The 288358-nt window shown below is 43.3% G+C and overlaps 5 protein-coding genes and 1 pseudogene across 15 annotated transcripts; 4 read left to right on the forward strand and 2 right to left on the reverse strand.

Moving 5' to 3' along the window:
- Window positions 1-11344: 11344 nt before the first annotated feature.
- On the reverse strand, window positions 11345-33861 carry LOC125458262 (LON peptidase N-terminal domain and RING finger protein 1-like). Of its 2 annotated transcripts, none has more exons than XM_059650585.1 (9): window positions 33363-33861; window positions 26358-26502; window positions 26129-26228; window positions 22534-22648; window positions 22065-22177; window positions 20975-21133; window positions 17128-17290; window positions 15384-15533; window positions 11345-14345 (listed from the first exon to the last, which is right to left on the reverse strand). In XM_059650585.1, the coding sequence occupies exons 1-9, from the start codon at window positions 33633-33635 to the stop codon at window positions 14187-14189; spliced, it is 1377 nt and encodes a 458-aa protein (XP_059506568.1). In that variant the 5' UTR covers window positions 33636-33861; the 3' UTR covers window positions 11345-14186. The 2 variants fall into 2 exon arrangements, with proteins under 2 accessions (XP_059506568.1, XP_048399347.2); XM_048543390.2 differs by having other exon boundaries at window positions 22065-22186; window positions 33363-33859.
- faxdc2 (fatty acid hydroxylase domain containing 2) lies at window positions 32841-81118 on the forward strand. 6 transcript variants are annotated; one of them, XM_059650587.1, is made up of 11 exons: window positions 32841-32912; window positions 47191-47305; window positions 60440-60589; window positions 64634-64683; window positions 66059-66150; window positions 66736-66839; window positions 67886-68007; window positions 72057-72262; window positions 75962-76067; window positions 79665-79831; window positions 80721-81118. In XM_059650587.1, the coding sequence occupies exons 4-11, from the start codon at window positions 64636-64638 to the stop codon at window positions 80872-80874; spliced, it is 999 nt and encodes a 332-aa protein (XP_059506570.1). In that variant the 5' UTR covers window positions 32841-32912; window positions 47191-47305; window positions 60440-60589; window positions 64634-64635; the 3' UTR covers window positions 80875-81118. The 6 variants fall into 6 exon arrangements, with proteins under 6 accessions (XP_059506570.1, XP_048399353.1, XP_059506571.1 ...); XM_059650588.1 differs by lacking the exons at window positions 32841-32912; window positions 47191-47305 and adding an exon at window positions 59407-59498; XM_059650586.1 differs by lacking the exons at window positions 32841-32912; window positions 47191-47305 and adding an exon at window positions 59452-59626.
- A 2163-nt stretch (window positions 81119-83281) lies between these two features.
- On the reverse strand, window positions 83282-188444 carry larp1 (La ribonucleoprotein 1, translational regulator). 2 transcript variants are annotated; one of them, XM_048543161.2, is made up of 20 exons: window positions 187959-188444; window positions 138955-139016; window positions 128475-128534; window positions 122999-123025; window positions 122681-122852; window positions 120253-120390; window positions 119564-119722; window positions 118022-118187; window positions 113848-113992; window positions 113166-113316; window positions 109506-109675; window positions 104224-104580; window positions 101330-101453; window positions 100029-100240; window positions 98930-99036; window positions 98510-98667; window positions 96598-96742; window positions 93608-93717; window positions 92482-92609; window positions 83282-91302 (listed from the first exon to the last, which is right to left on the reverse strand). In XM_048543161.2, exons 1-20 carry the CDS (start codon window positions 188416-188418, stop codon window positions 91090-91092), a joined length of 3264 nt encoding a protein of 1087 aa, XP_048399118.1. In that variant the 5' UTR covers window positions 188419-188444; the 3' UTR covers window positions 83282-91089. The 2 variants fall into 2 exon arrangements, with proteins under 2 accessions (XP_048399118.1, XP_048399119.1); XM_048543162.2 differs by lacking the exon at window positions 187959-188444 and adding an exon at window positions 153350-153391.
- Window positions 188445-208856: 20412 nt separating this feature from the next.
- LOC125458541 (15-hydroxyprostaglandin dehydrogenase [NAD(+)]-like) lies at window positions 208857-236646 on the forward strand. Of its 4 annotated transcripts, none has more exons than XM_048543909.2 (8): window positions 208857-208940; window positions 213297-213448; window positions 218684-218807; window positions 220200-220306; window positions 222737-222833; window positions 224757-224833; window positions 232674-232837; window positions 235504-236646. In XM_048543909.2, the coding sequence occupies exons 2-8, from the start codon at window positions 213356-213358 to the stop codon at window positions 235625-235627; spliced, it is 786 nt and encodes a 261-aa protein (XP_048399866.1). In that variant the 5' UTR covers window positions 208857-208940; window positions 213297-213355; the 3' UTR covers window positions 235628-236646. The 4 variants fall into 4 exon arrangements, with proteins under 4 accessions (XP_048399866.1, XP_048399868.1, XP_048399869.1 ...); XM_048543911.1 differs by lacking the exon at window positions 208857-208940 and adding an exon at window positions 209328-209346; XM_048543912.1 differs by lacking the exon at window positions 208857-208940 and adding an exon at window positions 212749-212767.
- A 2656-nt stretch (window positions 236647-239302) lies between these two features.
- Window positions 239303-239783, forward strand: LOC125458424 (large ribosomal subunit protein eL28-like; annotated as a pseudogene).
- Window positions 239784-245198: 5415 nt separating this feature from the next.
- LOC125458540 (15-hydroxyprostaglandin dehydrogenase [NAD(+)]-like) lies at window positions 245199-258451 on the forward strand. Its single transcript, XM_048543908.2, has 7 exons — window positions 245199-245412; window positions 249420-249543; window positions 251046-251149; window positions 254633-254729; window positions 256844-256920; window positions 257672-257820; window positions 258224-258451. The coding sequence occupies exons 1-7, from the start codon at window positions 245320-245322 to the stop codon at window positions 258366-258368; spliced, it is 789 nt and encodes a 262-aa protein (XP_048399865.1). The 5' UTR covers window positions 245199-245319; the 3' UTR covers window positions 258369-258451.
- Window positions 258452-288358: the final 29907 nt, after the last annotated feature.

Genomic DNA, 288358 nt, shown 5'->3' on the forward strand with positions numbered 1-288358 from the left:
ACTGGTGGAGGGAGTAAATGTTGAGGGTGATGGTTGGGATGTTGTCTGTTCAGTGTTGTATGTAGTGTGATGTGTGTTGCGTGCTATCAGTCCACCGCGGTGTGGAAGAGTACAGCCTAAGCATCGTAACCCATCTGTTCTCTTCTCGTAAATTGAGAGAACGACAGCTTTATTTCAAACTACTAGCCCATCATTGTTACTTTACGTTCAGCTGAGAGACATTGAGGCTCGCTTATGGACAGACTCTGCCGATTGGGCTACATTGGCAAAGAAGCAAAGAAACCCGTTTGCCACAGACAGGTCAGACAGAGGTAGGAGCTGGCTGTCTCAATGAGGAGACTGCTCAGGCCATCAGTACTCCTACTTCCTCTGTGAAAATCAGACCTCAATGAGGGCTGTGCCTGAGTTCACATTGAAGGCAGATAATGGGGTTCAGGAGAAGGAAGATTGATTTACCTAGATCTTTCACATTGCCACATCAACTTTCCTCCATATTCCCCTTGCTAACCTCCTTGCAATGTTTCCCCTCACCTTCTTCATCCATCCATCCATCCTTCTGACCTCCTTCTCTCCCTCCCTTCCTCTCTCCCCCTCCCCCCCCTCTGATTCCCAAGTCGGACATAACTCCAAGCCACATGTTATTAATGCATTTTGCTAGACTCCCATGAGCGATTAGGTACGGAAGGAGGCAATTCAACCTCTCAATCCTGTCACAAAGAGAGAAGGAAGAGGCTGGTCAGCCCCTGTATGTTTGCTGTACCCATGAATTAGATCAGGATGATCTATATCTTAACCCCATCTCTCCACCTTGGTTCTGTAATACTTGCTATCTTCCTGAATTTAAATCCACTCATTACCACCGTAAATAAATGGGTATATGTAAGCACAGTGATGGAGTGAGTGTGGATTAATTTCAAATTAGTGGGATGACATTCCCAGAGTGCAAAACAGAGAGTGTTAACATCTTCTAGCCTTCAGCAAAGTCATTTTCATTTTTATGTGACACATACTCAAATCAATTAAGTTTATTCCGCACGCAGAATTTGTCTGATTGAATTCCAACACTGGGAATTGAGAGCAAGGTGAGCGGAAGTGGATCAGAGACTAAAAGTCTTGCCTGCTGTTTAAGATACTGCAAGCTCTAGCTACCAATGTAGGGTAGGTTGTAGACTGAGAAAGATGAGAAAGGATCCTTTCATTCACTCCAATGCATTTTTTAAAATGACCAAAATTTTGGCCCAAGTCCACACCACCCCTCCAAAAAGCATCCCACCCAGACCCATTCCCCTACCTTTCCCATGTCTAACCCACCTAACCTAAACTTCCCTGGGCACTGTGGGAAATTTAGCATGGCTAATCCATCTACCTTGTGCATCTTTTGGACTGTGGAAGGAAACCAGAGCACCCAGAGAAAACCCACACAGATACAGGAGAATGTGCAAACTCCACACGGATAGTCGCCTGAGACTGGAAGCATATCCCTGGCTGTGAGGCAGCAGAGCTAACCACTGAGACACTGTGCCATCCCGTTACTTAAGTTAATTATTCATTTATTCATGATTAACCAAAATAGCTTAAAAAGCAACTGCTGAGGGTTCTTGTGGTGCAGTGGCAGTGTCCATACCGCTCAGTCAGTGGGTCTGTAATAACAGCCAGTAATAACATTTCTGAACAAGGTGTTTGGAAAATATAAAGCAGACCCAGTGGCTAATAGCTAAAAATGGAAAAGGTCATGTTTATTTGGTGATGGGGAAACTGTTCAGTTGTGTGTAAGTGCACTTCTGAATATAAAAAAAGGCAGCTGTTGATGCCTTTAGAGAGAGGTAGACATCACAGTGCAGTGAGGTGCAATGCCTTATTTCTAACTCCAACTCCATTTTTAATTTATTCCCTTCCCTCTCTCCCGCACGTTTGGCATCATAGCGCTGCACCTGACAGGCTTTGCATGTAAATTGATAATTGATTCAGAAACATGAATGATTTTGTGGCAGAGAATAAATGAAAAAAAAGCACATAATTTGGTGGTGGAAAAAAAAATTCAGTAGTGCCTGAAAGCATGTCTGGATCTAAAAACAAGGACAGCTGCAACACCATATCTGCAGAAATTGAAAGTGTTCTTTCCTTAAAAACCATACTCTGAGCCGTTGAGAGAAATTATTTGTATCAATTGTGACCAGAGCAGATGAGGCTTCCAGCTCCCTTTATTGTCTCAGAACTTATTTTTATTATTTCTGACTGAGGCAGACTTAGAACATTATTTTATCTTTAATGAGTTTATATTCGAAACAAAAAGAAATAAAGTTTGACTTTTTGTTGGTTAGTGTCCCGTCTACAGATCTGTACTGACAGAAACGGATGCAGATATTTGTCTGAATTCTCTGATGTCCAACTTTGTCATTCAGTTGGTCTTCAATTAGTTTTCCAAATGACTGCCGCCAATGGATTTGAATCTTCATTTTTTAATAGATGGTCACTGTTGCCAACCACAATGTGGATTTGCCTGGAGCAGCGTATTTCAACTGATGGAGCAATGCTTCAGTTATCCCTTATAATATAGATGGTGAAGCATGGACATTGTGGTAATGAAACATCCAATTGACACTTATTACAACTAGCTATTGTATAGAGACGTAATATTTCTCAGTCACCTACAGTTTGTGCTAACATTGAGCTACTAAGTTACACAAAGTAATGTGATTCCTGTAGCACGTCAGGGTCCAATTATTCCTGGATAAGATGAAGTGTTCAACCTTTATGACCTTGGGCCACATGCTATTATAATGTGATGTTGTTATGAGCAAATTTCTTTAAAGTATACTGACCTTGAGACGTAACACAAGAGTAGCAGGCAGAGATATCTAATATTCCATGCTGTAAATAAACTCTGAGTAAATAATTTTTTGTCTGGTTTAATAATTCACCATCTGATTTAATAGTTAAAAGATAAAGTTAACATAGTCTTACCAGATCATGGGAATACTCTCAATAGAGAGAGAACTGGCGGTGGTTTAACCAGAGTGTCACCACGCATTAGGTTAGGAGAGAAATTGGAAAGAAGAGTCCTTCATGGTGATGGCAGCCAGTGTGGGAATCGAAGCCATGTTGTCAGCGTCACTTTGTGTGTTACAAAGCAGCTAACGAACCCCCCGATTTAACAGCTATAACTACCACGATTGACCAGACTGGAATTCTTTTCTTTAGTAACCAGAAAGCTGAGGGAGTGGTCTGACAGAAGCTCTTCAAGATTGCATAGGTACTCAACATGGTTGATGTTGAGAAAGTGTTTCCACACGCGCCTGATATCAGATCCAAGGTGCATAGATGTAAAATGATCAGTAATAAATCCATTAGAGAACTTAAGAGAAACCTCTTCACCCAAAAAGTAGTGAGAATGTGAAATTGCTACCACATTGACCAATTACAGCGTATCATCCAGATATGCTTAAGGGAATTCAGTAATTGTTCTTAATGCAGAAGATAGGGCCTTTCCATTGAAAATGGCTACATATTGCATCTGACACCAATTCCATCCATTAGTGAAAATCATCCCCATTGATGTGTGGCTCTACATTGTTTTCTCACTGGTTAGAGAGAAATATTTCAGAATACAAAGGAGTAAATGTTAAATTGTTCTATCTTGAAACAACCGCATCGAGTGAATTTGGACTGAGAACAACCAACAAGTTGCATATCTGACTGGAAAAGTTAAACGATAAATTTTTGGCCATGCTATTCTAGACTCTGCCATGTTGAATGCTTGATCTCGTGTCCAAACCTACAAATATACATGGATTGTGTGCTGATGAATCACTGAGTATTGACCTCTCAGTCAGTAGTAAATGTGCAATGCTTTGTAAAAGCTCTGAGTTCAAAAGAAACACAGCAGTATAGCACCTGCCCACTTACGATGTTCCACCTGGTTCTAGCCTTTTCTCTATAAATGAAGCCTTCAGGGAAATCTATTTTTGTGCATGAGGGAGAAGGAAATGCTAATAAATGAGGTTAAGATACAGATCAGCCATGATTGAACTAAATAATGGAATTGATTGAATTGCTGAAGGAGAGATGAACAAGCAGATAAGGAGTCCCATGTGCTATATAAACATCAGCATGGACCTGAGAGCTAAACAGTCTGTTTCTGTGCTGTAAATAGTAGGTAACTATTACCGATTCAAACCCGTCCATCCCTCATACAGTGTATTGCTTTCAATTTGCTTCTTTTTAAAGGAATGCAACACAAATTCAACAGCAATGTGATAATGTCTCTCCGCAATTGTTTTGCAGCTGTTCCTTGATAATTACCAAACCAGAAAGCTGCAAAAGACAAATGATTGAAGAATAAGTTATATCTGGAGGATGAAAATAGTGCCTTGTCGGCCACTGCTGAGACCTTCCTGCAATAAACCTGGACTGTTTGCAAGAAGGCTCCAACCAATCTGAATGAATGAATGATAATTTATTTAATGTCACATGCATCTATGGAGATACAGGGAAAAGGGTTCCGTCACCACAATCCAGCACCATTTTGATGTACAAGAAGAATAAAAGAAATTACTTAAATCGAGTTTACCTTATTTGGCCGGGGCCCCAGGCATGGCTCCAGGACTTCTGCAAGGCCCTCACTCCTGGCCTGCTACATCCAGGCGAATGTGTTCCAGACACCAACTCTGCCGCAGTCAGTGACCCACTGCCACCGCCTAGAGTCCACGTTCCAGGCCTCCCATAGCCAGGAGTCCCTGCTCGGCCATTTCTGCAGCTGACACCCTGCCGCCATCCCAAGAGTCAACTGCCTTGAGCTCCTTCTATAGTTGGTGCAGCAGAACCACCTGAGTATGCCTTTGTGCTTTCTCCAGTCACCCCATGATGTTTGAAATCTTTTCCCACATTCAGAACAGAGAAAGATTTCTCCTTTCACATTTCCACGTGGATGGCATCCAGATCCTGAATGATTTTACCATGACTACCGGTTATCAACCCAGGAGGCATGCTTTATGAGCAGGACCGAGCTCTTTGAGGTCTGATGTTTCAATGCACTTATTAAATCTCCATTAACCTCTCATTCTCACTCTAACTCCTTCTCAAGTCAATCTTCTGGTGGCAGTATGTCTTAAATTAAATTGGTTCCCTAACCAAAGGAAGTCATTTCTCCCCATCCCCATCCATTCAACCAATATTGTTCATTGGTTCAAAAATGCCAATTAAATCTTCTCTAGGCCTTCTCCATATTCCAGCTTCTTCACATAATTGCTTTCCAATCACAGAAGTCATCTGGTGAATCTGCATTGACCACTGTTCATGTATGTAATGTTCTTCCAATGATTTAGGTGCAAAAAGGTGCAGTTTGGTTGAACATTAAGATGTTGTTTCTACGTTAAGTTCAGTGCACAAGGGGTTAAATCCACAAACCACACACACCATCTGGAAACACGAACTTAGTCCAGCCAGTGAGACCAAATTATTTTTTTTATTCATTAGACGCAGGCAGCTCTGGCTAGGCCAGTATATACTCTCTATCTCTAATTGCCCATGAGATGGTGACATTTAGCTGATTTCTTGAAGTGCTGCGCTCCATGTGGAATAAGTAGACCCACAGCGCAGTTCGTAAGGGAGCTCCAGGATTTTGCTCCAGCAACACTGAAGGAATGGCAATATATTTCTGTGCCATGATAGTGTGTGGCTTGCAAGGGCATTTTCTGATGATGCTGGTGGTGGCGGTGGTGGCCTGTGGCCTTGTCCTTCCAAGTGGTAGAATTATCTGGCATGGAAAGCCTGGTCTACGGAACCACAGTGAGTTGCAGCCATTCAGTCTCTTCTTGATTGTATGTGGATTAAATTGAGTTGACTGAAGGCTAGCATCTAAGATGCTGGTGGGCTCTGGAGAAGGTTGAGAAGAATCATTCACTAAGCACTTCTGGATGAAGATTGTTAGAAATGCTTCAGCCTCGTTCTGTGCGCCAATGGGCTAGGCTCTACCATTAGCAAGGATTGGGATGTTTGTAAAGCCTCATTCCTCAATGGATTCTTCAGTTGTCCACAACCATTCACGACCGGGTGTGGCAGGGCTGCGCAGTTTAGATTTTGTGGTGGAATTGCAGTGTGAATTACATTCTGCTTCCACTTTTAAACATGCAGCATATTCACTGTATGTAGCATTGGTTGTTGCGAGGTTCACCAAGGTGTTTAAAAAGAGAGGAACCAGTTCACCCCTTCTCATCTTGTCACGATCACAAACACATACCATCAGCACCACATCCACCCTGCTGACACAGAAATATTTTTTTAAATGGTTAGGAGGCTTTTTGGCCCATTGTATTTGTGACAAGTAAGAAAGAATAATGCAATTTTCTCCCCATTCCAGCTTTTGACCTGTTATTTAAGAGACTTCAAGCATGTATCCAAGTTTGTTTTGTTAAATGCGGTAGGGTTTCTACTGTTCTGACCCATTCAGGCAGTGAGCTCTGGATTCTGACCAACCTTTGGGGAAGAAGAATTCTCTTCACCGCCCATTCTTGTAAATCGCCTTTGAACCCGCTCATGTGCAAACACAGCTATCCAGTAACATCTTGACAAGAACTGGGCATGATACTCAAGCTGCGACCTAACTCGAGTTCTATCTAACTTTCCGACTCTTAAAACATATCGCTTTGGCCATAAAGAAGCTAGACTGCCTCCAGCACTTTCTCAATGGACCCACAGCAATGTGGACACCTCCGAAATGAGTTTAGCAAATAGCTCTAGTTGTATTAATCGTCCATCTTGCAGCACGACAAGGAAGGGGAGCAAATGCATTCCTTGCAGTGACACTCATAGCCTGTGAATTTGATTGTCCATTGGCCAGTGAAAGACTGAGGTGCTGCTGTTCTGAATACTATAGAAGCTTCTTTCAAACCTTTTTCTTATCTTATGCTGTGATGCTAGATAAGCCCAGCTGATCCCTCTTGTTCCCTTTTGATCTCTCTTGATTAAGATGCCCCTTTGAAACAATGTGTACACAATGTACCTTCCCTGGAAACAGCCAGTCACACTATTTATCACTGATAATGGGAACTGCAGATTCTTGAGAATCCAAGATAACAAAGTGTGGAGCTGGATGAACACAGCAGGCCAAGCAGCATCTCAGGAGCACAAAAGCTGACGTTTCGGGCCTAGACCCCTCATCAGAGAGGATGAAGAGTCTAGGCCCGAAACGTCAGCTTTTGTGTTCCTGAGATGCAGCTTGGCCTGCTGTGTTCATCCAGCTCCACACTTTGTTACACTAGTTATCACTGATTTGAGGACCAAGACTGCCATCCTGCGGGCTAGAGTGGTATTGTGACATGAACCAGTAAATGCTCAAGGAGATAGCAGGCCAATGCATTGCATTTCCCTGACTCATCTGAGTGTCCATTCTCCATCTATCTGTTGCCTATGTTACAGTCCTTTTTGCACCAGGACACCGAAATCCTTCTGCACCTCGGAAATCGGCAGTCATTCTTCATTTGGGTAATGCTCTGCTTTCTCATTCTTCCAGCCAAACAACTTCACGTTTTCCCAGCATCTCTGATGTATATTATATTTAAGTGACTGTTATAAAAACACATTAAACAGCCTCACAGCCTGGTTGCTATAGACATGTGACTGGCCTTAGCCGTAATCTTCCAAACACTTTTCAGAAGCCAAAAATCAGCTGGTCAATGCATCCTGATGCTCCTAGAATGTTGTGTTAGACCTGGCTATGGAAACCCAGTGTCCCAGAGAGGAAAACTCCCTGCACCAGACCTTCCCCAATCTCTACCCCTCCAACTGTGTTTTGAGGCTTAAAAGTAATTTCTCAATACAGACCTTTGGCGAGTGAGGAGAAGAGAGCATTGCTGCCTCAGAGATACCCCAAAATTTGCAAACCCAACTTAGAGTTTTGACCCCAACTTTGGGAAGTCCTGCCGACATTTAATTAAATTGCACATTACACCAGCCCGACAAGAAGATGTGATGCTCACACGTCACTTGATCTGAATGAGATCATAGACTGCTGGTTATATGCAGTGCAAGCCTTTGTCTCCATGGGACTTTGGCCCCATGACCTGACAGAGTTGAACTGGACCAATTCGTACAAAAGTTAAGGGGTCAATGCAGCTCTACATAGCATCAAAATCCCTAACTACAGGCTAACAATAGACAAACCTCTGGCCTGTAAAAAACAGTCAACAACCTGCATTTGGCTCTCTGAAAGTAATGAACATTAGTTCACCAAGAACAGTGAAGCAGACACCTTTAGAAACGTGAGATAACAAAGTGTGGAGCTGGATGAACACAGCAGACAAAGCAGCATTTCAGGAGCACAAAAGCTGACCTTTCGGGCCTAGATGCTGCTTGGCCTGCTGTGTTCATCCAGCTCCACACTTTGTTATCTCGGATTCTCTGGCATCAGCTGTCCCCATCACCTCTGATCACACCTTTAGAAATGTCTTTTTTTTAAGAGAAGAGACTGCCTGCAGCTTCTCACTGCTGGCTATACAATCAACCAACCCCAGACAGAAATGATTACATCAGGCTTGGAGTCTTGGACTCCAATTAAAAAAAAAGCAAGGACACTGTAAAACTGATATTCTTTGGTTGAATTGTACTTAATGGGCGGCATTGTGGCTCAGTGATTAGCACTGCTGCCTTGTAGCGTCGGGGACCCGGGTTCGATTCTACCCTTAGGTGACTGACTGTGTGGAGTTTGCACATTCTCCCTGTGTCTGCATGGGTTTTTGCTTGGTGCTCCAGTTTCCTCCCACAGTCCAAAGATGTGCAGGTTAGGTGGATTGGCCATGCTAAATTGCCCATTGTGCCAGGGATGTTTAGGTTAGGTGGGTTAGGAAAGGGAGTGGGTGGTACGGACTTGTTGGGCCAAGTGGCCTCTTTCCATACTTTAGGGATTCTATGAATAAATGGTTGTGAGTTGAGTGTCTTCATCCCTTTCAAGTCAATCTCACCGTGAATGTTTCCAAGATTGCCTTTGTTGTGAAATATTCAAACCTTCCCTCACACCCCTCATCTCAGAGTGTGAAATAAACCCTATTCTGGTTGAACATTTCAATGGTGTTCTTCCAGTTTTCAGAAAGTCAGGGACCGGAGAGAGCAGAAGTAGGGAAATGTACCTGCATGATTTTATTTTGGAAATGAAAAAGTTAATTTTTTTTATAGGCAGCATAGGCTGGGCCACCATTTTTTTTTAACCTGCTCCCCAGTTCCCCTGAGAAGGTGGTGGCAAGTTGCCTTCTTGAACCACTGTACTTCACATTTTGTAGGTAGACTCTCAATGCTGATAGGGAGGGAACTCCAAGATTTTGACCCAGCAACAGTGAAGGAACAATAATACATTTCCAAGTCAGGATAGTGAATGGCTCAGAGGAAAACTTGTGGATTGTGGTGTTCCCATGTATCTGCTGTTTCTCCTTTTATTCATCACGTTATGTGAGCATCTGTGGATAGGCCAGCATGTATTGCCCATCCCCAATTTCCCAGATGGCAGTTAAGATTCAACCACGTTGCTGTGGGGCTGGAGTCAAATGAGGGCCAGACCAAGGAAGGAATCTTGAGACCCAAATCAATACTCTGGGAATAGGAGTTCAAATCCCACTGCAGCTCCTGGCTAGAATTTAAATTAAAGCTAAGTTAATATAAAGCTAGTCTCTGTGGAGGAAACATCAACACCTTTACTAATTATCAATTTAATGAAAGACATCTTGCTGTCTTTACGTGGTCTGGCCTACATGTGACAACTATCCTATCTTCAATGACAGTTAGCAATGGGTAGCAATTGCTGGCCTTGCTAGTGATGCCCATAACCCGTAAACATTGAGGAAGGTTGAAGTTAGAGTTGGAACGCATTTATTGCTGGACTATGGACTGGCCATTTGGACATCGCTGAGTTTATTGTGTGATTTTATTTTGAAACGTAAAGGCAAAACATTAAAGGAGACTGTGGTCTATTCACTCTGTATATATAAAAATCAAAGACTTTGGAAAGCAGTGTCCAGCAGAGTTTCAGGGAGAGAAAAGGGCTGAATTTTATTGCTTTAATCTTTGAGAAAACAGACCTGAAAAACCCTAATGGATCTAAGCTGCCAGCGGTTAGAAACAGCATCTGAAGTGAGTTAATAGGTGTCTCTTTCAATATGCACCTAAAAGCAGTGGGTAGTTGTTCAAGAGGCTTGTGAGGATACACAACTGTCACTCTCAGTCTATAACAGCTAGAGATTGGAGGAGAAAGCAGCACTCTCTATTTTCCTCTCTGAAGAACTTTGGAAGTGAAGACAAAGTTTCTAATATCAGGAATCTTGACTGTTTCTCATCTGAATCTGAAGTATCTCCCATCATTCAGAGACTGACTGCAATGTCAACTTAGCAACAGGAAACTGAAGGAACTGTGAATAAGTCATCTCTTCTTTCCACTTAAAATAATGAGGGGTCTAGATATGGTTAATGGTAGTTGTCTTCTCCCTAGGATGGGGGATTTCAAGACTAGGTGGCACATTTTTAAGGTGAGGAGAGAGAGAGGTTTAAAAAAGATGAGGGGCAATTTGTTTTTTTACAGAGGATGGTTCCTGTGTGGAATGAACTTTCTGAGGAAGTGGTGGATGTGGGTACAATTACAACATTTAAAAGACATTTGGATATATACATGAATAAAAAGAAATGTTTGGAGGGATATGGGTCAGGAGCAGGCAGGTTTAATTTGGGAACATGGTCGGCATGGACATGTTGGACTGAAGAGTTTGTTTCCATGCTGTATGACTCGATGACAGGTTTTTTCCCTGCTTTCTGACTCATAATTCTTCTAAGGGCTGTATCTGGTCTGGGCCTGTCTATGTATGAATGTTTATGTGTTGACAATTAAGAGGATTATCGTTTAATTTGAATGGATCCTTAAAGTGATAACCAGGAATGTTTTCAGTTATTTAAATAGTTTTGGCTGAAATTAATGTTTTAATTTTTGAGACTATTGAAAAGCCAGATAAAAGTCTTTGTTCATAATAAAGAGAAACACAGGTTGATAATTTTTGGTGACTAATTTAAGCTGCTGGTAGATATCATGGAGTTGTGAGGCTTGATTTCTAGCAGACTCCTCTCACCGTACAAGTTTGCATTTCATAAAGACAAAGTACATTCTAATTACATAAGGGCCTGGAAGTGAATGCAAGAGCTATTCTACAATCGGACAAAACCTTTGAAATGGAGATGAAGAGCAAACAGGTTCAGGGAATTAAACATTTTTCCACTTCTGGTACAAATCCTCTGAAGTACCATTTCAAAACTTCAAATTTAGAAGACACCTAATTAGAAGGTACAGGGAGGACACAATGAAACAAAACTAAAATAACTTGAAGTATGAGCATTTAATTCACAAGTGAATATCGATGTAGATAAATAACAGTATGAAGTGGTACATCTGGAAGGCAGGATATAGGATACATTTTTATTCGAGTGTTGAAAGTCAAAAGGAAAGAGAAAGAATGAACTTGGAGGTATGTATGCAAACCATTAACAGTAACAATGCAAACTAACAAGGCCAAAAACAATAAATCAAACGCTTTCAGTTTTAAAGAAACTGAGCTGAAAAGCAAAAGTTCTAATTAAGTTTGCACTGGACTAAGTTGTAGAGAAAATGTATCCATTTGTGGAGGGAAACCAGATCATGGACATATTAAAGCCAATTATGAAATCCAACAGGAAAATCCAAAACTTTTCCCAGAGTTATTAAAGTTTGGAATTCTACACATATTTGACAGCAGTATGGATACGTACAAAGGGCAAAAGAAATAGAAACCTATCAGAGATAATGGGAACTGCAGATGCTGGAGAATCCAAGATAATAAAGTGTGAGGCTGGATGAACACAGCAGGCCTTCTCTGATGAAGGGTCTAGGCCCGAAATGTCAGCTTTTATGCTCCTGAGATGCTGCTTGGCCTGCTGTGTTCATCCAGCTTCACACTTTATTAAATAGAAACCTGTGCTGAGCAAAGGAGTGGGAACAGGTTCATCTGAAACATAAATATCAGCATGGACCTCAGTAGAATGGTCTTTCTGTGCTGTAGGCACAATACTGTATCGAACTTTCACTCAGCCCCTGACACAGCAAACATGTAGAATCACAATCATTTCCAGCACAGAAAGAGGCCATACATTCTACGCTGGCCCTCTATGGAATGATCTAGTCAATCCCATTCCCTTTCACCACTACCCCCCTCCTCCATAGATTTACTTGCTTCAAATGTCTATCCAATCACCTTTTGAAATGATGGATTATTTCCGCTTCCACTGCCTTCATGGGCAGTGAGTTCCATGGAGCCAAGGGACAGAGCCAGCAAGTTGCCGTCTATATTAAGGTGCATTTCAACTGGGTTTGGCTCAAAATCAAAATGTTCATAAATGATATTTGAACTTCTGTCTTAATTGCAAATATAGAAGCTTTCTTGGTGATGCATGAAGCACACACTTACATCTGTTCCCTTAGCCTGGATTTTGAGATTAGGTTCAACATACAAGTCTTACTTTGGGGCACCTGTGATAGAGTTAGGGTTAGGGTTAACCCTATCGCACCACTTCACATGAAGCATGGCTGGCCACATGGTCTCTCCCATTGTTACCCCATGAAATTGGTGCATCGACATGATTTGCAGGTTGATAATCAATCTGTTTGGCCACATTATGAACCCACTGTGGCAGTCTTGTCCAGTCAAGGCACTCAAAGCAGGAGCTCTATCCACTGCACAACAAAATTTCTCTTCATATCTCAAGAGATGCTCAGGCAACCATTCCTTTGCTTGGCCCATGTGCAAGTGTTCCAGTTTGCTCCTTCTCTTTCTCGCTCTCTCTCTCTCTCTCTCACTCACTTCCTATCCTTCAACCATCTCTTCTGTTTGCCACAACCTCTCAAATGGAGCAGGAACTGGTGCTTTGATTGTGTCTCACTTACTGCAATAGCGGAGTTCCTTGCTCCCACTATCAGCAGCCTATTGAGGAAGTGATACAGCTCAGTTGTGGTTAGCCACAGTGCGATAGCGAATTCATTTAATAACCAAGGTCAGTCATTTTCTATAAAGGTCGCTATTTCTGCATGGGACTCCAACTGTGGTGAAAAGCTAACAAATTCTTAGTGACTTCAGCCTTCAAATTGCACAACAGTGTTAAACGCAGGAGCTGTAGCCATACACAGAATCTCAGCTGGAAAATGTTTGTGAGTCTCAGCAGCCCCATCTGTACTTTCCATAACCTTATAAGAATTTATAAAATTCATGAATCTCAATAATTAAACAGGGAAGCTGCCAAAGAGGGAGAGGTAATTGTCACATAAGAGTACTGAGATGTCAATTGCTGATAAAATAGATCAAGTTATGGAAAATGATAGAACTCCTCACTGTTCAACAGCAGCATCTGGCCATTCACCTGGGAGACACATGCACTTGTGTCACCCTGTCAGAAAATGTTCTTTCTCCTTGCTACTGGCCTTGGCCAGTTGCCAGGATTTCAAAGCAGCACCATCCTGTGGACACTGTCTACTGGAGATTGGGAGTTCTCATTCCCCAGCCTGGTCCACCAGCCAAAGCTGTAAGGTGTTTGGGAGGCCTTCAGCTTACTGATCCGACAGAGAATGTAGTAGCCTCTACATCTTCATCCTGTTGCGATCAAATTGCTCCTTGCCTGAACTCCAAACATCTTTCCAGCCCATCTTAAACCATCCCTTGCTTCAGCACCATTCAGTCAAAGTCCTGGAATTCCCTTCTTCACAGTATTGTAAGTTTACCCACACCAAAGGATTGCAGAAGTTCACGAAGGCAGCTCACCATCACCACCTCAAAGGCAAGTAGGAACAGTCAATAAATAGTGGCAGAGTCAGCAAAGCCCACTGCTCGTGGATGAACAACAAATAAACTCAACTGTTTCAGTGTAGTGACTAAATAACATTTAAATCCAAATGTCCTGCCATCCACAGGCCTCCGCTGTTACCCATTGCTTTTCTTTCCAAATCAAAGGGGTTTTGATAATTCAGAACCCATCCAATTATGGAACAAGCAAAGATTGCAGTCTCAAAATGTTCAAAAGACAAATGCCCGCCTCCTGCCCTGTTGGAATCTCTCCGGGGTTTTGGGTTAGAGTGAGTAGATAGTAAGGAGACGTTACCATCTCCCTGGTACTTCGAAGCAAAAACCTGGAGTCAATTACATGATCTGATTCTGCACTAAATAATGCAGGGCCCGCTGGAGGTGCATCAGGCGGTGTTGCAATGATGTAGATGAGAGCAGCATCATTTGAAGACCAGGCTCCATCGGTAGAACAGCTAGGACCCACCAGCACCATCGAGGACCATCTGGAGAGGCCTGAAACCCAACAAGTACAACAATAGGTTAGTTTTGTTGACACAAACCACCCACAAGAAGGGTTCCATTATCAAGCTCATTCTCATCACATCTCCTCAAGGGAAAGCAATGGCCTAGTGGTTTTATCATAAGACTATTAATCCAGAAACTCAGCTAACATTCTGGGGACCCAAGTTTGAATCTCACCATGGCAGACGGTGGAATTTGAATTCAATTTTGGAAAGAAACAAATCTAGCATTAAGAATCTACTGATGACCATGAATCCATCGTAGATTGTCAAAAAATCCCATTTGGCTCACTAATGTCCTTCAGGAAAGAAATCTGCCATCCTTACCTGGTCTGGCCTACATGTGACTCCAGACTCACAGCAATGTAGTTGACTCTTAACTGCCCTCTGAAATGGCCTAGGAAAGACAGCTGGGAAGAGTAAAAAAAACTGCAGCGCGGAGCTGTTATAACCTTTGATTGCACTGTTTGATTCCACATTACTCACTACTGTGGGCGGTGTATAGAAGCTCTAAGTTGGATGGAAGTGAATCCTAATATGGCTTGGTTGTAAACTGGAGCGGTGAGACCCTATCACAATTTTTGAGAGCCATTTCTGGTCTTTCCATTGCCCCTACTCATCCCCACAAACTTCAATACCTATCCAGACTGATTGCACCCTCCCTTCAACATTCAATATCCAGGAACAAAAGCAGATTTACTCTGCTATAATGATTCAATGGAACGGTACCTAAAGAACATTTCTCAAAAAATGTCACTTCTGTTTGTGATCTGAGAATACTTATTGTCAATATCTGAAACAGGAAGTGCAGTACTCTAGCAGCAACATCTCACTGAGTGAGAAACAAGTGTCCACAGACTAATAGTGAAAATTCTACTGCTATTTGAAAATAGGGAAATAAATTAAAATGGCACCTCGAGCCATACTACACATTGTTAAGTTGACCCATCCCCATCGCCCTCAGTAATAGTTGTACACAAGCTAAAGTGAGTGCCTGATGTAAACTGGGCGCCATAAGTTCTCCCTTCACCTGTACATTTTCTTCCCTGTCTGGAATGGGCCCATGCTCACTGCGTATCTGTCCCTGGAGAATGCTCGGCAGCTGGTCAAACCAGTTCCGAGCCTGTTCATAGACACGACTGTGCAAGATGCAGAGGTCAGTCAGTTGGATCCCGTCAACCTACGGAAAGAAAGAACAGAACTCAGAAAAGGCCATCAACTCAGATTCTCAGCCCGAGCTATCCTTAAAACCCTAATCGCTGACTCAACTCACTAGGACTCCAATAAAATAAAGTGTTATCAATCTTCTTGCCAGGTTAAGTTAAAACAAAAATCAGGATTACCTGTCTTCACGTTTCATGTGACCCAAAGCCTAAGAAACAATTAATGATCTCAACCAGAGTTTATCAAACAGCAGTTAGATTCTGTAGCCCTAAAGTAATAAAGCTGCCTCTTGCTGGCATAACACAACTCATTGTAAATTCTGTTTTTATAAAAGGCCAACTCATTTGTTTTTAAAAGTTTGCCGACTTTGTCTTTTGTTTCCAAATTATCAGCTTCCTTATTTGATCTCATTCTGTAAGAAGCTACATTCAAAATCACTCACTATTCCCACCAATTAGGTTAAACTGTTCTTCTTTGCTCTAACTTATCCTCGGTGAGAAGAATTAATCATTGACAAGTTGAAATGTAGGTCAGATCTAGTTAAAATAATGCAAATTTCTAGCCTGCACCATCCCTTTTACTACACTGTCCGGCCCATCAGCTCCCATTATTGACATGGAGCAGCACAGTCACCCAGTGGTTAGCACTGCTGCTTCACAGTGCCAGGGACCTGGGTTTAGTTCCACCCTTGGACGACTATCTTGCTGTGTCTGCATGGGTTTCCTCTGGGTGCTCTGGTTTCCTCCCACAGTCCAAAGATGTGCAGGTTAGGTGGATTGGCCATGCTAAATTGCCCGTAGTGTTCTGGGATGTGCAGGCGAGGTGGGTTAGTCATGAGAAATGAGACAGTTAAAGAGATAGGGGGTAGGTCTGGGTGGGATGCTCTTTCGAGGGTCAGTGTGACTTGATGGGCTGAACAGCCTGTTTCCCCGTTGTAGGGATTCTATAATGATGATTTCTGCTGGAAAAAACATGATTTGATTATCACGCCAGTCACAATTTCTCATTTCTGTCCTCAGTACCACCAAAATGTTGATATTTCTTCAACAGCTCGAGGTCCACAATGGAGGACAACGACAGCCGTTGCATAAATACATTAGGTAATTTCAGATTGGTTCCATATGTTTGGCCATTCCTCACAGTAAGCGCTTTCCACCAGCTGCATGGTCTGAAATTTTCATTCTGTTCCCCTTTCTGTGACATCCATGCAGCCTCTATATGGTGAGGATTGACCCTGCAGCTTGCTATGACATGGCAGTTCCCTTTATAGGAGGCGATGTCCTAGTGGTATTATCACTGGACTGTCAATCCAGAGCCCCAGGTTCGAATCCTATCGTGGCTAACGACAGAATTTATATTTAATAAAAAGAAATCTGGAATTAATAGTCTAATGATGACCACAAATCCATGTTTGAATGTCAGGAAAAACCCATCTGGTTCATTAACGTGCCACCTTACCTGATCTGACCGACACGTGACTCCAGGCCCACAGCAATGTGGTTGAATCTTAACTGCCCTCCAGGCAATTAGGGATGGGCAATAAATGCTGCCTGGCCAGTGACACCCACATCCCATAAATGAATAAAGAAAACAAAATGATGCACACTTACTCGCTTGTCCTCCAAGTATTCGACATCAGCTGTGTTATACCCATCTCTATCACCTCTTCTCAACACCTTAAAGCGACGTCCTCCAACAGTGTTGACCAGAGAGCGACCATCTGGGAGACTTTCACTTTCTTCAATCTTTAGCATACAGCCATAATCTGCAAAACTGAGAGCCAAACATTGAGTTTAAGATCTAAATGCAAAACCAGAGCAAACAGTCAAATGATAAAATTAAAGTGTAGAAGAGGAAACTCAATAAACAATAAAACAGCCTCTAAATATTAATTCAAATGTCTCTGCATTTTCTCATTCCTCATCATAATTCCTTTTACTGCCTTCAAAGGGAAAGTATTTACTTCAGCTGCTGTCTTCCCTTTTATGTATTTGTAAAGGCTCTTACAACCTGATTTTATATTCATGACTAGTTTACTCTTGTATTCTTTTTTCCATTTTATCAACTTTTTGGTGGCCATTTCTGTTTTCCAATACACTCTCAATCATCAGGGTTTCCACTGCTCTTTACGGTATTATAAGCCTCTTCTGTTAATCCATTACTATCATTAGCTTCCTGAGTGAGCAGGAAAATCCACTTGAATTGTATCTTTAACTGTTTCCTGCTGTTTATGTACCACTATATCTTTCAATCTATTTATCCAAACAATCTTAGCTAATTCTGCCGTCCCCGCACCCCTCCCCCATCCTGCCCGCGCAACCCCCACCACGCTCCCGCACCTCGACACCCCCCCCCCCCCCACCGCCCGTAGATACGTAATTGGCTTCAGGACTTGTTTGTGATTGGCCTATGTCACTTTCAAACTTAAAGTGGAATTCAATAGCATTAGAATCACAAACGCCTAGTGAATCGGATTAATTTACCCTGCGTCATGGCGCAACACCAGATCTAAAATACCAAGCCGGTTCCACATTTCAAGAACCTGTTGCACAAACATTGGACAAATTTAACTTTTATGCCACCCTTGCCAATTTGTTCAGTCTATTCCATACAAAGATTACAATCACCCACAACTATTACATTGCCTTTAATATACTTCTATAAATTCCTGTTTAATGCTTTATACAAAGGTATAACTACAATTGATTGGTCTAGAAACTACTTTTACCAGCACTTTTTGGCTCTTGCTATTTTTAGTCTTGTTACTGACTTTCTCAGCCAAGATCCTTTCTCGTGAATGTCTTCCTTTACTTCAGCCCTGCACCTCCTCCTTTGCCAAAATCTTATTGTTTCCCCTCCCCTCCCCAATATATTGTGTACCTTTTGACTCCTCGACTTTGGTCGCAATGTCTCTATAATGGCGGTTAGATCTAAACTATTTATCTCCACATGTCCTACAGGGCTGTTCTGCTGAGATACAGGAAGAGCTATGGTTGTTTGCAGAGCAAAGGAAGCAAAGGAATGTTTTGACACTGACATTTCAAATCTTGCATGATTAGTATGAAGTAAACAAAGGAAAATAATTTTCCCTGGCTGAGCAGTTCAGAACTAGAGGGCACAGATTTCAGGTGACTGGCAAAATAAACACTGGTAATATTAGATAACTAGGTGTAGAGCTGGATGAATGCAGCAGGCCAAGCAGCATCAGAAGAGCAGAAAGGCTGACATTTTTGGTCTGGACCCTTCTTTAGAAATGGGGGAGGGGAAGGGGATTCTGAAATAAATAGACAGGCAGAGAGAGGGAGGTGGATGGAAGATGGATAAAGGAGCAGATAGGTGGAGAGGAGATGGACAGGTCATGGAGGCAGGGATGGAGCCAGTAAAGGTGAGTGTAGGGTGGGGGTTGGTCAGCCCAGGGAAGACAGACAGGTCAAGGAGGCAGGGATGAGGCTGGTAGGTAGAAGGTGGGGGTTGAGGTGGGAGGAGTGGATAGGTGAGAGACTGTGGGCTTGAGATAGGTTAGGGAGGCGGGGACAAGCTGAGCTGGTTTTGGTTGTCAGGGGTGGGGAGATTTTGAAGCTTGTGAAGTCCACATTGATACCGTTGGGCTGCAGGGTTCCCAAGCGAAACATGAGTTGCTGTTTCTGCAACCTTTGAGTGGCATCGTTGTGGCACTGGAGGAGGCCCAGGATGGACATGTCGTCCATGGGGTTGGAGGAGGAGTTGAAGTGGTTCGCGACTGGGAGGTGTAGTTATTTATCGCGAACAGAGAGTAGGTGTTCCACAAAGCAGTCCCAACGGCTCCAGTTGGTTTCCCCGATGTAGAAGAGGCCACATTGGGAACAGCGGATGCAATATACCACATTAGCAGATGAGCAGGCGAACCTCTGCTTGATGTGGAAAGTCTTCTTGGGGCCTGTGATGGGGGTGAGGGAGGAGGTGTAGGGGCAGGTGTAGCATTTCCTGCAGTTGCAAGGAAAAGTGCCAGCGGTGGTGGGGGTGTGGAGCCGTAAAGGGAGTCATGGAGAGAGTGGTCCCTGTGGGAGGCAGATAAGGGTGAGGATGGAAAAATGTCTTTGGGAGTGGGGTCAGATGGCGGAAGTGCCGGAGGATGATGCGTTGGATCCGGAGGTTGGTGAGATGGTAAGTGAGGATGAGGAGGATTCTGTTTTGTTTGTTATTGCGGGGAGGGGGTGTGAGGAATGAGTTGCGGGAAACGCGAGACATGCTGTTGAGGGTGTTTTCGATTACTGTGGAGGGTAAGTTACTGTTCTTGAAAAACGAGAACATCTGGGATGTCCACAAGTGGAATGCCTCATCTCGAGAGCAGATGCAGCAGAGGCGAAGGAATTGGGAATAGGGGATGGCATTTTTTGCAGGAAGGTGGGTGAGAGGAGGTGTGTTCTAGGTCACTGTGGGCTTGAAATGGATATCGGTTTCCAGGCGGTTGCCAGAGATGGAAAGGCAAAAGTCCAGGAAAGAGAGAGAGGCATCGGAGATGGTCCAGGTAAACTTAAGGTTGGGGTGGAAGGTGTTAGTGAAGTGGACGAACTGCTCGAGCTCCTCATGGGAGCACGAGGTGGCGCCAATACAGTCATCAATGTAACAGAGGAAGAGGTGGGGATAGGGCCAGTGCAGCTTCAGAAGAGGAACTGTTCCACACATCCTGCGAAGAGGCAGGCATAGCTTGGGCCCATGTGGGTACCCAAGGCCGCCCCCTTTGTCTGTAGGAAGTGGGAGGAGTTGAAGGAGAGGTTATTAAGGGTGAGGATGAGTTCAGCTAAGTGGATAAGGGTGTCAGTGGAGGGGGACAGGACAAAGTCCTCACCCTTAACAACAACTTCTTCAATTCCTCCCACTTCTTACAGACAAAGGGGGTGGCCATGGGTACCCGCATGGGCCCAAGCTATGCTGTGTTCATCCAGCTCTACACCTTGTTATCTCAGTTTCTCCAGCATTAGCAGTTCCTACTATCACTGGCAATATTAAGCTTTTTTTTAAAAAATGTAACGAGTGCTTAGGTTTTAGAGTGCACGGCCTTTTAGGGTGATGACAACAGTTCAATGAAAGGGACGTGGATAATACTTGTAGAGAATAAAAGGCAGGGATATGGGGAAAGAGCTGTGAATGTAATAAACAAGACTGCTCTTTCAAAGTACAGATTCGATGGGCCAAATAGTCTTTTTCCCTGCTCTACAGTTCGATGAACAACCTTATACTGAACACGTGTTACATTCGATCAAACCCCTCCCAATAAGTGTTACATTACCACTAAGCTTTCTAAAATTCTGTTTCAGCAATCCAGAGACTGACTAATTCACATCCTGTACAGCACATCACAGAATGAAATATGTTTGACATGGTGTCCTTAGCTGGCATGCAAGTGTCCCATGGGGACAGTTACTACAGCAACAGTAACTGTGATCATCTCAACTAAATCCAGATCAGCGCACGCACATTTTTCCACGATCATATATGCACATCCCAAATGTTTTAGTCCCTGTCTCCAGGCATCGTCGCATCATCAGTCGGTAGCGGGGCTCAAAGATGTGCAATCGGCAGGAGATTCCCGGGAATGCCATCGTGCAGACAAAAATTGGAATATCATTCGTCAAACTAGAAGAAAACAGGTGTAATTCACAGCTTTATATAGTCAATTACTAGCAGCATCAACTAGCTCAAATACTCGCACCATTAAAAAAAAATTGTTTCTTGCCCTATCTGCCCTCTTCCAGCACAATCTCCCTCAATTTCTACTCCCCTGCCAAACATTCTCTGTACTTTCTTACCCAAACACACAACAGGAGCCTCATCTCAAACCGATTGCTCTGTCCCACATCACTTTGGTTTGCCAGTTCCCATCCTCTTTTCAAACAGAGTCCCTTAGCACTGCACAGGCCTCCCCAGTGCCCCCACCCCACCTTCGCCCTTCCCTCAACACCACCCCTTTGACCTCTTTCTCACAATCACTCTGGACAGACTGGACGTGGAGAAGCCTCCAGTAGGAGAGACCATGACCCAAGGGCACAGCCTCAGAGTTATGGGTCAGCCATTTAGAACTGAAATGAGGAATTTCTTTAGCCAGAGGGTGATGAGTCTGTGGAGCTCATTGCTGCAGAGGGCTGCGGATGCTAAGTCATTGATTGTAATTAAGACAGAGATAGGTTCTTGATTAGTAAGGAGATAAGGCAGGAGAATGGGGTTGAGAAACATATCAGACATGATTGGAACAGACTCGATGGGCTGAAAGGACTAATTCTGCTCCTGTACCTTGTGGTCTTATAAACCATACCTTCCCAGCCTCCATTTCTCAGCACACCTCTTCCTTTTCCCACTTGTACCTATCCTGTTCCCAATCCCACCCTCTTTCCCTTCCCTCCCCACCCAGCTTCCTCTCTCCTTTACCCTTCCCCTTCCCACTCCCAAGCCCATCCCCCTCCCGCCTTGCAACACATTCCTCTTCTTACCCCTCCAACCTCCAGTCCCACCCCCTTCCTACTTCCCTCCCACTCCTCTTCCACCCTCACCCCAGGGAGCTCCCACTCACTTGGACAGTTCCGCAATCTCGATTTCACTTAGCCGTTTCCTCTCCGTGAATTCCGCGGGGAAGTACATAGTGATGAGAGAGTCAAGGAGCTGGGTGACCCGATACTGCCTCTGCTGCAGGAACTTGGTGGGGTGAGGGGAGGGGGTGGTGGTGGAGAATAGCAGAGAAGAGAACTTCAGACAGAGCCATTAATTCCCCAATGTACCATGAGATCAGGCAGCCTGTTAGCCCATGTACCATGATAATAAAATGTGAGGCTGGATGAACACAGCAGGCCAAGCAGCATCTCAGGAGCACTGAGATTGGCCTGCTGTGTTCATCCAGCCTCACATTTTATTATCTTGGAATTCTCCAGCATCTGCAGTTCCCATTATCTCTGAGCCCATGTACCATGTTTGTGCATGCCTCCCAACACCCACAGGCACGGTCGTGCATGCCTTTTACATCTGGTTGATGCGAGTTCACTTGCCTTTCTCAGATCCTCCTTGCACAGAGGGCAGCACGGTCTGTAATCCAAACATCGCTCAACACATTTCTTGCAGAAGGTATGACCACAAGGGGTGGTGACTGGCTCAAACAATAACCTGGAAAGCAACACCTTACACATCAGGCATGAAGCATACTGTGTTCAATTCTGGTCTGCCAGCTACAGGAAAGATGTTGTGACGCTTGAAAGGGTTCAGAAAATATTTGCAAGCATGTTGCCAAGGTTAAAGGGCTCGAGCCATGGGCTGAATAGGCTGGGCATTTCTCCCTGGAGCATTGGAGGCTGAGGGGTGGTCTTATAGAGGTTTATAAAATCATGAGAGGCATGGTAGTGTGAATAGCCAAGGTCTTTTTCCCAGGGTAAGAGATTCCTAAACTAGAGGGAATAGGTTTCAGGTGAGAGGGAAAAGATTTAAAAGGGACCTCACGTCAACTTTTTCTTGCAGAAGGAGGTGCAATATCAAATGAGCTGCCAAACGAAATGATGGAGGCTGGTAAAATTACAACATTTAAGGCATCTGGATTGGCACATGTCTACGAAGGGTTTAGCCGAACATGGGCTAAATTCATCTCGATTGGTTGGCAGGAGACAAATTGGACCAAAGTGTTTGTTTCCGTGTTATACAACTCCATAACTCTAAGTGATGCTGAGCTGCTAAAGGGTGAGGCCAGTTACACACCTGACTCTACTATGCACACTGATCTCAGACCCCACCAGTCCTCAGGCAACATTCCCCAATGTCTGCCCCTATGTCTTATCAGTTTTAGCACAGAATTACCATCCATGTCCATCAATTTCCAGCTCCATTGGCTATCCAACCCCATCACACAGAGCAATAACATTCCCTCAGTGATCTCACTGAAATTTTTCTCATGACTAAAATCTCCAAAAATTGATGTGGGCATTTATCTCATTGTTATTGCTGCCCACAATTTGACTTTGCCATTTTCTATCTCAGTGCAATGAATAAAAAAAAGTTATCTGCCTTTTGCTGTTCATAATCCTGCCCCAACACCCGAAACATGTTCTTTGATTGTAATCTCTCACAGCTGAAATTTATATTATTCCTGGGAACTTGGATTCTGAAGTAGAGGTAAATGGGTTTTTGGTTTTCAGTTCTGTGAAGATGACTTTTTTTAAAAAAAGTCAGAACCTACTTTTTAAACAGTGGGTTAAAGCAGCATTTTGAAAAATATTATGCGACTTGAGCTAAATGACTAGATAAGCTGCCTGTTGAAATAATTGTTCAAGTATTTCCTAAGTTGAGCTTTTATAACCCAGAGAGCCCAGAAACAGGTAGAGCTCAGAAGAAAAGATCCTTACAAGCAGACGCTCTGTTAAACAGCCTCATAATAGTTAAAAGAACTGAAAAAAACACCCGGTTAGGTTCCTTAGAATTCAATGAGGTAGTTTAGTCATCAGGAACAGGCTCCCTGTATTTATCCTGTGAGCAATGTTCAAGTTTTCTGTGAAAATTGCCTCCATCATTCTTCTGAACATCAGTGAATATAGTTCAAACTGATCCATCTCGCTTCACATGTGAATCCTGCCACTCCAGGAATAGGTCTGGTAAACCTTTCTTGTACTCCCTCCATAGTCAGAACAACATTCCTCAGATAAGGAGAACAAAACCGTACACAATACTCCAGGTGTGGTCTCACCAAGGCCTTGTACAATTGTACAAAGACATACCTGCTCCTGTATTGGACTATTGTTGCTATAAAGCACAATGTATCATTTCCCTTCTTCACCTCATGTTGTACCTCCAAACTTAATTTGAGTGAGTGATGTTACAGATTAATCAGGTCTCACTGCATCTCCAGTTTCTCAATCTATTACCATTTAGATTAAAAAAAAATCGATCTTCATGGTGTTTGCTACAGCAATTGTCAAGACACTCCCTGGAATATTTAATTAGGTTAAACGCTCTGCAGGAATATACATTGCTGATTCATTACACCATTTCGAAAGCGTCAAAACAATTCAGAAATCTATAACACCAAGTCTACTCCCATTCAAGACAAATGGAAGAAAAAGATTTGCAATTACAAAGAGATTTCCATTAATGCAGTGATTTAAAACCAATTAAGTATTTATGAAGTGTAATTGGTATGGTAATACAGAGAAATGTGGCCTCCAAAAATATTAATAAGATCAGCCAGTGGAACAGGACAGTAAGAATAATAGGTATAATTGGAAATGGCAAGTTGTGCCCCACAATATCTGTGCTGGAACATCAACTGTTCAATATCCATTAATGACTCAGATATTAACAATATCTGAAAAATATACCAGGTTTCTTGACGACCCAAAGATGGGGAAATGATATGACAGTGGTAATGTCACTGTACCAATAACCTGGAACATCAGATCCCACCACAAAATCTGGTGGAGTTTAAATTCAGCTATTAAAATTGGAAATTGTAAAATCTCAGTTATGGTGGTCATGATAACTACCACAGATTATGTAAAAACCCACCTGGTTCACTAATATCCTTTAGGGAAGAAAATCTGTTGTCCTTACCCATTCTGGCCTACGCGTGACTCCAGGTCCACAGCAATCTGGCTGAATTTTACCTGCCTTCTGAAATGGCCCCCAACATGTATTTCAGTTCAAGAGCAGCTAAGGACAGGCAACAAATGCTGAGCTTGCCAGTGATGCATGCATCCCATGAAAGAAAACAGAAATAAGTTGTGTAGATAAGAGCAAAGAAGTACATGAATGAATTTGTGGCAGATGAATGCAGGAAAGTATGAGGTTATCCATTTGGAACAAAAGGAAAGGATACATCCGAATATTTTTGAACATAATAAGTAGCTATGGACAATGGAAATTGAGGGGTCCTGTACAAAAAACACTCAGTAAGCTAATGGAATCTCAGACTTTAATATTAGAGAAATAAAACAGAAAAGGGTGGGGAGAGGGGGAAACTTTTGCTAAAAAGTAAACAAAGCTTTGGTTACAGCACATCTAAAGTTCTCTGTACTGTCCTGAACACCACAATCATAAAAAGGATTATACTGGCTTTGGAAAGAGTGCAGTAAAATCTCCAGAACGTTTCAGAACTCTCAAGGTTACATTAAAAGACCTTAGACAAAACAGACTGGGAATACTCTTGGAGTTTACAAAGGGCGATGAAAGTTTTCAAGATTTAGAAGGAGAAAAATAGAGACAACATTTTCCACTTTTTCCAGGGAACAGGTGGGAGTGGAAGGCTAGGAAAACTGGAAACAGACTCAAAATTAGAATCAGGTTACTTTAAAGCAAAACATTGAAAAATGCTAATTAAACTAATCGTTTTAAATCTGTGTTTCATACATATTTGTTGACCAAATGTAAATGGGTTAAGGAGCCAAGAGACCAGACAAGGCCTCGCTGATCGATCAAACAGGTTCTAACTGCTAAGCAGCCTCCTCCCTTCTCTTTTTTTTTCACTTTTTCTCTCGGGTATACAATTGTAGGGGATCCAACCAATCATGACACAACAAAAAGAAATCCAGCAACATCGAGCCTGTCTCCAACAGAGGAGACAGCTGGGTGTAGATCACTAATTATTCAGTAAATAATTCCACTCACCTTGCACAGACTGAGCACTCAAAGTCTGAGATGTTGAGGAGACCGGGAGGCACAGACTGAAGGCAGTGGAAGGAATATGGGACATTATCCTCATCAGAACCTACAGATACACAGTGCTAGAGTAATTAATAAACAGAGCTGTAAATAGACAACACAATGCATTCCCAACAGTTGGACACATGCCCAAACGTCCTGTGTGACAGCTTGTAGCATTGATTTTTAACTTCACCTGAGATGTGTGTGCTTTCTTCAGAAAGCTCGTTTGTTGCCTGCCTTGCCATTGGTTGAAATATCAGATACTTCTCACTGGAATCATCCTGCGTTAAAGTCGCTTGTTCTTTCTGCAAACAATCTGTAGCCGCCAGTGACAAATTCTGTACAAGAGGAAAAGGAGACGGTACAAGAAGTTATAGCTTTAGCATGGCACCAGGTATATTTTGGACATTTCTCAGAATCTGCAATCTGTCACACTGTCTAGGCAGCACACTGACCTCAACAAACAAGCACAACGGTCGAAACAGCAGCAGAGGGGAACATTTTCATTGTCACTGCTCCAGCTCAAGTTGTGGTCCACCTATATGCAGCAGAATCTTGCACCCGCCTCAAAATCCTCCATATTTCTTTTACACTGGACATCTAAATTGTACAGTCCTCCTCCTGTCACCGGGATTCCTGCCTGTGTCTCAGATTTTGCACTGTCCGTCGTCAGGTGGGCAGCATGGTGGCTCACAGTGCCAGCAATCTGGGTTTGATTCCAGCCTTGGATAATAGTCTGCGTGGCGTTTGCACATCCTCCCAGTGTCTGTGTGGGTTTTTTCCTACAGTCCACAGGATGTGCCGGTCAGGTGGATTGGCCGTGCTAAATTGCCCATCGTGACTACAGGCTAGGTGGGTTAGCAATGAGAAATGGCCCATAGTGTCTAGGGATGTACAGGCTAGATGGATAAGGCAAGGGAATTGGAGGGTTACAGGGATAGGGTTGGGGTGGGTGAGTCTGGCTTGGGATGCTCTTCGGAGGGGCAGTGTGGACTCGATGGGCTGAATGCCTGCATCCACACTGTGTGGGTTCTATGATGTACTGTTGGTACAGATAAACCATCAGTTAGACTGGTTACATCTACAACCTTCTATTATAAATGGCATTGTTGAATTCCTGGATTAATGCAATGTAAAGTTGCCATAGTCCTACCAGGCTCATTGGACAACTCATGGCAATGGTTTAATCTAAGGGTCACCATACCCCAGGAGAGGTTGAGAAAGACAGTCCATTTGGTTACCTCAGCCTTTGTAGGAATTGGTCCACACTGTAACATCTAGCCTACCTTTGCCTGTCTATGTAATTACATGGTACAAGAGTAGATTTGGTGACTAATCACAGTTATCAATTTCTTTCAAATGGTCTACAACAGACCCAGAAATGAGGTGAGGAAAATGCTCCTACAGTGGCAGAGGTGCTTAGGAACCAGATGTGTGAAGTCTGATGATTTCTCTCAAACTCTTTACACTTAAGATTCTGTCTCAAATTTACAGACATGTTGGGTCCCAAAGGTGTTATTTTCTGCAAGAAAAGCTTTATATAGTGTACTGGAATGAATCAATACAAACAGCTGTGTCCATTTTCCAGAGTATAGAGAACACAGATGTTGCAGGAATAGAGGAGTAATTTGGGGTCCAGAAATCCACAAACCTAATTCCCCATCCAGAAATACATCCAACTGCCTCCACAATTTAAAGAGAAAAAGCAAGGACAAACTCAGCAGATAAGGCAATGAAAGAGAAAGTTTTATATTTCTGGTAGATGGTTTTCCCCACTTGCCTCTACCCTAAGTACTGATATATTTGCTCATCGTTGAATAGCCCACTGTTCTTGCCTAGTATGGGTAAATGACACAAATGTTAAGCAGACCCTGATTTGTGAAATTCTGGCAAGTTTGACTTCAGTGAATTTGAAATATATTCTGTCAGTGTGAATTTAAAACACATTATGATATACTGTCCTTTCCCAGACTATTATGAACTGCACTCATCCACATGATCTTCCCTCCTGCCACCCAAACAGCCAATGCACACAGTACCCTAGTTTATCTGAAGCACTTTTGGAGACTCATGACTGATGATGCAGCGTTGTCCTTTTTCTGCAGCTTGTTTATACTTTCCAAATGTTATTTCTGAATGTGTCATGGAGAGCGAATATTTTGAAATGCAAACATGCCCAAAACACTGGGCCCGAGGGAATTAGTGCAAAAAGGAAAATCAGGTAAACTGTAATGATCAACACTGAAAGTGCACTAGGTTTCAGAAGCCATAAAATAACTAAACTTTGCATTCACTGACAAAGAGAGCAAGACACACATACACATAATGAGACAACACACAAAATGATTAAATAGTTACTTCAAATTTACGTTGGGTAGTCGTGCCAGGAAAGTTGAATATTTTGCTGTTAAACAATAAGGAAAGGTTGAAGAAAATGCAGTAAACCTCCCTTACATGGATTGTCACAAACGGAATACAGAAGCACAGATCCATTTTGAAACCTGGACAGTAAAGCAGTAAAGTGCAGTGGATGTGCTTTCTTACTTGAATAAAGAGCTGGACTTAGAAATAAAGGCAAAATATTAAAATTTACAATCACAAGGGAAAGTGTCTTCCTTTTTCTTTATTTATTCATAACATATGGGCTTCACTGGCAGGGCCAGCATTTGTTACCCATTCTTATTACCCCTTAAACTGTGTGGCTTGCTAAACTATTTCACAGCAGTTAAGAGTCAGCCATATGCTGTGGTCTAGAGTCACATGTAAGCCAGATCAGGAAAAAGCCTGATTTCATTCCCTAAAAAGGACGTTGCTGAACGAGATGGGTTGTCACAAAGTCAGCGATAGTTTTCTGGTCACCATCACTGAGACTAGCTTTCAATTCCAGATTTATTAATTGAATTAAAATTTCACCAGGTCCAATGTGAGATCTGAATCCATGTCCCTAAAGCGTTAGCCTGCATCTATGGATTACTAGAATCAGAATTAGGTTTTATTGTCACATGTACACAAGTACAGGGATACAGGAGTACAATGAAAAGTGTGCAAAGTCAACATCTTAGGTACAATATCTTACGTACAAAATAGAAAATAAGGGAATGCAGTTTAAAGCTCAGCATTCAATTCCTTCTCAGTATAAAATAGAAAAATAAAGAAATAAAGCTAAAATTCAACATTGCAGCCCACTTTGCGTGCTTAGCCATGCAGGGCTCACATGCTCCACAAGGGTTCAAACACCTCTAAGTTGGGATCACCGTCCTCTGCATTGGACTTGTCCTCCCCCGTGCTCACTCACCGTCTCCCGCGCTGGCTCAGTCTCCACATTGGGCTTGTTCTCTCACTCTTCCCCAAGCTGTCTTACTGTCTGGCTTGCTGTCCTCCAGACTGGGCTAACAGATACCCCCTGCTGATCAGCTACAGTGGTCACATCAGCCAAACACTAGTGCAGTGACCTCAACTAAATGCAGTAGGTGAGGTGACGAAGACTTTGAGTTACAGATTTTTTTGTGGCTCTGAAGAGTATGGACTGGAAAAATATTATGCAAGAAGTAAATTCAGTCCATGACGGGTCAGAAATAATGGAATTCAGAGCCTTATCCAACAGAATGAGTTCAGATGATGAGGGAGCAATGCTTGAACAGAACTGTGTGTTGTGAGAATTCAGGATTTAATTCCTAAGCCCACGCTCCAGTAGGGAAGAATGGGAAGCTCATAAAACCATGAGAAATAGGAGCAGAGTTGGCCATTCGGCCCACAGAATCTGTTCTGCCATTCGATCATGGCTGATATGTTTCTCAGTCCATTTTCCTGCTTTCTCCCCATAACCCTTGATACCCTTACAGAGACAGCAATTACAATCAAGAAGAGAAACTTATTGGGAACTGGCAGCTGTTCTGGTACAGGAGGGTGGTGTTCTGCAACAAAGTCAGCATGAATTTCCTAACAAAATGGTGTAAGGAAAAGTAATAAAGTGTTTGAACAAGCAAGGCTGCATTAGGAAAATAAAGCAGCAACACCGGCTGAAATTGCAAGGGAGGCATGAATAAGGTCAGTACTCATACAGGAAAACCATGTACATAACCCCAAATCAGGGGTAATGTAATAAAATTAAATCATTCAGTTCTAAATTCAGATGTAACTCAAAAAAAACTGAACGTAGCAGTTGGAACCAGTATTAGTGAGGAGATATTTCAGATTCCGGGTACATATCCATGGAAAATTTAAGCGAATACATTTCTTGTGCTTCTCCAGGTAGCTTCCTCAATTATTCAAGGTCAGTGACCCACGGCTTAAGCATTAATTTGCTCTTTGCCACAGCAAGGAAGCAAGCTCAAAGCTTACGCTGCCCAGGACAGATATTGAAACCTGGGTTATTGGCCCAATTCTAAACCACATGCCTGCAGACTCACCAACTGAGCTAACCTGCCTGTCTTTTCAGTTCTTTCCCAGCCGCTGAGTAGATAAGATCAAGGTTAAACTTGAAATATCCTTGGATTGGACTATATCGCTTTTCCAATGCCCCAGCACCAGATCAGTGTTGCGATCAATCCCGATATATCTGAATTACTTAGTGTTTTAATAACAGTGTTTAATAGTAACTTTTCTAATGCATCCTTCCTTGTTCAAACACCTTGTCACTTCTCCTTACACCATTTTGCTAGGAGATTCACACTGTCCATCTTACTAGCAGGTGGACTGCAACAGTTCAAGAAGGCAGCTCACCACCACCTTCTCAAGGGCAGCTAGGGACAGACAATAAATACTGGCCAGCCAGAGACACCCACTTCCCATTAATTAATAAAAAAAATCCATTCCCCTATTTCTGTGATAAAATTGCCAACTTAAATAGAGAATGTTCTAACTATTAAGGGCTGGCAGGGAAACTTAACATTTCAGGTTGATAAATATTATGTGAGAACTAGACAATTTTGTAACATGTTTTAAGCTAGGGGAAAGGCATCTGAATAAACGACACACTTAAATTTCTTAATTATATCGCTGCTTAAGCTTTTATACTTGGGTGAATATAAACTTCATCTATGCAACTGGATCATATAGATTAACCTATTTAGACATGGCATCACTCCAGTGAATGTATGTTGTACCCCACCTATGCCAATCAATAGATCCTTCCTAGGGTGCACTGCTCTCATTTGAACAGTTACTCCCCAGGGATCTCAACAGAGGCACAGCTCAGGATCTGAAATTGAATGCTGTTATAAGATATTGTCATTATGTAACCACTGACTATGACATACATATTCTGGCACTTATAATCCTTGCAAAGCTATGTATGTTGCATAAGGCTATAATCACAGGTAAGAGGAACATTAACCAGAGTTATCATGTGCATTTGACATTAACCCTTCAGTCCCCTTTTCTAATTTGCATTTCCATTGTTTTTGTGAAAATGGCAGTGTTTAAAGTGTTTAAAGTGTTCAGAGGTTGCACAACATAATCTCACCTATTTCTACTGTTCAGGTATAATCACTGTATATGAATTTTTTTTGTTCATTCATGGAATGAGGATATCGCTGCCTAGACCAGCATTTATTACCCATCCCTAAGTGCCCAGAGGGCAGTTAAGAGTCAACCACATTGCTGTGGGTCTGGAGTCACATGTAGGCCAGACCAGGTAAGGATGGCAGTTTCCTTCCCTCAAGGACATTAGTGAACCAGATGGGTTTTCCAGACAATCAACAATAGATCCATGGTCATCATTAGACTCATATTTCCCCATATTTATTGAATTCAAATTCCACCATCTGCCATGGTTTGATTCCAGTCTTGGGAAACTGTGTGGAATTTGTATGTTCTTTGTATGTTCTTCCCCTTGTCAATGTGGGTTTCCAACAGGTGCTCTGGTTTCCAGTCCAAAGATGTGCTGGTTAAATAGATCGGCCAGGCTAAACTGCCGTCCACAGACATGCAGACCAGGTGAATAGCTACTGGAAATGCCGGTGGAGCTGTGGGATGCCCTTCAGAGAGTTAATATACGCTTAATGGGCCAAGTGGCCTGCTCCTACACTTTAGTGCGTTTTTAGATGATTGTCATAAAGCATTTTGCAACCATCTAAAACAAAGAGAAACTCGGCAGGTCTGGCATCAGCTGCATCTGTGGGCAGAGATACAGAGTTAAAGCTTGAAGTCTGTTTTAGCCCTTCTACTGAGGAACTCTGTCATAGACACACAAAGCAAAGATGAAGCCCTTCAGCCCGTCCCAGTTGCACCGACCTATCTACAGTAATCCCTCTTTCCAGCGCTTGGCCCTTTGAAATTTCCAACATTTCAAGTTCATGTTGTAAAGATTGTGAGGTTGCTTGCGTCTATTACCTTCCCATTCGCAGCATTCAATTTCAGATCCTGAGCTGTGCCTCTGTTGAGACCCCTGGGGAGTAACTGTTCAAATGAGGGCCGAGCACCCTAGGAAGGATATATCAATCGGCGTAGGTTGGGTACAGCATATATTCACTGGAGTGATACCATTGTCTAAATAGGTTAATCTATATGACTCCCACTACCCTCTGAATGAACCCTTTTCCTCAAATCCCCTATAAACATGCTTCCCTTCACCTGTAAAATTATGTCCCATTTGTTATCTTCCCTCCAACCCAGGGACACATAGCTTACTTTCCAGCCTATAGGCGTGCCTCACCGTCTTATATAGCTCAATTGGAGCCCCGCCCCCATCTCGGCTGTCGAGGGTACAGCCTTTGTTTTGGGACGCCGAGTAGTCCTGAAAAAACACGTAAGTTAAAGAAAAAGATCTTGCCTTAACAGAAATGCAAATTTTGTTTCACTTTCAAACGTAGCTCAAGGCAGTTCTTCCTAAGGGCCTGCATGGGCACGATGGGCCGAAAAGCCGTCACTTGCTGGATGAGTCCGATTAGCAGGGTGGAAGGGACTCTCTTCCTCCTGTTATATTGCTGATTTGTTTACAGTGATTCAAGAGAGACGCCTTAAAGTGGCAGAAGGCCCGAAACGTCAGCTTTCCTGCTCCTGAGATGCTGCTTGACCGGCTGTGATCATCCAGCCTCACGTTTTGTTATCTTGCCTTAAAGTAGCTGCTCATTTCCCTAGGAAACTCTGCACTGACGTCCTGCAGAAGCTGGTGCTTGAGGTTCTGTTTATATTCAGACTCAGTGATCATAATCCTGCCCTCCCCCACCTTCGTGTTTTTCCTTTAACCTGTACCTACCTGCTGGGACTGTGAGATCGGTCTTTCACCGGACTCAGTGACCGGACTCGGCTGCCCCTCCTCGGGGAACCACTTGTGCAGCAGCCCGCTGGCCAGCACGTTCACCCGGGTCCCTTGCAGCCCGTCCCCCAGCGGCTCCAGGCAAACCGGGCAGCCCCGGCTCCGTCTCTCACACCGGCGGCACAGCGAGTGCCCGCAGGCGGCAGTGACCGGCTCCCGGAGTTGGCGGCAGCAGAGCGGGCAGCTCAGCATACGCCCCGGGACCGGCTCCATTTACGCCAAGAAAGCGCCCTGCCTTCCACTCCTCTTATTTGTGGATTCCGGCTCTTTATAAACCAGAAGTTACATAAATATTTAGAAGAATCCATGTGTTGGAGCTGAGGCTCCTAATTGGCCCCTACAACCCTGTTACAAAATAGCTCCCAGTTTCACAATCTGTGCAAAGTCAGAAGTCACCTGCCAGAAAGCTTGTGATTTCAGATAAACCTGCTGGACTGTAACCTGAGATAACAAAGACACAGCAGGCCAAGCAGCATCTCAGGAGCACAAAAGCTGACGGCTCGGGCTTCGAACCTTCATCAGAAAAGGGGGATAGGGAGAGGGTTCAGAAATAAATAGGGAGGGGGGGGAGGCGGACTGAAGATGGATCGAGGAGAGTATAGGTGGGGAAGGGATAGGTCAGTCTGGGGAGGACGGACAGGTCAAGGGGGCGGGATGAGGTTAGTAGGTAGGAAATGGAGGTGTGGTTTGAGGTGGGGATAGGTGAGAGGAAGAACAGGTTAGGCAGGCGGGGACGAGCTGGACTAGTTTTGGGATGCATTGGGGGGAGGGGAGATATTGAAGCTGGTGAAATCCACGTTGATACCACTGGGCTACAGGGTTCCCAAGCAGAATATGAGTTGCTGTTCCTGCAACCTACGGGTGGCATCATTATGGCACTGCACGAGGCCCAGGATGGACATGTCGTCTAAGGAATGGGAGTGGGAGTTGAAATGGTTTGCGACTGGAAGGTGCAGTTGTTTACTGCGAACCGAGCGTAGGTGTTCTGCAAAGCGGTCCCCAAGCTTCCGCTTGGTTTCCCCAATGTAGAGGAAGCCACACCGTGTACAGTGGATACAGTATACCACATTGGCGGATGTGCAGGTGAACATCTGCTTGATGTGGAAAGTCACGTAACCTCGTGTTGTGTGATTTCTGACCTTGTGCAGTCCAGTCCCGGACCGGCACCTCCACATCATAATCTGTGCAACAACATATCCAGCCGTACCAAACAATTCCAGGGATTGTATACATTGACACCTATACACTCAGTACATGGGCACAAAATGTGTACCTCTCAACTCAGCAGAACAGATCTCATTCCTCCTTTCAACCAGGCAACAAAAAACAATAATCTTGTGAATTGCTGGGAAAACTCAGCAGGTCTAGCGGCATCTGCAGAGAGAAAGCAGAGTTAATGTTTCGGGCCAGTGACCCTTCCTTCAAACTAAATCGTATCTAGGAAAAGCTTGGTAGATATGCTGAGGGTGGAACTGGGGGAGTGGAGAAGAAGCCAACGATTGTTGGAAGTGGAGCCCAGAGAGAGAGAGAGAGAGAGAGAGAGACAAATGGTTGGCATACAAAGGAATGGATAAAGGTCAGCTTGGGGGAATCAATAGCTGCCAAATTGGGACCATTTGTAACTGACAACGGGATGGTTGTGGTAGCGAGGTCTGGTGTGTGTGGGGGTAAGAACATGAGAGAAGGTGCTCGAGCCCCATACTGTTGAACTTTGTATTGAGGCCAGAAGGCTGCAGAGTTCCCAAGGGGAAAATGAGCTGCTGCTCTTCTACCTTGCACTGAGCTTTGCTAGAGTAGTGCAGCAAGCCCAAGACACTGATGTTGGCCCGGGACAATGGTGATGTGTTGAAGTGGCAGCCAGCTAGAAATTAAAAGTCATTTTCGTGAGCAAAACGTTGGTGTTTTGAAGAAGCTGTCCATCTGTGCTTTGTCTCAAAGGCTATAGAGGAGACCACATTGTGAGCAGTGAATGCAGTAGTCCAGATTGAGTGAAGTGGAGTGAAATCACTGCTTCACCTAGAAGGTGGGTCTGGGCCTTGGAATAGTGAGGAGGGACGAAGTACATGGGCCAGTGTTACACCTGCTGCCATTGCATGGGAAGATGCCATGTCAGTGTGTGGAATGTAGGTAGGAAGGTTTGAACAGACTGCTGTCCGTGCTCTGAGACCCAACCCTGTTAAGCCCTCTTTCCCTTCCGGTGAAGCAACAATTTATCTGCACTTCAATCAATCTGGGCTACTGCATTCTCTGCTCAGGTTGTCTGCTGTACATTGGGGATGCAAAGTGGAGACTGGACAACCTCTTTGCAGAACACCTACGTTGTGCCCACAAAAGAATGACCCTGAGCTTCCTATTGCTGCCCACTTCAACTCACCACTGTGTCCGTTGACCAATATCTTTATCTTAGGCTTGTTGCAGTGATCCAGCGAAGCTCAGTGCAAGCTGAAAAAGGTCTTGCAGTCTATCTCTACTCAATATCGAATTCAATAATTTTAGGTGCACCTTCCCCCATGTCTTTACTCCAATCCCCACACATCAGGCCTTGTAATCACAAGAGCTACTATTACAACCTACCCATTTTTAGGCGTTAATTATCCACATTAGCACCTATTGCTTCCCCCCCACCCCGGCTGACCTTTCCCTATTCCCTTCTCTGCCCAACTGTTGTTCTCTCTGGGCTTCAGCATTTTCTGATGAAGGGTCTAGGCCCAAAACATCAGCTTTCCTGCTCCTAAGTTGCTGCTTGGCCTGCTGTGTTCATTCAGCTCCACACCATATTATCTCCGATTCTCCAGCATCTGCAGTTCCTATTATCTCCTATTATCTCTACTTATCACTTACTTTTCCCCATCCCCCCAAACCCACCCCCAGCATATGTACCAAATTTTCCTAGCTACAGTCAGTTCTAAAGAAAGGTCACTGGACCCAAAACATTAATTCTGCTTTCACTTCACATATCCTGCCAGACCTGATGAGTTTTCCACGCAATTTCTGTTTTTCTTTCTGATTTCCAGTATCCACCGTTCTTTGGTGTTTTTTTTAATTGAATGGCCCATATTTGTGTGATGTGTTTTCATATACCTCAGAACAGTGCTCCATTAGGGCCTGTACACTCATCTCCAACTATTATTATTTGCTTTTACTGTTTCTTTTGTCTTCTCTTGGGACAGCTTCAATAAAAGCAAACTACTGCGGTTGCTAGAAATCTGAAATACAAACTAAACTAACTAGCAAGGATCTTTACATTGATTGCAATCTTTGTAATTTCCTGTTTGAAAAGTTTTTGCTTTCAGGCTACGTATCTGCCATGGAATCATTTTGTAAATATTAAGTCCATTACCATCTATTCAGTGGAGAAAAGTTGAATTTAATTGCTACTGTTATCAAGTTCAGGTGGAAATGTTCTGCAGTGTATTTTTACATATTTTATGAATAAAATATTCTCCTGGAAAGGAAAACAAAACTGCCCTTGAATTGTATGCCTGATGTGAAGGCTATATTGTAAACATAAAAATTGTTATAATTTTATTGAGACAAGTAAAATTTGAACATGTCACATGGACAAGTAAGAAGAGAAGTCTGAATTTTCAAGTCAAATGTTTTGCATTTTTTTTGCAAAGTTTATGAATAAAGTATATTCATAAAGTATATTCAAGTGGTGGGATGGGAGATGATCTGCAATATTGCATTGGAAACCCAGATGTTCAACGGTTCAGAGAAAGTAGGAGCTGCAGATGCTGGAGAATCTGAGACCACATGGTGTAGAGCTGGATGAACACAGCAGGCCAAGCAGCATCAGAGGAGCAGGAAGGCTGACGTTTCGGGCCCGAAACGCCAACCTTCCTGTTCAATGGTTCTGTTAGTGTCTTGTTGATCTCTGCTAGCTTGTTTCTAATTTCACCATTGAGTTTGTCATTCAGTTAGCCAGAGTGTTCTTACAAGGACCTGCACATGACATAATTACAACTCCAGTGCAGAACAGATAAGTTGAACAAATAAAACCATTATCTTTGGTCTTCATAACAAACTCTGTTTTCTCATCATTAGCTCCTTTCCAAGTTCTAGCCTGAGTTTGAACCAAGCTATTTACAATCCTGCAGCCTAAGTTGATCTCAAGATGAATGCCTGACCATTATCTGTACCATCAGTAAGGCTACCTATTTCAATCTCTGCAACATTGCCTGCCTCTGTCCCGGCTTCAACGGGGAGATGATGGTAGTATGGCTGGACTGCTAATCCAGAGATAACAAAGTGTGGAGCTGGATGAACACAGCAGGCCAAGCAACATCTTAGGAGCACAAAAGCTGATGTTTCGGGCTTAGACCCTTTTCTGATGAAGTGTCGAGGCCCGAAATGTCAGCTTTTGTGCTCCTAAGATGCTGCTTGGCCTGCTGTGTTCATCCAGCTCCACATTTTGTTATCTCGGATTCTCCAGCATCTGCAGTTCCCATTATCTCTGCTAATCCAGAGACCCAGATAATGTTCTGGGGACACAGGTTTGAATCCTGCCACGGCAGATGGTAGAAATCAAAGTCAATAAAAATACCTGGAATTGAGAATCTAATGATGACCATGAATCCATTGTCAATTGTCAGGAAAAACCCATCTGGTTTACTAATGTCCTTTAGGGAAAGAAACTGCCATCCTTACTTGGTCTGGCCTACATGTGACTCCAGACCCACAGCAATGTGGTTGAATCTGAACTGCCCTCTGGGCAATTAGGGATGGGCAATAAATGTTGCCTAGGCAGTGAAACCCTCATCCGGTATCTGAATAAAGGAAAAAACTCATCTGTCACTGAAACCTTAATCCATTTCTTTGTATTTGTCCATTTTAATACAACCCTGGCTGGCCCCACTCAGAAAATTTAAATCATCCAAAACTCTGTGTCTGTTATCAAACTCACTCCTTTACTTTTTGCTTATTGTTGTCCTGCATGCTTCAGTAATATACACTTCCCATCATAAAACAAAGAACTGAGGATGTTGGAAATCTGAAGCATGTGAATGTGCTCGTAAAACTCAGCAGTTCAGGCAACATGTAATGTAAGGTAAACATGTTGAGTCATATGACCCTACTTCTAAACATTACAAAATTTTCCACCTTGCTTCTACACACTGCCATGGTCCTGGCAGAGGTTAAAATATCACTGACAGAAGTGTTGAATATTTGGGTTTCCCAATCAATATTATATCCCACCCTGCACCCACTGCTCTCAAGTTGCCTCCCAGGATCTCCATGGTCTTGTCCCTTCTCACTCCTGTCATCTCCTCCAGCTTCATGACCCTCTGAGATGCCAACAACCCTCCATTCAGCCCTCTTGAGGAGCCTTGTGTTCAATTGTACCACCATTCAGCTTCTAAGGCCCTAAGCTCTAGATTATCCTCCTTTAACCTCTTTGAATGTCTATCTTGCCAATCGCTTTAAACAAGCTTTTGGTCATCTTCCCAACCTTTTGTAATGTTTTATAATGCTCCTGTGAAGCACCTTGGGATACTTTATTATATTAATTGTGCCATTTAAATACGAGTTGTTACTGATGGACTTGAGACCACTAAAACTTTGCTCCACTTCACTGACACCTCCTAGGATGTGCTGCTGAAGTCAGTTAGAAGCCAGAGTGAGATACCATTCTCCAGGAAAAAAAAACCTGATTGTTATTTCAGACATACCATCTTGTTTTTACAAAGTGTAGAGCTGGATGAACACAGCTGCTGCTAAGATGCTGCTTGGCCTGCTGTGTTCATCCAGCTCTACACTTAGTTATCTCGGATTCTCCAGCATCTGCAGTTCCTATTATCTATGGTATGTTTGAAGGTGGCCTAGAAGACTTGTGCCAGGTGGATTTTGCCACATGTGTTGACTCAGTGCAGGAAAACATTTAATAACCGAACCAGATCAGGAAAGGGGGGTACAGTTGGAAATTCACCCACATGGCTACCGTGCACATCCTCAATCTGCCACAAAGCAACACTTTCACATTATTTCTCACAAGCACTTACCTTGCAAGAACATCTTTCCTATTCATTTCCTAACAACCCCGTTATCCATTCATTATCATTCACTCAGAGGCATGTACATTGTAATGTTGTACCCTTGTCGTCACCTCCATCCACTGAGGTAGCAGATGCCATTTAACTGTTCTATTTTTAGCCCTTCAGTGAAAACAGCAAAGAACACTTGTGAGTATGTGACAGGACAGGAGGTAGTACTCCACAGGTTCTGCAGCTGTCATCAGCAGAGGAGGAAGTGCTGGAGATCACTGGCATTTTAACAACACTCACCTTTGGAATATGGGAACTCCCTGCTTCCTGGAGACATAATCAAACATCAGAGAGCCTCACATCATTCAAAATGTAGCCAATTACAATACAAAATGCTGCGGATGCTGGATATTTGAAGTAAAGATTTAAAAAAACAGAGAAAGCTGACCAGGTCAGATAGCGTCTGTTAAGAGAGAAACAGAGTCAACATTTCAGTGCAATTGAACCCATTTCCACAGCTGCATTTCCTTCCTCAGCGACTGTCTCTGGTTTCAGTTTATTCCAAAATTGCAATCTTCATGTTGTGATTACAGCCATCACCAAGATAACCTGGCAGCACAGTAGCTCAGTGGTTAGCACTGCTGCCTACAGCACAAAGAACCCAGCTTTGATTCCACCCTCGGGTGACTGTCTGTGTGGAGTTTGCACGTTTTCCTTGTGTCTGTATAGGTTTCTTCCAGGTACTCTGGCTTCCTCCCACAGTACAAAGATGTGCAGGTTAGACAGTTTGGCCGTGCTAAGTTGCCCATGGTATCCATGGGATGTACAGGCTAGGTGTATTAACCATGGGAAATGCAGTGTTGTAGGGATAGAATAGGGCAGTGAGTCTGGGTGGGCTATTTTTTCAGAGGGTTGGTGTGGACCTAGTGGGCTGAATGGCCTGCTTCCACACTGTCAGGAGATTATGATCCAGAACTGATTGTCCTTGCCACCTTTGAAGATGCATTCCAAATGTGCCAATTCTGTTACTTAACTCTAAATATTAACTCTACTTATCTCCATATTACTGCCTGGCCTGTTGAGTTTGCACAGCAGGTTTTAGATTTAGTGCAGTCAATTTGATTTTGTTTCAATCACAAGTGAGATATGATCATTTTTACAGTGTTAATTTGCAACAGGACTAATGCACATCTTCCCTCATTTCTCAGAGATGCCCAAACATTACAGGAGTTCTTTTTACGGGGAGTGTGCTGTCACCTAACTTTAGAAACATAGAAACACAGAAGATAGGAGCAGGAAGAGGCCATTCAGCCCTTTGAGTCTGCTCTGCCATTCATCATGATTATGGCTGATTGTCCAACTCAATAGCCGAATTCTGCTTTCTTCCCATAACTTCTGATCCCGTTTGCCCCAAGTGTTATATCTAGCCACCTTTTGAATACTTTCAATGTTTTGGCATCCTGTGGTAATGACTTCAACAGGCTCACCACTCTTTGGGTCTCCTCATCTCTGTACTAAATGGTCTGCCATGAATCCTCAGACTGTTACCCCTGGTGCTGGGCACACCCACCATCGGGAATGTCCTCCCTGCATCTACCCTGTCCAATCCTGTTCGAATTTTACATGTCTGTCTGACATTCCCCCCTTATTTATCTGAACTTCAGTGAAAATGATCCTAACCTAGTTAATGTCTCCTCACACATTAATCCCACCATCCCCTGAATCAGCCTGGTAAATTTTTGCTGCATGACCTCGAGAGCAAGAGCATCTTTCCTCAGAAAAGGAGGAAAAAACTCAAAAAAACTTTGGCTCACTATCCCAGAACTGAGATACTCTCACATTGGAGAGGAAGGTTAAAATAGGTGGTGTGTGTTTAACATCCAGTGAATCGAACAGCGGTAGCAGGTTCCACAGCCGACAGCCTACATAGGAGGGTACAGCCCTTCTCAATCTCCACTTGGCTGGACGCATGTGTAGCCCCGAGGCTGTCAATGAGAAGGAGAACCAAGGGAAAGCCAACAGTGCGATACTGTGTCCACAATCACAGCAAGAACGCAGGAGCCTGCCTGAAAAATGAGCAGATTGATGTCTCAGGCTGTTCTGATGATGCACTCATCTGTGAATAGAATGGGAAGACCAAAGGAATATTAAATGTGAAGTGAGAAATGAAAAAGCCATTTTTTTTTGCTATTTGTTCATGGGATGCGGGTGTCACTAGTTAAGCCAGCAACTATTATCGATCCCCAAATGCCAATAGGGCAATTAAGAGTCAACCACATTGCTTGGAGAGTCACATATAGACCACACCAGGTGAGGCACTTTCCTAAAGGGCAATAGTGAACTAGATGGGTTTTTACCACAATCGACAATGGTTTTATGGTCACCGTGAGGATAGCTTTTATTTCTAGATTAACCGATTCCAGCTGTTGGTCAGCAGCATGTTTTGGAAAGAACAACACACGTGAACACAACAGCACAAGAATCAGGTATAGAAATTGGCCATTCAGCCCCTTAAGGCTGTTTTACCAATCAGTGAGATCATGGACAATTTGGTTGAGGCCTCAAATCCATTTTCCTGTCTGCCACCAGAACTGTAGACTCCCTTGTCGATTGAAAAATCTGTTCAAATTATCTTTTTAATTTGTATGTATTTGGTCGTTCCATCTCAGCTTATTTCTGGTGAAGAAATGGGTGGGAATGCTTAAGGGAGAGATGGGATTGTGTATGAGGGGGCTTGTCAGGGAAAGACAGAAGAGTTGGTGTGGTGGAGAAGAGCTTGTTAGAGAGGGATATTTGGGGAAGGGATGTGCATTGGAGAGGTATCTGTTTTTGGGGAGAATCTGTGTTGGGATGCATTGGAGAGGGAGTTACATTGGAAAGAGAGAGAGAGATTGTATTGCAGAGGAAGCTGTGTTGGGGAGGGTTTGAGGTGTGAGGTTATGATGTAATGTGTTTGAGGAATATTGGAGCAAGGTTGTGTAACATAGGAGGTGAGCAGTATGGCCTCTCAAAGTTTAGGTGGACAAATTGCAAATCATCAGTGTTTTTAATGTTTGTCAATGGAATAGGTTGCATTAATCATAGAACGTTACAGTACGGAAACATTACGCAACTTGGCCATATTGAGAAGTTTTCACAATTAATCTAGTCCCACTTGCCTGCGTTTGGTCCCAATATCTCCATACCTCTTCCAAACATGTATCTCCAAATGTTTCTTAAAAAACAAAATTGTACTCACCTCCACCACGCCCTCTGGCAGCCTGCTCCAGACAATTACCAACCTCTGTGTGAAAATGTTGTCTCTCTGAACTGTTTTGTATCTCTCCCCTCTCACCTTAAACTAATGCCCTCTAGTTTTAGGTTCCATTACCATGGGGAGACACTGTTGGCTATCTATCTACACAATTTGAGAGAATGGCGTGAGCTGGCTGTGTTCACAAAACGTGTGCAAGCTGATCTCATATTTATTTACTATTGGCAGGAAGGTTCACATCAGTGGAGATCACTAAGATTAAAATGTTGGCTACAACTCACGAAAGGAGGTAAATCCATTGCTGTCTGTAGGAGGGCAGAAGTAATTAGGGTCACGTGACAGTGACACAACCCACACGAAAAGCTGTGAAACTACTGAGTGGTGGATTTTGGTGGCAGTGTTAGGTGACTATGGCTGGGGCCCGATAGAAAGCAGATAGCATGGCACTGCCCATATGTTTGGAACCTCACAAAAGAATGGCAGATGGAATTGTTGTTTGGAAAGGTCTTGTATAACCACTGACTTTTACATTTTCACAATCGAATTACCTGATAAAAGTTGGCATTGAAAGTTCGGTTTTGTATTGTGTTCCAACTAATACTCAGGTTTGCTTATCTTTTGGTTTTCTGTTATTTCTACTGTTTTTTTCTTGTGAATTCTGGTTTTGCCACCGAGATGGCACTGGAGAGTGGAGACCTTATACGTTTTTCATTGTACTCATTTCTTCCTCTACTTGTGTACATGTAAAATCTAAATCTAATTCTAATGAAACAATTTTATTAAATTGAAAAGGTATTAACAATGTGAGCACTAGAGGGCAGCCAACTCAAGTATGAACAGGAACACTGCAAAATAGAACTCTCAGCTCAACAAAATGAAAACATTTGTCCAGTAATTCCACTGTGAAAATGTGGAAATCAATAGAAGTGTGCTACACAGAGTGTTAAGCGTTTTAAGCACAGACTATCAGCACAGGATACTCATGGGATAAGTACAACATAGAGTACATAAATCTCCCTGCAGTGTGGGGCATGGAAACTTAAGAAAGAGGAATAGGCCATTCAGTCCATCAAGCCTGACTGTTCTTCCATAAGATTATGGCTGATCTGCACCCGGCCTCACCACCTCTTTACTGCCAGCAAATCCAAGCTGTCAGCTCCTTGATACATGAAAAATCTATCTACCTCCTCCAAACATTTTCAATGATCCAGCCTGCATAACTCTGAGGTACAGAATTCCAGATTTTCACTACCCTCTGGAGAAACAACAATTCCTTTGCATCTTAAGTTTTAAATATGTGTCCTCTTATTCTGTAAGTATGCCCCCTAGTTTGAGATTTCCCCACTCGTTGAAACATCTCAACATCCAACCTGTCAAGCTGCCTTACAATCTTGCATATTTCAATAAGATCACCACCTCATTCTTCTAAACTCACTTAAATAAAGGCATTACCTGTTTAGACATTCTTGATGTGAGCCTCTTCATTCCAGGCATCAGCCTAGATTGTCTCTTTTGAAATGGTTCCAGTTCCACTCCAAAGATAAAGGCTGAGGGATCTGGGTGTTCTTGCACAAGAAACATAAAACATTTGCGTGTAGGCACAGCAAGTAATTAAGAAGGCAAATGGAATGCTGATTACTAAAAAGGGGATGTCTCGTTACAATTGTACATTGTACTGATGAGGTAGCATCTGGAATATTGTGTTTTTGGTTTCCTAATTAAGAAAGGATACCAAAAACACACAATATTCCAGATGCTACCTCATTAGTACAATTGTAACAAGACATCCCCTTTTCAGTAATCAACATTCCATTTGCCTTCTTAGTTACTTGCTGTGCCTGCACGCAAATGTTTTATCTTTTTTGTGCAAGAACACCCAGATCCCTCTGCGCTGCCATTTTTTTGGAGTCCGGCTGTCCGTTTAAATAATTGTCTGTATTTTGATTCTTCCTTCCAAAGTGTATGGCCTCACACTTTCTTACATTGAACTCCATCTGCCAAACTTTTGCCCACTCACTCAACCAAACTATAATTGTATTGCAAATTACTGATGTGCTCATCGCAACATGCCCTCCCAACTATTTTTGTATCCCCAGCAAATGTAGATACATTACACTCTGCCCAGTCCTCCAAGTCACTAATATAATAGTAGATATTTGAGGCTCTTGGACCGACCATTGTGGCAGTCCATTGGTTGTGTCTTTCTAACCTGAAAAAAGACCCATTAATCCTGACTCTGTCTTCTGTGGGTTAACCAATCCTCAATCCATGCTAATACATAATTTTCAATGACATGAGATCCTATCTTGTGCAAGAAGCTTGAACATGGCCTCTTCTGGGAATCCAATAACACTATCTCCACCAGTTCTCCTTTAGCCTCCTTTACACAGTTCTATCAAACATTCTTAACCTGAGTTAGATAAAACACTCTCTTCTCTTTTAAAGCTTACTTTCCTCTTTTAAAATCAAAGTAAAGTCTTCTCCACATGACAGATAATGGAAACTGCAGATGCTGGAGAATCCGAGATAACATAGGATCTGGATGAACAAAGCAGGCCAAGCAGCATTTTAGGAGCACAAAAGCTGACATTTCGGGCCTAGACCCTTCATGAAGGGTCTCAGCCCGAAACGTCAGCTTTTCTGCTCCTAAGATGCTGCTTGGCCTGCTTTGTTCATCCAGATCCACACTTTGTTATCTCGGATTCTCCAGCATCTGCAGTTTCCATTATTTCTGACAGCAATCAGTGATTGAACATAGAGCTTTAATTGAGATCTGCTGTTGTTAAATGCATGCTAACTGCCTGAGAATTAAATCAAATGAAATTATATCACTTTCTTTGACATGCATATTGGAGTAAATATATTTAAATCCTGATCTATAAAATATTTTAACAAATACACTGTCACAGCAGGGTTTTTCAAAAGTAATTGCATGACATAGATTAACAAAGTCCATGAGTCCCCTGTCTATTTCCCTGCATTTTCAGGAGGCGTCTTTCATTAAAAATTAAACCAACCTGCTACATTTCCCTTCCTGAATGATATTTCTCTTATCAACAGAGATATCCTCAGCAAAGGTATTTTACTGGCTTTGATACTCTAACCTTTGCCCATCCCTTCCAACTCTAACCCCAATTTACTGTTTCTCAGATGTTTATCCATCTACTTCTGCATTTAAAAATTGATGAAGATTCTGCTTGTACCGCTCCAAACCTAGGCTTCAACATTTACCCATATTAAATCATTAGTTCTCTTCAGAAGTGGAATTTTCACAGTTCCCTGTCTTTGTTACTTATTCAGCTGTTGCTAATGATTTCTGTACTTGTAATCTTTGGTTGCGAAGTTTCATTGCTTTATCACCCATGACTTTTGTTCTGTTTTAAGAATCTAAACATTGTCTTTGAATGACTGTTGAAATTTAAAAAAAAACTCAACACAAGGACCAAACTGAATATATATCTGTCTTTGATCTGTCAATTGCTTTTAGTTTTCAATTTCCCAAAGTTTTGCCCCATCATAGATGCATTTCTTTAATCCAAATTTATTCCTCAGATCAAACAACCTCATTTTCTTTTTGTTCATTGGAACTTCACTGCTATCTTAAAAATTAACACAAGGAGGGTTTTATTTTTGACTGAGTTTGTATTTGCATTGAGGTATGTCCATCAAACAGTACAGGCAGGCCTAGGTTCCAACCTTAAGTCCACTCACAAGTCAATTTATACACAAGTCTGAACACAATGCAGAACAATGTAACATAGCTGTTTCTAATTATGAGGAAATATTCATATGTTGGATGTTTAAAATTATTATTACTACACCCTGTATGGGATTGCATTCATGAATACAAGGATTTCATATGTTGGACTTTGGTAAATCAGGGACTCCTGTACACTGCATTGTGATGGAAGGTGTATAGTTTATAATATTCTTTTTGGAATTTGGATTTCAAAATAAATGCAAATAAGTGTTGGTTACTTCCGTTAAGTTTATTTTACCATTACCTGAGATCATAATAGCATACAACATACACATAGGGGAAGTAAAGATGGTCGTAACTACTGTGTAAGGGCTTCGGGTCTGATGAGCAATCAAGACGCACTGGAAGGTTAAACATTAATCAGGATTTGCGCACCTGAATACCATAGTGTCCCCTGTTGGGAAGTGTCTATGTGTGTACTTGGAAAAGGATTATGCTAGCAATGATGGTGAAATACTGCTTCTTTCACACACAAAGTGTTAGTTCCTGTTAGCAAAAGTGTACTCGTTTGAAGTTGGATTTTCAATAGTAACATTAATAAAAAGAGTATCAATCCAGGAGATGAATATTGGCCATAGCATACACCTGTTCTTGTCAAAGCTAATTCCACATCTTGACAAAGTCATTGCTTAGCACCAGCAGCAAGTTTCAAATTACAACAGTAACTCACTGTGTAGGTAGTTCATTAACTATTAAATACTTTGAGATGTTGTGAAAGTGCTATATAATTGCAAATGCTTTAACATAAATGCTTTAACTTATTTTGCACAGAAAACAATGTGTTGGGGAGAGTCAGAGGACATTTCATAACCTGGCAGAGAAGCTTAGAAGCAAAATATTTGAGAAACCCTGCTCTAGGCCATCCCATTAAACACTCCCAGGGCAGGTAAAGTATATGCTCTTTACAGAGTAAATCATTTTCTATTGTTTCCATCAAATACTCCCAAGGCAGGCACAATATGTTATATATAAAGCAGTCTCTACTCTGTCTCATCAAAGGTTTCCAGGGCAGGCACAATATATGGTATATATAAATTTCCTTCCACAATGTTCTATCAAACACTACCAGAACAGGTACAGCATAAGAGATAATGGGAACTGCAGATGCTGGAGAATCCAAGACAACAAAATGTAAGGCTGGATGAACACAGCAGGCCAAGCAGCATCTCAGGAGCACAAAAGCTGACGTTTCGGGCCTAGACCCTTCATCAGAGAGGGGGATGGGGAGAGGGAACTGGAATAAATAGGGAGAGAGGGGGAGGCGGACCGAAGATGGAGAGTAAAGAAGATAGGTGGAGAGAGTATAGAAGATAGGTGGAGAGAGTATAGTTGGGGAGGTAGGGAGGGGGATAGGTCAGTCCAGGGAAGACGGACAGGTCAAGGAGGTGGGATGAGGTTAGTCGGTAGCTGGGGGTGCGGCTTGGGGTGGGAGGAAGGGATGGGTGAGAGGAAGAACAGGTTAGGGATGCAGAGACAGGTTGGACTGGTTTTGGGATGCAGTGGGTGGAGGGGAAGAGCTGGGCTGGTTGTGTGGTGCAGTGGGGGGAGGGGACGAACTGGGCTGGTTTAGGGATGCAGTTGGGGAAGGGGAGATTTTGAAACTGGTGAAGTCCACATTGATACCATTAGGCTGCAGGGTTCCCAGGCGGAATATGAGTTGCTGTTCCTGCAACCTTCGGGTGGCATCATTGTGGCACTGCAGGAGGCCCATGATGGACATGTCATCTAAAGAATGGGAGGGGGAGTGGAAATGGTTTGCGACTGGGAGGTGCAGTTGTTTATTGCGAACTGAGCGGAGGTGTTCTGCAAAGCGGTCTGCAAGCCTCCGCTTGGTTTCCCCAATGTAGAGGGAGCCACACCGGGTACAGTGGATGCAGTATACCACATTGGCAGATGTGCAGGTGAACCTCTGCTTAATGTGGAATGTCATCTTGGGGCCTGGGATGGGGGTGAGGGAGGAGGTGTGGGGGCAAGTGTAGCATTTCCTGCGGTTGCAGGGGAAGGTGCCGGGTGTGGTGGGGTTGGAGGGCAGTGTGGAGCGAACAAGGGAGTCACGGAGAGAGTGGTCTCTCTGGAAAGCAGACAGGGGAGGGGATGGAAAAATGTCTTGGGTGGTGGGGTCGGATTGTAAATGGCGGAAGTGTCGGAGGATGATGCGTTGTATCCAGAACAGCATAAGTTGGATAAGGAGTAAAACTGCACCTATTCTACACCTTTTTAAACAATTTATTAAAACATCTGGCTGTCACTGGCAAGGCCAGCAATAATTGTCTGTTTCTAGTTTCCTTGGAGTACTGGCAGCCTCTAAGTACCACAGCCATTTACACAACCCAGTTGTTTGGAAACAAATATTTATCTGAATCATGACCCGTGCAGAACTCGTGGTTACACGTTGTTTAAAGACCCTGTAGTGGTCTTTCTCCCTACTGTCACTCCTAACAGTCTTCAGAGAGTACACAGTGTGAGCTGGATGATTCCTCTCTATTCTCCCTGCCTCCCTATGTCCCTCAATTCCGTCACTCCATCCTCTCTCTGTTCATTCCCTCCCTCCTCCCTATTCCCTCCCTCTTCTCTCTCCCTCCCTATTACATCCCTCCTCTCTCCCTCCCTATGTCCCTCTTCCGTCACTCCCTCTCTCTGTTCATTCCCTCCCTCTTCCCTATTCCTTCCCTCTTCTCTCTCCCTCCCTCTGTATTACTTCCCTCCTCTCTCCCTCCCTATTCCCCTCTATTCCGTCACTCCATCCTCTCTCTGTTCATTCCCTCCCTCCTCCCCTCTATTCCGTCACTCCATCCTCTCTCTGTTCATTCCCTCCCTCTTCTCTCTCCCTCCCTCCCTATTTCCCTCTCCCTATTTCCCTCTCTCCCTCCCTATTTCCCTCTATTCCATCACTCCATCCTCTCTCTGTTCATTCCCTCCCTCCTCCCTATTCCCGCCCTCCCTATTTCCTACCCTCCCTCCCTCTCTCCCTATTTCCCTCTCTCCCTATTTCCCTCTCTCCCTCCCTCCCTCCCTATTTCCCCCTCTCCCTCCCTCCCTATTTCCCCCTCTCCCTCCCTCCCTATTTCCCTCTCTCCCTATTTCCCTCTATTCCATCACTCCATCCTCTCTCTGTTCATTCCCTCCCTCCCTATTTCCTTCCTTCCCTCCCTCCCTATTTCCTTCCCTCCCTCCCTATCTCCTTCCCTCCCTCCCTATCTCCTTCCCTCCTCCCTATTTCCTTCCCTCTCTCCCTCCCTATTTCCTTCCTTCCCTCCCTCCCTCCCTATTTCCTTCCCTCCCTCCCTATCTCCTTCCCTCCCTCCCTATCTCCTTCCCTCCTCCCTATTTCCTTCCCTCTCTCCCTCCCTATTTCCTTCCCTCCCAATTTCCCTCCCTCTCTCCCTATTTCCTTCCTTCCCTCCCTCCCTATTTCCTTCCCTCCCTCCCTATTTCCTTCCCTCTCTCCCTCCCTATTTCCTTCCCTCTCTCCCTCCCTACTTCCTTCCCTCCCTCTTTCCCTCCCTCCTTCCTTCCCTCCCTCCCTCCTTCCTTCCCTCCCTCCCCCCCTCCTTCCCTCCCTCCCCCCCTCTTTCCCTCCCTCCCTCTGTTCATTCCCTCCCTCCCTCTGTTCATTCCCTCCCTCCCTCTGTTCATTCCCTCCCTCCCTCCGTTCATTCCCTCCCTCCCTCCGTTCATTCCCTCCCTCCCTCCGTTCATTCCCTCCCTCGCTCCGTTCATTCCCTCCCTCCGTTCATTCCCTCCCTCGCTCCGTTCATTCCCTCCCTCCGTTCATTCCCTCCCTCCCTCTCTTCATTCCCTCCCTCCCTCTGTTCATTCCCTCCCTCCCTCTGTTCATTCCCTCCCTCCCTATTTCCTTCCTTCCCTCCCTCCCTATTTCTTTCCCTATCTCCTTCCCTCCTCCCTATTTCCTTCCCTCCCTCCCTATTTCCTTCCCTCTCTCCCTCCCTATTTCCTTCCCTCCCTTCCTATTTCCCTCCCTCTCTCCCTATTTCCTTCCTTCCCTCCCTCCCTATTTCCTTCCCTCTCTCCCTCCCTACTTCCTTCCATCCCTCTTTCCCTCCCTCCTTCCTTCCCTCCCTCCCTCCTTCATTCCCTCCCTCCTTCATTCCCTCCCTCCCTCCCTCTGTTCATTCCCTCCCTCCCTCCGTCTGTTCATTCCCTCCCTCCCTCTGTTCATTCCCTCCCTCCCTCTGTTCATTCCCTCCCTCCCTCCCTCTGTTCATTCCCTCCCTCCCACCCTCTGTTCATTCCCTCCCTCCCACCCTCTGTTCATTCCCTCCCTCTGTTCATTCCCTCCCTCCGTTCATTCCCTCCCTCCCTCCGTTCATTCCCTCCCTCCCTCCGTTCATTCCCTCCCTCCCTCTGTTCATTCCCTCCCTCTGTTCATTCCCTCCCTCCCTCTGTTCATTCCCTCCCTCCCTCTGTTCATTCCCTCCCTCCCTCTGTTCATTCCCTCCCTCTGTTCATTCCCTCCCTCCCTCTGTTCATTCCCTCCCTCCCTCTGTTCATTCCCTCCCTCTGTTCATTCCCTCCCTCCCTCTGTTCATTCCCTCCCTCCCTCTGTTCATTCCCTCCCTCTGTTCATTCCCTCCCTCCCTCCGTTCATTCCCTCCCTCCCTCTGTTCATTCCCTCCCTCCCTCCGTTCATTCCCTCCCTCCCTCCGTTCATTCCCTCCCTCCCTCCGTTCATTCCCTCCCTCCCTCCGTTCATTCCCTCCCTCCCTCCCTCTGTTCATTCCCTCCCTCCCTCCCTCTGTTCATTCCCTCCCTCCCTCCCTCCCTCTGTTCATTCCCTCCCTCCGTTCATTCCCTCCCTCCCTCCCTCCCTCCCTCTGTTCATTCCCTCCCTCCCTCCCTCCCTCCCTCTGTTCATTCCCTCCCTCCCTCCCTCCCTCTGTTCATTCCCTCCCTCCCTCCCTCTGTTCAGTCCCTCCCTCCCTCCCTCCCTCTGTTCAGTCCCTCCCTCCCTCCCTCTGTTCAGTCCCTCCCTCCCTCCCTCTGTTCAGTCCCTCCCTCTGTTCAGTCCCTCCCTCCCTCCCTCCCTCCCTCTGTTCAGTCCCTCCCTCCCTCCCTCTGTTCAGTCCCTCCCTCTGTTCAGTCCCTCCCTCTGTTCAGTCCCTCCCTCTGTTCAGTCCCTCCCTCCCTCCCTCTGTTCAGTCCCTCCCTCCCTCCCTCCCTCTGTTCAGTCCCTCCCTCCCTCCCTCCCTCCCTCCCTCCCTCCCTCCCTCTGTTCAGTCCCTCCCTCCCTCCCTCCCTCTGTTCAGTCCCTCCCTCCCTCCCTCTGTTCAGTCCCTCCCTCCCTCCCTCTGTTCAGTCCCTCCCTCCCTCCCTCTGTTCAGTCCCTCCCTCCCTCCCTCCCTCTGTTCAGTCCATCCCTCCCTCCCTCCCTCTGTTCAGTCCCTCCCTCCCTCCCTCCCTCTGTTCAGTCCCTCCCTCTGTTCAGTCCCTCCCTCCCTCTGTTCAGTCCCTCCCTCCCTCCCTCCCTCCCTCTGTTCAGTCCCTCCCTCCCTCTGTTCAGTCCCTCCCTCCCTCTGTTCAGTCCCTCCCGCCCTCCCTCTGTTCAGTCCCTCCCGCCCTCCCTCTGTTCAGTCCCTCCCTCCCTCCCTCTGTTCAGTCCCTCCCTCCCTCCCTCCCTCCCTCTGTTCAGTCCCTCCCTCCCTCCCTCCCTCTGTTCAGTCCCTCCCTCCCTCCCTCCCTCTGTTCAGTCCCTCCCTCCCTCCCTCTGTTCAGTCCCTCCCTCCCTCCCTCTGTTCAGTCCCTCCCTCTGTTCAGTCCCTCCCTCCCTCCCTCCCTCCCTCTGTTCAGTCCCTCCCTCCCTCCCTCTGTTCAGTCCCTCCCTCCCTCCCTCTGTTCAGTCCCTCCCTCTGTTCAGTCCCTCCCTCCCTCTGTTCAGTCCCTCCCTCCCTCCCTCCCTCCCTCCCTCCCTCCCTCTGTTCAGTCCCTCCCTCCCTCTGTTCAGTCCCTCCCTCCCTCCCTCCCTCCCTCTGTTCAGTCCCTCCCTCCCTCCCTCTGTTCAGTCCCTCCCTCCCTCCCTCTGTTCAGTCCCTCCCTCCCTCCCTCCCTCCCTCTGTTCAGTCCCTCCCTCCCTCCCTCCCTCTGTTCAGTCCCTCCCTCTGTTCAGTCCCTCCCTCCCTCCCTCTGTTCAGTCCCTCCCTCCCTCCCTCTGTTCAGTCCCTCCCTCCCTCCCTCTGTTCAGTCCCTCCCTCCCTCTGTTCAGTCCCTCCCTCTGTTCAGTCCCTCCCTCCCTCCCTCCCTCCCTCTGTTCAGTCCCTCCCTCCCTCCCTCCCTCCCTCCCTCTGTTCAGTCCCTCCCTCCCTCTGTTCAGTCCCTCCCTCCCTCCCTCCCTCTGTTCAGTCCCTCCCTCCCTCCCTCCCTCTGTTCAGTCCCTCCCTCCCTCCCTCCCTCTGTTCAGTCCCTCCCTCCCTCCCTCTGTTCAGTCCCTCCCTCCCTCCCTCCCTCTGTTCAGTCCCTCCCTCCCTCCCTCTGTTCAGTCCCTCCCTCCCTCTGTTCAGTCCCTCCCTCCCTCCCTCCCTCTGTTCAGTCCCTCCCTCCCTCCCTCCCTCTGTTCAGTCCCTCCCTCCCTCCCTCCCTCTGTTCAGTCCCTCCCTCCCTCCCTCTGTTCAGTCCCTCCCTCCCTCCCTCTGTTCAGTCCCTCCCTCTGTTCAGTCCCTCCCTCTGTTCAGTCCCTCCCTCCCTCTGTTCAGTCCCTCCCTCCCTCCCTCCCTCTGTTCAGTCCCTCCCTCCCTCCCTCCCTCTGTTCAGTCCCTCCCTCCCTCCCTCCCTCTGTTCAGTCCCTCCCTCCCTCTGTTCAGTCCCTCCCTCCCTCCCTCCCTCTGTTCAGTCCCTCCCTCCCTCTGTTCAGTCCCTCCCTCCCTCCCTCTGTTCAGTCCCTCCCTCCCTCCCTCTGTTCAGTCCCTCCCTCCCTCCCTCTGTTCAGTCCCTCCCTCCCTCCCTCCCTCTGTTCAGTCCCTCCCTCCCTCCCTCTGTTCAGTCCCTCCCTCCCTCCCTCTGTTCAGTCCCTCCCTCCCTCCCTCTGTTCAGTCCCTCCCTCTGTTCAGTCCCTCCCTCTGTTCAGTCCCTCCCTCCCTCTGTTCAGTCCCTCCCTCCCTCCCTCCCTCCCTCTGTTCAGTCCCTCCCTCCCTCTGTTCAGTCCCTCCCTCCCTCCCTCCCTCTGTTCAGTCCCTCCCTCCCTCCCTCTGTTCAGTCCCTCCCTCCCTCCCTCTGTTCAGTCCCTCCCTCCCTCCCTCTGTTCAGTCCCTCCCTCCCTCCCTCTGTTCAGTCCCTCCCTCCCTCCCTCCCTCTGTTCAGTCCCTCCCTCCCTCTGTTCAGTCCCTCCCTCCCTCTGTTCAGTCCCTCCCTCCCTCTGTTCAGTCCCTCCCTCCCTCCCTCCCTCTGTTCAGTCCCTCCCTCCCTCCCTCTGTTCAGTCCCTCCCTCCCTCCCTCTGTTCAGTCCCTCCCTCCCTCCCTCTGTTCAGTCCCTCCCTCCCTCTGTTCAGTCCCTCCCTCCCTCCCTCCCTCTGTTCAGTCCCTCCCTCCCTCCCTCCCTCCCTCTGTTCAGTCCCTCCCTCCCTCCCTCCCTCCCTCTGTTCAGTCCCTCCCTCCCTCTGTTCAGTCCCTCCCTCCCTCCCTCCCTCTGTTCAGTCCCTCCCTCCCTCTGTTCAGTCCCTCCCTCCCTCCCTCTGTTCAGTCCCTCCCTCCCTCCCTCTGTTCAGTCCCTCCCTCCCTCCCTCTGTTCAGTCCCTCCCTCCCTCCCTCCCTCTGTTCAGTCCCTCCCTCCCTCCCTCCCTCTGTTCAGTCCCTCCCTCCCTCCCTCCCTCTGTTCAGTCCCTCCCTCCCTCCCTCCCTCCCTCTGTTCAGTCCCTCCCTCCCTCCCTCTGTTCAGTCCCTCCCTCCCTCTGTTCAGTCCCTCCCTCCCTCCCTCCCTCCCTCTGTTCAGTCCCTCCCTCCCTCCCTCTGTTCAGTCCCTCCCTCCCTCCCTCTGTTCAGTCCCTCCCTCCCTCTGTTCAGTCCCTCCCTCCCTCCCTCTGTTCAGTCCCTCCCTCCCTCCCTCTGTTCAGTCCCTCCCTCCCTCTGTTCAGTCCCTCCCTCCCTCCCTCCCTCTGTTCAGTCCCTCCCTCCCTCCCTCCCTCTGTTCAGTCCCTCCCTCCCTCTGTTCAGTCCCTCCCTCCCTCCCTCCCTCCCTCCCTCCCTCCCTCTGTTCAGTCCCTCCCTCCCTCCCTCCCTCTGTTCAGTCCCTCCCTCCCTCCCTCCCTCTGTTCAGTCCCTCCCTCCCTCCCTCTGTTCAGTCCCTCCCTCCCTCCCTCTGTTCAGTCCCTTCCTCCCTCCCTCTGTTCAGTCCCTCCCTCCCTCCCTCCCTCTGTTCAGTCCCTCCCTCCCTCCCTCCCTCTGTTCAGTCCCTCCCTCCCTCCCTCCCTCCCTCTGTTCAGTCCCTCCCTCCCTCCCTCTGTTCAGTCCCTCCCTCCCTCCCTCTGTTCAGTCCCTCCCTCCCTCCCTCTGTTCAGTCCCTCCCTCCCTCCCTCTGTTCAGTCCCTCCCTCCCTCCCTCCCTCCCTCCCTCTGTTCAGTCCCTCCCTCCCTCCCTCTGTTCAGTCCCTCCCTCCCTCTGTTCAGTCCCTCCCTCCCTCTGTTCAGTCCCTCCCTCCCTCCCTCCCTCTGTTCAGTCCCTCCCTCCCTCCCTCCCTCTGTTCAGTCCCTCCCTCCCTCCATCCCTCTGTTCAGTCCCTCCCTCCCTCCCTCCCTCTGTTCAGTCCCTCCCTCCCTCCCTCTGTTCAGTCCCTCCCTCCCTCCCTCTGTTCAGTCCCTCCCTCCCTCCCTCCCTCCCTCCCTCCCTCTGTTCAGTCCCTCCCTCCCTCCCTCCCTCCCTCCCTCCCTCCCTCTGTTCAGTCCCTCCCTCCCTCTGTTCAGTCCCTCCCTCCCTCCCTCCCTCTGTTCAGTCCCTCCCTCCCTCCCTCTGTTCAGTCCCTCCCTCCCTCTGTTCAGTCCCTCCCTCCCTCTGTTCAGTCCCTCCCTCCCTCCGTTCAGTCCCTCCCTCCCTCCCTCTGTTCAGTCCCTCCCTCCCTCCCTCTGTTCAGTCCCTCCCTCCCTCCCTCCCTCTGTTCAGTCCCTCCCTCCCTCCCTCCCTCTGTTCAGTCCCTCCCTCCCTCCCTCCCTCTGTTCAGTCCCTCCCTCCCTCTGTTCAGTCCCTCCCTCCCTCTGTTCAGTCCCTCCCTCCCTCCCTCCCTCTGTTCAGTCCCTCCCTCCCTCCCTCCCTCTGTTCAGTCCCTCCCTCCCTCCCTCCCTCCCTCTGTTCAGTCCCTCCCTCCCTCCCTCCCTCTGTTCAGTCCCTCCCTCCCTCCCTCCCTCTGTTCAGTCCCTCCCTCCCTCCCTCCCTCTGTTCAGTCCCTCCCTCCCTCCCTCCCTCTGTTCAGTCCCTCCCTCCCTCCCTCTGTTCAGTCCCTCCCTCCCTCTGTTCAGTCCCTCCCTCCCTCCCTCTGTTCAGTCCCTCCCTCCCTCCCTCTGTTCAGTCCCTCCCTCCCTCCCTCCCTCCCTCTGTTCAGTCCCTCCCTCCCTCCCTCCGTTCAGTCCCTCCCTCCCTCCCTCCCTCCCTCCCTCCCTCTGTTCAGTCCCTCCCTCCCTCCCTCTGTTCAGTCCCTCCCTCCCTCCCTCCCTCTGTTCAGTCCCTCCCTCCCTCCCTCCCTCTGTTCAGTCCCTCCCTCCCTCCCTCCCTCCCTCCCTCCCTCCCTCCCTCCCTCTGTTCAGTCCCTCCCTCCCTCCCTCCCTCTGTTCAGTCCCTCCCTCCCTCCCTCTGTTCAGTCCCTCCCTCCCTCCCTCTGTTCAGTCCCTCCCTCCCTCCCTCTGTTCAGTCCCTCCCTCCCTCCCTCCCTCCCTCTGTTCAGTCCGTCCCTCCCTCCCTCCCTCCGTCCCTCCCTCCCTCCCTCTGTTCAGTCCCTCCCTCCCTCCCTCTGTTCAGTCCCTCCCTCCCTCCCTCCCTCTGTTCAGTCCCTCCCTCCCTCCCTCCCTCTGTTCAGTCCCTCCCTCCCTCTGTTCAGTCCCTCCCTCCCTCCCTCCCTCCCTCTGTTCAGTCCCTCCCTCCCTCCCTCCCTCCCTCCCTCTGTTCAGTCCCTCCCTCTGTTCAGTCCCTCCCTCCCTCCCTCTGTTCAGTCCCTCCCTCCCTCCCTCTGTTCAGTCCCTCCCTCCCTCCCTCCCTCCCTCTGTTCAGTCCCTCCCTCCCTCCCTCCCTCTGTTCAGTCCCTCCCTCCCTCCCTCCCTCTGTTCAGTCCCTCCCTCCCTCCCTCCGTTCAGTCCCTCCCTCCCTCCCTCCCTCCGTTTAGTCCCTCCCTCCCTCCCTCCCTCCGTTTAGTCCCTCCCTCCCTCCCTCCGTTCAGTCCCTCCCTCCCTCCCTCCGTTCAGTCCCTCCCTCCCTCCCTCCGTTCAGTCCCTCCCTCCCTCCCTCCGTTCAGTCCCTCCCTCCCTCCCTCCCTCCCTCCGTTCAGTCCCTCCCTCTCTCTCTCTCTCTCCCTCCCTCCCTCCCTCCCTCCCTCCCTCCCTCCCTCCCTCTCTCCCTCCCTCCCTCCCTCCCTCCCTCCCTCCCTATTTCCCTCCCTCCCTCCCTCCCTCCCTCCCTATTTCCCTCCCTCCCTCCCTCCCTCCCTCCCTCCCTCCCTATTTCCCTCCCTCCCTCCCTATTTCCCTCCCTCCCTCCCTATTTCCCTCCCTCCCTATTTCCCTCCCTCCCTATTTCCCTCTATTCCATCATTCTCTCCCTCCCTATTTCCCTCTATTCCGTCACTCCATTCTCTCTCCCTTTCCTTCCCTCTTCCCCATTCCCTCTCTCTCACTTTTTTCACATTCCCTCTCTCTCACTTTTTTCACATTCCCTTCTTCCCGTCCATTCCCACCATCTGTACAATCAGTACCGCCCATCATGTTAATAAAACGTGAGGCTGGATGAACACAGCAGGCCGAGCAGCATCTCAGGAGCACAAAAGCTGACGTTTCGGGCCTAGACCCTTCATCAGAGAGGGGGATGGGGAGAGGGAACTGGAATAAATAGGGAGAGAGGGGGAAGGCGGACCGAAGATGGAGAGTAAAGAAGATAGGTGGAGAGAGTATAGGTGGGGAGGTGGGGAGGTAGGGAGGGGGATAGGTCAGTCCAGGGAAGACGGACAGGTCAAGGAGGTGGGATGAGGTTAGTAGGTAGCTGGGGGTGCGGCTTGGGGTGGAAGGGATGGGTGAGAGGAAGAACAGGTTAGGGAGGCAGAGACAGGTTGGACTGGTTTTGGGATGCAGTGGGTGGGGGGGAAGAGCTGGGCTGGTTGTGTGGTGCAGTGGGGGGAGGGGACAAACTGGGCTGGTTAAGGGATGCAGTAGGGGAAGGGGAGATTTTGAAACTGGTGAAGTCCACATTGATACCATATGGCTGCAGGGTTCCCAGGCGAAATATGAGTTGCTGTTCCTGCAACCTTCGGGTGGCATCATTGTGGCAGTGCAGGAGGCCCATGTCATCTAGAGAATGGGAGGGGGAGTGGAAATGGTTTGCGACTGGGAGGTGCAGTTGTTTGTTGCCAACTGAGCGGAGGTGTTCTGCAAAGCGGTCCCCAAGTTCCATCTCAGGCAACCAGCTTGTAACTGATGTCCATTTCAAGCCCACCGACTCCCACAGCTACCTAGAATACACCTCCTCCCACCCACCCTCCTGCAAAAATTCCATCCCCTATTCCCAATTCCTCCGCCTCCGCCGCATCTGCTCCCACGATAAGACATTCCACTCCCGCACATCCCAGATGTCCAAGTTCTTTAAGGACCGCAACTTTCCCCCCACAGTGATCGAGAACGCCCTTGACCGCGTCTCCCGTATTTCCCGCAACACATCCCTCACACCCCGCCCCCGCCACAACCGCCCTAAGAGGATCCCCCTCGTTCTCACACACCACCCTACCAACCTCCGGATACAACGCATCATCCTCCGACACTTCCGCCATTTACAATCCGACCCCACCACCCAAGACATTTTTCCATCCCCTCCCCTGTCTGCTTTCCGGAGAGACCACTCTCTCCGTGACTCCCTTGTTCGCTCCACACTGCCCTCCAACCCCACCACACCCGGCACCTTCCCCTGCAACCGCAGGAAATGCTACACTTGCCCCCACACCTCCTCCCTCACCCCTATCCCAGGCCCCAAGATGACTTTCCACATTAAGCAGAGGTTCACCTGCACATCTGCCAATGTGGTATACTGTATCCATTGTACCCGGTGCGGCTTCCTCTACATTGAGGAAACCAAGCGGAGGCTTGTGGACTGCTCTGCAGAACACCTCCGCTCAGTTCGCAACGAACAACTGCACGTCCCAGTTGCAAACCATTTCCACTCCCCCTCCCATTCTGTAGATGACATGTCCATCAAGGGCCTCCTGCAGTGCCACATTGATGCCACCTGAAGGTTGCAGGAACAGCAACTCATATTCCGCCTGGGAACCCTGCAGCCCAATGGTATCAATGTGGACTTCACCAGCTTCAAAATCTCCCCTTCCCCCACTGCATCCCAAAACCAGCCCAGTTCGTCCCCTCCAACCACTGCATCCCAAAACCAGTCCAACCTGTCTCTGCCTCCCTAACCGGTTCTTCCTCTCACCCATCCCTTCCTCCCACCCCAAGCCGCACCCCCAGCTACCTACTAACCTCATCCCACCTCCTTGACCTGTCCGTCTTCCCTGGACTGACCTATCCCCTCCCTACCTCCCCATCTATACTCTCTCCACCTATCTTCTTTTCTCTCCATCTTCGGTCCGCTTCCCCCTCTCTCCCTATTTATTCCAGTTGCCTCACCCCATCCCCCTCTCTGATGAAGGGTCTAGGCCCGAAATGTCAGCTTTTGTGCTCCTGAGATGCTGCTGGGCCTGCTGTGTTCATCCAGCTCCACATTTCATTATCTTGGATTCTCCAGCATCTGCAGTTCCCATTATCTCCCGCCCATCATGTGACCGCGCACCGCCAATCAGCCGCGAAGGCTCAGGGCACGTGGCTCCGCGCGTCCGCGTCAGGGGCGGGGGCGCGCGCGCGGGGCCTGACGCGAGCGGGGATCCGCCTCCGGCTGAGTCGGTGGGTGATTCGATGTCGTGCGGCCGTTGGCTGTGGTCGGGCACTGGTTACACTCGTGGTTTGCCTGATTGAGCACCGGTTAAGGCCAGTGCCTGCTGGTTAAGATAGTTAACTGACTCCTAGCCAAGGTAGTTAATTACTCGATTGAACACTGGTTAAGTTAGTTGATTGCCTGATTGAGAATGAGTTGATTGCTAGTTAAGTGGTAAATTGAAGGGGTAGAGCTCTTGTGGTGTGGTGGTGGTCCTGCCTCTGTACTAGGAGGCCTGGGTGCAAGATGCTCCTTGGCCTGCTGTGTTCATCCAGTTCCACACTTTGTCATCTTGGGTTCCAGCCTCAGAGGTATGTTAGACATTAGAAGCTATTTAATTGAGAAGGATCAGTTGGCTGGACAGCTAGCTTGTGACACAGAGTGATGAGAACGGTGCTGGCTCAAATCTGGCTGAGATTACCACGAAGGATTCATTTCATTAACTTCTTCCCTCACCTTGAGACATGGAGGACTGCCAGGTTAGAGCACTGCCAGTCATCTCTCATGAGAGCAGCATTATGATGCAGTAGGACTTGACCTCGTGTAGTTGAATGGAGCTGAGAAAGTTGGCTCAAAAACGTACAGCGTTAACATTTCTCGTCCCTAATGGGAACCTGGAGAAATCAGGAACCAGGTGGAAAAATTGGTGATTTTGAGAAGTATAGAGAGTGCAGTAGAAGTGTAAGAAATTGAATAAAGAATTGCCCTGAGAATAGAATAACCAGTGTGAAATATGATAGGACTAGAGAGAATACCAGGATAGTTAGAGACCGGTTTGTCCTAGCAGAATTTATGACTGAGATTCTGTTTACTTGCTTCCCTGAATTAGTTAATGTGTTAGACATATCCAGAATTGTTCACGCAATGTGCAAATATCAGCAATAATTTGATGCAAATTAATGTTTTATAGGATAGATTGTGCAAATCCTTTCAGGGCTGTCTGTAAGCCAGCCAGCCAGACGAGAGAGAGAGAGAGAGAACAACACAGGACCCTTATTTCACCAGGATCAAACAGACTGCTTCACCTGTAACAAGGAAGCTTTTTGCTCTGCAAGTCAAAAGATAAGATGCCACTTGGATCTGAGACAAGATAGACTGCTTCAAAAAGACAAAATACCTGTAAACCAGGTACAAAATAATTGACTGGAAATGAGGATCAAGGACTGTTTCCTATTTTAACTCTAAATGTTGTAGTTCAGAGTATGAGGCCATGATTTAGACAGTTTAGTCGAATGAGTTCAGTTGAATTTGATCATCTTTTTAACTGTGTTTCCTGTATTGTACATTGAATGCAGCCTGAGAAATAGCTGAATTTCACTTTCAAATGAGCCACTTTCCTGGTGATCTATTAGGATTCCATGCCCAGTCTGTACTGACCTCCGATTCAGTTCTACAATGGATACCACTGACCTTGGTGTGGAGTATTGCAAAGCAATGCAACCAGGGCTTTTAGCCCTGATCGCTGCCCACTGGAGAGTGTGCAAGTATCGGCATTGGGAAATGACTGAGGTGGCCTCAGTCGTGATGGTTTTCCCTTTCCAAAAGTCTGTGGACACTCTATTGTCGAGTAGATGAAGCACATTAGTGACCTGGGTCTGCAATCCCATTCCTGTCACCTACGGCGGTCTCTCTGTGAACTTTTTCAGGGATTCCGTGCGGTTGTACTTGTGTTGGGTTTCGTCTGTATGTTGTTGTAAAACAATCAGTTTCTGAAGTGAAGTAATGTCTGGTATAGAAAACAAGGATCAAGTGAATCCCTTGAACAATATAAAGGGAGTAGGGGCATTCTTAAGAGGAAAATCAGGAGGTCAGAAAGGGGATGTGAGATAGCCATGGCAAATAAGGTTGAGGATAATTCAAAGAAATTCCATAAGTATATTAAGAGTGGGAGAGAATAGGGCCCCTTAAAGATCAATAAGGTTACCTATGTGTGGACCCACAAGAAATGGGAGAGATACAATCTGAATGTTTTGCTTCAGTATTTATTATGAAGAAAGACATGGAAGCTAAACAACTCGGGGAAATAAATGTCGAATGTCTTGAAAACAGTCCACATTGCGGAACAGGAGATGCTGAAGGCCTTAAAAAGCATAAAGGGAGATAAATCTCCAAGACCTGATCAAGTTATCCTTGGACACCGTGCAAAGCTAGAGAAGACATTCTGGGGATTCTAGCAGAGATACTTATATCATCTATATCCACAGGGGAGGTGCTGGAAGTCTGGAGGTGGCTAATGTTGTACACTTATTTAAGAGGTCGTGTAAGGAGAAGCTTGGGAACTATAGACCTATGAAACTCACATTAGTAGTTTATATGCAGTTGGAGGGGATTCTGAGAAGAAAGGATTTCCATGCATTTGGAGAGGCAAGGACTAATAGGGATAGTCAACATGGTTTTGGGTGTGAGAATTTGTGTCTCACAAGCCTGATGAGTTTTTTTGAGGATGTGAACAAGAAAGTAGATGAGGGCAGAGCAGTAGACATTCTCAACATGGACTTCAGTAAGAGCCACAACAAGATTCTGCGTGTTAGACTGGTTAGTAAAGTTAGATCACATGGATTTCAGGGACACCTTACCAATTGAATACAAAATTGGCTTGATAGTAGGAGACAGAGGGTGTTGGTGGAAACTCATTTCTCGGACTGGAGGCTTATGACCAGCGGTGTTCACAAAGGTTAGTGCTGGGTCCATTGTTGTTTGTCACTTAGATAAATGATAAGGATGAGAATATAGGCAGCGTGATTATGTAAATTTGGAGATTACGCCAAAGCTGAAGGTATAGTAAACAGTAAGGAAGGTTATCTAAGATTACAAAGAGATGTTGATCAGATGGGCCATTGGGCCGAGGAGTGGCAGATGGAGATTAATTTGGATAAATGTGAGGTGTTACGTTTTGGTAAGATGAACAAGGGCAGGACTTAGGCAGTTAATGGTTGAGTCCTGGGGAGTGTTTTAGAACAGAGATCTAGGGATTCAGGTACATAGTTCATTGAACATTGCATCACAGATCGACAGAGTGGTAAGAAAGGTGTTTAGCAAACTTACCTTCATTGCTCAGACCATTGAATTTAGGAGTTGGGACGTCCATGTTGCAGTTGTACAGGACGTTGGTGAGGCCACTTTGAGTATTATATACAGTTTTGGTTGCAATGTTAGAGGAAGGATATTATTAAATTGGAAAGGGTGCAGAAAGGATTTACAAAGATGTTACTGGGACTAGAGGGTTTGACTAATAGTGCGAGGCTGAATAAACTGGGACATTTTTCACTGGAGCTTAGGAAGTTGAGGGTGACCTTATTGAGGTTTATAAAATCATGAGGGCACAGATAAGGTGATTGGCAAAGTTCGTTACCCTAGGGTGGGGGATTTCGAAACTAGAGGGCAACGTTTTAAGATGAGCAGAAAGATTTAAAAGGGACTTGAAGGGCAATTGTTCACACAGAGGGTGGTTTGTGTATGGAATGAACTGCTGGAGAAAGTGCTAGATGCAGGTGTGGATAAAATCTTTAAAATAAATTTGGACAGGTACATGAAAAGGAAAGGTTTAGAGGGATGTGGGCCAAAGGCAAATGGGACTAGTTTAGTTTGGGAAACTTGATTGGCATGGACGAGTTGGACCAAAGGGTCTGTTTCCATGCTGTGTGACTCGATGACTCTATTACATAGAGGAGCATTCATTTAGATAGCACTTTATTACATCCCAGAGTACTTTACAATTCGTTGATTATTTTTGTCAGCAATGTAACAGTCAGTTTGGCAAGCAATCATAAAGAATAAACAATTAGTTTCGGCACTAAATGTACAGCAGGACACTGGGTGGTGTTATCTGTCGTGGGGTGTTTTATATCTTGTGGACTGTGGTGTTGAATCATTAATTTTTTTTTTGTTTTTCTACTTCTTAGTAAGAAGGATTGTAATATTTAACTTTTTAACTTGTTTTCCTTATTTTTTTGCTTTATACCTAAGATGGCATCGTAAGTGGCAACTTGTAAACTTTTCACTATACTCATGCGAGTACATGTGACAATAAACCAAATTCAGCTCAGTCTCCCTGAAAGAGTAAAGTGGTTTTAATTTAATGTTTTATCTGAAAGCCGTTCAACAGTGCTGCACTCACTCAGCGCTCCCCTCCCATGATGTGGCATAACCCCTTGCTGCTGCCCTTTTGGTGTTGTCCTCCTTCGCTGGCCCTTTCGATGATGCAATGTTCCCTCATCGCTGCTGCCCCTCCCTCGGTGCGGCGCTCCCCCTTGCTGCTGCCCTTCTGCCAGTGCGGTACCCCTGTGTTTGCGCTGGAGTGTTCGTTTAGATTTTGTGCTCAATGCTGTTGAGATGGCTTGAATCCAAAATCTCTTGACCATGCTTTAATGTATTTCATTGGTCATGTGCTTGGGAATATCCTGTCTTCAAGCAAGAGTTTGGAAACTATCATTTCCAATCAGCTGATGAGCTGTTGCGGTGACCAACTGCAGTACATGATCAACATTAAGAGGGATCTGGTCCTAGAAGAGAGAATCTCCCAAATTGGTGTCAGAGCCATGCATACTCTCTCTGAGCCAACTTATTAAATACTAAAAATGGGAAAGGAATCAGTCATTGTTGACAAGAAGATTGCTTGAATCTCTGTGTCTCACTGAGGTTTAATCTTAGTGCACACTGTATCGTCAATCTCTGAAGCCCCATTTCCTAACTCCAGCCTAGAACCATTATCCCCGACCTTGCTGACCCATACCAATTTCTGTTCCAGTTAAAGATTAATTTTCAACATTCTCGATCCTTGTGTTCAGATGACGTCACCACTTCCTAATTTTGTGTAGCCTAACGCTCCTCTGGGATCTATCTGTCCCATTGATTCAGCCCTCTTGAGCAGCCCGCACTTCAAGAGCTCTGCTATTGGTGACTGTGTCTTCAGTCCCCTAATGTCTGGAAATTACTCCAAAACATCTCTCTGTCTCCTGTCTTACCTCTAAAATTACCCAGAAACTCCTTTGTACTGTTGAAACTTTACACAGAACAAGAAAGGTTGTACTCTGAAATCACCTACTGTTTGGTTAACAATTTTCTGCTAAATTTCAGTCGTTGGTATTTTTGCTTTGTGTTTGGCAGATGCAAGGTTCAAGTGATCAGCCTAATTCTGCGAAATCACAACTACGGGTAAGGAGCCGCTAACCCTTTCCATTCTCTTTGTTAAACAGGTGAGCTGAGCAGCGTGCAGTGAGGGTGTCTATGTATGTTGTCCAGGGCACAAGAATGAGTCAGAGATGTCTGGGAATACTGCTCAGTATGGGTAGTCTTTCAATTCTGTGTTCCTAAAGATGTGCTGTACTGTTCTAAGGCAGCATGAATTAAAGGTCTTCCTCCTCTCTGGGACCAGTTTCCTCTCAACATTGGTCACTGTGACCACAATATATCTGTTGACGGGAGTCTGTGGTTGGGTAACTCCTATCGAAGCTGTGCAAAATAGCACGGATGCACAGAAGTTGAATATAAATCAGAAGATTTTGGAAATACTCAGCACGTCTTGTTAGCGGTTGTGGGGAATGAGAAACAAGTTAACTTTTCTGGTCTGTGACTTTTCAGGTTTTGATAAAAGGCCAAAGATTTGAAATGTTAACTCTTTCTTTCTCCACTGATGCTGCCCAGCCTGCTGAGTACATTTGAGTACTTTACTTTGTCTTTATTTCAGATTTGCAGCATTCATTGCTGAGGTGGTTTATGACTCCTAAGAGATGGGGTTACTGGAGTACAGTGTGATAATGGCGTGAGTGCAGAATAGATAGGAAATGTGTGTGTGAGACATTAAAATCATGTATTTGTGATCCTAATAAGTCATGTGTGTTTTTTGCCACTTCTGTGTAAAACTAGCTACAACACATGGCATTTGCGAGTCCACAGCTAACCAGGGAAATCTACAAGTTTACTGGCAGTGACATCCTGCTCGTTGCAGAATATGCTGTTGTTACCACAAGATCAGTGGCTTGATTTGAATTTCAACATTTTATACACAATTCTTGTTGTACTAAGCACTTGAACAGTTGGGCTTTCTTTGGTCAGGGCAGGCTAAGATTTTAGAAGTTTAGACTGAACACCATTTCTCCTGATACAAGTTTGGACTCTTGATTGTCCTTCTATGCCATGGTAAAATATTTAAAATAACAATATTTTTAATGTAAGATAACAAACTGTGGAGCTGGATGAACACAGCAGGCCAAGCAGCATGTTAGGAGCACAAAAGCTGATGTTTCGGGCCTAGACCCTGGCATCTGTCTTGTTCCTGTCTGTGTGTTTCGATCTTTGTTTCTTGTAAAATAATTAAAAATGAATAATAAGCAGAATATTTCCTAATTTGATGCCTGAGAACTTATAAGATGGCAATGACACTGTTCTGTATACCAGATATCCCATAAGTCTGATGCTGGAATGCAATTGGCACTGAAAAGGTTGGAACCGACTTGATAAAGGCTGTTAATTCTCTGTGAACACCATTCCTTTGACATTAATTTTGACCCTGTTGTTACATGGTTTGTAGGAGAAACATGTCTGGGATTCTGTGAAAAAAGCTGCCTTCATCCTGGGCTCAGGACTCTTCGTGTTTGCAGCCTTCAGGAACACTGTGACCTGGTAAGTTGACAGAAGGAGGATGGGCCTGGAATTAGCACACAGCTCCAGTCATATGTTGCAGAAAGACAAATTCATGTCCAAACTCATTAATAGCAGCTCTCTAACGTGTGATCTCTATCTCCCTGTCAATTTCTTTGCCTCTCGCTCTCACTTCCTTTTGTGTTTGTGTGCCTCACTTTCCATGTATAGTAGTATTGGAGGAGAGGAGAGTAAGTCTTTGTGCAATGCTGAAAACTGTGACTAGGCCTGCTACACATCTGCCCTTGATCACAATGAAAAGTAAGTGCTGAGGGGTCTAAGTGAAGCAGACTAGCCGTCACTCATTTCATATTGTCATATCAGTCTCTTTTTTTAATCTCTGGACTGCGTATGTGGGACATAGTAACTAGTACATTAGGTGTGTTTGGGCACACGTGTGTGTATGTATACTATTGCGAGGTGTCATTTCTCTTGGACAGAACTGAAAGTTATGATGCAGCGAACTGGCATTTGTTGTCCCACAATGATCCCACTTCTACTGAGACAATTTGGCAGTAGCAGCCAGGATGTGAATGATTTGTGAAATTATTTTCCAACATTTTTCAGGCATTTGCAGCAGTTCTGGGGAGCTTCCGGGGACTTCTGGCAGTCACAGTGGGGAAAAGCGCACAGTTACTTCCAAGGCAATGAATGGGTTCTCTTCTTCCTCGGTGAGTACTGTGAGGTGCAGCAGATTATATTGGGTTAATGCAGCAAGTTGTTGCATGTTATAATGAGCATTCCATTCAATTAATGAACATGGTGGGTTTCCTTCACAAGATGAACAGGACTAGTGTCTATGTGAGCAGAGTTTTCATCAGTTCTGTCCAGTATTCTTATTACTTGTTCCATTTACCTTGATTCAAGAAGACACGCTCCAAACAAATATGAGAGAATTCTCAGAATTTTTAACTTCTTAAGAAGGGCAAAACTGTGATGCAGTAGGAATGAGAGAGAATATTAAGTGTTATCGGTCAGGTTTTAAAAAACCGTCATTTATGAGTAAACTCACCATAGTCATAAGTGGACCGCAAGTCTGCACTCCCATTAGATGGTGACTTAACCAGAGAGTTGTCATGCTGCAGGCAAGAGGAGAGGCTGGGAAGGAGAAGTTGTCATGGTAACCTCAGCCAGTGCAGGAATTGAACCTACACTCAGTATCACAAATTAGCCATCCAGCCAACAGAGCTACAAAAGGGAGCCTGAAGGAATTGGACATCAGACAACAGAAGGTAGGAGGGCGAGTTTTGAGAAGATTTGTAGCTCAGGTTGAGGTTCTGGATGTGAGTTTGCTCTCTGAGCTGGAAGGTTAGTTTTCAGACGTTTTGTCACCTTTCTAGGTAACGTCATCAGTGAACACCAGCGCTTCGTCGGAGGCTCACTGATGATGTTACCTAGAATGGTGACAAAACGTCTGAAAACTAACCTTCCAGCTCAGCGAGCAAACTCACATCCAGAAGGTAGGAGGGCTGAAGGATGCGAAGAAGATTAAGGTACAGTGCTTTCAAACAAAAATTAAACAGTTATATCAGAGCAAGTATGGAGGCTGTCCGATATTTCCCAGTCCCGGAATTTTTGGGTTCCAAGAATGGCTGGCTCCACTGTCTCTGAGGGGTCGGTTTTCCAAGATTTCTAAGTTTCTGGGATTTGCTAGTTCCCAGATTTTGCCAGAATTCATTCCAGTGTCAGTCCTGAGTGAGTTGTCTTTCTGTCCCAGGTACCATGGTGATTCCGACTATGTCCTTCTGGATTTTGAACGGGCTCCTTCTGATTGTGGATGCCACAGGGAAACCTCAGCTGATTACACGCTACCGGATTCAGAGGGGCAGGAATGACCCGGTCAGAGTGGCTCTTTTAGCTAAGAACAATTAAGTAACTTCTGCTGAATTGCTGTTTGGAAAAAAATTACTGTCTTTTCACCTCTGTGCATTTATGGAATTTATCTTCAGTTTGTATACAAAATGGTCAGAAATATAGAGTGGACAACCAGAGACCTTTTCCTCGGGTGGAGGTAGCTATTACGAGGAGACATTGTTTTAAAGTGAGTGCAAGTAGATATAGGGAAGACATCAGAGATAGGCTCTTTACTCAGAGAGCGGTAGGGGCTTGGAAGGAATTGGCAGAGAGGGTAGTAGAGATGGCCTCATTAGGGACATTTAAGCAGCTATTAGATAGGCACATGGATGATAGTCTAAAATAGGATTGGAGGTTAGAAAGACCTTAGGATTAGAGTGAAAGTTCGGTACAACACTGGGCCAAAGAACTGTACAGCACAGTACAGGTCCTGTGTTCTGTGTTCTTGTCTCAGGTGCAATGCAGTTCTCTCTCAAGTCTATGTGAGACTCCCTAATGAGTGGATTCGTGCCTGTTGGGTGTAAACATGGAGCAGCTAACATTTGGGATATTGAACGAATGACGAAAACCTTGTCTTTTAAACCCCTCCCATCATTTAAAGAATCATCAAATCAGTACACAGGGACATCTTTGAGCTGTTTTCCCAGATCTTTCTGCTTTTATGTCAAAACTGCTTATTTTGGGAAGTTGCTGGTCGTAAGATTACAAACCGAATGAGATGACTCAGTTGTCACAGCACAATGTAGATGGCATAGGTTTAAGGTGAGAGAGGAAAGATTTTAAAGGGACCTAAAAGTGACATTTTCATGTAGACGGTGGTGTGTGTGTAGAATGAACTGCTGGAGGAAGTGGTGGAGGCTGGTACAATTACAACATTTAAAAAGGCATCTGGATGGATTTATGAATAGGAAGGGATTAGAGAGATATGGGCCAAATGCTGGCAGATTGGACTAGATTTATTTAGGGTATCTCATCGGCGTGAACAAGTTGGACCAAATGGTCTGTTACAATGCCGTATAGCTGTATGACTCTATTTACCAAGTCCAAAAGCAAAATATTTCGAATGCTGGAAATCCACAATAAAAATGTAAAATACCGAAGGCAAGACAGCGTCTGTGGAGAGAGGAACAGAGTTCAACATTTAAGGTCAGTTACCTTTTTTTTGTTAAAACGACCTGTTGAAATGCTTACTCCACAAATTATCTGCCTTCAGCATTTTCTACCTTTGTAAGAACCCAGGCTTGTGTGTTCAATAACCAATCTCTGTCAATCCATTGTAACTGGGTGTTACAGATTCTGTATAAAAGAATTACTCACTGATTGGAACAAGAGAGTTTGAAACTTTACTACTGCAGATATGGTTCAGCAACCCATACTTTACTGTGATTGTCTCAAATGTAGGAGCAGCAGTTTCTGACATCTGGAGTGTAATGTTGGGAAACAGCAGGACAACAGTAAAGGGTAATATTGGGTAAAACAGGGTAACGTGGGGTAACAGAATGAGGTACTGTTGGGTAATGTAGGTATTGTGGGATAATAGTACATGGAAACACAGCATGCAGAACACATAGTTACTAACAGGCTAACAATAATGGCTGTCAACACAGTGTGGAGCTGGAGGAACACAGCAGATCAGGCAGCATTGGAGGAGTAGGAAAATTGACATTTTGGGTTTTCACTCTTCATCAAGACTGGGGAGGGGTGAAGGGAGCTAGAAAAGAAATGTGGGTGGTAGAACTGGGTAAATTAGATTAGATTCCCTACAGTGTGGAAACAGGCCCTTTTCCCAACAAGTCCACACCGCCCCTTGCAGCATCCCACCCAAACCCTATAACCCACACGCACGCCTGAACACTACGGGCAATTTAGCATGGCCAATCCACCTAGCCTGCACATCTTTGGACTGTGGGAGAAAACTGGAGCTCCTGGAGGAAACCTACGCAGACACGGGGAGAATGTGCAAACTCCGCACAGATAGTTGTCCAAGTCTAGAATTGAACCCAGGTCCCTGGCGCTGTTGAGGCTGCAGTGCTACCCACTGAGCCACCATGCCTCCCACGTAGGTAGGTGGAATGGTGAAAGGTGGATGCAGGTAACCTTTTCAGCGCCGACATCTATTTCAAACCCCCCAACTCCCGTAGCTAGAGATAATGGGAACTGCAGATGCTGGAGAATCCGAGATAACCAGGTGTAGAGCTGGATGAACTCAGCAGGCTAAGCAGCATCTTAGGAGCACAAAAGCTGATGTTTCGGGCCTGGACCCTTCATCAGAGAGGGTCTAGGCCCGAAATGTCAGCTTTAGACTCTCGTAGCTACCTTGACTACACCTCCTCTCGCCCACCCTCTGGCAAGCATGTGATCCCTTACTCCCAATTCCTCCGCCTCCGCCACATCTGCTCCCAAGATGGAACATTTCACTCCCGGATATCCTAGATGTCCTCCTACTTTTAAGGACTGCAACTCCACTCCCCACCCCTTTTACTTGCATCCACCTATCATCATCCCACCTACCTTTTCCAGCCCCACCCTCCCCATTTGTTTCTGAATTCCCTTCCCTACACTGACCCCCCCCCCCCCCCTGCCAAATCCTGATGAAGGGTGTAAACCTGAAACATTGACTTTCCTGCTTCTCTGATGCTGTCTGACCTGCAGTGTTCCTCCAGCTCCATACTGTGTTGACTCTGACTCCAGTGTCTGCAGTTCTTGCTTTCTCTGACAATAATGGCTGCCTAGGGTAATGTTAACGCACAGAACATAAACAATAGCCAAATTGTTAGCAACCATTACCATTTAGACGAACCCAAGATCTTGGTGTTGGCTCAGCAGTCTTTGAAAGCAAGTTTTTAAAAACCAGAACACAGACAGAAAGCTAAAAGCTTACATGATTTCAGGCAGGAGTTTGATATAGCTTTTGAAGCTAAAGGAATCAAAAGAGATAGGGGTAAAAGTGGGAGCAGGCTATTGAGTGGAATGATCAGCCATGATCATAATGAGTGGTGGAACAGGCTTGAAGGGCTGAATGGCCTACTCCTCCTATTTTCTATCTTTCTTTGAAAGACAATCACGCAGCTGATTGGAAAGCAAGGATTGATTCACTGTTACCTGTGAGTACAGACTATGATTATATTTTCAAATCTTCTGTGCTGCTTTCGTTGTGTTAGTATATGTTTAGATCTTGGATCTGATCGAGATCAAGCAGAATTGTGAAGCACACATTTTATTTGTTTTCCTCACTCAAATAAATTCCATATTTGCTGAACCATAAAACGTACAATTTCTTCCTGGAAAGAAATTGTCATTACTGTTCGGGTCTGAAGAATGTCCAAATCTTTTCTACATACTACGTCGTTAAATCTCAGTACATCTTATGTTGTGACAAAAAAGGTTTTAATTAAACTTTGCCTCTCCCAGCATAACTGTGGGCTCTGTTTGGAAACTGAAAATTCAAGAGAAACATTGCAAGTGTTTCTTTTTCTCTTCATTTATTTCATTTTTCATCGGGTTGTATGGCACAGATGCTGACCAGAAATCTTGAATGAATCTAGTCCCATTTTGCCAGCATGTGGCCTATATCCCTCTAAACTCTTCCTATTCATATATCCAGCCAAATGCATTTTAAATGTTGTAATTGTACCAGCCTCCACCGCTTCCTCTGGTAGCTCTTCCATACGTGCACCATCCTCTCTGCGGAAAAGTTGCCCCTTAGGTCCATTTTACATGTTTCTCCCCTCAACTTTCTATACCCTCTAGTTTTGAATTCCTCTACCGTGGGGAAAGGACCTTCAGTATTCACCCTATCCATATCATAAACCTCTATAAGGTCACCCCTCAATGTTTGATGCTCCAGGGAATGTAGCCCCATACTGTTCACCCTCTCCATTTAGCTCAAACATTCCAACCCTTCTGTTTGTAACAATCAAGGAGGAACTTTTTTTTTGAGAACTGGCTGGAACAGAAACAGAAAACAAAATAAAGGAGGCTCCATCACATGTTCTGACTGGTTACTATTGGTGATCTTGCCTTGTGTGTCACAGGTGGAACCTGCTAAGCTTCAGCAAGCCATCAGGACAGTTGTATTTAACCAGATTTTCCTGTCGCTCCCCATGGTAGTGGTAATGTACCCTATCATGAAATGGAGAGGTAATCCTTGTGGCACTGAGCTCCCCACTTTTCACTGGGTCCTGCTGGAGCTCTGCTTCCTTGGGCTGCTGGAAGAGGTGTTTTTCTACTATTCTCACAGGTGAGCTGGACGCTCAATGCAGCACTCTGCTGCATTGTATCTTAACCCACACCAAGTTCCATTCACTCATCACCTCTGTTGCTTGCTGGCCTACAATGACTTCCAGTGTCGTCACACCTTAAGTCCAAAATTCTCATCCATATTCACAATCTCTACATGGACTCACCCTGCCTCTCTCTAACATCCTCTTCAAATTCTGGCCTCTTGTGCATCATTCAGTTTTAATCATTCTGTGATCATGCCTTTATATACCTGAACCTTAAGTTCTGGGATTCCGTTATGAATTCTCTGACACTCTAAACACCTCCCACCCTTGCCTCTTTGTAAAATCTCTTACAACTTCAGCAAATCCTTTGAATCACGTCTCCTATTATTTCCTTTGTGGAGCTCAGTGTCAGATCTTTGTTTGATCTATCCACCTGTGAAAAAGCTTGGGATATTTTGCCATGTTAAATGCCCTAATTAAATGCAAGTTTTGTTTCTGCCATCTGGCCAATGGGGCGGGGACATAACAGCCTCGCCAGACCAATGTCAGAATGAAGAATAAATTGCAACACCTTTATTTGCAGTTTTTTTCTGTGGAGGAGAAAATGGAAAAAGGAATATGAGGAGAGGGTGGGTGAGGTAGGGTTCGAGGAACTTGGGGAGAAAACGTGTGGGTGGACTTGAGGGGTTTGGGGAAAAGCCATGTAGGATTGAGCAAAAATCCCCATAGTCTGAAATACTGGACCAAAATCCTGGTTTTGCAAATAACTGATAAAAGTTTAAATAAAAGAGACAGCTGGGCTTTGCTTTGGGAAGATTACACAGACAGCTTGGAACCATTGTTCAGCCCAAAAATCCAGTTCATAAACCATTGTAAAAGAACAAACAACCAGGGCTAACACTGTAGACTGAAACTAACTTTTACTCTTTGGGCTATGGAGTCTATACACATTATGGAGATACCAAGACATTCAACTTCATTCAGTATTCATTCAGAGAGATATTGGGCATTCAACCTCAAAGTACATTTTCACCCACTCCTAACCATCAGAAAGCCAACTGCCTCAAAAGGGAATACCAGAATCACAGTGGATAACACAGATAAGGGGGTACACAGTCTGTATAACTGCTAGCCCTGATCTGAAAGGGAGAGAGAGAACCTTTTCAACAAAAAGCACCTGCAGGAACAGCTTTCCCACAGTTTCCAGCCCCAGCAAAAGCAGCTTTGGAAACAAGAATGGTGGCTCAGTGGTTAGCACTGCTGCCTCACAGTGCCAGGGTCCTGAGTTCGATTCCACCTGCCGGGTGACTGTCTGTGCAGAGTTTGCACATTCTCCCCGTGTCTGTGTGGGTTTCATGCGGGTGCTCTGGTTTCCTCCCGCAGTCCAGAGAAGTGCAGGCTAGGTGGATAGGCCATGCTAAATTGCCCGTAGTGTTCAAGGATGAATGGGTTATAGGGGAATGAGTCTGGGTGGGATGCAGTGCAGGTTGGTGTGGACATGTTGTGCCGAGGATTCTATAAACTATTAATTATAAGAACTACAGGGGGATCCCAATGAGCTATGGCCCGAGAGCTATCTGCACCGCTATCTCTGGAGGATCCCGAATCAATCCTGAAATGTACCAACACAGCCCTGCTCCACAACAGGGAAACCAACAGCAACGGACCCCGACCAGTAGACCTGATAACTGATGACCTCCAAAACCCACTGACTTGACTGACAAGGCCTCAGACATGTCCTGAGCTGAAAATGGGCTCACAAAACCCCCCACTGCGTAAGAAAAAGCCGAGTACTCGCCCAGTAAATCCAAAGCGTGTCTACCACATCAGCAGACTCAACCCAGACTGAAGGCGTACACCATCCGAAGTCCTCAGTGAAGCACTAGTCACGGCAGATGGGAACGGCCTACTGTATTTCAAAATCGAGTTTGTCTTCAGTGGTGAACTTACATTCTTGATATCCCAAAGTATCTAACCTAGCTAGCAGGGAGGAGAAGGTGGATAGTGACAGTGCAGGGCACCCCAGGGTGAGGGAGTCTGATTTAAAGTGTCCATGATTAAAACTACTCTTTAGTTCTAATAGTAGTTAACCTGCGTTTGATTTAATAGCGTCTTTAAGTACTGTCCTCAGTACAATCGATTATGTCGGTTGCAGTGTCTTGTATTTTTTTAAAATTTTCTTCTAATATACTCACCTTTGCATTTAATAAATGCAGAAATTCTTTTGCCCTTGGAACACCTGCTACTGCCTTCCTCACGTCACATTCGTAAATTAAGTCCAGTGTCAGAACTGAGGATCTGGGTGTGATTCGCACCACCTAAAAATAAGCAAATTACTGATCACAGACCAGAATCCCTACAGATTCTGTAGGGGTTCTACTATATGGTCAGTAAAACTGTGATGATATTTTTAGGTGGTTCACGTCACACCCAGATCTCTGGTTCAGACACTGGACTTAATTTAGGAATGTGATGTGAGGAAGGCAGTAGCAGGTGTTCCTAGGGCAAAAGAATTTCTGTGTTTATTAAATGCAAAGGTGAGTATATTAGAAGAAATTTTAAAGAACACAAAACAGTGACACTGACACAATCGATTATACAGAGGATAAAACTTAACCTGTGTTTGATTTAATAGCATATTTAACTGCTATTAGAACTAAACAGTAGTTTTGATCACAGACACTTTAATCAGACTCCCTAACCCTGGGGTGCCCTGCACTGTCACTATCTACCTGCTAGCTAGGTTAGATACTTTGGGGTCTCAAGATTATAAGCTCACCATTGAAGACAAACTCGATTTTGAAATACAGTAGGCCGTTCCCACTTGCTGTAGCTGGTTTTTCAGCGAGGACCGCGGATGATGTAGGCCTTCAGCCTGGGTTGAGTCCGTTGACGTGATAAGGCACATTTTTGATGTATTGGGTGAGTACTTTTGGTTTTATTACTTTTATGGTGGTTTTTGTGAGCAGGTTTTCACCTCCAGGATGTGTCTGAGGCCTCGTGGTGTTGGTCGGGTCAGAGGTTGCCGGTTGTCAGGTCTGCAGGCCGTGGCTGGTTCCTGGCAGTTGGAGATGGCTGTAGGGATCGTTCTCTTGTGCAGTAAGCTCTCTGGAGTCCTTCTGGTGGGAGCTGTCGAGGTAGCATTGCTCTTCTTTTCAGGTGTTATCTGGGCATGCAACTATACTAAATTGCAGGTCTCTTTGCACCGAATCTGTGCTCCCCAATTGTGTTGCTGTTGCCCCGTTTTGTGGTGAATTCACTTCCTGATAGTTCAGAGTAGGTGTAAATGGATTTCGATGGGAATGGAATCTCATGTATTTCTGCACATGAATATTGGTTGAAGTTTGATGTCTTGGTATCTGTAAATGCGCCATGATGTCGGGGGTAAATTGGTTTCTCAGATCGGGTGAATTTAGAATTGAGTTGTGAATTAGATTTTTTTTTAAACTGAACAATGGGTTCCAGGCAGCTGTCTCTGTGACTATGTATTTCCCCAGAGCATAGCCCAGCTGTGATTTTTATTATTATGTTTTTAAAAGTTTGTTAAAAGTCCAGGATTTTGGTCCAGTATTTCAAATGATGGAGAGTTTTGCTCAATCCTACAGTTGAGGAGAATGGTTGGTTTATAAAAGTTGGGGAGGATTTGTTGTGGGTTTAATAGCATTTTCCTGTTTGTCAGTTCATTTGATTGGCGTTTCAATCATTCTCTCCAGGCTTTTCCACCATCCAATGCTTTACAGACACATCCACAAGAAGCATCATGAATGGACTGCCCCGATTGGCATCGTGTCCCTGTATGCACATCCTGTTGAGCATGTGGTAAGATCTGTTTGCATTTGAACTGCACAAAAAGTCAATATTGCTCGTGGCAAAAGGTGGCAAGCAACTTTCCATAGGCATCACTGTTGGGACAATTTCTTACACTAACAAGTTGGAATTGGAAATAGAATTTCAACATTTGCTTATGATGCCTGTGGACCATAAAGAAAATACAGGAAGACATTGACAAATGTGCAAAGCTTCTGAACTTCAAGAAAATTTGTAAGGTGGTACATTTTGGCAAGAAATATATGGACGTTCATAATCTTTGGAAAATAAGTCTGAATTATAGAATAGTACACCTCAGCAGGAGGACATTCAAATCGTTGAGTCTGTGCTTTCAAATCAATTGAATCTGTCTTTTCTGCCCCTTTTTCACATGTTTTTGCAAATTTTTCTTCAGTTATTTATCTAATTATCTTCCCAAGGCTACTGTTGAATCTGTGTCAGCACATTTTCAGGCAGTGCATTTAAATCTCAACCGTTGTCGCATTAAAAAAAGTTTCTACATATTTTCTGTTTTGGGCTAAATGCCTTAAATCCATGTCCTCTGGTTACTGAATGTTTAACTGCTGGATACAGTTTTTCTTTACTTATTTATTTGACCACACATTCTCAGCTCTGAGAGGGATAACCCCAGTGTCTCGAGATTTCCCCACATATCTAAAGACTTTCAGCATTGGTACCATTCTTTTTATTCATTCGGGGGATGTGGATGTTGCTGCCAAGCTCAACACTTATTGCCCATTCCATGGGGACAGCTAAGAGCAACCGTGTTGCTATGTATCTGGAGTCACATATAAGCCAAACTAGGTAAGGATGGCAGATTTGTTTACATATTTTTGCAATTGATTGAGTTTACATGGATTTCATTAAGGCTTTTGACACGGTCTCACTTGGTAGGCTCGTTAAAACACTAAGAGCTCATGGAATCTAGGGGTACTTTAGCAAATTGGATCCAAATTAATTGGCAGGAAGCAGAGGATGATGGTTGTTTTTGTGACTAGAAGCCTGTACCCAGTGACATCCCACAAGTTTTGAGGTTGGATATCTTGCTCTTTGTAGTGCACGTTAATGATCGAGGTATGAATCCAGAAGGTATAATCAGTAAGTTTACAGATGATATGAAAATTTGTGGTGTGCTAAACAGCAAGGAAGAGTATCTCAGACCACAAGATGATATGGACAGAGTAAATGATGGCAAATGGAATTTAGTCCTGAGAAGTGTGAAATGTTAACTAACAAGGCAAGGGAGTATTTAATAAGTTATAGGACTCAAGGAAATGCAGAAGATCAGAGAGATTTTGGTGTACATTTCCATAGGTCTTTGAAGGCAGCAGGAAAGGCAGATAAGGTTATTAAGATATATGGAATACTTGTGTTTATTAGTCAAGACATCGAGTACAAGAGCAAGGAGGTTATGATGGAACTTTTGTCATGTGAGTTTGGCCACAGGTAGACTATGCTGTCTGCAGTTCTGGTCACCAGCCTACAGAAAGGATGTAAATACAGTGAAGAGGCTGCACAGAAGACTCTGCTTGCTACAGCAATTCAGCTATGGAGACTAGACAGGTTAGGATTGTTTTATTTAGAATAGAGAAGGCTGAAGGGCAGTTTCACTGAAGGGGACAGATAAGGTAGATGAGAAGACAATTCCCCTTAGTTGAGAATCAGTTATAATGTAAGAAGCCATAGATTTAGAGGGGAGTTGAGGAAAAACTATTTTCATCAAGATGGCTGTGGGTATCTGGAATTCACTACCTGAAAGAACGATAAAGGCAGGAACTTTTCAGGACATTTAAACCCTATTTAGTTGAGCAATTGAAACACCTATGGGCCAAGTGCTGGAAAATGAGATTAGATGTATATATGATGAACAGCATGAAGATGGTGGGCTGAAGGGCCTCTTTCCCTGCAGGAAAGAAACTGACTGCATCAGTGTCATTCACAGTCCTTTCGCACTGCAATTTCCTGTGCAATTTCTCTAAGTGCTAACCTAAATTATCCTATCTTGTACTTAATTGGCATGTGATAGTAGAGATAATAGGAACTGCAGATGCTGGAGAATCCAAGATAACAGGGTGTAGTGCTGGATGAACACAGCAGGCCAAGCAGCATCTTAGGAGCAGGAACGCTGGAAGGGTCTAGGCCTGAAACGTCAGCTTTTGTGCTCCTAAGATGCTGCTTGACCGACTGTGTCCATCCAACTCCACACATTGTTATCTGGGTTTCTCACTTTGACATCCTTATCTCTGAATTCTTCTTCAGCACCTCCTGAAAATGTCTCCAGATATTCAGCCCTTTTACTTTTGATGCCATTGTTTACCTCATGGACCACAGCTGTTTCCCTTCCCTGCCCAAAATGTGCTGCGTTGCCTCAGTGATGTCCTTTATCCTGGGAGGCACTGCACCATGTGAGACTCATACCAGAGATTACAGCAATAACTTTCTACTCCTGTATGATTGTTGCATTTCTAAACTGTGATGTCAGCCGCCCCCCCCCCCCCCCCCCCGTTCAGTCATGTACCCCATTGTGCCAGAGATGTGCTATAGAATGCATTCTGTGGAATTGTCTTCATCTTAATTGATATTGTAATCTGAGGATTTCTGCTTCCTACACTGCTGGATGACCACTCATGTAACGTCTTCCCCAATCTCTCAAGTTGCAGGCTCACAGCTTACAGAAATCTGAATGCCCAATGATTCTTGCCAGATCATAAATCTGTTACTTGCATTTGAACGAGTGAAACTGTTTTGTGTGTGCATGGTCATTCAGAACAGTTGAATTGGGCATTCTGATAGAATGGCAGGCAATGGCTATGAGCTACTGCGTGATTTGGCTTGGGTTTGTGAACTTATGTTGCATTTTTGTTTAAGTTTGTTACTATTACTTTAATGTTAGATCTATTACTGTATTTACACCTACCAAGATTTAATTTTATATTATCAGTATTAAAAGGGAGAGAAATGTTTTGAGCAGATGGTGGCCTTGTGGTGATATTGCTAGATTATTAATCCAGAAACTCAGCTACTGTCCCAGTGACCTAGGTTCAAATCCTGTCATGGCAGATGGTGGAATTTGCATTAATAAAAATAAAGTCTGGAATTAAGAATCTGTTGATGGCCATGAAACCATTCTTGGAAAACCCATCTGGTTCCTAACATCCTTCAGGGAAGGAAATCTGCCATCCTTACCTGGTCTGGCGTACATGTGATTCCAGGCACACAGCAATGTGGTTAACTCTCAACTGCCTACTGAAATGGTCTAGCAAGCCAGTCAGTTCAAAGGCAGCTAAGGATGGGCAAGAACTGATGGCCAGCCAGCAATGCCCACAATTGAATAAATTAATTCTGATTACTTTTGGGTTTAACATTATCCCCTCAATTCAAAGCTCTAGTACTTTGTCAAATTCTCTTACCCTGTCTCATCTGAAATGTTTATGACTGGGTGATTTTTCTTTTGTTGTAATTGCTGTGTGAAACCACATTAATTATATTTTGTGGTGCATGTTCACTTCTCTTTTTCTATCATACATGGGTTGTCCAGGTATCAGTAGAAGAGTTTTATAGCTTGAGACTTTCACTTCTTTCCCTCAGATGTCTAACATGCTGCCACCTATGGTTGGACCAATCATCCTGGGATCTCATGTGGCAACTACGATGTTGTGGTTTTCGTTGGCACTGCTGCTCTCCACAATTTCACATTGTGGTTATCACCTCCCACTACTGCCGTCACCAGAGTTTCATGATTTTCATCACCTCAAGTAAGCATTAAAAGATTTGTTCAATTTGGGAGCTGTAGCAAGTAAAATCTCCCAGAATTTAATTATCCCTCACTACAGAGTCCATTGCACTGGACAGGCCAGGCAGAAAGAAATCAAAGTTAAATGTTGTAAAATGTGAATATTTCAGGTGGTATTTAGTAAGTATGTAAGATGGGGTGAGATTGTTTGTTTGTTTCTCTGGTGCCTATTCCTTGGGCTGAAACTCAAGTCAGTTCAAAGTGACCATGCCTGGGGTTCAACGTGTTGACAAGTGGTCAGAGTTGACATGCTCAACCCATGGCTAGATCAGTTAGACCAGAATGTAAGATAACAAAGTGTGGAGCTGGATGAACACAGCAGGCCAAGCAGTATCTCAGGAGCACAAAAGCTGACATTTCGGGTCTAGACCCTTCATCAGAGAGCTGAAGGGTCATACCCAAAACGTCAGCTTTTGTGCTCCTGAGATACTGCTTGGCCTGCTGTGTTCATCCAGCTCCACACTTTGTTATCTTGGATTCTGCAGCATCTACAGTTCCCATTATCTCTGATATGTTCTGGTGTGGTTTGCTTATCTGTTGTTAATTAAATGGAGTGAGACTGGCTTCTGTTACTTGGACTGAAATTAATCTGCCCTCAAATTCTTGGCTGGTTTGCTTTGCCAAGTCAGTTACTGTCGATCCCATAAAGATGGCTATTAATGAGTTTGCTATGTGTGGGGCAGAGTTTTAATTCTTTGACAAGTGCCCTACAAAATTAGGGAGTTACTTCAAATTCTCCACTTCAATTAAACACCCTTTGAAAAGAATATTTTTAAGCCTGATTTCTATTGCTGAGAGTTTAGTCAGTGGTGGCATTTTATCACGTGAGTGAACAGGCTGTGTTTTTGCAGGTTTAATCAATGCTACGGAGTACTGGGAGTCCTGGATCGCCTACACCAGACTGACACCATATTCAGAGAAACCAAAGCATATGAGCGTCACACACTCCTGCTCAGCCTTACTCCTCTGTCTGAAAGCATTCCGGACTCCCCCAAGCACAAGTGAAGGATCCTTAAAACCTCCTGGTAACTGCATAATCTTTTAACCCTTTCCTCATGGATCATTAACACTTACTGGTTGCAGTTTGGCATTTTGAGGATTTTTTAAAATGCTCTTCTGAGAAGTCTATCTTACATGCTGATGTTTATTCAGAAGCACTAACTGCAGGGACTCAATAAATTAGTGGTCTAAATCATAACTTCTGTAAATTTTTTTTATAGTACACAAATAAAGTGTGTTTTAAACTGTTGTTGGTTTCCTCATTGCTCGTTCAGGGTATCAGTAAAATCATTTCCATCCATGCACCGAATAGGAAACTCTCTCCACTTTCACTCCATTGTTGTTTTTGCTCAGACACTGTAAAACAGAATCTGATCATCACTGAATCCCTATAATCACCTTCCTTTTTTTCCGGAGTTGATCTGAATAAACCATACCTACAAGGAAATTCAGTGGCAAGTAACTTGCCTCTCGCCTTCCCCAAAACCATCTACAAGGCAGACGTGATAGGGAATACTCTGCACTTGACTGGCTTTGTGAACCTCCTGTTTGAAGCTATCCTTCGCACTTACACCAATTGTCCTGTTCTTCCCACAAGGCATTAAATCTCACCAATTTCCTTCTAATACATTTCACTCCTTTCAAAGCTCATGCTGTAGACAATGCCAATGGACAGACTATCACAATCAGAAGACCATATCCATAAGAGTAGAATTAGACCAAATGGCTTATAAAGTCCACTACACCTTCAATGAGATCATGGCTGATCTGATAACTACCAGCTCTGCATTCTGACCTTATCACTATAACTTTGCAGTAAAGAATTCCACAGATTATCACTTAAAAGTGACTCCTTACTCAGATTATGCCCGCTGCTACAAGGGTAAATAACTTCTCTGCATTTACACTGGTAGGTTCCCTACAAATCTTAATGTTTTCAGAAAATACTGGAGTGAGACTTGAACCTTTGACTCAGAGCAAAGAATGCTGTCCATAATCATAGCAGAAATCCCTACATTACATTTTAAAATATTCATTCACTTGCCATCAATAAGGTTAATGTGATGGATTAAGTTAACATCATGGCTGTGACAGAAATCTGGCTGGAAGGGTGATAACAACTTGCCCTTAAATGAAGCTTTCTGACTTAGCTGCACTTTCTTATTGCAGTGTTACTGTGGCTGAATCACCAGAACACACCTTGAGCTGCTGTGTTACTCCTCTGGCACTGAGCATCTTGCCTTGGTCCTACCAACTCTGCCAAGTATTGTGCCAAGTTTCTCTTTGCTTCTTCCAGCAGCCTCTGCACTGACTTATCCTTGTTTATTTCAGATACATCTCAAATTTATCATGATTGGTTTCTTTCACTGTCATGCTAAGGCACATGGAGAGCAGACAGGAAAGTGGAGGTATGACCACAACCAGGTCAGCCAAGATCTTGTTGAATGGTGCAGTAGACTTCTCCAATTCCCAAGAACATCAACAACTTGTCGACTAAAATGTTTGTAACCATATGTCTCGACATCCTCCAGTTGCTTGGCACCACTTTCCTCAACGGTTTGGTAGGCGACTCCTCCACAAGTTAACAACCAGACTCCTTGTGTAAAGCCTCTCATTTCGCACTCTTCAAAACTGACATGCAAGATACCAAACTTGTAAAGGGAAATTATATTATTCAACTGGAGGGGAGGGTGCTGATTTGGTTAGACTATGATTGACATGGTGATGCTGCAGAACTGTCCATCATAGTTCACTATAAAACTCAGACCAGGCATGTTGACTCTGGCCAGGCCTTTTCCATGGAGAATATAGCAGAGATTTGAAATCTCCAAGGTAAAGGTAAAATTGCCAAAATACCCAATGATCACAGGTTTCCTTCTCATTAGAGAGAAATTGAGTTGGACCAGATGTAAAAATACAATTACAAAAGGTCAGAGGCTAGGAATTCTATGAGTAACTCATTTCCTGACATCACCAACCCAAGGAAACCTAAACAGATAAATAGAAAGCGGGACATAACACCAGCGCTTCACCGGAGGCTCACTGATGATGTTACCTAGAATGGTGACGAAACATCTGAAAACTAACCTTCCAGCTCAGCAAGCAAACTCACATCCAGAACCTCAACCTGAGCTACAAATCTTCTCAAAACTCGCTAATAACATCCCTTTCTGTGTGCTTGGTATGACTCCAACCTGCTACAATATTTAGTTAGAAATATAGGTCTAATTGAGGAATAAAGTACAACTGATTAGATAGAACACAGATTAAAAACATTTAGAGACTCATGTGGATGTTAACCGTGAAAAATTCCATCACATTTAGTAGGAAAAAGATATACCTTAAAGAGGGCATAGAGATTACACACATGGTCCAAGTGCACAACTCTGACAAGAAGTATAAACAATAGTTTAATCACCATAAGGAGGTCTGGAAAGACACGTAGTAACATCACACCTAGGGTGAAATTAAAATATCCATTACAGAGCGAAAGTAAAGTATTAATTACAGAATAAATACTGGAACCATCCAAGTGATAAGAATGGCAAAGATTCTTACCACATGAATACCATTAGAAACCAGCAAAGCACAACATTCATTAAGACAGATAATTTAAACAGCTTTACTGATAAATATTTAACAAAGGATTCTTTTACGATTTTAAGGATAAGGAAAAGATGAAAGGAATACCCATAAAATCTCTCTACTCGTAACCTTTAACAGAGATTTTTCTAAAATTGAAAGAGTAAGGGAGAGATTAAAGAAGTATGAAACATCACAAAGAAACTGACTAAATAAAAACTCATCATAAAGTCTTACGAATAATTAAGGAATAATGTTAGTTGAATCAGCATTGCATGAAAAGTGCAAGAAATCCTCATTTGCAAAGCAGTTGTGTCAAAGCAATACTAAAAAAATTGCAAGACTCTTGCACTGAAAATTTATAAGTATTAGAAGCCCTCAGAGAATACTTCTCAAAAAATATTCCCCCATCACAAAAGATCTATTTGATTGAGGTTTCAAGATAATACTACTTTAAATGTTGACGGATATTCTGTTAGCTATTCTTAGTTTTCTTAGATAAGAGCAGTTATAAATAAATTGGATTTGATATGAACTCTTGACTATTTTGGCAAAGCAGTAAACCTACCTACTTAAAGCCTATTGCTTGTTAATTTTTGTTATTAAAATTGTAAAGTTAGTAAATTGTCTCATTCAAGTTTTCTGTTACAACTGTAACAAATCTTAATACCCTTTACACTTCCTTAAATGGGCCATGTATTTTCTGGCGAGTAATGGAACACGTGTAGCATAGCTAAGGCTTATTAAAATTAAACTGGCTACTTGGAGGACAGTAACATTCACTGGCAGCAGCTTCTCCTGTGGGATAGAAACAGAAAATAGGCCATTTGGCCCTTCAAGCCTGGTCCACCAGTCAATACAAGCATGGCTGATAATCCATCCTCTAATGGTTGCATGTATCTTACAAACACAATTTTTAAGCGGTTGTGAAATTAACTAGCTTCAAGTCATCAGATAGAGGTTATCAGGGCAGCAGTCCTGATATAAGTTAGCTCTTCAGAAAAAGTTAAAAGCTATAAATCAGTTCAAATTGATGCAGAGTTCTCCCAAATAATTGGACAAAGTACGTGAGCCAGAATGCTGTCAGGGCAAATATTGTTTGCAATATCTAGTGCCTTTTGCCATTTCCTAATAGGACTTGAAATGAAATAATTGGCCTGAAGTTTGCCTTTGTAATGCAGGGACCATTACAAAGGGGTAGAGATAAATCATGCATTCAGCACTTGTGACTAAATATCATGTGGGAGCAGAGCATCATTACTGATCTGAAAGCATGCAATCTAGGTGATGCAAGGGAATCAAATTGCACAAAAAAAATTGTTTCAGCACAGAAAGAGCATCATAACCTCAACTGAGATCAAACAAGATGGAACCTCAAAGACAAACTCCAGGACATTCTTAGATTATGCTTGGACAGTCTGACTGGCATTAGTTACTAACTACAGCCCTGCTAAGCATCGAATCCTAGGCACAGTCAGTGGGTTTTCTACCCATGCAGTGGGAATACACAGATTAGGGGACAAAAAGCATTGAAAGTCAAACTCCAGCTCTTTTTACACTGAAATAACCAGACCCAAACAATAGTCTTTTTAGTGTTTTTTTTAATTTTTTGTACATTTTAATTGTTTTTTTTATATAAAAGGAAAGCAGAATTACCACAAATTACAAAGGGCAAAACACTACCCGGAAGGAACCACATCAGACTAAAAAGCAAATACTCTAAGTGATTAATAGTTTATGTTACAAGCTCTTGTTCAAGTATTTTACAAGTTTGTTTTTTTAAAAGTGGGATAAATCTGCATCTGTTGTAGTTTCTATTATTACAGCAGCCAGGATAAGGAGACTCACCAGCATCCTAAGCAGGCACTCTGGGCATCCACTTCAGGTTAATGTTTCACTCAGCCTAGCTCTGCATGTCTATATTTAAACTGCTAAGGAACTGTAATAAATACTGAGCCACACATCGCTGTAAGAGGTGATTTCTGGCTCATGAAAGCACCAGATCCCTTTTACAAACCATCAATTGGTCAATCTATTTAACAATAGGTTGTGCTCAAAGCTGAACCACCTGACCAATATTCACGGTGGTTGAAAGCTAAGAGCATTAGTAATGAAGCAGCTGAAACAGAACCATCAGCTTTCAGTGGAGAAATAAAGGACAAACACAGATGTTCTGCCAGGAGTGGCACTTCAGATTCAGAGATGAGAATATTTGGGTCTGGATATTGAATTATTTTGGGCTGGGTAGGGTAAGCTGGTGAATAGAAATGTACTAGTGTTCCAGCATTTATGTTTACCATCAGAAGTCATACTGCAGCTGAGGACATGGTTGCCCACTCCTGGGATGACACAGCCAGCGCTTGGCCTGCAAGGGCACAGCTGCGACAGTTTGTGGAGCAGGATTGCAATATGCGAATCTACGTGGGGTTCAATTATGAATTTGCCCTTAAAAGGACACACTCACTTTCTGCTAAATGCAGCTGCATTCACATTTAAAACATAATTGCACTAGTGTTCCAGCATGTATGCTTAATGTAATGACCTGGCTACCCCAGCCCATAAAGACCTGGCTACCCCAGCTCTTGGGGGCAAGAGTGCAATACACGGAGCCTTTAGCCCTGTCCGTGGTTCCTGTACAAGTCTGCCCTTAAAAGGGCAAGCTCTTACTCCTTATGTGCAGTAGCAATCAAATTAAATAAACTAAAAGCCCACTTACTATAGGCTTTGGATGGAATCTAAAATAAAACAGAATGACCTGAAGCAGTCTTGATATATGTGAAATGGTTGGAAGTTGAAGTGAACTGAACTAAACTAAACTAAACTAACAGGAAACTTGCCAGTCAGAATGGGCTTAGACACTGGTTTTAACTTTCCGAATGAATATTTGTGGGAAGAAATGTCTAATAAAGAAAGGAAACTAGTGCAAGCCCGACCCCACAGAACAAGAAACTGCTGCACACTTACAGCTCATTGATAATATTGGAAATAGAATTAAATGTTCTAAAGAAGTGCACCTATTTACCCCTCATACAGTTGCTGTCACAAAACAAAACTGACCTCAAGCAGCCCAGAATTCACAAAGCTGTTTTTAAAAGGTACACTCAAAGCACTTTAGCAGCTTGTGCACTATTTACAGAGTTAAGAGTCATGAGGTTTCCCATAATCAATTCCCAATCTTCACATAAACAGTAACGTTGACAAACTCGTGACGCAGTTCAACAGGGTACTTTGTCCAAATCCCCACCATATTAAGGCAACCACCCCTCCCAAATATATCAATGCTGTTCAATGCAGTGAAATATTCTAGTCTAACTCATGACCTTTCCTTCCTCGTTCTCACTCTGGGTTTGCAATCTCACAGAATATTAGAGACTTTACTCTGAAGAATTCATAAACAACCTCTGAACTGATATATACTACTGCTGGTTCAACAGTGGAGAAATCTGGAGCAGGTCCAGGCTGCAATCAGGAACAAGACCTTCTGTGTCACTGTAGTTGGCATATGCCTCAGTAATTTCACACAATTTCCGTTATTCTGGAGAGAAGACGACTGGATTCTTGAGTAAATGAACTAAACAGAACATTTGAAGAGATACGAGTCATCACGGTTTACCAAATACTTCAAAAATCTTGCTAAGTTGCAAGAAAGTTAGAAGCAATTTGAAATGTGGACCTTTTCCAGAGATTTAACAGACTAGGTACTCCTGATCAACTGGAGGTTCACATCCTCCCCTGCCGAGGGGTTTGCACATACCCTGGATACTTCACTGCACATTCTCTAGATTCTTTATAACTCTGTAACTTCAAAAAAAGAGACTTTTGTATTCTCAGTCAAGCTGTTTGACATGACTAATACTGAGTGGGCTGTCAGTGTCTAGATGGACAGTTAATATCTATAAAATATTTCAGCTCAGTCAATTCCAGTCTTCAGTTCAGGGCCTTCTAAACTCTGAATTCTAGTGCAAAACTGAAATCTTGTGTATGGCTTGCAAGTTTAGAGTAGAAATTATTTAGAAATCATGGAAACATCTGGGGTCACCCAAATACTGACAATGTTCAATGGGCCATCCAGCCAATAGACAGAACCTTAAACATCTAAAGGGCAAACTTGCAACAAAATGGAACAAGTGGATATTGTGGCTCCAGAAAACAATGCATGTTAAACCAGGTTCTGGCATCACGTGATTTTGCTGAATGTTAAGTCGGCTCTTGGAAGTGTGCAGTTATATCAAGCTTAAACTCATTCCAAGAGCAAACAGCTACAAGTGTTAAAATGGGATATTTCACAACAACGAAGTTAAGTTCATCATTTAGAATACAAATTAAAGATCTAACCTTCAGACAGCAACAAGCGACTGGAAGAAAGATTGCAGCAGTCCGAATACAGACATGCTTAAATGTCTTTGTTTAGCCGAACAGGTAACCAGCAGGTTAACCACCTTTTGCTATAAAATCCAAGAACAGCTAAAATAATTGGAAAAACTGCACTCAAGTAAACCAGGGTGGAAGGGAGTTCAGCTGCAACATCAAGCTCTGTTGTAGAGCTGTCAAACTTTTCACTGAGTCTCACTGCTCATGAGGGAGATCAGTTTAATTAGCACGGAGAAATGGTTTAAATTCTATGCCTGTAGCAAGAGAGTTGTAGACTGTGTCCTCAGCAGGTTGAGAGAGAAGCTGGACTACTAATTATATATGTATGCTGACAGTTTAAGTTGCGGTACTTCACCTGTCAACTGGCTGCAAAATTCAACAGTGGCAGTCAGTAGAGAGCAGAATGGGTAGGTGTTCAGCTAACAAGGCTGGGATCCGGAGACAATGGACAGGTGTTCAGGTGAACAATGCTGGGACAGGGGGAATGGGCAGGTAGTCAAGCAAACAAATGCAGTGGAGAGGGGGCATAGAAAGCAAGGGAAAGAGAGAGAGAGAACGGACAGGTGTTCAGGGAAACAACATTGGGACATGAGGTCAATTTAAGGTCCAAGTGTACAACACAGGGCAGCGGGGGCAAAGGGGCAAGTGGTTCAAACATTAAAAAGGGAAGTGGAAAGAATAAAAAAAGTCAAAATGACTTTTAACCAGCTGTTGGTGGAAGATGTACCTTTCACCCAGAGAAATGCAGAATAAATCCACAGCACCTTTGTTTTTTTTAATAATATGTGCAACTAACTTATTCCCAGCATCTGTGAAACCCAGAATTTCTTTGGCAAATATGGCTAGTTTTCTCACTCCAGGAAAAAAAAATGACATTCAGCTATAATTGTTTTCATGGTCTCACATTATATACAAATCGTCCCATGAATCATACACTGGAGTTCTAAATGCAAGTGTGAGTGTAAAATGAGCAAAAAGAAGTTTAGCAAATATTCCACGTTACCTGAAATAAAAACATGTTCAAGACCTAGGTTCCTGTCTAGTGGAGGCATTTGTTTTTTACAAACTATTTCTCATTTAAATAAAAGCAGCTTCACATTCTCCTAACTGAGCTGGCTGAGGATTCAGGATGCCTCAACCTTGAATTACTGCCAACAATGCAGTTTTCTTTAGTTATAAGTACGTCAGTCTGATTTGCATGAAAATTCTGGTAAAATTGGTCAAACCCAACTGATTTACAAGTGATCATAGCCCTGTATTACAGGAACTCCTGGGAGTCTCTGGGACTCCTTCAAACAATATGGTGTAAACAATACATGTTTTCAAAATCACACTGAGAAGCAAAGTCACTCCCCAAGTTCTCGTACATTACTCAAAACTTCTTAAACTGACCTGCTTTAGTCAGGATCTTATTTCCTACAAGTGGCTGCTGTCTTAACTGACTCATCTTCATGAAGAATTAGCATCAATGGCAAATGTTAGCCTAAAGATTAAACATCCATCAACAAGGACCAGGGAGCTTCGCGTTCAGGAAGTTCAGCACAGAAGCAAGGAAGGCATAAACATCAGTCAACACTCAATCCACAATTACATCTACCTGATTTTACAGTGGCAGATGAGACCAGTCAAAAAATTCAACCCAAACCAGTTACACAACAATATGGGAGCCTTTCCGCAAGCGCTGGAAAGTCACAAAACCCCTCCAGTCTCCAAAGCAGCCCAGGACATTCTACCAAACATTAATGCCACTAACTGGCATGGAAGGGAAGATAAAGCCTGCTGACAGAGCAAGAGGGATAGAGGAAGAGACAGAAAAGAAAGAACAAGCATGCGTGAGAAGATGGAAACTAAATGAGAACAAACAATAAAAGCACTCAAAATGCAGGAGTCAGAGAGCAGCAAAAGTGAATTTACTTTCACTAAGAGCACCATCCAAAGAGATGGGTCATCAAACTCTACTCAACAGCTCCCCTAAAGGAAAAGCCAGCCCAGAATCCGAGCTCGGAACTCAGCTGCAGTTAGAAAAGCAAAGCTATCAGGCTTCTCCCAGTACCAGCTCCCCTAGAGCCCAAGAATGCAATTCATCCATGAGAAACATGCATACCAATCACAACATAATAATGATATTACAAATATCACAGTAGCGTGTCCCAATGGGCTCTGACGTAGCTAGTCTGCCATAATCACAGGGCTCAGTTTTTCTGTACACTGCTAACCAGACCACAATAAATGTGACAATGATTAACAAAATGAAAATGCAAAGCCTTGTACTCCTAGTGATGGTTGCATTTCCAGAACAACTGCTAGAATGATGGGAGTTAAGATTACCACTGTACCAAAACATCGAAAATAAAATCACATTGCGACATCCCTACGTAACACACATTCTGAGAATGATGTTGCCGGATATAAATTTCACCAATGTTACTGCTGTTACTCCAAGCAGGCAGCTCATCAACTAAGACGGAACTGGGCTGTAGCAATTTTCAAAGTGATGCCGGTTTGGGTTTGGAAGAAGCAAGACGACAACCGGACAGGAGCAATAAAATGCTTGTGGCCAAAGGCACTGCAGCAGTGACTTTGACAAAGAGTTTGACATGGGGCCAATGAGCCACTGCCAGGGCTACTTGCTAACATCTTTATACCTGGTTATCAAACTGAAGTCCTTTACCACAAACAAGCGGAATAAGGCCTGACAGAAAGGTTATCTGCCACTCAATAGGATTTGCACCTTAAATCACCTTCCCTATTTGATTCCGCCTGCGGTAACTTTTAAATCGGGTACAAACAAAACCTTGACAATTCAAAATCCAGGATAAGGAACTGATAATTTTATCAAGATTAGAGGCCAATAGGAGAGTCATTAGCCGAGCGAGCAGAATTTAATATATGCTGCCCAGAAACAGGAGCAGGCAGTAATAAGGCATCTTTTTAATCCCGTTCTCAAGGGACGGGTTTTGATTTTTTTTGTTTTTTTTTGTGTTTTCTGGATATGAGTGAAGCTGTATTGTCGAACCCCAAATCAAGCAGGTGAATTATATTTTAGCCAATTGTTCTCATGCAACATTCATTCATATGGGTGAAAGACGTGAAACTGGCTTTGAATACAAGTCTTCAGGCAGATGATACATTTGTCCACTGCCCAGCATTGAAGAATGTCTGATATCTGATATCTGGCCCAGTTTTTCAGTCAGTCAGTCAGTCATCGAGGTGACAATACCAAAGGTTCAAATAAAAGATCCAGAGTTGAGGGTCAGAGTCCAAGCTCTATTTGTCTGCAGTTTCCACTTCCTGTGAAGCAGGGTTCTGGCTCAGAGTGGGGTTGATTTCTTCTGTTGTGGTTTTGGAGGGGAGCTGCATCCCAGTTGCAGCTTCACTGGTGGCGCTTGCGATTTTACTGGAAGACGATGATGGCAAACGCCTTTTCTCTTCTGCTCCTGAAGAATGACGCTTGCGGCCAACTTCATCACAAATTGGTGGCTGCAACAAAAACAGTTATTGTACAATTTGGTGAATTGCATTTCTGATTGATTACAACTGCATAGTGTTCTCATTTTATGCTCAAACGTTTTTCATTATAGGTAAGAACACAAGAATTTTTAAAAAATGATCATTTATCAATGTTTCAATGTTATGTTAAACACTATAAAAACAGATTGTGTGCCTTTAAGAGACAGTAATTCTACACTAGAGCCATAAAACACAGCAACAAAATTAGATCATTTGGTCATCGGGTCTGCTCCATATTTCAGTCATGGCTGATATGTTTGTCAATTCCTTTCTCCCCATAACCCCGAGTCCCTTACTAATCAAGAACCTACCAGTCTTAAATACACTTGATAACTCAGCCTCCATTGCGTTCTGGGGCAAACTGTTCTACAGATTAACCACCCTCTCTGAAGAAATTCTTGTATTCTGCAGTAATGAAGCTCACTATATGTTGCCAAGTTTCACATCATCACAGACATCAAAACTGTACAAGTCCAGGTCATTTATATACATTGAAGCCAACATGCTTACTGCAGACTGGAGAACCAGGCTACACTATCATCAGTCAGAGAAGCATCCATTCACCACTGATGACTGCCTCATATCCTTCAGCTAATAACACATACAGATTATCACTGGCCCTTCAATATGAAATTCTATTTTCTAAATATGGTTGTTATGATTTACTTTATCAATACCATTTTGAAATCCATACATCCATCAACTGTACTATCTTCATGAACACTTCACACTACTCGTAAGGCAGCTATCAGGTTAAACAGGCAGTTGCCTTAACAAATCTGTCCAGTCACTTATGATTCTCCAAATGAAAATTAATTTTGTGCTTGACAGTAGTCGGTTGTAATTTTTTTGCCACTGGAGTTAGACTATAGTTAACAGGTTTATACTCTCACCAAACCCCAGCTTCACCCTCACCATTTTTGAGTGTCGGTTCAATTCACCCCTAAAGAAGAATACGTTTAGGATAGAAGAGCGAAAATCATTTTCAGCAGATGCTGCCTTAGTCAGGTGGGGATGCAGCAGAGTTGAGTTTGAGTGACTGAAGATCATGGCTATGAATGTAATCTCATTCATGTAACAATTGCCCTCCCCATCCAGAAGACAAATTATTCATTCAAGGGTTAGTGAGCCACATTGTGTGTTACTTACGTCCACTCGAAAATCTTCCAGACGTTTAAATTTGCTGAGGTATTCTTGAAGTTTTGGATCAATGTCCAGATTCTTAGCTTTTGAATACTTTAGATAAGCCCAGAATTTCTCTAATCCATACAGCTGCCCTAATAAATCAAACAAAACAAAAAATGCAAAAAATTTATAATAATTTAGGGCACTTAAATCTATTTTGTACTGAAACTATACTTAATCTATTCAAAGTATTAAACTTATTGTGTAAAGTCAAGTTCAAGATGCTCCATCTAAGCATTAATGTTCTAAAATTAATCACCATAATAGGTATCTAAAAGGAAGACAACAGCATTCAATCCTCCAGACAAGTATGTAAAACCGAGCCACTAAAATTCTAAAATTAAGCAGTGACAAATCTAATCAGTGATTGACCCAAACATGCTAAAACCAATGAAAAAACCCACACTAACTCACTAAAATTGATCATTAATGATTAACTTTAGGTCTTTGTTAAAGTGCAGAAATCAACCTGTGATAAACTGATAATCAAACAAAACTATCAATTCTTTTGGGGATAAGAGAATTAGGGCATTTGTACTTCAAGTCATTCTCTCTGTATTAAGGGCCTTCTCATGTTGGGACCAACCTTACCACGCACCAAAGTAGTACAACAATCAGCCACAGAACAAGCCCAGAGAATGCTGGATAGTCGCTACCAATTATGGCAATTTTTGATCACTGATGTTCATAGGTGAGCCAAAAACAAATCTAACTTCATCTGATATCCACTGGCATTGCTCAATGGGAAGTATTGGACAAACAGACATTTCCCTTCTTTAACTTGTGCTGCTCAGCAAACATGAGGGTGCCGAATCATGAGGATCTTTTATTCATGATATGAAACTTTAGAATATGTTACGCCATTAAGGTCTAAAATGTTTTGGTTTTAAAAGTCTATTTGTCTCCAACACGGTCTCTCATTTTTAATGATGGAAAGACTCCTCTTCTGGGTCTGAATTCATGGGCTTTCTGAGACAACTAAAAAAAAATCCAAAAATGCAAGATGTCTAAGAATCAATAACCACACAGATATTCAATCCCAATTTCCAGGACAAAGAGAAGTTGTTGATACAAGAAAGAAACATTTTACCTGCTTCATAATCCACAATGGTTTCTTCCTGGAAATCCTTGAAGATCTCCGGTCTAAACTTTCTTTCAAGGCCATAGCTATAATATCTGAAAAGGCACTCCAATCCGTATCTTCGGAAAACAGACAGACAGGCATTGTGACATGATATTTTGGACAGACCACAGATATAAACTCCAATATTATCAGGCCAGAAGACAGTGAACACCACAAACATAATTCAATAAATAGTTATAACCAGCTAGTATAATCTCCATTTTAGATGATCAATAATGTTTAAAAGAAAGACAGCTGTTTGATCTATCACAAAACCAAAACCACAGCTCCATACTCACTAAGCCCCAAGACCTTCCGACATTTCAAATTTTTATCCTTAATGATTCAGTGCTCTATAGGTCAACTATTTCATGGGGAAAAGCCTTTTCCATATGGTGTAGTCACCCAAGACTTTCATAGAATGTCTAGAGTGTGTAAACAGGCCATTTGGCCTGACAAGTCCTCACCAACTTTCCAAAGAGCTTCCCACTCAAGACTCGCGCCTTCAACCACGCCTGTAGTCCTGCATTTCCCACGGCTAATCCACCTCATGTACACATCCCTGTACACTACTGGCAATTTAGCACAGCTAATCCACCTAACCTGCACATCTTCGGACTTTGTATAAAAGGCACGACTTCTACACCAATGTATACTAGTCCTTAAGATATAATGTCAACAATTGATGAATCTGATTATTTTCTGCTCTGTTCACTTTTTAACTATTTATCCACCCGGGCCTCCAGTCTTTCAGCTTTTCACACCATTAAGAAAATATCCCACTGTACCCTTCACAGTTCCAAGGTGAATAAATTCCAATTTCCTATATAGTAATCCACTGGCTTCAGATCTGCCCTTTTATTTATCATGATCAATATCATTTTCTAATTTTATAGGGGAGGTAAGGTGAGAGTGACAGACCTTGACATCAGTGCCACATTACAGCAAGTGTGGCTTCAAGAAGCTCGAGCAAAAGTTGATCAGTATGGGAAGGCAAATTCTCCATGGGTTGAAGTCATGCCTTGTATGTGGAAAAGATGACTGCAGTTGTTGGAGGTCAGTCATCGCAGCTCCAGGACATCTCTGCAGGAGTTCCTCAGGATAGGCCTAAAAATCTTTCAGTTGCTTCAATGACTCTCCATCATAAGGTCAGAAGTGAGGATGTTTGCCGATAATTGTACAATGTTCAACACCATTTGCACAACCTCAGGTACTGAAGCAGTCCATGTTCAAATGCAACAAGATCTGGATGATATCCAGGCTGACAAGTGGCAAGTAAAATTCACACTGCACAAATACCAGGTAATGACTGTCCCCTCTTGGTGATGATCTAACCATCATGACTCGACATTCAATGCTGTCACCATCACTGGACTCGCCAATACCTACATCCTGCGGGATTATCACTGACCAGAAACTCAACTGGAGTTGAGCCACATAAACACAATGGCTGCAAGAGCAGATCAGAGGCTAGGAATACAGTGGCGAGTAACTCACCTTCTGACTCCCCAGAGCCTGCACACCATCTACAAGGAACAAGTCAGGTGTGTGATGGAATGGCTGCAGCCCCAACAATACTCAAGAAGCTTGACACCATTCAGGACAAAGCAGCTTGCTTGACTGGCACATTCACAAGCATCTACTTCCACCACCACTGACAGCGAGGAGCAGCAGTGTGCACTATCGACAAGATGCACTGCAGAAATTCACCACTGGTCCTTAGACAGCGCTTTCCAAACCCCCGAGCCTACAAATTACAGTAGCTGCCAATTATCACTAATATCTTTCCCTTACTGCTCAAGACACCGTCCATCCAGGTCAATTATTTGCACCCAATTCCATGGGTGTCAAATGCAGTTAAGTTTCCATTACCCTCATGCAATCAACACCTCCATAGTAATCTTAAAACTGTAGGCGATCAGATACACATTAACCAACTTTCAGCAAAATTACTTTCTCCAGTACCATTTCTTTATTAATACTAATAACTTTAAGCTCCCTTCAGCCTGTTGGTTCCCTACTATAAGGGAATGTTTGTCTATCTTCTAACATGAAGTTATAAATAATTTCCTCTCCTGGCTACAAAAATCCAATGTTTACTTTCACTATTTTCCCCCCCCATTTTACATATCAAATCTTTTATAGTTTAAACATTCCTCACTCTTCCCTTCTTGTTTCTCAGCTACTTTAAATTTTTTTCATGAGGATGTCACTAACATTTGTTGCCCATCCCTAACTGCCCTTAGGCTATTTCTGAGGGCAATTAAGAACTAATCACATTGCTACTGGTCTGTCTTTACATGTGAAATCAGATATAGGGCAGGCTGGGTAATGATAGCAGATTTCCTTGCCCAAAAGATATTAGGGAACCTGAAGGATCTATTGTGTAATGATGGATGATAGTTGTCATGGTCACAATTACTGAGATTAGCTTTACTTTCCAGGTTTATGAACCATGTTCAAATTCTACTAACTACCATCTTGTCATTTGAAGTACATCTCCAGGGTATCTGCCTGGGTCTCTGGATTACAAATCCAGTCACATTCCCAACACATCACCATCTTCTCATATGGTCATCCTATTTTTGAAATCATCTCATTCGCAAATCAATCTATTTTATGTTTTATGCTACTCACTTCAATCTAGTTCTATCTGACAGCAGCTATGGAGAGAAAATCTTTCCAATGAGGTTGTGGGGGAGGGGCTTCACTGAAGGAATGTATATTTGTTTTAAATTTGAGTTAATTCTTTGAAATATTCCATCTTACAATTGTATTTTAGCCAATGTGCCTCAAAAAACAGTGGGGGAGACTGTAAAAAAAAAACCTCCCTCCAAGTCTTTTGGCATAGTAAGCAACATTTTGTACTGAGATTGAATAAATAAGGCAAGGCTGGATTAAGCCCCAGGAAGCACTCCTGTTGCTGCTGGGCTGAATTGCAAGTGCATAACAGTTACCTATATCCTTCTTTCCCATCTTCAACAGCCAACTGTCTGAACTCTTCATACATCTTCTTGTTGAAGTGGTCTCTTAGGAAGAATGACCAGAATCGGAACAGCGTGTTCATTTCTTGAGACTGTCCTATTCCCAACCTCTTGCGCTCTGTCAGTGAGAGAACAATAAGTCAGTGAGTAATAGATGCAGAATCAGCACAGCAATCACGTAAGATCGGAAATCTGAAAATTAACCACTTCTGGGGTCGGGTTGAGGTGAAGACAATGGAGGTGATATAACGTTCCAAACTGCAGGATGTTCAATGGATTGACATTCAAATCATTAAGCTTGCAAATATCTTGTGTTCAACATCACCTCTGTGTACCAAATGTGGTGTTAATTTAAAATATGCACATTCTGCATGAGTTTTCTTAGATTACTTAATCTTAAGAAGTGACATTACAGATCCAAGGTAATGCAATGAATTGTTGCATTCTGTACAGAAACATCGGCATTACCAAATCTCTGCAATTACACACATTTTGAAAATCTCAAATCATTAAGCTCAGATGGTGGAAAATACAGCAAAAATGTGAGAAATGCAACAATGAGTAACTTTGTCATTCCATCTTGCAGAACATATTTGGGTGGTTTTCCTTTTCCCTCCTCTTAAGGAGCACAATAGCTCTTCCTGAAACCCTGCTGGTTTCACCCGAGCTACCAGATGCATGAGAGACAGACTACCTAACTGTGACAGTTTCACAATCAAGTCCATTCCTTCGGACATCCATCACAACAATCAAGTAGCTAGCAGTTGTTGGTGTGACTAAATTTCTTAACCATGAATGCCCCAACCTCAGAAAGTGTTCTATTGTCCCCCATCAGTCAACAAGAACCAGTGGTCAAAATCAAGGATTTGGGGACTGGGTGGCAAGTACTTTGTCAAGGCCTTGAATATGGATGAGCAGGTTGTCGACAATGTATAACAATAAAGCACTTTCAAAATCATAAAACGTGCCAAGGCACTTCATTGGAGCATTAAAAACAGAGGTAAAAGGAGAAGGCTCACTTTACCATTCAACCAGATCATGGCCACTTCCCCTGACTATCCTCATATCCTCTGATATCTCTAGCATTCAAAAATCTATCAACCAATCTCAATCCTGACTGAGCCAATAACTGAGCCCCTGTGTGGTAGATTATTCCAATGATCCTCCTTATCGCAGTTCTAAGTGGCCCAACTCTTATTCTGAGGCATAATCTTAAAACAAACACTTGCCACAACAGGAAATATTAGGTCTTATAACCAATGAGTTTCTTAAAAAAAGGAAAGGGCGATGGAGAGGTGAAGGAAGTTTAAGAGGGGAATTCTAAAGCTTCAGACCTGAAATCCTGGAAGAATTTAAATTTAGGGGTAATCAAAAGGGATGAACTAAATAAGCATGGAAATCTTATCTAATATGGGGGTGAAATGAGAGTTTTGAAGCCTAAACATTGTTTGATCTATGGGCCAAAGTAGGGTCCACAGAGCTTGAGTTAGGCCACGCAGAATAGTGTTTTCAATGATTTCAAGCTTAGAGAATAGAGCATGTGAGATGAACTTGCAGTGTGTTGGTATTGCCAAATCTACAGGCAACAAGAGCACGAATGAGGGTTTCAGCAGATGAACAGAGGCAAGACTGAAGCTACTATGGTGGAAGTACAGCCTTACTAATGGTGTGAACATGTGGTCAGAAGCTCAATTTAGGGTCAAGTAATAAACTAAGGTCTCAAAGTCTGGTCTAGTATCAGGCAGTTGCCAGAGGGAAGGCAGCAGGCGATTGCAAGAAAACAGAATTTGGAGCAGGGGGCCACAAACAACAGCTTCAGTCTTCATTGCAAACAAACTGCCAATTTTGTTGAACAACCCTTGATGACAGAACTCCCATCACCTACCATTCAGACATCTCCTGTGGAACTTGTGATAAACATGTTGTGTGAATCCATTTTCCTTCAGTAATTCATGCGAGGGATGTTGGAACTTGGGAAGAGACTGGGGAGTACAACCATAGCTTCCAGCGACTGGGATTCCCTCTGATGGGCTGGCATTGGAGCTGCCACAAAAATACAGAAGTTACTATTGAACATCTATTGGTATGGCAACGGAATCACTTACTCAAAACAAATCTTTAGGTCTGCAAGTATGCACTGATGCTCAAATAATTACATATCCACATCTATACTGATATATCAGCCAAGTGGCAGCTTTCCCAACCCCTCCAGTCTCTAAATTAACCAGTATTTGTCTGACATTCAGTACTAAAGTTTGAACGTTGATTGGGTGAGGAGTTTTCTTTCTTGGACACACAAGCTAACCTGAAGGAGGACGTTCTTGGTCGATGCTCTCTTGAATCCATCACCCAGCCGACATGGCTCTCAAGTGGAGGGTTTGAACTGTGTCTAGTTTTCCGCTTCCGAGGAGCCTGTAATAAATGAAGATAACTCCCATTATTAATGCCTGTACGGTTAAGAAAGATGTCTTATACTTGATAGACTATCAGGCCGGTTACTCTCAAGATTTTAATGTTGCTTGGGCATCTGAAATTTTAATAACAAAAGCAGAAATTCAGGAGAACTGGCAGCATCCGTGAAGAGAAAGCAGAGTTAAAGTTTCAGGTCCAGTGACTCTTCTTCAGAACAGAATATAGCTAGGAATATGTCTGTATCTGTGCTGAAGATGGGGGACGGAGGACAGGGAAGGGGGGAGAACACGGAGAAGATAAACAACAGATGGAGATGGACTCGGGGCAGACAAAGGTAATGATCAGCTGAGGAGAATTAATAGCTGCTAATGGACTGGTTGTGGTAGCAGTCCTCTTCATAACAAGACCTGACATGTAGGGACTAGGAGAGAAGGACCTGGAATAAGTACTCAGAGCCGAAAATTACTGAAGCAAAATCAAGTCCTGAAGGTATTAGGATCCCCAAATGGAAAAGGCGATGTCTTTTTTTCAGCATGTGCAGAGTTTTGCGAGAGCACTGCAATGAACCCAAGACAGAAATGCTGGCCAGGAAACATGGTGGTGTTGAAGTGGCAGGCAACCTGAAGCTCAGGGTTTGCAAAAATGTAAATCAGAGAATATATTTTTGATGAGGCAGTAACAATTACACTTCAAATATACTTAATTGGCAGTAAAGTGTTCATGCTTCTGCAACGCACCTCTGGAATAACTTGTGAATACATGGTGTAATTCTTCTCCACCCCAATTAAAATCCTGGAGGATTCTTCCTTAAGTATCTCTATAGTCAACCTTTTATTGCATGATGAGCTGGCTAGAATCTAATATAATAGCTGCAGAACTGTGCTTTAATGTTCTAAATTTCAAACTCCAGAGCAACAAATGTCCTTAAGTGTGTGTTCCCTAAATATGTGCTCTAGAGTTCTTCTAAATCCAGCACTTTGTCAGAATCTTACCTTTGCATCCAGAGGCCTCCCTTCTTTCACAACAGGGTAAAACCTAGACATTTGACTTGGATCCTTTAACCTGGGTGTGCGGGGGGTGCGAGGGGTTCGTGCACCCCGGTAGTTTGGTGATTCCGGAACAGTTGTTGGCAAAGATCGTGCCATGCAAGACACTGGTGGTTCAGCTGCACCAAAAAGTTTATTGGCCAATGCATCTGTAGGTACTGAACAAAGATGCAGGATTCAGGTTCTTGTATACACTTGGTAAAGAGCCCAGTGGGTTTTTTATATATTTATATAAAGTTTACACTACATAAAATTGAATACCCTTCTCTGTACCCTACAATGAACTCAATAATTGTGCTGAAACAAAACAATCAAGACTTTTTGTTTTGCCACTTGTCAGCTACTTTTGAGGGGTTTTGACAGTCAGTATGGGGTAACTGCTTCCAGTGGCAGGAAGGCTAGAAACCAGAAAACATGGACTTAACATGGGGGGAAAAACAAAATCAGAGAAAAGAGGAGAAGAATGCTTTTACAGTGAGTTGCTGTATTACAGGATAAAGCTTCAACCATGAATTTCTATAATTTACAGTGAATAAATAATTAAACAATATTTACAGCAATCTTTAGATAAGAATAGGGCAGTGAGACTAACCGGGTAGTTCTATCAAAAGAGCCTAAACTAGTGCAACAGACTGAGTGTGACAGGGGTGATCAATGTATAACAGTGAATTTACCTTTTCAGCTCTAGAATGGTTTGTATTCAATGCACATTGTGGCTGTGGGCTCAAATGTGTGTGATGACTTCAACATTGTTCCTGACATACAGCCAGTTCTCATACTTCTGGCATTCCTCTCCCATCTCCATTAAACCTGACAGCAAGGCAGAAATGTAAACTCTAGAAACTAACATGAATAAGAAATTTTTACAGGCTCCAACCACACACGGGTTGGTGGATTGGCAGGGTTTATCAGACTCCATACCCAACATAACTACAGTGAACTACTGCGGCAGTTCAAATGGTTCACGGCTACCTTCTCAAGGGAAACTAAGCATGATTAATAAATGCTGGCTCAGCCAGGAATGCCTACATCTCACATATGGCTAAACGTCAAGAGGCCATTCGGTCTATCAGGGAAAGCACAGTCTAAACGTCCTACTTCTCCCCAAACACATTAGATTCTCTTCTAAATTGAGATTCTGAAAGTTTTATTGTCATTTTCAAGATGCCAGCCTGTTTGTTGTTGCATCCAGAGTTATATCCAAATGCACATTTGGATACAGCACCGGATTGACAAGATTCCTTTACCTTGCTGTGGCCTCGGTGGTCCAGGTGGGACTTCTTGGTTTGGATCAACAGGAGGTTCAGGGGTTAGAGTGTCAAACTCCTCTCTGCTGATCATATTTAGCTTCTTGAAATTTTCCACTTCTTGCTGCAATGTAAATAGACAGAGTGAGACAGACCAAAACATACATATTCAAGAAAAAGGCTGGAACAAACTACAACAAGACCAGCATGAGATGGGCAAACTGTGGGAGAAAATGAGATAAATATGCAGCAGAAACGCCAAGTGAGCGAATGAGAGGACGTAGGTCCAAAAGGGACAGCATGCGAGGGCTGGGGGTGGGGGTGCGGCGGCGCCGCGGCCGCGGCATCTGCACGAGGGGTACGGCAAGAGTGAGAGACACAGCAAGGAAGTCTATGGAGGAGATAGAGAAGTAGAAAGAGGAAAAGTATGCACAACAGAGAGGTTGAAGGGTCTATTTATAAAGACCTTTTAAAGACTGAAACAGAGCATCATTAAAGACAATGGAGTACTTGGCTTTATTAGCAACAACGTTGAGTACAAAAGCAAAGTAGTTCTCTTAAAATCCATATAGAGCACTAGTCAGGCATCTCAACGAGAGCATTAAGTCCAAATCTGGTCACCAAACAGTAAAACAATGGAGAGGGTACAGAGCAGGTTTATGAAAATGGTGCCAAGTGCTTAATACTATGTAAAGAGGCCGATGAAACTGGGCAATTATCCTCACAGCAAGAGGGTTGAAAGAAACTTAATGGACATGTTCACATTCAATAAGAACTGCAACATAGCAAATAAATAGCAAATATTTCCAGTGGTAGCTCAGTCAGTTAGCAGAGGACACTGATTTAAGGTAACTGTCAGAAGAATCAGATGCAGCAACATGAAGGAACAAGTTTCATACATTGTGATTTGGAAAGCATACATGAAGAGGAAAATTTTCCAGAGCCATGGAAAAAGAACATATTGTGAAAATCCACAATAGGCTGAATGGTTTCTTAGGGTAGGAAAGAAATGGAGAAAGAAAGAGATCTATATGAGACATCCTACACTTTTACAAGTTTCAAATTTGATCTGCTCTCCTAATTCAACCTTTGGAACTCCAAAATTTGTTACACAGTTTAACCCTCTTCTGGTTGGGACTTGAACCCAGGCCTCCTGGCTAGAGGTAAGGATACTAGCTGTGCATCATAAGAGCCTGTCCTCTCCTGGTACTTAATTCCAACTCTTATTTAAAGACCTCTTATTGCGAACTTACTGTTTTGTCACAACAGTCCTTCCACTTTGGCTGAAATTGACCTATAATGTTCTAATTTGCTAAACTCTCCTGGAGAAGTGCTGAATGATTTAGCTCTACAAATGACATTTATATAGTTTGGCAAAGAAGTTGATGCGTATCCAGCACAGATACGACCACTAAACAATGATATTATCCCCTAACAGTTTGCACTGATAGGTGAGCATCACCATTCATCTTCCTCCACAACCAACACCACCGCCCCCCGACCGCTACCCCCAATGTTTGAATGATCCTTCCCTTTCTCAGACAATCTTCAACATTTTTCAAACCTCAATGACCAGGCATTAATCACAGACAGTAAGCTCTTTCACTGATTCTACGGTCCCCATTTCCTTTCCAAAAGCCAGTCTGTGGCAAGTAAAAGCACAGTGAGGTGGAGGAAACAAGACCTTACACTGTCAAATCAGCCAGTTGCACTGGGCAATGAGTACAAATGTCACCAGTCGTACCAGACTATAGGATTGCTCTCATTTGATCTTGGTAACCTGAGGGTTGCCATGTCTCAGGTGAGAGGCAAGGCCGAGAAACAGTGTCCTTCATGGTAACCTTGTCAGTGTGAGGAATTGAACCCACACAGTTGGTGTCACTCTGCATCGCGAACTAGCCGTCCAGGCAACTCAATCCAATCCAATTTTCTGACACCTACTTGTCCACACACAACTCTGTATTTTAAAAGAGGGAAACAAATCTTAGTCTCAGTGGCTGTAAATCCATCAATAATGACCTTTCCAAGCAGCCTAAATGGAGTCTGTTTATTTATAAGCTGGTGCTGGTTCAGTCAATTTGAGTGAATGTTACATGAATACAAAACAGAAACAGAGAGAATGCAATGGTAAGCAAACACAAACCAGCGATTACCAGCTGGGGCTCATGCCCACCACAAACAATTCTGTGATTGTGATCTCTGGAACATTCAGATATTTCACGAAGTTGCTTTTGGCTTAATTGTGTTAAAATTGGGAAACCACCAGTCTGGGCCAGAAGCTCCAGGTTCAAATTCTACGATGCTCCACGGTGTACAATGATATTTCTATACAGGCTAATTAGAAAATAACTAGAATCCATCCCATTTTCACCTCTGTTCAAACTCAGTGCAAATGAAAATGGAGTATGTTCTATAACTATTGTCTGATCCACTCTGCCTGTTTAACCAGTTTTTTCGTGTACTCATCTTGTGATGCAGCAGTAATGCTTCCACCTAATGGGCTTGAAGGCCAGGGTTCAAATCCCACACATCCTGCAAATGTGTCATAACATGTCCTAACAGAGTAATTAAAAGATCTTATTTTTCAGAACAGCTTAAGATTTTTGTAGTTGATTGGAGATGTACTATATCTGTAACAACTACCTGGCTGAGAACTCAACTGTAATTGGCAAACTGACAAGCCCAGCCTGCAACTGGCAGACTTGGGTTGGGGCGTTAAGGAATTCAGCTGTATCGACTGAACAGGCTAACAATCACTAGACAGGAAAGCTTCTTCAATAAAACAGTTTGAAGTGATGATTAAAGCCCTGAAAAAGTTCTGTGACAGGAGTTCCAAATGGCATTCCTGTTCAACTGTGCCTATTAATCACACTAGTTAAAATCCAGAGACCTACCTTTATGGTTGCATATTCTGGTTCATAATCCTCTTTCCATAGGTCCTGCTCGTAGTAGTAAAGGCCGTCATTAATGACCTTACCAAACTCAGATGTCAGTTTTGCCCTGGAGATGTGATTTCCTGTCCTGTCCCCACCAGGATGTTTCCTCAAATATGGAGGTGTCTGTGCCACAATTAGAATCTTGTTCACATCACGATCGTCAATTTCACAATCAGAATCCTCATCCGACCAATCAGTGAACGTGTTCTTGCGCCCGACCATCTGCTCCATCTCCTCATCAAACATGAAATCCAGCTCCTCTTGTTCCTCATGGTCTGGCTTCAAAGATGTTTGGGTTTTGGGTTCTTCAGATTTCTGAAATAGAGAATCACCACAATTCGATCAGTGCCGTATTTAAAAATCTCCAAGAGTAATAATGAATTCTGCATCAACAGGATTAAGTTAACCATTATGAAAAGGCTCAAAAATTTTCAAGACCAAAATAAAAACAACAATTTCAGACTTCTGAATTTGTTACATCAGCAGGTGCATAACCAGTCCAAACCTGGTCAGAATCCAAGCCTTCAGCCTCTGTGCCCTGCACAACTGACACCTACAGGTATATTATAGTTGAACCTATAACCCCCATCTACGTACTGCACCGAAACTGACAAGTGAATTTCAATCCATACTCTCTCACCCTGGAGCGTGAATCTTTGGAATACCCTCCCTCCCCCATACAGTAGGCACAAAGTAACTGAGCATTTTTAAGATACAGGCACATTACTGACTACAAGGGTGTCAGGGTTTTAGAGTGGTAGAATGAAACCAATATCAATTCAGTTACAATCATACTGAATAGTCAGATGGCCTAATCTTGCCTCTACTTCATTTTTATCATATTTCCCATCCTCCTCCTCACAGCTCAATCAGTATTCTCATATCAAGCACTGGCTGAGGTGTGCCTTTAATGTCACATCTGAACATCTATTCCCATATAAAAACTTACTAAAAGGAAAGCCCCAGAGCCCATAATGTTAGATCACTACAAATATCTAATTTACATGGTAGCAGAAACTGTTTCACACCAAGAAAGGTGTGTTAGAATGTGCAAGTTTTGAAACTGGTCTCACCTTAACCTCTCCATGCAGTTGTGGCAGTGAGGTATTGAATAGAAATTGCAAAGTGGAATATGTTAAAGCTGGTCATTGAGGAGCAAATCATATTCTTCTAATACATTAATCATTTCAATTATCAATTTTTTTAAACCCTGGAGTAAATAATAGACGAACTGTACTACTTAGACCATCAGTTTGCTTTTGTCATTCAATATTTCTGACAAAAAAAGCCACTTTAGATGCCAAGATCTATTTCCTTCTCCTAACATAAACTGGAACCTACAGAAGTCACATCCAAATCGAAAACTCCATTTGATACTCAACAACCAGGAATTCTATTAACATTTACATTCTCGTTACTATGCAGAACAAAGACTGCACAAATATTGAGATCAGAGAATGACAAGTAATAACAGTAATGTGAGATCTGATTTTATGCAATATGCTGGGAGAAGAACATTTCAAGTACCAAAAGGGAAAGTTTATTGAATATACTTCTAAGACAATGTGTTAGTGAATCAAGGGCCACACCTTAATACATTTTGGAATAAGTAACTCATGAATAGTTGACAAAAGACTCACGTCTAGACAAGAAAAGTAGATTTAAGGCCACAATCAGATAAACCGTGATTTTACTGAAGAATGGAGCTCCTTCACTAATACGAATGGTCTGCTCCTAATTCATAAATTTGCAAGTAATGAGCCTGAGTTAAATGCTAAAGGAATGCTTAGCTAACAGTGGCCATGACATAACTGAATTGAATATTAAATTGAACAAGAGGGAGTCACATCACAAACTGTCCACAGTAAACTGGAAAATCTATTCATTTATGAACCTAAAAACAAACAGAAAGCTTTCTCTCCTAAAAGCCCAAGGGTCAACTGAAAATGTAAAAGCAGAATGACAGGTTGTCACACAAGTGAACTCAGTGATGGACAACCATCATCGGCAAACACACTGTCAATCCAAAACTACCCTCAAGACAGTGCTGATGAATCACCTCTTTCAACTGCCACAATAACTATGGTAAAGGTACCCATCACGTTCTAAGTTAGGGAGTTTCAGGATTTTTATTCAATGCCACTGGAAGAGTAGTGCAGTATTTTCAAGTCAGCACTGTTTGTTCTGAAAGGTTGGCGAATGCCTCCTGTTGACTTTCAAACTGGGAGAGATTGTAGGTTAGTAAGTGTTGCTGCAGACGTAGCAAATTACATCTTGTAGGAAGCACACACTCCAGTTAGCATGCCAGTGAGGAGGGCTGAGTGTTTTAGATGGTCAATGGCGTACCAACAGAAGTGAGCTTCTTTGACCAGAAAGGCATCAAGGTTCTTAAACGCTGTTGGTGCTGCATCTAGGCATATAATCTAAAACATGGCAGACACTTCCTTGAAGTTGGTGGTTAGGCGTTAGGAAGTTTGGAGGTGAAACAATCATTACAGAATACTCAGCTTTTGAAGTGGGTAACTCATTATAGAATATCTACACCACTATCTACTCGTTTTGTCATTGTTGTTACATGGTATCTCCAATCAAGTTTCTTGTCAGTAGTCACTCACAGGATGTTGTTAATAAGGAATTCAATGATGGAAATGCAGATCAACACCAAGGAAAGCAGTTTCACTCTCTTCTTGGAAATGGTCATTGTCTGGCACATACAAAACGCAAAAGTGTAACATGCTTGGATACTATCTACTCCTTACTGCATGAAAGCAGAGAGAGCTCCATTATTTGAAGCATTGTGAATGGAAGAGAACACTGATTATTGAAGATCATTGATCTGATGATAACAGTCAGACATAGGATAACATCTTCAGAAAGGCATACAGTAATTCCTGGGCTGAGATGAATGGCCTCCAAAAATCAACCAAGTACCTTCATGTTGTTTACAATTCAAGCCAATGGACAGATATCCCTTTGCCTATTCAGGTTAATTTTCCAAGGACTCACTGATGTCAGTGTTCATAATATGTCTCTACACCAAGGTTAATAATTCTCACCTCACTCTTTGAGTTTAACTATGCTTGAACTATGGATGTTATGAGCTCTGGAGTTACTAATTGAAGAACGCAAGCCTGGCAGCTTGGTGGCTCAGTGGTTAGCAATGTTGTCTCAAAAGGGCTAGGAACCCAGTTTCAATTCCAGCTTTGGGTGACTGTATGTGTGAAGTCTGCACATTCTTTCCCGTGTCTGTGTGGCTTCTCACACACAGTCCAAAGATCTGCATGTCAGGTCGACTGGCCATGATAAATTACCCCGTGGTGTCCAGGGTTGTGCAGAAAAGATGGGTTTTCTTTGATAAATGCATGGTTATGGGGGGTGGGGTGGTAGGGGGCGGGATAGGATGCTCTTCGGAGGATCAGAGCAGACTCGATGGACTCATGGTCTCTATTTGCACTATAGTTGTTCTATAATTCTTTGAATCCATTTCCAACTGACGCAAACTTGAGATGAAGAAACATCCCAATGGGACCTTTGGGAACCAAAGACCCATCTTCATCCTTTCCCCAAAAGCATGCAACTCACTGTTGTCTCAAATTACACAGATATGCTATTCCAAAATGTTATGTCAAAAGATCTCAAAGGAACGCATGAATTATAACTGGTTCTCACTGGGTCTCCAGTGAGTCTATTCTAGAGTTGGACCACTCGCTCAGTGACATGTTATTTCCATACATCAGATTTAAATTAATCGCCCTTGAAATAGGAACAGGGCTCTTTGCTTCTATTGCAATGTCAAAGGGCAAATTAACTTATTTAACATTACGATTCAGTCATGTTTCTCACAACTATGGGTTTTGATGTCACCAAACTTCCAAATGATTGGTGGATTTGAAATGTTTCTGGAAATGGTTAAAACTGCCTAACCTTACATCACTTTAGGGCTTGGTTCATCAGGATACAAAGCTAATGGGGAGGCACGGTGGCTCAGTGGTTAGCACTGCAGCCTCACAGCGCCAGGGACCTGGGTTCAATTCCAGCCTCGGGTAACAGTCTGTGTCGAGTTTGCACATTCCCCCCGTGTCTGCATGGGTTTACTCCGGGTGCTCCGGTTTCCTCCCACAGTCCAAAGATGTGCAGGCTAGGTAGATTGGCCATGCTAAATTGCCCGTACTGTTCTGGGATGTGTGGGTTTTAGGGGGATGGGTCTCAGTGGGGTGCTCCAAGGGGCGGTACAGACTTGTTGGGCCAAAGGGCCTGTTTCTACACTGAAGGGAATCTAATCTAATCTAATTACAATTTTGACAACTGTTCTTTTTAAACCACTGCTAAAAAAGGTAGGATGTTATGTTTATTTGACTAAATTCTGTTAACACATTATGACATGAGATAGCTATAGCAGTTTTGAGATAAGGAAATGGGCAATAGGGCAAAGATCAAGTTTACTATCAAGCATGGAACCAGAGGGAACTACTATCTGTGGGCTTGGAAAAACTTTCGTTTCTGGGGTCTTCCTTACAGCAACACTTGACATGCTAAATGAATCATCTAGAGAAGTGCGAGTAATGGCCAATAATAAACATTAGCTTCCCTTCACAATTTGTATTAAGAACCATTAAAAAATACAGTACTATCGAGGTAGAAAATGGGTGATGCTGTTTATTTTCCTGTATGTTTATTGTTCAGATGTACTGTGTGCAAAGGTTTGGACAAACACAGCAAGATGATCAAACAGCAAACCATATGTGGTGTTGGTTTCGAATTCTTGAAAATGATAAAAATTGTCTCTAGAACTAAGAAATAGGAGGACAGGTTACATATCCCATCAAGCCTGCTCTGCCATTCAATAAGATAATGTTTTTGTTGAAATCTTATTCGTTTAGAATTCAAAAATTAGTAATCAGTGCAATCATTAAACCCTCGTCATCTTCAAGGAGAGCATGCCAAATTTATATCGCTATGCTCCAAACTCTCCATCAAAAGCGAGGGAAATGATAACAGGGCCTGGAGGGGGGCAAATTTGATTCATGGCGTGACAGGACCTTCAATGTAAGATATAAGAAGGGGGCAGGGTGACAGTCTTAGGGCCCTCTTGTCTAAAAAACAGATCATTCACAAGATTTAACTTGGAAGTGTAGCATTTCAAAATTCCTCAAAGACTGTGGTGAGTCTTGAGTTGCTATGACAACTTCCCAGTACAGAGTACAAAATACCCTGGTACAGTAGAAGGAGTCGAGACTAACCTTTGGTTTTGCAGGAGCTGGCCGATGTCTCTTTTTCACTTCAATCCATGTGTCAGAATCCAGATCAGGAAGGCTGGTGGAAAGTCCTTTCGGCAAAGTCTTCAAATTACTGGGTTCCTCAGTCTTGGAGCTTGCAGCGCTGCCTGCCCGGGGTGAACCAGGAGCCGACTCTAACAGAGAAAGAACAGATCAGAGAGACAAAGTAATAAAGTTCTACAGCACAGAAACAGACCTTTTGGTCCAACTTGTCCACACCGAACAGATATCCCAAACTGATCTAGCCCCATTTGTCAGCTTTTGCCCAATATCCCCCTAACCTCTTCCATTTCATGCTCCCATTCAGACGTTTTTTTAAAATGTTGTAATTGGGCCTGCCTCCACCACTTCCTCTGGCAGGCGCCACCCTGTGCATGAAAAGGCTGCCCCTCAGGTCCCTTTTAAATCTTTTCCCTCTTACCTTCCACCCATGACCTCTACTAGTTTTAATTTCACCTACACTGGGAAAAAGACCTTGGTTTTTGCTCTAGCCATGCCCAGATAAACCTCTATAAGATCACCACCTCAGCCTCCAATCCTCCAGGTTATACTCTGCTACGCGCAAAACCATGTTTTCTGAAAACAGACCATCAACCACAGTGTCCACAGCACCAAATATTACATGCATCGACTGACAACACTATACGCCAGGCAAATAGGGAGGTCACAAAAGCAGAAGCAGGAGGATTCAGCTCCTGATCTAATAACAGCTTAAGAATGACATGCTTGACTTTAAGGTGACATCTGATGATCAAAACAATCTTTCAAAACTAGAGACAATGGAAATCAGGGGAAATACTTTTCTGCTTGCTGCAGTCACACGTCAAGAAAGATGGTTGTGGCTGCTGGAGGTCAACAAATTAAGTCACAGGACACTTGCAGGAACTTCTCAGATACCGGCTAAGGTCAACCAACTTCAATTACCTTTCTTCAGTCACATGGTCAATGCTATCAAGCAACAAGAGGTGAAGAGAGTGAAAGCCCTTGACGTCAAGGCTGCATTTGACCCAGTGTGGCATCACGGAGCCCTGACAGAATTGGAATCAATAGGTATTGGATCAAACTTCCACTGGTTGCAGTCATACCTGGTACACAGGAAGATGTCATGGTTTTTGGAGGTCAATCATGTCACTGCAGGACATCTCTGCAGGAGTTCTGCACAGACTAGTGTCCTAGCTAGGCCCAACCATCTTTAGCTGCATCATCAATGACCTTCCCTCCATCATAAGATCAGAGGTAGGGATGTTTGCTCATGATTGCACCATGTTCAGTCCCATTCATGGCTCCCCAGATAGTGAAGCAGTCCATGTTCACATGCCACAGTATCTGGACAATATCCAGCTTGGGCTGACAAGTGGCAGGTCATGTCCATGCCACACAAACACCAGACTATGACCAATAAAAGACAATCCAACCACCACCCCATTCAATTGTGTTACCATTACTGAATCAGCTGCTATCACAATCCACTCCTTCCATCACCGGTACTCAGTAGCAGCAGTGTATACCATCTATAAGACGCCCTGCAGAAATTCACCAAAGACCCTCAGACAGCATCTTTCACACACGACCATTTCTATCTAAAAAGGACGAGGCCAGCAGATATATGGGAACATCACCGCCTTCAAGTTCCTCTCCAAGCCACTTACCATCCTGGCTTGGAAATATATCACCGTTCCTCCCATGTCACTGGGTCAAATTCCTGAAATCTCTCCCTAATGGCAGTGGCTCAAGAAGACAGCTCACTATCACACTCTCAAGGGGAACTAGAGATGGGCAATAAAATGCTGGCCAGCCAACAATGCCCATTTCCCACAAGTGAATAAATTTAAAAATGGGGATGTTTGCTGATAATTGTACTATGCTCAGCACCTTTCCAAATTTATCAGCTACTCAAGTAGTTCATGTATATAAGGAAGGGTACCAGGACAATATCCAGACTTGCTCTGTTGGGCAGTAAATAAAATCATGCCAGACAAGTTCCAGGCAATGGCCATCTTCAACAAGACAATATACTCATCTCCCCTTGACACCCTGAATCGTTCACCAACATCATGGGGTTACTATTGACCAGAAGGTGAACTGAACCAGCCGTACAGCATGATGGCTATAAGGGCAGGTCAGAGGCTCAGGCTGCTGTGGCAAGTAATCAACATCTCTCTCCCCAAAGTCCACTCACAACTTCAAAGGCAGATGCAATGACCATTATAGAATACAACATTTATGTGATTCATACATGGGATATTGGCATTGCTGGCTGGACCTCATTAACTTTCTTTGCACTGAGTGGCATACTAAAACATTACAGATGGCATTTTAAAGCCACCCACATTACTCTGGGTCTGGAATCACATGTAGACCAGACCACATAAGGATAGCAGATTTACTTCGCTATTGATCCAAGTGAAATTTTATGACAATCAACAATGGGAAATATGGCTTCGCTGAATTAGCTTTTAATTCCAGATTTATTGAATACAAATTTCACCATCTGCCATCATGGGATTGCAACCCGCATTCTCAAAGCGTGTGCCTGGGCCTCTGGAGTACTATTTCAGTGACATTAGCACTCTGCCATTGCCTCCCTTAAGTGGACAGCTGAACCTATCCAAGATAATAAAATGTGAGGCTGGATGAACACAGCAGGCCAAGCAGCATCTCAGGAGCACAAAAGCTGACGTTTCGGGCCTAGACCCTTCATCAGAGAGGGGGATGAAGGGTCTAGGCCCGAAACGTCAGCTTTTGTGCTCCTGAGATGCTGCTTGGCCTGCTGTGTTCATCCAGCCTCACATTTTATTATCTTGGAATCTCCAGCATCTGCAGTTCCCATTATCAGCTGAACCTATCCACTTGCTCAGAGAAAAGCTATTCTGACACTCAACACTCAAACTTTGACACCATACAAGACAAAGCAGCTTCCATGACAGGCACTCGACCCACTTTTCAACATTCAGATCCTTCACAACTGACGCATATATAATTCATTTAGGACATACACTGCAGGTGATTCCTCAGGACCTCTGCAATAACACCTAGAGAACCAATGAGCTGCACCACCCAGAAGGACATAGGATCAATTTGCACATTTCCCCCCCCACCCCGAGTACTACAAGCTGCAAGCTCTCCTTCAAGCCACTCATTCACCTGGAACACTTCAATGTTGCTGGGCAAAATCTTGGAACTGCCCTCCTAACAGTACTCTGGGTGTGTCTACATTCCACGGACTACAAAAGTCAACATCAAATTCTCAAGGACAATTACAGGTGGACAATAAATGCAGGTCTTACCAATAATGCACACAACACATGAATTGGAAAGGAACACACCCACTGACAACTCACCCAGTACTACTTCTGCCCCACTGATAACGATCCAGTGTTACCCTTGTATCACTGATCACCTGTGTAGCTTCTTCCCTACTGACGGCACACCCAGCATTAACGCTTGCCCCAATGATTATTAACCAGCAGTACACGCATCCTACAGATCACCCATCCAGAGTTACACCAATTCCACCATTTAAAGTAACACTCTCCACAGTGACCAGTGTTACCTTCACTTCACTGGTCAATGACCCAACACAGTCCTTGCCCCATTGACCACTCACCTAGTAATTAGACTCACCAGTCTGCTTTTTGTAAGTCTGCCCAGGAATGAATTCTGGGCAATTAAGTAAACGTGTGAAGTCTGTCTCTGGGAGCGGCCATTTTTCAGGGTTTTCTTTTTTTCGGATCTTCTTGTCAACCACTTCCACCTCAGTGCTGTCTTTCAAAGCCTGGTGAATGCAACAAACCCTTATTTAGAAATGCAAATCTGACTGGAAATATGAAACTGCACTGAATACACTTCAGAAATTTGTTGACCAGACAGCACACGTGTATAAAATTATAATCTCTCTATCTAATGCTCTAGTCACTTACTCCATTACATCAATCTCCTATTTCCCAGCCACCTCTAGTTAAATTTTAAAACGGTCTGTTCAATCTTTAGTGGTTTCCAACTTTTGTGCAATAGTCAGTTATTGTCACAATTCTGAAAGTTTGCTTGTTCTCATCTTGTTGCTAGTAGCAATGTATTTTTCCCCAGTCCCTCTGACTATATCTTAAAGTGTCTACAACCCCCTTTCCATTTCCTCAGGAAAGAAGCTGTGATATCTTTTCCTCAAGCAACAATGACTCACTCAAACTATGACAGGAACAGAGGTAAAATTTATTCTTGTGAAATAAAGAAGAGAAATCGCAGATATTTAATAACAAATCTTGCACATCGGGAGCTACACGGAGAGCTGGTGAACATCACAACAGACCTCCAAGATGAGATTGACATCAGTGGTCAATGCTTGGACTCGGTGAAAACCTCCAATTAATGAGACTGGCAAGAAACCATCAGCATCCATCTTTCTTCTCAAGAAAAAGTCTCTTTCCAAGTTATCCAGGCTAAAGTAGTATTCACTGAAACAAAATAGATGAATACGTATCATATTTATACAGTCAGCCAACACAAATCAGCACACATTATCCCAGGCAATCCACAAAGCATACATTCAAATTGACAGACAGACTGCACTGTGGGTGAGGCAGAGAAAGAGACAAAGAAAGTGGTAAACATGAAGAAGGGGAGGAGGGAGACTGCCTTCGTATTATTACCCCACTAAGACAAGTCTATACTACTGTACCACAGAAAACCTAGTGGGTCCAGTGCTTAACTGGAAAGAAAAATTGAACAAAAATAGAAGAAGCATGCAAGTTATAACAGAGTAAATATCAAACCCAACTGACAAATATGGGTAATGCAACAGTCAGAAAACAGGTAAATCACAGAATGCAAGCTTAAAATAACTGTTAAGTAGGAGACAGCACAAGTATTGGTACAAAGAAAGAAATCACATCAAATGACTGACAGACTCTGCTATTCAAAACTAAAGAGCAAATCGTGGGCAGTGCAGTTAGCATAATACCAAAGTGGGAAAGAAAATGGAATTAACTCGCAAAGCTCCCATAGGAAAACATCCAGAAACCAATATTATATTTGGAAATGAGACATCAAGCTCAATCAATCTTACTGACTTCTTAAAGAGATAACGAGCAAACATAATGTAGCAGATGTAACACATTTGAAATTGCCAGAGACCTTTGACTAAAGTATTGTACAATAGACAGAATGTCTCAATTTTGCAACAAAACAGAACAAACCGACTGTTACTCAGTACTCAGTTATTTACTCAGCTTGGCAAAACAGAAGAGAACAAAGTTCCACTGGGACTGGCTCTAAAATGCGTTTTTCAAATCAGAAGTACAATTTCAAAATTTGCAGATAGCACTAATTGACAGGCATTGTCACATAAAGGAGAACTGCAAAAACAGGTACAAAATAATACACATGCAGAATGAGCATGTAGTTGGAATTGAGGGATCTGGGGTTCAGATACATCGCTACAAAACAGTAAAAACAAATTAAGGCAGCAGTTAAAAATATTGATTTGGGATTCACTTCAAATAGGAAAGAACAGAGAGAGCAGCTGTTACCTTGTACCGAACTTTAGTTTGACCATACTTGACAGTATCATGACAAGTTTTAGTCCCCATATCTAAGGGGGACTAAATCTCAGAGGTATCACAGAAAAGATTCACAAAGATGTGACAATAACTAAGATATACTGATGATGGTCATTTAATTTGACAAAATAGTTTGAAGATTGATCCAAAAAAAAGGTGATTATATAATTGAGACTGAGGATTAACAGGAAAAGAAATGAGGGACAATGCAAAACAGGAAGTCATAAATATAGGACAGTCACGAATAAACATAATATAAATTTCAGTGAAACTTCTGCGCATGTGGAATTTGTCAGGAAATTATCAAAGGATTTCAGTACAGCATACAATGTAGTATAACAAGGCAAGTGTGGCAGTGAAATGAACTTATTAGACCAAGTAACCAGGTGGAACTGTTATACTGCTGAGGCACAGCAGGTGCTTATAAAAGCAATTCCAAAGCCAAGGTATGCTACGGAAAAGGATCAGGGTCCAAACCTGAAGTTGATTGTCATTCTATTTCCTGATGCAAACGGGACTAACAAAAAAAAGCTTACAGGTTCCAACGTCACCACTTTGGGTCCAAATGTTCACTTTTAAATTTGCTAACAGCGTCATTCAGAGCAGTGATCAAATTCCTCACCAAATATCAGAGCTACATACACTGCACAAGTTCCACAATGTGTTGGCGCATTTTGTATTACATCTCAAAGTATCAGGTTTAAAAAGCAGAGCTAGCTATAACAAAACAGCTTGCTTGAGACAGGCTGAATTTGAAAACTTTCTGAAATGGTTTTTTAGGCTATAAATAGAAACCACATCAGCAAAGAGCAGGAACTCAGCTGGCAGTGAATCATTACTATCTGTCCTGTTGCTGGGCCGGTTGCTTCAGGTCAGAAATAAAGCATTTCAATTTACCAGAAAATCGGCAAATAAAATGCTCTGGGTATCAGTAAAAATGACCATGCAGGTGTCGTACTTTCACTCAACTGGTTTGTTAATGCCTTCCAGGAAAATGTACTCATTATCCTTAGCAGATCTGACCTACATGCAATTTCAGTACGAGACCAATCTGCACGACTCAACTGTCTACTGGAATCACCCACCATGACATTGTTTGTATTAAACTCATCACTTGCAATTCAAAAAGGTGGCCCACCACCATTTTCTCAGGCCAGGACAATAAAAGCTAATTTTGCCAGTAAGGCACATTTTTGTTTAAACAGCTCCTCGGAAGCTAATTCTGATTTTCAGGAGCTTTGGTCTTTCAGGGCTACTTTACATTCCTACCAACTTCTTGGTTTTTAAAGGATGATTCAGTCATGTTAGCGGCATTACTTTCTGTTTGTCTGTCGACATACAGGGCACTTGGATTCAAGCAAAATGAGAATAATTCATCAATATACTCAATAGAAAGGGTTCAGAAAAGATTTACAAGGATGTTGCCAGGCTTGGAGCCTTTGAGCTATAGGGAGAGGCTGAATAGGCTGGGTCTATATTGCCTGCAGCATCAAAGGCGAAGGGGGCGACCTTATAGTAGTTTATAAAATCATGAAGGACATGGATAGAGTGAACGGCCAAGGTCTTCACCTCGGGATAGGGGAAATCAAAACGAAAGGGCATAGGTTTAATGTGGCAGGGAAACCTTTAAAAGGGATGTAAGGGGCAACTCGTTCGAGCAGAGGGTGCTGCATATTTGAAATGAGCTGCCAGAGGAAGTGGACGGAGGCTGGTACAATTATAACATTTAAAGGACATTGAGATGGGTACTTGAATAGGAAGGATTTAGAGGGAAATGGGCTAAATGCTGGTAAATGGGACAAGATTAAATTGGCATATCAGGTCAGCATGGATATGTAGGACCAAAGGGTCTGTTCCAGCTGTACCACTGAGTTATCAATCATTTATTAAAACTACAGCCACAACACATAAGCAAACAGACATCATTATATTTAGATTACAGCAAGACAAGAGTCACAAGGTGACAAAAGTTGTTTTAAAAGAAACTGGCATGCTTTTGTGAAAAGCCTTCACCATAAAAACACCTTCCAGATCAGTGAGGTCACAGCTAATATATGTTTCCACTGCATACTTACAAAGCCAGAATATTTAAACCAGGCACTTAGCCATTTTATTACATTTCAGATCTCAATCTCAGATTTAAAACTGAACAACTGACAATGTTAGCTCCTCAATATATGCAGTATTAGCTCAGCAGGTCCAGCAGCTTCTGTGAAGAAAATATCAGAGTTCACGTTTCAGATCCGGTGATCCTTCCTCAGAACATCCTCAGTTCTGAGGAAGGGTCACCATACCAGAAACGTTAACTTTGATATTCTCTTCACAGATGCTGCCAGACCTGAGCTTTCCCAGCAATTTCTGTTTTTGTTCCTGATTTACAGCCTCCGCAGTTCTGTCGGTTTTCATATGCAGCATTAGGTTTAGAGGTTTCACACTTTTGCAAGTTATTAGTTAGCTGAGTATGCCTTGCTGATAGGGTTAAAACTATTCCTTTTCTTCTTCCTCCCTAGCTCCCACATACCTGGTGTTCTGCCTCTCTTCCTACCCTTTCCCTCTGTCCACACCCCCCCAACTCACCTCCATCTAACCTCATGGCTTCCTCTCTCCCCTGACTTCTTGTGACTCCCTCTCACCTCTATCCTTGCCTATCTTTCTCCATTCAAAGCAGGGGCAAGAACCAGTCTGTGCTGGAGGAACAGCTTCTCACCATTTTCTTTATAGATGCATTTTTTCTAACTGGTCACCACCATGGGTGAACTTTCTCACATGATTTGGAGATTTCAGAAACAAATTCATCCACATTCTCAATGATTTTTGAACATGGTTGCTGGTAGTATTCACAGGCAATGTATATGCTTAACTGAACATTTATCACAGTTTCCACCATACAATCAGCTGGGTGGAATATACCCAGCAAGTACTTACATCTGTTTCTTGATGTAGTCTTTAAGCAACTTTTTATCCATTGTGTACAGCTCCGCACTGCTCTGATTGTCATAGTAATAGATGATATCACTGCCAAATTTTGGCCTGTACAATCCATCATTACTGTCAGTGTTTGCGGTGTAGGTGTAATGGTAGTCAAAGTGAGCTGCAACAAGCAGAAACAACTCTAGTTAGACATTCAATTAAAATTCTACTGCATCACGGCGTTTCATGTTTAAGAAGCAAATGGAAGATCTGAGATGTGGGAAGGCACTACATTTATGAAAGTCTGCCATAATTTTCTCTTCAGACTTTAAACAGCAGTGAGAGCAAGGACGTCATGAAATATTCAATAGCAGCATTTTTTTTTAAATTAGTGGTAATATATACTAGTTTCAGAAGAATGTGCTGTTTGGGCCTCTGTTCAGTCTCATACTTTCTATCCTAGATTATCCAGATCAAACTATATTCATCTATTCCACAACCTGCTCAAATTACCCGAAGCACTGACTTTAGTACTGTTAAATTTGTCAATCTTAGATCAATTATTACTCGAGTCAACAGCACTGCATGTGATACAGTGCAATACAAATTACAAGATCCGCTGACATAACTCCTGGCCTGCACTCTGATGATCTGAAAGTGCAGATTTTCAGAATCAAGCTGAATCATACCATCTTTATGGACAACAGGGAAAATGAGCAATTCTCCTGTTGCTGCAACATCAGTCTGATTTTGTGGTTACACATGCCTCTTAACTCAGAAGATCAAAGATTCCAGCTCCAATCGAGGCCGACACATTTATACAGCAGCAAGGGAAAATGTGGTTGGTAGTAAGGCTTTGCAGTAGTGACAGGATCGCACTTCAGGAGGTTGGATCATAGCCTTGCCTTTCTGTTCTGATAATTTAGTGGAATATTAAAGATAACATGACAAAATTTTGCACCGAAGAAACTGAGTTGTTCAGAATTCAGCAAGACAATATACAAATTGGCAAATGCTCTGTTAAACCCTACTTCCAGAATCCAATAACCTACATAAACTGGAGTACTTCATTTGCAGTATCAACAAAGGCAAAGCAAAAACAAATAATCTCCCAGAAATATATGAGCACTCTTACTTGGAATACATGGGTAAGAAATAATTGTAAAGCTAACTCGCTGCCTATCCTTCTCCAGCATGAAATCTCTGCCTCTACATTAAAGGCAATCATTCACCATCCAATGCACAATATTCTGCAATCCCAACCCAAATTTCTCCCACAACTACTGTAAAGTCCATTTGAAAACTTCCCTGGAAAGGAAGGGGATTCAGAGTTACTTACGAACCATTAGACCCACCTAATTTTACAAGTGTGACGATTGCTGGCAGGCACCAGCACTGCGGTGGGCTTACTAAGTTAGGCAGGAAAACAAATGTGCCTCCCCACCTCCCCAGATATAATCGAAGGCTCAGGGAGTGCAACTAAATTTCAACTGAGGGAACCATCGCACCTATTCAGAAATATTGCAGCGTAATGGTCAATGTCAGCATTTTACTCACAGCGAGAAGCACCTCTGCCACGACCCCTCCCCCGGCCGCGTCCACGACCTCGTCCCCTGAAGCCCCCGCGGATTGTTCCACCTTCGCTTTTCACACTGGAAATCTCATCGCGGTCTTCCCTCCAATCTCGTGAGTCATGCTTCTCATCACGATGGTAGCCTGAAGAAACAGAAAACCAGAGACAAGTGATCCGTTACACACTTAATTCTCAACATCAGCCAAACATCCCTCAACTACATCTGCAAATCAAATTTCATCTCGAGTACCCGTGAATCCTGTCATAAATCAATAACCAGTTGATCCTCCCCAATGTCCCTTAGCCGAAGACTAACCTTTCTACAGTACTACTGGTGCATCTAGGTTACAACAGGTGAAGAGGGCTATCTGCAATATTCTAGGCAAGATGGAGAATCAACAGTATTTTCAGGTGAATCATGAGCAACTCTTTCCAGATTAGGCTGTGATGTCCCATATTCTGCTACCACACCCCAAAATGAAAAGCACTACTGCAAAATGCTATTCCCCATCATACCCTCCAAGACCATGGAGCACACATTATCTCTCCCTTACTCAAACCTGGATCTAAAATCATTTGCACTTTTCAAAAATAACTACATTCACAGGAAGAGAGCTTAGGACCCACTGTGGAAGTTGCCATCAGTAACTTAGTCAAGGCTGTCGAGACAAACCTTTTGAGTCGTTCCTGTTGTTGACAGGTGGCCGCAGGGGCTCTGTCTGAGGGCGAGAGTTGCTGCGCGATGCTGACTTGTCCTGTGTACCCTCTGATTTTACGTCCAACTGTAGTGGAACCCACTTTTGCTTGTACCCTGAACACAGTGAAAAGCATAATCAAATCTGCACAAAAGAGATGTTGGACAGGCAATCTTCTAACATGCCACAGAACTAACCAATTCAGGAGAACAGTTCAAACTTGGAATACACTGATAGAAATAGTGGTGGAAACAGCTTCCAAAAGGGAACTGGATAAATATTCAATAATGAAAGATCTAAAGTGTTTTGGGTAAAGATTAGACATTTGGACCCTTGCTATTTGTGGTACATATGAATGATTTAGACTTGAACGTAGCAGGGTTGATCAGTAAGTCCACGGATGATGGGGTGGTAAATAGTGAGGACAGCCTTGGATTATAAGTGGATATAGACAGGTTGGTTTGATGGACTGATCAGTGGCAAATGAAATTCAACCTAAGTGAGAGATGATTAACTGTGGCAGGACAAACAAGGCCAGTGAATACATAACGAACAGTAGGGTACTGAGAGGCACCAAGAATCACACGGGTCTTTGTGTGCATGTCGACTAGCCCCTTAAAGTAATAACATAGGTAGATAAAGAAGCTAAGAAGGCAGATGGGGTACTATCTTTATTAGTCAAGGCACCGAGTTTAAGAGCAGGAAACTAATGCTGGAACTGTATAAAACACTGATTAGGCCACAGTTGTAGTACTGCATGCAGTTCTGGAATATATACAAATGGAGGGATGGGACTGCACTGGAGAGGGTGCAGCAGAGATTTACCAGGATGTTGCCTGGGCTTGAGGGTTTTAGTTATGAAGGGAGATTGGATTGCTTTCCTTGGAGCAAAAGGAGACCAAACAGGGTAGAGAATGTGATTGATATGTACAATATTACGAGGGATAATTACAGGGTAGACAGGAAATAACTTCTCTCTTTGGTAAAGGGATCAATAACCAAGGCATAGATTTAAGGTAAGTGGCAGGAGATTTAGGAGATAAGAGTAAGCAAATTTTCATTCAGAGGATGAAAGGATTCCGTAAGGATGGCAGACGATGAAACCCTCTTAACATTTAAGCAGCATTTAAGTGCACACTTACGATGCCAAGACACAGGGCTATGTTGGAAAATGAGGCTTGGCAAGTTCGCTGCTTGTTTTTGATCACTGCAGACTCAATGGATCAAAGGGGCTTTTTCTGTTCTGTAGAACTCTATAAATCCATAAAGGAATGAATTACATAGTTCAAGAGCTCATACAGGCACAACAGGTGAATGGCCTTTTATTCTGTTCAGATTCCATGAATGTGGAACAGGGGTAGGAAGTCAAACCTAATCTGCCAGTCAACATGATCACAGCTGATTGAACATATCTAAACCTTGTACTCACACTATCCCCATAAATTTTGTTAGGTTGCTAAATACAAAATGTTTCCTTTTAAATATTTATCCAATTTCCTTTTGAATATACCTTTGCATCTGCTTTCATCATCCTTTCAGGCTGCGTATTCCAGAGCAAAATTTACAGTATTACGAAGTTTCTTTGTTTCTCTTTTGCATCTCCTGTAAATCTCCTTAAATCTGCTTCACTGATTAGTTACCCTTCTGCCACCAGAAACAGCTTCTTGCCAGTTAGTATCCAAAAATCCATGAATTCTTAAGTTTCATTGCTCTAAGGAATAACATCCACAGCATCTCCCGGATTGGAAACAGACTTCAAAATGACACCCCCTGAAATGTTGATGACAATTTTTACATGTTCTCCAAAATTTTTATATTTGCGCGAATGAATTTCAATTCTGTAACAGATATATTGCCTTTATGAAGGAATCTTATTACACTTTTAACCTTTTGCCCACTAACCTTCGATTCTAACCCACCTGGCCCAGATCATTTTCAACACGCTAAAGTGTGCAGAGCCTTCTTTCATATTTATACATCTCCATGTCCTTTTCTATAACATGACAGTCTGATCATTGTTTCTGAAATGATCTCCCGCTTTGAAACAGCTATCGTCTGTCCACTCCACTTTCTGGAACAAGATCCTTCCTTAACAAAAACCAAAAGAACAGCAGAGGCTGTAAATCAGGAACAAAAACAAAGTTGCTGGAAAAGCTCAGCAAGTCTGGCAGCATCTGTGAAGGAAAAGAACAAGAGTTCATGTTTCCGATCCAGAACTGAGGAAGGGTCACCGCACCTGAAACATTAACTCTTGTTTCTTCCTTCATAGATGCTGCCAGGCCTGCTGGGCTTTTCCAGTAACAACAGCTTTTGTTCCTGCTTTCTTCCTTGTTGGGCTGGAAATAAGTGCTTGAACAGACCCCTCAACACTAACTCCACTTTCCTATTCCTGCTTTTAAAACATACCTTTTCTCTTTTGTGTAGATTTTTGTGAATCCTCATCGGCGCTCCGTTCCTCTGGTGATTCATCAGATTTGGCTTTCTGGTTCTCTTTGCTCTCACTGCTGTCGCATTTGTCTGGCCGTTCCTTTCTAGCAGGTGGTTTTTTATTCTGTTGTGGCTTACTGTTCTGTGGATGCTGCAAGAAAATGGCATGGAGGTGACAATATTCATTTACAGCTGTTCAATGATTTAATTCCCCAATCTCATAGAATCCTTATAGTGTGGAAACAGGCCCTTCTGCCCAACAAGTCTATTCTGCCCCTTTGCAATAATCTTACTTACCTCAGAGGAAATAACTGGTTCCCATGTCTGAAACAGAAGACAAAAAGCAAGTAAAAAGGTGGCCAATGAAGCTGAGCTCAGAATACAGAAATGCTAAATTGTAGAACAATATCAGCCCAGCCTCATCTTAGAGTAGACATTCGGAGCTTCATCTCATAACAAGCTTTGACAACAACTGGATCACAAAAGAGAAATCAAAAGACTTGCATTCATATCCCACCTTTCACAATCACCCAATGTCTTTCGCAGCCAAATAGATACTTTGCAAATCCAATCACTTCCGTAATGGAAGAGAAACAGTCCCAATATAACAAAAGGTCTGACAGCAACACTTACATCAACAGCATTACTATATCAAGAAAGAAAATAGATTTTGCATATTTATAGTTCTTTTGCAAATCAGGATGTCAGAAATAAGTTACAATTGATTAATATTTGAAGCTTAGTAACTGTTGTAATGTGAGAAACATAGCAACCAATGTGTAACCAGCAAACCTTCAATGTGATAATTACCAGATAAGCAAGTGTATAAACTTCAGAGGATAAATATTTGCAGAACGCTGTGGAGTAATCCCTTTGCTTTTGCTCCAAAAGTGCACTAATCTTTTGCTCTAATCTTTCAAATCTTGTCTCGATATGGATGGTACCAAAACATTAACAAGTGGAACATGTAACAAACATTATTCAATAAATGCTGCAGTGACAGTCATAGTAAATATAGGCTAATCAATTTAACGTTAAAGATGTTGGTTTTAGAATCACTCTCGGAGAAAGATATCAACAGGGATTTGGATTGGTTGGAGTTATTTAAGGAAATCCAGTATAGATTTGTAAAAGGCAGATGCTCAAGTACACTGGATGAGGTCACATCGTGGATTAATTGCCTACATTAATAATGTCTATGTGGTTTATATTTTTAAGGAAATTTTTTGACTAACTAGCAGAAGCTGTAGTGGTTCTCCTTGGAGCATGGGAAATCTCAACTTGGTCCCCTAAGTGCACAAAACTATGACAGATTTAGGTAATGCAGTCAATGAAAGGCTGCTCTTATTAGCTATCGCAGAAGGATCAAAGAATACAGATTTAGGATTTTGGGTTAGAGTTGCACTCATAGAAGGAACATTTTCTACACAGTAAATAGCTACAAACTTCGAAACTGGTGCTGGGGAGGGTGGTAGAATCACAGATAACGAATTATTTCAAAAGGGAATGGGATTGGAATTTGAGCGAAATAAACTGGTGTAGTCATCGGTATACAGCAAGAAAATGGGACTCAGATTGTTTTTGTGAGAACTACCACAGACTGATAGCTGAATGGCTGTCTTCCAGGCCAGAGCGACTATGACATATGTTGAAAGGGCAGTCAGGCACTCAGTTCAACACCCATTTCAAAAGGTAGCACCTTAGATAAATAGGGGGAAATTGATAATGTACTGGAGTATAGCGATTTTAACGTGCCCAAGTCTCTTCAATGGGATTTACCCAACACCCATAAGATAGAGAAGAGAGTGCACCATCCAGAGGCAGTAAGTTTTTCATTAAAATATTTTGTCTTGGGATATGAAATTCCTGGAATAACTGTACATGCCTAATTGCTCTAAAGCAGGTGGTGGTAAGCCACATCCTTGAGCCACAGTAGTCCATGTGACACAAGTACACAGGACTGTGATCCGAAATACTTGCAGTGAGAATGGTGTGTGGTTTGGAGGTTCAGAATTAATAATTTTTGAAATAAGGATTAAGCAAAGTATGTTTAATTAATCTTCCAATGTTTAAAAAGCAACAGAACGGGAATGAATAGCTGATGAGTTTATTTTTAAAAGTTAGATTTCATCATCAAACAGATAGGCAAAGGGTAGCAAGTTGTTACTGAGTACACATCCTGTTTCACATGGGAACTCCAGGACATTTCCTCTGCCTGGGATAACCAGATGTGTACTGCAGGAGCTCTGGTCTTCAGAACTGGAGCAGCTCTCAGAGCATCATTGAACAGTGGGTGTAGCGAAAGCAGATTAATACATCTGGTCACCATGCAGGACTATCAGTATCATGAGGGTGCTGAAAAGAGTAGAAACTGTTCCCACTGGTGGAAGGATTATGAACCAGAGGATACAGACCGGAGGTTATTGACCAAAGTAGCAATGGTGGCACAAGGAACGCTTTCATGCAATGAGTAGTTAGAATCTGGAATGCACTGCCTGAGCATATAATAGAGGCAAGATAAATGTAGGTTTTCAAAGGAGAATTGAATTATTATCTGAAATGGGACACACACAAGACAAAATTCCTCCATTTAGGGGTTCAACACAGGCACAGAACAATGGAACCCCTCTGTGCTGTAACAACTTTATGGCTCAATGTGTTGATATGCGTGTGCGCAAGTATGCATGTACAGTGTACCATTGTGCTGGAGAAGTGATATCTGGAAGGCATCGGTCATACTCTGCCTGCCTTAGAATGTATTTTATTCCTTCTCCCTTCCTCTCAAGTCCTTTTTGCCTTTCCAAATTCACAGGACTTCACTTCAGTAATCAATATCTTGCATATAATGCCTACAGAATGTCCCCACAGTAGTCCAGGTACATAACCGCCGTTAATTATTTTCTACATACCACATCATTAGCTGTCAATAAATCTACTAAGTTAGTTTGGCATAATCTGCCTACCATTCAAAGCAGCATGCCGATTCTTCTTGTCCGACATTTAAAATTTGATCATTTATTTTAACAATTTTCGCATCTGACAATAAACTCTGCTGTGGCTTGCTACACGACAAAGTGCTTTATTGATTACAAACTGCTTGAGTAGTCTGAGGTGACAAGGAGTGACACAGAAATGCAAGTTCTTTCATAAATGTAAGCTTTATTTCAATCCTTTTAAATTTATTCCAGAGGATTAGCAGGGATTATTACTGCGCACTCACCAAAGTCTGTGCTATACTGCAGCTCCTGAACTAAAAATGCACTGAGAAAGAACTCTTAAGGATCTGCGCTTATAGTGGCATCCAGTGACAGGCATGATTACTGCAAGTTCAGGAAAATGATTAAATGTAAAGTAAGAAATAGAAAATGCTGTAAACACTCAACAGGCTGGGCAACGTCTGAGATTTTTTTTTAAAAAATCAGTTAACATTTCATAAGTAGCTTTTTAAAAAATACAAAAATGTCAGGGAAGGGCACATGCATAACCACCTGACCTTCCCCACAACAAATGCACCACCCCACATCGATCGGATTCGCTTGGGATTAATTCAGGGGACTTGTGAAGAATATAATGGAGAGTGTCTCAGATTGGTACAGGGCTATGGGGAGACAGCGAAATTAGAATTGGACTGATACAGGGCTCTACGGCCATTGCAGGGATAAACGAGCTTGTTGGCTAAACCAGCATTTAGTGCTTATCCCTAGTTACCTCTATGAAGGCTGTGGTGAGTTATCTTCTTGAACTACTATTGTTAACATGGTGTAGGTATACTATAATATTTTGAGAAAAGGAGTTCTAGGATTTTGAGTCAGTGGCAGTAAAGGAGTGGCAATATAGTTCCATGTTAAAACAGTGTAGTTTGAAGAAGAACTTGTAGTATTTGCATGTATTTGTTGTCCTTGTGACTGTAAGTGGTTGAGGCCACAGGTTTGAAATGTGGTACTGAAAGGGAGTTTCTGTAGTGCATCTCATAGCTGATGCATTGCTGACATTACACATTGCTAATGGACAGAGTGACTATCGTACTGATGAATGGGCTGCAGTTAAGGAGCTGTTATACAGTAGAAGAGATTACTGAACATTGGATCTGGACAGCAGTCAAGTGGAGTGCAGCATCACACTCGTGGCTTGTGCCTTGTAAAGAGTGAGTCGCTTATCACAAGATTCCTATTCTCTCCCCCGTTATAGCCAACACAACCGTCTTATGGATAGTCCAGTCCATTTACTACACAATGGCAACCACCATGTTAAATCCACCACTACTAACAACAAGGGCAATGCCGCTAGATGTTATGGGGAGACGGTTACATTCTCTCTAGTTGGAGGTGATCACTGACTGGCACATGAGCAATGTGAATGTTACTTTTCACTTGTCATCCCAAGCCTAAATGCTCAGGTCTTGTTTTATATGGACACGGACTGTCACGGTGCTGAATCATCAACAAACATCCCCACTCCTGACCTTACAGAGAACGGAAGATCTCTGATGAAGCAGCTGAAGATGGCTGGACAAAAGACATTACGCTGAGGAAACCCCACAGAGATTTCTTGGGACTGGAAAATGGAGCTGGAACAGCCAAATCAACAAGCATCTTCTGAGGTAGTGCACATGATGGCTCAAAGTTACTCAGAAATTTAACAAAAACCAGCATTTAAAACAAAGAAAAGTAGCAAACTAAGATGTCAAAAGTTCCTAGCTGACTGATTTAATGATTTTTCTAAAACAAAGGGTAGGGTTACAATTACATGCTAAAAGCAGCTACTCAGAATAGGCAAAGGTCGTAAATGTGTTCCACAAAAATCAATGCCAGAACCAGTGATGATTTGGTAATGACAAATCAACAAAAGTTCACAGAGAGTCATTGCCACCTCTGTTCAAGAGACACTTAGCTATCTAGCTCAAGTGTGGAATAATCCAAGACTAATCTATATGAACTACTGCATCAAGCTAATAGTTTGAACCTGTGCTTTTGCGTTCATTCTGCAACACACCAGCTATCTAGCCAACTCTACCACTGCTCATCTTTGTTTAGATTAATGACTGTTTACAACTAATTTTCCAGTCTATTTTAACACCTGTGGGTGACACCAAATTGCACAGTTGAGAGCACGCATGAATGCAACAAAATACTGGAAAACATTAATAAATTTGCAGAATAGATGTTTAATGGAAAATAAATTAAAGAGCTATTTGTGAGAAGTTACATTAAGATAAAAACTAAGGGAACCAAATACTGCTTATCTGTCTAAATAGGATAGAGAAACAAACGGATCAGACAGGGATTAGATATCACCCAAAATAGTTTTTTAACAATCTGGGTGATTTAAAAAAACAACCAAGCACAGGGGTCTATATTAAAAGTGATAACTGAAAGACAGAAATATTGGTCCCATATTACCATATATCTAATATTGTGCACACTTCTAGTTTGCATATTAGAATAGACACTGAGAAGACACAGGCAATAATTCATCAGAATAATGACAGAACTAAGAGGGCAAAACACCAGGAAAGATGGGGAACAGGCTATGGCTATTTTGGAAATGACCTGTTAAAAGTCTTCAAAATGGTGAATCTGCTATATAAGGAAGATAGAGAACAACTGACCTAATTGTAGCTAACCTACTCAAAATCCTTTCGTGTGAACAGAGATAAAACCAACAATTCCATTTGCAACACAGTAAAAAAGTCATAAATATAAGTCACTCAATACACAAGAGTTCAGAGAAAAGATTTCACCCAGAGTGTGAAGAAAGTCACATACAACAATACCTTGTTATTAACAATTTCACCAGGCGTGGGCCAGTTTGTGGTGTCACCAAAATCGCTGACCTGCAACAGAAAAATAATTCTTCCATCAGGTACTTTCAAATATAACCAATTCAATCAATACTTGACAGCATCTTTTGTCCACTTGCCAAAAACAAAAAATTAGGTTCTATTGTTTGACTTTTTCCACACCTCAGAATCCTACAAACAATCATCTTACTTGACAACGAACAATCATCTTGATAATGGCCAGACTTCGAGAAGAGTCACCAGATTCAAAACATTGACTTTGCTTTCTTCCCACAGATGCAGCAAGACTGGCTGAGCTCTGCCAGCAATTTCTGTCTTTATTACCCTAGAACGCTTCCCAGGTGAACCACCAGACAAACAATAAATGCGGCAACCGAAAGAACTGTGGATGCTGTAAATCAGGAAAGACAAAGTTGCTGGAAAAGCTCAGCAGATCCAGCAGCAGCTGTGAAGGAAACATCAGAGTTACCGTTTCAGGTCCAGTGACCCTTCCTCAGAATGTGTCAAGCCTAATGAGTTCAGGCGGTGGTTGACTGCTCTCCAATACCAGCGAAAGAAAATTCCATTCCTGGCTAGACTGTTTATACAGCATAAAACAGGAATGTCATTTGCTTTTATTTTGAGGGGGGTTACAGAGAATCGAACTCTCAAACATTGGCATCACTGCAGTAACCATTGTAAACAAATGATTAACTTATGGGGTAGCTGGGATGTAAAAAGCAGTTTTGTAAGTCAGCAGCTTTTTGACAATGTCTGCTCATTTAAAACTGGTGAATAGGTCAACAATCCATATTGGTGTCCACAATTCTGTAATCACAGGCTCACCTGACATCAGAGTCAAAGTTCCCAATAATTATCCCCAAGCATTATGCCACACCCAAAAGTATATTTCTCTCCTCTTAAACCTTTGAGACAAAGTGAAACTAAAGCTGCCAATAGCTTTAAAACTGTCCAAAAGGTGTTGAACAAGGGTCACTAACATGGCAATCATGAGTAACCGGTAGCCTGCTGTCTGACAATCATGTTAAGATTTGGAAAATGTCTGAAACATACATGCATCTATTTAATCTACAGTGTGAACTGCAGTCAGAAAATTAAAACAAGGCAGAAGTATTTTGAGAAAGATTTTCGTACAGTACGTAGTCACAAAAAATGAGGTAAAGCTACATTACACGGACAAGATAACAAAGTGTGAAGCTGGATGAACACAGCAGGCCAAGCAGCATCTCAGGAGCACAAAAGCTGACGTTTCGGGCCTAGACCCTTCAGAGAGGGGGATGGGGAGGGGGTTCTGAAACAAATAGGGAGAGAGGGGGAGGCGGACCAAAGATGGATAGAGGAAAAGGTAGGTGCAGAGGAGAGTTTGGGTGGGGAGGGGATAGGTCAGTCTGGGGAGGACGGACAGGTCCAGGAGGTGGGATGAGGTTAGTAGGTGGTAAATGGAGGTGTGGCTTGAGGTGGGAGGTGGGGATAGGTGAGAGGAACAACGGGTTAGGGAGGCGGGAATGAGCTGGGATGGTTTTGGGATGCAGTGGGGGGGTGGGTAGGGAATGAGCTGGGCTGGTTTCGGGACGCAGTGGGGGAGGGGGAGATTTTAAAGCTTGTGAAGTCCACATTGATACCATTGGGCTGCAGGGTTCCCAAGCGGAATATGAGTTGCTGTTCCTGCAACCTTCGGGTGGCATCACTGCGGCACTGCAGGAGGCCCATGATGGACATGTCATCTAAAGAATGGGAGGGGGAGTGAAAATGGTTTGCGACTGGGAGGTGCAGTTGTTTATTGCGAACCGAGCAGAGGTGTTCTGCAAAGCGGTCCCCAAACCTCCACTTGGTTTCCCCAATGTAAAGGTAGCCACACCGGGTGCAGTGGATGCAGTATACCACATTGGCAGATGTGCAGGTGAACATCTGCTTAATATGAAAAGTCATCTTGGGGCCTGAGATGGAGGTGAAGGAGGTGGTGTAGGGGCAGGTGTAGCACTTCCTGCAGTTGCAGGGGAAGGTGCCAGATGTGGTGGGGTTGGAGGGGAGTGTGGAGCACACAAGGGAGTCACAGAGAGAGTGGTCTCTCCGGAAGGCAGACAAGGGTGGGGATGGAAAAATGTCTTTGGTGGTGGGGTCGGATTGTAGATGGCGGAAGTGTCGGAGGATGATGCGTTGTATCCGGAGGTTGGTGGGGTGGTATGTGAGGACGAGGGGGATTCTCTTAGGACGGTTATTGCGGGGGCAGGGTGTGAGGAATGTGTTGCGGGAAATGCGGGAGACACGGTCAAGGGCGTTCTCCACCAGTGTGGGGGGAATTTGCGGTCCTTGAAGAACGCAGCCATCTGGGGTGTGCGGGAGTGGAATGCCTCATCCTGGGAGCAGATGCGGCAGAGGCGAAGGAATTGGGAATAGGGGATGGAATTTTTGCAGGGGGTGGGTGGGAGGTGGTGTATTCTAGGTAGCTGTGGGAGTCAGTGGGCTTGAAATGGACATCAGTTTCTAGCTGGTGGCCTGAAATGGAGACTAAGAAGTCCAGAGGTTGGGGTGGAAGGTGTTGGTGAAGTGGATGAATTGTTCGAGCTCCTCTTGGGAGCAAGACGCGGCGCCGATACAGTGATCAATGTAACGGAGGAAGAGGTGGGGTTTGGGGACAGCGTAGGTGCGGAAGAGGGACTGTTCCACGTAACCTACAAAGAGGCAGGCATAGCTTGGGCCCATGGCCACCCCCTTTGTCTGTACGAAGTGGGAGGAATCGAAAGAGAAGTTGTGGAGGGCGAGGACGAGGATGAGTTCGGCTAGGCGGATGAGGGTGTTGGACATTACACAGACAACTTTCTTTTTACATCAACCATCCAAGGAAACTTATGCAGCAACAGAAACATCTTTCAAAGAAGTTTAACATGATTTGACCAAGAGCTTTTACAGATGGAGAGATTATGAAGGGCACGATGATTTCAATGGCCATGTTCTTATTCTCAGATTTCAAAGCACACCTAAAAATGCATCTGTCATTTCAGGCATGCAGTAAGGAGCAAATATCATGGCAAGAAGGGTATCTGCATTATTAGTCAACATGAAGGAGCAGTCAGAGAGGGATTTAACTGAACATAAGTGGTTTTCTGTTCAATGAAATGAAGCGGTTTACACAAGCAAAACTGCCCATCTGGTTGTTTTGTTCAATAATGTTTAAAAACTTGATCATTCAAGAGGAATTTTCAACAGTTAGCGTCTGAAATCCAAAACCAATGGAGATGATATCTAAAATGAGGTGGAGAATTATTTTGCAACGAATTTTGCACCACTGGCAAACCTAGTGGTAATAAATGATGGCACACTAGCAATGATCAAGTGTCATGCTGGTTTCGTTGCAATGCATAAAGCTGACCCTAATCTCCCTCTTTTTTTGAAGTATTGCTGTATCATTCACAACCAGGCAATTTATGCCCAAGTAACGGGATCTAATTATGAACCGTCTCCTGTTGTTAGAATTATTAGTTTGATTCACAAAGACCAAAGCGTCATTCTCGATGAACTGTCATCTGCATGGCGATTTTTTGCTGCACATTGTATTCTTTTCTCTGGCAAGCCAGGGTCAATTTCTTTCACTTATCAGAAATGAGAAATCTGCAGTCAAGAAAGAAAGATATCAGCCAAGTATCAACATTCAGCTGCTTGATATGGCATTTGTAACAGTTAAATTAAATGACGTGAACCATGAACTGCAAGGAAAACAGATGACAACTATTGACAAAATGCAATATTTTCCTTCAGTGCTCCATAATGCTGAAGAAAACAGAGCAGCTGCTGGGATTTTGCATGTTGACATGTACAGTGATTTCCTTATCAGACTTGGCTAAGAGTTCAGCAACAGGGTCAATTATTTTAGCCCAGCTGGAGCCTTAGACATTTATTTCAAAGCCCCTTGCAAAAGTGGAAGCTAAATGACATTTTTGAACACATCAGCGTGCTCTTTAACCTTGACTGTGTCACTTTGGAAATGGAGATTGTCATTTTTAAGGCTAACATTCAGTTGAAATCAAGGCAATTGGCAATTTCGTGATTAGTGAGAAGAGCAGTACCATTGCAAAGCGGCAATGGAAATAGCTTTCCTATTTGGTTTTACCCATCTTTGCAAATCCACCTTTACCAGCATGAACTTCTTCAAATCCAATTTCAAATTTGCTTGTCCGACTAGCACAAATGACTCCATCTGAATTGCTCTCTCAAGATAAATGTCACATTACTCAATGTCAAGTTTCACACAAATTGAGAAAAAGATCAACTCTCTATCATTTAAAACATTTTTGGTAACTCAAATTGTAATAATTAGACATGTACCCTTATCAATTCATATTTGCCATATATACGTTTTAGAGGTTTATGACTTTTTCGTTAATTAGAAATAGGTCTCATAAAAATAGGCTGGCAAGCCCTGATGCAGAGTGAACGGAGAGTGAACGGCTTTCAATACAGAGGGAAAGAATCCTCTAATGTGTACACAAACTGTCTCATAATGTAAATTGTGTCCAGTACAGCTGGCAACTTGAAAGCTGCAAGAGCTAATTTTGGACCCTCGAGGGTTCTGTGCTGACAGGCTCATGGAGCAAGATGAGAAAGTGATACACAGCAAATGAGCAGGGCAGTATTTTAAGGTAGGATCTCTGTGCAGATAAATTTAGTTTTCAAAAAGGAGGGCAACGGGAGAGTGTGGCTTGGGTCCACAGTACTCAACAGATAAACTCCTTCCAATTCCAAATGTAGCAGGTAATCATAAACTACTTCAGGAACATTTCCAAAACTGTTTTCTTTAAATGTTTAAACACCCAGGTTTAGTCGGTAGTATATCCTGGCAAGAAACAGTTCAGCACTTGTGTATCACACAGCCAACTGTTCCATTTCTGTGCAAGGATAATCACCTGCAAAACTACTGACTTCAATCTTCCTGACGAGCTGTGCAGTAGAGATTGGTGAGGCGAAGCATGCAGCAACTTGATGCCTCCTGCACAGGCACACATCCCTGTTCACTGCAGCAATCCTATTCAAAACGGATAATATGGGGACACCTTTCCAAAGGTGAACTCCGCAGGGAGGTTCTGAGGTATTCCCAAGAGAAGCTCAGCAAAATCTATCATAAGCTATAAAAACAAAAGTTGCTGGAAAAGCTCAACAGGTCAGGCAGAATCTGTGACAAAAAAAGTTAACTATCCGTGTCTGGTGACCCTTCCTCAGAACTCCTTTCGCACTTGACCATAAACATTAACTTTTTTTTCCCCCCACAGATGCTATATGACCTGCTAAGCCTTTCCAGAAACTTTGTTTTTGTTCCTGAATGACAGCATCTGTAGTTCTTTTTGTTTTTATTATTTATCTTAAGCTGTGATTTGCAAAGTTTTTAGCCTGCAATGTTATCAGTTTTACAAAAAACAGCTTCGATAAGCATTTCAGTAAGAAACAAAACACTAGAGTTGGGAATTTAAAATTCATGAGTGAAGTCTCAGGAGGAAAGATGAACTGATTGCAAGGGGAAAAAGAAAGACATAAACTCTGGGATGGTTCCAAGGGTTGTGTGAAGGAAAGCTGTAGTGGTTGTGAGATGGAGATATCTAAAGGGACTTGTAAGGGGAGTGCCAAAGTAACAGAGAACAGGAATCTGCTAAGTGAGTACATGAAAGCCAGTGGAGACTGAACAGAAGGATGAAGAATGTAAGTTTGAGCCAGTATATCACTGTGAGGATGGTCATGAAAGACCAACATCCACTGCAAGCAAGAGACAGAAGTGAGGAAATTACAGCTTACGATCTCAGCATCAATCTGCTTTTCATGTTACAATTCACTTTAATATTTCTGAAAACAGACATGTTGCCAAAGCTTGCAATCTTGTCAGGTAGATGCCGGTATTGTAACTGTACTCGAACAGCTTGGCGAAGGAAATGGCAAGTTCTGGAGCACAAGTCTTCGGTACTATGTTGTCAGAGTCCCTAGCCTTTGCAGTACCCCATGCCCCCATCCGTTTCTTAATATCACATGGAGTGAATCAAATTGGCTGAAGACTGGTACGCGTAATGCTGGGAACCGTGGCTGGATGCCCAGGTAGATCATCCACTCAACACTTCTGGCCGAAGATTGGTGCCAAGGTATCAGCCTTATTTTTGCATTGACATGCTGGGCTCTTCCATCAATGAGGACGGGGAGCCTCCATCTCCAGTGAGTTGTTTAATTGTCCACCACCACTCATAAGTGGATATGGCAGGACTTCAGAGCTTAGATCTGATCCATTGGTTGCGGGATTGCTTAGCTCTGTCTAGAACTTGCTGCGTATGCTGTACGGCAAGCAAGTAGTTCTGCTTGATGGCTTCACAGGTTGACACCTCATCTTCAGGTATGCCTGGTGCTGCTCCTGGTATGCCCTCCTGCATTCTCTATTGAACCAGGATTGATCCCCTGCTTGATGGTAATGGTTGAGTGGGGGATGCCAGGCCATGAGGTTACTGATTGTAAAGTACCATTCTGCTGCTATTGACAGCCCACAGCACCTTATGGATGCCCAGTCTTGAGTTGTTAGATCTGTTCGAAGTCTGCTCCATTTAGCGCAGTGATAGTGCCACACAACACAACATGCAGGTGGGATTCAGTCTCCACAAGGACTGTGCAGGGGTCTCTCTTACCGATATCATTATGGTTGGATGCATCTGCAGTCAGCAGATTGGTAAGAATGATGTTGAGTATCTTTTTCCCTCTTGTTGGTTGCCTCACCACCTCCCCCAGTCCCGGTCTAGCAATCATGTCTTTTAGGACCCAGCCAGCTTGATATGTAGTATTGCTGCTGAGACACTCCTTTTGGTGGTCACTGAAATCCCCCATCCAGAGTACATTTTGTGCCCTTGCCAGCCTCATGCTTCTAAGAATTGCTCACCATGGAACGGATTCATCAGCTGAGTGAGGACAATACATGATAAATCAGGAGGTTTCGTTGCCCATGTTTAACCTGAAGCCACAAGACTTCACTGAGTCTAAAATCAACGTTGAGGACTCCCAAAGCAACTCCCTCCCGACTGCATACCACTGTAGGGTCACCTCTGCTGGGTCTGTCCTGCCAGTGAGACAGGACGTATCCAGGGATGGTGATGGTGGGGTCTAGGACATTGTCTGTAAGGTATGATACCGTGAGTATGTGTGTGTCAGGTTGTTGCTTGATTAGTCTGTGAGACAGCTCCCCCAGTTTTGGCACTAGCCCCAAGACATTAAGGAGGAGCACTTTGCAGAGTCGACAGGGCTGTTTCTGCTGCTGTTCTTTCTGGTATCCAGGTTAATGCCTGGTGATGTACCCAGTTTCACTTCTTTGAGTCCTTGTAGCAATTGGCACAACTGAATACATAGTCAACCACATTGCTTGGGTCTGGAGTCACTTGCAGTCCAGATCAGCTAAGGATGGCAGATTTCCTTCCCTGAAAGTTGTTAGTGAACGAGATATGTTAACAATGGTTTCATGGTCATCAGTTGATTCTTAATTCCAGATTTTCTTTTCATTGAATTCAATACTACCATCTGCCATGGCAGGATTCAAACCGGGTGTTCCCAGAACATTACCTGGGTCTCTGGATTAATAATCTCGCAATAATACCACTCGGCCATTGCCTTCCCTTTCAGATAAAAACTGAGAGTCTCAACGATTGGCTAACTGAATTCAATACCATTGTAATAGGGAGAACAAGAACCATACTCAACCAGACCATTTTTGCAACACCCAAACGAAAACGGCTGGTGGATCGTATTCCACTACTGGGCAGCGTTTGACAAACAACAAAGTGTAGTATTAGCTACACGAACAGCCAATTTAAGACGAGTTAAACTCAACACTGCTTACTTGTACTTCCTAGAACTGACTTGTGTTGTATACAGAGGACATTTTCAGCTCGCAAAAGCAATGCTTCAGCTTTGTGCTTCTTCTGAATTATAAACGAAGCGATTATAGTGCTCGAGTTCTTTACTCCTTGGCTTCAACCAGTCAGAATTTATTTGTCAACCTTTTCTTAGTATAAACTGGTGTGATCATTTCAAATTTGGCATTCTTGCATTTGCTCTGTTGAGCCCAAGGCAAAAAACTTCAGTAACATGTCATTTTTTCAAGGAGTATTCAAATTCTGCACTACCAAACAACAATTCACTTTGTTCTCATCTTGCAGGTGATGATCGTGATGAATTGACGCATGTGTTAAAAACAGCGCTAAAGACTGCTTGTACTATATTATTCCCTACATGATTGCAATTCAAAAATACTGACTGGCTGCAAAGAAGTTAGGAGTATGCCATTCAACCGCTCCAGAGTGCTCTGCCATTCAATGTGAACCTGGATGATCATCAAGCTGAATATCTTAATCATGCCCTCCCACATATCCCTTGATCCCCTGAGCTATACCTATCTCCTTCTTGAAAACACAATATTTTGGCATCAATCACTTTGTGCTAGTGAATTCCACAGGCTCACCATCCTTTGGGCGAAGAAATTTCATCTCAGTCCTCGGAGGTTTATCCCTTATCCTTAAACAATGACCGTTGGAACATCATTCCTGCACTTAACCTGTCCAGTCTTGCTAGAATTTTGTAGGTTCATTTACGATTGCATCAGCCCCACCCCCATTCTTATAAACTCCCGTGAATACAATCCTAGCTGACTAAATCTGTCCTCATTCATCAATCCTGCCATCCCATGAATCAAACTGGTAAACCTTTGCTGCAGTCTTTCTATAGTAAGAACATCCTTCCTCAGATAAGGAGACCAAAACAGCACATAATATTCCAAGTGTGGCTGCACCATCGTCCCGTATAATTGCAGAAAGACATCTTTGTTCCTATATATAGATTCTCTCACTATTAAGGCCACAGTTTGCCTTTTCACTGCCACCTGCACATTGATGGTTACTTTCTATGACTAATGAACGAGATCACCCAGGTGTTGTTGAACATAGAACATTACAGCACAGTACAGGCCCTTCGGCCCTCGATGTCATGACAATGTCGGCACAACAAAGTCAAAAAGCATGATCAGCAACAGACCTCACAAAGGCCAAGTCCTGTCTTTAAACTGAAGACACACTCCAATCGCCATGGATAAATGTGAGAAATTCAGAACTGACCTAGCAAACCAATGCAGGGTATCATTCTGGGCCTTCAGCCACTGAAAAAATATATTGAAGGACAACCTGCAATCTCACCTTTACCAAGACAGACAATTAACATAAAACAGCAGCTTAATTAATAATTCCATTCTAATTGATGGTGGAGTCCTTCGTAAATGCAATTGGAGAACCTGGTTGCAAAAATGTTTAACAAGATAAACCAAGGGGATAATCCATCTCTGCCTTCTCCAGAACTCCCCAATCAGACACCTTCCTTCAGCCAATTCAACCACATTACCAAAAATCAGCTGAGCAACAGATACAGCTACTGATGCCCACAATTTGAATGCAGTCAGCTCCAACGTAAGCCAGGTATTCCAATACAGATTTAAAACAAGTGCTGACCAAAAAAATGTGGAAAATCTCCCAGGTACATCCTATCCAGCTGGTACACAGGTGGCGCCTGGACAGTCAGCTGGAGCAGTGATAAACTCAATGTGGGAGGTCAATACAAATATTAGTACTTAGTAACTGTGAAAGAATTTCATTGATATTAGCATGGTAATTATGCCGGTGCACATAAGTAAATCATACCAAATAATTTGTCCAGTTGCCATCAACAAATTCAATTTTTCGTGAGGAATAAAATATTATGTATAGGCTCTTAATTAGGTACAGGTGCCATTTCATCTAAAATTACGTTAAGGCCTGATCATGTCTTGTACTATCTAAAAACATATTGCAGAAATACACCAAATATTTTTCAACAGTTTCTCCCAAACTCACGAACTTTGTCACCAGAGGACAAAGGTAGCAGTCACAATTTAGTAGCAGCATGTGGATATTTACTTCTAACTGACGCAATAGCCTGATTGCAGAATACATTGCAGTTTCTTAAAAAACAATGGGTCAGACTCCCAGGAGAACTTCACCATATGAATACTGAAGGCTATTATCACCTTCTCAAGAGCAGTCAGAGATGGACTTGACAGTAGTGTCTACATCTGTGAATGAACAAAATGTATAGTTGGCCTTAGTGAATCAGAGACACATGGCATCTCACCATTTGGACTGGGGACTGAAAGGAACAACACACATTGTACTTCAGCAGCTGACACAAAGATGCAGAATATTAATGTCACAGAATACTTTTTTATATCAACGTTCTAGACGACCATGAACTGCCTGACTGGCCTAGCAGGCAAGGTCACAAGTAATGTAAATGCTGTAGCTAAAATGATCACAAAAGCTACAAAACACCTCAGCATTTTAGCAAATCAATACTTGGAGTGAATATCTTTAAACAAAAAAAAATTATTTATTAGAAATACGTGAAAGTTGCTTGGATTTACCTTGGCTCCTTTCTTTGGTCTTGGGTTCCCTGCTTTGACGACTTTAGCTGGTGCTGGCATTTCTGTAGAGGAGGAAAATATGAACACCATCATCAATATTTATTCAGTCACACCTGGTCTGAATACTGATAGCCAATTGGCTGAGAGCTGCCTTCAATTGTTGACCCAGGACAGGCAAGATAAATCAAGGGCCCTGGGTGATGGCATAGGGAGGCTATGACCTCATACTGGATTCAACCATAGCCCGTGGGGGAACCTTCAGCACTCAAGCTACAAGCTTTTCCATCTTCTTTATACCCTTCCTATCCTCAACATCCTGCCCATTTCTTCTCTACTGCTATCCTGCCCTAAAGTTTTCCATTCAGTACAATTTCCCTTCCAAAGCCTGTTCCTTGCCACACTCAAATGTGCCTAACATACCTTCCCTTCTCTCACCCCACACAAGCAAAGCTACATACTAATGGAGTAGAGGAAACCATAAGATGTTTTAAAAAGCCACAGTAATGACTATTTTTCATCAATACAGTATCATTAATATTAGATAGCACTAATTTTCCACGTGTCATATAGATACTCACCTCGACGCCAGTTTCCACCTCCTTCACGCGCTCTCTCCGTGATGCAAGAGCAAAGGAAAGGCACAGGCATTTTTTACCTGGAACTAGGTGCCTCCCAGGGCCACATCACTTCTAGAAACGGTCTCCAGGCTAGACCATACCCTGGAAGCAGGGCTCCAGCTGGGAGATGGCACATATTCCAGGCACCTCTGTACTCACTGAGGGTATCTTCTGAGCTCAGAAAAGGTGGTTCCTCATTGGTCAGAAGTGCAGTGATGATATAATGGTCAGTGTTACAGCTAGAAAGAAACTTTAACCAATTGGATAGTGGCATGAGAGGAGCCCAAAAGGACACTTTGAAACAAAACTCACTCAAAGCCAACTTACCTGATGGTCAGCCACTATTGAAACATCAGATTTATAACAAAGCAAGATCCTAAAGGGCTTAAGAATTTGGAGGTGTCTGAATAGCTATATCAGCTGGTTTTCGTCAGTGTCAGTTCATTCCCTAGCGCTCCCAATACCATCTCTCTTGCACATCATCTCCCACCTCATTCAATTAGGACTTTCAACAAGTGGAAAAAAAATCCATTAAGTACTCAGATTTTCTATCAATGTTTTCGAGATCCAATGTTTTCTTCCATCCTGCTCCATATTCCAGGGCTTTCTCCTACATTTTATCTATACTACCCTAAAACCTAAGGCTTGCATTGCAAATTTTATCCAAACTAGTAACTCTCTTGAAAGGGAAAACAGAGTCAACAGCATGCACAACCAATCATTCGCGAAATCAGTGGAAATTTCTTTCGAAATGATTGTATCAAGATGGGTATTTTTGGTGGTTATCATTCTTTCACACACTTTAGATAATTAAACTTCACCCTCAATTCAAACTTCTAAAATGCTTATTTCCCATTTGTGTTCATTTAGGTATAAATTTAGGACATGTCTGAGACTGAAACGAGATTCTGACTATTGACAGGCTGAACACATTGCAATGTTGTTGTACAGGTTCATGAGTCATCATTACAGATACCACACTGGCTACAGTTATGTTGGTCGTAATCGATATTACACTCTGCCATTGCCAACATCCCCATGAGCACGGCTAAATAGTAAACTCAAGCAGCTGAATGGCAATACCATAGCATTTATCTAACAAATTTAACTTAGTACAAACAAAGAGACAGTGGCAATGGTAACAGCACTCAAATAGCAATTCAGAACACCCAAGGTTGGGATTTTGGGACGTGGATTCAATCAATAAATCCAGAATTGAGTTTCTTGTGGTTTGCAGGTAGTGTCCTTACCCCTTGATTAGGGCACGCAGGATCAAGTCCTACCTGCTCCACAAGTACATTATAACATTTCTGAACAGGCTGATAAAATAAAAAAATTAAATGTGGAATTGAAAGCTATTCTCAGCAACAGTGACCATCAAAAAAATCAGTCATCATAGAACACCCACCTGGCTGATTAATGTCCATTACAAAACCAAATTTGCTTTCCTAATATGGCCTGACCTGCATGTGACTACAGGTAAACCTTAATGTGGTTGACTCTCATCTGTTCACTGAAGTGGTCTAGCAGTCATTCAGTTCAGGGGATAACTATGAATGGGCAACCGATGCCGATCTTGACACTGATGCCCACATTCTATGGAAGGATAGAAAAAGTCCCAAAGCACTTTACAGCATTAACTGAGTTAAACTTAACGAGTCACATAAGAGATATTAGGATTGATACGCAAAGGTTTGGTGATAATGGAATTCAGAGGGCACAAAAAAAAGACTTAGAGGAGGAATTCCAGAGCTAAGGGCCCAGGCAGACTAAGACTTGATTATTAAGCATGAAGTAGTTAAAATCTGGGACCCATAATAGCCAATGCTGGGTCAGTTGTTAATTGTAGATCCGAGATAGTACCTTCGCTTACCAAAAAATTAAGTTACTTGGACCAAAAACCAAAGTATATGGAGTTAGGCCACAGATCAGCCATGATCTCACTAAATGGTGGAACAGGCTCGAGGGATTGAATAGCATACATCTGTTCCTCTAACTCCTATGATTTGGGAACACGAATGACAATTCTAACAGTAATAGACCCAACTAAGTCACCGAAGGACTGAGAATGGGTAACAACTTGTTGACAGTAAGGATATTGACTGCAGAGTTTTAGACAAGCTCATATTTTAGGAGGTTAAGATGACAAGAGCTTAACCAGGACAGCAGCGATAAGAAGTGGTAGTAATGTCACTAATTAGCAATCCAGAACCCCAGGATCAATTGCTCCAGGGACATGTGTTCAAATTCCACCGTGGCAAGTGGTGAAATGTGAATTCAACAATAATAACACAGAAAGCTGCTCTAATAACACCCATCTGGTTCACAAACAACATTTATACAGGAACCTTTACAAGACAATAATATAATACAAACAGCACAGTAACAGTGATAATGGGAACTGCAGATGCTGGAGAATCCAAGATAACAAAGGGTGGAGCTGGATGAACACAGTAGGCCAAGCGGCAGCTCAGGAGCACAAAAGCTGACGTTTCAGGCCTAGCTCCCGAGATGCTGCTTGGCCTGCTGTGTTCATCCAGCTCCACACTTTGTTAGCATGGTAACAGATCCTTCAATCCACTAAGCCTGCACCGATTAAGCTATGGGAAACTTTAAAACATTTCTACTGTACTCAGAGTACAGTAGTTGAGGAACATGGATTGTACCTGTAATTATATCTGTTTAAAGGTTTTTTTTTAAGTAAGTAGAGATTGCCTTCTATACTGACGATTTCCTAGTTTTGTATTCTGAGCTATTTCAGCTAGAAATACTTGGGACTGCATGCGTATGGCACAAATTTGCAACTTATAAGTTTTCCAAGCAAAAATTGTCCTCAAGAACTTTATAACTTTAACATAAGAGTCTCACAGGAAACCACACCACACTGTCTTCATTTTCAGAAAAACAAACAACTTTAAATGAGATAACACGGTGTGAAGTTGGATGAACACAGCAGGCCAAGCAACATCAGAGGAGCAGGAAAATTGACATTTCAGGTCAAGACCCTTCTTCAGAATAACTTTAAATGAGGTCACATTGTATATTGCTCAGAGGAAACATCAGTGAAACTGAGAAGTTGTGGTGTCAGCCTGGTTTTCAGTGTAGGGATTTTACTGTGATGTCCTGTTCTGCTGGGGCCTTTGACTGTCCAGCTGCTTTCTCAATCCCCTCAAGCCCTCAAAGGCAGAGCGACACCCTGTCTTGTGGCTGGAATAATATAACTACTCTGCTAAGTGACAGTTTTGATTAATCAGTAGCACCCATTCCCCAGGCACGTCAAACAAAGATTTTACTATATCCTTTATCCCTTCACATCATGTCAGTGTGGGACTGGTCTGACTCCAAGTTAGGTCTGAGAAAGTTAACTTTCTCAATGTGAATGATTTATTCTTGAGTTTGCTCCCCATTATTTTCACCTCATAGGCCACCCATTTCAAAATGAGATTCAGTCCTTATTGAAATGTTTATAGCTGATGACCACAGAATTGCTGTATAAATTTGCAAATTATTACTATAACTCTGATCTGTTAAATTTCTACAGGATTTACAAGAATACAGGGATTGGGAAAGAGAAAATGAATACAGTAAAAAACAATAACAGAAATTGCTGGAAAAAATCAGTAGGTCTGGCAGCATCTGTGCAGAGAAAGCAGTTAACCTTTCAAGTCATGTGACCTTTCAGAACTTCAAACCAGGAAAAAAGTGGTATTTAAACTGATGACGGCGCACAGGAGAGCTGGGAGAGGAGCAAGCAGATAAATCAAGCAGAAGCATAGAGAAAGCAAAGACCATAACAAGCAGATGTAGGAAAAGTAGGCCAAACAATTCATCGGGTCTGCTCCAATCAATGAGATTGTGGCTAGTCTGATTATCCTCAATTCCACTTTGCTGTTTTTATCCTACTTGAGCATAAAAACTGGAGCAGGATAGGCAATTCAGGCCCTACACAGGTGGACAAATGAAGAGCTTATTGATAGTAGGCCAGGAAAGAAGAGAAACTAGATACGTGATAATGAGGACAACAAGTAATTGAAAATGGACTGGCTGTACTGAAAGCAACTGATTTCCTAAGATAACGGGAGACAGTGGGGATGGGTAATAGATAAGGACAACAGTGTTCATGCTCTAAAATTGTTAAACTCAAAGTGCCTAAGCTGAAGATTAAGCAATATTCCTCTACCGTGCATTGAGCTTCCATGGAGTAATACAGAAACCCCTCATTTAAAGATGTGGCTGTGTGCCTGAAAAACACATATCATAGATTTTCACTGGACTCAATAATAGTTAGGTTCTTCCAAATATTTTCTGCCCAAATCTAAAGACAAAATGCACAGCATAATATTCATGGAAATAAGGCCATAAGAAATTGGAACAGCAACAGCAATAGGTCACTTGGCCCCGGAACATGCCCTGCCATTCAACAGGATCATGGCTGATCTAACACTCCTCACATCCACTTTCCTGCCTTGTCCCCATAGCCCTTGATTCTCAGAGATCAAGAATCTATGTCAGCCTTAAATATACACAAGAACTCTGTCTCCACAGCTCCCTGTGACAAACAGTTCCAAAGAATCTAATTACTCAAAGACTATACCCTCTTTTCCTAGAATGTCCCATGAAGGAAAACATCCTCTTAGCATTTACCCTGTAAAGCCCTTAAGAATCCTATATATTTCAATGATATCACTTTTCATTCCTAACTCAAGTAACTCAGAATAGAATATATATCTACATATAAAGGAAATACAACACTGCATGCACCCAATACAATATTTTAAAAAGTACGTTCACCTCGGCAGTGCAGGGACTGACCGAGGTCCTGCAACAATAAACATCTGCCATTAGGAGGAGCCCTTCAGTAAGAACTTACACTGTACTCAGGAGTAGGAAATCGTTTCAGTGGTGAAGGGAGTGGTCCAAACTAAGAGCAGAGCATTGCAAGCCTTAGGAGTAGAGAGCTGGGAGGGCAGGCTGAATGGGGTGTGGTCAACCACAAATGTAATACTGAAAAGCAGGTCTTTGAAAGAATGTAAAAGTAAAATTACATTAAAGGAGTAATACAAGGACACAACTCCAACAACCCAAGCGGAACAGCACCAAGGGTGTATGTCAAGTAAGGGCAATGGAAAAGATTGACCAGAATGTGTTCTGGTATTCTCCACTACATCTTGTACATGACAAATACTGGTGGGTGCTGTAAAGGCCTACAACAACTTCAGGGCAGGAGGTGTTAGTGTCTTAAGCTGCGGGATCAAATTCCAGCAAGAGTCAGGACAGGAGGTAAACCTGTGGGACTGAATTCTGGTGAGAATCACCACTTTCAGGAAAGGATGGTGAACAGTCCCTTTGGGGATGAACCACTGAGGGAAGTAAAATAGAGGAATGTGAAAGAAACAGATCACGCTGAATGACGAAACACGTCTTTTTGCCATTAATCTTGCACCTGCATTATATCCCACTGATTGATGGTAAACTCTGACCAGTCGATGATGTTAAATTTCACTCAGTATATCTGAATCAGGAAGCAGTAAGTTTAAAGCCAAAAAATACCCCCTGCTACAAACTGTCCTACATGCTCAGAGAGGCTGAAATCATGGCAGCCATTAATGGTTATGTCATTTAATTTTCCTGCATTAGATTCATTCTATAGTTACACATACAAACTAAACTGGTGAAGTTTCAGCTCAGCAACTCACTTAGATAAAAATTCAAAAGAATCAAGCACTATTCTGTGCTAAAGAAAACTAGGTTTACCTTCCCAGGCTAGGTTAGTCGCATGAGACTGTTGCCACAGGCAAAATGAACTCCTATAACAATTCAAGTTGTTCAACCATGTTTAAAAATGGCCACTGGCGACATGGAAATTTTTGGCTGTGTCACACGTTATTTCATTCGGCGAGAGAATAGAGTCTGTTAAATAAGCTGGAGGAATTCTTTCTGTTTGAAACAAGTAAACAAGGAGACAGTTGCTTTATGATGTAAGCAAAATGATGTAGCATCAGAACAGTTAATAATCATGTGACACACCAGAAAACAAACCTACTGATGATTCTGAACGTCATAATTTTGTGTTTTTATGTTATCAGTTTAACAGGGTCAAGAGCACATTCTTATCAGTCTCTGCCCTTACAATATTTGGAGCATAGCCCAAGGCTGCAAATACATTCAGGGTCTTGGTGCATAAGGCAACTCGGTCTGTGACCAGTTTGGTGCAAGTTGTTCTCTCACCTCATATTTTTGTAACTATCTACAAGAGCAAACTGCCAGCCCAACTGCTCAAAAACCTGCCGGCTGGAAACGCAGCACATACTTGCTGTGCTTTCAGAACACAGTTGAGCTCAGTTAAATTCTTAACGCTATGCTGCACACATTACAAGTTAAATGCAGTTACTTTGATACAAGTGTGAAAAGATTTCATAATGAGGGAAACAGTACACCGGATTTCAATTCTTTCGTTCTCCAGCCCAGCTCCAATACATAGAGAGAAATTATCTATTACATTCATTACACATTGATCCAAACATATTCACCATGAAGTGGGCTTTGTTAACTCAATTTCAGTGCGCAAGCTTGCTCATCTTGTCAGTGACTCTGTAGCCAGTGACATCCCACAAGAATAGAGGTACTTACTCGAACATTTGGTTGTGCGGGAATGCGTCAGTGTATGAACCACTTCAGTGGTCAAAGGTTTAATTGGGTCATATTTGTAAACGGATGGAGAACTGACAAGCCAAAGGAGGATCTTCGAATGTCCTTATCATGCTTGTCACGTAGTCCCACGCAATACTTATGAATTAGTTGCATTAGCACCTTATTGTATTTAGTTTTGGTTTTAAATCAGGCACAGCTGAGCACTATGATGAGGCGTTAATTCATGTCTTTGGTCTCAGTTCTTAAGAGATGAACAATAGCAACAATACGAACAGGCAAAGCATCTCCCAGCGTACTATATCACAAGAATTTGTAAAAATTCATTCATGGGATATGGGCAGTCAAAGTCAGTGTTCATTGCTCATCACACGGATCCCACTAAAGGATGGTGATGAATCACTTTTTTAAGAAGTGCTGCAGTCCATGTAGTGTCAGATAAAGAAAATTTCAGACTTATCTTAATGATAAGAATATATTTCCAACTTATGACGCTGTGTGATTTAGGAAGGATATCTGTAGGTGATACTTACACACTACTGCTGCTCTTGCTGGTAGAAGCTGTTATTGTTACTTAGAAGGTGTTATTGAAGAAGCCTGGGCAAATTCGTACAGCTCATCTTAGAGATGTTATCCAATGGAGTCATGTTATACTAATAGTGGAGGGAATGAACATTTCAGATGGGGTCAGAATAACAGGATTTCTTTGCATCTGATAGCACACAGTCTGAGGGTGACCTCTCGTATTAGGTTCATTCAGCTCCACACTTTGTTATCTCGTATTAGGTTTGATCCTTCACTTGGTCAAATGCTGCCTTGAGTTAAAGAGCAGCAACTCTCATCTTTGGAACACATAATCTGCTTCATATTTTTACCAATGATGGGAGGACTAACAGGAAGCACCAGTGTAACATACTGGGAAGTATCGAGTGTAACATATTCCAACGAAAAGCTAGCTTAATGTATTTCAGGCAATGGCACAGTATTTGGAACTGCTTCAGTCCATTAAGCCTAAAATCTTCACTACCTAGATAATGGCATTTGCACATATAAACATTCAGGCCTTGGAGCTACACTTTTGGTCAATAAAAATCTTCAAAAGAAATCCTCAGGATATCGGCATTGCTCACAAGGCTATTATCTATCATATTTTCACCCTGCAGATGGCGGTGGTGAGTTGCCTCTTGAACCACGGAAATCCATGCGGTTACAGTACTCAAGGGATGTCAGGAAAGGAATTCCAGGATTTTGAACCAGTTATGTAGAAAAACAGATATGCTCTCAAGCCAAGAGTGTGGGGCCTGGGAGAGGAACTCAAAAGTGTCAGTAGCAGAAAAACAATAATTTTCTCAATCATAACAATGAATATTGGGAAGAATGAAGCCATTATTGTCATACATTCTATTGTCAACTCCATCCCTCTCCCTGGTATCTGAAGGAATGCAGACAGTTTGCAACCTTCATGTCATCCTTGAACATGAAATGAGCTTCAGACCACAGATCTGCCCTATTACAGCAACTTATTTCTGCTGCCATACATGCCTGACTCCAACTCTGCCTCTGTCCACCTACTGTTGAAACTCTCATGTTAACTTGAGACAAGAGTTCTGCAACAATACCCCAACTCCATGACATTCTACCCTCCATATATGTAGTCATCTCCAGTGTTCTTACTTGCACCAAATCATGTTCGCTGATCAGCATCTACTGAGTTCACTGGCTTCTAATACTTGCTTTTGAACTTTTTATTGCATTAAAAATGCTGTGCAATAGATTATTTTTGACGCATAGAATGCAAATGAAGCCTTTACGTTCAGAGCTTCAGGTGCAGTTCCATTCAACCAAAAATGAAGTATATTCTATCACATTCCCAACTGGTGCCTTACAGATCATGACAATTTTCTGGAAAGTAGTGAGTCATCCACCTCAGTATACCCAATCTCTGGCTTGCCCTGTAGTCACAACATTTATGAAGCAAGTTGAGCTTGTCAATGCTACACTATATTTATGGTGGAGGATTCAACAATAATTGCGGCTTCTGGATTCCAAAGGAATTTCACTCAGCAAACTCTTCCCACAGTCTTGACATATTTCTTACATAATTATTTATCCAATATTCATTTAAGAGTTGCCATTGAATCCGTTTCCAACACTTTTGCAAGCAGTGGTAACAGGGTGGGCATTAATGAAGCAGCTAGGTTTAGATCATTGACAGAAGTTATATTAAATGTATCAAAAATAAAATCTTTACGTAGAGCACATATGGAAAAATATCAATGATTCCAGACTTCCAACAATGCAGAGGGCCTCCAGCAAGAGCAAATATTTATGAGCACATCATCAGAATTGAAAAGCTATGCCCAAGAGAAACAAATCAACAGGCTTCAGCTCCTTTGTTACAAACAGAATCATGGTTGTTAGGGTCTTAAACAGTGGCTTGTGAAACAGTTTATGCATTCATTTTGCTTTTCTAAAACTCCCTCGATTCACAGACCATAGGCAGTAGGAGCATAAGTGGGTTATTGAGCCCATTGAGCCTGCTCCACCATTCAATGGGATCATGGTTGATCTGATCATCCTCGTCACCATTTTCTTGATCATCTCCCATAACCTTGGGTTCCTTTACTGATTAAAAATTTATTCCAGCCTTAAATAATCTCAACAATTCAGTCTCTAGAGACTGTGGTAAAGAATTTGACAAATTCACTATCATCTGAGAAAAAAATTCATGCTCATCTCTGTCTCATTAGATTATGTAATGCATGTGACTCCTTCATTCAAAAAGAATGCATACAAAAAGCAGGAAACTACAGATGAATTAGGTTAACATCTGAATAGGAAAAAGATGCTATTAAAATTATGGCAGAATGCCTAAATAAAGGGTCAACGTCACTCATGAAGTGAACTCATGTTTGACCAATCAACTGAATTTTTTGAGGGAACAACACATGCCACGGATAAAGGGGAATTGGTGAAGGTAGCGTACTTAAGTTTGAAGAAGGCACGTAATAAAGGTACCACATCAAAGACTACCAAAAGTAAAAGCTCATGGTGCAGGGGATATCAGTTGACATGGTCAGAACATTGTCTGGCCAACAGGAAGCAGACTGGAGACATAGTCTAGTCCTTATCCAGGTTGGCAAGATGTAATGAGAGGCATGCCACAGGGCTAGAAGCTCAACTGTTTAAATTTATACAAACAAACTAGAAGGAGGAACAGAAGACATATTTGTCAAATGCAATGACAACAAAAAGATACATGGGCAAGAAGTTCTGAAGACAACATGAGAAGGCTATAAAATTATATAAACAGACTGAGTTAACAATAATATGGCAAATGGATTGCAGAGGAAACATGAAATTGTTCATTCTGGCAGAAAAATGAAGAAAAGCATATTATCTAAACAGTGAAACATTACAGAACTCACAGAATCAGAAGGCTCTGGGTTCCTTTGTGCATGAATCACAGGTGATTAGCAGAAAGTTTTCATTTATTGCCGGGGATCTAAACTCAAAAGCAGGTTATGCTTGTCATACAGAGCACGGATGAAACTCTAACTGATGTACTGTGCACCATACACAAGGATGTACAATAAATGGAGTCAGTTTATAACAGCTTGACAAGACTAGTATCTGTCGAAACAAAAAGAGGGGTCTATCCTTGAGGAAAGGATGGACAAGTTGGACTTGTGTCTGCTGGTGTTCAGAAGAGCAAGAGTCTTGATTGAGATACACAAGTTCTGAGGGATTGTAACAGGCCAGATATGGAGAGGATGTTTCCTTTTAGGATAGTGAAGAACTAAAAGATCATTGTTGAAAAATCAGGAGTCACCCATTTAAAACAGTGAGGAATGTCAGTCTTTAGAGTTCTTTCTGCAAAGACGGTGGAAGCAGATTCCTTGAATATTGTTAAGCTTAAAGTACAGAGATCCTCGAAAAGCAAGGGCTGTGCAAGGTCAGCGGGGGTAGCCAAGAATGCTGATTTGAGATGACAATCAGATCACCCCTAATCTGATTAAGTGGTGATCAAGCTTGAGGAGCTGAATAAACCATTCCTGCTCCTAATTCATACGTTTTTATGCTTCCTCGATGGAGCCAGCCTATAAAATCCATAGCCATTTTGCCCACTGCTGTTCTCTTCCAAGCACTTACACAATTTGCTTTGGAAAGTTAAATGCACCTCCGCCACCCTTTCAGGCAGCACAGCCTATATCAGCACAACTCACTGCACAAAACAATGTCTCTTCATGTGATCTTTAATTCTTTTGTCATTGTTAATTATGTGTCCTCTAGTTGCTGACCCTTCTGCCACGGAAAACACTGTCTCCTTATTTACTCTATGAAAGCTGAATCACTTTAATTTTTTTAAATTGCCTCTTGAACAACATTCCAAAAAAGCCCAAGGGGTGACGTGATTTTAAGTCTTTTAAGCTCAAGAGGTTTTACAGGATAAACAAAGAAAATGTTCCGACTTGCTGGTGTGAGAATGTCTGAAATGTAAAATAGTGACCAAGAAATACAAGTAGCCCAAAAGCATTTTTAAATAGAATGATGAGTGTATGAAATTCAACATATAGTTACAATGAACATCACTGAAGTAATTAAAGGAAAGCCAGATAAACAAAATGGAGAAAGAACAAAGAAAATTACAGCACAGGAACAAGCCCTTCGACCCTCCAAGCCTGCGCCGATCGGGATCCTCTGTCTAAACCTGTCATCTGTTTTCTAAGGGTCTGTATCCCTTTGCTCCCTGCCTATCCATGTACCTGTCCAGATACATCTTAAAAGACACTATTGTGTCTGCGTCTACCACTTCCGCTGGCAAAGTGTTCCAGGCACCCATCACCCTCTGCGTAAAAAACTTTCCACGCATATCTCCCATAAACTTTTCTCCTCTCACTTTGAACTCATGACCCCTAGTAATTGAGTCGCCCACTCCGGGAAAAAGCTTCTTGCTATCCACCTTGTCTATACCCCTCATAATTCTGTAGACCTCAATCAAGTCCCCCCTCAATTGCCATCTTTCTAATGAAAATAATCCTAATCTACTCAACCTTTCTTCATTGTTAGAAGGAATAAAAGGTTACAGTTATAAAGCTTAGATGAAGAGGTGGTGGCACATGGAGCTTCAATAAGTTGCACCAATGTTCGTTTGGAGATTTTCTCACATCTTCCAAGCCATCATCTCACGGATCTATTTGGAGCCTCCGTTCTCTCCCCACCCCCATCTTAAATTACTTCCATATCCTGTTTCCATTCCTCTCCACTTATGCCAAGGACAAAGATAAGGTTGTGTATTTAAGGCAGGTTGAACAAGTCATCTGGGGTTTGTTCTAGTGTATTAGTGTAGATTCTAAATGCTGCAATAAGGGTGCAGGGTTCCTAACTTTATGGTAAATAAAGAGAGTAAGTAGTAGGAGAAATAGGCCACGAGGCCCAGTAAACCCCCTCCTTTTAACAGGATAAAACAGAAACTGAAAAACTCAACAAGTCTGGCAGTGAAGAAAAATCACAGTTAACATTTCAAGTCTGAGACCCTTCCTCAGAACAGGTATAACTCAAAGTTACTCAGACATGCTCACTCCTTTCAACAGAATCATGGCTGATCATCCGACTTTACTCTATTTCCCTTGCTTCTCATTCCCTGGCTCCAAATGATATTAAAAAATCTGTCTATATCACCCTTTATTATATTCAAGGATGGAGCACCCACAGCCATCAATAGTGATAACTGCCAAGTACTTCCAATCTTCTGCCCGAAGAAAACATTCTCATCTCAATCCTAAATGATCAGTCACTTATCCTGACTCTACCCTCATGTTGAAATACAAGCTTTAAAACATATAAAAAGAACTGAAAATACCTGTAAAGCAACACAGATAAAACCTACAGCAGCCATTCACTAGTCTTCCCCTCAGTTGTATCATGTAACGACTGGAGAAGACAGGAAGTTTTGTCAAGAATACCTCAATGGTCCAGAAGGTAAATGGAACAATAGATTGTACTATATAGAAACAGGATATTTGATACAAGAGGTTCCTGCCAATGTTTAAGCTCCATCTAACTTTAGCGGGATAACTTATTTTTTTCTCTAATTGCGATGATCTAGCCTCCCTGAATGCAGTAAGATTCATCTCAACTATTCCATGTTGTAGACTCCAGCCAAAAGAGGGGGGAAAAAAAGTACTACACTTCTCCCCTGTCAAGACTCTTCTGCAATCTGCAAAAACAATGCAAGCACCTCCCGTTCTTCTACATTACAGAGAAGATCAATTTTACACTGCCCTAGGGCCATGCAGATTTCCAAGTACAACTCAAAGTTACTTATACAGAAACATCTGTGAACTCTTCAACTGTTGCATCAGCAGGATGAGCTCAAGGCTCAGGGTCATATGACTTTTAATCAAAACTGAAAGAACTGCAGGCACTGTAAATCAGGAACCAAAACAGAAGTTGCTGGAAAAGCGCAGCAGGTCTGGCAGCATCTGTAAAGAAAAAAAGATCAGAGTTAACGTTTCGGGTCCGTTCACTTTAACTGATTTTTTTTTCCCTTTACAAATGCTGCCAGACCTGCTGTGCTTTTCCAGCAACTTCTGTTTTGGTTCCTGATTTACAGTGCCTGCAGTTCTTTCGGTTTTTATTGCGTTCCACGTACATGGTGCCCAGAAAGCATAGTATAGAGTGAGGCACGTAGCTAAGCAACATCTACAAATTGGAAGTATTGTTGCACAAATATGTACATACAAAGATGACCATGTCCCATTTTTAATTGGACTCAGGTGACAGAGTCCAAATCTCAAATTCAAAAACAGTAGATTTCAACATCATTGCAACGATTATTCATAAATTAATTATTCAAATCCTTTGCAAATTTTAATTGCTTTCTATAATGAATCGACCTATGCCTATCTGCAACCCGATGGGCCTACTTTAGCCTTTCAAGAAAACATTGGAGGAACACAGCTAATCCAATAGTTTCAGTTTGGAATGACCTGGAATTAACGCAGCACATGAATAAAACAACTCAAATCAACAAACGTACAATACAGCAATACGGCAGGTGTTTCACACTAAAGTTGAAGGTTTTGGTCCTAACACGTAACATAGAAAATTGTTTGTAAATCACTTACCAGTTATGTTAACGAGATCAGTAGCATCAGAAGGGTAAGAGTGATACGACATAATGAGCAGTGTACACAGCAAGCACTGCAGTATAGGCAAACATGATAGCATCACGTGACTGCACTTGGGTGTTGCAAGGTTATTTTTGCAGTGGTCAAGGCTATAACCCACCTGGTATTTTAGCACTTCAAGTGTCATTACAAGCAGTCTTACCTAAGGCTTCATGTCACAGAACTGGATTACAAACATTTAAGCTTTTTGTGTTGTTTAACAGCAATAAATTTTGATTTATATGAAATTTCAATGGCAGGTTCTCTGTCAGATACAAAACTGCTTTACTTAGACCTTGAACCAGATTCAAAAAACCTTGAGTCAAGTCTTGATTAAAAAACAAATGTTTGTGTAAAAGTTATTGATAAGCATCCTCAACTGGATATGGGAAATTCACATTTGCTGTCAAGTAATTGTAACCAATGTAGAACACTGTATCATATCCAACTACAAAGCTTCTAATAGTCACAAAACAAGTGTCACAATAAGCTATGCTGACCGTACAGGCTCCACGTGCAGTACCTCTTATGCTGTTAATTAAACTTAGTGAGGCATCAAGCTAGAATGCTACGATTGGCCTCAGTGCTTCTGAGCAAGAAGAGAGGAAAAGTAAGTCAATTCCAACTGGAAACTAACCACTTGTGGGCGGGATCAGTCAGATTTGTAACTGCTGGGTCTCCAGGATGGAGTGAGGTTTCACTGTCTTGTTCATCTTTTACGATCTTGGTCTTTGCATGAAGCAACACTAGCTGGTAGCTAAACAACGTAGTCAATCTCAATGCGTTGACAACAGTCCCAGACGTGTGGTGAGAAAAATGTCCACGCGCATGTGTTTGGGGGGTACATGGGAGGAGAGAGGTGATTCAGTGACACTGATTAGATTCAAAGATCCATATTGTCTTTTTTCAAATGACACATATCCTGTGCACCAAATACTACATTCTGATTTACATTTAATACATCAACACTTACTGTTTCCTTTCCCCAGGAAACCCTCCATAGATGCCTTAACAATATATGCCATGTTCTCAAGGTGTCATTTCTGTTAGATTCTGCTATCCTCTTTTCAGATTCATAAGTAAACATACCATTCTTTAGATTATGAATTTTCTTGCAAGGTTGGAGTTAAAGTTTTAAGTGACTGTTAAGATAAGAAATTAAAAAGAACCAAAAACATTGAGAATGGAGCAATGAGGGATATTGTCTCTAAAATACTTTACAGGTCATAAGGTTCAACTTTGTTTCTAATGGGCACAGGTCTCTACAATTATATACTGACATCCACTGTATAAAGATTGTCATACAGAATTGCTAGAGACATACTAGTGCGACAGGTTGCAATCCTCTGGTCCCTGGTATTAAAACGCCTTGTGGGAATAAAGCACAATAACAGCATTTAAACAAGTCACTGTGTAAAGGTTTCCAGCCTAGAAACAGCATCCCAGCACTGGTTTTCCACAATTCCTCACATATGGAAAGGAATGAAGAATATGGAGGTGTTAAATATCCTTCAAGATTCTGATTAGCTTTGTCAGATGGACTGCAAAATACATCTGCCTTTGGAAATGAGACGACAAGCCCAGCAACCGCTAAAAATAAAGCATTCTCTTAACAATTAGTTGCTTGAGGTGGAATTTTGATAAACAGTCCCTGTGAAATATTTAACACTAAAAAAACAGAACTACAGATCGGCTTCTCCTTCGAGGCTGCGATTTGTGCATTAGAAAATATAAATCTCCGACGTATAGTTACGTGCTGTTAGAATGGAAAACAACCATAAATACTCCAAATATGTTCAACAACAAAACTGTACATCGGTTGCCCAAAACACATTTAATTTTGCATTGCACCTGAGCACCAGGTACAGTAATTATAGGAAGAGATTTCAAAAGCTACATCCAGACACCTGATGAAGGAGCAACACTCTGAAAGCTAGTGTTTTCAAATAAACTGGTTGGACTATAACCTGCGTCGTAAGATTTTTGACCTTGTCCAACCCAGTCCACCACCAGCACCTCTACATTATGCAAATCTAAACAGGATCAGTCCATCTTATTCTGGACAGAACACAACTTCCGTCCACATCACCCCTCCAAACCCCGAGTCCGTGACTGTCAGACAAACCAACAAGAACACCTGCCTCAGAGATAATAGGGGCTGCAGATGCTGGAGAATCCGAGATAACAAAGTGTGGAGCTGGATGAACACAGCAGGCCAAGCAGCATCTTAGGAGCACAAAAGCTGACGTTTCGGGCCTAGACCCTTCTGTCTAGCTCTTGTGCTCCTAAGATGCTGCTTGGCCTGCTGTGTTCATCCAGCTCCACACTTTGTTATCAAAAACACCTGCCTTCTTTGTACAGATATAGTAGTCATCCTCAGGAACTGGTCCAGATCTGTTTTAAGTATTTGCATTGCATGTGTGTTCACTGCATGCATATGGAAATCCAGCAATCTTGCTGCTGTCACACCAGCTATTTTTCACCTTTAGCAAAGCCCATTCATAACATAATTGCAGCTTTGACAAGTTATTGCCAAGTTATTAGCGATACACCTAACAACCTGTTCAGTTACTACACAACTATAAATGCAGCATCCTGCTTCATTTCAGTTGAGCAACGGTCACAGCAAGTTACAGCTGCTTAATCTTTAAATATTACAAATTTAATATCTGATGGTCATAACCTTGAAAGTTAACTTTGTTACTCAACATTTAAAAGGGACCCGACAGGTACAGAGGGTTTAGACGATATAGATCAGTTTAGGATAATTGGTCAGCATGGACATGTTGGTCTAAATGTTGTTTCAGTGCTGTATAACTATGATTCTCTAGGAGTGCTATATGAATGCTGAATAATCTCTAGCATTTTATACTTTTTTTTCCAGACTTACAGTATCAGTGTCTTGTTTAAGGATTATGGTTGATTAACTTGGAGCCAAAGCCATATTTTTAAAAAATGAAAATAAATCACATTGGAGGTGTGCAAAGCAATTATGCAGATCATGTCACTGCCTTATTTTTGGAAAGCGATTCAGTCCATCCATGCTAATTCCACAAGTACCATATTTTCTAAATTTAACCTTCCTCATTTTGCTCATGATTTCTATCACTGAGTTTATACAACCATAAAAAATTACAGAATAACTTTATGGTCATCACATTAGTGGTGGCAGTTTGAGCAATCCTCCCTTCATGCTCTCTCCATAATGCCTTTTATCCAATTTCTCTTTGCCCACATGCACACCCTTTGCAAAGCAAACATTCAACTTGGATTGGCACCAGGTTAGACAAGGTCAGACAAGTCAACATAGCTGACTAAACAGAAACTTAGAAAATCGGAGTAGGCCATTCAAGACATCAACTCTGCTCTGCTATTCAATAACATGGTTGACCCTCAATCTCAACACCATGCTACTCCTCTCTCCCAGACGGCTTACTGATTTTAGTTTCTAGAATCTATTTCATTTTTATATATATTCAGTTGTAGAAAATTTCACAGGTACATAATCAGCCAAGTGAAGAAATTTCTCAGAATGTGAAACAGCTTTCTTCCTATGAACCACGTGACAATGATCCAGACCCTTCGTTCAGGGGAAGCCGTCTCTGCATCCATTCTTTCTGTCTATCCCTAACAGAATTGTATAATTTCCAGAAGATCCCCTCTCATTCTCCTAGATTCCAGAGAGTAAAGGCCTAGCTAATTCAATCTTGCCTAAAATGATAAACTTGCCATCCCAGCAATCGGGCTACTGAACTTTTAATGCATCCCTCAATGGCAAGTATATACTTGTTTTTGGCTGAGGAGATGAACACTGCAGACAGAAATCCAGGTTTCACCAAGGCCCTCCGGAACTCCAGGAAGAATCTCTTCCTCTGCAATAAAGCTAACACAAAAAGGCAACATACCAAGTGCCCTCCTAACTGCTTGCTGCACCTGTATATTTGCTTTCAGTGACTAATTTACAAGAACACCCAGGTTCCTTGGTAAACAGTTCCTAATCTATCACCGTTAAAATAACATGTTGCCATTCTGCTTTTCCTACCAAAGTGAACTACTTCACACTTATCCAAGTTATATTGTAACTGCCATTAATTACCCACTCACTCAACTTGTTCATGCTGGCTTCAGGCCTCTTCATCAACACCAGTGACAAGTTTAGTGTCAGTGACAAACTTTGGAAATATTATGCTTTATGCTCTTATTTAGTTAAAATATACTGAAAAGAACTGAAGCCCAAGCAAGGATCACTGTGGAACTCCACCAGCCATCAGCTCACACTCCAAAAAAAAAGACACAGCTATCTCTACTCTGATATTTCAGTTTGCGAAACAAGTCTCATTTTATGCCAACGTTACCCCCAATTCCACGTGCTTTAACTTTGCACACTTACCTTTTAAACTGGGATCTTATCATTTAGGTTTCTGAAAATCCCAAACACCTCACATCCACTTGTTCTCCCTTATCTGCTCTACATCCTCAAACAGCTCCTGTAGGTTTGTCAAACACTTTCTTTTCATAAAACCATGTTGATTTTCTGTAATCTGGTTGGTTATTTTCTAAATATCCTTTTATGATATCCTTTACAGTACACTCCAGTATTTTCTCCACAACTGATGTTAAGCTAACCAGTCTGCAACTCCATGTTTCCTTCTTCCTTCTACTTTTTTAAACAAAACGTTGGAGTTACAGTTGCTACCCTCTATTCTGCCAGGATGGCTCCATCTTTTGAATTCTGGAAGATAACAAACAGTTCATCCACTATCTCCATGGCTATTTCCTTTAGTACTAGTTTCTTTAATGTCTCCAGCATTTTAAAATTTACACTAACACCCTTCAATTCATCCATCTCAATACACTTTTGCTTCACAAGCATTTTTGTGAAGCCACAGTGTCTTCTTCCTTGAATACAGAAATAAAGCAGTAATTAATTGCTAAAATATCAGTTCTTGTGTTTTGGACTTTATCTACATTTGTCCACACTAATCTTATTACTTTGTACATTTAGACTCACATATTCTTCCATCCCACTTTTATGTTCCTTGCAAGTTTCCTCTCACTCTATTTTCATCTTATTAATTCTTGATCCTTCTTTAATCGGATACAAGCTTGGATCACAAACAGGGAAGGGTAATTCTCAGATCAAAAGACCATGAACTAACAACCAAAGCAACGGAAGCTTTAACCAACCAAAGCCAGTGCACTTTGCCTCCAAATCACCCTCACAGGGACACAAACGCTCAGTTGTAGCCCATATACATGAAGTTGTCTGATTCTTAGCCCAACAACTCACTTAATGTTGAGCTAATTTTGATGCCCGTTTGAGGGGCTCTCATATTAGATTGATATTTTGATGTCAAAAGTATGACATGATTGTCAGAGAATAGCCCCATACACAATAATATCTGAAAGTTTGCAGGTGTATTACATGAAGCAGCATTAGGACATGACCATGCTCTCCAATAAACCCAATCATGCAGAGGGATGTGGCACTGAAAGCAGAAATGGCAGATCTGCTTATTGTTTTGAGCCTATATGGCACAACACTAATGCCTGCATTTTAAGAGAATTTGTTTTATTCAAATCACTTTGAATAGTGGCGGTGTACCAATAAAATACTAGTTTTCATGCTTCTTGCTTCAACATACATTGAAATCACTCGCTGCTCCCTTGGCCATCGCTGAATAGGAGCAGATCCCCATGACTATTGGCCAACATGTTCACGAGCTGACTAATCACACAAGTCAATATCAGCAGGTTTAGATTCAAATCAATCATGCCCACCACCGCACCACCACCCCGCCCCGCAACCCCCCCCCCCCCCCCCCCCCTCCAACCCACCCATCCCGCAAGTCTGTTGTTAACATGATTAGCAGAGAGAACTCAAAACAGACACTTGGATTATTTCACCATCTGCTTCTTCCCATTCATAAGCTACCTGTTAACACAATCATCACTGTTGCAACATTGTGCTATCAACTAAAGACTATCTGCCACAAACTTGACCAACTGGAAAGTAATTTGAAGAACATAAAAGAATAAAATCAATTTGTAACAGTTTAAGACAAAAACAAAACTTGGTCAAAGAGTAAGTGTTTATCTTTTAAGAAATTTGCTATATTATTCCCATTTTTAAAATCTAACATAAACCAGATCTTTGAATGTATTCTAATGGCTTACTATCAGTAACAGTCTGGTATTTATTAGTTTTGTCAAATTTACAATTTCAATTTTATTTACAAAACTAAGAACTAAAAATGCGCACCATACCAATCTTGAACAAAAAACGACAAAGTGGCACTGGATACTGTCAAGGCCACAGATCCTTACATATCCAGGCTTCAGTACGAAATACATGTTCTAGAACAAGCCAGGCCCTTAGCCAAACTGTACTAATACAGTAAGAACACTGGATCTGCCGAGCAAAGTGGAAATCTTTCAGGGCATGTTCTGTTCACAAAAAGCAGGTTAAATGCAACCCAGCCAATCAGTGTACCATAATAACAAGGTGGAGAGCGGGATGAACACAGCAGGCCAAGCAGCATCAGAGGAGTAGGAAAGCTGACGTTTCAGGCCTAGACCCTTCTTCAGAAATGGGGGAGGAGAAGGGAGTTCTGAAGTAAATAGAGTGCGGGGGGAGGCAGATAGAAGATGGATAGAGGAGATGGTAGGTGGAGAGGAGACAGACAGGTCAAAGAGGCATGGATGGAGCCAGTAAAGGTAAGAGTAGGTGGGGATAGGTCAGTCCAGGGAGGACAAGCAGGTCAAGGAGTGGGATGAGGTCAGTAGGTAGAAGATGGGGTGGGAGGAAAGGGATAGGTGAGAGGAAGGACAAGTTAGGGAAGCGGGGACAAGTTGGGCTAGTTTTGGGATGCGGTGGTAGGGGGGGGAAGATTTTGAAGCTTGTGAAGTCCACATTGATACCAATGGGCTGCAGGGTTCCCAAGCGGAATATGAGGTGTTGTTCCTGCAACCTTCAGGTGGCATCATGGTGGTGGTTTCCCCGATGTAGAGGCGGCCACAACAGGAACAGCGGATACAGTATACCACATTAGCTGACGTGCAGGTGAACACCTGCTTGATGTGGAAAGTCTACTTGAGGCCTGGGATAAGGGTGAGGGGGAAGGTGTTGGGGCAGGAGTAGCACTTCCTGCGGTTCAGGGAAAAGTGCCAGGTATGGTAGGGCTGGAGGAGAGTATGCAGTGGACAAGGGAGCCCTGGAGAGAGTGGTCCTTCTGAAGAGCAGGGAAGGGTGGGGAGGGACCCTTGGTGGTGGGATCAGATCGCAGAAGTGTCGGAGGATGATGCGTTGGATGCAGAGGTTGGTGGGGTAGTACATGAGGAGGAGAGGGATTCTGTTTTGGTTGTTATTGTGGAGAGGGGCAGTGAGGGATGAGTTGCGGGAAATGTGGGAGACACAGTGTCGAGGGCGTTCTTGACCACTGAGGTTAGGGGGGGTGGTTGCAGTCCTTGAAGAACAAGGACATCCGAGATGTTCAGGAGTGGAATGCCTCAACCTGGGAGCAGATTCAGTGGAGGCGAAGGAATTGGGAATAGGGGACGGCATTTTTGCAGGAAGGTGGGTGGGAGGTGGTGTATCCTAGGTCGCTGTGGGAGTCTGTGGGCTGGAAATGGATATCGGTTTCCAGGTGGTTGCCAGAGATGGATACAGGTCCAGAAATGAGAGAGAGGTATTAGAGATGGTCCAGGTGAGCTTAAAGTTGGGGTGGAAGGTGTTGGTGAAGTCAATGAACTGTTCGAGGTCCTTGTGGGAACATGAGGCGGCGACAATACAGTCATCAATGTAACAGAGAAACAGGTGGGGTTTAGGGTCAGCGTAGCTACGGAAGAGGGATTGTTCTGTACCTTTTCTTCATTGATGATGATTTAGTATTGTATGTGAGAGTTTCTAGGCCCACATGACAGTTTCTGCTCCTCTATACTGGCTGTAATTAACAGCTTGTCATTTTGTGACGAATTCACACATTCAAAATGAGCCAGTTTATTGGATTTTCTCTGAACTTTGTTTACTGAAAAGTCAGTTGGATTCACATTGGGCTGGCTATTGTTATTTCAAGCTATTTTGAAGACAGTACCTTTGAGCATTTTGGTTGTGACACTATTTCATTCTGCTCAAGACAAACTCTTGACTATCAATCAAATAGTAGAAGGTGACTCTGCAGAACTCTTGACTCTGTCAATCTCTGCTATGTGCAGGCGGGAGCATAGTTATCAATCTGTACCTGCCTATTTCTGCAATGTGAATGTGAGAGTGAATTTATCAAATTCTGCCTGATAGCGTCTGTTGTGTAAGGATGACTACAGTTATGGGCATATACCTGCCAGCTTCTGTTATGTGAAGAAGTGAGGGTCACTACTGGCCTGGACCCGTCAATTTCTGCTATGTGAATGTGACAGTTTAGTTCTCAGTCCATAACTGACTTTTCTAATATGCAAGCAGGTGAGTAGTTATCCCTCTATGCTTGTTATATCTATGAGTGCAGATATGAATCTATGCTTCTCGTTTTCCTCTCTGTCAATAAATGAGTTTTGTTATCTGCCTATACCTGTCAGACCTTATTCGGTGAATGTGTGTATAGTTACCAATGTGCGCCCGTCAGATTTCGCTCTGTGAAAATGTGTGTTGTTATTGAACCGTACATGTCCACTGCGCTGTGTGAAACAGGGTGTGTTATTATTAACCCGTTCCTGCCAGTATCTGCTTTGGGAACATGGAAGTGTAGTTATCAGTTTTTCTCTGACATGTCATTGGATAAGCATATGGACGTACATGGAATAGTGTAAGTTAGATGGGCTTGAGATCGGTATGACAGGTTGGCACAACATCGAGGGCCGAAGGGCCTGTACTGTGCTGTAATGTTCTATGTTCTATGTACCGTTATATGCACCTGAGAGTGTACTTACCGATCTGTCCCTATCAGATATTGTTGTGTATGAGAGACAGCAGTTATTAATCTATGCCTTTCAGTTTCTAGTTTGTGCATGTGCATACATGTTTCATTCTGTACCTGTCAGTTTCAGCAATGAGAATGCGAGTGTTGTAATCAGTCTCTACATGTCAGTTTCTGCTGTTTCAACAGGAGCTAGTTATCGATTTGACCATGTCAGATTCCGCTCCTCTGAAGCTGCTTGGCCTGCTATATTCATCCTGCTCTACACCTTATTATCTTAGGTGTATGGTGTGTTAGCTTGCATCATTAGAGGGATCTAGTTCAAGAGTTGTTAAGTTATGCTTCAGCTCTACAAAACCCTGGTTTGGCCACATCGGGAGTATTGTGTCCAATTCTGGTAGCCTCATTACAGGAAAGATGCAGAAGCAGTGGAAAAAGTGCAGAGGAGATTTATTAGGATGTTGCCTGGAATGGAGGGAAGGTCTTACAAAGAAATGGTGAGGGAGCTAGGGCTTTTCTCTTTAGAACAATGAAGGATGAGAGGTGACTTGCTAGAGGTATACAAGATAATCAGAAGCATAGATAGAATGGATAGCCAGAGACTTTTCCCTAGGGTGGAGGTAGCTATTACAAGAGAGCATAGTTTTAAAGTGAGTGAAGGTAGAAATAGGGGAGACATCAGAGGTAGTTTCTTTACTCAGAGTGGGAGGGGCCTGGAATGCATTGCTGGAGAGGGTAACGGAGTCAGCCTCATTAGGGGCATTTAATCGGCTATTAGATCGGCATATGGTTGATGGTATAAGGTAGGGGTGGAGGTTAGATAGGCCTTAGATTTGGGGTAAAAGTTCGGCACAATATCGTGGGTCCAAGGGCCTGCACTGTGCTGTAGAGTTCTATGTTCCATGTTCCACGTAATCTACAAAGAGGCAGGCACAGTTTGGTCCGACGCGGGTACCCACAGCCACCCACTTTGTCCGTAGGAAGTGGGAGGAATTGAAAGAGAAGTTGTGAGGGTGAGGACGAGCTCGGCTAAGCGGATGAGGGTGTCAGTGGAGGGGGACTGGTTGGGCCTGCGGGACACCATAATTCTACTTTCAGTAATCAAAATGATGTAAGGTGCTTTCAACTGTATGATCACTCAGCAAAAAAAAGTACAACAATTTGGTTCTTTCAGGTCATGCAAATACAGACACCATTTTACAGTCGGTTCAAGTAAGGGCCAAGCAGCTGAATTTCAGAGATAAGGCAAGGGTGACTGCTCATGACATCAAAGCAAAATTTGATCAAGTACAGTATGTCCTAGAAAGGAGGAAAGACAATGATGGTAAGGTAAGGGACCCTTAGATAACGAGTGAAGTTGTGAATTTAGTCAAAAGGAAGAAAACATACGTAAGGCTTAGATTAGATTACTTTTAGATTAGATTACCTACAGTGTGGAAACAGGCCCTTTGGCCCAACAAGTCCACACTGCCCCTTAAAGCATCCCACCCAAACCCATATAACCCACATATCCCTGAAAACTACGGGCAATTTAGCATGGCCAATCCACCTAGCCTGCACATCTTTGGGCTGCGGGAGCAAACTCCACACAGACATTGACCCAAGGCGGGAATCGAACCCGGGTCCCTGGCGGTGAGGTTGCGCTGCTAACCACTGAGCACCGTGCCGTTAAAATCGAACAGGGCCTGTAAGGAATATAAAGAAAGCAGGAAAGAACTCAAGCAGGGAATTAGGCCAGGAAGACTGGGCCACGAAATGACTTTGGCAAGCAGGGTTAAAGAGAATCCCAAGGCATCCTGTAAATACATTAAAAATAAAGAATAACAAGGGAGAAGGTAGGGCCAGTCAAGTATATAGGAGGGAATTTGGGCTTGGAGTCAAAGGGGCGAGATCCTAAATGAGTACTTAGCATCAATATTCATCCAGGAAGAGGATATGGAGGATAGTGAGATTAGTATACAGCATGCTAATAATCTTGGGCATTTAAGATCAAGAAACAAGTGGTGTTGGGTTTCTTCAAGAGCATTAAGGTAGGTCACCTTAAATCATTTTGACTGCTGAAAGTAGAATTATGGTGTCCCGCAGGCCCGACCAGTCCCCCTCCCCTGACACCCTCATCCGCTTAGCCGTGCTCGTCCTCACCCTCAACTTCTCTTTCAATTCCTCCCACTTCCTACAGACAAAAGGGGGTGGCCATGGGTACCCGCCTCTGCCCCAGGACCCAATGGTATCTACCCCAGATTACTGAGAGAGGTAAGATAGGAGATTGCTGGTGCCTTGGCCAAGATCTTTATATCCTCACTGGCCACCAGAGGAGTGGTGAATAGCTGATGTTGTTCCTCTGCTCAAGAAGGAAAATAGGAGTAATCCAGAAAACTATACACAGGCAAGTCTCACAGCAGTGGTTGAGAAGTTATTGGATGGAATTCTCAGGGATAGGAGTTACATGCATTTGGAAAAACATGGCCTAATTGGGGACAGACAGCATGGCTTTGTGCAGGGCAGGTCATGTCTTACTGACTTGATTGAATGTTTCAAGGAAGTAACAAAGAAGTTGCGCAGTGGATGTTGTCCACATGGATTTTAACAATGCTTCTAACAAGTTCCCTCATGGTAGGCTCATCTAGAAGATTACAGCGCATGCGATCCACGGTGACTTTGGGCACACGGGTTCAGGATTGGCTTGCCCATAGAAGAGAGCAAGTTTTGGCAGAAAGGGTGCTTTTCTAGCTGGAGGTCCATGACTAGTGGCATTCTACAGGGGATCTGTACTGGGACCTCTGCTGTTTGCGATATATATAAATGACTTGGATAACAATGTAGATAGGTGGGTTAAGTAAGTTTGCAGATGATTCGAAGATCGGTGGAGGAGTTGTGGATGGTGTACAAGGTTGTCAAAGGATACAGCGGGACACTGAACAGTTGCAGATGAGAGTGGAGAAATTGCAGATGGAGTTTAATCCCAGCAAGTGTGAGGTCCTGCATAAGTATGAAAATAAAGCATACAGTTAATTGCAGGGCCTGGTACAGCACAGACATACGGATGGATCTTGGGGTTCAAGTCCATATCCCCCTTAAAGTGGCCAAGCAAGTAGATGGGGTGGTTATGGTGGTGTATGACATGTTTGCCTTTACTGGTCAGGGAACTGAGCACAAGAGTTAGGCTGTCACATTGCAGCAAAGACTTTGGTTCAATTCCGGCTGCCCCCTTACAGCAAGGATGAGTAAGCTCTGGAGAGGGTGCAGAAGAGGCTTACCAGGGCGCTGCCTGGATTAGAAGGTATGAGTTGTAAGGAGAGGCTAGAAACACTTGGGTTGTTTTCTCTGGATGGCAGAGGATGAGGGGAGACTTGATAGCAATCTATAAAATTATGAGATGCATGGATAGGGTTGACAGTCAGAATCTTTCTCCCCAGAGTTGAGATGTCTAATACTAAGGGGCATGCATTTAAGATTTTTTTGTGTTGTGGAGGGGGTGGAGACAAGGGAAAAGCTCAAAAGAGATGAGGGTCAAGATTTTATCTGTACGCAAGAGGGGTAGGAATCTGCAACATACTGCCATGGGTGGGTGGTGGAGAGATGCATGATAGGGGCATTTAAGGGACTTTTAGATAAGCACATTATGCTAGGAATAAAGGGATATGAATCAAGAGCCAACAGAAGGGATTAGTTGAATTTGGTGTCATGTTTGGCACACGATCATGGACCAAAGGGCCCACTCCTGTGCTGTATTATTTTCTAATAGGCCTGGGCAAAATTTGAGTCGACAGAAATCATAAAATTTCTCCATCAAGCATAGTCATGCCAGGTGCAAAGTATAATACAGGCTTAGTCATCTCATCCCCAGGACATTACTGCAGGAATTCCTCAGGGTAATGCGCTTGGCAGAACCATCTAAAGCTGGATCACCAATGTTCTTCCATCCAATAAAGATCAGAAATAAAGCTGTTTACTGACGATTTAATGGTCAGCGTCATTTGCAACTAATGCTGAAGCTGTTCATGCTGCAAGCATGCAGCACAACCTGAACAAAACTCCTGGCTCCCCAGAATCTGTCCACTATCTATAAAGCAACATTTAGATGTCACAGAATGCTCTACACTTACTGGGATGAGTGCTTTTCCAGCAACAGAAGCTCAGCATCAAGCAAGGCAAAGCAGTCTGCTTGAATGGCACCCTATGCACCATCTTAATCGTTATTTTCTCCACCATAAATGTCAATGTGGACAGTTTTGGTGCTGTATATCCATTGTAATCCTATGTGTTTACACAAGGAATGCAATGCTGCATTTAGATCAGAAAAATTACAAAAAACATTAAAAGTGCCACATTTACACCAAGCACTAATTCTCTACTTTTGCTCCTTCTGCATAATGGGACAAGTGATTACAGGCAAGATTTCCTGAATCCACTGAAAAGTTTAAAACACAGCTTAATCAATTTATGTATGGCAACACATATCTTCAGGTGGTAGGGGCACTTAATGTGACTCTAAGCATCAACAGCATAACGATCCCAGGGTCAGTGAACTTCTGAATACAATTTTGTTTATACACAGCCAGACAAAGCACCGATTTCACGAAAGCAGTTAAAGACAGTGCACCATATCGGTCCACTTGGGGTGGGAAGAGGCAGGGAAATGGCAGATTTAAACCAACAGTCATAGCAATTCAGTACAGATTTTTTTTCAGCAGTCTATCCTCTACGATACAGAATCTCCCTAACAGTGAACACTACACCCTGACATTGGAGATTGTTTCACGCGGCATCTGTTTGGAAACTCCAGCATTCCTTTAAAAGTGATACAATTTGTGAACGATGAATGAGTGATAACTGACACCAAATTAATTACAATTGCTCTAAGTGATGGCTTGGGTCAGCTACCAATCACAACAATGTCCAAGTGCTTCATATGGTTTACATGATCCAGATAATTTACAGCCTTCATCAGTTGAAAACTGCTACCATGTACATAATCCCAACTGCTCTGAAGATGAAATGCTGTGGCAATGCTACGTGACAAGACCTGAAGGCCTAAAAGATAAAAGGCTCAGAGTATTATAAAGCTCTTTTTGTGAATTAACAAAGAAATTACTGAGTACTCATACCACCCACAAACCACTAGAGGTTTAATTTGTACTGAAGTGTGTTCCCCCCAACGAAGTGGTTTCTAAAATTAAAACCTGAAGTAGCTGTTCATTTTGTGTAGCACCATCACTGAAATCAGAATTAACTTAATATAAAATTCTTTTGGCTACTTTAAACTTCTGGGTCTGTAATTTAACATGAGGATGACTATTGAACGCATATGTACAATGACCACTGTAGGCTTCTCAAACTCAAACAATGTTTTAAAAAAAAAACACTCAAGATAATGCAGACAGCATGCGGTTACAGTAACCTCAAAGTCCAGAGGATTAACACAATTATATGTTAAGTTTATGCATGATCCTCTTGAAACTAATTTCCATTGAGGTCGTTAAACATATCTGGGTAATACAAAAACAATTAAGTCTGATGAGCCTCTATAAAATACGGGTTCATCCTCATTTTTTTCCCCAGTCTTTCACAGGAGTCAGCTGTCACTGGCAACTTGTCCGTCTTCAATTACCTTCAAGAAAGTAGTCACAAATTGCCTCCTTTGGGTGAATGGCAGAAGAATTGGAATTTGTTTTGGACAAGTGTGACATGATGCACTTGGACAGGACAAGGAAGGCAAGGAAATACATGAAGCAGCAGCAATGTTCAGGACCTTGGTTTGCATGTCCAACAGTCCCTCAAGGTACAGGGACAGGTAAAGTGGCTTAGATGACATCAGAGATATCTCAGGCAAGGCACAGAGTTTAAAAACAGGGAGATTACGCTGCAACTCTATAAAATGTTGGTTAGGCTACAGCTACAGTACTGCGTGTAGTTCTGGATTCACTATTATAGCAAAGACATGACTGCATTGGAGTGGATTCAGAGGATATGTATCAGGGCGTTGCCTGAACCAGATTGTTTCAGTTATAAAGAGAGATTGGATGGACTGGGATAACACAATGTGGAGCTGGAGGAATGGAGCTAGCCAGGCATCAACAGAGAAACAGGAAAGCTGTCGTTTATGAAGAAGGGTCCCAACCCAAAACGTCAGCTTTCTTGCTCCTCCGATGCTGCCTGCCTGCTGTGTTCCTCCACCTCCACACTGTTACATCAGACTCGAGTATCAGCAGTTCTTACTACCTCTGATTGGATAGACTGGGGTTGTTTGCCTTGGAGCATATGAGACTGACAGGCAATATGATTGAAGGCACGAAATTACATGGGGCATACACAGGGTAAACAGGAAGGTATTTTTCCTCTTGAAAGGATCAATGACTAGGGACATCGATTTATAAAGGGCGGGGTGGGGTGGAGGAGAGGAGTGCAGTAGTATTATCGCTGGACTGTTAATCCACAGACCTAAGTAATATTCTGGGGACCCGGGTGTGAATAACCACCATGGCAGATGACGGCATCTGAATTCAATAAAAATCTGGAAATAGAAACCTCATGACGACCATGTAGACATTGCTGATTTTTTGGAAAACCTTATCTGGATCACTAATGTCCTTTAGGGAAGGAAACTGTCATCTTTACCTGGTCTGCGTACATGCAACTCCAAAGCTAGCGCAATGTGGTTAACCGCCCTACGGACATCTCAGGATGGGCAATAAACACCGGCCTAGCCAATGATGCCCTCATCTTGTAAGTGAATAACAGAAATGTTTGGTGCTTTTTCTTGACGATCATGGACTCGATAGGTTGAAGGACTTTTTTTTTCCTTTGCTGAATGGGTTTTTAACTGTTTTATACATTTCTATGACCCTAAGAAGTTGAGACTAAGAAAATTCTTTTTTTAGGAGCAAATGGTTTGGGTCTGGAATGCACTGCCTGTTTGTGGAGGTGTATTTCACAATAGGACACCTACCTGAAGAGAAAACATTGTCAAGACTACTTGGAAATGGGGGAGTGGGATGCTGGACTTGTTGAGTTGTCATGCAGAGTGCTGGCAGGGATACAACAGGCCAAATTACCTCCTTCAATGCTGTAACCGATCTATGGTTCAATCGTGAAAATAGCTGAGAAAATGTCAGTCAGTAATATGGCAGCCATCCACGACCTGCTTCTGTCCAGTTGGAATAAACAGAGTTCCTGGTACTTTAGAAACTACAGTTCCTACCTCACAGAGGGCTGATCCACGAGAGTTTTGAGACTTCTTCCCCAGTGTCACCACACCACTGAATACCTGTGTCTTCCTATATGATCTAATGTTCTAAAGTAAGCATTTTGGAAAGGCAAATCGGGGCAGGATTTATAGGCTTAATGGTAAGGTCCCAAAGATGGTTGCTAAACAAAGAGGCCTTGGAGTGCAAATTCACAGTTCCTTGAAAGTGAAGTAACTGGTAGATGGGATAGTAATGAAGGCATTGGGTATGCTTGCCTTTATTGGTCAATGTATTGAGTATCGGAGTTGATAGGTCATGCTGCGACTGTACAGGACATTGGATAAGCCACTATTGGAATCCCGGGATGGAGGCTGAAGGGTGTCCTGGTGGTGTTTTACAAAATCATAAGGGGGCATGGATAGGGTAAACAGACAAGGTATTTTCCCCCAGAGTGGGGTTGTCCAAAACTAGACGGCATAGGGTTAAGGTGCTTGAGGTAAGACTTAAAAGGGACCCAAGGGGCAACTTTTTCATGCAGAATGGTGGTGCATGTATGGAACGCCCTGCCAAGGGAAGTGGTGGAGGCTAATACTCTGACAACATTTAAAAGGCACCTAGATGGGTATATGAATAGGAAGGGTTTAGAGGGATATGGGCCAAATATGGGACTTGATCAACTAGTCAACATGGACAAGTTGGACTGAAGGGTCTGTTTCTGTGCTGTATATCTCGATGAAGCTATGACTAATGGCCCTAAGGAGGTAGTTGCATGCTTTGCTCTTCACAGCTACCATCATTTGTATCAGTAAAAAACAGAGGTAATACCAATGGATCAATATTTGGAACCTACAAAACAGCATCCAACTTTAATCACAAACACACTCCCTATGATTCGGCTGGTGATGGGTTCAAGGATATGTACCCATAGCAAAGGCAGACACTTTTGTGCAGTACTAGAGACATTCTGATATTAAACCAAGGTCCAATTATCTGTTCAGGCAGTTGCAGTTGAAGACCATAAAGTTACCCAAATATCCTGGTCCCGACCATACAAAATCCATGGCACGTAATTTATTATGTTTGTTAACAGGATGTTGTCATCACTCGAAAGGCCAGCATTTATTAACCACGAGACATATTTGGCAATTTAGAGAGAGGCCTTGCTCATTTATGTTCACACAAAAAATAATTCACAAAATGCTTTGGTTCTTGAGAATATGAAAGATATTATTATAAACTAAAGTTCTCACTTGGATTACACAAACAAAAGAATTAGCAAACAGCATTAAGGCTATCTTCACATTAGTACTATAATCACGCCAGCAGAATTAGTTTTTAAATTAGCTACACACAGGATACTAACAGTACAGGCTCTCACACTGTCTCACTTCTAATAAAGAAAAATCCCAGTTCAGTCGTGAACCCAACCTGCAGCCTGGTGCCTCAGATGTGACATGTACCTTCAACTTATTGACTTTTAATTTTTTTTTGTTTCCCCTAATCACCTTGTTCAGAAAGATTACTACACTCTCTGGAGCAGGTCTTTGGAAGACAAAACACACCATCAGAAAAACGCGTTTTTCCATGCTTCACTCTAACAAGATTAAGTGTTACACATTATTTTTGTGCTTTTAGCTTTAAGAAATTGAAATATTGGTCCTATACACATGCCCTTGGACCAATCCAATAAGGATGATTCATCAAGTAGCGTGGGCCAACTATTGAACTGCTCCTGGGAAAGACGGCCGATGCAACCAAGCATAGAAGGTTCAACTACAGAACTCCCGCCAGATGAGTTAGCCATTCAGTGCACTGAGCAAGCTTGTTGTTTTAAAAGCCAAAATTTGATATGGAGTAGTTTCACATTTTCTGAATGCATCCACTCACAAGGTTATGTTTCATACAGGAACGCGTGCCTGAAATTGACTTCAACTGGCACAAACGGGCAAACATCAGCACAGCAATTGGTCAAGAATGGCAGAAGGCTCACTCTCAAATCTGATTCATTATTATTCTATTTCTCTCTTGCATATACACACTATAGAATGTGATCCAGTATCACCTCTCACACAGTCTCCCAATACTTAATTCGATTGGGTATCATGCTCACATACCATAAATCTGATCGGGCTTCAACTCTCTCATGTTACTGCAGCAGATACACTGGGCAATAATCAGAAGTGGGAACGAGCCCAGTGACTATGTTGTAAAAATTTAAACAAAACCATCTTTGATATGGATAATAAAATGTGAGGCTGGATGAACACAGCAGGCCAAGCTGCATCTCAGGAGCACAAAAGCTGACGTTTCGGTTTGATATGGAATGGTTTAACCGTTAAACTGTTTATGGGTGTTATAACAATTTAAGGTTAAGATATATAGAAAGTAGATTCAGTTTATTCCAATTAATTCAGACAATCAACTACTTTGTACTTGGGCTGAAAAGCGACAAGCAACATTCCTGCGACACTAATTTCATGGAATTAATGATATCCAAGAAGAGACAATCGCTCCTTGACATTCAACAGCATATGTGAATTCCTCATAATCAATATCTTGGGAGTTCCTACTGACCAGAAACTCAACTGGATTTGCCATATAAATACAGTGGCTACAAAAGTGGGTCAGAGACTAGAAATTCTACAAATAACTCACCGCCTGCCTTCCATCTTCACGGCACAACTCAGGAATGTGATAGAATACTTAACTTGCCTAGGTGGGTGCAGCTCCAAAAACGCTCAAAAAGCCTGACAACATCCAGGACAAATCAGCCCACTTGATTGGCACCACATGCATTCCTTCCACCACCAACGTGCAGCAATAGCAGTGAGGACTAGCTACAAGATGCTGAGCAGAATCTTCCCAAAGATCTTTAGAAAGCGTCTTCCATACCCGTAGCCACTCCCATCTCGAGGACCAGAGTAGCAAATACATAGAAAGACCACCACTTGAAAACTCCCCTTGAAACTGTTCATCATCTTGACTTTTATTTTTAAAACTCACTCATGGCCAGCATTTATTGTCCGTCCCTAGTTGTCCTTCAGGTGGTAGACGATGAGCTGCCTTCTTGAACTACCACAGTCCATGTGTGATAAGTTGACCCACAATGCCCTTAAGTACTGAACTCCAGGGTTCTAACCCAGTGACAGTGAAGGAAAAGTGATATATTTCCAAGTCAGGATGGTGAGCAGCATGGAAGGGAACATTCATGTGGTGGCGTTCCCATGTATCTGCTGCCTTTGTCCTTCGAGATGGAAGTGTTCACATGTTTGAAAGGTATCATCTAAATATCTTTGGTGATTTTCTGTAATACATCTTATACATAGTACATACTACTGCTACTGAGCATTGGTGGTGGAGGGAGTGCGTGTTTCTTGTGAATGTAATACCAAAAAAATGTGCTGCTGTGTCTTGGATAAGTGTTTGAGTGTTGTTGGAGCTGTATCCATTCAGGGAAGCGCCTTGTAGAATAACAGACAGGCTTTCAGAAGTCAGGAGGTGAGTTACTTGCTTAAGTATTCCTAGCCACTGACCTGTTCTTGTAGCCACTGTGCTTAGATGGCAAGCCCAATGAGGTTCTGGTCAATGGTAAGCGCAAGAAATGTTGATCGTAGGGGAATTCAATCATGGTAACATGAGTGAACCCCGAGGACCCATGGGATGATTAACTCTTAATGGAGAGAGCTATTGTCTGGCATTTGTGTGGCACAAATGTTACTTCCAACTTGGCAGCTCAAGACTGGATATCGTCCAGGTCTTGTTACATTTGAACACGGGCTGCTTCCATGCGAATGGTGAACTTTGGTCACCGATGATTGCACATCAACTCGGAAATACATCACCATTCCTTCACTGTTGCTTGGGTAAAGTCCTAAAAATTTTTCCCTAATGGCCTGCAGCACGTGGACTGCAATGGTTCAGGAAAGCAGCCCACCACCACCTTCACGAGGGAAACTAGGAACAGCCAATAATTACTAGCCAGCCAGCAATGCCCATGTTGCATGAGTGAATAAACAAAGCTTAATTTTGCTTGAACAACTGAGTTATCCCCAGACCATGAAGGACATTGAAGTGACACCTCTAAATACTCTTCTGCAAGTCAGAAGTTTACATTAGATCACATCAAAATGAAAAGTTGTAGGTTTCAGGTTAAACTGACCTAGGGAGGTGGTAGTATAGTGGCAATGTCACTGGACTAATGATCCAGAACTCTAGGCTAATAAGCTGATGATATAAATTCGAGTTCCATCATGGTCGATGGTCCTATCTGAACTTAAAAAAACCCTTCCCTCATGAAGAACATGTAACCATGGCTGATTTTTATGAAAACCCACCTGGTTTTATTAATGTTGTTTGGGCAAGAAAATTTGCTGACTACCTGATTCCAGACTAACCACCAATCATGCCTATATCCCTCGGAGGATGCAAAAAAATAACTGTAATCCCAACCCCCACCCAAAAACCTCCAATGACCCATGATCAAGCAGTTTGCAACCTGAAAAATTCTGAATCCCATTCTCTGTAAATTTATGACCATATCACTGTGTCTGCACACAGATTTAATCTGTGCTCAGGGTCTACCATTGCAAATAGAATCAGATATTAAAACATTCAAGGCGAAAAGGAAAAGGTAAATCATTCAAACTCTCGTCAATAATGCATCCTCAGGAGATAAAGGATCCAAATTTAGCTCCTTGGTAACATTATTTGAATAGTACTGTCTTCTGTTGTCTTCAAATATTCAACAAACTACCCAAATGATAGTCAATGTAGCATTCCCTCAGCACTGTACTTAGATAATGAATCAGTATTTCCATCCAAGTTAAGGAAAGATATTGCAAAAATCTCTATGAATGCTACATGGTTTCAATCCTGACTTAGGGTTCAAGCCATCACTGTTTTGATTTAAGTCTGCCCCTCTTTCACCATTATTATTGTGGAGAGGGAGCATGCAGTGCTCACTGTCATGATAAAGGCCCTAAGAGACCAAAGAACACTGTAGAGGTGGAGTGCATCACCTCAGACAAAAGTTTGATTCAGTAAGTTTCCATTTCCAATAAGTTTCCATTAACTGTTAATTTGTATTTTTGTTACAGTGACACATCAGGGGCCATTTAACCCCATTTTGATCATTTTCAATTTAACAGTGGAGTGCTACTCACTGAGCCATGCTGACATTATAGCAAAGACAAGGGGTGCCAGACAACTCCGTACAATTTGTTCTGAAGAACACACTTCAAAAGAAATAACCCAGCTCCAGAACTGACTCACCAATTTGCTAAACATTCACGGAAATATTCGCTCCAACTTACTTCAGTGCCTAAAAGCCATCCTCAGTGTCATACTGTACAGAAAGATCAAGTCACCAACAAAACACTCCTTTCTGGGGAATAAGCAATGGATGGAAGATGGCCTCATCTCAACAATATGTTCAGCAGGAAAGTAGCCTGTTGGCAAAAGACCAACAGAGCATCCAAAACTCCAATTCAAGAATTCAGTTCAAATAGACATTGAAGACATTATAATCAATTTTAAGAACTGGGCAACGAGGTGACAATCAATGCAACAGCAAACACCAACTGTGAGCAATAATTTACTATAACAATAACTGGTTATTTTAGAAACTTCAAAGTAGATTCCAATTCACATCACTTTAAAGGGACATTTTTTGTGTGGTGCTCATGGTATACTCTGCTTTCAACAATCAACTTGTTCAGCCATCAAAAGTGTTGGCCTTATCTGACATCTATTCAATTACCAACATGGAATAACCAGGACAGAGAGTGGATTTATTATCTTAATTTACTACTACATTCCATCATATTGACAAAATAACTGAATGAGCACCATCTCAATTGCAACCAGGCCTCCGCACAGTAACTCAATGTTCCTGGATCAAGCTGAAGACGAGCAGACCAAAAGTCACAAGTCCCAATTGGTCTAATGGTGATCTGTGGGTCTGTGCCAGCAAATAGCACCAAAATGTTCCAAATATCATACAAGATCAACTGGTTGGCTAATATTCAGCAAAGAAGAGACCTGTTGCACGACACTTCCAAAATATACACAGGTCTAGTTTCACACTATCAGGCTACCTTTCCCACACTGAAAAATAATAGCTCATTTCTATTATGCAGTAATCACACATCAATTGCACAACCTGAGCTTGCTGTCAGAAGCCAGTTTAAAATAGTTCAAATAATAGCCCGAGTCCTCAATAGTACATACCACCTTCTTTTGCCATAAAAATAACATGGAAATTGTACTTTAGCATTGTTGTGGTAAACAGAATAGCCTGAGGGCTGATTAAGCAGCTCAAAACATATCACCCATGAAAACTGCAGGCTGTCACTGGCACTAAAATTGTACTGAAGCACAATTTTTAACCTGCTGGACCAGCAGCACACACTTTCCATCACTACCATCAAGCAAGGAAATCAAGCCCAGATCAAATGAGAAGTGTAGGAAAGCTGCCCAGTACCAGGCACTCAGAACCATATCATCAACCAGATGAAGCCACAAACATCTGCAAACATACTAAACAGCAGAAGCAGTATTCTATAAATAAAAATAAATGATCCACAAACCAACAAATCAAATCTACGCTCTGCAATCTGGCCCCATTCAGTTGTGGATGATAATAACTAACAGGAGGGGCAGCTCTACAAGTACCCCTTCCTCAATGATGGGGAAGACAGCACATAAATACAAAAGACAAGTCTGAGTGTTTGCAACTGCATTGTCAAAGGTACCGAATGGGTGATCCATTTTGGTCTTCTTCTGAGGCCCCTACCATTACAAATGTCTGTCAGTAGCCAATTTGATTCACTCGACATGACAAACAATTGAGCATATTGGGCAGAGCAAAAGTGGAGGCTCGACAGCACCCAAATGTAGCACTAAAGACGTGTATTCCTGTTTCACTGCAACCCACTGAGAACAGCTGCAATAGAGGTTTATCTGACCAAGTGGCAACGTGTCCAAGAAACAGAACAAATTTAATCCAGCCAACTAGCCTTATTAGTCTAGTTTCAATCAACCATAGGTGAGGGATAGAAGGTGTCATCAACAGAACTTTTAATCGCCAACCATTCACCATTAAATCCTTTTTGAGGCTGACATGAGCATTTTGTAGGGTCATGAGTCCGTTGAGCTGTATTCCCCAAAGATCAGTGATGGTTGGGTCACTGAATAAATTCAAGGCTGAGTTAGATAGATTTGCCATTGACAAGGAGTCCAGGGTTATTGCTGGGGAGTAGTAAAGTAGAATTGAGACCACGAGATCAGCCACAATATTATCAAATGGTGAAGTGAGGTTGAGAGCCCAAATTGTTTACTCCCTACTCCCAACTGCCAAATCCTTGTGGAGATCCTGCATGGGAGCAATACCTCACAACACCAACTACATCAGTTCAAGGAGGCAGCTCAAAATCACCTTCTCAAGGGCAATTAAGGATTGTCAATAAATGCTGATGTGAATGGCACCCATACCACATGAGTGAATAAAATTCTCTATCCCAAACTCTCCAGATGCTCAATAAAACATTACCAGCTTACTTCAAGCACCGAACTGGTGCTGCTCTGGACAACTACAAGTGGCATAAAGGTGCTTTCCAAACTTCTTGGCAGCTCCTACACAAAGATAGGGAAAACTGACCACAGGAAAGAATGAATGAAATTTTAAGGTTTAAAAGAGGCTAGAAAAATGAGAGTAGGAATGGTAAAGCATGAACAGAAATCAAATAACACAGCAGCACAGCTTTGATTTCTGTAGAGAATTTATTGATAGCAGATCATCATATGGCTGTCTGTTTTTGTTTTGAATCTTTACTTTTATTGGGAGTTCTTGACCCTGAAAACAGCGCTGTTTTAGTGTACAGAGTCCTGCTGGAGTGAGCAATTTTCAATAAATAAGTGAAGACATTCAAATATCTGAACAGCAGCAGCCTTTAAACTTTGGCAGAGTTCGCAGTCTACTCTCACTTAAATTCACCCCTTTAAACCTCTTCCATTCAACCTCCAAAGGATTAGTGTTGAAGAATGCTTTGAAACCATTAGCTCAGCATGTGGTTGAAGCAACAGTGACGAACAAGTTGCAAGCTAAAGAGATTGAGTACAAATGGAGATATTACTCAACAACATAGCATTCTACATCGGATTACAGAAAAATGTACAAAAATTACACACTGTCAGAGGCTGGAAACCGTACGCAATGACTCTTCAGTTTACCAATATAACTCATACCAAGCTTTCTGGAGATTCACCTAACCTCTCACTATCTCAGCTCATTTTAATTTGCCAATGGGAAAAAGATTAGAGGTTCAGCATTACACTTGAAGCAGTAACCCATGGATTGGAGAAGATGAGAAACTCAGGTTAGAGTAAACTCTACATGAAGTAATGGCCAGTCTTTAGACAGTTACTGTATTTAGAACATTCTCATGCCTCTCAATTACTTGCTACCTGCATGAAAATCTGTCCAAACCTTAGCAGAGTAACAAGATACAAAGTTTCAAGATTGCTGGGTCTCAGTGAGAAACATTCTAACTTAATCTGAGGCATCTACTCATAGTAAAATCATTACAATACAACAAACTGTTTAGCCTATACTGTCAGCACTCAGTCCAAAGGAGAATTTTTGCCGCGTGCCACTATTTGGCCTCCACTTGGTAATCATACATACACTTACTTTCCAGATAAAAATCCAATCACCTCTTGAATTCTTTGGTTAAATTTGCTTCCACCACACACTGGTTGCGCACTTCAAACTCAAACTGCACATCAGGTGAAAAGGTTCCTGTGCATGATGCAATTCCGTCTTTTCCAATTACTTTAATTTTGTTCCAGCTTGTTCTCAATCCTTCTACCAACAAATAATTTCTCCCAAACATAAATCTGTCAAAATTTTGGACATCTCCATCAATGCTCTTCTCTATCTTCTCCTGTCCAAGGAAAGCAGCCTAAACCATAAAGGAAGATCGACTAACATTTAACTCTAACATCTGTCAGAAACCAGAGAGAAAGCTGGCTGAATTATATTCTAGTACTATTCATAAAACTACAACTTCCTGCTCAGTCAAGTCCTACTCCAGAACGTAGGCATAAAATCAATGCTGACACTGAGGGGCATAGCTATGTTGCATTGCCACTGACTGTCTCTTTCAGACAAGCTATAAATCAGAGTCCCGACTGCTCTTTAGAATCATACTGAAGAACCTATGAAACTTAATGTATCTGTTTATGACAGAGATTTCCCACTGTCCTGGCCAAAATCTATTTCTTCTCCCTCTACACAACCAGACCATTTTGTCATTTGTCTTACCTGCTTGTGGTACACTGCAAACTGGATTCTACATTCAGTTATAAGTTAAATGACGATGGTTCACTTGGGGATGGCTCGAAGGATGTAAAAATGAATGCGAGGTATTGTACAAATGCCTGTTTGTTCATCTTGACCATTGTAACTGCATTGCATTCACACATCAGCTGTAATTCAGTTGGGTGCACTCAAGACAGAAGATTCAAGGTGCAAGTCCTACTCTTAACATTTGTGCATTAAAACTGAGGCCGACAATCCAGCATAGCATACAGCCTCCTTAATATTACTGACAGGGCCACCTTTCTAATAAGATGCTAAATCAAGGGGCCAGTAAAGGATAAATGGGTATTTTTCCAATTTTAAGAGCTAACCAGTGAGATGCCACTGGATTTGGTCCTCAGGGCTGCAACTATTTACATAATTAACAATTTGGATGCATGAATGGAAAGTACAACAGACAAATTTGCTAATAGCACTAAAATAAGTGGGAAACCTAAGCTGTAATGATGAAACAAGGAACTTACAAATGGATATGGACAGGTCAGGCAAATGAGCTAAAATTCGACAGATGAAGCTTAATGTGGATAACAGTGAGGTTATTCACTTTGGTTGAAGGAATAGAAAAGCAAATTATCTCACTGGAGAAAAATTTCAGGGTGCTTTACTGCAGAAGGGTCTTGTGTCCTTGTGCATGAGTCGCAACAACAGCAGGTAATTTTTTTGGGATTTTAATTCATGGGATAAGGGCATCGCTGATTTGGCCAGCATTTATTGCCTATCCCTAACTGCCCACAGAGCAGTTAAGACTCAACCACATTGCTGTGGGTCTGGAGTTGCAGGTAATCCAGACAAGGCAAAGATGTAAGTTTCCTTCCCTAAAGGACATTAGTGACCCAGACAGGTTTTTCTGACAACTGATAACATCAGATTCCAGCATCTGCTGTAATTTGCTCCTAATTTGTGTTTGCTCAACTGCCACGTCTCTTCAAGTAACGCCTACCCTGAACAAATTTTGCTCTTCCCTCTGACAGGAATTCTGGCTGTCTGTTTCACCGCGTACATCTTCATTGCTTTCCACGTCACTGCTGGCATTCGCTGAACTATCAACAGCCTTTTTCGTCCAGCACTCTAACCCCACTTCAACTACAGTATAAATGCTAGCCCCTCCACACTTCACTTCAGTACTGATGAAGAGTTACCAAGACTCAAATCATCTGCATGCTCTCTTTCCATGGATGCTGCCTGACCTACTGTGATTTCTAGCTTTTGTTGTTCTCAGACAACGGATTCATGGTCACCATTAGACTCCTAATTCCAGATAAGGCAGGCAAATGGAATTTTGGTTTTTATTGCCAAAGAAATAGCAGTATAAAAATATGGAAATGTGACAACTGTACAAGGCATTAGTGAGACTGCACCTGGAGTATTGCACACAATTTTGGTGCCTTGAGAAGGGATGTAGTTGTATCGGTGGCAGTTCAAAAAGGATTCACTTGATTGATTCGAGAGAGGAGGAGTTTGATCTCCAAAGAGAGATTGAGCAGCTTAGGTCTATAATCTCTGGAGTTCAGACGAATGACAGGAGATCTACGGGAGGCTTGCAAGATGGTAAAGGGGATTGATGAAGGAGACAATGAAAGGATGTTTCCTCATGTGGGACAATCTAGAATGAGAGGTAGCAGATTTGAAGGAGACAAGGAAAAATAACTTCTTTCAAAAGGCCACAGATCTGTCAAATTCCCTCCCCCAGTGTGGCAGATGCTGGGTATTGAAAACGTTTGTGGAGATAGGCAGATTTTTGGACATGCTTAGTGATTGGACAAAAATGTTTCAGGAGCCACATAATGTGAAAAAAAAGGAGATTCTCCACTTCAAGAGGAACAGATGCACAGAAAATTTATTACATCGCAAGAGGCTGGAAACTATATAAGTGTTCAGTCAGTCACTGAAGGTTAACATGGTGCAGCAAGGTATTGGGTAAGCTAAGAGAATGCTAGAATTTATTACAAGAAGATTTGTGTGCAGGAGTAGTGAAGCTTTGCTTCAAGTATGTACAAGTTTGTTTTGACCACATCTATAGGTTTAAGTTTTGGTCTCCTTACCACAGGAAAGACATTACTTCTGTAGGAGTGCAACTTGGGTTCATTAGACTTTCTCCCAGCATTGGGCAGTGGGGGTGAGGGTGGACAAACCAGGCTGGTATTTTTTAGAGCTTCAAAGAATGAGAGATCACTTAATTGAGATTCACAAAACACAAAGTGATTAGGTAGTTACAGATAAGATGCTTCCCCCACTGGGGAGTGTAAAAATCAGGGAATTTGACAATTTTAAGGAATGCCATTCAGACCTAGTTTAAGAGATTTTTATAAAACTCGGGAATTGTGAATCTTGGAAATTGTCTAGCCCTTTGACCTGTGGAACTTCAGACTGTCACAATACTTAAAGTAGAGATTGATAATATTTCTGATTACCAAAGGCATAAAGGGTAGGGCAATAATATGGGTAAAGGATGAATGTTTGCAATTCACCATGATCATATCAAATGACAGATCAGGATCAAAGGCTAAATGGCCTATTTGTGTGGCTATTTTGCTATTCTGCTCATTATGTTCCTTCGCCATTCACACAATCATGGGTGATCTTGTACTTTAACTCCAACTTTTAATGCTAATCATGAAACAGAATGAGTTAAAGAAGTTCGGAATTCCTTTCTGTAAGTGGTAATTGATACTAGATCGATTGTAATCCATCACATCTCACATTGTAAGATTTGTCGTCCAAAGCCATTAACGGATACAAAAATTGCAGATCAGCCATGATCTCACGGAATGGCAGTACAAGCAATAGGCACTAAATGGCCTACTTGTGATTCCACAAATTCCTCTTGCATCTCATAATTCTCCGAGTACCAATACTGTATCGATTCCAAACACTAATTGTGGACCAGTTCAGTAACTGAAATACTCAGCTGATAAAAGCAACCATTTAGCCAATACTTTAAAGTGTGTAATATTTGAACTGGGCTGCACAATTCAAATCTCACTTTAATATCACAACAGCTCTTTGATATGCAGAGCTGAATAAAGATTCTATTTTAATTAATTGACAATTTTCACCCAGAAATATTTCATTTCAATTTACTGGAGGTGTTGTGCAAGTAGAAAATTCAGTAATAACCAGCAAATTCTCCAAATTTAATTGGCTGGGAATAATTTTTAGGCATTGTAGGAAGATAATTAAGGCACAATGCAAGTAAAAACCTTTCCTTCATCCAAATCAGTACTAAATGAACAAAACATTTAATCCACAGTTCACAATGTCAGCAAGATGAGCTGGTGTTGGGTGGAGTGGGGAAAAAAGGAGCCTAATCAGCTGATACACTGCCCTTTGCAAGAAAAAACAGATGTAGAAGCAGTGTGTTAGAGGTAAACTCCCTGATTAGCTGCTGTGTAAGAGTGATCTACAATGCTCCTCACTGCCAATTCTGAGTCTTGTACATATTATCTCCTCATATCCAACTCTTCTGACAACCATTTATTTACCTATCTTTTGCAGCATACCTTGCAACAATCCACATTCTGGAAAGATACTCCTGTTACTCACGAAGAATGAGCCTTCTGAATTTTGTGTTGCCTTGTCCCTATTTAATAGATTTCCCCTCTCTAACCCTTCTATCCTCTTCTTCGCTTACATTTAATGCTAGCTAACTGGCTTTTGGAAAGATGTAATGTCAACTGGGTCACCACTTTCAAGAGCTGGATTACCAATGTAGGCTTTCCAAAGCTGCCCAGAATGTAAGAAGCAAACATAGCCATTTAACCTAGAATGCATATTGCTTCTGGTGCATTGGAACAAGAACTCCGCCAAGTCATTCTCCATCCTGACCTGGAAACATACGTCCATTCTTTCAATACCACTAGATTAAGATTCTTGAATTTCCTGCTTAAAAGCACTGTGGGTGCATTCAACCTGGTCCGGGAAGTTCAAAAAAGGTGGCTCACTGCTTCCTCAAGGACAATGTGTGCTGGCGACAGCAAAGCACAATAATTAGAACAACTAAGTTGCAAACTCCAAATATGTTATTTCAGCCTGGTTACCATATTCATCAGTTTCAACATATTGTACTTTAAATTGGTACGTTGCCTGAAGCAACCTACACCAGGGTTCCACACTGGTGTAACAATACTTTAGTTGCTTTTTAATGTCCAATGATAACACTCAAGTTGTCCATGAGTACCTTCTCATTTTTACCTTAATGATGAGTCTAGGCTTTCTCAACTGGATTCTCTGAATCATGATTTCAATTCAAGACCTCCACTAGGTACAGGTTTCCTTTAAAAGCCACAAAGCAGCAGGAAGGCAAAACATCCGTGAATAGTTCAGTCACTAGTTCGAAAAAATGTCAATCATGGCATGAGGTGAAGAATTTTAGACTGTTAAAAAAAATCTGTTAATACTAATCTAGACGGATTTGTGATTAACATTATTTTGCACATTAACATTTGGTACCTAGTTTGTGGGGTACTTCATACTGAATAGGCAAGTGCTAGATCTATGCTGATTTGTTCCTAATTTCATACGGCAATATTTTATTAGTTCGCTAACACTGCCAGCATACTGACGGTCTGGTAAGAACAACCACTGACGTGGTCAACTCAACAGCACGGTAACTGAAGTTCTGATGTTGCTGAGAGGAGGATGAATATCTTCTTTCAATTTGTATCAAAAGGTGAGACTTCCATCTGAGAATTGTTAGAACAGTGCCTGCAAGTTAGTAAGTGTGTCCAGGAAACTCAGTAACCTACAAAATCTCAGGAGAAGCCAACTTTATAAAAATGATACGTGAGCACCAAATCAACTTATCACAGGATACTGTGACTTCTGGGATTCCACTCAAATCATGCTCAGAAGGGTGGAAAGAATCAGCCTGAAGGTGATATAGCATCATAATATGGCCACAGGCTCAACCCCTTATCTGTGCTAGGACAGCAAGATGTAGCCAGAAGCAACTGAAGCATAATTGGAGTCAGTTGGCCAGGCAAAAGTTTGGAGTGCTAGATAAAGAAAATCAGCAAGAGTTTTTCCCATCTTCACGCACTGTTAAGAAACCCATTTGAGAGAAAGCACAAGAGCGAGCAAGTGACTGAGACTGAACATGAAGGGCAAACAATATTAGCAGTGATGATAACCAATCTAAAAACCATTGATTACTTCCTGCAGCTACAGACAGAATTAACACTCAATGAGGTATAAGGTAGCTGTGTAGTATCCAGAGTTAATATCTCAAAACATTTCAAAGTTGTGAAGCTTCCTGCTAAACCACATGCCAAAGATGCTTTATTCAAGACGGAACAACACTGTCCAAACAGGATCTGGACTGAACAGCACAAAAACATTGCTAATTTATGTTTACTAGCTACAATAGAAAAGATCACATCAATGACTTTTAACTATATAGTATTTTGGCATGCGTACCTGGCCATAATAAGGTAATGCATTTGGAATTCATGGACTATTAGTCCAACACTACCATGGCTATAATCAGCTTCACTTTCATGCAATTGCAAATCAAAGAAATTTACTGGCTTGGATTTCCTCACTCAAATACTAAGAGGTGATCAAGACCACTCCTGTTCATCCTCACACCAACAGAGTAATGTTGAACAAAAGCAGAAGAGACATAATCCTTAAATAAAGACACAGCTGACAAAACTCTAAAAAGGCTACGCTATTTCTTCAACACAAATGAATGTAGCGCACACTAGCCATCCCCGAGATTTTCCAGAAGAGTGCTTTTCCCAGACACAAACTTTATAACCTGACAGACCGTGTTATCAAAGACTGGGATGGTATTTTGTGACCAACTATAGAAGTGCAAGCTGATTTACATCAACAGAAAAAAACTACAAAGCATATAAAGTATTGCAGCTAAAACGTTTTTGCCCTTTCTCTTCCTTCGGCAGATACACTGCGATGATTTCTGTGTTAAAGGTTCTATACAAATTCAAGTTGTTGTTGCTTGAGCAGCTGCCTATTCCCATTAAGCTTGGTTGTACCTGTAACATATTGTCCATGTTCATTATAGGAACACTAGTACTGTTTGAAGATATCAAGGTTACTAATTTGCATTTTAGGCTATGAACCGAACTAATGGCAGCAGCAGGTCACACTCTTGCCTCAGTCTCGAGGTTGTGGGCTCATTTGCCACTATAGGACTTGATCTCTCAATTTTGTGTGCAAAGTTCAGAATCGTTGCAGCACTGCCTTTTGAATGGGATGTGAAACCAGAGTTCCACCTGCTTGACTCAAAGGTTTGTGAATAGAATAGAAAGCACTCCACCCCAGGCAATATTCAATTTAACAGTCAAGACCAGCAATAGCAACAAATTAGTTGTCTTATTTCCTTTGCCTTTGTTACCTGTGCATTTGATTATTCCAACATATAGTCAATCCTCAACATTTAGCTCTCCATAAACTTGGAACCATTCAAAACTGTATCGTTAGTGATACTAAACTCAGTTCACCTTTCAGTCCTGTGTTCAATGGCTTATACTCGTTCCTGGTCAGAAACATCAGGAACCTTCCCTCCCTTATTTTCAATTCCATCATCTTTATCCAGGACTCAAGCATAAACATCTCGGTTGGTAACCTAATGCAATACGAAGAAATGTTGCAATGTCAGAGTTAATGTCTTTTGGATGAAGCATTATATCTGGGGCCCCTCCTATCCTCCCATGTAGATGTAAATGTTCCTATTGCATCATATTGAAGAGCATGGGAGTTACCCCAGTGCATGGACAATATTTACCCTCCAATCAAATGAAAAGTAGTTACTTGAGGGATCTTGCTGCGCACAATTTTGCTGCACAGTTTTACAATAATTATACTTCAAAAAGTGCTTTGTAAATTGTAAATTCTTTGGAGCATCCTATGGTGATGTAAGATGCTATATAAATGCAAACGTGTTTCTGTAACCCATTTACGTGCACTCCTCCAATTCTGGTCTAGAGTATCTCCAGGTTTTACAATGAACTACTGGCAACTGTGCATTCAGCTGCAGAAACTATATTTTCTGGAATTCCCTCCTTAAACCTCTCCATCCCTCTCTTGCTTCAAGACAGTGTGTAAAACATCTCTCTTCTGGTCTAATATGTCTAGTGGCTGGGCATCCAAAACTTTCTTGCTCTCGTGAAGTGCCTTGGAATGTTTCACCATGTAGAAGAACTCAAAAGTACTGTTTTTGATCACATAACCTGGCTGCCATATTTGCCAATATGACTGGAGTCGTACTTCCGAAGTAATTTTTGCTGCAAGTGCGCTTTGGGCAACCTGGAATCATGGTCAGGCACTATGTAAATAAAAGAAGATTTAGGTACATTTAAGTCCTCATTGGATAAGCATATGGACATACACGGAATAGTGTAGGTTAGATGGGCTTGAGATCGGTATGACAGGTCAGCACAACATCAAGGGCCGAAGGGCCTGTACTGTGCTGTAACGTTCTATGTTCTATTATTTCTCCATTGTAAACATGAACCTGTGTCACAGTGCTAGGGTCCCAGATGAGTAGTTTATGCAGGACATGGTTCTGTTCCAACGTGCAGTGTTATCATTCACAGAAGATTGGTAACTAGAAGCAGAGCAACATGCTTCATGTGAACAGGTTTTAAGATCAGGGACTGATTTAAAAAGTGCTTCAGAATCACCGACATTAATCAGAAAGAACAGGCTAATGTCCGGATGAAAACAGAGCTTCAGACATACATTCATTTGTGACAATGTCTCCACCCTAAACCATGACCGCTGTCTTTCAGATTCCAACTAAATTGGTGTGTATTCCAGAATTTTGCGTTAGTTTTTCAGTACGCCGACATTCAACTTCAACTTTATCTGCAATAAACACTCAAGATGACACCCATTTCAGAATTTTGGCAAAACCCTGAAAAATCTTTTTGAACAAAAATGGTGCATTGCTTGATGAACGTATCCCAGTATCCATTTAACTCTTCTCCTCACTGCACTGCTGCATGCAGAACCGATCCAAGTCTTGGGGAAGGATCATCCATGCCCAGAAGCCAGTATCAGTTTACATTTCAGTCCTTAAGTATTAGGAATATGCTTCGATGATTTCATTGCTCAATAAAGGAGAAGTACAATACCACAACTAGGTTAAGAAAAAAACCATGTCGCATATAATCCACACAGGTCATGTGAGCCATTCCCGAGTAACAGCTTCTCCACTTTTTTGTAGATTTATCATCCAATTAATTGGCAAAGAAAAAGACTATTTGCTCAATCGTGCACATGTTGCTAACAGTAAAAATGCATGCAGAAACAGAATACAGGTATGAAAAGAAAGCATCACATGCTCTCCACACCAACAGTCACGATCCTATCTCCTCACCATTTCCCAGCACCCTTCACTCCATCAACCACCAACCAATTCTTAAATGGCCTCTGGTCACATAAAACTCTGTTCCATCCCTTCGTAACTTTTAACATGTCAAGCTACCCCATAATATCCTGTTCTAATGACAAAAGGATCAAAGTTGAGCATGAATCACACCGTTACAGCATCTCAGAACGCAACAGGAAAAAAAGACAAAATCCTGGGCATAAACATTGTTTGTAACAGGAGTTTCAGCTCGGGTGGACAGGGATGCCTGGTCCACAGGTTTGGAGCAAGAATCCTGAACTGGCAGATCAAGCAGTGAGGTAGAGACGAATAAGAATTGATGTGTGAGTGCAGTCAGATGAGTGATCTGCAGACAGGGACTCCCAAATCTCAGGTGTGGTACGGTGGTGAGATCTAACAAGTAAGTAATGTCTGGGAGCACTGGTTGGGAGCTTCGGGGGCAGGGGAGGGATGTGAAGCAAAGGATTCGGGATCTAAAATCAGGGAAGGTTAGTATACCCACAACATAGGACCTGGGAAGCTGAATCTGACACTGGGTACTCCCCTACCACAGATCCTTGGACTGGGGATGGCGAAAAGAAATTTGGGATCTGGGAGTTTTAAAGATGGGGGTGGCAGGGGACTGAGCAACCCCCTTACTTATCGATCAAACCCCACCCCACCCCAACACCTGTCCCAGTCTTGGGCCCGGCCACAGATTCCTCACCCTCTTTCTCCTTCATGGGCCTGCACTAACCTGGCTCGGTCTCCACGCCGCTCCCGCTCACTCTCCTGGTCCAGGGATTGACTCTGGGCGGGGGCGCCTCGATGAACTCCTTCCTGCGGCCGCAGCCACCGGCCCTCTGCTCCTCAGCGCTGTCTCCAGCCTGTCCCGGGGGCTCGGAGCCGGGCCCTGGTCCAGGTCCGGAGGCCACTCCGGGCTCTGCAGGCGGAGCCGGGCTGGGAGCGCCGGACTCGCCGGCACAGGCCGTTTTACTCCACGGGTTCACCTTGGGCGGCGGGGCTGCCATGAGGCGCTTGGCCTCAGGCCTGGTGCCGGTGCCAGCCCCGGTCTGGGAGGACGCCTGCTCGGGCCCGGCGGCCTGGCGCAATGCCGGGGCCTGGGCGTGTACCGAGTTCTGGGCCGGCTCCGAACGCGGTTGCTCCGGGGCCTGGGCTCCGTGAGGCGACGGCAGACTCTGCACCTGCGTGGCCATGGCGGCGGCTGGGCTCGCACTCGGACTCCGTGTGGCAGCAGCGTACGCGCGCACGCACCGCGCCGAACCCACGCTGACGCGGGGCGCGCACGTACTCCGCCGTTCCCCAGCTGACCCGAGGGAGCGAGCAACGGTGGGTGGGACTTGAAAAACAGAGCCCGCCCACACCCACGCCCCGTTACCAACGCAGCAACATCCCAAACACACCCCCCTCCCCGACACAGAACACCGCAACATCCCAAACACACCCCTCTCCCCGACACAGAACCCAGCAACATCCCAAATACATCCCCCTCCCCGACACAGAACACCGCAACATCCCAAACACACCCCTCTCCCCGACACAGAACACCGCAACATCCCAAACACACCCCCCTCCCCGACACAGAACACCGCAACATCCCAAACACACCCCTTTCCCCCACACAGAACCCAGCAACATCCCAAACACACCCCTTTCCCCCACACAGAACCCAGCAACATCCCAAATACACCCCCCTCCCCGACACAGAACCCAGCAACATCCCAAATACACCCCCCTCCCCCACACAGAACCCCGCAACATCCCAAATACACCCCCCTCCCCGACACAGAACACCGCAACATCCCAAACACACCCCTTTCCCCCACACAAAACCCAGCAACATCCCAAATACACCCCCCTCCCCGACACAGAACCCAGCAACATCCCAAATACACCCCCCTCCCCGACACAGAACCCCGCAACATCCCAAATACACCCCCCTCCCCGACACAGAACCCCGCAACATCCCAAACACACCCCTTTCCCCCAAACAGAACCCCGCAACATCCCAAATACATCCCCCTCCCCGACACAGAACCCCGCAACATCCCAAACACACCCCTTTCCCCGACACAGAACCCCGCAACATCCCAAATACACCCCCCTCCCCGACACAGAACCCCGCAACATCCCAAATACACCCCCCTCCCCGACACAGAACCCAGCAACATCCCAAATACACCCCCCTCCCCGACACAGAACCCCGCAACATCCCAAATACACCCCCCTCCCCGACACAGAACCCCGCAACATCCCAAATACATCCCCCTCCCCGACACAGAACCCCGCAACATCCCAAATACATCCCCCTCCCCCACACAGAACACCGCAACATCCCAAATACACACCCCTCCCCGACACAGAACCCCGCAACATCCCAAATACATCCCCCTCCCTGACACAGAACACCGCAACATCCCAAATACATCCCCCTCCCCCACACAGAACACCGCAACATCCCAAATACACCCCCCTCCCCGACACAGAACCCCGCAACATCCCAAATACATCCCCCTCCCCGACACAGAACACCGCAACATCCCAAATACATCCCCCTCCCCGACACAGAACCCAGCAACATCCCAAATACATCCCCCTCCCCCACACAGAACACCGCAACATCCCAAATACACCCCCCTCCCCGACACAGAACCCCGCAACATCCCAAATACATCCCCCTCCCCGACACAGAACACCGCAACATCCCAAATACATCCCCCTCCCCGACACAGAACCCCGCAACATCCCAAATACATCCCCCTCCCCGACACAGAACCCCGCAACATCCCAAATACATCCCCCTCCCCGACACAGAACCCCGCAACATCCCAAATACACCCCCCTCCCCGAAGCAGAACCCCGCAACATCCCAAATACATCCCCCTCCCCGACACAGAACCCAGCAACATCCCAAATACAACGCCCTCCCCACACAGAACCCAGCAACATCCCAAACACACCCCCTCCCCCACACAGAACCCAGCAACATCCCAAATACACCCCCCTCCCCGACACAGAACCCAGCAACATCGCAAATACATCCCGCTCCCCCACACAGAACCCAGCAACATCCCAAATACACCCCCCTCCACAAAGCAGAACCCCGCAACATCCCAAATACATCACCCTCCCCGACACAGAACCCAGCAACATCCCAAATACAACCCCCTCCCCACACAGAACCCAGCAACATCCCAAACACACCCCCTCCCCCACACAGAACCCAGCAACATCCCAAATACACCCCCCTCCCCGACACAGAACCCAGCAACATCGCAAATACATCCCCCTCCCCCACACAGAACCCAGCAACATCCCAAATACACCCTCCTGCCCCACACATAACCCTGCATCATCCCCAATGCATTCGCCTCCTCCGTTCAGAACCCCGCAACATCCCAAACACATCCCCCTCCCATACACAGAACCCAGCAACATCCCAAACACATCCCCCTCCCCTACACAGAACACCGCAACATCCCAAACACATCCCCCTCCCTTACACAGAACCCCGCAACATCCCAAACACATCCCCCTCCCCCACACAGAACCCAGCAACATCCCAAACACACCCCCTCCCCCACACAGAACCCAGCAACATCCCAAATACACCCCCCTCCCCGACACAGAACCCAGCAACATCCCAAATACATCCCCCTCCCCCACACAGAACCCAGCAACATCCCAAATACACCCTCCTCCCCCACACATAACCCTGCATCATCCCCAACGCATTCGCCTCCTCCATTCAGAACCTCGCAACATCCCAAACACATCCCCCTCCCCTACACAGAACCCAGCAACATCCCAAACACATCCCCCTCCCCTACACAGAACCCCGCAACATCCCAAACACATCCCCCTCCCTTACAGAGAACCCCGCAACATCCCAAACACATCCCCCTCCCCCACACAGAACCTAGCAACATCCCAAACACACCCCCTCCCCAAAGCAGAACCCCGCAACATCCCAAATACACCCCGCTCCCCAACACAGAACCCCGCAACATCCCAAATACACCCCCCTCCCCACACAGAACCCCGCAACATTCCAAACACATCCCCCTCCCTTACACAGAACCCCGCAACATCCCAAACACATCCCCCTCCCCCACACAGAACCTAGCAACATCCCAAATACACCCCGCTCCCCAACACAGAACCCCGCAACATCCCAAATACACCCCTCTCCCCACACAGAACCCAGCAACATACCAAATACACCCCCCTCCCCACACATAACCCTGCATCATCCCAAACACATTCGCCTCCTCCATTCAGAACCCCGCAACATCCCAAACACATCCCCCTCCCTTACACAGAACCCCGCAACATCCCAAACACATCCCCCTCCCCCACACAGAACCCAGCAACATCCCAAGCACATCCCCCTCTCCAAAGCAGAACCCCGCACCATCCCAAATACAACCCCCTCCCCAACACAGAACTCAGCAACATCCCAAATACACCGCCCTCCCCGACACAGAACCCAGCAACATCCCAAATACACCCCCTTCCCCGACACAGAACACCGCAACATCCCAAACACATCCCCCTCCCCTACACAGAACCCCGCAACATCCCAAACCCACCCCCCACCCCCACACAGAACCCCGCAACATCCTAAACACACACCCCTCCCCCACACAGAACCCCGCAACATCCCAAATACACCCACCTCCACGACACAGAACCCAGCAACGTCCCAAATACACCCCCCTCCCCACACAGAACCCAGCAACATCCCAAATACACCCCCCTCCCCGACACAGAACCCAGCAACATCCCAAACACACCCCCCTCCCCAAAGCAGTACCCTGCAACATCCCAAATACACCCCCCTCCCCGACACAGAACCCAGCAACATCCCAAATACACCCCCCTCCCCACACAGAACCCAGCAACATCCCAAATACATCCCCCTCCCCACACAGAACCCCGCAACATTCCAAACACATCCCCCTCCCTTACACAGAACCCCGCAACATCCCAAACACATCCCCCTCCCCCACACAGAACCCAGCAACATCCCAAGCGCATCCCCCTCCCCAAAGCAGAACCCCACACCATCCCAAATACACCCCCCTCCCCAACACAGAACCCAGCAACATCCCAAATACGCCCCCCTCCCCGACACAGAACCCAGCAACATCCCAAACACATCTCCCTCCCCGACACAGAACCCAGCAACATCCCAAATACACCCCCTTCCCCGACACAGAACCCAGCAACATCCCAAACACATCCCCCTCCCCTACACAGAACCCCGCAACATCCCAAACCCACCCCCCACCCCCACACAGAACCCCGCAACATCCTAAATACACACCCCTCCCCCACACAGAACCCCGCAACATCCCAAATACATCACCTCCCCTGCACAGAACCCAGCAACATCCCAAATACACCCCCCACCCCCACACAGAACCCCGCAACATCCCAAACACATCCCCTGCCCCCACACAGAACCCCGCAACATCCCAAACACATCCCCCTCCCCCACACAGAACCCCTCTGCACACACCACATACACCCCTCCACAACATATAACCTCTCTACTCACACCCCCTCCTCAACACAGAGCCACTCCACACACACCCCCCTCCCCTACACAGTACCCCTCTACACACACCACACACACCCACCTCCCCCACACTGAACCCCCCTACACACACCCCCTCCCCCAATCAGTACCCCTCTACTCACACCAAACACATGGCCCTCCCTCTTACAAAATCCGCCACTCCCCATTCCCCTCACAGAACTCTCCACACCCCACACACACAACCCTCCCCCTCACAGAACTCGCCACAACTCCCCATACCCCATCCCTCTTACAGAAAACCTGCACACCCCATATCCCTCGCAGAATCCCCCAAAACCCCATGTCCCTCACTAAATCCCACCACACCCGATCCCTCTCACAGAACTCCCCATGTCCCATACACACCTCATCCGCCTCACAGAAACCCTGCACATCCCATGCCCCTATAAGAATCCCCCCACACACCATGCCCCTCACAGAACTCCGCACACCACACACACACCATCCACTTTCGAGAAAGCCCCCCCAACACCCCATGCCCCTCACTGAACTCCCCACACCCCACTCACACCCCATGCCCCATGCAGAATACTCACACACCCCAGCCCCCTCACAGAACTCCCCACAACCAACACACACCACTTGCCCCTCACAGAAACCTTGCACACCCCATCCCCCTCACAGAAACCACTGCACATCACATCACCTCACAGAATCCCCCACGCCCCAACCCTGTCACAGAAACCTCTCCACACCCTATCCCCCTCACAGAAACCCCCCTAACTAGGGCAGCACGGTGGCTGAGTGGTTAGCACTGCAGCCTCACAGCACCAGGGACCCAGGTTCGATTCTAGCCTCGGGCGACTCTCTGGGTGGAGTTTGCACATTCTCCCTGTGTCTCTGTGGGTTTCCTCCCAGTGCTCTGGTTTCCTCTCACTGTCCAAAAATGTGCAGGCTAGGTGAATCGGCCATGCTAAATTGCCCATAGTGTTCAGGGGTCTGTGGGTTATAGGGGAATGGGTCTGTGTGGGATGCTTCAAGGGGCGGTGTGGACCTGTGGGGCGAAGGTACCACTCTTCCTTATTCCCAAATCTTCCCCGCCTTTACTGCATATCCTCCCCGTTAATCCCCATCCTCCATCATACCTTCCCAAATTCTCTTTATTCCCCTCCTCCAGTCTCCTGCCAGACACTGCCCTACTCCCAATCCCTCAGACTTCTGCCTGCTTCTCCCTTTCCACATACCCAGGCCACATGTCCCTCTCCAACACTCTCAACAGTCAATTCCTCACTCCCTATTCCCCGTTTCCCTCTCCAATACATTGTTATTCTTCCCACTCTCCTTGCCCTCTCCAACTCCGAGGCGCTGTGTCCCATCCACTCTCTCACTCTCTGATTCTCAACCACGTACTAGCGCGCCCCCCCCCCCACCACTCCCAGCCTGCCTTCCCTCCCCATCACCCTTGTCCTTCCTCACTGCCCCTTCTCTGATCATCTTCGGTATTTCGATGAGAGCAGCACTCATAGTTTCATAATCCTCTGTTAAATGGCTGGGGCTTGCAGAGATCAGCACATTAGAGGAAGGAATTCAGCCTCATACAGCAATGTTCAATGCTAACAGTGGGAGCTATCAAGCAGAGAACTCTGTCTATACCAATTATTTTCAGCTCCTGCAGCTCCCTCGATGCAACATACTCGATTAAAGTATATGTTAAAGAGCTTAACTGCATCAAAATACAACAGGTTTGTATCTTTTTGAGCACTACCTCAGTATTGGGGATGATTACCTTCCAGTCTAGTTAGTTGGTTCTGGAATAATTGAAAACTCCTCTGCTTGATCTGCAGATTCCTTCACATGCAAGGCAAGTGATTCTTAAAAGGCAAACAGATGAGGTATTTGGAAGTGATAATAGGAACTGCAGATGCTGGAGAATCCAAGACAATAAAATGTGAGGCTGGATGAACTCAGCAGGCCCAGCAGCATCTCAGGAGCACAAAAGCTGACGTTTCGGGTCTAGGCCCGGGCTGGTTGTGTGGTGCAGTTGGGAGAGGGGATGAACTGGGCTGGTTTTGGGATGCGGTGGGGGGGAAGGGGAGATTTTGAAGCTGGTGAAGTCCACATTAATACCATTGGGCTGCAGGGTTCCCAAGCTGAATATGGGTTGCTGTTCCTGCAACCTTCGGGTGGCATCATTGTGGCACTGCAGGAGGCCCATGATGGACATGTCATCTAAAGAATGGGAGGGGGAGTGGAAATGGTTTGCGTCTGGGAGGTGCAGTTGTTTATTGCGAACCGAGCGGAGGTTCCCTAGCCCCCAACACCATGGACTCCAGTCCCTACACACCTGCATTCCGCACACAGATGGCCTCAAGGCCCTCCGCTTGTTCCTGTCCCACAGGCCCGACCAGTCCCCCTCCACCGACACCCTCATCCGCCTAGCCGAACTCGTCCTCACCCTCAACAACTTCTCTTTCGATTCCTCCCACTTCCTACAGACAAGGGGATGGCCATGGGCACACGCATGGGCCCCAGCTATGCCTGCCTCTTTGCAGGTTACGTGGAACAGTCCCTCTTCCGCACCTACACAGGCCCCAAATCCCACCTCTTCCTCCGTTACATTGATGACTGTATCGGCGCCGCCTCTTGCTCCCCAGAGGAGCTCGAACAGTTGATCCACTTCACCAACACCTTCCACCCCAACCTTCAGTTCACCTGGGCCATCTCCAGCACATCCCTCACCTTCCTGGATCTCTCAGTCTCCATCTCAGGCAACCAGCTTGTAACTGATGTCCATTTCAAGCCCACTGACTCCCTAGACTACCTAGAATACACCTCCACCCACCCACCCTCCTGCAAAAATTCCATCCCCTATTCCCAATTCCTCCGCCTCCGCCGCATCTGCTCCCACGATGAGGAGTTCCACTCCCGCACATCCCAGATGTCCAAGTTCTTCAAGGACCACAACTTTCCCCCCACAGTGGTCGAGAACGCCCTTGACTGCGTCTCCCGCATTTCCCGCAACACATCCCTCACACCCCGCCCCCGCCACAACCGCCCAAAGAGGATCCCCATCGTTCTCACACACCACCCCACCAACCTCCGGATACAACGCATCATCCTCCGACACTTCTGCCATCTACAATCCCACCCCACCACCCAAGACATTTTTCCATCCCCACCCCTGTCTGCTTTCCGGAGAGACCACTCTCTCCATGATTCCCTTGTTCGCTCCACACTGCCCTCCAACCCCACCACACCCGGCACCTTCCCCTGCAACCGCAGGAAATGCTACACTTGCCCCCACACCTCCTCGCTCACCACTATCCCAGGCCCCAAGATGACTTTCCACATTAAGCAGAGGTTCACCTGCACATCTGCCAATGTGGTATACTGCATCCACTGTACCCGGTGTGGCTTCCTCTACATTGGGGAAACCAAGCGGAGGCTTGGGGACCGCTTTGCAGAACACCTCCGCTCGGTTCGCAATAAACAACTGCACCTCCCAGTCGCAAACCATTTTCACTCCCCCTCCCATTCTTTAGATGACATGTCCATCATGGGCCTCCTGCAGTGCCACAATGATGCCACCCGAACGTTGCAAGAACAGCAACTCATATTCCGCTTGGGAACCCTGCAGCCCAATGGTATCAATGTGGACTTCACCAGCTTCAAAATCTCCCCTTCCCCCACCGCATCCCAAAACCAGCCCAGTTTGTCCCCTCCCTCCACTGCACCACACAACCAGCCCAGCTCTTCCCCTCCACCCAATGCATCCCAAAACCAGTCCAACCTGTCTCTGCCTCCCTAACCTGTTCTTCCTCTCACCCATCCCTTCCTCCCACCCCAAGCCGCACCTCCATTTCCTACATACTAACCTCATCCCACCTCCTTGACCTGTCCGTCTTCCCTGGACTGACCTATCCCCTCCCTACCTCCCCACCTACACTCTCTCCACCTATCTTCTTTTCTCTCCATCTTCGGTCCGCCTCCCCCTCTCTCCCTAATTATTCCAGAACCCTCACCCCATCCCCCTCTCTGATGAAGGGTCTAGGCCTGAAACGTCAGCTTTTGTGCTCCTGAGATGCTGCTGGGCCTGCTGTGTTCATCCAGCCTCACATTTTATTATCTTGGATTCTCCAGCATCTGCAGTTCCCATTATCACTTAACTAAACTTATCTGTTGTTTGTGTACTTTATCTGGGTCAGTTCTTACCAGTTCTTCCAGTTTTTTGGTAAAGTGCGACTGTACTTCAGAATGTCATTATTTCCAAACCATCGACCAATTGTGATTTTCCTAACTTAGAGCGAAAGTGTTAAGTCATATGTGCAAATTAGTTTTGAAAATGTCAGGAATGTTTTTTTCTCTGAAGGTCGTGAATGCTCAGAGAACCTTCGTCAATCATTGCTACCCAACGCCCCCCCCCCACAATTGAATGCCCCTTACCATCCCTCCATCAACCATTCGCTGCTCAAAAAGTCGTGCTTCTCACTCATCAACTCTGTAATCACCCCTAATTTTCCTTCTGACATTGCAAATCTAAAATAAGGTCACATTAGGAAAAGGGAAAAGGTTTGAGCAGTTCTGCTCTCATTTCTTTCGTGATGTGGAGGTGCCAGTATTAGACTGGGATGGGCAAGTTCAGAAGTCACACGACACCAAATTATAGTCCAACAGGTTTATTTCAAATCACAAGCCTTTGGAGCACTGCCCCTTCATTGGGTGAAGTATTTTTTCCCAATTGTTTTAAAGCTATGACCCTAACTCTTTGCTAAGGAAAATAGGTCTTTCTTATCCATTCTATTACTGATCTCATGATTTTGTACACCTCAGCTAGTACTCTAGTTGTGTCTAACTACTGATTTACATAGGTCTAATGTAACATTCTACTACATTCTGTTACATTCTATGCCTTGGGGGCTAATGAAAAATGAATGTCCTTTACTTTAAAAAGATCTGTGAATGCGGCAAATCAGAAACAAAAACAGAACCAGCTGGAAAGTTGAGCAGGTCTGGTGGCATCTGTGGAGAGAAAGCAGGGTTAATGTTTCAGGTTCAGTGATCCTTCTTCCAAATGCCTTCTTGACCAACTTGTCCATATGTCGTTACTTTCAGGGAACTGTGGACCTGTACACCTAGATCCTTCTGTAAATGTTTCTAAGGTTCTACCATTTACTGTATATTTCTATCCTACATGACCCTTACAAAATGCATCATCCCACTCTTGTCCAGATTAATCTGTCATTTCTCCACCCAAGTCTCCAGCCTATCAGCTGTATCGTCTGCCAATCCTCCTTACTGTCTGTAGCTCCCTTAATCTTTGTGCCATCCAGAAACTTGTTAATCAGGTCACCTACATTCCACTCTAAATCATTTACATAAATGTTACAAACAACAGAGGTCCTCACACTAATCCTGCAGAACATCACTGGTCATAGATCGCCAGTCAGAAACTTCCACCGCTAGTGTCTGTCTTTCATGACCAATCCAGTTCTGTATGCATCTTACCAGTACACCTTGGATCTCATGTGACTTTATCTTCTGTATCAGCCTGTCATGTGGGACCAAGGCTTTGCTAAAATCCATGTAGACAACATCTACCACCCTGCCCTCATTAATCACCTTTGTCACTTAGGCCATAAGACGTAGGAGCAGAAATTATGCTATTTGACCCATCAAGTCTGCTCTGCCAATCAATCCTGGCTGATAAGTTCCTCAAACCCTTTCTCCTGCTTTCTCCCCATAACCCTTGATGGCCTTGACAATCAAAAGCCTATCTATCACTGTCTTAAAAATACTCATTGGCCTGGCCTCCACAGCCTTCTGTGGCAATGAGTTCCATAGATTCACCACTCTCTGGCTGAAGAAGTTTCTCCTTATCTCTGTTCTAAAGGGTCTTCCCTTTATTCTAAGGATGTACCTTCTGGTGGTAGTCTTTCCTGCCAATAGAAACATCTTCCAATGTCCAGTCTATCCAAGTTGTTCAATACTCTGTAAGTTTCAATTCGAACACCCTCACCCTTCTAAACTCCATTGAATAGAGCACACAGAGTCCTCAAATGTTTCTCATATATTAAGCCTTTTATTCCTGGGATCATTCTTGTGAACCTCCTTGAGAACCGTTCCAGGGCCAGTACATCCTTCCTGAGATATAGGCCCCAAAATTGCTCACAAAAATCTAAATGTGGTCTGATCAGAGCCTTATAAAGCCTGCGAAGTACATCATTGATTTTATATTCTAGTCCTCTTGAAATAATTGCCGACATTATATTTGCCTTCCTAACTACCAACTCAACTTGCAAGTTTACCTTAAGAGAATCCTGGACTAGGATTCCTAAGTCTCTTTGCACTCTTGATTTCTGAAGTTTTTCACATTTAGAAAATAGTCCATGCCTCTATTTTCCTGACCAAAGTTCATGACCTCACTTTCTCACATTATATTTTAGCTGCCACTTTTTTGCCCACTCTGCTAACCTATCTAAATTCTTCTGCAGAGATAATGGGAACTGCAGACGCTGGAGAATCCAAGATAACAAAGTGTGGGGCTGGATGAACACAGCAGGCCAAGCAGCATCTCAGGAGCACAAAAGCTGACACGTCGGGCCTAGACCCTTCATCAGAAAAGGGGGATGGGGAGAGGGAACTGGAATAAATAGGGAGGGGGGGAGGTGGACCGAAGATGGAGAGAGGAGAAGATAGGTGGAGAGGAGAGTATAGGTGGGGAGGTAGGGAGGGGATAGGTCAGTCCAGGGAGGATGGACAGGTCAAGGAAGCAGGATGAGGTTAGTAGGTAGGAAATGGAGGTGCGGCTTCAGGTGGGAGGAGGGGATAGGTGAGAGGAAGAACAGTTTAGGGAGCTGGGGACAAGCTGGGCTGGTTTTGGGATGCAGTGGCGGGACGGGAGATTTTGAAGCTGGTGAAATCCACATTGATACCATTGGGCTGCATGGTTCCCAAACGGAATATGAGTTGCTGTTCCTGCAACCTTCGGGTGGCATCATTATGGCACTGCAGGAGGCCCAGGACAGACATGTCGTCTAAGGAATGGGAGGGGGTGTTGAAATGGTTCGCGATGGGAGGTGCAGTTGTTTATTGCAAACCGAGTGGAGGTGTTCTGCAAAGCGGTCCCCAAGCCTCCGCTTGGTTTCCCCAATGTAGTGGAAGCCACAACGGGTACAGCGGATGTAGTATACTACATTAGCAGATGTGCAGGTGAACATCTGCGTGATGTGGAAGGTCATCTTGGGGCCTGGGATGGAGGTGAGTGAGGAGGTGTGGGGGCAAGTGTATCACTTCCCGCGGTTGCGGGGGAAAGTGCCGGGTGTGGTGGGGTTGGAGGGGAGTGTGGAGCAAACAAGGAAGTCCCAGAGAGCGTGGTCTCTCCGGAAGGCAGACAACCTTAACCCATCCCAAAACCAGCCCAGCTCATCCCCGCATCCCTAATCTGTTCTTCCTCACACCCACCCTCTCCTCCCACCGCAAGCCGCACCTCCATTTCCTATCACTAATCTCATCCCGCCTCCTTGACCTGTCTGCCCTCCCCGGACTGACCTTTCCCCACCCTACCTCCCCACCTAAACTCTCCTCTGCACATATCTTCTCCTCTATCCATCTTCGGTCCCCCTCCCCCTCTCTCCCAGTTTATTTCAGAATCCTCTCCCCATCCCCCTTTTCTGATGAAGGGTCTAGGCCTGAAACGTCAGCTTTTGTGCTTCTAAGATGCTGCTTGGCCTGCTGTGTTCATCCAGCCCCATACTTTGTTATCTTAAATTCTTCTACAGCCTTCCTGCCTCCTCAATACTACCTGTCACTCTACCCATATTTGTATCATCTGCAAACTTAGCCAGAATGTCCTCAGTTCATTCATTTAGATCATTAATGTATCAAGTGAAATGTTGTGGTTCCAACACTGATTTTTGTTGAACACCACTAGTCACAAGCTGCCATCCTGAGAAGGACCCTTTTATCCCAACTCTCTGCTTCTTGCCAGACAGCCAAACTTCTATCCATGCTGGTACCTTGCCCCTAATACTATGGGCCCTTGTTTTATACTGCAGCCTTGTGTGTGGCACCTTGTCAAAGGCCTTCTGGAAGTCCAGGTAGATAACATCCATCAGCACTGCTTGGTCTAACCTGCTCATTACCTCTTCAATGAATTCTAACACGTTTTTCAGGTATGAACTCCCCTTGATGAAACCATACTGACTTTGACCTATTTTACCATGCATTTACCAGTATTCAGAAATCTCATCTTTCACATTCAGACTCCAAAATCTTACCAACAACTGAGGTCAGGCTAATTGGCCTGTAATTTCCCAACTTTTGCCTTACTCCTTTCTTAAATGGGAGATTACATTAGCAATTGTCCACTCCTTTGGGACCCTCCCTGACTCCAGCGATTCCTGAAAGATCACCATTAAAGCCTCCATTATCTCTTCATCCATCTCTTTCAGAACTCTGGGGTGTAGTCCATCTGGTCTAGGTTATTTTTTCCACCTTCAGACTTTTCAGTTTTTCTAGCACCTTCTCCTTGGCAATTGCCACCATACTCACCTCTGCCCCCCAACTCTGTTGAATTTTTGGATATTATTCAAGCCTTCTAACATGATGGCTTCCTCAAAAAGTTCATTCAAGTTTGTGAGAAACAAATTCCCATGCACAAAGCCATGCTGCCTATCGTTAATAAGTCCCTATTTTTGCAAAAGTGAGTAAATCGTGCCCCTCAATAATTTCCAATAATTTCTCTACCACTGATGGAAGGCTTACTAGTCTGTAATTTTCTGGATTATTCCTGTTGCCCTTCTTATACAAAGGAACGACTCCAATCCTCTGGAACCTCTGCTGTGACTAAAGAGGATACAAGACCTCAGCAATTTCTTCCCTTGCCTCCTTTAGTATTCCAGGATAGATCCATCAAGTCCTGGGGACTAGTGTACCTTGATGCATTTTCAAAACACCCAACACTTCCTTTGTTTTATTGACATGCCCTAGAATATCAACACACCCCTTGCAAGACTCAACATGCACCATGTTCCTCTCCTTTGTGAATACTGATGCAAAGGATTTGTTAAGGACTTCATCCACCTCCTCCAGCACCATACATTAATTCCCCTCTCTGTTGTTGAAGGGAGCTATCCTTTCTCTTGCTGCTCGCTTGCTTCTTATATATGTATAAAACATTGGGATTTTCCTTAATCCTGTTTTCCAAGATCATTCCATGGCCGCTGTTAGCCCTCTCCCTCCTACCCTAACCCTGTAAGTTCTTTTCTGCTTTTTTTCTATTCTTTGAGGGATCTGCCTGTATTCAGTTTCCTAAGCCTTATATATACCTCCTTTTTTGTTTGACCAGGATCATAATTTCTCTTGTCATCAAATGTTCCCAAATCTTGTCATCCCTGTGCTTCATTTTTTGCAAGAACATGCTGGTCCTGAACCCTAATCAACTGGCATTTAAAAGATTCCCACGTGTTACATCTTTATTTACCCACAAACAGCTGACCCTAATCAACGTTCTCTAGTTCCTGCCTAATATTATCATAGTTAAGCTTCTCCCAATTCGTACTTCTACTGGAGAATCACTCTTATCCTTATCCATAAGTAGCTTAAAACCTACACTGTTCCCAAAATGCTTCCCCACTGAAACTTCAATCACTTGGCCAGATTTATTCCCCAACACCAGATCTAGTATGGCCCCTCCCCTAGTTAGATTATTTACATATTGCTTCAAGAAACCCTCCTGAATGCACCTAACAAATTCCACACCCATCAAGCTCCAGACACTGAATGAGTCCCAGTCAATATGGGGAAGTTAAAATCATCCCCAAAACACCACTCTTGCTTTTACATTTTTCCATAATCTGTCCACATATCGGTTTCTCAATCCCCTACCAGCTACTGGGAGACCTGTAGTACAATCCCATCAAAGTGATTGCACCCTTCCTATTCCTGAGCTCTACATATATGGCCCCATTGGATGAGACCTCCAAGGTTTCCTCCCTCAGTACAGCTGTTATTTTCTCTGTAAACAGTAACTCAACCCCCCTGCCTCATTTACATCCCTCCCTATCTCAACTGAAACATTTAAATCCCGGAACTTTCAGCTGCCAATCCTGTCCTTCCCTCAACCAAGTCTCTGTAATAGCTAAAACAAGACAGTTACATGTATTAAGCCAAGCTCTAAGTTCATTTGCCTTATTTGTCATACTTCTTACATTTTAAAGCAAACACACTTCAGACCGCCAGTCCCATTGTGTTCAATAACCCCCTCTCTGTCTGTTATTCCTCTTTGCCTTACTGGCCTTAGTGTCTGACTCCTTGATCATTTCACTTGCTGACCTACTGCTCTGGTTCCCAACCCTCCCTAGTGACACTACCTCTCTGCCTGCCAAGATATTGGTGCCCTCCAGTTTAGGTGCAACCCATGCTTCTTGTACGGTTTCCTGCTCTAGACGTCATCACAATGATCCACATAAGTGAAGCCCTCCCTCCTACACCAGCTCTTTAGCCACTTATTTAACTGTACTGTCTTCCTACTCCTAGCCTCATTGGCACAGAAATTAATGCTTAGATTTCAACCCTGGAGATCCTGCTTTTCAACTACCTACTTAACTCTCTGAACTTCCTTTGCAGGACCTCATCATTCTTCCTGCCTACGTCATCAGAACCTCTACATCAAGCAGATGTTCACCTGCACACCCGCCAATGTGGTATACTGCATCTGCTGTACACGGTGTGGCTTCCTCTACATTGGGGAAACCAAGCGGAGGCTTGGGGACCGCTTTGCAGAACACTTTCGCTTGGTTTGCAATAAACAACTGCACCTCCCAGTCGCGAACCATTTCAACTCCCCTCCCATTCCTTAGACGACATGTCCATCCTGGGCCTCCTGCAGTGCCATAATGATGCCACCCATAGGTTGCAGGAACAGCAACTCACATTCCGCTTGGGAACCCTGCAGCCCAATGGTATCAATGTGGATTTCACCAGCTTCAAAATCTCCCCTCCCCCCACTGCATCCCAAAACCAGCCCAGCTTGTCCCCGCCTGCCTAACCTGTTCTTCCTCTCACCTATCCCCTCCTCCCACCTCAAGCTGTACCTCCATTTCCCACCTACTAACCCTATCCAGCCCCCTTGACCTGTCCGTCCTCCCTGGACTGACCTATTCCCTCCCTACCTCCCCACCTATACTCTCCTCTCCACCTATCTTCTCCTCTATCCATCTTCGGTCCGCCTCCCCCTCTCTCCCTATTTATTCCAGTTCCCTCTCCCCATCCCCCTTTTCAGATGAAGGGTCTAGGCCCGAAACGTCAGCTTTTGTGCTCCTGAGATGCTGCTTGGCCTGCTGTGTTCACCCAGTCCCACAGTTTGTTATCTTGGATTCTCCAGCATCTGCAGCTAACTCTGTACAACGATCTCTGGCTGCTCACCCTTGAATTTTAGAATGTTCTGTGCCTGCTCAGAGATAACCTTAACCTTGGCACAAGGGAGGCATACACGATCCTGGAGTCCCTTTTGTGGCCACTAAAATGCTTACCTGTGCCCCTGACTATGGAGTCTGCTATTTCTACAGCTGTACTGCCCTTTGACACACTCTGCTGTACAACAGAACTCGCTGTGGTGTCACTGCCCTGGCAGCTGTTGTTGCCAATCCTTGATAGGCATTCCTGTCCAAAAGTATCCAAAACGGTAAACTTGTTAGAGAAGGGAATAAGCACAGGGGACACATACACTGTCTGCCTACCGCTTCTGGCAATCACCCATCTATCTGCCTAAAACACGGGTATGGCCGCGTCTCTAAAACTCCTGTTTATGATGTTTTCCGCTTGCTGCATGCTCCTAAGTGTGTCCATCTGCTGCTCCAACTGATCCATGCGGTCTGGCAGGAGCTGCAATTAGGATGCTTCCTGTATATGTCAAGGACATTTGAAATATCTCTAATTTCTCACATTCTGCAGGAGAAGCAAACTACCCCATTGACTGCCATTTTTACCCCATAGTGGCCACTTAATTAAAAATAAACTTCTAATAAATTAACTTACAGCTAACTAGACGGTCCCTAGTGTTAGATACTCACATAAAAATACTAAATACACTCTTCCACAAATACAATTTAGATAATACTCTAAATCTCAGGACTATGTTATTTTGTTTCTAGCTTAAATTCCACTACTTTAAATATTATGGGTATGAAAAGATTGATCTAAATTAAAAGTAAGGAAAAAAATCATCTGACTACTACTTACCACGCAGAAGCTCATCCATCCAAAACATCACTTTTGAAACTGTGGTGTTAGCCATTTAAGTAATATCTACCCCTTCTATTCCTACTGCCAAAGTCATATTTTCCCATATTTTATTCCATATTGTAACTATACAATTTATTAGTGAGACTGCATCTGGAGTACAACATACAGTTTGGTCCCCTTACTTGAGAAAGGATGGAATTGCATTGGAGGCAGTTCAGAGAAGGTTGGCTAGATTAATTGCAGAGATGAAAGGCCTATCTTATGAGGAGAGATTGACCAGTTTAGGCCTATATCTGCTAAAATTTTGAAGGAAAGAGGAGATCGAATTGAAATTCTAAAGATACTAAAGGAGATTGACAAAGTAGGTGTAGGGTCAATGTTTTCCCTTGTAGTGAAATCTAGAACGACTGATTGTTGTTTTAGTCTAAAGGGCAAGAGTTTTCAAACAAGGATGAAAAGGAATTACTTCACTAAAAAGGTTGTGAATGGAATTCATTACCTAGAGTGTGATGAACAGTGGGACACTGAATCAATTTAAAGAAAGGGTAGATACATTTTTAATTCATATTATGTTAAATGGTTATGGGAGTGGGCAGGAAAGCACGGTTGAGGCCAAAATTAAAATAGCCATAATCATGTAATATTGTGAGAAAAGCTGGAGAAGCTGAATTACCAACTCCTGTTTGTAATTCTTATGTTGTCAACTGCATTTTTTTTACTCATTTTCTTAACCTGTGACAATAGATGATATTCTGTAGACTCCCAGCGTCATCCTCACCACACTACTAACATTCCCACCTATGTTCTGTCATCTGCAAAATAGGTGATAGTACATTCTTCCATCATCCACGTCATTAATATATTAATAAATAATTGTGACCCCAGCACTGATTCCTGTGACATTGTATTAGCCACAGGATGCCACCCTGAAAACAGCCCCTTTATTATCCCAGTTCTCCATCCTCTGTTATTTAGCCATCCCTCTATCTCAACTAATATACTAACTCCCCCACCACAAAACCTTGGGATCTTAATATGTATCTTAACTTGCAGTACATCTACTGGTTCCCCTTGATCTATCTTGCTTGTTAGCTCCTCAAAGAACTGGAAAAAAATTCGTCAGGTACGATTTCCCCTGCATGAGGCTGTGCTAATTTTGCCTGGTTTTATTCCGTCCTTCTAAATGTTCTGCTTTTACTTCCTTTATAACAAACCCTAACATTTTCCCAATGGCAGATGTTAAGCTTAACTGGCCTATAGCTACTTGATTATTTGTTTCTCTCCCTTGAATGAGGGTGTCACATTGACATTCTCTGGGATTCCTCGAAGATTACGAGCAGTGCATCATTATCTCAGCAGCAATTTATTTTAAAATCTTTGATTTCATCCCATCAGGTCCAGGAGATTTATTGAACTTTAGTACCATTAAGTTTCTTTGGTTTTATTTGCATCTAGTCATATTAATTTCCTTCTCCTGCCACTCCCCAACTTCAGCTCCTTGATTGTTTTGAATTTTTAGAATGATATTAGTAACATTTACTATGAAGACTGATGGATTTATTTAATCCAATTCTTTATTCAACTCTTCTTACATTTCCCAGTTCCTCATTTCTATTTATACTAAGAAGCAATAAATAACTATATTCCTGACTCCTCAAAGTCTATCAACCATTTACACAACACAAGTGTGATGAATTTTCTCTGTCTGCTTGGAAAAGTGCAGCCCCAGTAATTTTCAAGACGTTCAATACCTTCCAGAACAGTGTGGCCTGTTCTGTTGACATTCCATCTAACACCGTCAACATTCAGTTCCTCCACCACTTATGCATAGTGGTAGCAGTGTATACCACACTAAAGATGCACACTAAAGCTCACCAAGACTCCCATGATACCACCTTCCAAACAACATTTACCGAGCAGGGCAGGGGCAAAAAGATGCATGGGAATGCTCCTACTGCAAATTCCTCTCTAAATCACACATTATTCTGACTTGGATAGTGCTGTTCCTTCAACGTTGCTGGGCCAAAATCCTGGAACTCCCTTCCTAACAGTACTTTGGGAGTCCCTAAACCACATGGACAGCAGCAATTCAACAAGGCATATTACCACCACTGTTTCAGGCGTAATTAGGGATGGGCAATAACTGCTGACCCACATTCTGCAAATGAATTTTTAAATTGTTCCAGTGTTGTTTCTTCACAAACTTTCTTTCAGGTGTGATATTTTATCCTGTTTCAACAATGCTAAACCCATTAATAGTGCCTTTCCCATTAATTTTAGACCATTTAATGTTTCACACTTCTCCTTCTTAACTACAATGCCTGATGTGTTCCTATCCCTCATGAAAAAAAGAAGTAAGCACCTATTAAGAACAATGCCCATGTCTTAGTTCTCTGCAGACAGTTTTCCTCAGTTATTCTTTCCTTAGTTATTCTCTAACTCCTAACAAACTGAAAAAAGAAACTTCAGGACTGCCTTCATTTCATATGTCAAACTTTGTTTTCATTTTTCTGCTTAATTTTACCCCTATGCTCTTTGTAGCTCTCTGTAGCACTGGCCCTTCGATATCTGATATAAATTTCCCTTTTTTTCCCATACCCTCCTGAATAATCCAGGTTTGGAAGTTCCAGCCCTTTTCATTCGGAAGATCTATTTTCTCCGAATTCTCCCTGTCTCCTTTCTGAGTACTTCCCACTGGTCTGATATCTATTTGCCTTCAGGATTTTATTTCCAGTCTACATTTAGCAAATCACCTTGCCTTTCCTCAGTTTAAGGCCTTTGTTGTTTGAATGACTTTGTCCTTTTCGCTAACTGGTCTAAGCTGTTTCCCGCTGATATCCCTTACCCCAGGATATCTTCATTTCCAATAGTTCAATACACAGTTGTCCCTACTTGTTGAGCTTTTTATTCATTGTAAGGTGGCAGAATTCATTCACTACAGGACACTTATACACGTGGTGGGTGTGTGCAACAAATTTCTAGGTTCATTATTCCGATTAGGATCATTGAGTGACACAGCATAGAAACAGACCCTTTGGCCTAACTCATCTGCACTGGCCAGACATCCCAGTTTGATATTGTCCCATTTGCTAGCATTTGGCCCATGTCCCTCTGAAACCTTTCTATTCATATACCTACCCAGATGCCTGTTAAATGTTGTAATTGTACTCATCTCCACCACTTCCTCTAGCAGCCTGTTCTGTATATTTATCACCCTCTGCATGAAAAAGTTGCCTCTTAGGTCCCTTAAAAATCCTTCCCCTCTCACCTTGAATCTATGTTGTCTAATTTTGGACTTCCACACCCTAGGAAAAAGACCTTGACTTGTCACCGTTTTCAAGCTCATCATGATTTTACAAACCTCTATAAGGTCACCCCCTCAGCCTCCAATGCTCCAAGGTAAAAAGCCTCAGGATATTCAACTTCTCCCTATAGCTCAAACCGTCCAGTTCCAGCAACATCCTTATCAATCTTTACCGCACCATTTCAAAGTTTGACAACATCCTATAAAAGAGCGACCAGAATTGTGTGCAGTATTCTAAAAGTGGCTTTACCAACATCCTTGTACAGTTGTTTAGAACTAATCTGGAATAACTGCATTTAGTTTTGGTAGTTAAAGTGTTTTGGCCTGACAAGGGACTAGCAGGGCTAACAGAGCTGGGGTGTGAGTGTAGATGCTTAAAGTAGAACTCTCCATAGAGAATGTGCAAACTCAGGTGCTGAACCGGTTACTTTAAGTCTGAGGACTCTGCTCCCCATTCTGATCTCACATTGCTATTTAGATTTGATCGTTCGAACAGAGATTCAGTGGCATTAATGATTTCAAACAGAGATAACAGGAGAGTGGGCGGTGATCAGGAAGTCGATTTGTGTTAACGCGCGTGGCCAAGATAGGAACGTCAGGTTTTCAAGATCAATCCCACACCGACTGTAAGTATTTCAATGCTGTAGATTAATTCCTTGCATAACCTGGTGCTGCTGTGGTTTAGGAAATTCGGAGAAATATTTTACTTGCAAACGTCTCGTGTATGCTCATTTTAGAACTTGCTTTCGAATCAAGGCTTGCCCAGAGCATCTCACACACAAACTGATTCGAGTGCATTGAGATGCAGGAGAGATCAGTCGGAAGGTCAATGCGAGGTGGAAGGAGGAAGCCTGCTTTGTAAATCTACAACGGTATCTTCCTTTCGTTAGGCGGAAGCTTTAATAATTCGTGTGTTCGCTTCAGCAAAACCAGCGGCTGTTTTTTTTTTGCTGTTGTTGCTTTCTACCGAGAAGTTGCCAAACCACACCTCACCGTTGAAAGAAGCAGTGCGAGAAAGCAGTCCTGCACAAGGTAGCCGCCCTGAATGTCACTGAATAGTGCCAACCTCCGTCCCCACCTCCCCCCCCGCCATTCCATACAAACCAAGACCGAATCCCAAGGTCCTGACTTCATCCCCGGCTCCAACTCCTAACATCCAGACCCTGACCCAGGTCTCAGCTGAACTTGGAAACATCCAGCAGCATGTCATGGGAGGACTTGGAGTATTTCACTGAGGAGACAGGAAGACTCTCTCTCCCAGAGGAATTTTTCTAAAAAAATACTTGGAAATGGGCGCACTGTGCTCTATTTTGAAGCATTTAAAAAAGGGGTCCTACTGGTTTTACAGCTTTTTTTGTTTCTGGGTGGGACAGACATGGAGGATCTCACTGGGAGGGATCGAAATGAATCCCTTGTAAAGGAGTGGGATGATATCATTAGTAGAGACTGGAAGATCTCACTGAGATGAAGCGTGAGGATGTACTGGGAGAGACTGTAAGGATTGCATTGCAGTAGGCCAGTTGGATCTTACTGGGACAGCGCAGGGGTTGACTGACTGAGAGGACAGGGAAGAATTCAGAGCATTTCAATGAAGGAGACTGAAAGGATCTTCTGGGAAAGGGAACATATGCAGAAAGATAAAGTGAAATAATAAAATTAAATAAGCAGTTGATTCAACTGGAACAAGCAAGACCAACTCAGTAGAATAATTCGCCTGGTGCATGTAAGAAATGATAGCCAATATTAGATGAGCGTTACCTAGCAGCAGGTAGTTCACAATTGGCCTGGACAATTTAATTACATCACTAGTGAGAACCCCCAGTTTTGCTTGAGATCCAAAAAGAATATTACAACGGATTTGGTGTTAGAAAGGTTAGCAAACTGAAAACATGACAATGTGCATCTAATAGATCTTTAGTGGAAAAAGAGAGATAATGTGTCACAGAGGTTAGGTACAATGACACTGCCTCACCAGTTTTTACAGGTTAATGTCAACATCAGGCCTTACTTCACTTCTAACTGAATGCTCTTTCACAACTGAGTACTGCAAATGTCTAAAGAAAGTTGAGCTTTAAATGTTACGACACAACAGCAGAAAGGAACTGCCACAAAAAGGAAACAGTTAGTTACACTGAGCTCCATCTCACAGATTGTTGCATTTGAGGGAGATGGGAACAGTTATGTTGGGAGCGGGGATGGATTAGCTGGATTAGGAAGATTGACAAATAGTTGGATTGGAGAGGGTGAAGAATGGCCAGGTTAGGGGACCTGAGGGACTGACCTGACAGATTATATGAAACAGTTTGATAGGTTAGACTTAGGGAATGGTTTTCCATTTGTGGAAGAGTCCATTAATGGAGACCACAAGTATAAGTCAGCCATCAACAGTTCCAATAAAGAATTGAGGAGAAGCACTTTTACCCAGAGTGGTGGGAATGTGGAACATGCCACCATAAGATATAGTGGAAAGGGTGTCAGTCAAATGGTCTGCTTTAAGTGTTGTTTTAAATACTCAGAGCCTGAAAAGTTTCTTTGAAAGAATGACACCTCTGAAGGTGCAGCTTTCCATCAGTACTAGCCTTCTTAGAGTACACCAATCCCTTAGTACCTCCCTGACTCTAATGCTTTTCTGACACTTCTGCTTTAGTTCTCCCCCTATTTCAATGTCACGGTCCCTCAAGACTTCATAATGACTTTGTTAAACTTGGACCAAGAAACTGACTTCCAGAGGTGAGATGAGATGAGAGTGACTGTCCCTAGTCAAAGTGCTGAGTGTGGCAACAAGGACTCCTAGCAAGTCTAGAGTCAGTGCAAAATGGGGAAGTCTCTTTGTTGGCACAAAGGATGATGGTTATGGTTGTTGGAGGTCAGCCATCCCAGCTCCAGGATATCAGTGTTGGAGTTCCTAAGTGTAATGTCTTAGGCTCAACCACTCCTCTATGTTTCATTAATGGCCTTCTCTTCATCAGAAAGTCAGAAGTAGAGATGCTAGTTTATGATGCACCATGTTCAGCACCATTTGTGATTCCTCAGATATGGAAGCTGTCTTATGCCCAAATGCAGCAAAACTTATCAATTCAAGCTTGGATATTGTCTAAGTGGCAAGTAACATTCATGCCACACAAGTGTTAGACAATAATCATCTCCAATTTGAAAGAATTTAATCATTGTCCCTTGACATTCAATGTCGTTATCATTACTGACTCTCCAAGTATCAACATCCTTGAGGTTATTTTTAACCAGAAACTAAACTGGACTAGCTACATAAATACATATATAAACGCAAGAGCAGGTTAGAGGCTAGGAGGCGTGCCATGATTAACTCATCTCCTCATTCCCGAAAGCATGTCCATCATCTCCATGGTATAAGTCGTGGTATGTAATGGAATTTTTCACACTTGTCTGGGTAAATGCAGCCTCAACAGCATTCGAGAAGCTTGATACCATCCAAGAGATATAGCACAATTGATTGCTAGCACATCCACAAACATCCAGTCCCTCCACCACCAATGCATAGTAGCAGCAGCATGTACCATCTACAGGATGCATTGTAGAATTTCTTCAAGGCTTCCTAGGCAGCACATTCCAAACTCACAATCACTCCCATCTAAAAGGACAAGGGCAGCAGAAAAATCAGACCACGACCACTTGCAAGTTCCCCTCTAAGCTGCACACCGTCTTGACTTGAAAATATGCCATTCTTTCTTTAACACCACCAGATCAAAATCCTGGAATTCTCTACCTGAAAGCACTGTAGGTGAACACAAAGCTAACTGAAGTGGCTAAAGAAAGCAACACTCCACCATCATCTTGGGGCAAATAGGGATGAGCAATAAATGCTGGCCTAGCTAGTGATATCCATATTTCCTGACTGAACAAAACAAAATGGTTATCTTTTGAAATGGAATTTGAAGAGACACATTTATTGTTTTTCAACTGCTGAGTTAAGTTGTTGTAAATATCTTATGTTGTTATTTTTCTGCACTTTTGATTATGGACTGAAATGGGAAAGAGATTGTTTTTAAAACCAAGGATAGTGGAAGGTATTTCTTCTCTTTTAAATGATGTAGACACTGCGTGCCAGCGGTGAAGAGTTCAAATATTTTGCTTTAAAAGCCAATCACCAGCAGTTATTGTATATGGCCTTTACACTGTTGTTTGTTTAGTTGGATAGATTTAGTTGCAGACAAAATTGCTCAGGGAGAGTGTACAAAATGAGATTTGGCTGACACCAAGTAGGTAGTTGTTCTGTGGAATGATTCCCAGTTGTCGATGACAGAAACCTTTTTCCTGTTAACAACTATGTGTTTGTCTTCCAACTTATTGAATAGCTTTTAGATAGAAATGAGATAGGCAGAAGCCTCTCCCCGAAAAGATGGTACTATCTCTGGACTCAACTGTAAAATGAAAATTGTCTGAAGAAAGCCAGTTTATTTTCCCTCACCAGATGTTGGTAAGCTGGTGGTTTTAATGAATAAGTCGGAGACTGTAAATTGTGAACCAATTGCTCTATGCCTCCTGCAGGCTTGTGAAAGTACTTGGGAGATTGCTGAACAGTGTGTCCTGACAAGACAGAAGGATTATCTCAGTGAAGTCTTGGGCAGTGCCCATTGAGCTGCCTTCCTAGTTTTCATCATAACACCCAGGACACTAATATTTTTTATCTGTCTGATATTCTTTTCAAGTACAGAAACCTAGCCCATGTGTTCTGTAACCTGGGTCTAAATTGACATGTAAATTGAGGAATTTTGTATACTTTTATTCAATCTTTGTTTTTTGTGATTACTCTGGGCATTGATTTCCAGTGCACTATACAATGAGGTGTAATAGTATGTAATTTCACTTGAAGCCTCTCGCAACTGCCTTGTAATCTGTGATTCTGCTTGTTCTTTGAGGACTTTTTCTGTGTAAAAGATCTGCTGATATGTAAGAACCAACTAAAGCCAGTTGTTACTGTTGACTGCCTTTTGGACTTTGACCAGATTGGCCTTGATAAGAGGACGAGAAGTGTTACGTAGAATTGAATACCCTCAACTTTGCAATGTCACTGTCGGGAAAAGTTGCCTTAATAACCGGAGCAGCTCAAGGACTTGGCAAAGCTTTTGCTGAAATACTGCTGAAAAATGGTGCCAAGGTAATCTGATGATTTATTTTCTTTTTATTAAAAGGTCCAATGGAATAAACAAGATGTGTTACTGAAGTGACAGCGTATGCACAACAACCTGTGTGTAACTGTTGCACGTGGGTGAGACTTACGTCTGCAGTTTGCATCAAGTAACGACAATTCATGCGCAGTTTAATTTATCACATTTGACTCAGAAGGCAATATGGAAGAATTTAACTGTAACTCCTTTGCCCGGTTTCCTGTCCCCTTCGTCTGAAGGTGTAGTATTTGCTATCCATGTCCCCTCATGGTACCTCACTCTTGCATGAGCTGGACAGTGAGGTCAAAGATATCTGAGGTAGAAATACCCTGAGGTAAAATCACTGATCTGAGAGCAAGGCTGTCCTTTTCAGAGCCATGTTTGGTTATTCTTTTGAAATCTCTCCTACTCCATATTTAAGGAACTTTTATTTTGATATGTTAATTTGTGTGATATGGGCGTTGCTGGGAAGGTCAGCATTTATTGTCCATTCTGAATTATCATCACAAGATGTTGGTGAGCCTCCTTCTTTAATCCCTTCCGTCCATCTGATGCGAGTACACCCAGAGTGTTGTTATGAAGGGAGTCAACAAAGGAACAGTATTGTAGTTCCCTGTTAGGATAGTGTGTAGCTCAGAGTTGACAGGTTGTGGTGTTCCCTTACAACTTGTCTTTTTTTGCATTAGAGCTTGAGGGTTTGGGTGATAAAGTGCCTATATCAGGTGATTACTTGATGAGTCCATGGAACAGCTGTTTTAATTTTAGCACAGGTCCATAGATCTTAGTGAGGAGAACTCTGCAGGGTTAACTAGGCTGGTTACGAGACCAATAAATATAGGAGCAGAATTAGGCCATTCAGCCCTTCAAGTCAGGTCTACCATTCAATTATGGCTGATATGTTTCTCAGTTCCATTCTCCTGCCTTCTCCTCAACCCTTTATCCCCTTACTAGCCAAGAATCTATCTATCTCTGTCTCAAGTACACACACAATGACTTGGCCTCCACAGCTTTCTGCAGCAATGAATTCCACAGATTCACCTCCTCTGGCTGAGGAAATTCCCTTCATCTCAGTTCTAAAGTGCCTTCCTTTCACTCTGAGGCTGTTCCCTCCAGTTCTAGTCTCTACTGGTGATGGAAATCTCTTCTTCATGTCCACCCCATTTGACCCTCTCAGAATTCTGTAAGTTTCAATGAGACACCCCCCCCCCCCCATCTTTTGAATCTCTATTGAATCCGGTCCCCAATTTCTCCTCACATGACAAGCCCTTACTTTCTGGGATCATTCTTGTGAACCTCCCCGGATCCTTTACAACACAGCATGTCTTCCTTTAGATAAGGGACCCAAAACTGCTCACAATATTCCAAATACAGTCTAACCAGAGCCTTATACAGTGTCAGCATCACTGCTTTGTGTGCTAGCCCTTTTAAAATGAATGCTAACATTACAATTTCATTGCTAACTGCCACTTGAACCTGCATGTTAACCTTAGAGAATCCTAAACTAGAACTCGTAAGTCCCTTTGGGCTTCATATTTCCAAAGCCCTTCCCCATTTAGAGAATAGTCTATGCCTCCTTTCTTCCTACTATGACACATAACCTCACACTTTTCCCACATTGTGTTCCATCTTCCACTTCTTTGCCCACTCTCCTTGTCTGTCCAAGTCCTCCTGCAGCCTCACTGCTTCCTGAACTCTACCTCTCTCTCCACTTACGTAGGTTAGGTTGCCGAGAAGTCAGCTTTTGTGCTCCTAAGATGCTGTTTGGCCTGCTGTGTTCATCCAGCTCCACACTTTGTTATCTCGGCCCCAACATTTAATTCTGCTTCTTCCTTATATTAACAATTCAGTCAAACAGAGTGCCTTTCTGGATCATTTCAGAGCAAGTTAAGAGTCAACCATATTGCTGTGGGTCTGGAATCCCATACAGCTCAGGCCAGATAAAAACAGTAGATTTCTTGTCCTAAAGATCATTAGTGGCTGTTTCCCCCAAAATATTAAAATCTTCGATATTTTAACTATCTCAACGCTGCTACTCAACGGATATTGGCTCAGAGCCAAAAGCGGAGAATGATGGGGAAACTCAGCAAGTCTGGAAGCACATGTGGACAGAGAAGCAAAATACTGTTTTGTTTACTTCTTTGGAACTCTCCACATATTTTGCCAGACCTGCTGAGTTTCTCCAGCATTCTCTGCGCTTTTTTCAAAGTTCCAGCATCCACAACATTTTGCTTTCATTGGCTCAGCCTCTTTTAAAGGGATTTCACCAAACACAAAGCCTGTACCTCGAGCTAAGTGTGCACACCCCAACATTAGGGCTCACCCTACAATATGAAGACCCTGACCTCAGCACAGGAAGCCTAACCTCCTCAAAATGACGTGTATCTTAACATGTGATATGCCCCACCACAAAGGCACATACCTCTACACAAGCTAATACCAGTACACAAGAAGATACGTATGTCCCGAAGTACATTACTTTCCATTTTTAAGCTTTGTAATGCTATTGATTGACTGTTAAGTTGTCTGGCAGCAGATCAGCAAAGGGATCTAGGGGTACTATACACAAACCACTAACAATAGTGACACAAATTAATAAGGCTATATATAAGCAAATAAAATGCTGGAATTCTTTCCAGAATGACAGCAGAAGGAATTCAGAAAAGTTACATTAAACCTGTATAGATCCAAGGTTAGATCTGTGATGTAAGGTGAGTGATTTAGAAATATGTTAATACCATTTACTTTTGACTGTTGCTTATGATCTAGTGGCTTGTGTGTTGACTCTGTATCTATGAAGGGGTGTAATAATTAACTTGTAAGCACTTCTGTAGCCATTGTACTCTGTTTTCAATCACAGTACAAGGGAGAGGCTTTCTGGAGTGCAATGGGTTTTGTTTTCAATGGGTGAGCTTTACAAGCAAACAGTAAACATTTGTGTATTAGGAACAAAAACAGAAATATCTGGAGAAAGTCAACAGGTCAGGCAGCATCTGTAGAAAGAAAGAAGAGTTAATGTTTCTGGACCAGTGAGACTCCTTCAGAATTGACAGTCGCTCAGAAAAAGTGGTGTATATGCTGAAGAAGCATATTTCTTTCCCTGAAACATAAGCACACTAAACTAATGCTACAATTCAGTTTTAACAATAAAATAGAAGTTTATTATACAAAGAAATCAATAAAACAAAATAAACTAAACTATTAACATAAATTGAAAATTTTTGAAGCATGCCAAAAAATGCAAACGCATTAATCCCCACAGCACTGTTTTACAGTAGTCAAAGTAAAAAGAATTCCCCTCTGTATTACATCGGGTCTTCAAGTAGAAAATGAGACCACTTGAGGACCTGCAGGACTCAATACTGGTTCTTTCATCACATATGCTGCTTTCAGCATAGTCAATCCATTTTCATTACATATGGTCTGCAATTTCAGCTTTCTTTGTTCCCTGGCTTACCATCATCCATCCCTTTGTCTGCCTGAGGGCCTTATTCTCTTTTTGGGCTCCATCTCTGGATAAGGAGATACCTCAGATTTCCAGCATCTGTAGGTCTTTGTTTTGTTTTAGTTGTGCATGTGACTTCACTTAGAATGTCCCAGTATCTTTTTGGCTTAGGGGAAATACCCATAAAGAAATCCTTTTCCAGTTCAGGTTTGCAGAAGTCTTTGCTGAAGCTGGACGTGTAACACCGTTGCTCCTGAAACATGGAGATTGTTTAAAACTTCTAAGAAATAGGTCATTTAAGTTTAAAGAGTTTCATTTGAAGGATCCAGACCAGAGTGTTTGATTAAAATCCTGAGGGAGTTATTTGAAGATAGCAAGGTATAAACTCATTGATATAAGAACACAAGGAAGAGGCTATTACATTCTTAAAAGTGGGAATTGAAAGCCACCATTAAACTAAAACTTATAGACGTGATAAAGAGGGGAATTCTTTCTGCTTTGAGCAATGCAAAGGAGTAATGTAAGGATTAATGAGTTTGCATTTTTCCATGAGTTTCAAAAATTTTGAATTTATGTTACATGGAAATAGTTTGGCGTATTCTTTTTTACTTTCTTTTATTTGTATAATAAACCTCATTTTATGGTCGAAACTGAATCTGCAGCATTAGCTCAGTGTGCTTCTATTTCATTGAAAGACCACCTCATTAAAATAAAAATAAACCAAATATGATCTATCAAGCCAAATTAATATCTGAAATCTGTCTTTTCCAGCAATAACATTAGGTGGTACTGTAATAATTTCACAACAATATTGAGGATGTATAGGCAGTGGAAATGGAAAAATACCTCACGAAAAAATCCCAAAATCAAGAGATTTTCACAGTCGAGACAAGCTGAACTAGATGGAGATTTTTTCCTCAAGTTTGAGGATCCCTAATGGAGGTCTTTAAGAAGGTGCAAATGTTCATAACATCATAACAAGTAGAAGGTGGAATAGATTATATGGCCCAAATGACGCCTTGAGCCTCCACTGTAATTTAGTCTGATCCTATAGCTGATCTTCTGCCTCAACTTCACTTTGTTGTCCATTCTCCGTATCCTTTGATTTCCAGGGTAGATATACAAAACCTTGTTTTGGAGGAGACAAAAACTAAAATCAAATGTATGATGGCCATTAATAAATCCAAAAAATGTCTAGAGTGGAGGAAATGTGAGACCTGCTACCATAAGAATTTTCTGAAGAAGGGTCTAGGCCCGAAACATCAGCTTTTGTGCTCCTGAGATGCTGCTTGGCCTGCTGTGTTCATCCAGCCTCACATTTTATTATCTTGTGATAGGGTTAGCTACTAGAGCTACATTAGATATCTACACAGATACAGCATAGTACTAGGGATTTTGACCTAAGAGATCTATGTTGGGTTCACCACTTTAATCACCTTAATCTACCTATCCTTCTATTTGTTTTTTCTCATGTGTTAATCCAGGTTCTCCTTAAACATGTTAACGTTTATGGTGTAGAGCTGTGTGCTCCTGAGATGCTGCTTGGCCTGCTGTGTTCATCCAGCCTCACATTTTATTATCTTGGAATCTCCAGCATCTGCAGTTCCCATTATCTCTAACCCTATCACATATTGACTAACCATTAACTAAACCCATAACACTATTGGTTAATTATTAACTGATTCTAGAACATCATTAATGAACCATTAACTAATGCCGTAATGTTATGGATAAATTCTGTATCCCACTCTAAAGCTAACAGGATTTTGATTGCCTCTTTCAGGTCAGCCTTTTAGATATTAACAGTGCAATTGGCCTGAATACGAAGTCTATGTTTGATAAAGTCTATGGAGCTCAGCAAACGATGTTCATAGCTTGTGATGTGACGTCTGGCAACCAGTTGGAAGGTATGGGCAGGTTTTATCATTAAACTGGATTGTACCATGGAATCTACAGGATCCCACTGGCAGAGTACATCAGTAAAACATTGACAAACCTACCCATACTGTTAATTGTTGTCCAACAGAAACTGGAAGGAGTAAGGGCAGTTCACATTGCTGCAGGTCTTTCCAATCTGCCAAGGAATCACTCTTCCTATGTAGAATTATAATTTGTTATTGTCTGCATGCAGGACTGCTGTTCATGTGAATCTGCAGAATTCTTTTAGTATGTTGATTGACTTCAGATTACGCTATTTAACCAGGGAAAATGCGCATGCTGTTTCGATATTCCTATGCCTCATAGGACATGGCAGCCACCCTTCATGTCAAGTTTGTCTTGCCCTTCCCATATCAGAATTTCTTCTGAAAGAACTGTGGATGCTGTAAATCTGAAACAAAAACAAAGTTGCTGGAAAAGCTCAGCAGGTCTGGAGGCATCTGTGAAGGAGAAAACAGAGTTAACATTTCTTCGGGTCACTGGACCCGAGACACTAACTCTGTTTTCTCCTTCACAGGTGCTGCCAGACCTGCTGAGCTTTTCTAGCAACTTTGATTTCGTTCTTCCTTCCATCCCACAACACCCCCCAACAAAGCTGCAAACGCCAAGCTGCACACCCAGTCTTTCTGACTGTAAATTTGCCTTCACCAATCATTTTCTCTTCACATACCTACAGAAACTTTTACAGTTAGCTTTTATGTTCCCTGCATGCTTACACATGTACACCTCAGCAGTGGGTACAATCACAGTGTGATTCTATTGGTAGTCCCATCTTTGTAACAGCCAGCTGTTGCTGCTGCTCTATTGCAGTGCCCTGATGCCACACTGCAGCGCTGTGTTGTTGCATGCACTTATTACTCCACCTAGTGATCAAGAAAACACCCTGGACTGACCTATCCCCATCTTCACTCACCTTTACTGGCTCCATCCCCGCCTCTTTGACCTGTCTGTCTCCTCTCCACCTACCTGCTCCTTTATCCATCTTCTATCCGCCTCCCCCACCTCTCTATTTATTTCAGAATCCCCTTCCCCTCCACCATTATTGAAGAAAGGTCCATACCCGTAACATCAGCCTTCCTGCTCCTCTGATGCTGCTTGGCCTGGTGCGTTCATCCAGCTCTACACTTTGTTATCTCTAACCCCTTCTTAATTGATGTTATTTGCCTAATTGCACCGATGAATATTTACCGAGGCTGCTGAGTTATGGAAAACATGAACTTTATTAAGGAACATCTAATTGTAGTTTCATGTTACCACGAGGCTGTAAGGTAACAAAAATGTGAAATTGCATTGCTTGTTGTGCTGATGTATCCTTAGCATATCACACAGACCTAACCACTTATATGACACTTCTCTTGCAGGTGCATTCAAGAAAACCACAGAAAACTTTCTACAGTTGGATATTGTTTGCAACAATGCTGGAGTAGGCAATGAAACAAACTGGCAGAGGTGTTTAGATATAAACTTGGTAAGTATGAGTTAACAGTTACAACACTTGGCAATCTAGTTGGGAATAAGCAATCACAAAACGATAAAATTCTTCATCCACACGGAGAGCAACAAATAGTTTATTCTTAGAGGAGGGTTTTGAATCAAGGAACCTACAATGGTATGAGATGCAGGTTAGCTATGATAGATTGGGAAATGCTACTTAAGGTGGAAAGGTATTGTCAATTATTCAAAGAGTACATGGGTGAACTGCAACAATTGTTCATTTGTGCCTCCTAATAGAAGTAATACAGCAAAGATGGCCAAACCATAGCATACACAGGAAATTATTGACAATATTAGATTCAAGGAAGAGGCATTGAAATTGGCAAGAACAAACGACAGATCTGAGGAATGGGAGCAGTTTAGAATTTAGCACAGGCGGACAGAGGGATTGATTAAGAAAGGGAAAATAGAGTGCGACAGCAAACTTTCAGGGAACGTAAAAATTGGCTGTAAAAGTTTCTATAAGTATGTAAACAGAAAACAAAATGGCGAATGTAGGTTGCTTACAGTCAGAAACAGGGTAAATTTCAATGGGGAGCAAAGAAATGGCTGACCAACTAAATAAGTACTTTGGTTCTGTATTCACAAAGCAGGAAATAACATATCAGAAGTGTAGGAGACAAAGTATTTTTTGAAAGGATGGAACTGAAAGAAATCAGTCAGGAAGTGGTGTTGGGGAAATTCATGGGATTGAAGGCCGAAAAATCCCCAGTGCCTGATAATCTATATCCCAAAGTTCTTAAGGAAGTGACTCTAGAAATATTGGATGCATAGGCAGCTGTCTTTCAAGATTCTATAGGCTCTGGAACAATTCCTACAGATTGAAAGTAACCCTTCTATTTAAAAGAAAGAGGTAGAGGGAAAACCAGGAATTACAGACCAGTCATCCTGATATCAGTATTAAGAAAAATGCTGGAGTCTATTTTAAAAGATTCAATAGTGCAGCATTTGGGAAACAGCGGCAGGATCAGACAGACTCAGCATGAATTTACGGAAGAGAAATCATGCTCGACAAATCTATTGGAATTCCTCAAGGCTGTAACTCGTAGAGCTGATGATGGGAAGCCAGGGGATGAGGTTTATTTGGATTTTAAACAGGCTTTAGATAAAATCCCGTGTAAGAGATTAACAGATAAGAGTAAATGAAATGGAGAACTAATTGACAGGCAGGAAATAAGGAGTAACTGGTCTTTTCCGATGTGACAACCAGTGGGAATCAGTGCAAAGCCCTAGCTTTTACAATATATATTCATGATTTAGATGAGAAAACTAAATGCAATGTCTTCAAATTTTCAGATGGTATAAAGCTAGGCGGGTGGGTGAGCAGTGAGGAGGATGCAGAAATGTTTCAGTGTGATTTGGACAATCTGAGCAAGTGAGCAAATGCATGGCAGATACAGGTAATTCTGTGATGACACATGTTTTGTTAATGCAAATTGGCTACATTGTGATTGATGAATAGTGGATGCTGTTTGGATAACACAAATTTTCTGCTCTACAGGTATAGCAATTTTCTATAGCGATTTCCCTGTAATTTGATTTCCTATGGTGATTTTCTACCGCGCAAGGTCCCACAAGAATGCAACTATTGCATTGTAGGAGAACTACCTGTACAACACAATGTAGATAGAAGTGAAGTTATCAACTTTGGTAACAAAAAACAAGGAAGGCAGATAATTTTCTGAATGGCAATTAATTGACAGAAGGGAATGTGCAATGATACCTGGATATCCAGCCACTGAAAGTAAGCATGCATTGCAGTGGACAGTGAAGAAGACAAATGGTATGTTGGCCTTCAGAGTGAGAAGATTCAAATACAGGAGCAAGGATGTTGTGCTGCAGTTGTACAGGACCTTGGTGAAACTCTATGTAGAGTATTGTGCGCAGTTTTGGTGTCCTTATCTGAGGAATGATGTTCTGGCTACGGAGGGAAAACTGCGAAGGTTTATTAGACTTATTCCAAGGATGGTACAACTGATTTATGAGGAGTGGTTAATTCAGTTAGGATTATAATTTCTGTATTTCAGAAGAATGAACTCGTAATATTCTATTGGATTCGACAAGGTAGATGCGGGAAGCATATTCCTGAAGGTAGGGAATTTCATTACCAGGGTCACAGTCTAAGGAGTGGGCCATTTTGGACTGAAATGTGGAAACAATTCTCCACCCAGAGAGTGGTGAACCGGTGGAACTTGATACCACACAAAACAATTGAGGCCACAACTTTGAGATTTGAAGAAGGAGCTGGATAGAGCACTTGGGGCTAAAAATCAAAATGTAGGTAGGCAAAGTGGGAAACTATTGAGTTAGACAATTAGGCTCGAAGGGCTGATTGGCCTACACTAGGTCCTATTTTCTCTGTTCAGTTGCCTGTATATGATCACATCATGTCACTTTATTGCAGGTCAGTGTGATCAGAGGAACCTATCTTGGACTAGATTACATGAATAAAAAGACTGGAAGTGCAGGAGGAGTAATTGTCAATGTTTCCTCCATGGCAGGTCTGGAATATTTCACGTAAATAGTTAAAATTGGCTGAGAAATGATGTATTCATATATATTCAAATAAAATCAAACTATCTGTAATAGTTTGCACACTGAAGTAGAGAACTGGCTGCTTTGGGACAGACAATTTTGTGTAAGTGCAAATAAAAGGTACAGAGACAAATAAAAGGGAGAGTCTTTACACATCTTGAGTACTTGGGGCATAAGAACTGACAGTGAATTTGGTATGTACTCACTGAATGTGTTCTTTGGATAGACAATTTATTCTGTACCTGGGGATTTATTGATTAGCTATGTACCTGCAATAGATACCCTGACTGTCTACCTGTGGTATACTCACTGGATGTGTACCTGACAGATGCTCTGTTTGTGCTAAGGGTATACTCACTAAATGTTCATATTTATGGTAGTGTCACTGAATTTATATCTGGAAAAAGCCCCATTGAATGTATATTCTGAGTATACTCAATGACTGTGCATCTGGAGTAGGTATGCTGACCATATACCTGTACCCAGGTAGCTTTATCACTTGCAGTTCCAGGTACACTGTCTATCTGAGTTAGACTTCCTGGTGTCTACCTGGGGTATAATCACTAGCTGTACCTGTTCTAGGCCACACACTAGTTGAAGCTGAAGAAATTGTTCAGACTTCATTTTTATGATAAAACCCACATACCCCAATTGGATAACTAGTTGGTTGGAAACAGTTATATAGATAAAGAGCTAAGGCCTGGGACTAATTGGAGAACTCACTTTAAAAAAAGCACAACCACAATGACCCACCAGGAAACAGGAGGAGCAGCACCTCATATTCCGCCTCATTTTCCTCCAACCGAATGGTCTCAATGTGGACTTTATTTGTTTCAAAATCTCCCCACCCCACCCCGGCCTCATCCCATAACCAACCCTCCCTCTCATCCCCGCCTCCTTGACCTGACGCAGCCTGTCCATCTTCTCTCCCACCTATCCCCTCCTCTCACCTTACTGACCAATCTCCACCAGTGCCTACCTGCACTCACCTATCACCATCCCACCTACTTTCCCCAGCCCCACCCTTCCTCTCTCAATTTATTTTGGAGCTCCCTTCCCCCTCCCCCATTTCTGAAGAAGGATCCCGACCTGAAATGTCAGCTTTCCTGCTCCTCTGATGCTGCCTGGCCTGCTGTAATCCTCCAGCTCCTCACTGTGTTATATAAGCACAATGGGCCAGCTGGTCTCCTTCTGTTGTGTAAGATACCATGTGACAATCAATGATATTCAGTGATTCTGTGGTCTATTTGAGGTATAGGCTTTGCAATGTTCACTTCTACGTAAACCAAAGAAATTTGTGCTCACCTGTACTGGGATATGAAGGTATCAGGTACCAATAGTTGGTGGCTCTCTGAAACCATGCAATTCAATCTGTACCCAAAATAATCTCACAACCCTTTATTGATTCTCCCGCTGTTTTTGCTCCTTCAGCCAGTGTCTTTCCACTAAGGCAACGCTATCTGTAGAAAACCCGACTTTACAACGCCATAAAAAGGGGAAGACGGGGCAGAACCCAGCAGCTATCTGCTGCCCAAAATCTCTGATTGGCACTTGAACTCAGTTTGAAATTGAGCAATCTGATCACAGGGGTGGGGAGCTGAATTTTCAGTCAGTCTCTCCCCCATTACTGTTTGGAGAGTTTCCCTACCCTGGGATTACGACCCTTGAGAATTTCAGTCTCTCACATTCCCCATTTGGAATTTCCCATCACCTGGAATGTCACAGCTTTTCAAATTTTTAGTAATTTCTATACTCCACATAGTTAAATCTCCAGTTTTATGGACCTCAATCCTGGACCCAGGTTTACTGAGAGGAAATAAAATTCTTTACCTGTACATGCAGACTAGTAATTCAGTCCATTTTTTGTCCCTTTTATCAAACTTCAACAGGACTCTATCCAGTAATTTTTGGACCAGTCTATTCAGCTTCGAAGCATGGAGTGGTGGGATTTTCCAGGGCAGTGGCTGTAAGTGTTTCCTGTCTTTGCTGGATCGTCTGATCTCCCTCAGATTCTCTAATAGATTAATGGCCTATCTCACTGGATTTTCAATAGGTTCAAATCTGAGTTTACTGAGTCTCTAATTCAGTGTACAGCACACTGAATCTCTAATAGATTCAGGGTATAATTTACTGGGTCTCTGAAAAGTTTCGTATCCAACTCGCTGGTTCTCTAACAGATTCAGTTTTGTTGTGTGTTTCGGATCTAACTCTGTTTAGTCTTCTGAAGCAATGTTGTTGGATTCAATGGAACACTTTGCAAGAACTCGTCATTTACAGCTTGTTCTTAACACATGTCCTCTTTGCACAGTTTAGAACTTCTACTCTCTTCCAGTTTTCTCTGATTTATCATGTGACTTTGATATCACCATTGTGTATCTGTCTAATGTTAACTCCATTACTCTGTTTCTCCCCCAATCTGCCTTATTATTCATATTTTTAACATATCCCTCCACTTTTTCCCAAAATCTCATACTTCACATTATGATACTTTGACCAACCTCCCTGATTTGATTTTTTATCTCATTCGTGTGACAGATCCTCTCCTGGGTGGTTACAGAATTTTCTTCTTCTGAGAAATTGTGCCAACTTTCAATTGATTTCATTAAGGATTTATGACAATGTATTACAATTTTCTCATTATAATTCCATGATCTGCTTCAACCACAGTCTCAGTTGCCATAATTTGTTTCATTCATTCCCTCTCCTTCTCTCATACCCATTCTCTTTCCTTGGACGGCAGCTCTGGTAAGTCTTGTGTTCTGCATCTTCTGTTGAGATTTCATGCTTGTTTGTCCATTTGCTTCTCTTTGTGCTGCTTGACTCTGTTTTGGTCATTCCGAGTAATCTTCAATTGTCAGTTCTGAAGCAGAGATGGAACTTGAATTCTCAGCCTCCTGCTCATCAGTGACACTGATAGTAATATTTTACTTTAGCGCAGAATTGATCATTAACCTAATAATGCAAGATGTATACCTTCATTCTTCTTTATTAATGCTTTTATTGTTCACCTTCTTCATTTAGCTTCGCTGCTTGCTTGAGAAGTTTATGAGTAACATGAATGGAATCACATAAGAACATAAAAACTACAAGCAGGAGTAGGCCATTTGGCCCCTCGAGCCTGCCCCGCCATTTAATAAGCTCATGGCTGATCTTTTTGAGACTCAGCTCCACTTACCCGCCCACTCACCATAACCCTTAGTTCTTTTACTGTTCAAAAATTTATCTAGCCCTGCCTTAAAAACATTCAGTGAGATAGCTTCAACCGCTTCACTGGGCAGGGAATTGCACAGATTCACAACCCTTTGGGTGAAGAAGTTCCTTCTGACCTCAGTCCTACATCTGCTTCCCTTTATTTTGAGATGATGCCCCCTAGCCCTAGTTTCACCTGCTAGCGGAAACAACCTCCCTGCCTCCACCTTATCTATTCCCTTAATAATCTTATATGTTTCTATAAGATCTCTCCTCATTCTTCTGAATTCCAATGAATATAATCCCAGTCTACTCAGTCTGTCCTCATAATCCAATCCTCTCAACTCTGGAATCAACCGAGTGAATCTCCTCTGCACCCCCTGCAGTGCTAGTTTATCTCTTCTCAAGTAAGGAGACCAAAGCTGCACACAGTACTCCAGGTGTGGCCTCACCAGGACCCTGTACAGCTGCAGCATAGCCTCCCTGTTTTTAAACTCAATCTCTCTAGCAATGGCAGACAAAATTCCATTTGCTTTTCAATTACCTGCTGCACCTGCAGACCTACTTTTAGCGATTCATGCACAAGGACACCCAAGTCCCTTTGCACAGCAGGGTGCTGCAATTTTTTTACCATTTAAAACATAGTCCATGTTGCTGTTATTCCTACCAAACTGGATGACCTCACACTTATCAACATTGTACTCCATCTGCCAGACCTTTGCCCACTCACTTAAACTATCTATATCCCTCTGCAGACTTTCAGTGTCTTCTGCACACTTTGTTCTACCATTCACCTTAGTGTCATCTGCAAACTTTGACACACCACACTTAGCCCCCAACTCCAAATCATCTATGTAAATTGTAAACAGTTGAGGTCCCAACACTAATCCCTGAGGCACACCACGAGCCACTGATTGCCAACCAGAAATATACCCATTTACCCCTACTCCTTGCTTTCTACCGGTCAACCAATCCTCTATCCATGCCAATGCATTACCTATGATACCGTGGAACTTTATCTTATGTAGCAGTCTTTCGTGTGGCACCTTGTCAAAAGCCTTCTGGAAAACCAGATACACCATCCACAGGTTCCCCATTGTGCACCATGTAAGTAATGTCCTCAAAGAATTCCACCAAATTTAACATGACCTACCCTTCATAAACCCATGCTGGGTGTTTCCAATGGGACAATTTATATCCAGATGTCTTACGATTTCTTCCTTAATGATAGATTTCCCCACTACCAAACTTAAGCTAACTGGCCTTTAATTACCTGCTTTTTGTCTACTGCCTTTTTTAAACTGTGGCATCACATTGGCTGTTTTCCAATCTGCGGGAACCACACCGGAGTCCAGTGAATTTTGGTAAATAATTACTAGTGCATTTGCTATTTCCCCCATCACCTCTTTTAGTACCCTGGGATGCATTTCATCAGGGCCAGTAGACTTGTCTACCTTTAGCCCCATGAACTTGCCCAGCAATGCCTCCTTAGTGATAATGAAAGTTTCTAGGTCCTCACCTGCTATAACCTTCTTGCCATTAGCTTTCAGCATGTTATTTGTGTCTTCCACTGTGAAGACCGACACGAAATAACTGTTTAATGTCTCGGCTATTTCCTCATTCCCAGTTATTAAATTGGCCTTCTCATCCCCTAAAGGACCAATGCTTACTTTCATCAGTCTTTTATGATTTACATATTTATAGAAACTTTTGCTGCTTGTTTTTGTATTCTGCGCTCGTTTGCTGTCATAATCTATCTTACTTTTCTTTATAACTTTTTTGTGGTTTTCTGATGGCCTTTAAAGATTTCCCAGTCTCACTAGTTTCCCACTACTCTTTGCCTTTTTCTAAGTGTTTTTTTTAATCTGATACTTTCCTTTATTTCCTTAGACTTCATGGCTGGTTCTTTCTTTTCCTACAGTTCTTCCTTATCACTTTGTCAAGTTGAGTTTTTTTTATGCTTGAAACAAATGCACGGCATCAATAGGCAGGTAATTTGCGGTAGGATTTATTTCAGTAAGCGCTTACAAATGGGTAGGATCACTCTACAAAGTCCATCTGTATGCAGCGTATTGCACAATGATGCTCTCTCTTCACTCTAATGGGGGTCATTCTTATATGCACAGAATTGTTCCTTAGTCATGTCGACAGGCTACTACAATAGGTCAGTTCCCTAGTCATATGTCTTAGCAACAATACTTTTTTCATCCTTCCCCTTTTCTGTTTCACAATTCTCAGAGAAAAAACAATGAGAGTCCTTACCATCATCTTGCCATCCTATGCAACTGTTCTCTCAACCCCCCCTCATTATCTCAACTGGAATATACTTCTGCTGAGCACTGTGAAAAATCATTTTGAAAGTCCTCCACTGTTCCTCGATTGAGCCAACATAAAGTTTTTGCTCCCATTCTACCTGAGCTAACTCCTCCCTCATTCCTTCATTGTCTCCTTTGTTTAAGCATATGGTTGACTCTTAACTGCCCCCAGGGCAACTAAGGATGGGCAATAAATGCTGGCCTGGCCAGCGACACCCTCATCTGGTGAATGAATCAAAAACAATTAAAATGGTGAATGCCTTGGTTCTTATGTACAAAATACCCAGTCGACTCTAGAACAGCTCTGCATTTTAAGAGATGATGTAATGTCATCCTACATTTTAAGAGAAGAAGTGAGCAAATAGGGTATTATAAATCTGTTATGCTAACATCAATAATACAGAAAATTTGAGATGAGAGGTGATTCATTTTGGAAGGACAAATTTGAAAGCAGAATACAGGGTTGACGGAATGATTCTTGGAAGTGTGGAGGAGCAGAGGGATCTTGGGGTTCATGCTGACAGTTCCCTGAGAGCCACCACACAGGTGGATAGAGTTGTTAAGAAGGTGTATGGTGTGTTAGCTTTCATTAATAGAGGGATTGAGTTCAAGAGCCACGACATTGTGCTCCATTTGGTTTGCCCACAACTGGAGTCTTGTGTCCAGTTCGGGTCACCTCATGACAGGAAAGATGTGGAAGCATTGGAAAAGGTGCAGAGGAGATTTACCAGGATGTTTCCTGTAATGGAGGGAAGGTCTTATGAGGAAAAGTTGAGAGAGCTAGGGCTTTTCTCTTCAGTACAACGAAGGATGAGAGGTGACGTGATAGAGGCATACAAAATGATCAGAGGTTATAGATAGAGTGTACACCCAGAGACTTTTTCCAAGAGTGGAGGTAACTATTATGAGGGACGTAATTTTAATGTGAGTGGAGGTAGATATAGGGGAGGCGTCAGAGGTAGGTTCTTTACTCAGAGAGTGGTACGGGCGTGGAATGCATTGCCGGAGAGGGTAGTGAAGTCAGCCTCATTAGGGGCATTTAAGCGGCTATTAGATCGGCATATGGATGATAGTATAAGGTAGGGATGGAGGTTAGATACACCTTAGGATTAGGGTAAAGGTTTGGCACAACATTGTGGGCCGAAGGGACTGGATTGTGCTGTACTGGTCTTTGTTGTAGGTTCTAGAAAATGTCAGCATCTATTATACACAATGTGACAACTGTTCACTGAGAAAATGGTGGTGCATTGGGCAAAGTCGGCATGGGTTTATGCAGGAGTAGTCATGTTTGACAAACCTGTTTTTTTTTAAATAGCTGACTCGGCAAATAGATAAGGATAGATTGATTTCGTCTATTTGGATTTTCACAAAACTTTTCAGGATGTTACTAAGCAAAATTAGAGATTATAAATTAAGATAACAATACAGCACACGAACGGGGCCTTCCTCCTTCCTAGCCTGTGCTGACAGATTTTGCACTTTATAATAAAACTGTCTTCACTTTCAGGATTGATATCCCTCTATTCCAAACCTATTCGTGTATTTATCCAGGTGTTTCTCAAATGCTGCTAATGTCTGCTTCCACCACTTCCTCTGGCAGTGCGTTCCAGGCATTTATCACACTTTGTGTGAAAAACGTGCCTTGCACATCCCCACTCGCACCTTGAACCTGTGGCCCCTAATAATTGATCATACTTTCCATTCAACCCATGCTATGCACAATCTTCTGAACTTCAATCAGGTTATCCCTCATCCTCCTGCATTTCAGTGAAAACAAACCCAGTCGATCCAACCCTTCTTCATAGCTAAAATCCCCCATACCAGACACCATCCTGGTAAACCTTTTCTGTACCGTCTACAAAGCATCCTTATCTTTCTGGTAGTGTGGTGACCGGAACTGTTTGCAAAATTCCAACTGTGGCCTAACTAAAGTTCTAATAAGCTGCAGCATAACTAGTTTATCTTTTCACTCAATGCCCTTTCCAATGAAGGTAAGCATGCCATAGGCCTTTTGTTACTACCTTATCTAATTGCACTGCTACCTTCAGTGATCTGTGGAGTTGCACATCTAGATCTCTCTGCATATCAACACTCCTAAAGGTTCTGTTATTCAAAATATAATTTCCATCTGTACTTGAACTTGCAAAATGCATTTCCTCACATTTGTCCAAATTAAACTCAATCTGCCATCTTTCTGCCTGTGCTTCCAACTGAACTGTTGATGATAGTATAAGGTAGGGGTGGAGGTTAAATAGACCTCAGGATTAGGGTCAAAGTTTGGGACAACATCGTGGGCCAAAGGGCCTGTACTGTGCTGTACTGTTCTATGTTCTATGAACTGCTGTATATTCTGACATTCCTCTTCACTATCCACAACTTCATCAATCTTTGTATCATCCGCAAACATACTAATTAGACCAGCTACATTTTCCTCCAAATCATTTATGTTGATCATGAACAGCAGAGGTCCCAGCACGGATCCCTGTGGACACCACTAGTCTCAACCCTCCATTGTGGAAAGCATCCTTCCACCATTGCCCTCTGTCTCCTATGACTAAGAATGGAGATAATATACTGGAATGGACTGAAACTTGATTAATAGACAGAAAACTGTGAGCAAGAGTAAATAGATCATTCTTATGTTGACAGGCTGTGACTCATGGTGCATCACAAAAATCAGAGTTTGGACAACAGCTATTCACAATCTGTATCACAGACATATGGATGTGGCAATCAGTTGTAATATTTCTAAGTTTCCTGATGACACCAAGCTAGATGGGAATACAAGTTGTGAAGAGGACACAGAGAGGCTTTCAGAGAATTTAGACAGCTCAGTGAATGGGCAGGAGGAGGAAACTAGTACGTAATGTAGAAAAGAAAACATGAAGCTTTCCACTCTGGTAAGAAAAACAGAAATGTGAAAGGTTGGGAAATGCTCATGTCGAAAGGGATCAGGGTGTCATTGTGCATTGTCACTGAAAGCTAAAGTGCAGGTGCAACAAGGAATTACAAAAGTAAATAACATGTTGACCTTTAATGTAAGGGTTTTTGAGTGGAGTGTAAAGCAGCCTTGCAGCAGTTGTATAGAGGACTAGTGAGACTACACCTAATGCAAAGAGTTTTGATGAAACTACACCTGGAATAGAGCGTGCAGTTTTGGTCTCCTTACTTAAGGATACACTTACAATAGGAGGAGTGAGTGGGAGTGCAATAAAGACTTATCAGTAAGATTCCTGGGATTCAGGACTGTCCTCTAAGTAGAGAAAGAGGAGAAATTGACCAGTATTCTCTTGAATTGAGTAGGATGATCTCATGAAAACATATAAAATTCTTACAGGGATTGACAGGCTAGACACAGGAAGGTCATATCCGTGACTGGGTGCAGTCTAGAACCAGATTCACAGTCTCAAAAAAAGAGGAAAGCCATTTAGGACAAAGATGAAACAGAATTTCCTCACTCAGACAGTGGTGAATCTTTGGAATTCTCTGCAACAGGATGCCACTGTGGTTGTGTCATACAGGATATTTGAGATGGAGGTTGATGATGGGTTCCTCAATAATAAAGATATCAAGGGATATGGGGACAGTTCAGGAGGCTGGAGTTAAGTTAGAATACCAGCTACACTTTAGTTGAATGGTGGAGGGCGCTCAAGGAGCTGAATAGCCTACTCCTGCTGCTATTTCCCATGCTCCTTTATAATCCAGAAACTTGGACTAAATATCCAGAAACACATTCAGCTCCCAAACTTCATCTGAAGAAGTTAATTTTGCTGGTGTTTACCACATGCATATTGGCTGAGTGTGGCTATCAGTCTGATGCCAGCTCAACTAAAACAGAAGCAGAAAATCAGTTAATTAAATACATCTGGAGTTAAAAAAAAAACTTGTGACAGCACTGGTTTTTGGATTACAAAGGAGCATGGGAACTTGGAACAGGAGTAGGCCATTCTGCTCCTTGAGCTCCCACTAGTAACCATGAGGTATTGGATTGTCACAAAACCCTCGCAAGGTTCACTGATGTCTTTTCAAGAAGGAAACCTCCAGTTTATACCCAGACTGGCCTATATGTGGCTCTAGACATACAGCAATGTTCTTGCTCTGATCTGCTCTTTGAAGTGCTTTAGCTATCCATTCACTTATATAGAAACAGACAAGAAGTGCTGGTCTTTCCACAATTCCCACATTCCATGAGAGAATTTTTTTTAATAAACTACTTCGGCGGTTTATGTAATGCAACCACTGCTTGATTTTCAGCGCTGTGCTAATCTCCAATCCCTGTCTTATTTTGTTTCCTGCATTTAGGGAGCCTCCGCAGCAGAGAACCTTGGAGTTCGGATCAATGTCCTCTGTCCGGCATTCACCGATACGCCGATCATGAAGAGTATTTCATCACCAGAAACACTGGGGCAATTTATTGGACTGGACCAGCTTGCTGTACAAGCAGTGGCAGCATTGGGCATTATAGAGTGAGAACAGAAGTTGGGATCTGAATCTTCTAACTCTTGTTGACCAGTGGCATTATTTGAACATTGATTTGATTAGCTCCTTTTCCTGAAGTGTTAAATATGATCGTGTAGAAGGAACTTTACTTTGTACCAAATCTGTATTGTACCTGTCATGGTAGTGTTTCTGAGACAGCGCAGAGGAAGCTTCATTCCCCATCTAATACCCTGGGTAAAATGATCTAACAAGCCTCTAATTTACAATCCAACTCCAGAAGCCTGAGCGAGACTGACTCAAGACAAAGTGTTTTCTTGGATATATGACAGTCTGGGAAAGGCTCCAAACTCTCAGATACCTCATACTGACACTACATTTTCTGCCGTTCTGTCCTATGTTTATGACTAGGAGACAGTAAGGACAATAAATGTGGAGCCTGACAAACACAGCAGTCAGACAGCATCAGAGGAACAGGAAAGCTGACGTTTTGGGCCAAAATCCTTCGTCAGGACTGGGTAGGGAACGCAGAAGTAAATAAAGGGGTGGTGAGGCTGGAAAAGGTAGGTGGAATGGTGATAGGTGGAATGCAGGTAAAGCGTTATTGTGATTGGTCAATGGGAAGGGTGGAGCTCACAGGTGAGTAGGAAGATGGGCAGGTTAGGACAGGTCTCTGAGCACAGAAAAAGCAGATGATCTTTTAAATGTTTTACCCCTTGCATTTTACAAACACCAAATTCTAACTTCCTGCCTCCCAATCCACAAGTACTCGAACCAACTTTGCAACAATCATCCATTCCTGTTCTTCTTTCCTATCCTGAGTCTCCCTTCATTTAGATGTCCAAATGTCGTGTTAGGTTTCCTCAAGTATTGACTTCCCAAGTTCTCCCTGTCTCTCCTTCTAGTGCCTTCCCCAACCTCCTTGGACTACCGTTCCTGGTATCCCCTCCTGGAATCTCCCTTCTTCAGGTTTAAATTTTGGTGAATGTTGTTTGTTTGTAAATAATCATCCAGTGCCCTCTTGAATTCCTCAGTTGAACCTAGTTCTAAAACATTTCCAAGCTGTGTGCTCTAGAAGCAAATTGATCACTATGTTAAAAGGGTTTTTCTCACATCTCGCATGCTTCTTTTGCAAATTACCTTGTATCTGTTCCCTCCCGTTCTTGATTCTTTTATGAGGAAAATATTTCTCCCAAGCTACTCTGTGCGCCCTCCCCTCACAATGTTAAACACTTTGATAAACTTTCTCCCGCCTTCACTTCTCCAAGAAATACAGTGCCAACTTCTCCAATCTATCTTCATAACTTCTCCTCAGGCCTCCCTCTTCAGGGTCTCCCTGAGATTACCTTTCCTATATAAATTACAAAAGAACCAGATATGACTGTAAGAAAAATCCTTTTCACACAGAGAGTCGTCAGGGTCCAAAAGCTATTGCTTGGAAGTGTGGTGGAGGCAGGTTCAATTGAGGCATTCGAGAGAGTATTGGATGACTATTTGAATAGAAATAATATGAAGGGATAAGGAGAAAAGGTAGGAAATTGGGAGTAGGTACTGACGATCATTTGAAGAGCCAGTTTGAAGACACAATGGGCTGAATGGCCTACTTCTGTATCATGAACACTTCTGTGATATCTTTTCTTCCTGTGTGGAGGTAGGGATTAGTTGCAGATCCTCTGAATTAGTCAGGACTACAGTTCCCAAGCCGAGGATCGAGACTTAATGTTTTCTAATTGACATAAATTTTTCCCATGGTTAGAAGATAAGCAATTGTTGTCTGAGCATTGACATTTTCTGTAAAGTGATGAATATTACCAACGATCAGAGAAAGAAATGAAAAGTTATGCAGTGAGCAGACGTGATCTGGAAAGGTGACAGAAGCAAAATCAATGATAGTGGGAACTGCAGATGCTGGACAATCCAAGATAATAAAGTGTGAAGCTGGATGAACACAGCAGGCCAAGCAACATCTCAGGAGCACAAAAGCTGACATTTCGGGCCTAGACCCTTCATCAGAACAAAATCAATCCTAGTTCTGGATGTGAGTTTGCTCGCTGAGCTGGAAGGTTAGTTTTCAGACGTTTCGTCACCATTCTAGGCAACATCATCAGTGAGCCTCCGACGAAGCGCTGGTGTTATGTCCTGCTTTCTACTTAACACCAGCCATAACACCAGCGCTTCGTCGGAGGCTCACTGATGATGTTACCTAGAATGGTGACAAAACGTCTGAAAACTAACCTTCCAGCTCAGCAAGCAAACTCACATCCAGAACCTCAACCTGAGCTACAAATCTTCTCAAAACTCACTCAATCCTAGTTGTTTAAGAAGGGAATTGGATAAATTCTTGAGAGAGAAACCTGTGCAGACCTTCATGAAAATTACATGACAATACTAACTTGCGTTTATATAGCACTTTTCATGCAGTAAAATGTCACAAGGCACTTCAGGGCACTGTAACCGAACAAGATTTTAAATATTTGAGGCAGTAATCAAAAGCTTGTCCAAAGAACTGGGTTGTGAATAAAATTATAGAGAAGGAGGCAGAAAGGGACTAATTGGACAGTTCTTTCAAAGAACCAGTACGAGCAAGATGACCTCCTTCTATGCCGCGTGGAACTTATTCCAACCTGTGATTTGATAAATTGCTAAAACATTCTTGTTTTTCTCAGTGGAAAGAAACATCTTTTTGTTTTTGCAGCCCATTATTGGTCGCCGAAGGATTCTTGCAACTTGTTACTGACAAGACTAAGAATGGCGATGTTATGAAAGTATCCAAGCAAGGAGGAATCGATTACCAGAAATACTCGAAGAGCCTCTGGTGACACAGAACGTCTGCAGCCCCCAGCTTGACATTCTTTGCCCTGATGCTAGAAGCACAACACATAGAGTTCCAACACTGGTTACTTTGTTTTCTTTTAAAAAAATGGAAATTTGCAGCAGGATTCTCTGTGAATTACTGTGTGAAGAATGAGAAATTGCAGCAGTGAGGATAAGCATACGACCCACCAGACATCTCAGCAGACATGCTCATTAGAAGTTGAATGGGTTGAGCTTCAATTGTCACCAGTTGAGGAGTTCTACCAAGTAAAATGTCATAAAGCATGAGTGTTTCCGAACAAGATTTGATATCTGATCCACATAAGGAAATATTAAGAATGGTCATTCATTTTCTTATCATTGCAGCTAAACTGTCTCTGGTAGCGTTGCCTCCGTTGTATGCTTGAGTTCTGCTGCGTACAGACAACATTCACTTCTTTATGCTGCTACAGCTTGCTGATCTGTTAGCTCTCTAGACGTCATTCCTCAAGAATTTTGATTTTGCCTCTCCCATTTGGTATGACTCTGCATTAACATTTGCTTATTTTACTCATTTTGTTTCCCTTTATTTTGTCAAGTGGAATTTGTTTCTCAAATGTCCTTGAACTGCATGCTTGCTCAGCCATTTCTAGGGGCGTTGAGAGCTATCCAGATTGTTGTAGGTTGCTGTTAAATGTCGGCTAAACCAGGTATAATCAGCAGAATTTCCTTCTGTAATGAAGGACATGAATGAATCAGATGGATTTTTATGATAATCAATTATAGTTTCATGGCATTAATAAAGAGCATTAATTTGGGTCCCTCAATTCCTAATGCAGGGACATTACCATTACGCCATTGATTCCTTTTCTGATAGAAGCTTGGCTCCGATTATTGGCTGCAAAACACTTGTCTCTGTACAGCTTCCATGTTTGATACCACAGGTGCCAATTTATGAGAATAAAATATCTGCCCAGTGTCCACCCAGAATATAATTTTATGAACACACAAATTAGGAACAGAATTAAACCTTTCATTAACCTTCCTGAGATTGCTTCATCATTCACTAAGATCATAGCTGATCAGCTTGTGTTTCAAATTACACATTCTCATCTACCCTTGATTCTCCTGCCTAACATGAATCTATATACCTTGTCATTAGAAATATTTAATAATCCTGCTTGCACTACCTTCTGAGATGGAGAGCTCCAAACTTGCGCAGGCCTCACGTAACATTTATGCTGACCTCTGTGCTGTAGAGCAACCTTGATTTGCAAATTGTCCCCTAGAAGGTGCGCCAAGGACAATAGGAATCTGCTTTTCCATCTTCACCTTGTCAAGGCCATTCAGGATGTTATTAGATACTTTAATTGAATGTTCAAATGTGTTATGACACAGCTCTGGGGCAGGTGAGGCTTGACTTCAAGCCTTCTTGTTCACAGGTGGGAATACTATCACTGCACCACAAGAATTGAAGAATCATAGAGCACAATCATAGAATCAGACGGTGCAGTAGAGGCCCTTCAGCCCATCATGTTTGCACCAACAAGTGAAAAACACCTGACCTTCAACCTAATCCCATCCACTAGCATTTGACCCATAGCCTTGAATGAATCCAGGTACTTTTTAAAGGATGTGAGGAACTTGCCTCTACCACCCTCCCAGGCAGCACATTCCAGACTGTTACCACCATCTCATAGAGTTAAATATACAGCGTGGAATCAGACCCTTCAGTCCAACCTCTCCATGCCAACCATATATCCTACATAAATCCAGTCCCATTTGCCAGCATTTGATTCATATCCCTCTAAACCCTTCCTATTCCTTTACCCATCTTGATGCCTTTTAAATGTAATTGTACCAGCCTCCACCACATCCTCTGGCAGCTCGTTCCACCCTCTGTGTGAAAAAGTTGCTCCTTAGGACCCTTTTATATCTTTCCCGTCTCAGCTTAAACCTATGACCTCTAGTTTTGGACACGTTCACCCCAGGGAAATGATTTTGCCTATTTACCCTATCCATGCCCTTCATGACTTTATAACTCTCTGTAAGGTTACCTCAAAGTCTCTGATGCTCCAGGGAAAACAGACCCAGCCTATTCAGCCTCCTCCTTCAGCTCAAACCCTCCAACCCTGGCAACATTCTCGAGCATCTTTTCTGAGCCCTTTCTACTTCCACAACATCCTTTCCACAGGAGGGAGACCAGAACCGAACATGATACTCCAAAAGTGGCTGAACCAATGTCCTGTACAGCTGCAACATGACCTCCCACCTCCGATATTGAATACATACAAAAGTTTTTCCTCACCTTCTGCCCCTCACCTTAAATCTTCATCTCCTCGTGACTGACTCTTAAACCAAGGGGAACAATTGCTCCTTATCCACTCAATACACACCTTCATAATCTTGTACATCTCAATCAGATCACTCATCAGTCTTCTTTGCTCCAATGAAAACAATGCAAGCCTATCCAAACTTCCCTCAAAAGTTATATTTTCCATCCCAGACAACAATTTGGTGAATCTCCACTGGACTCCCTTCAGTGCAACCACATTCTTCCAAAGATATGGCAACCAGAACTGCACACAATACCCTAAATGTGGCAGCACTAAAGTCCTACACAACTCCAACAAGACTTTGCTGCTTTTGTAATCTGTGTCTTGATTGATAGAGACATGCGCCCCGTATGCCTTTTTCACTGCCCTACGAGCATGTGCTTCCAGTGATCCTTGGACAAATACGCAAAGGTCCTTTATTCCACAGAACTTTCTCATGTCATGTTATTCATTAAATGTTTTCTTGCCAAATTATTTCTTCCAAAGTATATCACCTCAAACATTTCAGGGTTAGATTCCATTTGCTGCTTATCTGCCTGTTTGACTATCCCGTTTATATATTCTCGAAGCCTAAAACACTGAACCTCACCACTGACCACCCAACCAATCTTTGTAACATCTACTAACTTACTAATCCAACCTCCCCCATACCATCATTTATATAAATGATGAATCTAGGGAACCCAGCAGAGTTTCCTGTGGTACGTCACTGGATAATGGCCTCCAGTCTCTAGAACAGCCTTCTGTCATCACCCTCTGTCTCCTACAACTGAGCTAATTTTGAATCCACTTTATCAAGTTACCCTGTATCCCATATGCATCTGCCTTCTTGATAAATCTCCTACTGGGATCTTGTCAAACACTTTGCTGAAATCCAAATAAACTATATCGACTGTGGTACCCTCATCTTCACACTTGGTCACCTACTTGAAAAAACGGAACCAAATTTGAATTCAATTTTGATCAAATTAGAACCCCTGCTTCAAATCAACCTGAGTCGATATGTTGTGGCAAATTGCAACAAAGATTAGACTGGAACCTACATCTGGCCCAAATGAAGAGACACTACCATTGTGCTTCAACAGCCCTATGTACAGCAAGCTTTTTATTAACCTATGGGACCAGGAGTGTGCCTGCTGATTAAATATTCCAGATTGTCAAGAGACAACTCATAACCACAGAAAACCCTGATCAAGTGAAGCTTCGAGACAGCAGCATCCCTCAGAAAATCAATGTTGAAGACATCAACACACCTCCTAAAATAGATGTAAAAACACACCCACAAAGTAATAGAAATGTCCTACAAGGGGCTATGCACATCACTGTTATACTTTATTAACTGCAGTGGTGTGAGAAGTTTCAGAGATGTCAGCCCACCTTTAATGGATGATCATCTGGAACTGTTCTAGTTTCCTGATGAGAAGTAATGAGTGGTCATTTGCTCTGAGTCCAACAATCTGAAGTTCACAATTTCTTTCTGTGACAATCGACTTATAGACCACATAAATGTAGGTATAGAGAGAACAGCAGATGGCAAAGAAATAGTGCTTATTCTCAAAAAGCCAGCCGGTCAACACAAATCAACAACATCTACGAAAAGTTTACAATCAACAAGAATGCCTAGGCTGCCCTAAACCATTTGCAGCACATCATCCGCAAGAACAAGAACTGAAACGACCTTCATATGGCTGTGCACTGACGTGCCACTGCTGTTCTGAAGAGCCAGAAGTCAGTTGTCATGAAGAAACTCATTTGGGCCACCAGAGAGCAGGCTGTACTAACCTTGGTATCATGCAATGAGATACCATTAATTCATGACTTTATCGTGAAGGTCCCTGAGCCATAATATCGAGAAGGGCATGTGACTCTCTCAGCATTCCAACATTGTCCAATCTTGAATATTGGTGAAAGGAGAAACACATGTTGACTCATCTTTGCTCATGCAGTCATAACGGCAAGCACAATAATACCAAATTTCAAATAATTGCAGTAACTTTCTGTGCAGGAAGAAGATTGCTGATTCATTGGCAAGTGACAAAAGTCATTACCCTGAAGGATAGCAAAAGTCTACAATGCATATTAATGACATGGAGGAAGGAAGCTAATGTACTGTAGCCAAATTTGCAAATGACACAGAAATAAGTGGGCAGGCAAGTTGCAAGAGGGTATAAGGAGTTTTGATATTCTTCTGATTGAAAATAAGGGGCTTGACAGGGAAAATACTGAGGAGATGTTTCCCTTAGGGTGAGTTTAGAACCAGAGAGCATAGTCTCAGCATAAGCTAACGCCAATTTAAGACTGAGATAAGGAAGAATTTCTACTCTGACATTTAAGAGTCTTTGGAACTCTACCACATTCAGCTGTGGGGCAGAGTTGGCATATATATTTGTGAGAAATTGGGCAGGGCCCTTTTTAAAGATTAATAATGAGCGAATTATGAGGCAACACGTGTCAATCATTGCTACATGCACTAGCGAACAGCTGTACAAACAACCAATCTGAGGTCGTCAGTTGAGCTCGAAGCACCGTCTGTTTGTATGAATCATGCCTTCGCAAATGCTGGTCTAGCCATCAACACAATGCCATATTGAATAAAGAAAAAGAAATCCCTATTTTTAATGTCAGACTACATGCCAGTATAGTTCCTTTTCTTCATTTTATGCTTCTTGGCTAGTGGAGGTAAGTGCCACCTACCAATGCATGTGGACCATTTTAGAATTTAGGGGATCTGGAAGAACAAATCCAATGCATTCACTGTCTCAAGCAGACACATTGTTTAAAATTCTGGCTCAGGGAATTTGTCATATTTCAGTCCTTTTATAAAAATATTATTTGACAGGATGTAATGTGCAGCATTTACTGCCTATCCCTATTTGCTTTTGAGAAGGTGTGGAGAGCCACCTTCTTGGATAATGTACTCTATGTGACATAGATACTCCCACAGCGCTGTCAACTTTTCCAGTGCTTCTGGATTTTCATCACTCTCATTCATTATTATTTCCGCTTCTTTTTTGTGTTTTCTTCTCTGAAAACAGACACAATACCTCTCCCAGTTTAATAAAATGTGAGGCTGGATGAACACAGCAGGCCAAGCAGCATCTCAGGAGCACAAAAGCTGACGTTTCGGGCCTAGACCCTTCATCAGAGAGGGGGATGGGGAGAGGGAACTGGAATAAATAGGGAGAGAGGGGGAGGCGGACCGAAGATGGAGAGTAAAGAAGATAGATGGAGAGGAGAGTATAGGTGGGGAGGTAGGGAGGGGATAGGTCAGTCCAGGGAAGACGGACAGGTCAAGGAGGCGGGATGAGGTTAGTAGGTAGATGGGGGTGCGGCTTGGGGTGGGAGGAAGGGATGGGTGAGAGGAAGAACCGGTTAGGGAGGCAGAGACAGGTTGGACTGGTTTTGGGATGCAGTGGGTGGGGGAGAAGAGCTGGGCTGGTTGTGTGGTGCAGTGGGGGGAGGGGACGAACTGGGCTGGTTTAGGGATGCAGTAGGGGAAGGGGAGATTTTGAAACTGGTGAAGTCCACATTGATACCATTAGGCTGCAGGGTTCCCAGGCAGAATATGAGTTGCTGTTCCTGCAACCTTCGGGTGGCATCATTGTGGCAGTGCAGGAGGCCCTTGATGGACATGTCATCTAGAGAATGGGAGGGGGAGTGGAAATGGTTCATGACTGGGAGGTGCAGTTGTTTGTTGCGAACTGAGCGGAGGTGTTCTGCAAAGCGGCCTCCAAGCCTCCGCTTGGTTTCCCCAATGTAGAGGAAGCCACACCGGGTACAGTGGATGCAGTATACCACATTGGCAGATGTGCAGGTGAACCTCTGCTTAATGTGGAATGTCATCTTGGGGCCCCCACTGCACCACACAACCAGCCCAGCTCTTCCCCCCCACCCACTGCATCCCAAAACCAGTTCAACCTGTCTCTGCCTCCCTAACCTGTTCTTCCTCTCACCCATCCCTTCCTCCCACCCCAAGCCGCACCCCCATCTACCTACTAACCTCATCCCACCTCCTTGACCTGTCCGACTTCCCTGGACTGACCTATCCCCTCCCTACCTCCCCACCTACACTCTCTCCACCTATCTTCTTTACTCTCCATCTTCGGTCCGCCTCCCCCTCTCTCCCTATTTATTCCAGTTCCCTCTCCCCATCCTCCTCTCTGATGAAGGGTCTAGGCCCGAAACGTCAGCTTTTGTGCTCCTGAGATGCTGCTGGGCCTGCTGTGTTCATCCAGCCTCACATTTTATTATCTTGGAATTCTCCAGCATCTGCAGTTCCCATTATCTCTGATACTATTTTAACCTCTTCCAGTTCCCCAGTTTCTATTATGATTTCCCCTGTCTTTAGCTCTTTGAAGCTCACATTAATTTTGTGAATTATTTTGTCTTTACATACTGCTTGAAGCTCTTGCAATAATTTTATATTTCTTGCTAATTTATTCTAATGTTCAATTTCCCCTTTCTTTATCAATTTCTTTGTCAGGTTTTGCTGATTTTTAGACCCATGGAATCCTCAGGATGATAATGTTGCCAAAAAGGTTATTAAGTTTTTTTTAAGTTAAATACTATCCTTAACTACTTTAGACAGCCATGACTCATCAGCAATTACACTGATTTTTTTTATTCTTCAAAGGAATTTATGAATATTGAAAATTATGAATGATTTCTTTAAATGATTTTCTTTACTTATCTAATATCATGTTTTAATCTAATCTCCCAATTTGCCTCAGGCATTTTACTTGTCATAGATTTGTTTAAATTTATTACCCTAGTTTTGGCCTTAATTACAACACTTCCAAATTCAGTGTGAAATTCTGTCATTTAATGATCACTGTTCCAGAGAGACAATCACTTGCTATAAGCTGGTGAACTGCCTCATAACACAATAGTAGGTTTAAATAAGATAATAAAGTGTGAAGCTGGATGAACACAGCAGGCCAAGCAGCATCTCAGGAACCCTGGTCTCTAGTGGTTCCCGAATATGATGTTGTAGAAAACTGTCATCACTGTATCTTGTGAGGCATCTTTGAGGGTATTTTTACCAATTTGTTTCTCCCAGTCTATAAGAAGATTAAATTTCCTAACTATGATTGTAATAACACCTGTCACAGATAGGTGTCCAAGAAGCTATTCTAACTGGTGTTTGTTATTCTTACTTCCATCCACACTCATCTGTATCTTGATTTTCTCAACTATTTATCTCATCCTTAATATGGACTTCAGTAAGATGCTCAACAAGATTCCTAATGGAAGATTGGTTAGCGAGGTTATATCTCACAGACTACAGGGAGAATTGGCTATTTGCATACAGAACTGGCTCAAAGGTACAAGACAGATGATGATGGTGGGGTGTTGCTTTTCAGACTGGAAACCTGTGACCAGTGATGTGCCACAAGAATTGGTGGTGGGTCCACTGCTTAGTTCCTTGAAAGTGAATTTGCAGGAGATAGGATCGTGAAGAAGGTATTTGGTATGTTTGCGTTTATTGGTCAGTACAATATGGATGAGAGATTCCTATATGGATTCCTCAGAACCATTATTTCTGAACTTGTTGACTCCATTTCGGACCGTGTATATTGTGAATGGCTCCACCAGGTGCTGCAGAGACCACACATGTTCTGTCATGACCAGCTATCATGGAAGTCAAGATAGTTAAGAGTCAGAGGGATACGCTGGGAGAGAAACTGATGTAACAGTGGATTGAAAACCTTCTTCCCCCAGAATCCAGGTAAGGCCTCCTTCTCTTAAAACATGCCTCTGCCTTACTCTGCTACTCTCAGGTGGTGACGCCAGAATTGCTCATGGAGGGGGTTCTATAGAGGGCCAGGGCCTGTGGATAGGGTCGCACTTGAACTGCATCACTCAGAATGTACCCTGGCCTACAAATGACCTCAGGGATTTGAGTTCTCACACCAGGCTAATCAAATCACAAGCACTGGCACTTGTTCCAGAGTGAACACCCAGTGCATATGTACACTTGTTTCTGAGCACATTTGGGCAGAAGGCAGTTACTACAGAAAGGGTCAGTGCTGTCTGAGCACAGCTATCATCTAAGATATGGGCCATGGTAATTGATAACATGTTCACTTGAACAAGCCCTCACAGTGCAGTTTGTCCCAGGTCCTGCTCCTTTAACAATGCAGGACTCTTCTCATTATTGCCCCTTTGACAGTGCAGTGCTCTGTCAGTACTGTCCTCTAACAGTACTGTACACCCTTATTACTGATCCATTGACAATGCAGCCTCCAATATTGTGCACTGATAGTATATCTTGTCCTTGGGACTCACCTTCAACAGTGCAACACTCCCTCAGCAATGTTTCCTACCAGTACAACATTTCCTCACTACTAACCCACTGATATTGCAGCACTTCCTCAGTATTGACCCTCTGTAAAGCTCCGTCAGTACCGAACTTGTGACAGTGCTCCCTCAGTACTGGCTCCCTGACAGTGCTCCCTCAGTCCTGAACTTGTGACAGTGCTCCCTCAGTACTGGCCCCCTGACAGTGCTCCCTCAGTACTGAACTTGTGACAGTGCTCCCTCAGTACTGAACTTGTGACAGTGCTCCCTCAGTACCGATCCGCTGGCAGCGTTCCCTCAGTACTGACCCCCTGACAGTGCCGCACTCCCTCAGAACTGACCCTCTGACCGTGCTCACTCAGCACTGAGCCTCTTGCACTGGGAATGTTGACGTGGACTATTAGCTCAATTCTTTGAATTGAACACAAAAACTCAGATTGTCACAGTGGCTGAAATATTGTTGTAAAATATAAGGAAGGGCTGCTGGAGATTAATTGTGCCCTTTCACTTGGTTCAACCCGTTTGGCAGCTTCTCTTAGTAGGCATAGCCTGGAACGTTATGACATTTCAGGAGGTCATCTAAGTGCTTTTTAGAAGCAGTGAGGTTCCCTGCCTCAACCACCATCCCAGGAAGTGCATTCCAGACTCCCACATTCATTCACCCAAATCACTTTCCTTAGTTCTTCAATGTGAGGGGAATGGATCTTGTTGTGACACCTGGCTGCCTGGACACTGGGGCGGGGAGAGATGAAGCAGGCAGAGTGAACTAAGACATGACAGCTCTTTCCGCCCCACCCCATTAAACGCCGTTTGGTTTCAGGGGCGAGGAACTGTTCTCATTCGTCATTCATGCTGGCCATGAACTCGGAATGTAGAGACCTGGGGGGTTGTTTTGCGAAGAGGGAGGGAGACTGAAGTTCAGACTGGTGCAAAAACAGGAAGGGATGGGGAGGAAACTGATCATATTTTTTCTTGCCCTAGCTCTCTGTGAATGGACATTAGCAGCTAATCAAGCTGTTACACGTGATATATAAACGGCGAGCTCTGGGAGCATAGAGCTGTAGTCCGTCCTCGCTGCTACAATGGAGTTGCAGGGCAAAGTTGCGCTGGTGACTGGCGCTGCCCAGGGCATTGGGAAAGCAATTGCTGAAATCCTACTGAAGAACGGCGCTAAGGTAACGGTTCTGTGGGATCACTTTCTGCCGATTTTTCCGTGTAAAGACAGGCGATGATTGCCGGCACAGTGTATTCAGAAATGCATCTGTTTGTGTTAACCGGAGTATTGCTCTGGAACAAGCGGCGCATAAAAGCTAGGGTGAAAATTGAGACTTTAAAATCGGAACTGAACTGGAGGGAGAACTATATTCCAGCACTTACCCGGGGGTAAGTATGCAATGGTAGAAGGTTTGCCCATTTACCTGTTCCCTCCTCATTCCAAGGCTCCGGGCACACATTCCAGGTGAAGCAGCATTTAACCCGCACTTCACTCCAGACTAATTTGTTTGCTGCGCACAATGTGGTCTCCTCCACGCTGGGGGAACGAAGTGCAGACTGGGCGATGGCTTTACAGAACACGGACCTTGAATCTGCACAATGACCCTGAGCTTCTTATCAGAGTGGTAGAGCTATTCCAGGAAAACTGACCGTTCTGGCCCAATGGTCCAGATGACCAGCCATCCCAATGTGACCTAGCTCCCTTTGCCAGCATTTGGCCCATATCCCCCCCCCAAACCCTTCCTATTCCTATACCCATCCAGATGCCATTTAAATGTTGTAATTGTACCATCTGGCAGCCAATTCCACACACACCACCCTCTGTGTGAAAAGCTTTCCCCTCAGTTTCCTCTCAAATCTTTTCCGTCTCACCTTAAACCTATGCCTTCCAGCTTCAGACCCCCCACTCCAGGAATAAGACCATGGCTATTCACTCAATGCATGACCCTCATGATTTTATAAACTCACCCCTCAACCTCCATTGCTGCAGGGATAAAAGCCCCAGTTTATTCAGCCTCTCCCTATGACTCAAACCTTCCAATCGTGTCAACTTCCTTGTCTGCACCCTTTCAAGTTTAACAACATCTTTCCTATTGCAGGGAGGCCAGAATTGAACACAGTGTTCCAAAAGTGGCCTAGTCAGTGTCCTTTACAGTTGCAACCTGAAATCCCAAACCTGTACTCAATGCTCTGAGCAATTAAGACAAGCATGCCAAATGCCTTCTTTAGCACCCTGTCTGTCTGCGACTTGCCATTCAAGTGACTACACGCGTGCACCCTTATGTCTCTTTGTTTGGTAGCACCATCCCAAGACCCTACCATTGACTGTATGAGTCTTGCTCTGCTGCCATTTTAACACAATATCTCTGTATGAGGCTTGCTGCAGTGGTCCAGCGATGCTTACACAAGCTGGAAGAACAGCATCTCATTTCCCCCTTGGGGACCCTGCAGCCTTCTGAACTCAACACTGAGTTCAATAACTTCAGGGCTTGAACATCTTTTTCCATGTCTTCACCCACCCCATGCCCTGTCATCATATGATCTGCTGAAAGCACAGCTAACCCATTTTCACCTACTTATAGTCCCTTTGGCAGCTCTTTTTTCTCTCTGGCTTACCATGATCTATCCCCTTGTTTGCCTCACTTTTTCTCTCACATGACACTCCATCTCCCCCTAATGGTTACTACTTTCCCCCAACCACCAACCCCTTCTTCAGTACATATACTACCTCTTGTTAGCTACCATCAGTTCTGAAGAACAGTCACTGTACTCAAATTGTTAATTCTGCTTTCTCTCCACAGATGTTGCATCACCTGCTGAGTTTCTCCAGTAATATCTGTTTTTGTTTAAGTATATTGGTAACTTTAAAATTAAGTTTCATTAATCTGTCATCATAATGGCAAGAGTTCCTCAGAGTCATGTCTTCAGCTACTTCACCGATGACCTTAGTTTAATTCACTTATAAGATGTGGATATTGCTAGGTGTACCAGAATATATTGCCTGTCCCAGTGGCCTTGAGAAGGTGGTGGTGAGTTGCCTTCTTGAACCATTGCGGGCGATGTGCTGTAGGTAGCCCAACTGTAGTGGTACAAGGGAGTTGCAGGATTTTGACCCAGTGATCTGAAGGAATGTTCATATATTTCCAAATCAGGACGATGAGTGGCTTGGAGGGGAACTTGCAGGTGATGGTATTCACAAGTATCTGCTGTACTTGCTCTTTGAGATGGAAGTGGTTGTGATTTGGAATATGCTAGCTGAGGGGCTTTGCTAAATTTCTGCGGTGTTTCTTGTAGATGGAATATGCAGCAAACCCTTGTTACCTGCAGGTTGACCATAAAGACATAGGAACAGAAATAGGCCATTCAGCACACAATGTCTGCAATTCCAGTAGATCATGTCTGATTGGTGAGGCTAAGGTCAAGTCTGACTTTCCCTCATGTTTGTTCCCTTACAACTATTACAGACCTAGTCTAGCTGCTGTTTACTTTAGGACTTGATTGTTAGTATAAAAGTTGAAGCTAATTTAAGAATTTATCATATAATTATATGTGTACAATTAATCACTTCTCGGGGATTCAGTTGAAATGAACTAAAACAGTAAAGATTTCTGAATTCTTTAGTTATTATCTGAGATATATGATTAATCATTGTAAAGTAGATTATATCAGGGAATTTTTACCTGGCCAAAAAGCAGGATATGTCATTCAAAAGGGGAATTCAGCTTTATCACCATCTCTTTGAAGAAATGGACTCTAGACCACAGTTTGTCACTAACTTCTCAAGGGCAACTAGGGATGGGCAATAAGTGCTGCTTGCCATACCCATATTCCACAAATGAACAAGAAAAGGCCATAATTTTGAGCTGGAATCCGAGACTTTGGATGGTGCCACCTTACATATCTGGATGGCTACCCAGGAAATGTTAGACAACAAAGTCTTAAAACTCCAGGAGAACAATGCAACTGAACCCCAATCATTGATATTGACTACCCCACCAACTTCCCCTCAACACTCGACTATTAGCCAAACACCCCCAGCCCCAACATGACCTGAACAGCCTCTACTAGTCAATTAATCATCTGGCACATTGCCTGACACCCCCTCTACCCTACCTAACTCCCTTCCAATGATCTGTCTCAATCCCACTTTCCAACCCATTCCCACCTACTAAACCTCTTTGGTCCTAACCCAACTCTGCCCCCAGGCTCCCAAACTTGACTCAACACCATCGCTTAGCTTGGCTTCTGACTTCCACCCCCAACAAATCCCGAACAATCTACCCTATCTTGCTGTCATCTGACCTCTGAATCTGCAAATTTCACCCTCTGTTCCCAATGACCATTTACACATTACCCATTTACTTTCCTACCACAGAGTGATAGATTCTCACAGTGCAAAAGAGGCCCTTCAGATCATCGGGTATCCCTGATTTAAAAACAACTCTAAATCGACACTTGTCGTATTTTCCAGCACTTTGGCCTGTAGCCTTGAATATTGTATCACTTCAAGTGATCATTCAAGTATTTGTTAAATGTTGTGAGGTTTCTCACCTCAACATCCCTCCCAGGCAGTGCATTCCAGACCCCCACCATCTCTGGATGAAAAGAACCTTTTCAAATCACATTTAAACCTTCGGCCTTTCACTTTAAAATTATGCCCCCTCGTTATTGACCCTTCAACGAACGGAGAACAACTATTTCACACCCACCCTGTCCTTGCCTGTCATAATCTTTTACACCTTAATCAGGTCCCTTCTCAGCCTTAAAACATCACCAGCTGCATTGGTGCGATATGGGCCTGTATCCCTAAAGCGTCAAGCTGGGCTCCAGGGTTATGAACACCATGATGTTGCCAACACACTTCCTTCATCCACTGGTGCTTTTCAAAGAAGCTTTGGATCATCTGAACTCTTCACTCATTTTAATCCAGCAGCTCATACCTTTAGAAGGAGGGCACAGCTTCTGTGTAAGGAATGCTGCACCAAATCAGCGTTGAAGGATCCTCCATTAGAAGTCCACTTAGAAAACTCAGAAGAAAGTTCAGTGTGTAGTTTTCATTAGTCTGGTCAGGGTTGGAAATAGTTTGAAATGGGCCACTGACTGATCCAAGCTCCCCTCGGAACATTGATCAACCCATGCTTTTGCTTTAGGAACCTTTGGGACTAAACCATGTTTTTACCTCCTTTAGGTTAGTCTGTTAGATATCAATGTACCCACAGGGGAAGCCACCAAAGCTGCCTTTGCACAGAGCTATGGAGATGAGAATATTTTGTTCCTCCCATGTGATGTAACATCTGAGAATCAGCTGAAAGGTACTAATTCAAATATTAATTTTAATAACATGCCACAGACATATTCAATCTACTGATTTCTAAATGGGCTCTTTGCTGCAACCAGTGGGTGTAATAATCAACTGGTATTGATGTGAATGGGAGTTGCACAGTTAGCATTAATAAGTTCATGCACTGCAGTATGATTAAATATAATCAGTACAGAAAATAGATCACCTTCCATTTGCTGAGGGAGGAGAATGAGGATGAACTTATGTTTAGAAATGGACACTCAGAGCAGGAGGTAAATACTCTGCCCTGAAATGGGATGCTTTGTTGGGAGCACTGATTCCAGAATTCAGCTGTCTGTCTGTACTCGGGCACCAAGTGATGCTGCTCAGCTTTTCTGCATTCCTGCATCTCAGGGTCTCAGCGATCTTGGCGGAGAATCTCAGTCCAAGTGTTCCTTATTTAGACCCTTGGGGTGGCGGTACATACTCCTGGTGTAAGTCTTGGTTTAGTGCCTCAGGAGAGGGTATATGTTCTAGTTTAGGATCACAGTTCTCCTGTTGATGGTTTTCAGTGTCTCTTCAGTTCTGGCCAAAAGACTCAGTCTGTTGACTCTTGCTGGGAAACGAGGGTGTTCTTCAATGGTTTGATGTCGCACACCCTTACCATTTTCTAGGTGTATATATGGAGCAGGGGAGGTGTTTTTTTTGAAATCTATAGGTGGCTTTTATTTTGGGATTTTGATGGCTGCTGATTGTGGAAAATGGGAAGCATGCTGGGAGCATTCCTTCCATTTCACATACTGCCAATGGAAGGGTTCCCAGTGAGAATCTCCAAACATTCTTGTTCAACATCAAGAGGATTTGCCAAAAACTTTCTGTTTAGGCTTTAGTCAAACACCTTTCCCAGGACCACGATCAGGGAAATTCACTCAATTTTTTGCATGTATACATTATTCCCAACAATGAAACATCTGATAACTGGGCTGGAAAGTCTCAGTTATAAGGCAAGACTGGATGGGATGATGTTATTTTCTCTGAAGCAGAGGACACTGAAGGGTGATCTGATTGAGACATACAAAACTATGAGGCAAGGACAGGGGAGATAGTGAGAATCTCTTTCCCAAGTCAGATATATCTAAGACCAGAGGGCATAAGTTTAAAGTGAGGAGTAACTGGTTGAGAGAAGGCCTCAGGAACAAATTTTCTATTCAGAAAATGGTGGAAATATGGAATGAACTGCCTGAGAGGGTGATGGAGACTGGTGGTCTTGCAACATTTAAGAAGCATCTCAATGAGTACTTAAAATTCCAGGGCATAGTAGGTTATGGACCATGTGCAGGTAAATGGGATGAGCATAGTTTGGTGGTGGTTGATTAATGTTGATCTGGTGGGCTGAACGGCCTGTTTCTACACTGTATGACCCAATGACTCAGTAACTAAATGAATCTTTCTGACTAAAGATTTTATTGTTGGTATGTTCGGTTAAAGATGTTGCAATCTTTTCCAATCAACTCAATTCATTGTCTTTTCCAGATTGTTTCAGCAAAACTCTTGAAAAATTTCAGAGTTTGGACATAGTATGTAACAATGCAGGGATCTCTGAGGAAAACTGGGAGAACTGCCTCAGTGTAAATCTGGTACGAATTAATTGTTTAATAATTGTTAATTGGGTTTTAAATGAGCATATTAACACTTACTAAAGCTGGGATGTGGTTGAGTTTGGAGATGAATGTTTTAAGGTTTCATTCTGTAAATCAATCAATAAAGAATGGTTCTAATAAAGCCTGGTTCTCTACATTGTAATAGTATGAACTCCTGTGGTGGGTTGCTGAGGCTCAGGATATTTAGTTTGTTTCCTTGGTCACTCACTACCAAAGCTACATCCATCTGACATCTGTGTCCTTTAAGATCTGGCCAGCTCAGACAACGTGGTGCCCCAGTACAGTATCTTGCCAATAATCATGACACTCTTGTCAAAGCCCATATTTCTAACCACCACTAACCATTCATACATGATGAGCACCCACCTAGAATATGTTCTGAAGCCTTGTTTTCCTCAGATCATGTGATCATTTTCATGGAGGTGCTCTGATCTGAGATTGTAGAGAGAATGTGATGAGGGGAGAGAAACATCTAAGATAGAGGGATGAGAGGTGGTGAACAGCAATAATTTCCCCTGGTGTTATTGACCTCACACCATGACATTTTTTAACTTGCTCATGGGTGTTGGTGTTGTTGGCTAGGGGCATTTGTAAAGGTGGTGGTGAGCTGCTTTCTTTAACTACCACAGCTGATGTTCTTGAGGTCTACCACAATGTAATTAGAGGGGGAATTCCAGGGTTTGGACCCAGTGACATTGAAGGAATGGTGATATATTTCCAAGCCATAATGATGAGTGAATTGGAGTGGAACTTGCAGGTGGTGGCATTTACATTGATGTAGAAGATGCTAACTGGGTTCTTATTGCACACAGAACACATTTGTTAGTCTGATGGCATACATAGAACATAGAACATTATAGCACAGTACAGGCCCTTCGGCCCTTGACGTTGTGCCGACCTGTCATACCGATTTCAAGCCCATCTAAACTACACTATTCCATGTACGTCCATATGCCTGTCCAATGACGACTTAAATGTACCTAAAGTTGGCAAATCTACTACGTTGCAGGCAAAGCGTTCCATTCCCTTACTACTCTCTGAGTAAAGAAACTACCTCTGACATCCGTCCTATATCTTTCACCCCTCAATTTAAAGCTATGCCCCCTCGTGCTCGCCGTCACCATCCTAGGAAAAAGGCTCTCCCTATCCACCCTATCTAACCCTCTGATTATTTTATATGTTTCAATTAAGTCACCTCTCAACCTTCTTCTCTCTAATGAAAACAGCCTCAAGTCCCTCAGCCTTTCCTTGTAAGACCTTCCCTCCATACCAGGCAACATCCTAGTAAATCTCCTCTGCACCCTTTCCAAAGCTTCCACATCCTTCTTATAATGCGGTGACCAGAACTGTACACAATACTCCAAGTGCGGCCGCACCAGAGTTTTGTACAGCTGCAGCATAACCTCTTGGTTCCGGAACTCGATCCCTCTATTAATAAAAGCTAAAACACTGTATGCCTTCTTAACAGCCCTGTCAACCTGGGTGGCACCTTTCAAGGATCTGTGTACATGGACACCGTGATCTCTCTGCTCATCTACACTACTAAGAATCTTACAATTAGCCCTGTACTTTGCCTTCTGGTTACTCCTACCAAAGTGCATCACCTCACACTTGTCTGCATTAAACTCCATTTGCCACCTCTCAGCCCAGCTCTGCAGCTTATCTATGTCTCCCCGCAACCTGCAGCATTCATCATCACAGCAGTGGACCCAACACCGACCCTTGCGGTACACCACTAGTAACTAGTCTCCAGGATGAACATTTCCCATCAACTACCACCCTCTGTCCTCTTTCAGCAAGCCAATTTCCGATCCAAACTGCTATATCTCCCACAATTCCATTCCTCCGCATTTTGTACAATAGCCTGTTGTGGGGAACCTTATCGAACGCCTTGCTGAAATCCATAGACACCACATCAACCGGTTTACTCTACGTACTCCACGACCTTCCCTTCACAAAACCATGCTGACTATCCCTAATCAATTTATTCTTTTCTAGATGATTATAAATCCTATCCCTTATAACCTTTTCCAACACTTTACTAACAACTGAGGTAAGGCTCACTGGTCTATAATTACCAGGGTTGTCTCTACTCCCCTTCTTGAACAGGGGAACCACATGCGCTGTCCTCCAGTCGTCTGGCACTATTCCTGTAGACAATGACGAGTTAAAGATCAATGCCAAAGGCTCGTCAATCTCCTCCCTGGCTTCCCAGAGGAACGTAGGATAAATCCCATCCGGCCCAGAGAACTTATCTATCTTCACCCTCTGAAGGATTTCTAATACCTCTTCCTTGTGAACCTCAATCCCACCTCGTCTAGTAGCTTGTATCCCAGTATACTCCTCGACAACATTGTCGTTTTCTAGAGTGAATACTGTTGAAAAATATTCATTTAGCGCTTCCCCTATCTCATCTGACTCCACACACAACTTCCCACTACTATCCTTGATTGGGCCTAATCTTACTTTCATCATTCTTTTATTCCTTAAATACCTATAGAAAGCCTGAGGGTTTACCGTGATCCTATCTGCCAACACCTTCTCATGTCTCCTCCTGGCTCTTCTGAGCTCTCTCTTTAGGTCTTTCCTGGCTACCTCGTAGCCCTCAAGTGCCTTAACTGAGCCTTCACATCTCATCCTAACATAAGCCACCTTCTTCCTCTTGACCAGAGATTCCACCTCCTTCGTAAACCACGGCTCCCGCACTCTACAGCTTCCTGCCTGCCTGACAGGTACATACTTATCTAGGACACACAGGAGCTTTTCCTTGAATAAGCTCCACGTTTCTAATGTGCCCATCCCCTGCAGTTTCCTTCCCCATCCTATGCTCCCTAAATCTTGCCTAGTCTCATCGTAATTGCCTTTCCCCCAGCTTGTTGTTTCTATTTTCCTATGACACGTCACACAATATGAACAAATATTGAAGTGGAGGCTCAGGTTCTGTGAAGGAATCTGTTGTGCCAGTGGAACAGGAAGTACTCATGAAAGCGGGAGATAACTATGATCTGTTAGTTGATAGTTGTGGTTCAGTCATTAGAAATTCCTGCCACCTTCCTGGGAAATCTACTTGTGATAAGCATGACTTCCTTAGTGTACTGGAGCATACAAACTGCATCAGTTTTCACATTCCACTGAACATTCTATTCATTCAATGGATCAATTGGTTCATTCTACTACCTAGTTTGCCAACTCCTAATTTGTCCGTCCTGTTTATCAGGCTAACCATTCTCCAAATCATTCTGTATTGTTCCACAATATTTTGTTGTTTATGACTGTACTATCACCTGAATTTTGCTGTGTTCTGCTATTGCTTGAATAGACTCTTGTTGGGTGAACTTGAATGTAGCTCGCTATCTACATGTATCTCTCTACACTTTGCTACTGTCTATACATATCAGTATTCTAACGTTATCTGATTGGGTCTGTTCCTTGGTGATTTCTATGATACTTGTATTGCAGGTCAGTGTAATTAAGGGAACCTATCTGGGAATACAGCACATGAGTAAAGAGGCTGGTGGGAGAGGAGGCGTGATTGTTAATATTGCCTCCATTGCAGGTGAGTCAATAAAGTAGCAACAGTTTATCAATGAATATTCTAAGTGTTGCCTGAGAATATTGGAAAACAGCCACTGTGACCAAATTACATTTTCAGGAGATTACACAGTGTGGAGTTGGAGGAGCACAGCATGCCAGGCAGAGTCTGAGGAGCAGGAGAGCTGACGTTTCGGTTTGGGACCCTAGTTCAGAAATTGGAGAGGGGCAAGGGAACTCCAAAATAAATAGAGAGAGGAGGGGTGGGGCTGGGGAATGTAGGTGGGATGGTGATAGGTGAGTGCAGGTTGGCAATGGTAAGGATTGATCAGTGAGTTGGAGGAGCAGAGAGGTGGGAGAGAAGACAGACAGGTTGTGTCAGGTCGAGGAGGTGGGGATGAGTGGGAGGGTTGGTCATGGGATGTGGCTAGGGGTGGGGAGATTTTGAAACTGGTAATGTCCATATTGAGACCATTGTGTTATAGGCTCCTAAGGCGGAATATGAAGTGCTGCTCCTCCAGTTTCCAGGTGGAGTCATTGTGACACTGGAGGAGGCCCAGGATGGACATGTCACCCAGGGAGTGGGAGGGAGTATTGAAATGGTTTGCAACTGGAAAGTGTTGTCGTTTGTCGCAAACAGAGCGCAGGTGGTCTGCAAAGCATGTTCTGGAGAAGGTTGTTTTACATATAACTTACTGCAAAGGAACATAGCTTCCACACAGAATGTATGAGCAATTTCTCAGAGGGTTTGAAAGTGAATTAGGGCATTTCAAAGCCTGAGGGCCCACTTCTGTTGATTTTGAGCAAGAACGATCGAGGTTCAGAGGAAATGTATTGAAATTTGCAAATAATTTCAAAAAGGAAGTACAGATAATTTTTTAAAAGGCTGGAGGAAGTAATGATAAGTTTGGGCAATAGGTCTAGTAGTAATAGATGAAACTTATTGTTGGGAAGTATGAGCAGATATTGTAAAAGCCAAGAGTTAATGGTAAGCCTTTACCGAGTTCATTAAAACCATGTTAGATACAATGTGCATATATGGGAAGGACATTAAATAGAGAGTAACATCCACAGCTTCACTGAGAATCTGTCTGGTTTACCATGACATAAAGATAGACTGGAAAATTTATGGTCTTTTTCTTCAAACGAATCTTAATTCTGGTGATATGAACGAGTTGTTTACCAATATGAAAAGATGGACTAGGTTAGATAGAAAAGGAGCTTTATTGTAATTGAAGGGTTATTGAAAGAAGATTAAATGCCAGAGATTCAGAGCACAGCAGCAACAACTTCTTCTCATTGAGACATTGTTCATGTGGGATTCTTTTTCAGTTTGTTTGTTGAGGCAGGAAGTGCCAATACTTAAATTTAGATGACGTAGATGGAGAAAAAGGTGGAAGAAATTTGGAAACCATGCAGGTGAATGTGATCAAGACTATTTGTTCATATAAAAGTTAAATGTTGACACGAATTGGATGGACTGAATGACCTGTTTCCCTGCTTCTTCTGGCATACTGTGTCTCGTTCTGGTCACCCGATATAGGATGCTATTAAGGTGGAGAGGGGTCAGGAGAGATTTGCCAGGATATTGCCAGGAATGGAGGGTTTAAGTTATGTGGAGAGGCTGGATAGGCTGGGACTTCTTTCTCTGGAGCATAGGAGGATAAAGGCTGATCTTACAGAGGTTTATAAAATAAGGAGGGGTATAGATAAAGTGAATGGCATGTGTCTTTTCCCTAGGGTAGGGTATTTCAAGGCTAGGGGACATATTTTTAAGATGAGAGGAGCAAGATTGGCAAAAGACATGAGGGGTAATTTTTTTTACACAGTGATTCGTATGTGGAATGAACTTCCAGAGGAAGTGGTGTATGTGGGTGCAATTACAACATTTAAAAGACAGTTGAATACGTATATGAATAAGAAATGTTTGGAGGGATGTTTGCAGGCAGGTTGGACTAGTTTAGTTTGGGATTATATTTGGCAATCAACTGCTTATACTAAAGGGTCTAGCGAGTTTTGAGAGCCTAAAGGGCCTGTTTCCATGCTGTATGACTACGATTGTATGACTCTATGCATTTCAATATATTCACATGTTTGGTGGAGTGTTTGAAGCTGACTCTGCTGTTTTATGGTGAACAGGTGTGATTCCATATTTTCTTGGACCAGTTTATGCAGCCTCAAAGTATGGAGTAGTAGGATTCACTACGTCACTGTCTGTAAGCATTATATTGCAAAGAGTAAATGTTTTCTGTGTAAATAATGCGCTAATCCTGTACAAGAATCTAAGAACAAGGAGCAAGTATGGAGCTTGGAGAAGGCCACATTCATGAACATAGATTGCCAGTAGCTGGCACTGATCGCTGTGCCCTCAATGTCATGGTCTGTCAACTTAAAAATGAACTTTTTGCTTCCTGTTTATATATGCCCATTAATATATTAACCATAATGCAGTGAACTCTTATCTTGCATATTAATCTTTTTGGTGGCATCTAATACATGTCCCTTGGAAATCCAAATGTACTACATTGCCTGCTTCTCCTTTATCAACATTGGTAGCTCGATCCTCATAAATGTGGCAGGCGGCCCATCTCAAACTGATGAATGGTTAAAAGGCTGGAGGGCAAGTGAGCCATATGGGTGTGGGCTTGCTCCAAACATTTAACACTCCCAAAGAAAGATGAGACCAGGATATGGGGCTGAAGAGACAAGTGTAATCAGATTGAATGTGTTGTTGACCCTGATGCTAAGTGTGTTTGAATTGTGCTGCCACTCAGGAGAGCCTCACACAAAGCACAAACACTTTCCAGGAACTTGGGCTGGATTCCTGATTACAGCAGTGCACTGCAGTGAGAATGGGTCCTAATCACACAATTCAGTATAAACTGGGACCTGAGACCTTCCCCTTAGAAAGTTGTAAAGTTTGATAACTTTGGAGAGTATGAGACATAATGTAGTTTCTGCTTTCAGCTGACCTGCCTTGAGAAGCATGGAGTTCGACTACAAGCGCTGTGTCCTGGTTTCGCTGACACTCAGCTTCTGGCAAATCTGAAATGGGTGAAGGATCCGGAACAGAAGGAGAAGCATGACATAATTTTGGCCAGATTTGGAGTGCTGACGTGAGTACGAAAACAATCGGGAAGTGGGTTGGGAATTGACAGGATGAAAACATGCTCAAATGTCTCCATGGAGTACTAGTGATGAGCAATTGATGTGATGGTGCGGTATCCATGAAGTGACACTGATTGATTTCTGAATCTTTGGCATTAATCTGAGAATTTGCATGTTGGATTTGACGTGATGTGATGTGACAGCAGATATGCAAACAACCCTGGAATGTCTTCTGGAAATCAGTGACATTGGCTGTTTGTCCTTTATTGACTGTGCTAGTTAGATTCTCCCAGACTGGGTAGGAGGCTCGGTGGTCTGCTGCCTTATCCAACTGGAAGGAATTGCATTCCGAGAGCGGGACGTTTTAAACTAATTAGATGAATATTCAGGATTACCATCTGATTTTTCCAGGACCTCACAGATTGCAGAGGGATTCTTGAAGCTCGTCATGGATCAGACCAGGAATGGGGCATTGCTGAAGATGTTGGGAAATGGTCTCTTTGAGTATGAACCCCTACCAGCAATTTGTCTTCCAGAAAATCTGACATCAATTTAGGGACCTAAAGAGTTCAAGCAACAGATTACTGAGAAGAATGGAAAGTTTAAACCTGATCAGAAATAAAATGGCAATAATTTTAAGTGGTGGTGCTGCATTCAGTGTTTTCATATTAAATTGTTGGTTATAAATCAGAATTCTGATCAAGGTTGTGTTATGCTCTCATGGTTTGTATGCATTTAAGAAGCATGCTGATGATGCAATTCCTGTGTCATAGCATGTGACCTGAGGATATGAAGACCCATACTCCATCTTACCTCAGATCACTGCACAACAGAAGAGCATGCTTCCAAAAAACTCATGGTTTAAAACTGCCCCAGCGACTAATATGGCTGAAAGAAAATGACAATTGTTCATGATAATTAGCTATATTGATATCTGCTGGATTCTACAATACTGATATGCGTGCCCAGTTTCTTATATTACAGGAGCCATACTGGTTTAAGAATACTTACAACTTTCAACTGCTGAAGGAAAGATAAACCAGTTCTATTGATGTGTAAAATGTGAGGCTGGATGAACACAGCAGGCCAAGCAGCATCTCAGGAGCACATGTGCTCCTGAGATGCTGCTTGGCCTGCTGTGTTCATCCAGCCTCACATTTTATTAAAAGCTTTTGTGCTCCTGAGATGCTGCTTGGCCTGCTGTGTTCATCCAGCCTCACATTTTATTATCTTGGAATTCTCCAGCATCTGCAGTTCCCATGATCTCTGATACTATTGATGTGTAAAGTGGCTTTTATGGCAGAAAACAGGGAGACCCCCTGATCTGGTGGATGTCTGATGTCGTCTCCCTCTGATGTTCACAGCCACAAGCTGTCCACATACCTGAGAACCAATCACACAATTAACGGCAGCAGAAGACTTTAGTTATCAATAAATGGTTACTAGTCCACTCACCATTCAGTTATATGTTGGAGGTATTGCGGACCACAGCAAACCCCCTTCAAATAAAGAGTATAGACGTTAGGGTTTAGGTTATCTTATTTTAAAGACAAGTGTAAGGGTGCTGTGTTCCACATGAATTTCAAATGGTTATACACCTCAACTTTTAGCAAAACACACTTTATTCTTACCCTGTAGTTAAAATACAAACAAGTGAAAAATGAATTAGAATAAATTGCCCCGTTGGAAAACTTAATAGAATAACATATTAGTTATACACAAGGCATCAACTATTCCAAATATAGTAAAATCCCATAAAAAACACTCCCTTGGCAAATGCAAATTCAGTACAGTAGATTGTCTCCCATGCAATTCCAACAGCAGAGCGAACTCTAGCTTTTAGCTGAGAGGAATAACAGCTTCAACATGCAGCTTCAAGACCCTAGCAGCCACTGAAAGCAAAACTAAAACCCTGGTTCTGCAGGAGCTTGAATCTACACATTCATGTCACTTCTGTTGTTCCAATTTTTAAAAATTCCAAGGTCTCATTAGTTGTTTACTTTATTGGCTTGGAGCAGACCGCTTAACACCACTGTTTCAACCTCTGTTCAAAAAATAAGGGATAAAATACCTCTCTTCAAGTCATAGAATTGTCACAGAGTCTGAATCTCCATTTAGACCCACAGCATTCCAGCTCTTCTGTAAACTACACTTCAACTATTGCTCGAGCCAGCAAATGTGCAAAGTGAACTAATAATGAGAATGGGGCTACATGCAGTAATCCTTCAGCAATCTTTGGTTTTTAAACACTTCTTTCTCACGTTTCAGTCTACAATCAAAAGTACATTGAACAGTACAGCATTGGAGCAGACCGTTTGGCCAACCATATGTGTGTTGATCATGTTGCCATTCCAAATTAATCCATTTGCTTATATATGGGTTCATATCTCTCTATTCCCTGCCTGTTGATGTGTCTGCCTGAATGCTTCTTTGAATGTTGTTACTGTCAGTGCTTCTACCATCTCCCCCGGGCAGCACATTCCAGGCATTGACCCCATCTTCTGCGTGAAAAATTTGCCTCGCACACTTCCTTTCAAAATTTCCCCCTCTCACCTTAAACCAATGTCCCTATAGTATTTGATAGTTTCCATCCTGGGAAAGAGACTCCAACTATTCACCTTAGCCAAGCACCTCATCAATTTACATATGCCACCCCTCAACGTCCGACACATTAGCAAAAATAATCCAAAATTGCCCAACCCGTCCTTTGGGTGAATACACTCCAATCCAGGCAATATCGCAGTCAAATTCTTTTGCGATCTAATCCAAAGCCTCCACGTATTTTCTACTGTGTGGTGACCAGAACTGTACACAATACTTCAAATGTGGCAGAACTAAAGTTTCATACAGCTGCAACATGACTTGCTAATTGTTATACTCAGGGTCAAGACTGAGAAATGCAAGCCTACTGTACATCTTCTTTACCACCTCATCCACTTGTGTTGTTACTTTCAGGAAGCTAGGAACTTGTGCCCCAAGGTCCCTCTCAATATCAATTCTCTGAATGGTCCTGCCATTACTGTACAATTTTTTCTTGCATTTGACCTCTCAAAATGCATCACCTCACCCTTGTCCCGATTAAATTCCACCTGTCATTTCTCTGCCCGACTTTTGGAATGATCTATATCCTGCTCCATCCTTTGAGAACCTTCCTCATGATTCACAACTCCACTAATTTTCATGTCATGTGCAAACTTGCTAAGCGGACCATCTACATTTTCACCCAGTGATAATGGGAACTGCAGATGCTGGAGAATCCAAGATAATAAAATGTGAGGCTGGATGAACACAGCAGGCCAAGCAGCATCTCAGGAGCACAAAAGCTGATGTTTCAGGCCTCTGATGAAGGGTCCTGCTGTGTTCATCCAGCTCCATACTTTGTTATCTTACATTTTCACCCAAATCATTTTCTGAATTACAAACAACAGAGGTCCCAGCACTGATTCTTGTGGAAAACCACTGGTCTCAGACCTCAGTCAGTAAAACATCCCTCTATAACTGCCCTCTGTCTCTTTGACCACACCGATTTTGAATCTAGCTTACAATCAATTCCATGTGACTTAATCTCTTGGATCAGCTTACCATGAAGAGCCTCATTAAGTGTTTTAGTAAAGTTGACTTAGACAACACCCACTGCCCCACCCTCATCATCATCTTTGTCATTTCCTCAAAAAACCTCAATCAAATTTGTAAGACAAGGCCTCCCCTGCACCATGCCACACTGAATATCCCGAATAAGCCCATTGTTTTCCAATGTGGGTGAAAATGAAAATGATATAATGTTTACACATTGCTGTTCACAGCTCAGATATGAACATACAAACTAGAAAGAGTCAGCATTACGCTACTTGAGTTCAGTGGGGTTCAAGGTGAAAATCAAGAAGGCAGCGCGGACTGTCTCCAAAACAGTGTAACTGTGAAAAGTGCATTGTCAGATCATAAATTGAATGTAATTACTAGGCTTCCCCTGGGTCACTTCAGACCAGAAGATGCAGTGAGTATTACATATGAGTTTTTCTTGCTTATGTCATTTCAGTCTTTCAACATTTCTAATTCCATACTTACGTAATACCTTTTGGAAATGTCCAAGCTGTTTCACAGAGTCACAGAATTGTTACTACATGGCCATTTGGCCCACTGCATTTGTGCCAGCTCTCAAAATAAGTACCTCACTTAGCGCTATTCTCCTGCCTTCTCCCTGTAACCCTGGATGTTATCCAATTCCTTTGAGTACCTTGATGGAACCTAGCTCCATCATATTATCAGGCAGTGCATTTCAGACCTGGGCCACTCCATATGCAAAAGAACTTTTCATCAGATCACTTTTTCTTCTTTTATTAGCTTTTAAAAGTTTGCCTCAATCTTACACAGTCCTGAAGTCTGCATTTTAACCGTGCTCATTAAATAAACTTTTCCTCATTTCTCCATTAGATATATTTCTGTTTCCATCTCATATTTATGTATTCTGTCTCTAGTGGAAGTGTTCCTTGCATGTTTACCCTGTCAATACTTTCAGAATTCTAATGGTCTCTATGAAGTTATCTCTAAATCTTCTGGAATTAGGTATCACTGTTTAAAAATCAGAGGTTGCTCATTTAAAATAGCGGTTTTCTTTCAGAGGATCAAGGCTCCTTGAAATTCTTTCTGAGAAGGTAGTGGCAGAGTTCATGGATATTTTGAAGATGATAGTTGTGAGATTCTTGGTGAGCAAGGTAGTGAAATATTGTTCAGTATAGGTGGGAATGTGGATTTGAGATTACAAGCAGTTTAGCCGTGGCCTTATCTAATGGTGGGGCAGGCTGTAAGGGTTGAGTGACCTCATTCCTGCTCTGAGGTCATATGCTCATGTAAAATCCTGGAACCCCTGACCTAACAGCACAGTGGGCAACTCTGTATCCCAAGCATGGCAACAGTTCAGGAAGTCAACTCACCAGCACCTTCTCCAGGGCAACTACGAATGAGCAATATATGACGGGCTTACTGGTGATGACCATATCCTGTGAATAAATCAGAAAGGTTAGACAAAGAGAGTATTTTTCTTTCCAAACCCCATTTATTGTTGTTTAAAACAAGTTCATGCGTTGCTTAATTGTCCAGTCTGCAGGTTTTCTAATAGCTGCTCTGCTAATGTTGTACTGTTTCTCACCATAAGCCAAAATCCATGGTTTGGCATCCTTTGCAACTTTTGAAATGACATTACCAATTCCTCAAATTAACTCACTGATGTAAGCTACGAACAACTATGCTCACTGTATACAGCATTCTGTCACATCACTTCCTCCCTTCCTTCAAACTGACAACCTACTCTTCTTAAAAAAAACCCAAAAGAACCGCGAATGTTGTAAACCTATACTTCAGATGTTCCATTAGATTCATTTTAAGTCTTCTTGTCCCTTGACTTCACTTGTCCTCATCTTGGTTATGAGGCTATGTTATCAAAAGCCTTTGGAAAATACCTCAGGTATATATGACATTGACCACATTACCCTAACTTACATTTTCCATTATGTCCTCAAAGCATACCTTCACTTTGATATGGAACTATATCACTGATCCTTCTATGTCACTCAATCAACATCCTTTGCAATAGCAATAAGTTTGATGATAGGGTTGGTTGGGGGGGAGTGCGGAATAGAATAAAACTGCAGAGAACATCGAAACCGACAGTAAAAGCTTGCATAAATATGAGAAAAGATAAAGACTATTAAAGACAAATGTAGATCCCTTGCAGTCACAAGCCTGGGAAATTATAATGGTGAACAAGGAAATGGCTGAAGAATTGAGCATATATGTTGATTCTGACTTCACCAAAGTGGGCAAAAATAACACCCCAGAAATATAAGGGAACCTAGGATCTTGTGAGCAAGCAGAATTGTAGGAAATCAGTAATAGTCAGAAGATAGTGCTGGGCAAATTAGTGAAGTTAAAATGATTGACAAACCACCAGGACCTGATAATCTACATCCTAGGAAAATAAAGAAAGTGGCTGTGGAAGTATGGGATACATTGTTGGTTACCTTCCAGAATCGTATGGACTCCAGAGACATTCCTACAGTTTGGAGGCAAATGTGACCACACTCTTTAAAAAGTTTGGAGAGAAAATCTAGAGGTCTACTGACCAGTTAGCCTAATATCAGTACTAGGGGTAATGCTAGTGTCTATTATAAAAGATGAGATAACGTAATGCTTGGAATGCATTAATGGGATTGGACAAAACCAGAATGGGTTCATGAATGGCAAATCATGTTTAACTGGAGTTTTTTGAGAATGTAACTAGAACAGTAGAGTAGATAAGAGACAACTAGAAAATGGTGTGCATTTGGATTTTCAGATCGACCTGCCAAATTTCCTCATAAGTGGTTAGTGGTCAATGTCGAGGCACACAGATTGGGGTCAATACATTGGCATATATTGAGAAGTAGTTGACAGAAAGAAAACAGAGTCCAAAAATGGTCTTTTTCTGAGTAGCGGTTACTAGTGGAGCATCACAAAGATCAGTGCTTTTGTCCCAGTTCTTTACAATATCTACCCTACAATAACCTGGATGAGGGAACCAAATGCAACATTTCCAAGTTTGCTGATGGCACAAAACTCATGGGGTTGTGAGATAGTAAGAACTACAGATGTTGGATCAGAGATAACACAGTATGGAAGTGGAAGAATGCAGCCGGCTAGGTACCATCAGAGGAGCAGGAAAGTTGATGTCAGAAATAGTAGGAACTGCAGATGCTGGAGAATCTGAGATAACAAGATGTTGAGCTGGATGAACACAGTAGGCCAAGCTGCATCATGGGAGCAGGAAAGCTGGCATTTTGGGCCTAGAGCCTTCTTCAGAAATTCTGAGAAGGGGTCTAGGCCCAAAACGTCAGCTTTCCTGCTCCTATGATGCAGCTTGGCCTGCTGTGTTCATCCAGCTCTATGCCGTGTTATCTAGGCAAGTTGACGTTTTGGATCCCTACCCTAAATGTCAACTTTCCCGCTCCTCTGATGCCTCATTTGCCTGCTGTGTTCTTCCAGCTCCACACTGTGTTATCTTGTGGGGTTGTGAGGCGTTGGGAGAATGCAAGTTATCTTCAAGGTGATTTAGACAAGTTAATTGAGAGGGAACATGCATATCAGATGGAATACAATAGGTCGAAATGTGAACTTATACATTTTTGAAATAACCTGTTCAGAGTTGTTCGTCGGAGATAATGGGAACTGCAGATGCTGGAGAATCTGAGATAACAAAGTGTGAAGCTGGATGAACACAGCAGGCCAAGCAGCAACTTAGGTTAGTCTGGAGCAGGCAGGTCTTGAACCCAGGCCTCCTGGCTTAGAGATAGGAAATACACTTTGATGTGAAAAACGGTGAGGCAGTACTTTTTAAATGGTGATATATTGGGAAATGTGGATGTCCAAAAAGGGTCTGGGTATACTTGTACACCAATCAACAAAAATAGACAGGGAGATGCAGCAATTAGAAAGGCAAATAATATGTTGGCCTTCATTGCCAGAGGTTTTGAATTCAGAAGTAGGGATGTCTTACAGCAATTCTACATGGCCTTGGTGAGACCACACCCATGCTATTGCATAGTTTCAGTCTCCCTGTCGAAGAAAGAATAAACTCTCTATAAAGGGAGTGCAGCAGAGGATCAATAGGCTGATGCCAGAGTTAGCAGGACTACCTTATTGGGAGAGATTGAACTGATTGAGCCTGTATTCACTAGAATTTGAAAGGGTGAGAGAGGACCTGACTGAACTGTATAAAATTCTAACAGTGCTGGACAGACTATTTCCTCTGGGTGTGCAATCTAGAACCAAAGGGTATAATCCAGGATACAGGGTAGACCATTCACGATCAAGACGAATACAAATTTCTTCACTCAAAGATAGTCCACTCGAATATATATTCAAGAATGTAATAGTTTTCTTTTAGATCTTAAGGACATCAAGAGGGGAGAAAGTGGGAAAATGGCATTTGATGGAAGATCAGCCATGATCATATTGAATGGTGGAGAAGGCTGAAAGAATTGAATGGCCAACTTCTGCTTCTGGTTTCTGTGTGTCATCACCAGGCATGACAGCTCACCTGCTGAAGTAGCCCATGTCCACATGCAGCAAGACCTGGATTAGAGCAAAGCTTAAGCTGAGAAGTGGCAAGGAATATTCACACTGCACAGTGCCAGGTAATGATCACCTTAAAGATGAGATTGTCTCAGAGTGGTGATGGCCTAGTGGTATTATCACTAAATGATTGAGCTAGAGACCCAGGTAATTTTCCAGAAACATTGTTCAAATCCTGGTAGAAATTAAATTGAGTAAAAATCTGGAATTGAGAGTTTAATCATGATTGTTGGAAAAACGCATCTGGTTCACCAATCCCCTTTAGGCAATGGAATCTGCGGGCCTGCATGTGACTGCAGACCCACAGTCATATGGGTGGCTTTTAAGCTCCCTCTGAATAACTGGGGATGGGCAATAAATGCTTGCCTAGCCAGCAACACTACAATCAATGGATAAAAAAAAACATTGTTCCTTGATATTTATTGGCATCAATAGGTTAAATCCTGCACAATCAGTATTCTGAGGTTTATACTTGAACAGAAACTAAACTGGACCAGCTGTATAATGAATGTGATGACAAGACCAAATTAGAGGCTGGAAGTATGTGGTGAGAGTCTCCCCAATGACTATCTACCATCCACAAGTCATCAGGGTGATAGAGTAATCTCCACTTGCCTGGATGAGTGCAGCTCCAACATACTTAAGAAGCTCCACACCGTCCAGAACAAAGAAGCCGAGTTTCTTGGCACCCATCCACCACTTTCAACATTCACTCCCATCCCTGAAAATGTTCAGCATCAGCGTGCTCCTTCTACAAATGTGCTGCAGAGATTCACTAATGTTTCTGAGTCAGATCTTTCAAACCCACAAGATCTAGAAGACAAGGGCAGCAGGTACAAGGAATCACTACCCTCTGCAAATTCCCCTCAATGCAGCACGCCATCCTGATGTGAAAATATATTGCTGTTCCTTCATTGTCATTGGATCAAAACCCTTTCCCCATGTGTATCACCACCATTCAGGATAATAGGGATTCAGGAAGTTGTCTCAACACCATTTTCTCTGGTGCAACTAGGGATGGGCAATAAATGCTGGTCTAGCCAGTGACATCCACATTCCATGAACAGATTATTTTTAAAAACGCTTAAAATTATTATGGATTTTTGTAAAGCATTGCTGGATGGGCTTGGCTGTGTCAGAGGGGAGAATAATTCAATTAGGCTCATCCTGATAAACACAAGTGCTGAACAATTAGATGTGAAGAAGCGTTGGCTGTAGCAGTTAATAATAAACAACGTCTGGAGAGCTGGTAAGAAATTATTTAACAGTTCTGGTCACCGCATTATAAGAAGGATGTGGAAGCTTTGGAAAGGGTGCAGAGGAGATTTACTAGGATGTTGCCTGGTATGGTGTGAAGGTCTTATGAGGAAAGGCTGAGGGGCTTGAGGCTGTTTTCATTAGAGAGAAGAAGGTTGAGAGGTGACTTAATTGAAACATATAAAATAATCAGAGGGTTAGATAGGGTGGATAGGGAGAGTCTTTTTCCTAGGATGGTGACGGCGAGCACGAGGGGGCATAGTTTTAAATTGAGGGGTGAAAGATAGCGGACAAATGTCAGAGGTAGTTTCTTTACTCAGAGAGTAGTAAGGGAATGGAACGCTTTGCCTGCAACGGTAGTAGATTCGCCAACTCTAAGTACATTTAAGTCGTCATTGGACAAGCATATGGACGTACATGGAATGACGTAGGTTAGATGGGCTTGAGATTGGTATGACAGCTCGGCACAACATCGAGGGCCGAAGGGCCTGTACTGTGCTGTAATGTTCTATGTTCTATGTAAAAACAGAAGTTGTTCCCGGAACTCAGCAGGTCTAAGCCGCATTCATGGAAAGAAAACAGAGTGACTGCTGCATGAAGTAGATGCTTTCAAAAGGACACAAAAGAGGTTTGCCAGGGACCTGCACGGATTGGAGTGTGTTAGCTATAAGGAGAGGTTGCACACACTTGGATTGTTTTCACCAGAGCGTCAGCGGCTGAGCACTGACCTGACTGAAGTATATAAAATTATGAGAAGCATGGACATGGTGGACAGTTAGAATCTATTTCTCAAGGTGGAAATATCATACACAAGGAGGCATATGTTTAAGGTGAGAAGGGGATAATTCAAAGGAGATGAGCAGCACATGTTTTTTTCAGCACAGAGGCAGGTTGGAGCCTGGATTGCACTGCCAGAGGAAGTTGTCAAAGCAGAAATGATAACAAATTTTAAGAGGCATGTAAACAGATACATGAACATGCAGAGAACAGAGGGTTACAGACAATATGCAGGCAGATAGGATAATTTAGAATTCCATTATAGATAGCACAGACATAGTGGGCCGAATGTCCGGTTCCTGTGCTGTACCATTTCATGTTCTCTGTTCCTTCTTTAGAAATTCAGAACCCTTTATATTTCAGAAATTCATTGTTGTTAGGATTGAACTATCATGTAATATGCACTGGTGTATTTTCTGGGATAAGGAAATTGTAAAATAGTCCAATTTACAGGTATTTTCAACAGAAACACTCACAATGTTAGAACAAGATTTGGGAAAGGGCACTTCTGATTCTTCATAATCAGTACTTGCTCCATCCTTCATCCATGAATTATAAGCATTGCTGCATGAGAAACTATTATTTTCTTTTTGGGAAATACTGTCACCTTGATTGTTTTAAAGTTAGAAAGTCGTGGCATATGTTGCATGTTCTTTTCAGAATCTGAATGGAAGAAGAGAAATGCAAAAGGAGAAAACAGATCTCTATTTCACGTAATATAGTGTTCCAGAACCTCCTGACTGAGGGTGAAATGTTGCTTGGGAGACTGGACAAGATGTTAGATTTGATAGGACCAATGCAAATGCCTTTGGACCAAATTTACACAGTTCATCTATACCCTCCATGCTTATTCGAAGAACTCCATCAAGTTAACAAATGAAAACTAGTCTAAAAACAAAAGCACTCGTTGGAAACTGATATGAGAGTAAATGCTGGGAATAGTCAGCAGGTCACGCACATATGTGGAGTGAGAAATGGGCTGAAGTGGCCTGTTCCTGTGCTTTAATGTTCTATGTTCTAAGGTTTAAGACAGCAAAGGTAAAAGCCACCCTCATAAAGTGTGAAGCTGGATGAACACAGCAGGTCAAGCAGCATCTCAGGAGCACAAAAGCTGACGTTTCGGGCCTAGACACTTCATCAGAGAGGGGGATGGAGAGAGGGAACTGGAATAAATAGGGAGAGGGGGGAGGCGGACCGAAGATGGAGAGAAAAGAAGATAGGTGGAGAGGAAAGTATAGGTGGGGAGGTAGGGAGGGGATAGGTCAGTCCAGGGAAGACTGACAGGTCAAGGAGGTGGGATGAGGTTAGTAGGTAGGAAATGGAGGTGTGGCTTGAGGTGGGAGGAAGGGATGGGTGAGAGGAAGAACAGGTTAGGGAGGCAGAGACAGGTTGGGCTGGTTTTGGGATGCAGTGGGGGGAGGGGATGAGCTGGGCTGCTTGTGTGATGCAGTGTGGGGAGGGGTCAAACTGGGCTGGTTTTGGGATGCGGTGGGGGAAGGGGAGATTTTGAAGCTGGTGAAGTCCACATTGATACCATTGGGCTGCAGGGTTCCCAAGGGAATATGAGTTGCTGTTCCTGCAACCTTCAGGTGGTATCATTGTGGCACTGCAGGAGGCCCATGATGGACATGTCATCTACAGAATGGGAGGGGGAGTGAAAATGGTTTGCGACTGGGAGGTGCAATTGTTTATTGCGAACTGAGCGGAGGTGTTCTGCAAAGCGGTCCCCAAGCCTCCGCTTGATTTCCCCAATGTAGAGGAAGCCACACCGGGTACAAAGGATACAGTATACCACATTGGCAGATGTGCAGGTGAAGCTCTGCTTAATATGGAAAGTCATCTTGGGGCCTGGGATGGGGGTGAGGGAGGTGGTGTAGGGGCAGGTGTAGTACTTCCTGCAGTTGCAGGGGAAGGTGCCCGGTGTGGTGGGGTTGGAGGGCAGTGTGGAGCGAACAAGGGAGTCACAGAGAGAGTGGTCTCTCCGGAAGGCAGACAAGGGTGGGGATGGAAAAATGTCTTTGGTGGTGGGGTCGGATTGTAGATTGTGGAAGTGTCGGAGGATGATGCGTTGTATCCGGAGGTTGGTGGGGTGGTGTGTGAGAACGAGGGGGATCCTCTTGGGGCGGTTGTGGTGGGGACAGGGTGTGAGGGACGTGTTGCGGGAAATGCGGGAGATGCGGTCAAGGGCGTTCTCGACAACTGTGGGGGGCAAGTTGTGGTCCTTGAAGAACGCAGCCATCTGGGATGTGCGGGAGTGGAATGCCCCATCCTGGGAGCAGATGCAGCAGAGGCGGAGCAATTGGGAATAGGGGATGGAATTTTTGCAGGAGGGTGGGTGGGAGGAGGTGTATTCTAGGTAGCTGTGGGAGTCGGTGGGCTTGAAATGGACATCAGTTACAAGCTGGTTGCCTGAGATGGAGACTGAGAGGTCCAGGAAGGTGAGGGATGTGTTGGAGATGGCCCAGGTGAACTTGAGGTTGGGGTAGAAGGTGTTGGTGAAGTGGATGAACTGTTCGAGCTCCTCTGGGGAGCAAGAGACGGCGCCAATACAGTCATCAATGTAATGGAGGAAGAGGTGAGGTTTGGGGCCTGTGTAGGTGCGGAAGAGGGACTGTTCCACATAACCTACAAAGAGGCAGGCATAGCTGGGGCCCATGTGGGTGCCATGGCCACCCCTTGGTCTGTAGGAAGTGGGAGGAATCGAAAGAGAAGTTGTTGAGGGTGAGGACGAGTTTGGCTAGGCGCAACACATCCCTCACACAGCGCCCCCCCCACAACCGCCCAAACAGGATCCCCCTCGTTCTCACACACCACCCCACCAACCTCCGGATACAACGCATCATCCTCCGACACTTTCGCCATCTACAATCCGACCCCACCACCAAAGACATTTTTCCATCCCTACCCTTGTCTGCTTTCCGGAGAGACCACTCTCTCCGTGACTCCCTTGTTCGCTCCACACTGCACTCCAACCCCACCACATCCGGCACCTTCCCCTGCAACCGCAGCAAGTGCTACATTTGCCCCCATACCTCCTCCCTCACCCCCATCCCAGGCCCCAAGATGACCTTCCATGTTAAGCAGAGGTTCACCTCCACATCTGCCAATGTGGTATGCTGTATCCATTGTACCCGGTGTGGCTTCCTCTAAATTGGGGAAATCAAGCGGAGGCTTGGGGATCGCTTTGCAGAACACCTCCGCTCAGTTCGCAATAAACAACTGCACCTCCCAGTCACGAACCATTTTCTCTCCCCCTCCCATTCTTTAGATGACATGTCCATCATGGGCCTCCTGCAGTGCCACAATGATGCCACCCGAAGGTTGCAGGAACAGCAACTCACATTCCGCTTGGGAACCCTGCAGCCCAGTGGTATCAATGTGGATTTCACCAGCTTCAAAATCTCCCCTTCCCCCACCGCATCCCAAAACCAGCCCAGTTCGTCCCCTCCCCACACTGCATCACACCAGCAGCCCAGCTCATCCCCTCCCCCCACTGCATCCCAAAACCAGCCCAGCCTGTCTCTACCTCCCTAACCTGTTCTTCCTCTCACCCATCCCTTCCTCTCACCTCAAGCCACACCTCCATTTCCTACCTACTAACCTCATCCCACCTCCTTGACCTGTCAGTCTTCCCTGGACTGACCTATCCCCTCCCTACCTCCCCACCTATACTCTCCTCTCCACCTATCTTCTTTTCTCTCCATCTTCGGTCCGCCTCCCCCTCTCTCCCTAATTATTCCAGAACCCTCACCCCATCCCCCTCTCTGATGAAGGGTCTAGGCCCGAAACGTCAGCTTTTGTGCTCCTGAGATGCTGCTTGGCCTGCTGTGTTCATCCAGCTTCACACTTTGTTATCTTGGATTCTCCAGCATCTGCAGTTCCCATTATCTCTAAAAAGCCAACCTGTCTTTGATTGAACTCTCTAGGGAAATTGAAATGAAACATTATGGAATCATTGGCTTTATTCACCTAAGTTGGAACAAAATGTTGAAAATGAGGTCAATCATGATTATGGAAGCATTCAGTCATAGAGTTCTCGTAACAATGGGGTCCCATATGGATTAACATCAGATATCTAAAGTCAAAGTAGCAGAAGCTCTGGCAGAGTGCATACTATATTTTTCACTGGCAGCTAAGTATTTGTAAGTTACAAAATGGAAACCAACAGGATAGCTGGAGGATTAAACAAGCATCTGACTTTGCAGAGAAGGTAGAAATTATTACAATTAATGCAATTATAGTACAGCTATCAAAATTAATCATGGGAAATCATTGTTTCCATTGCTGTAAGATGTGGCATATAACAGCAAATTGTCAGAAGTGGAAGAGCAAACTGATGGGTGTATAGGGACCTTTACAACAAACAGTATCAGTAATGGAAATGGATGTCTAACCAGTGACACTGCTGCATCTGACAAGAATATCTGCAGGGAAATTTGCATCAGAAAATGGGGCTTGGAAGAAACCCTTTTTTATTTACAGAAGAAACAACTGAGAATGTTAAGGATTATGTCTGGTTTACATTTATTTGCTAACTTGTCGTAATTGTGATGAGATCAGCCAGGTGGACTTCATTGAACATGGGTTCTCTGATTGGGGTGTTTAATCTGGTCCAATCAAGGAGTCCTGGCTAATAGATATAAACAGGAGCTTCAGCAGTTGTGCTCACTCAGAGCTGACTCTGAGGAAGCCAAAACAGTGTTCAGTGCTATTGCAGGTGTAAATAAAAAGTGACTTGGTGACAGGATACCAACTTCTATGGAGTTACTTCACACTTAGTCTTTGCCAAAAATGATTGTTATCCTTGGAGGTATTGGTTCAGTTCAGAGATTAATGATAGCAAAAGGGTCTGGACCTTGCTTCAGAAAGTTTGCTGAATCAAAATGCATTAATACAGGATGTTGATGAGAAGTCAACATCTTCTGGTCCCCTGCAAAAGTTAATTTAAATTGTGCTTGTATAAAAGGATCTCATGTGGCTGTATTTATAATCAGCAAACAAACAATTTGTTGATACATGAAGAAGCTGTTTTTTTAAATTTATAGAATCAAAGTAAGTAGTTATCTGATTTGAGAGTAGAAAATCAACTGAAAGGCAGAATTATGCCCACAGTTGACAAAAAGAATGACATTTGGGCTGTGAATACAACCAAAAGATTCATTGCACAGTTAATGGCAGGCTATAAGAAAAATATTGTCACTAAAATATGTTAATATATTATTTAAATTCTGTTTATTCCACATACTGATTATTTTTCAAAGGTTTTTTTTAAAGCCAGTCTTTCCAGAACTGTGATCTAATCCAGCATATGTCAGAAAGCAGATGGGTACAAAGCTTTGGAGTGTTAATTGAATCAGAAGTTTCACTGTGATGGTTTACAATGAACAGATTCTTGAGAGTTGCCTGTGTCCAAGCTGTTTGAATGCTAGTTTGAACATTTAGAAAGGCCACATGGAGACAACCTTTCAAGCAGTATTTCAGTTTGAATTCTGCATGTTATGGTTAAAAGGGCTTCAAAATAAAACTGGTTTGACCTGCTAGATGAGTGAGTAAAGTTAGATCACATGGGATTTAGGGTGAGCTTGCCAATTGTAAACAAAATTGATTTTACGGTAGGAGACAGAGGGTGTTGATGGAGGTTCTTTTTCTGCCTGGAGGCCTGTGACCAGTGGTGTTCCATAGCGATCAGTACTGGATCCACTTTTGTTCATTATTTATATAGAGAAAATAGGAGGCATGGTTAATAATTTTCAAATGATACCAAATTGGTGGTATAGCAGACAGTCAAGAAGGTTATCTAAGATTACAAAGAGATCTTGATCAATTGGGTCAATGGGCTGAGGAGTGGTACATGGAGATAAATTAGGATAAATGTGAGGTATTGCATTTTGGTAATATAAACAAGGACAGGGCACTCATCCCATGTCCAAACCACCCACTCATCCCCACTTCCTTGACCAGACACAACCTGCCCATCTTCTTGCCCAACTATCCATCCTACCCTTCCCACCAACCAATCGCCACAACCCTCTACCTGCATCCGCCTTTCACCGCACCCCTTACCTTTCCCCAGTCCCACCCATACTCTCTCCTGCCTCCTTGACCTGACACAACCATCTTCTCTCCCACCTGTCTGCCCCACCAATCCCACTGACTAATCCCCATCACTCCCTACCTGCATCCACCAATCACCATCCCAACTATCTGTCTCCAGCCCCACCCCTCCTGTACCCATGAATTTCCCAGTTCTCTTGCCCGTCCCTATTTTTGAAGAAGGGTCCCAACCTGAAACATCAACTTTCCTGCTCCTCTGATGCTGTCTGACCTGTTAATGATAGGCTCCAGGGTACTGTTGTAGAACAGAGGATATAGGGGTTCAGACACATAATGCTTTGAAATTTGGATCACAGGCAGACAGGGCAGTTTAGAACGCGTTTAGTATGCTTGCCTTCATTGCTGAGACCATTGAGTATAGGAGTTGGGGCATTATGTTGGGATTATACAGGATATTGGTGAGGCCTCTTCTGGAGCACTGTGCGAAGTTCTGGTTGCCTTGTCAGAGGAAGGATATTATTAAACTGGGGAGGGTTCAGAAAAGATTTACCATGATGTTGCTGGGAATAGAAGAATTAAGATATAAAAATAGACTGGAAAGTCTAGGACCTTTGTTCATAGCAGGATGAAGGAAGTTGAGGGGTGGTCTTACTGAGGCTTATAATATTATGAATGGCTTAGATAAGGTGAATGACGAGGGTCTTTTCCACAGGATGAAGGAGTTAAAGACTAGGATGACATTTTTGAAGGGAGAGGAGAAAGATTTGAAAAGGACATGGCAGCAGCTGTTTTCTATAGAGAGTTATTTACGTGTGAAATGAGCTGCCGGAGAAAGTGGTGTGTGTGACTAATGTTACAAAGTTTAAAAGACAGTCGGGTAAGTTCATGAATAGTGACACCCTAGCTCCTGGTGCCCAGGGAGGATAACACAACACCCAAGATTTATGCCTGTGCCCCTGGAAATATTTATCTATCTGATGACTTTTTTTTTCTTCATTCATGGGATGAGGGTGTCGCTGGTCAACCCTGCATTTATTGCTTCACCCTGAATTCATCCAGTTAAGAGTCAACCACATTGCTGTGGGTCTGGAGTCACATGTAGGCCAGAACAGGTAAGGCTGACAGTTTCCATCCCTAAAGGGCTTTAGTGAACCAGATGGTTTTTTTCCTAACAATCGGCAATGGATTCATGGTCATCATTAAACTCATAATTCCAGATATTTGTTGAAATCAAATTCCACATCTGCCATAGTGGGATTCGAACCGGGGTCCCCAGAACATTATTTCAGAGGTAATAGGAACTGCAGATGCTGGAGAATCTGAGATAACAAGGTGTAGAGCTGGATGAACACAGCAGGCCAAGCACTTATCTGGGACTCTGGATTAACGGTCGAGCGATAACGCCACTAGGCCATCACCTTCCCTATTGAATCACCTATCATGATTGCTCTTCTAAAATTGCTTATGCCCACACTATACAGCTGACACTGTGGGCCCATGGACATGGTTGACAGCAATCATTGGCCAAGAAACCAATTTCTTGTTGTTAGTAGGTAACTAACTAACAGGTTAATTGGAATTGTCTATGCATTTGATTGGCTACTTCGAATACTGGTCATTCAGGTTGTAATTTACTTATCTAATGAGCCTGGGCCCTCGAGAAACACGGCTCCTGATAATTTAAACCATCTGTACCCTTTGCTCCTTAACCTCGGTCTCAGGCTTCCACTCTCAGCCCACTCCTCTTATGTAAAATGTCAGAATGGCACCTCTTCCTTCACTGCATTGAACTTTCTCAATCACTAAAGACCCAAACATGCACAGTGCATCTAGCTGTACCTCATCAAGAGCAGATCTTTTCATGCTTGGCTACTTCAGTTGGGACAATTATATACATGAAGACCTCGCAGCTAGAAGAAACTTACATCGACGTGCCATGCTTTCCGAAATGCCTACACTCAAAATAACCTTTAGCATTAATAAATTTTAAAAAAAATAAGGAAAGAAACACAATATAAACTCAAGTTCATATTCTCAACAAACGTTAAAAAAATTACACTCACCCTCTGTATACATTCCTACGAAGAATCATACTGGATTTGAAACATTCATTTTGTTTCTCTCTCCACAGATCATGCCAGGTCTGTTGAGATTGTCTAGTATTTTCCGTCTTTAACACTGTACGTTGATCAGGCTCCATCTGGTGGCATAAGCTGTTTTGTGCAGGGAGCGGCTGAAGTTCCCTAACTACTGAAAATACATTAAAGTGCCGTGAATGCTGTAGAAAGAAAACAAAAACAGAAAGTTCTGGAGAAACTCAGCAGGTCTGACAGGACCCATGCAGAAAAAACAGAGAGCTAAACATTTGACTAGTGACCGTTTGCCAGAACTGAGGAGAACAGAATGGTCACTGGTCTTGAAAAGTTAAGTCTGTGCTTTCTTGCTGCAGATACTGCCAAACCTGCTGAGATTCTCCGGCACTTTATCTTTTTGTTTCTCATGGCTATATGCTCTTGTCTTGGACCACACGGTGTATCCAAATGTGTTTTTGGATTCGGTTAAGTTAGTTAGAACAAAGAACAAAGAAAATTACAGCACAGGAACAGGCCCTTTGGCCCTCCAAGCCTGCGCCAATCAAGATCCTCTGTCTAACCTGTCGTCTATTTTCTAACGGTCTGTGCCCATTTGCTCCCTGCCCATCAATGTACCTGACCAAATATATCTTAAAATACGCAAACGTGTCTGCATCTACCACCTCTCCTGGCAACGCGCTCCAGGCACTCACCACCCTCTGTGTAAAGAACTTTCCACGCATATCTCCCCTAAACTTTCCTCCTCTCACTTTGAAGAGAAGGCTCAACAATAGCTATTTGTTTTAATGAGATTTATGTTGTTTCTTCTCTTTCTTTGCTCTTTTTACTCTTATTATTATTATTATTTAATAAACAAACCTTCTGCCTGAAATAGCTGGTACAGAAAAACAGCTACAGAAAATCAAGCTGCTGGTGCTGTCTTCAGCCCGTAAAGGGATGTTTACAGGACTCATTCAAGGCCATGCAGCTTTCACATATCATCATTAACTTTCCCAGCCTATTTTCCCATTGTATACCACCCAGCCCAATGATATTTGACAGCACATGCTACAATTGCAAATTCAGATGCAAAGCAGGAATAGCCATCTGAGAACGCACAGTAAGAGTATATAACTTACACCAGAAAATTGAAACTACTATGGAAATAACCGTTGTAAATACAAATAGTATAACAATAGGGAGTATCATCAAATTAACGACTGCAGTGGCCTTTTTCATCAGATTAGCTACAGTAGCTGCCAACCGATGAATCATCCACAGCAGCATCCATCCATAATAAATTTGCATTTTTCTATGAAGAAATTATATCTTATCAAAGCTCAATGCCTTCTATTTTTGGTTTGAGCAGAATGCCAGCAGCGTGGTGACACCTGCTCCAACAGCCCCAGACATATTTGTTCCCTCAGTCACTGCATCAGAAATCAGATCAGTCTTCCTGAGAGTCAACCCAAGGAAAGTGATGGGCCCGGACGGCGTCCCCGACCAAGCACTCAGATCCTGCGAGGACCACCTGGTGGAGGTATTCACCGACATCATCAACCTCTCCCTCCTACAAGCCAAAGTTCCCACCTGCTTCAAGAAGACCACCATCATCCCTGTACCCAAGAAAACACATGCAGTGTGCCTTAGTGGCTATCGCCCAGTGGCTCTGACTTCAATAATCCTGAAGTGCTTCGAAAGGCTGGTTGAGGTCCGCATCAACTCCAGTCTCCCAGTCTGCCTCGGTCCCCCTACAATTTGCTTACCAACATAACAGGCCCAGAGAGGATGTCATATCCCTAGCTCTGCACACATGCCTGGAACATCTGGGCATCAATGACACCTTCAACACCATTATCCCCTCCAGACTGATCTCAAAACTTGGCCTTGGTCTCGGTTGATCCCTCTGCAACTGGATCCTCAGCTTTCTGACCCATAGGCCGCAATCAGAGAGGATAGGTAACTGCACCTGCTCCACAATAACACTCAGCACTGGAGCCCCCACAGGTGCATTCTTATCTTCCTGCTGTCACTCTGTACACCTATAACTGTAGAGCAAAATTCTGAATAAGTGCTATCTACAAGTTCACTGACGACACCACCGCAGTGGGACAGATATCTAGCAACAATGATTCAAACCACAGAAGAGAAATAGAGGGCTTGGTGATGGAGTGCAATGAAAACAATCTGACTCTCAATGTCAGCAGAAATAAAGAACTGAATGTCAACTTCAGGAAGAAAAGGGGAGAACACACCTCGATCTACATCAATGGAACTGAGGTTGACAGGGTCAAGAACATCATGTTCCTCGGAGTGACAATAGCTGACAATCTGTCCTGAACTTCCCATATAGGTGCAACAGCCAAGAAGGCACAACAATGCATCTTCTTTCTCAGGCCACTCAGGAAATTTGGCATGTCCACAAGGACCCTCACCAACTTCTACAGAGGCATCACTGAAAGCGTACTTTCTGGGTGCATAACGGCCTGCTACGGCACCTGCTCTGCCTTGGACCGTAAGAAACTACAGAAGGTGGTGTACACAGCCCAGACCATCACAGAATCCAAACTTCCATCCATGGATTCCACTTACATGGCTCGCTGCCAATGGAAAGGCTGCCAGCATCAAGAAGACCCTATGGTCTCCTCTGACCTCTGAACAGCTGCATGAGCAGGTTCAGGAACAGCTTCTTCCTGGCTGTTATCAGACTGATGAATGGACTCTCCAGCCTCAAATAACACTGATCTTGCTCACTTTGATTTTGCCTAGTGCATGCCCTGTGCAAAGTAACCTGTATGCCTCTGTCAAATTCTTTTTGATCTGTACATCCTTTTTGACTATGATCTGCTTGTAAAGCTTGTTAAAAAATAACTTTTCACTGTAGTTCGTTACACGTGACAATAAATCAATCAGTTTACAATCTGACAACTCACTCTTTTTTCATTAATTTCCTTCTATCTATACATTCTGGTGCTTCCTGCCCTGTTATTGATATTCAATAGGTGTTACCTCGTTCAAGGGCAAGTGTATCACCAGGTTTAGGTCAGTTTTGTGGGTGGTGCACCCACACTTTTCCCCCAGTACAAAGCTCGTCAGATGTTGATGTTATTCAGAGGATGTAACTGGCCACCACCTTTAAACATTCTACTATGGGTTTCCCTCCTTTCAGAGGTAATCATTCAGATCATACAATGCCGTGGCAGCACTTTGAGGCATCCCTGTAATGTATGATTAGGGGGTGAATAATCTAAACTTGCTGTTTTAATAACCCATTCACTCATGCTACAAAGCCAGTTGATTGAGGGTAATAGGGAGTGTGGAACATTCAATGTATCCCATTGTCTGCAGCCCATTGTTGACCTGTAAAACATGAGCCACTATCTGATTGTGTTTCTGATGGTTCACTACAGTAGGGTATCAAACATTCTAGGCCCTTAACAGTGTTGCTCTGTTTTGCTTTGATTGTTGGAAAAGCTAGCATTAGCCCAGAGTAAATGTCTACTGGGTTTAACAAATGTTGATATCGTTGTTGTGATGATGATGGGCCAATGCAGTCAATCTGCTTGAATTGAGCTGGTGGGTCTCCTCGTTTGATTTGCACCATTGGCTTTTTTCAGCAGTAAGATGTGTTTTACGTTTTGACATCAGTCACACCTGCCAGTGCCCTTTTTCACCAGGTCAGTGGGTAAATGCAAAACCTCGATCTTTTGCCCATTGCACGGTGCCGTGATACCCGAAGTGTCCTGATTGTTCACGAGCCCATTTTCCAGTGTGATACTCTTTGGATGCATTCTACCATTTTAGCTCTTACTATTCCATCCACAGTATTGTTGTGATCAGCAAATTCAGAACCATCCTTTGTATGGGCATCAACATGGTACACAGTAATTTTCACGAGCTGTGCCTTCTCCCACATTTGTTTCAACAGTCCTTTCACCACAGGGCCTTTCGAGCAATCCTCCAGTCATGTGACTGCCAGGTTGGCATCCATACAGCCATCCCAGTGGCCACTGCCCACGAGTCAGTATAAATGTGTAAACACTAGCCGTCTCCTTCCAGCGCCAGGACCACAGCTGCCAATTCAGTATACTGGCTCGATCCCCCATCTCCTTCACTGTGGATAATCGTCAGCGTGAAGGGGTTAAATGCAGCCACTCACCACCGCCATTCTTCCAGGTGGCTGATCCATCAGTGAACCTCGCACAGCGATGAGTATCTTCAGGTAGTTGTTTGAATGGAATGCCCCATTGAATGGGAGATGCAGGTATGGTCTGGCCAGGAATTGGCATATGTTCACCTCGTGGCTATTCAGCTATTTGTTCATGAACAAAGTTCTGAGGAAGGGTCACTGGGCCCTAAACATTAACTCTGTTTTTTCCTTCACTGATGCTACCAGACTGCTGCGCTTTTGTAGCAATTCTGCTTTTTTTGTTCCTGATTTACAGCATCCGCAGTTCTGTTGGTTTTTATTTGTTCATGAAGTTTGGCGACCTCACCCTTTCCCTTCTTGGCTTGATCAATTATGTAGCATTTCCTGTTTACAACGGAGCTTTGTTGGGCTCTACTGACCTTGTGTGTCGCAACATTAGATAACACCCAGGCCAGAATTGGTCATTCAGGTTTGAGGAGCACTTTGACCTCAGCCATCTGCCTTTTCATTTCTGCTAGGGCCTAGCAGCAGGCCGGAAGCTACTTTTCAAATGGTGTACAATACGTAGCTGTTTCAGTTAGTTTTCTGGACCAGAAGCTGAAAGGTAATGCTTTCCCTGTTAGTTGCTGCCATAAGCTTCATGTGGCTACATCTTGTACGACTGATACTTGTAGTTCATAGGGTAAACCAGGCATCCAAAGGGCTGGGGAGGTGCTAATGCTCTTTAGCAGCCATAAATGCTTTTTGTTGTCCATCGCCCCATTCAAATTGAGCTTTCTTTTGAGCAATGGCACATAAAGGCGTAAGTAACATGGTCAAGTGAAGTATATGTTCCACCAAGCGCCCCCTTACACAGACCCCGGAGTCTTGGCTGATTGACTCACCACAACAGCCTGATCTCCTCTGGGTTGGGGCACAGGGATGTTGTGGGAGACACATTCGGTGTGGTTTCCTTTCCTCTCTCCACATCTGGTTTAGTCTCTCTTACTTCCTTACCCTTCAGAAAGTGGTGCATCTTCCTCATATTGTACGTGGCATCCATAGTATTCCATCTATCTTACTCATCTCTGGTCCTGCTTTTAATAATGCTGCAAATATTCCCTTCTGGTTATCTTTTGTTTCAATTTTGAACCCACCCCATCTCCAACTAGTCCTCCCTGTTTGTCACTTGCTCGGGTGTGCCTCACACTTCACTTACCAGCCTCCACATCCTCTAACTGTCCTAACAATAAACATACCTGACCCACTGCTTGCCCCTTAATAGAGCTAACATCGCACCTCTCATCCAGCCCGGACCACCTCGCACTAACCGGGTCCTCACTCTGGCTGTTACAGCTTCCTGGTCTGGACTCTGAAGCTGTGAAGAATACATACTCACTTGTTTAGCCAAATCGTTCAAGGACTTTGTACCTTCTGGTATGCTTTCCCAGTTTTCAACATCACCTTTGTAATCTATCAGGGAAGGGTAATTGTTTACTGCTGCTAGTGTCGGTGCACTCGATAACGGCCCAGTTTGCCCTATGCTTCTAAAAAAACGAATGTGGATTAACACCGAGGGCTCCCAGATTCCCTCACTCTGTAGCAGTCGGCATGATATAGCGGGTACCCTAGTCCCATGACCATGTCAGCCAAGAAGCCAAGCGTTCACCCAACTCCTGCTTAAAGTACGATCCCAAGTCCTGCAATTCAGACAATAGAATAACCTCTCACTATTCTCAGATATTGTGTTTTTTTGACCACCTACCTATTTTGCCTTATATGTTATTGGGGATTGTGCTGTTAGTTACCTTTCTGAGCACAGCTCCAGAGGTCGAGCATCCACTTTCTCCATTCATACTCTGAATCAGATGAATACCAAATGTCTCCATCCCAGTGATCGGGATCCCATTGCGAGGTTAATAATGCGTGCACTTCGACTGGATCAACTTTCCAATTGCACTGTTTTGCTCTCATTTTGTGTTATACTTCACCAAATGGCATATACTATCTGATTCTGTTTCCCCTCCCTCATCTACTCAGCTCTCTCAGTGCTGTCTTAACTGCTTCTGTTAGGGTGATGATGTTATGCTGTTCTATTGCTATCCATGTGGCCTCAAGCTGCATGCTTTTGGTGTGGCACTCTTTCAATTCCCTACATGTAGAATGCAAATCTCATAACAATGTCCATTCCATTTGCAATACACTGTACTTATTTTTGGAGAAGCCTGCTTCTCGCAAGCAGTCATGTACTGCAGTCTGTATGGCTATTCCTCCTTTTCCTCTTTTTCAATTTATAACCGTGCCCCCCATTCTTGTGAGTTTCCTAATTGTGCTAATAAGTTAGCTACAGAAGTGAATCCAGAGTCTGATGCATTCCATTCTGGAATACGGAAGGTATCCAAAGCATCAAGTTGCTTTTCCCTTCTCTTAATTATTTTCCCAAATCCCATCCTCATTACCAAAAGTGTCTTTGACCTCAGGGTGTATCCAAGCTGTTCTTTTGGATTTGGTTAAGTTAGTTAAGAGAAGGCTCAACTACAGCAATTTGCTTAAATGTGAATGTTTATTAAGTAATAAAAATAATGATAAAAATAAGAGTGAAAAAAGGAAGGGCTAGTTATTTCATGTTTAAAGCAGAAGAGCATGCTTCTAGTGTGTCATGAGATTTGAGTCTGAGATCTTTGTACTCTCAGATCACATGCTGTGGCATTATGATGATATCGTAGGCTTGTCTTTTGGAGGTACACTGTCATATTTACTGTGAGTCATAACATGACAAATCATTGAATCTTGTGGTTTCCTTCTCTTAGTTAATACTTGGGTTCTAACAAAAGAAAATAAAACTTGTTCTTGGTGTCCATTGAGCTCAAAATTGTCCTATTTCTGTGGAAGCAGCACTTTATTTTCTGTGACATTGGCACCTGTGCGCATGATTATCATGTGGCCTCTCCTGTAACTTGCCTTCACTCTCAAAGTAGTAGCCATTATAAGCCATCACATGAACAAGGGCTGTGGATACAGGTCTAGGTTCAAGGGGCTGAACTGCCTACTCCTGCTTCTCGCTGTTCTGTTCCAAAATGAAGGGAGGAAGGATTTGGTAAAAAAAATAACGGAAGGCCGAGTATCAAAAATTAGCAGCGTAGAGGTCAGAGCAAGGTGAGGAGGGTGATTGACATAAACAGTAAGAGACCAGATACAGTTCCAGAAGACAAGTACAAGTAACTTAAGAAAAGGTGCAAAGTGAATGACAAAGATACATTCCATTGCTTGTAGAGCCATGTGCACAGCATCCAATATAAAACAGAAGAATTGAGATAATGGATAACTGAGACGTTGCTAATATCAAGAGCAGATTAGCAATTAAAAGTATCCAATAATGAATACAACTGCTATTTTGCAGCCACTCCTTATCAGTGGCTATTCGCCGAACATTGGACCAAACAGAAATCTCAGTCACTTGTCCCATCAGTTATCCTCTTGATGATAATTTTCCTGCCTCTCTTCGTTGTGTCTCCAGCTTTTCTCTTATTTGGAAACAGGATCAATAGTAACATTAATGAGGGAACTTGATAGCTACTTGAAAAGAAGTGCAGGAGGCATTGAGATTAATTAGATTGCTGTGCAAGTTGACTCAATGAGCGGACCTATTCAATGATTAAGGCTGAGCAGTTCTCCGTGCCTACCAGAAGGTGGCAGCAAATGCATTGGAATTTCCATATGCCTAATCAATGAGATGATGCTAAGTCTGGACACCTTAACCCTCCCATCCATCCCTGCACTGGGTCTGGACACCACCTCATTCTCTGGGTCCTGGGGATAAGGAGTGGTTGGATAGGCTGGGATTCTTTTCACTGGAGTGCAGCAGGTTGAGAGATGACCTTGTGGAAGTTTATAACATCATGGTGGGTATAGATAAGATGAATACCAAGGGCCTTTTCCCTAGAGCAGTGAGTTCAAAACTTGGGGGGATATTTTAAGGTCAGAGGGCTAAGATTTAAAAGGGACCTGAGGAGCAACATTTTCCACACAGAGGGTGATTTGTATGTGGAATGAGCTGCCAGAGGAAGTGAAAGATGCAGGTAAGTTACAATATTCAAAAGACATTTAGAGACAGGTAAATGAACAGGAAAGTTGAGAGAAACATGGGTCAAATGCAGGATAATGGGACTAGTTTAGTTTGGGAAACTTGGTCAGCATGGATGAATTGAATCAAAGATTCTGTTTCTGTACTGTATGACTCCCTCCCAATATAATAGCACCCTCCCACCCCTACACTGGGTACACTGGGCCCTGAGCACCAACCAATTTCTTCAGAGTCTTCAAATGCCAATGTACCAATGTCACTTGGCAGTGCCCTGGGTTTCAAGTCCCTGTCTGAGTTAGAATGAGGGCTGTCATTAGTGAAGTGCTACATAAGGAAGAGACAGGAGCAGAGAAAAGGATCTACAAAAGGAGTGAATTTCACCCTGAAATACAAAAAGGGGATTGTCGCACCATTAGGGCTGTAGGTGAACCAAGAAATTCGGCTGCAGTTTGTTGGTGCCCATGCTGTAATTTCCAGAATCTTCTTGTTTTCCCCACGTAGTTTAGAAGCACTGACAAAAGAAAGATGGAAGCCATTAGGCTGTGACCTGTGACCCACACACATTATTAAATCTGTTCCAACAGGACTTCCCTTCCTCTGTGTGAGCAGTGACAGGGCCAGCGCTCTCAGATCGCAGCAGGCAGGGCACTTTATTAGGCCCCACCAACAGCACAGCACCGAGTAGATAAACAGAATGGCCTGCGTTTGAGTAAATATAACAGAGCAAATGATGGGTCTGCAGCAGAACTGGTTCACACGAGGACTGCTCGATTCCCCCACCCTCTTCATCTGTTTTGTCTTAAGAGTGATGCAGTTACTCATGGGGATGTTGCTTTAATGCGATTAGAATGACGGTAATGGTTTGCCTGAATTGATGTTTGTGTTTTTTATGAGGTGACGCTGAAGTCAGGGTCCAGCAGTGGGCCGTAAACCCTTGAAGGAATGTTAATTGGCTGAAGATGTGGCCAATCTGGAGCAGCATGAAATACCCATTTCATTTCCATAATTTGAATGTTTCTTGTATTCTGCAGTGTCAGGAGAGGCAGTTCCTTGTTTGGTTCCATTAGACATTAGTTTGGAGAAAATGTTCCCTAGCCAGAATCAATCTGGGTTCCTGGGTTGTGTTTATGTAGCAGTTATTAGTATTTCTCTTGAATAAAATAGCACGAACTGCACACATTTTTATGAATGAAAAGCAAACAACAGATATAGTTGGTGGGGGTGGGGGAATGGGACGTTGTAACATTAAGGATATTCCTGACCTTGTGGACACAAGCTTCGTCTGTTTTGATTCCAAGTTTTCTGAATGCTTTAATATCGAACAGATTTCGGGCATGTTTCATTACGGGGTGGAATCTATATTGACGTTTCAGTGGGTGAATGAGCAGTGAAGGAGTGGTCACAAAAATGTTGCTATTCAGAAAACCTGGGCTAATTGAGTGCAATTTATTTGGTGCAATATTCAACAGTCATTGGGGATTTTTCGATCAGTGCTTTCTGTATATTTCTTTATATTACAAAAAGTCTCCATCGAGTCTGCATCCAAGTTTCACCCTACTGTTTAGGGTCACCTTTTGAGGTTGTGACTGGATTTGAAGAGCATAGCCAATGTGTGGTCTCAGAATTGATGGGAAAGCAGAACACTTCTCCCCTTCCTGTCTTGCCCCTTCTTATGCTGCCCCCTTGACATGTCTACTTAACCTCTTCCCCACCTCCTCACTCTTCTAACCCCACTTCCCTCACTCTTCACCCTATGGCATACACTCCCCTATACCCTTTGTCCCCTCTCACTGCATCCCTCCTGGATTTGAGCAAACAAACATTTGAACCAAACACCAAGTCTACCCTCCCATCAACCTCAAACTTTCTCAAGACCCTGCACCCCAGCCCCTCCACCCTAATATTAACAAATATTGAATTCCCTTGGATTTTTCATTTGATGTGAGTGATATTTTCACTATGGCAGCCTCTTGAATATCAGGGTGTTTGGGGAACTGTGTGCCTGGCTGCTGTTTGCTCATTGGCGAGATCTGTCAAGGCTGCTCCCTATCAGCTCTTATTCCAAATATCCACTCAGTCAGTCAGTCAGCCCAGAGTCACATCTTCCAAAACCCAAAAACTTCCACAAACATGTCATAGTATTATAAAATCCCTGCAGTGTGGAAACAGGCCCTTCAGCCCATCAAGTCCACGCTGACTCTCAAGGCATCCCACCCAGACCTATCCCCCTATAACCCATCTAATCTACACATCCCTGAATACTACAGGCAATTTAGCATAGCCAATCGACCTAGCCTGCACATCTTTGGACTGTGGGATGAAACTGGAGCACCCGAAGGAAACCCACGCAGACACAGCGAGAATGGAGTTCAACCTGGATAAATGCGAGGTGATGCATTTTGCAAGGTTGAATTTGAAAGCTGAGTACAGGATTAAGGATAGGATTCTTGGCAGTGTGGAGTAACAGAGGGATCTTGGTGTGCAGATATATAGATCCCTTAAAATGGCCACCCAAGTGGACAGGGTTGTTAAGAAAGCATATGGTGTTTTGGCTTTCATTAACCGGGGGATTGAGTTTAAGAGTCGTGAGATCTTGTCGCAGCTCTATAAAACTTTGGTTAGACCGCACTTGGAATACTGCGTCCAGTTCTGGTCGCCGTATTATAGGAAAGATGTGGATGCTTTGGAGAGGGTTCAGAGGAGGTTTACCAGGATGCTGCCTGGACTGGAGGGCTTATCTTATGAAGAGAGGTTGACTGAGCTCGGTCTCTTTTCATTGGAGAAAAGGAGGAGGAGAGGGGACCTAATTGAGGTATACAAGATAATGAGAGGCATAGATAGAGTTGATAGCCAGAGACTATTTCCCAGGGCAGAAATGGCTAGCACGAGGGGTCATAGTATTAAGCTGGTTGGTGGAAAGTATAGAGGGGATGTCAGAGGCGGGTTCTTTACACAGAGAGTTGTGAGAGCATGGAATGCGTTGTCAGCAGCAGTTGTGGAAGCAAGGTCATTGGGGTCATTTAAGAGACTGCTGGACATGCATATGGTCACAGAAATTTGAGGGTGCATACATGAGGATCAATGGTCGGCACAACATTGTGGGCTGAAGGGCCTGTTCTGTGCTGTACTGTTCTATGTTCTATGTTCTATGTTCTATGTTCTAAGTTCTAATGTGAAAACTCCACACAGACAGTGACCTAAGGAATGGAATCCAGGTCCGTGGCACTGAGGGAGCAGTGCTAGCCACTGTGCCACCATGCCGCCCTAAAACCCACTAGATTCCCAACAGACACATCCTCAAACCCACCAGATACTCCCCAGTAAACAGATCCTCAAATCCACCAGATACTACCCAATAGACACATCCTCAAATCCACCAGATACTACCCAATAGACACATCCTCAAATCCACCAGATACTACCCAACTGACAATTTCTCAAGCCCACCAGACACTCCCCAACAGACACATAGTCAAACCTACCAGATACTCCAACAGACACATCCTCAAGCCCCCTAGGTACCCCACAGACACATCCTCAAATCCAAAGATTCCATCCACAGATCCTCAAGCCCACCAGATCCCGCCACAGACACATCCTCAAAGCCTCCAGATTCCTCCACAGACACACCCTTAAACCCACCAGATAACCCCACAGACATATTCTCAAAATCCGTAGCGACACAAATCTCCAATTCCATAAACACCGCCATTGCCATCCTTAAAGACTCTAGACATTCTCACAAAGACCCACCCAAAAACCCTGAGGAACTCCCCAGATACCTGCACAATACAATCTGCTCCAATATATCTCTATTAATCTGACTTGTGTTCTCCTGACACCCATCCTCCACGGCCGCATTCCCTGAGGTTCACTGAACTTCTTCTGGTGCCAACACACCCAGATACACATCCAACATGCCCTGAAAGACCTCCTCGATACTCCCAAACAATCTCTCACCTTTCATCCGCCTACTGTGCCAGACACCAAGGCAATCACCTACCAAAAGCCCCTTCCCACCCTCTCCCATGCCCAGAGGAGAGGATGATAGAAAAAAAAGTGCCCAC

The sequence above is a fragment of the Stegostoma tigrinum genome, chromosome 13 (genome assembly GCF_030684315.1).
Source record: "Stegostoma tigrinum isolate sSteTig4 chromosome 13, sSteTig4.hap1, whole genome shotgun sequence".
NCBI lineage: Eukaryota > Metazoa > Chordata > Chondrichthyes > Orectolobiformes > Stegostomatidae > Stegostoma > Stegostoma tigrinum.

Bases quoted from the DNA above. Each gene is read 5' to 3' on its own strand.
- LOC125458262 (XM_048543390.2), bottom strand. From the start codon at position 33,635: ATGGAGCCGGTCCCGGGGCGTATGCTGAGCTGCCCGCTCTGCTGCCGC. The intron at 22,649-26,128 runs GTGAGTGGAATT...GTTGCTTTCCAG, and splicing joins GAGTGCTCAGTCTGTGCAAG to GTTATTGTTTGAGCCAGTCA. The intron at 17,291-20,974 runs GTGCGTGCGCTG...TTTGGCTCTCAG, and splicing joins ATATATGATCGTGGAAAAAT to TTTTGCAGATTATGGCTGTA.
- faxdc2 (XM_059650587.1), top strand. From the start codon at position 64,636: ATGCAAGGTTCAAGTGATCAGCCTAATTCTGCGAAATCACAACTACGG. The intron at 66,151-66,735 runs GTAAGTTGACAG...AACATTTTTCAG, and splicing joins TTCAGGAACACTGTGACCTG to GCATTTGCAGCAGTTCTGGG. The intron at 79,832-80,720 runs GTAAGCATTAAA...GTGTTTTTGCAG, and splicing joins CATGATTTTCATCACCTCAA to GTTTAATCAATGCTACGGAG.
- larp1 (XM_048543161.2), bottom strand. From the start codon at position 188,418: ATGGCCACGCAGGTGCAGAGTCTGCCGTCGCCTCACGGAGCCCAGGCC. The intron at 123,026-128,474 runs GTATTGTTGTAT...CTTCTGTTTCAG, and splicing joins GTGAAATTGTTAATAACAAG to ACATGGGAACCAGTTATTTC. The intron at 92,610-93,607 runs GTAAAATGTTTC...TTGATTTATTAG, and splicing joins CATTGTGGATTATGAAGCAG to GGCAGCTGTATGGATTAGAG.
- LOC125458541 (XM_048543909.2), top strand. From the start codon at position 213,356: ATGTCACTGTCGGGAAAAGTTGCCTTAATAACCGGAGCAGCTCAAGGA. The intron at 213,449-218,683 runs GTAATCTGATGA...TGCCTCTTTCAG, and splicing joins TGCTGAAAAATGGTGCCAAG to GTCAGCCTTTTAGATATTAA. The intron at 218,808-220,199 runs GTATGGGCAGGT...CTTCTCTTGCAG, and splicing joins GTCTGGCAACCAGTTGGAAG to GTGCATTCAAGAAAACCACA.
- LOC125458540 (XM_048543908.2), top strand. From the start codon at position 245,320: ATGGAGTTGCAGGGCAAAGTTGCGCTGGTGACTGGCGCTGCCCAGGGC. The intron at 254,730-256,843 runs GTGAGTCAATAA...TATGGTGAACAG, and splicing joins TAATATTGCCTCCATTGCAG to GTGTGATTCCATATTTTCTT. The intron at 257,821-258,223 runs GTGAGTACGAAA...TGATTTTTCCAG, and splicing joins GCCAGATTTGGAGTGCTGAC to GACCTCACAGATTGCAGAGG.